Source organism: Lepisosteus platostomus, chromosome 1 (assembly GCF_059453375.1).
Source record: "Lepisosteus platostomus isolate fLepPlt1 chromosome 1, fLepPlt1.hap1, whole genome shotgun sequence".
NCBI classification, from domain to species: domain Eukaryota; kingdom Metazoa; phylum Chordata; class Actinopteri; order Semionotiformes; family Lepisosteidae; genus Lepisosteus; species Lepisosteus platostomus.
The window spans coordinates 69741232-70029589 of NC_142611.1; the positions used below are offsets into that span (position 1 = coordinate 69741232).

At 41.0% G+C, this 288358-nt stretch overlaps 5 protein-coding genes and 1 non-coding gene across 16 annotated transcripts; 5 read left to right on the forward strand and 1 right to left on the reverse strand.

Moving 5' to 3' along the window:
* The first annotated feature begins 1152 nt into the window (after positions 1–1152).
* Positions 1153–11886, forward strand: kansl2 (KAT8 regulatory NSL complex subunit 2). The gene is made up of 10 exons (XM_088636030.1): positions 1153–1274; positions 3049–3307; positions 5098–5276; positions 5779–5893; positions 6497–6660; positions 7517–7683; positions 8277–8373; positions 9138–9391; positions 10367–10591; positions 11295–11886. The coding sequence occupies exons 2-10, from the start codon at positions 3057–3059 to the stop codon at positions 11391–11393; spliced, it is 1551 nt and encodes a 516-aa protein (XP_088492156.1). The 5' UTR covers positions 1153–1274; positions 3049–3056; the 3' UTR covers positions 11394–11886.
* Positions 8779–8916, forward strand: LOC148678662 (small nucleolar RNA SNORA2/SNORA34 family). The gene has a single exon (XR_015940288.1). It is a non-coding gene; the product is annotated as a small nucleolar RNA SNORA2/SNORA34 family (small nucleolar RNA).
* A 2056-nt stretch (positions 11887–13942) lies between the features above and the next one.
* Positions 13943–74753, forward strand: nckap5l (NCK-associated protein 5-like). 2 transcript variants are annotated; one of them, XM_088636053.1, is made up of 14 exons: positions 13943–14397; positions 32631–32839; positions 39608–40230; positions 52131–52268; positions 54042–54110; positions 57327–57365; positions 57763–57882; positions 61223–61309; positions 65010–68302; positions 69421–69559; positions 69936–70014; positions 70492–70797; positions 71261–71409; positions 73423–74753. In XM_088636053.1, exons 4-14 carry the CDS (start codon positions 52134–52136, stop codon positions 73675–73677), a joined length of 4671 nt encoding a protein of 1556 aa, XP_088492179.1. In that variant the 5' UTR covers positions 13943–14397; positions 32631–32839; positions 39608–40230; positions 52131–52133; the 3' UTR covers positions 73678–74753. The 2 variants fall into 2 exon arrangements, with proteins under 2 accessions (XP_088492179.1, XP_088492170.1); XM_088636044.1 differs by lacking the exon at positions 32631–32839.
* Positions 74754–84823: 10070 nt separating this feature from the next.
* LOC148678664 (ly6/PLAUR domain-containing protein 1-like) lies at positions 84824–93972 on the forward strand. The gene is made up of 3 exons (XM_088636137.1): positions 84824–85262; positions 89688–89825; positions 90803–93972. Exons 1-3 carry the CDS (start codon positions 85148–85150, stop codon positions 91033–91035), a joined length of 486 nt encoding a protein of 161 aa, XP_088492263.1. The 5' UTR covers positions 84824–85147; the 3' UTR covers positions 91036–93972.
* lima1a (LIM domain and actin binding 1a) lies at positions 92700–127205 on the reverse strand. 6 transcript variants are annotated; one of them, XM_088636119.1, is made up of 13 exons: positions 126984–127205; positions 122010–122186; positions 117716–117760; positions 116829–116972; positions 112958–113003; positions 107247–107711; positions 101464–101536; positions 100382–100515; positions 99299–99388; positions 98742–98799; positions 97508–97599; positions 96401–96534; positions 92700–95780 (listed from the first exon to the last, which is right to left on the reverse strand). In XM_088636119.1, the coding sequence occupies exons 4-13, from the start codon at positions 116948–116950 to the stop codon at positions 94622–94624; spliced, it is 2373 nt and encodes a 790-aa protein (XP_088492245.1). In that variant the 5' UTR covers positions 116951–116972; positions 117716–117760; positions 122010–122186; positions 126984–127205; the 3' UTR covers positions 92700–94621. The 6 variants fall into 6 exon arrangements, with proteins under 6 accessions (XP_088492245.1, XP_088492235.1, XP_088492228.1 ...); XM_088636109.1 differs by having other exon boundaries at positions 116829–116975; XM_088636102.1 differs by lacking the exon at positions 117716–117760.
* Positions 127206–135157: 7952 nt separating this feature from the next.
* Positions 135158–234970, forward strand: tll1 (tolloid-like 1). 5 transcript variants are annotated; one of them, XM_088636169.1, is made up of 23 exons: positions 135158–135310; positions 137402–137915; positions 178244–178354; positions 184387–184467; positions 184880–185032; positions 186591–186708; positions 191163–191341; positions 192256–192361; positions 194612–194736; positions 198310–198425; positions 202126–202228; positions 202594–202710; positions 204654–204799; positions 206492–206687; positions 209277–209402; positions 209579–209739; positions 211554–211734; positions 214127–214249; positions 217633–217758; positions 224477–224604; positions 228198–228411; positions 231545–231795; positions 232389–234970. In XM_088636169.1, the coding sequence occupies exons 2-23, from the start codon at positions 137771–137773 to the stop codon at positions 232521–232523; spliced, it is 3141 nt and encodes a 1046-aa protein (XP_088492295.1). In that variant the 5' UTR covers positions 135158–135310; positions 137402–137770; the 3' UTR covers positions 232524–234970. The 5 variants fall into 5 exon arrangements, with proteins under 5 accessions (XP_088492295.1, XP_088492277.1, XP_088492304.1 ...); XM_088636151.1 differs by lacking the exon at positions 135158–135310 and adding an exon at positions 136695–136780; XM_088636178.1 differs by lacking the exons at positions 135158–135310; positions 214127–214249 and adding an exon at positions 136695–136780.
* Positions 234971–288358: the final 53388 nt, after the last annotated feature.

A 288358-nucleotide genomic window follows, 5' to 3' on the forward strand; every position in this document is an offset into this window, starting at 1 on the left:
AGAATCGGGTTCTGTTCTTTAATAATAATCCCCATCTCTGATCTGGGGTCATCACTCTGCTCTCCTCCTCACTGATAGCTGGTGTGTGGAGAAAATACTGGTTCACTCTGACTGCTGTCACATCATTCAGGTGGGGGCTGCACACTGCTGGTGGTGGAGGGGAGTCCCCATTACCTGCAAAGCTCTTTGAGTGGAGTGTCCAGAAAAGCGCTATATAAGTGTAAGCAATTATTATTATTATTATTATTATTATTATTATTATTATTATAAGTGCAAAAAGTGATTAATCATAATAATATGACCTTAACCAGCAGCCATATCACCCTGCAACTCACAACTGGCAACCCACGAAAGCTAAGCAGGTGTGAGCCTGGTCAGTACCTGGATGGGAGACCTCCTGGGAAAAACTAAGGCTGCTACTGGAAGAGGTGTTAGTGGGGCCAGCAGGGGGCGCTCACCCTGCGGTCCATGTGGGTCCTTATGCCCCAGTATAGTGACGGGGACACTATACTGTAAACAGGCGCTGTCCTTCGGATGAGATGTAAAAGCGAGGTCCTGACTCTCTGTGGTCATTAAAAATCCCAGGGCGCTTCTCGAAAAGAGTAGGGGTGTAACCCCGGTGTCCTGGCCAAATTTCCAATTGGCCCTTACTAATCATGGCCTCCTAATAATCCCCCTCTATGAATTGGCTACATTACTCTGCTCTCCTCCCCACTGAGAGCTGGTGTGTGGGGAGTGTTCTGGCGCACTATGGCTGCTGTCGCATCATCCAGGTGGATGCTGCACATTGGTGGTGGTGGAGGGGAGTCCCCATTACCTGTAAAGCGTTTTGAGTGGAGTGTCCAGAAAAGCGCTATATAAGTGTGACCCGTGGGTAACAAAGCCACCTGAACGCAAGCCAGGGCTTGAACAACCTTGGCTGGGTCGCCTGGGCGAGGGTGTCTGATGTTGAAAGACCCCGGGTAGGAATACTGATGATGTGTCCAGGTGCATCAGAGGATGTAGTCTTAAATCATTGCAACGCGGCAGTCTGTACAAGCACTACCTTCGCCAGAATTCAACCTCTTCGGTAGGCTGACCCAAATTGATAAGCGTTAACCTTGACCAATCCCCGGCCGAGCTGTATATCGATTGGCATGTTGACAAACCAATGACGTGTTTCCAAGGTACTTGTGTCTGGCCAATCCTGGCTCGGTGGGGGGCGGTAGCCGGCCGACCGACAGAGGGAGCCGACCGGAGCGGTTAAAGCTCTTCGAGTGGCGGGCGAGGTCGAGGTAAGATGTCTGGTAAACGTGGTGTTGCGACGATGAGCCATACTAGTAATTTTTTTTTTGTCGTTGTTCTGGGTGACTGTGTTGATTATGAAGCGGGTGGGATTATCTTTACTAACAGAAAAGAAAGAGAAGTGTAGCGGGGGTTGGGAGGGGAGATGTTTCGTAGATGTGTTAAGATGGCTGACTCGCGGATGGGAACGAGACAAGGGGAAATAATGTTCGCGTTCAAAACAAGAGGCGCCTTTCAGGCGGGTGTGCAGGCTCCTTAGTGAAATCAGAGTTTGCTTTGCTTCGAGCTAGTTTTATGGTACAAGTGGCTTTGCTTTGTGCCTTTAGACCCATGCGTTGTTAAGAAGAGCTGCGGCTGAAACGTGTCTAGGCGCTGTAAATGTTTTTATAACATGTCGGTGCATTTTGAAAAGATCGCAAACAAAGATCAAGGCGTAAGATATCACAGAAGTCTCTCAGCGGGTGCAAAGATCCCCCCTCCACTCAGTAGGTTTCTTAAATTGTCGCGCCTGGCTTCCTCCGTGCGCGCTTCTCTGAAACGGGCGAGCACGCCTGGTCAGTCGAAGGGATGGGGCACGACTTGCGCCCACGATACAACAACTTTTAACTTCTGGTGCATAGATGACGATTTCGGCATACGCAATCAGATGCTGTAGTGTTGTCGACGTGTTTTAAAGGTAGCTAGAAAAACATTGTATTTTTTTTATCAGTTAGGGAGAAATGCACGTGTTCTTTGGCAGCCATTCATTAAATACTCGTATCCATCTTTTAGAGACTTATTCTCTCTCTTTCTCGGCCGGTATCAGTTGCAGTCGAGAGATCGCCTTGTCTTGAAAGAGGCACCTGGTGTGTTCAGTGGCCCTGACCAGCTGCCCCCCCACACTCTGATATTGAACATGTTCTTAACGAAGCACGAGGGCGGGGGGGTTGCCATAGGAGGTCATGTACACGTGAAGCGACTTGTCTGCAGCAGTATCAGTACTGAAGAAGACGGTCTTGGATAGGACCCTGTTGAAAATGGGGGAAAAAAAGTTTTGAAGAATTTAAAATTGGTGTAGAGAAGCTCTGGAAGGCTGAGTGTTGAAGTTTGCAAGTCATCCCCCCCCTGCCCCCCTGTGTGACTCAGTCCTGCTCTAGCACTCATCCAGGAGGACATGGTTTGCACAGATATTTGCCAAAAAGCAGATTGGAGTGGCTATATGGTAATAACTCTTCACACTTATACAGTGCTTTCCTAGACACTCCAGTCAAAGATCGTTACAGGTCGTGGAGACTCCCCTCACCCCTCACCCACCTGGATGATGCAACGTGTACACTCGCCACACACCAGTTATCAGTTTGGAGGAGAAAAGACAGATGAAGCCGGTTCATAATTGCAGCTCTGTAACTGTGTGATGCTGATTACTGTGTTCAGGCACTGGCTGGGAGTGTTGAGTAATTAGTTTTGTGACTGTAGGACACTGACCACTGTGCTCAGAGCTTGCTGGTAGCCATGAGTTTGTAATTCCTTACGCTTAGCTTTTTTTCTGGACACTGCACTCAAAGTGCTTTGCAGGTAATGGGGAATCCCACTCCCACCACCAATGTGCAGCCCCTCCTGGATGATGTGACAGCAGCCAGAGGGCACCAGTACTCTCCCCACACACCAGCTCTCAGTGGGGAGGAGAGCAGAGTGATGAAGCCAGTTCAGAGATGGGGTTATTGGGAGGTGCTGAGCAGGGGCTGTGAGCTCCAGCTGTATTTATCCCTGTGTTCTCTCCCCCAGGCCTGGGCATGAACCGAATCCGCATCCACGTGCTGCCGTCCAGCCGGGGGCGTGTGACCCCCCAGGCCCGGGCGCAGGAGTCCCATTCCTGCTCCTACTCCCCCCGGCCGTGCTCCCAGCCGCGCCTGGAGGGCCTGGAGTACTGCCTCAAGCACGTGCTGGAGGACAAGAGCGCCCCCTACAGGCAGTGCAGCTACGTCTCCAGCAAGAACGGCAGGCGGTGCCCCAGCGCAGCCCCCAAACCTGAAAAGAAGGACGGGTGAGTCCCCCTCCGTCTCCTGGACAGGAGCCACGCCCTGCTGCCCTTTCCTGGGTTCGGGGGTGTGCTCTTGGCACTTCACACCGTCACCCTCAAGCTAAGGGCAAGTGTGATGCGCCCCTCATCGTCGGATACGCATGTGTCGCTTCGACTCTCAGAGGGTGCAGTAGAACGAGAGTTTGGTGATGCCTCTTTCTTTGAGGTTGTCCTGCTATCAGGTCCCCTCATAGTCATCTCTCTTCGAGACTTAAAGGTTTGGATTCTGTAGCTCATCAAAATCATCTTTTTTCACAAACCTATCCTCTGGGCTGCTAGGAATTATTTGTTGTGTAAACGTACTTGAAATAACAGATACAAACATGAGCAGTTTCAAGAAAAAAATAATTATAAATAACACAATGTATGCAAAATAAAACCTGATGCTACATGGCTGTGAAGATAGAATCCACACATTTACTAATAAATAATTTTATAACAGGTGAGCCAAGACACAGAATGGCTTCATCCCTGTCGGTGTAGGACATTTCCTTAAGCCCTGGAATGTATCTGACCCTGCAGTGTTCTAAATGAGGACTTGCAAATGCTTTCTACAACTTTAATGTATAAAGGGATGCTATTAATGGTGCTTAAAACTGTGTTTTAACGCGTTTTCCTTTTTGCTTCTTCCTTACATTGTGTAGAAGATCGATGCATCAACACACACACCCAAGCCATTTTCACAAGTAGACTCTTCAACCTCAGGGTTTCCAATTTTTATTTATAGTTTATTTTGCTGCCTTTGTAGTATTCTTCACTTGTCTCCATCAGCTGATGTCAAAGTGTTCGCTCTTGATTTCTGAATCTTTAGCAGTTTCCTTTGTAGCTTCTGCAGGCTTTGCTAGTCCTCCTATTTGGTATCATCTGCAAACTAGACTGGTTTACTAACTACACCATAATGTAATATAAGTTAGTTGCACAGGTCGTAATAGTGATTCCCATGGTACTTCAGTAATAATAATAATTGCTTACACTTATATAGCGCTTTTCTGGACACCCCGCTCAAAGTGCTTTACAGGTAATGGGGACTCCCCTCCACCACCACCACCACCAATGTGCAGCATCCACCTGGATGATGTGGGGGCATACAGAGTGCGCCAGAACGCTCACCACACATCAGCTATCAGTGGGGAGGACAGCAGAGTGATGAAGCCAGTTCATAGATGGGGATTATTAGGAGGCCATGATTGGTAATTTCATCACCATAGAATGAGCAATCACTCTTTATCGGCACTCTCTGAACCGCTGGTAGGATAGGTGGCACGTAGTGGTTGCTGTGTGTCACTCAGATGGATGTGTTGCTTCAGTGGTAGATGAAGTTCATCCCCTCCTACGCACAGAGCTGGTTGGGAAAATACTTCTATGATTACATGTCATCTAGAGCAGTGGCTCTCAAAGTTCTATGGTCTGCGGACCACTTAAACCAAGTCACAGATGTGATGGACCACCTGTGCCTACGTCCACTTCTTAGCCTGTAAAAATCCTCGCCTATTAATGTACTAAAATTAATATTGAATTAAATTTGATGAAAGTACTAATATTTTTACAAACAAAATTGCAGATTTTGCCCATGTTTTTATTGCTTAGAAAGTGAATGTGAAGAATGGGGCTGCGTAAAGCAAGTCACTTTGAGAAAGATGACTGGGTCAGCCCACGGGTGGTCCGCGGACCACACTTTGAGAACCACTGATCTAGAAGTGACAGTCTGGACCCGTCTCCTCACGGCCCCCTGGTGGTGTGTGTTGGCGTTGCAGGGTGACGTTCTGCGTGGAACACGCCCGCAGGAATGCGCTGGCCCTCCAGGCCCAGATGAGGAAGGCGCCGTCGGGCCCCTCGCCCGAGATCCTTCTCTCTCAGCTCAGCGGCTACAGCCGGCCCGAGCAGGGGAGCCATGGGCACGACAGCAGCCGCAGTGAGGCCAGCCGGATACTCGGTAAGAGGCGTGGCTGGAGGTGTCTGCCAAGCCTGTTTTGCAAGCAGGAAGAGGGTGTTGTTTTATAGGCTGATCATTCTGCTAGTGGTGTTTATATTATGGTTAGATTAGCTCAGTGTATTTTAAGCTTTACAGTAGCAGAATGTCTGAATTGTGCTCAAGAGCTTAAGGTTACAAAAAAGAGAAGGCCACTGAGCCCTTCTAACTTATTTCGTTCCTAATATTTATTTGATTTGAGATTCTCGTCCAACAGTTTACTGCAGGAGCCCAGGGCATCTGCTTCGACAGCATGGCTGAGCAGCTTGTTCTTGACTCCCATGACTCCGTTTAAAAAGTTTGCCTCCCGTTCTCGGTTTTTGCTGCACTTGTATTGGTGTCCGATGGTGTGTGCTCGGCGGTCGATGCAGAATACTCAATGGATTGGCTTCACAATAGTGATCCTCTCTGTTCTGCGTGGTGGCCTACTTGATGGCGTTGAGGGTCCTCTGTCTCTTCTTCCCAGATGAAGACAGCTGCAGCGAAGACGAGCAGGAACCTGCTGTGGTGGATCAGACGTGGAGAGGAGACCCCGACAGCGAGGCTGACAGCATAGACAGTGACCACGAGGATCCCCTCAAGTAAGACGGCACCCCTAGTGTCCGCTCTTTGTAGTACTTCATGCAGAAGCTGAAAGCAAAACTTAAGTCAGGGCAGTTCTCCTAGCCATGCCTGCCATGTTCATAAGACAGGTAGCCTTATGAAGGTAAAGGGAACACTTGTGCCTTTGTGTCCATTAACAAAAGCTTTAATGTAAAGGACATACTTCCTATAAAATAATTGGAAGGATGCAAGAACATCTAGTCGATCTTTAAAATAGAAGAGAGCATTTCAGCAAATTGATCATGGGTGATTTTCATAATTGCAATGCATTTGTGCAGCGTAGGCTAAAAATACAGTTTGGGGTGTTGAGATTTAAATGAAGTCCATCTGTACGTTTTGCGTCCTTGATGTTAATTTAGTACTGTACTCCACTGCCACTCTGGGTCAACAGTGCATCAGATTTCTCAAAACGCCTGCTTTATCTCCGTAATGAGGATCCAGAGTCCATGCATAGTACCTTGGTCTTGTGATTTGACACCTTTTTATCCTTTTGCGAGCAGGATTGTGTGGCAACAGGCTAATGTTGTTCTCCTCTCTGGGATGATGAAGTGCCACTGGTGTTCCCTCTCCTTGCTCCACAGGCATGCAGGAGTGTACACAGCAGAGGAGGTGGCCCTGATCACCCGGGAGAAACTGATCCGGCTGCAGTCCCTCTACATCGACCAGTTCAAACGGCTGCAGCACCTTCTGAAGGAGAAGAAACGCCGGTACCTGCACAGCCGCAAGATGGAGCACGAGACCGTAGGTAATCCAGCCTGGGCTCCAAGCATGGCGACTCAGTAAAAGCCAGCCGTCATCGGCATCACCAGGAAATTCTAGCACAAGGAGTAGCTTAAATGTGAGGCTGAGGCCATATTTCATTTTATAAACATATCGTTGCATCACTGTGCAAAACTGCACTTGGATTTTATTTCAAGTGGCGATGTTAAAGCCGGTGAATTGTCTGTCAACTTTTCTTCTGTGTCTTCATGCTTGACTCGGTGAATGTTATTATTTGAGTGGGTGTAAACGGGTGTGATTTGGTTTGTTTAGTCCCTGGCAGTATTACTCAAGGGATATTAAACAAGAATCCACTGGCTTCCTTTCATGTCAATCTCAGTCCCCATGCTCACCTATAGGCATGGCTTGCACTTGCCTATCTGACTTACTTTTTACCTGCTCCCCACCTTTTGCAAGCTTCGTTTGTCTAATTCCAATCTCCTGTTTACCCCCCTATACAGGGGTGGCAGCGCCTTCTGCTGTGCCCCAAAGCTCTGAAATTATATCCCCAAGGATATCAGAGTCACCCTCCCTGAGCTTTTTGAAATTCAGACTCAAAGTCCTCTCCTTCAGAAAGGCTTTTACCTAATCAGTTCTGTGCCCCTTGCATCTTCTGCATTCTAAATCCTTGGTTTTAATCTAGTTAATTTTATTACCTCCTCCTCTCCTTGTTACCTTTTTTTTGTTACTGAAAAGCACTTTGGGAAGTTATTTTAAAGGCATGATATAAAATAGTTTATTATTATAATGTCTGTACTAAAGAGTTTGGCAGGTGAGTTCTAGCAGCTGGGTCAGTGGGAATAAAACAGAGTGGCGCTGGAGCAGGTGTTTGTGTTGCCCAGGGAGCAGCCTGCTGACTGGTCCGGAGGGGCTGTCCATGAAGGAGAGGGAGAACCTGAAGAAGCTGAAGGCCCTGCGGCGCTATCGCCGGCGCTACGGAGTGGAGGCGCTGCTGCACAGACAGCTGAGAGAGCGCAGGCTGGCCACCACCGAGGGGCTGCTGCCACAAGTCAGTGCGAGGGGGCTGCCACTTTCCAGTCCCCTGTTTAGAACATAATGTGGGTTAATCCAACACACCTTTGTCTGCTTCTTCCAAGTATCTCGGCTGTCCCTGATTTTAGATGGAACACATGGGTGTGCTTTTAATATGACATTGTTAGGTTGGTACATTTTCTGGCTTGCACGTCTAAGAGCACCTTTACTTTTTTTTTTTTTAGCTGGTAGCTGAAGTTGCTGTGCAACTTATCGCTAACTCGGACGTGTCCTTCTCAGTCTTGTTCGGCCTCAGGGTTGCATTGAGTTCCTGACCATTTTAACTCTTTCAGGGTGGTAATACCCAAAATGCATCGCATTCACATGTTGTTACTACCCGTTCCCTTTATCTTCATATTGGTGTCGTGTTAAATGACCCTGGTTTTAGCTTTAAAAGGGCTAGATCTGGGGTTTCAGAGTTCAGATTCACCTTTATTTGCATTCCTCCAGTGGGAATGGGAAGTGGTTTCCGGTTATTGTCCCGATTGGGTCCTGACTGGTGTTTTCCGAAATGCACTGTGACAGTAAGTGGTTGAGGGGCTGGAAATAAAGGCTGCGGTGTGTCCCCAGGCCCACGCGGCGCGCTCCAGCCAGAGGTGCATCGCCTTGGTGGATGGTGCCCGCTGTTCGAGCCAGTGCCTTCCGATGACGCGGCACTGTATTTCACGTATCCTTTACCGCTTCTCCATGCGCTGCTGTCTGCCTCAAGATGAGTGAGTTTCCTCTTAACTACAGAAGAAGATGGTTTGCTTGCAATTGAGACCCAAGACTAAACACAGGAGTTCCATAGCACACTCCAACCCATTTGAAAGGGATTTTTGAAATGTCTGTCTCCTGATCTGCCAGCCCTCAGCCAAGTGGGCGAGGGCAGAGAGCTCTGTACACTTGCATAGCTGTGCCGAGCCATAGGTTGTTGTGGTGTTGTCTGCGTCTCCAGAAGTGCTGCTTAACTCATAAGACTAAAACATCTTTGTCAAAGTCCAAGTCTCCGTTTTGTCACATCAAGACATGACTCCAAGTCTTGATTCTAATGTTCCTGATCAAGTGCTGTCCTATGTGTATCTTGTGTGGCAGGGCCCTGAATCAAGGCTGATAGCTTGCAGTAGCTGTTGGTTTCAAACAGGAGCCAAAATGATGTTCTTCCTGTGGTCTGTTGGATATCCCTCCTCCTTTTGATAGGGGATATCCAGTTCAGTTGGAAGAGACAATATTATAGCTGTAATAGCAAGCTTTCCTCCTTCTTTTTGAGGGTCATTCACCACGGTTACCGAGCACTGTTCTGTTTGTCTGCCGCTGCATCCCGCGCACGCTTGACTGACCTGCGCTTGGTTCTGATGCCCTGTGCGCCTGGCTGGCCACGAATTCAGCAGCGCGCCTGGCCGTTTGCGGTCCCGAGCTCTTGTCCCGCTTTCCTTCACTGCTGCGGCGCAGACATTTACCAGGACAGCAATCAGGTGCTGTTCAAGATGTGCCCCGGCCTGAAGGACGTGCCCTGCGACCGGCCGGTACACATGGGGCAGTCGGAGGAGCCCCGTTGCCCGCTGCACCTGTCCCTGCCGCCGCCCATGTACCAGCCCGAGCAGGAGCCGCTGGTGCCCGAGCATCTGGCCCCGGTGCCCACCGACCTGTACTTGAGCGCCGCTGAACTGCAGCCCACAGAGAACCTGCCCCTGGAGTTCAGTGATGTAAGTCTCCTCATTGCCTCCCCGTTGTGGGCATTTCCCTTTCAGAAACTCCCGACTCCCTGCTCTTCTGGTATGTGAATGGGAATTTGCTGGTTACCCGATACCATTTTTAACTTGTGAGCAGAATGGGTGTATTCTTTATGATATGGGCCAGAAGACCTCTACTAATTTCTAACCTATCTTCAGTAGCTTATGAATTTAAAGGCCTCATCCACCTGTAAGCAAATTTGCTTTGGTCGTATATGGTAGCTTTATATCCACAACCCTATATGTCAGGTAGTTCTGCATTCCTGGGCCTGTTCATTACTTGTCCAGACATAGTCTTCTTCGTTGACCATGTCAGTATGTTTATCCATTTTAAATACTGGTCAACTGCCCGTTTTGTCCTCTGTGTTTATGACTCTGTGCCAGACTTGGGCAGATTCATCTCCTTGATCGTCTGTATGACATTCCTTGAAAGCCAGGTGCCTTGGTGCTTTTGGCCTTCCTTCTGTGACACTAATGTGCCTTATATGAAGCAGTGATCAGTTTTTCAGGGCCATGCTAGAAACGCCAGTTACCGTTGCGATTGAGCTCTGAAGGGCGCTGTGCAGGTTGCTGTAGCTGCTGGCTTCCTTCCATGAGTTCCTTAAATTCTCTTCATCTAATAGACCTAAGCTGCTACTTCATTCTTTTAACAATTACAGAGACTTGATGCTGTGAGAACCTGACACAAACTAGTATTTGCTTTACCGCCTCACAAAACCCAGTTTCAACAAAATTCATATTAAGTGTTCACTTTAAATGAAACATTCTGAAAGATAATGGAATGTATCAGGTAGTTAGTTAGGTGAAACTACGAAACTGATCGCTTTTAAAGCTACAAGGATATAGATTTTTAAGTTTTCCATTTCCTCCATGCCAGCTGCTGCTTTGGTACAACAGTGGGTTAGGAGTCGGTCGGTCTTCATGGTGGGTGTGTGTGTGTGTTTCAAGGACTTGGATGTGGTGGGGGATGGCATGCAGTGCCCCCCCTCTCCCCTGCTGTTTGACACAGCCCTGGCCCTGGAGGACCAGTCAATCCGGGAGATCGCAGAGGCGCCTCTGGATATTCTGACAGCCGAGGAGCAGGCGGGGCTGGAGACCCCAGGGCAGGAAGCGGCTGTCCATTCCACGGAGCTGGAGCTCTCCGAGAGGGACACGGAGCCCATGGAGAACCAGGTGGGGACAGGGTCACCCGTCTGCCAGCTGTGGGCACTGGCTGGGGCCGATCGGTTTAAATGTGCTCTCATGCAAAGGTGCATAACAGGTTTTTGAAAGGCTTGTAATGTAAACTGCTTTAGATTGGGGAAAGGATACAATTAATATGTTATACACTAATAATAATATACAATAAATATGCTGGCTTTTTATCGGCTGTGTAGCATTGAGTCTGATTTGCAATCAGTCTTGTGCCCCTCGATCACCTGTCTGTTTTTTTTAGCTGCTCTGGAAGGGGGTGCTTGAGGACGGGACAGTTTCTTTAGTCTAGAGGCCCTGAATGAACGCCGCTAGCTTTTGTAGTAGTGGGGTTCAAACAGGTGCCAAAAGCAAATTCTTTCTATAATCTTCTGGGTATCTCCCCTTATGTGATTGGAAATGGATAAATGAATATGGCCGGATGATTCTAAGTGTCTCCAGATGTTAGCTGGATTCAGCAAGTTCCTTAAGAGAGGTTCCAGAAGCTTGCGGAGGAGCACTGGGTCGTCTTTTCTCTTGATGAAGCTCAGGTTCCTGCCTTTTGTCTTCCTCACTGAAGAAATGTGTGTGAAATGCCCTAGAGACCGTACAGGCAGACTTTGTTGCTGCTGCTACTGTGTATTCCTGCTGAATTGGAAACAGTGCATGAGGTTGCACTGAAGTGCTTGCTTGTTTCATTTCACAGGTGGTTTTGGAAGCTTCTGACCTAGCGGGCAAAGCCGGTGAAACGGCGCGTGGCATCTCTCCAGCCGACTTTAACACCCAGCCGGCAGACGCAACCTGAGCAGCTGCTGCCCGTGTCGCAGGGCTGGGAAACTCTTCTCGCTGTTGGGAACTTGATGCCCCCACCTCCGGCGTCCACCGCTGCCGCAAGAAGCCCATCGCTGTTGGAGGAGGGAGTGTGGAGGATGGGACCGGGACTGCAGTGTCGGCACGTCACGTGTGACTGCTTCGTGGACCACATTCGTCGCGCTGAGGGGCACTTGAGAGGATCGTCTTGTCACCTCCTGGTTTAACAACGCATTGCTGAACACGTGCTGAATGTCCTGTGAACAGCTTGTCCACCCTCGCTGTGTTTACTGTTGCCCTTCTGCAGACTGCGGATAACTGATTCCATGCCCTCCATGAGCATTTTGTGTAGTAGGAGAACGAATAGGCTGTTCGAGGGGCTTGTTTTCCCATTCTGTACAGTCAGATACCATCAAGAGCACTTGCAGTGATTGGCACATCTGTACTCTTTCAGTGTCGGTGAATATTTATTAAAAAAGGCAATTGGATTTTTGACCTTTATTGTCTCTTAAATCGGCCGTAATGTCACAAATCGTTCCTCCGTTGGCGGAAAGCAGGTCGTCCCTGGAGGAGCTCGTGTCGGCCCGCACCCTGCCCGGGCGCGAGCACCCAGGGTGATCCGGAGACGCCAGGCAGCCATGCCAGCCTGTCTTAGGAAAGTGGGAGGACGGGGCTGTCCATGGTTGGAGCTTTTTCTTCCCGGCATTTTGATATCCGCCGCGCGTTATTTAAAGGAGTTCGATTTTTTTTTAATTAAAAAAAACCTATTGTTTTGACCGATGATTGGCATTTTGGGTGTTACCTTAAAAATAATTTCTTACACTTATATAGCGCTTTTCTGGACACTCCACTCAAAGCGCTTTACAGGTAATGGGGATCCCCTCCACCACCACCAGTGTGCAGCCCCACCTGGGTGATGCGACGGCAGCCATAGTGCGCCTTAACATGGAAAATAACTCAAGAGGTGTGTAAGTAAATGGACACAAGTTATCTGATGGAAGTAACTTGTGAGAGTGCTTGCTGGATTAGTGCAGCCGGAACGATTTCCTTTCCTCTTCTGCTTTTTTGCTTTGTGATGCAGCCGCCTGCGGACCAGGAGCCCGGAGTCCCAGAATGGTTTAGCTGTATTTTCTGGTAAGTAGGGAGGCCATGGTAGAACTGTGATACTCGCACTCTTCCGAGCAATAAATTAAAAGGTCAGAAAGGAGACCATCAGTCCTATAGCTCCTGTATCGATTGCGTCGTTGGAGTGATTGAGAAATCACAGGGCGTCTGCTGCTGTAACAGGCGAGTGGCTTGTTCCACACACAACCCTCTGTGTGATTACAGTCTGCGCGTTTTGCTGTGGTTCTTGGCGAGCTTAATTGGACCAGGGACCAGAAGTGCTGCAGGGAATTGCACTGGCCCTGGTTCCTCACAGACCTCTGGCTAATTGGGGATCTAATCCTAAAAACAGTGGCATCGGATCTCTGCCGTTGATGAGCACGCTCGGGCAGAAAGGATATCGTACATGTATTATTGCACTGGTATATGGTTTGTCACTTGGGACAGAAAAAAAAGATTTGTCTTTGGTTTCTTGCTCCAAACCCAGTCTTATCTGGCTCAACATGCTTGTGACAATACTTTTACATTCTGCCTGTGTACACATTCTGTAAATTAGGTTTACTACCTAGCACAATTACACAATGGCTTCTGCTGAAGGTGAGTACAATTTACTCCATCTCGGGTTGCTTGTCTGCACGAATGAGGATGGATGCAGCATTGTGGTTCTGCATCAGAAAGTATTCTGCTCCTGCGAGGAGTGAGAATAGTATGATAGGTTCCTGTTTACAGAAGCACGGGATGGCAAACCCCTTGTGGAAAGACTTCAGTGAAGCTATACTCTCCAAGGGTACTTCATAGCGCGCCACCCATGACTTTCGTTGCCAGTGCGCTGGAGAATGACGTTCCACCACGAGGGGGAGCTCCTCCACGAGCACAGTCACAATCTAACGTCAATGCTTTATTATAGAGCACTTGGTTAGATCTTAACCTGCACGGATGACTCAAGTGGTAAAAGGCGAAGTAGTCCGTTATCATTTTTATGATGGAGCTAGACCTGTAGTTTGGCACGGAATATAAAAAGTAAAACGTAAACAGGAAAATCTGAATATCCTGTTATTAGACAGTACGTTTGATGGCGTTGGTGCCTGCACCACAGTAAACACTTATCCTGTAATTTCCTTTTCTTCCACTTTCACGTCGTCTTGTGCTCTGGGTCGGTTTTCCTCTCCTTGTGGTCAGGGGTTATACTGCAGAAAGGGCCTCTGTGCTGTCTGTACCTACTTCGATTACCGCCGCCAGTTCAACGACTGGCTCATCGTCTGGGTGGGGGGGTACGTACTGACGAAGAATGACGACATGCTGTGACGGTATTTCAAATTAGCCGCGGGGAATGAGTAGTACGAGACGCAAGAAAAGAGACCCGCCCTGCTCTCCCCGGCTTCACACCACGCCGCTGGGTGGCGCTGTTGTGCGCTCTGCCCCGTCCAGCCAGACTCGCGTCCTTAACACTCCGTGCTGTCCAGCTGTTGAGCCTCTTCCTTGCTGCTGCCGCCAAGATCCACAGCTCTGGGTCTCAAGCCACCGCTGCTCACTGCAGACGCTGGCTTCGCCGAGCCCGGCGATGGGGACATTTGGCTTCTGGATACCGGAGCCATAGACGACGCTCGAGTCTGCCGACGGGTTTCCGACTGGCATCCTTCCGAGGGGAGCCGTCCGGGCCCGATTGGCTGCCCCCGGGAAGACGGGGCGGGCGGGAGCAATTTAAAGTAATGACATCACTTTTCCTGACAAGCGCTTCCAAACACAGGAAAGGGGCTGCGGGGATTCTGTTGCGCTGTCAGGGAACAAGAAGGAGCATCGCGGCTCCTTTTCAAGCAAAATAAGGGTCCGGCTCCTTTGTAGCCTCCGATGTGTGTCGCAGGCTCGGCTCTCCCCAGCAGACGTCGCCGGATGAGGTCGGTACTGGTTTTGTGCTGTTGGACATGGTCTCATTGCAACGGCGCCTGGTACTGGAGGGATAATTTAAAGCCCCTTTCCAGCCGGGTGTTTATCTACCTTATCGTGCTTCTCTTTGCTTGGCGATAGGCTCACCCGGTGTCTTTTGTCTGGCAAGCGGAGAGGATACAGCTGTTCTTTTTCCACTGAGCGGTGGCGCTTTGGCATCTGTCGGCGCTGGGAGCTGAGACCGCTCAGCCTGACGAGCCGGTGGTTTCCGTGCAGGAAGGTGGCCGAGTCGCGCTGAATTCCTGGCAGCTAAAAATGCAAAAAAAGACCCCCCCCCTCCAAAAAAAAAGACCGTTGGGGTTCGGCCATTGACTGCTAGCGAGAACCTCTGTAAAAACATGTTGATTCTGCCAGGAGATTTGATTTGAAGGTGGTCGCTGCAGAAGTAGAACTGCATTCATCAGAGGTTCGGGATTGAATGCTCCTGTTCCTCTGAAGAGTATTGTACACCAAGGCCCCGGCGTCTTGTGTTCTGAGGGAGAACCGCAGGACTGAGAGGCCAGTTTATAGCTGCTTTTGATATAATTAGCTGCTTTGTGCCGTTCTGCTGTAAATAGCTATTTTCATCATCTCTGCGCAGAAGGGTAAATAGCATTTTTTCCTGGGGCGCTGTGTTACGTCTCCTGCGCTGGGAATGCACGCCGATGTTGGCTCTCGTGTTCCGGCGGAGGTCGGACCGCGAGGGCTGCGCGAGCTCTGACCGTCCCGTGCCGTGAGGACGGACTGTCCGGTGTCCGCGCGCGTCCGGGTGGCACCCACGACTCGCCCCAGTGCCCACGGGCTGCACGCTCTTCTGTGGGAAGGATACAGGGGCACGGCCGATCATTTTTAGCCACTTCGAAGACTCCAAACACATTTCCTTTTCCGCAACGTCAAATGAGGAAATAACATTTTTAAAGTTCGGTTAAACAGTCCCGAGAAAGCCCCCATTAATTAACGACGTTTTTACAGATGCGCTAGTTCCCAGCACACACCACAGCAAATTGTATTATTTATTCATTTTCTTAAGCATTCAGGCGGTGAAGTGTGGATTTCTGTTCTTGACTGGCAGAGAGGACCACGGCAGTTTTGTCTGGTGAGATGTCCTGCCCTCCCGAGAGCAGGAGATCAGCGAACGGAGTACAGAACTGCGCCATTAATCTCGCTGGACAGAGCGATCGCTGATCCTCTGGCCACAGGATTAGTCCGCATACTGTCACCTCCTGAACCGGTCTTCTCCTTCAGGACACGTAGCTCCCATGTGCTTCGTCCGACAGCTTTTAATAAGGGTGGTTACAATATAAAAATCAGTTATATTAAAAGAATAAGTTCATTTGGACCCAAAAAAAAGATGTCCTGATCCAGGAATTGGGTGTGCTCTGTATCCTTTTGGAACTGAAAATCATTCAGTTTGAAATGGCCCCCAGTCTTAGATCAAACCTTCAGTCCTTTAAATCCTCACTGTGTCAGCATGTGATGGGATGCTGAAGACGCAAGTACAGTTTTCAGGAGTGAAGACCGTGTGTTTTTACCAGCTTGGTTTGGTTTGCTCAGTGGTTTAGTCTGCAAGGGCAGATCTCTCTGAGTCTGGGATGTCCCGATGGGTTTTTTTCTGTCAACAAGCTTGACTTTAGTGACTGCAGGTGTGCGACGTGTTTCCCTACAGGCCTGTAGGCTTCACTTTGCGATGTTCTGCACCTGAAGCAACCCAGGTCAACAGTTTGTGTTACAAAAAGCCGCAAATATCTGCAACAGCTTCCCAAAGGAACCCTAGCGTCTTTTGTCACCTTTATTATGAGCAGACATCAAAAGGCTGGTCGATGTGCTAACCTTACAGGTTTGACAAGGTTTAGGTGGGATCGTGTGCCGAGAAGGGTGTCTTTCATTCTGAATCGAGACGGCACCTGCAGTAGTAACCTGCTCCCGTAGTCCAGGTGGGGTGGCATAGCCCGGAGGTGACGGGTTCACATCCAGTTATCCTTTCCTGTGATCCTGTGAGATAATTCTTCCCTCATGTCCCGGACGTTTGGGTTGAGGACAGGGCCCAGTGACCTCAATAGTAATAGTAATCATGCTGACGCAGCAGTAGCTGAGAGCTGTATGAAGGAGCCAGGTTTTTTAAAGCCTTAAACAGGACTTAACCGTCAGCCTATGTAGAGATTTAAGTGTAGGAGTGACAGGCTGCCAAGTTCGACTGTAGTAACTGTTTACAAGATTAACAGCAATCTTTATTGTCTTGGCTAAATTTTATTTTCAATTGAAAACTGCATTTTCAGTTTTTTTTTTCTCCCACATTGGAGTTGAAGCATAACTGTCTAGACAATTATTACGCATTTTAGGCTGAGGATTCAATTACAGCCTTCATCCATGTATTATGATGCATTGTGTTACCACAGCGTAACACTTTACTCGCTGAAGAGAAAATCAATGAAAGTTTTTTTTTTGAAATGATAGGTTTCCTGTGCGCTTTAAATACCCCTCTCCACTGGTTGATTCTAGCCGTGCAGACTGGCAGAGAGCAGATTTAAAGCTTTAATTAACTACAGTGCAAAGGAGGGCGAAACCGTTGGGACCACATGCTTCCCCAGACTTCTTAAAGGCTTTTCATATGTCTAAAGTTTTTGCAAGAAGCTCCACATCTTAAAGAAACTAATTACTCTCCCCAGCACGTTTACCAGCCCTCTGCCCCACCCCCTCACCCAGCAGCGAGGCGTGTCTGTTGCCCAGCGCCAACCAATCCCGCCACCCGAGCTCCCCTGGCCACGCCCAGGTGCTGTGAGCATTCCGGGGGCTCAGAACTGTGAATTTTGTCCGTGATTCCGACTTCAGCTGCAGTTTTAGGAATGGCCATAATTCAGCGGGGGCCGGCCGGCTGGCTTGCTGGCTGAAAATCCAGCCTTAGAATCTCTTGTCGGTTTAGGTGCTCTGTGCAGATGCTGGGTGGGAGAGCTTGCTGTGTTTCAGAGGAAAAAGTCTAGTTACCCTCTTTATGCTTAGCGGGGTGTCTTGGAGCCCCACAGGATAGTCTTCCAGCCTGCCAAGCCGCCGAGCTCTGGCCGAAAGGCGTTCCGGGAACACGGGCAGTGATCGTTCTCTCTCGCCCTTCTCTCCCTAACCAGCGTTTCATTTTTTTAACTCATACCGTCTTACTGTTATTTAATGCTGCTCTCCAATAGACACCACAGTTCCGTTGGGAGATGTGAAAGAAACGATGCCGATTTACTGCAGATTGAATTCAAATGCAAGGAGGTAAAGACACTAGAAGTGGTTGTCTGGATGGTGTTAGGTAGGTGAGCTGCGTTGGTGGCCAAAATCGTTTTTTTTTTTATAAAAGGAAAGGAAAATGAGGCACCAGCCCGCGGCATTGTCATGCAGAGGAAGTCTGCCACATCTTCCTGGTTGCAGCTGCTCTGACGCAGCTGGAGGGCTCTGGGCTGAGACCCTGCCCGTCCACACAGCCTGCGTACAGATCCCTGCCTGTACCTGAGCGAGGTGACTCACGATCACACAGCAATCAACCTCACCCTGGAATAAGCTCTGCAGCTGGTTGAGGTCGCTTAAACGGCTTTAGTGGCAGTAATGCATCACCTCAGCTCAACTACAATGTAGCTCATTGTAGGCTGCAAAGAGATGACTGCCCCAGGACTTCGCTGGTAAACACGCGGGCATCATGTCCCCTTAAACGTGTTTAACCCGTGTGGCGAAACGGGGGGCGCTCTCCAGATCACACTGACGCCTTGCAGAAAGAAGTAACCAGCTGTGGCCATAAATACCAACAAGAGAGAACATGTCTTCCGTGTGAAGAGCTGTTTTTCCCCCGAATCTGCCGCCTGTGTCTAGACAGTTGCTCAGTTGTTTGGCCGGTCGGGTTGGGTGATCAAACGCTGGAGCGGAGACGCGTGCTGTGGCAGTTGCCCCGAGATGAAGAGAGTTTGTGGGGCGCAGCGTGATCCCTGCCCCCAGGCCGCCTCGCGGGCCTGCTGCTCCCACACGTGCTCCTCCGACTCCTACAGCCCGCCCCGGTCCTGCAGGCCCCTTATTGATAGGGAATATTGAAAACTCAAGGCCAGGCGCGGACCAGGCAGAGGTGTGGGCGGCTGGAATGTGTTTGATTCGACAAGGTGTCGTGCATAATCCTTTGAGTCTGTTTAAGGGTAGAATACTACTCTTTTAAAAAAAAAGGCGCCATCCTTCAGATGAGACGTAAAAACCAAGATCCTAACTCTCAGTGGTATTTAAAAATTCCGGCGTGTTTCTCAGAAAGAGTAGGCACGTCAACTCCAGTGTCCAGGCCTTTACCAATCATGGCCTCCTTATAATTCCCATCTAAGGATTGGCTTCATCACTCTGTTCTCCTCCCGAGTGATAGCTGGTGTGTGGTGAGTGAACTGGCATCGCATCATCCTCGTGGGTGCAGCACATTGGTGGTGGCAGTGGGATTCCCCTTTACCTGGAAAGCGCTTTGAATGGAGTGTCCAGAAAGGCACTATATAAGTGTAAAGAATTTATTTTTATTATTTACAGCATGTGGATTAATCTTCTCTCACCACTGCAACCTGCAACCCCCAATGAGCTGGCAGTGGGAGCATACACATGAGGCAGACATCGCTCAGGCTGAGCCCTACAGGCCAGGGATCTCCAGGTCAAGCATGACATTCGCCATTCACTGTTTGTGATTAAGGCTATTAAGACTTCCCAGGTGGCATCACAAAATTGGTTGAGTCTAGTGATATGATTATAATAATAATAATTGCTTACACTTATATAGCGCTTTTCTGGACACTCCACTCAAAGCACTTTAAAAGGTAATGGGGACTCCCCTCCACCACCACCAATGTGCAGCCCCACCTGGATGATGCAACAGCAGCCACAGGGCACCATGGGGAGGAGAGCAGAGTAATGAAGCCAATTCATAGATGGGGATTATTAGGAGGCCATGGGTGGTAAGGGCCAATGGGAAATTTGGCCAGGACACTGGGGTTACACCCCTACTCTTTTCGAGAAACGCCCTGGGATTTTTAATGACCACAGAGAGTCAGGACCTCGGTTTTACATCTCATCTGAAGGACGGCACCTGTTTACAGTATAGTATCCCCGTCACTATACTGGGGCATTAAGGCCCACACAGACCGCAGGGTGAGCGCCCCCTGCTGGCCCCACTAACACCTCTTCCAGCAGCAACCTTAGCTTTCCCAGGAGTCTCCCATCCAGGTACTGACCAGGCTCACACCTGCTTAGCTTTCGTGGGTTGCCAGTTGTGAGTTGCAGAGTGATATGGCTGCTGACAATTTGCATTGTCACTTTGCGTAGGTTGGGTGAGCAGTCAGTAGAGTCCCACTTTCCTCGGCTTGCTGTGTCTGTGTCTGGGTGCCTGAGCCTGTAGCATTGGCAGTAGGAGCTGTATCAGTCCTCTGGCACAGTACTGCCACCCTCCAGCGTGGGTAGATGACCGTGCATGTTCAGTAGGGCAGGCATGATGTCCCACTCTTCTTTGCCAGTGAAAGACCAATAACGGTTTGACAAACGACAGTCCCCAAATTTGGGAATCTTATTATTCATTTGATTGATTTATTTGATATAATACAAATGAATGGCTTATTTTGAAAGCGGTGCACCTTGGACCAATAAAATCTGCTACATGTAGAAATAAGATCATGGGAATCACAAATCATTGGGCAATGACTGGGAACGCCAGAGGGCACCGATGTCACTGTACTGAGGGTGTGAGGTTTGCTCCCCGAGTATAAAAGTAGGTGGTAGTGTAGCGCTGTTCAGAGTTGTTGGAATCTAGTAGGCTGACTTGTAATCACTATGTATGTACAAAATGCAAAAAAATCAGCAATCGCTAGTGATTCTGTTGGGACAGGGGCCGAGGCTGTGTTGGGCCAGGAGATCAGATGTCAATGTGTGTGTTAGGGTGAGGTTGTCATTCTGAGCTGGGAGTCATAGAGGCTGGCCATCTGGGCTTAGCTGGGAGAGCTGACTTACAGCATTTCTTTTTCTTCTTATGGAATCCTGCTGAAATGACAAAATCCTGCTTAAAGGATTTGCCCAGAGTAGCACCAGAATCCTCAGTGAAAAAAAAGAAATAAAAACCAGCACAGTTTCATACATCTGTTGTTTTGAGGGTTTACTGGACAAACTAATGCTTGTTTAAGGTGCAGAACATGGGCTTGTATCGGACTCTATAAGAACAGGAATGTCAGTAGCATTAGGACATGATTTTGATATCTTACTCATAGGTAATCTAGTAATAAGCTGTTCCTTTAATTTTGCTTATTTCACAAATCAACTCAGACATACGAATGATGAACTGCAAAGTACAATAAAATCATACATTAGAAAAATGATTGTATAGTAGTGATTTGAAACTAACTGGCTCAGAGTCTGTAATAAGCTTAGGGACAGCATTCCACCATGTTGCTACATAGCAGTGGAGAATAGTGCAGTTGTGATTGGGGGGTCCAAAGCAAACCCCGAGTCTGCCGAATGAAAATTCAGAGAAAGTGGGTAAGCACTGGGTCGATCTGCCAGGTATGGAGAAGTGAGCGAGTCAGGATCTCAGCAGCGATGCCAGCAGCTACATTGCCCTGCAGCTCATTACTGGCAGCCCCCTGAAGCTCAGCAGCTGTGAGATGGCCAGTACCTGGATGGGAGACCTCCTGGGAAAGTGAAGGCTGCTGTTGGAGGTGGTGTTAGTCTGTTGCCAGCTAGCTCAAATTTTGAATTTTGAAAATTGATTTTTACCAATCATGGCCTCCTAATAATCCCCATCTACGAATCGGCTTCATCACTCTGTTCTCCTCCCCATTGATAGAGGATGTTAGTCTGTGAGCGTACTGGTGCACTTTGAATGCTGTCACAGCATCCAGGTGGATGCTGCACATTGGTGGTGGTGGAGGGGATCCCCATTACCTGTAAAGAACTTTGAGTGGAGTGTCCAGAAAATCACTATAGAAGTGTAAGGAATTATTATTCTATCTGTGTAAGCAATGGAACATGGAAGATGGGTTTTCTCGTGTTTGTAACCTTAAAGGTTTGGTGAAGGCAGAAGTTAGAAAATGTTTTCAGGAGAGCTGCACACGTGACAGAAGAAACTAGAGCACCCACCCGTCTGACCAAAACTGCAGCCCACCCAGCCTGCCTGTGCAAATTACAGCCCAGGGCTCGGTGGCGTCTGTGTGCCAGAGGCTTATTGCTTCTATCCGATGGAAACCCTCTCATCAAGAGCTGGTCTTGTAATCTGTGCCTGGCGAGTGGGTGGAAGTTAAGTCATTTTGAACCGTGCTGTCAGGCGTTGGTCTGCCTCTGGAATATGAAGAAGGAGGTGCCAGACTCTAGTGGTGGAGGGATCATAGGGGTGGAGCGGTGGCGCTGTGGCTAAGGATCTGCGCCTGTGGCTGGAAGGTTGCTGGTTCAAATCCTGTGGCCAGCAGAGGAGTCCTACTCCGTTGGGCTCCTGAACAAGGCCCTTAACTCCAGCTACTCCGGGGGTGTTGTATAAATGGCTGACCCTGTGCTCTGACCCCAAGCTTCTCTCTCTGTCTGTGTGTCTCATGGAGAGCAAGCTGGGGTATGTGAAGAAATCATATATGGCCAATAAAGTGATCTTATCTTATAGGTCTCCTGGACATGGCCACTCACTCATGTCCCTTCGCTGCAGGAACTAAGGGGATGTGATCCCCATGCCCACAGGGGCTAGTAAACTCTAGCAGAGTATTTTTATAGCAAAGAGGGCAGTATTTCTGAACTGGGCACGTGGAAGAACTGCGTGTTGTGCTGTCTGAGGTGGAGGTCTGGCGTCGGATGGGGTTACGCTGGTATTTAATCATCTCAGGACCAGCAGAGCCTGAAGCCCTTCTGCTTCAAACCAGAGTCTCAGATCTTGCTCCTAGATCCCCATCAAGCTGTCCCAGACTTTTTCTGGTGTTGTGATAATTACAGTGCCGCAGGTTTATTTTCTACAGACCCACCAGTACAGATGCCACTGTGCAGGCGTGAAATGCTCCTGTCTTTCCTGAACAGGGCCCGGCCCCACGAGGTTTCCCGGGCCGAGCCCGAGATACAGCAGTGGACTTCAGAGCCGCTGTGCTGTTTGGGTTTTTATTTTTATTTTCTGAAGGTTGATCTGTGGGCATGTGGTTTGACTCAGTGCGATCAGACTGTTTGAATCTGTAGCAGATTTGGCTGGGTCACTTTCACGGTCCAGCTCTTTTAAAATAGGAAATAGTTCTTTGGAGTTTTTATATTTCCTGTCCAAGTGAAGCCGGGTTCTTGCGACGGACAGACGATGGCAGTTTTGTTCCAGCAAGCCCACGTCTCCTGACTGCAGTGCGGTTGTTAGCAGTCCTTTTCGCAACCAGGGTGTTTTTTCAGAAGGCTGCGCAGCTCATGGTTGTCTCCTCTGTGTGTCTCACAGGTGCTCAGACATGTTCTGTGCTGGGGGACCAGAGCACTCTTCCTTTGCTGCATGCACTCACATCTCCCCACTCTCTCCAGTGTCTGTCTCTCTGCGGACTTCAGGTGCTGACAGGAAAAATGCTATCCTAGAAATTCTGCCCGGCTTTAAGGCATGAACTGTGGCATTGTGCAATATTCAAGTGGGCCTGTGAAATACGGGCACACAATTGACTTCTTAAAGGAAGTCCTTACAGTTGCTTTTCAACACTGTTTCAGTCCCTGTTGGGGTTTGTGGCCCAGTTATGAGAGCTGAGAGAACATTCATAAACAAACCCGCCTTGGGCATCATCCGTGCACCATCTCTAGTTCGTCCTTCGGTGCTACCGCATTGCTCAGGAGGTATTTCAAAAAGATTCGATTTTTTTTATTGAAAAAGACCCTGAACCCGAACAAAACCATCTGCTTCTAGAAATGAACAGGTCTTGGCACAAGCTTTTCGCCTGGTTGTAATGGAAGAGAGTTAAAAGCTAGCGTGGAGAGCACTTGGTAACGGTGCCAGACAGCTCTTGGGTGTTGCAGGTCGGGGAGGTCTGTGTGCAGCCCCAGCGTTAGGTAACTAGCCCAGAGAGAGAGATGACACTCTACACTCTAGTTCTGCTGTCTGTGTGGCTGTGCTGTGGTGTGGCTGTGGCACCAATTGTGGTGCTGTCTTAGAGTGTGTTTCTGCTCACAGACAAAGTGAATTGAGAGGACCTGTTTTTTATAAATTTGGGTTAAGGAACCCCCAAGTGGCAGAACCTTCCCAGCCTTCAGGGAACATCAGCTGAGACCGGAGTGTAGCAGGATGCGCCTTCCAGTAAGCCCGAAGGCACTGAGGACATTACTCCTCAACATGAAAGACATAGCTTCTTCCTGTGATGCAGTTCTGCACGCCAAGCAGACAACAAGGCCTTTTCATTGCTGCTGTAAAGTGCTGATGAGATTGTAAATTACTTCTCTTCTTTACCATAGTTCCTGTCTGTGTCAAACGCTTCAAGGTGCAGGCGAACGATGTGTTTCAGAGCTGGGCGAAGCAGCACTGCATGTCCCTGAACCCTGCAAACCCTTCATTAAGGCTTGAGAGGTCTCCTGTCCCTACAGCTTGTCCCTGACGGTGCGAATGACCATCCAGCACAACTGAGGTCAAGGCCACTTTGGGGCATGACCAGTCCTGCAAGCAGAAGGACGCAGAAAAACGTTGTCGTGGTTGTTCCTATTAAGCACAAAAATAGACGCCAACAACGCTGTCAGTGATATTTATAATCTCTGTACTGCAGAAGCAAATCCAAATACTTTGCATTTTTCCTCCTTGCTTTTCATAAAGAATTCATAAGGGACTGGGGAGTTTCTGCGATTCCTGGCTGGAATGTGGTTGTTTAAAGGAAGTGTAATAATGTGAAAGGATACTGCTGAGGAGCAGAGCGGGTTCCGGGCGCTGATGATCCAGCTATCTGTGCATCTTTCAGATGTGTAGCTCACAGGAAGCCCCCTCTCACCTCTAAACTGCTCTTTCTCCAGGACATGGGGCTGATTAAAGACGCGGTAGTACTCCCCCGCCCCCCCTCGCTCTGCTCTGAGCTCTTCCGGTTTGTCTGCCTCTAGATCATGTCCTTCCCATCCTGCAGTGGACTTCCTGTGCGTGAGCCTGTCTGCTGGCTCATGCCCCCTCTATTCCCACTTTTATTGGGAATGGGCGAAGAAGCCCTTTCACCACCACCCCACCCCCACCCCCACTTTATTGCCCCTGTGTCTGTCTGCCGAGGGCACATCAGGGCTCTTGAGAGGGCTCTCAGAGTGTGGCCGCAGCCTGCTTGCTGGAGGCCTCTGTATGTCGCCGGCTGTCCTCGATTTCAAATGAATAGAAGCCGCCTGTGGGAAACGATTTGATCTTTAATCTTCCGTGCCCCCAGCCCAGCAGCCTGGTGTTGCGAAGGTACCCAGTGCTGGCCCACTTGATGAGCGGAGATGCGCGTGGATTTTGCCTGGGAAGTCCTTCGGATGAGCCCAGATCTAGAAACCCCTGAGCAGGTGTGGGGCTTTAGACGGCTGGGTGTCTGCTGGAATCTTGTTTACCCAGCAGCCTCCAGCAGACGCTCTGCCTCCCCCCACTTATTTGTGTTGTATCCCAATTTAGCCCGCGACCAGACTGGGAGCTGCTCCTTGTGAAATCCGTCCTTCCTGCGTGCATCTCGTGGGAAGGGGCCTCCTGCAGCCCCGCACAAGCCTTATTTTAGGAACAACAGGAAGTCTGTTCGCGTCGGGGGCCCCGCGAGGCTTTGGGCAGGAGTGGGGGGGGTCCGGCTCCTGGCTCTGCCACCCTGCAGTTTACACACCGCGCCAGCTGCTGTGGAGCCGAATAAAGGCCGACTCCGGCCCCCTCGGCAGGGGTCGCACCCCCCCCCCCCCCCGTGAGGTGTGTGTGTGGGGGTGTGCCTGCACGTGGCTGTGCTTTGTCATGGGGCTGTTAGTCTCGGCTCTGTCCGGTCATGTCCCGGCTGCAGCTCCCCAGCTGGCCCACAGAGAGGGAGAGAGGGGAGTTTATTTTGTCACATGTACTTGTACCTTGGGATGCGTATTCGCGCTGTTCTCTCGGGACGTGAACAATACAGTAGACAACGCTCCCACACAGGGTGCTCAGTGCATTATTAAACAGGACATAATAAAAAATGATGCGCAACAAAGCACAGGCACATACAACAGGTAGTACAGAAGAAGAAACACACAGTTTCACAATGTGTGTATGAAGTGCAGGGTGCAGAGGTGCTTTGAATCCTGAGGCCTTGTGCGGTTAGCTGATGAGGATGCCCACTGCCGTCTGCAGTGTCTGCTCGTAGCCAAGCTAACTGAGTTACCTTACCGTCGATCAGCGTGGGAGTTGCACACACGAAGAAAGAAGCCCTCACAGATAAAACTTAGTTCGACAGTGAACCTTCAGAAGGTTCAATAATCAAGATTCAATCGGAAGATCAATAATCAAAAACTGCACATTACCTCTCACAATCCCTATTTTACAAGGGCAGATCATTCAGTTATCTATATGCATAACCCTCACAACAGGAAGAGAAGGACCAATCAGAGGGGGCCGATGGAGCTGGAGTCTTGGCGTGACCAAGGTGTGCTGGGTATAGGGAAGTGGTTTCCTCCAACAGACCCGCCACTCGCCCGAGGGCGTTGTGAGTGACGCCAGCGAGCGGGGCGGTCAGTCCCTCAGGTCTCGGGAGATACGGGTCCGGCGAAAGAGTGACAGGTCCGAGCTTAACAAGAGTGACTGTGGCCAGATCAGGCTTCACTCTCCTGATGACATCTCTCGTTCTCTGCTCTGTGTACTGCGCACCCTTCATTACTCCAGAGGGAGATCCCGAGAACAGGATTTTTGTAACATCAGCACAGTGTGTGCAAGCAGGCATGTACACTAAAGGCTGGTCTTCACCTGCACCCTATCCCAGTTGTGTTGGGGGCCATCATTGTCGCAGAGCTGCCCCAGACAGGACAGATTAATCAGGAAGGGGATTAATTTCCCTTGCTGTTTGGCTAACAGGCACTTGGGTGCAGCCTGTTAGCCAAACAGCATGTTTTTGGGAGATGGCAGTAAACCCGCCTGAGCACAGGCTGAACACTGCAGACTATCCTCCAGCCCAGAATCGAACCCCAGTCCCACCTTGCTTTCCAGACGCGCTCAGTTGTTAAGGTTTCTTTTTTGGGTGACCAACGGACCCTTAGGCCTCCCTGAGTTGCCGTCTCCGGTACCCACAAAACTGAGTAAGCCAGACCTGGCTCGAGACTTTTAATGGCTTCTTCAAAAGATTCAGAGGAACGTGCCGTCGGGGGTGGGGAGTAATAGGCGTCCCGCTTTGTTCCAGAGAGGAGGACGGGTGGCATCTGGTTTGCATTGCCTCACGCAGGAAATGGGGACGGGAGAAGCATGATGTCAGAGCAGGAAATGTGTGGTTTTGAGGCACAGCTCTGTCACAGACGGACCCCAGCCCACATCTGCTCGGTGCTAGCAGGGCTCCTGTGTTTCGGCCCCGTGTTCCTCCTTGGTGAGCGCTCGTCAAGAGCCTTCGTCCAGCTCTTGGTCTATAATGAAACATGGGGGAAAGTCTGTCAAAGAATCACTCGCTAAAAAGGCTTTGACATTTTTTTGTCCAGCTTTTCTCGATAAACACGAGTAAAACTTTGTTTTTTATGTGACAAAACGTCAATAAAAAGATGAAATACAGTTTGTGCCATTGTTAAGAATGAATGGAGGCTCTAGTACCTCCACATGTTGAAGTGGTAATTGGCTTGAGCTCTCCTTGGAATAATGAGCAGGTGAAAGAAATGCCCAGAGAAAGAAGTGATTAAGAAAAGTGGAGGCTGGTGAAGGTAAAGAGTTCAGGCGAGTCCCTGCAGCGCTGTGGGCGAGATTACTCTTGATCTGTAGCGGCAGCTGATGTCGTAGTTCCTCTCCTGTCTGTGAGCGGCTCCGATAGACGCGTCCGATAAATGAGTTACGGTCCCCGTGAAAGCAGTCTGTCGCTCAGTCTGTTTTTTCAGGTCTTCAGAGCACAGTGCATGCCTCCTGCTAGTCTGCTTTGGGACTGCTGTGATTCCTTTTTTCTGGAATCATTAATGTGTGTAAGTGGGAAATGAAGGCAGGATATATTGCATGAAGTAATGCAACACTCAATGTAATATATTCAAATGTAAATGGACTTTGTTGCTTGCTAAAGAAGTAATGGAGAATTCATTCCCTAGTATCCTGGTGGAGTGGGTGTTATGTGCTGCGGGCAGTTTCACAAAGGGTCTCCTGCCCTTGGCCCTCCTGCAGTTCCCTGCTGTTCTCCTCCTGCATTCCTGGGCTACTGGATAAGCAGAGGATTTGGGTGTTTTTCTGAGGACCCGAGTATCGTGTTTCCTGAAACTGGTGTAAGAGATTGGAGTCTTCTGATCTGACACTTTCAAGGAGAGCGCTGTAGTTTCTCAGTCTGGCTTGAAAACGGCGGAGCCCGCGCCAACTACCTGCGCTCACAGCTGGTGCGCTACAGCAACCAGCTTCTCCTCGTGCTCCCTGGCCACGCTGTTGCTATGGTTATGTACCGGAGGAGCGCTTTCCAAGTGCATTAACATGTAGAAATATTCCACAATTACTGCCGAGCAGAGGAGAGATCCTGACAGTGCACAGCAGGAGGTGGGACCTACATTTCCTCCAGACATCTCTGTAGTTCTCGCGCCCGGGCTCGTTAACAGCGAATCGCTCCTGCACTCGGCTGAATTTCCCCACCATTCTGTGTTGTCGTGGCTTTGTTTTCTATTCCCTTCATACCCAACCAGGGCTTTGAAGCTGTAGCTGTTTTTCTCCACTCATATGTTTGCAGCGCTAATTCACTTTATTAGGGTGTGTTTTTTTTCTCTTGGATATGCAGCCAAAAGGCACATGAGCTGGGTCGAGTTGTAGGTTTTGCTTTATGGCGCACTAAGCAGCTTGGCGAAGCGCAGTCAGGACCGGCAAGAGCCATGAGCTGGCGGCAGGGGCTTGAGGAAACCCCTCTCAAACTCATTCAGCACACTGCGCTAGTACAGCAGCAGGTACAGCAGGGCAGCAGGGACCCCTTTAGGAAGAGTGGCCCAGCCTCTCCAGACTGTAATCTGTCAATGGTGGCAGACTAGAACTGTGAGGACTGAGCTTGTGATTTTAATTTCCGCTCGCTCATTTCAGGAATCCCGACGCATGCTGGGCTCTGCTGTATGAGCACCACTTTGCTGTTCGCTCTGCTCCTATCAGGGTGCGTTCCCCCAGCTCGGTGACGCTGCGTCTTGCCCTGTGTGATTTGAGGATGCCTTGTCAGCATGTAGGGGCTGGTCGGAGTGCCAGTATGTGCTGCAGTTCTGGCTGGAGTTCGACTGGAAGCTGCATTTATTTGTTTGTGCGTCCATTACCCGGCAGTCTGAGTGACTCTTTAACCCCGCGCCTGTGAGCAGTCAAGACTCCACCAGGCTGCAGCGACTGGGGAGGGGGGTGGCAGAGATCCAGCTCTTTCTTTTCCAGTAGCAGAGGTCAGTTGTGAGCAGTAAGCTGAGGATGCCCTGCCATAAAGAGCCCTCCCCAGGGGCGCCTGGCCGGTCCACAGCCCGGGCATGGGAGCACTCCCAGATCAGAGCCACGGCCTGCACTTCCCTCCAGCTCAGAGGCTCTTGATGAGTCACTCCACAAGCCAGAACTGTGCTTCCGTGAATACACCCTTCTGCTCAGCAGTTTGACTTATTTTGGGATTTAGCAACTGTGAGCTTTTTATAAGATAAGATCACTTTTATTGGCCATATAAAATTTCTTGCATTAGGAATTTGGCTTTTCGCATACCTCAGCTTGCTCTCCATGAGACACACAGGCGGGGAGAGAGAAGCTTGGGGTCAGAGCGCAGGGTCAGCAATTTATACAGCGCCCCTGGAGCAGTTGGGGTTAAGGGCTTTGCTCAAGGGGCCCAATGGAGTAGGTTTCCCCTGCCGGCCACAGGATTTGAACCAGCAACTTTCCAGCCACAGGCGCAGATCCTTAGCAACAGTAACATGTGGTAGGAGGTTTTCAACATCCAACACTTACCGCTGGCAGTTCCAAAAAACAAGAAATTGATCTTGATGGCGGTTCTTGCTGGTACTGCAAGGCTGGTCTTCAACAATAGCTGCCTTATCGTGCAAAACAGCTGTGGTTCACAGAGACAGGTACAGACGCAGACTGTGCCTTTAATTGGTTCAGCTAAACTGGGTTAGAAACAGGCGGTTTGTGTTTGAAAGAACAAACATGTGAGTTGTAGCTGAGCTGTAATACGCCATTGATTCAGATGCAGTCTTGCTAATGTTGGATAAGGTTCAACGAGTGACCGCTGAGAAACCCTGGACACGCTAATGTAGATCTTCACAAAATAGGTGGCGTTTACGCTCAACTTATTTACTCTGAGACAACAAAAACAATAATAATACATTCAATTTCCTGCACACATTTGCCAGATATTTCTTTCATGAAGTGGGTCTCTCATCAAAGCCAGCGCCTGGTAATCGCAGCCCAGCTATTCACATAAGAGGCTTACTGACAGTGTTATGCAGGGCGTGTTTTTTAATGTTGGAGTTGATTTGCAAAAGGGGTCACTGTGCTTTTACAATAACAGGGTCACGAGTGCATAAGCTCGCTGGCACTATGGCGGATTATTGCTTTCAGATGTGAGCTGTGAGAACCCAGGGCTGTTTGTTGAAAGGGCAGGGCTGAGATGAAGTGTAAATTCCCATTTCCACCCAGGAAATTGAAAAATGTTGTTTTTTCTGTACTGTAGTTTCATTACTTTCTTTACCTGGTTGCATAAGCACAGTTGTTCTTTGTGTACTTCCACTAAATGTAACTTTGGCCTAGATAAGTGTCTGCACAGAATAAACGGCACTCCGGAGAGATTAACACCAGGTCTTCAGAATGCCATAGATACTGTACAGGTGTAGGTTTGGGGCTTCATATAATAGAAGGCTGAGTTGATATCTTATGTTTTGTGCAGTGGATGGTTTGCTGTCAGTGAACTAGTTTAGCATGTGCTTTTGCAGTGCTTCACACTCTTAAAGTCAGGCTTGTTTTTACAGTAACTAGGCTGCTGTGTCCTGTTTCTTTGGATATGTCGTTGGGCGTTTTCTTACAGTACCAGAGTGACTGTGCCAGGGGGCTGTGTTTGGCTTTGTTCTTCCAGTGTAGATGCTTCTGAATGTGTTCTGATGTGTCCTGTCAAAAACCTGAATTCTTGCACAGCGGGGACACATGGGATTAAACCCAGAGGTAACAGTTGTGCGATAATGGTAGTTTCTTCACATGGCTGCCTTCCCATCAGTTTGGAATTTTAAATTGAAGAGGAAACAGCTTTTGCCAGTTTTTCAGTTGTAGGATTGAGATACTTTTCTTTTTAGATCCATTATGGTTACACCACTTTGTCACGTGCTTGATGTCAACAGTAGGAACCAGAACTAAGCAGCCCAGAACGATTCTGGAGCACAGAGCAGCCACACCTCTGGCGACTCTGAAACGCTGCTCTGCGAGCTGTCGGCCGCTGACTTCTGCAGCCTGTGCAGTACTGTGCTGTAGGTTTGTTAGTCAGTCAGCATCATTGCAGTGTGTTTGGTAACCTTCAAAAACTGGCAGATCTGCGCTGTTTAAAATGCCACTTGTACAAGGATCACATCCTTTTTTTCAACATATGTAAGTAAAATCCACTTCCTGCAGATCCTTTGCTGGTGAAGAGGGCTTGAAATAAGCCGCTATGTCTTTTCTGTGTGGAAATAGCGGAGTGCTGAGCCGATGTCTGCAGTACAGATGTGCACAGCTGTCCTCACCACAACAGCTGGCTGAAAACCTTCGTCATTATTAAGCCTGACTCTACCGAACATCGTGCAGTCAGGGAAAGCTTGCATTTACCCAGCAAATGTGTTCATTTCAGAAAGCCAGAGCAAGTTTATAATTATTTTTCCCCTTGCGATATGGGTTTTTTCCCAGACTGCTCAGTAGTCTCTCATTTTGTGGGGCGCGATGTGCGACTGTCTTCCACACTCCTCTCCAGATGTTGCTGGACCGGGGCACCATGGTTGCCAGCAGGACAGGGGCCGAGATGCCCAGCTGGCAGCCTGTACACATCCCAGCACAGACACTGCGCATATCTGTGTTAAACACACGTTGGAACAGTTTATGTTTAGTCTGTGTTCAGAAGGATTTTTAATTGTTATTCATTTTAAATCCCCCATGGTGTCTGTATCTATATGGGGGAAGTCAAACACAAGAAATAAATTCTCTCCTTTTTCAGATGCTTTTTCCAAAACACCAGTTTGAAAATTGTGTATCAAAAGCTACGATAAAAAGCACTGTTAATATTCTCTTCCATGAGCTGTTGTGCTGAACTGCCTCAGTTAATTACTAGTGATTCCCAGTTAGGGTGGGGATAATAAAAATTGTGAATTCACAGCCAATCTGTATCAATAGCACTTCATCTTTTTCCGAACTGAAAGCTTTGATTTCGAACCAGTGTGAATTCACTTTAATTGCACAAGTCGTCGGGTCGGAGTGAGGCTACGCTGCCGAGGCTCATGGGACCGGCGTGCAGGATCATGCCTGCACGCCCCCGTCGATCTCATCTGTGTGCAGATTATCCAGGCGGGAGCTGGCGGGGCCTGGAAGTGGAGAATAGTGCGGGGATGTGAAGGGAGGGGGGGAGGGGAGCCAGCGGCAGTGTGCGTTTCGGTAAACAAAGTGCTGTTTCAATGAATAAAGCAAACTGGGATGCTGACGGCACGCTTGTGCCATGGCTGTGCGCTACAGCGTGGTGGGTTTGCTCTACGCTGGGCCTGTACCAGAACCGGGCTTACAGTACATGGGCCAGAGATCACCGGACAGGGTTTCGTGCACATCGAGGCTCGGTGGGAGTGGGCGGCATTGAGTATGGTCAACCAGGCCAAATCAACTGGGCACGTTTCTGAAAGAATGGCAGGAAATCGGTCTCGTCTACAGCCATTGGCTTCAAACTCCTGCGTAAACAAAGGCAGCAGCCCCCCCGCCCTTAGTTTTCAACACTGTCTTGGTGTTATCATGGATGATTGCGAAATTCTTTCCCTGCGCTGACTTTACCAGTGTGTCAGTGCCTTTCGGGAGTTTGAATAATGGGTTTTCTGTAGCGGGGTTTTTATATTTATGTATATCTTAGAAAAAGAAGGCCCCACTCAAACCCTTGTTTGGGTAAACTAAAGCAAAAGCACTTCTTTGTTTTACCAGCGGACTGATCTACATGCGGCACGCTCTTCCAAGATTCATGTCATCCAGCGACTTCCATGAAAACTAAATCCGGAGAGCTGTGGAAAAGCATGGGACTGGTCTTCTTTGACAGGAGCTACATTCTACTTTCCCAGACACTGGGACACTGCGTGCGTCTTCAGTCCCCGAACGCCCGCTGAGATTGACTTAGCGAATAGCTTGCAGCCCAGGTAAAGATCATTTCACGCGGAGAGATTTGCATTAATAGCAGCATTGTCCTAATATAAGATGTCATTTAGATAAATGGGAAAGCAGTCTAAGCGAGTGTGTGCATTGACCTTTCTTCACCTATGCTGCATAAATATTCGCATTTGCACACCAGTGCCGCATCACAGAGTTGTGAGAGATGATTATCTCAGGGTTTCTGAACTGGTCACTATGTAAAATCTCCCCTCCTGGTAGATGAGATCTTCCCACACGGTTTGGTCACACCTCTGCTGTTCTTTTCTCAAGATTAACCAGGTTGGCTCTTGGGTGCCTGGCAGAATTCTGGCTGGGTGATTTGCTATAGCCTTTGAGTATCTTCTGCTGTCTGCGAAGGGCTTCCAGATACCAAACCGTGCATGATCGATCGACTTTTCAGGGGATCCTGGAGAGTCTTGCCCAGCGCCTACACAGATTGATCTCGCGGTAGCTCCTGCCCATTCATCAATGTTACTGTCTGGTGCTGCGAACCCCTAATCCCAGCAGAGCAGTTAGCATCACGGTTCTAATTGCAGGATTACACTGCCTGCAACACAGGGGCTGGGAGATTTACAATGCATTCAGCCGTCAGCGTGATCGTCTGGTCCTGCACAGAGAACCTGATTTATATGTAGCAGTCTCAGCTTTCAGGGTTAAACCCCGGCCAACCCCTTCGCAGAAAGAGGGCAGGATTTTGACTTGCAAAAAAGGGGCAATTAAAGCACTTTCTTTTGTTTTTCCCGCGGAAGAAACTTACGAACATGAAGAGAGAATGAAAGGGAGACCATCTGTTAATTGTTTCCATTTGAGATTCTCCTTGATGAATTATGCAGGTCCTCATCAAAAGTCTGCCGTTTTTTTCCTTCCTTCCTATTTCGGCATCGTTTTGGTGTAGCGGTTAACCCCTTCCATGCCCACGAATTCCAGGAACTATTAGAGCCCTGATGCTAGTTTGCATCCAGCCTCACCCAAACTGAGGCTGGGGAGCCCTGTGTACCAACTTGCACACCTGGGGGAGAATGTGAAGGGAGCAGTTATTTTCTAAAGTGGAATCTGTAAATACTCTTTCCCTCTGCTCACCCATTGAGATTGGAGCTCATCAGCTTTGTACACAGACGGGGAAGAGTAGTGGAACATTCAGGCACCCTCTCAGTCTGTTGCACTGCTAGCACACAGCCCGGATAGTGGAGGCATCTGATGGAAGATGAGCCGCAGTTCTGTTAGCAGTGCAGGCAGCCAGCAAGACACAGGGCAGAGCAGGGAGACCTTACCAGCTCCCCTCCCTGCCCCCTGGGGCAGCGCTCACCCACTGGGAAATGACGAATCCCAGTCATATTCCTCACAGCTCGCAACTGGAAATTTTTAAGTGGTCAAAATTGAGACCCTCCCTGCTGTATCTCCCGTTGTATGATCCATAATGAATTGGTTAATGGCACGTGTGCCGATGGCCTAGCATTCTCACCTTGCAGTCTGCAGTAAAGATTTCAATCTTTTTTCAGTCGCCCCGTGCTGGGGACCCTACTCTGCTGATGAGGCTAGAGTCTTCAGGACAGGCCGTCTCCCTGGGGGAGACGTGGGTCTGGTCGCACATGCCCAGCAATCTGGAGATAGAAATGCCTCTGTAGTGGCTTTTTGTTGTGTTTTTCCAATGGAAAAAATCCAAACACAGTGGTTTCAATAAATACTATTTATATCCTACTGTGCTGAACCTCCGGCCATTTTCGTACAGAAAACAAAATGTTCTGATGCTCACGACATGACTGGGGGAGCACTGCAGCTCCATTGTCACATTTTCAAAAGAGCAGTTCTGATGTCCTTCATCGGAGCTGACTTTGGGTTTTGATCTGTGCAGTATTTAAAAGCTGTACGCAGTTCCTAAAGTGACTCATTCTTTGGGAAGAGATTGACAAGGAAGTAAGTCCATCAGGTGCCTGCGGGGAACTGGGACCACACACCCCTTTTCAAGTAAATGGTTTTAAACTGATTTCATCATCTTCAGATTGCTCAAGGACTGGGGAGTGTATCCGATGGAACTGATAACTTTCCATTAGATTTATTTCTCCAGAAACTAAAACTGCCTTGAAATTTTGTTTCCTGCCCGGCCTGGGAGAGAAACCAGTCTGTTGTTTTTTCTGGATGTGTTTTGCTGGCATTTTAATGCATTTTAATGCTTCTGTTAAATTATCGCTGAGCTGTGCCAGATAGTGTAAATGAGCAAATTAACATCCACCCTCCATATAAACATTAACATTAAAGAGCAAGTCTGGTTGTCCTCATTTAAGTGTGAATTTGTTCTGAGCTTTTAACCGGATTGAAATGAGGTGCAGTAAGTGAACCAGGACTGATCTGCTGATCAGAATTCGGGTCCTTGGGTCCTTGGGTCTCGCCTAGAGCTGACTTTTCAATCAAATCTGCAATCTTGAGGCACAGAACCGGTCCCTTCTGGGACTGCTGAAGGGATGTAGGTATTGAGAGCCACCATCAGGGGTATTTCATGTCTGAAGCATCCAAATGTGCTAAGATGAAGGATCCTGTTGGCAGTCTTGGTGGTGTATGTTTGTGATGGTAGAAGAGAAGTGAATTTGTATGCAGGTTTGTTATATACATCACGTATTTCCACATAGATAGGCTATGAGACTTTTCTTTCGCACAGTAGTTAGCCCTGCTGGCTCACACCTCCAGCCTTGATCCTGTTTCTGTGAAAGTGAATCCTTTATTCAACTGGATCAGTTAACTGAGAACACATTCTCGTCGATAGTGACACTGTGGCGATCGCAGCACAGAAAACCAAAACAATGAAGAAAAGATCAAGCCGTAAAAATTAAAATAACAGCACGGGGGTGGGTTTGCGTATTGGGGAGAAATGATTTAGCCGTACGATAAGCAGCGCCTCTCGGGGAAGGGTCAACACAGAGACCATGGTGCCGAGAGGCCTGCTGTGGGCTGCGTGTGCCTGTCTGAAGCGACAGCGATGGTGTGAAGGCAGGCCTGGTGCCTGCAGCTGGAGCAGAGCCCCGGGGGCAGCGTCGCAGGAGGGGGGCCGGCAGGAGAGGCTCCAGCTGAGCCGTGATTAAGCGAGCAGCAGTGGGGCACCCTGCTGAGCGCCGGCCTAGCCCGCTCCCGCCAGTCTTTCAGGAGAAGTGTGACAGCTCTCACGGCAGATTAGAGCACAGCGCGGTGAAGTCAGCCTCTCCTCCTGCAGGCGCAGCTGGGGATGTTCAGGCAGGCTGTACCAGCAACGGAGTCACGCCGACGCCCGGGGTCAGCTCTCGGACAGCTAGCAGACGCGGTCTGTGACCGAGCCTGGACAGCAGACACGAAAACTGGGGGACTGCTGGAAGTGGTGATAGTGGACCCAGAAGGGTCACTCGACTCCTTCTAGTATTTCAGCTGCCAGTACAGCCCACCCATCCTGACACCCGAGGTCTGGGTGACTCATTTCATTTCAGGAGACTCGATCAGGAATTCATCCAGAAAAGGGGCGCATTCACTTTGCGTTTCTCCATTTTTGTTTCTCCGTTACAGCATATTCCTGTTAATTCACTCCCCAGCTGTCCTGTTGTTCCAGTCCCTGCACATCTATTGCTTCTTTGTCTGCCCGTTTGCTGCGCTCATTAACATTTCCACAAGTGTTCTGAAGAGAGGGCAGTGGGTATGAGAGGTGTGTGTGTGTGTGTCAGGAGGGGTCAGCGCTGCTGTTTGTCAAGAACCTTCTCCAGATTGGAAGGAAACGTTTGCAAAACAGGGAGCAGGGCTAATTTGAGGAGGGCTGTCACTTTTTGTGCTTCCCTTCCCCAGTGACTCGGAGGCTATAAAAAGGTCATGTTAGCTGGGAGACGTTGATGATGACAGGACACCCACTGTCTACCGCATTTAAGCAGCAGCTCCTCCTTGGCCCGGCTCCTGAATGCCCCCTGGGCAGGGCATTGTCGTGTCTTGTTTTGTTTAGCAGATCTGTGCACTGATTCACCTCTGGGGCGTCCTTAACCCTCTGTAGCGACACCCTTCTTCATAACGCCTCTCGGGGAAAAAAAAATAACGCGAGGCTTTGTGACGAGCCATGCTGTCTGCCAACTGAAGAGTGCAGACTGTCCCTCTGCCACAGTGCGCGGGTACAAGCCTTGTGGGTATTTGTGTTCAATCTGTAATTGTGTAGTTGTTGGGGTTTTTTAAATTTGGAATTTAAAAGTTATTTTTGTTATACCCACCTAGGACAAGGATTACCATCAAGCGCTGATGGACTTGCAGAGACTTCCAAACTTTGGCGGCAGTGGTTGTCCGTTCACGGCCAGCTACTGTAGCACACACTCCACAGCCAAATTTCCCCCTGGCCTTTACTTATCATGGCCTTCTAATAATCCCCATCTATGATCTGGCTTCATTACTCTGATTTCCACCCCACTGATAGCTGGTGTATGGTGAGCATTCTGGTGCTATGGCAGCTATAGCATCATCCAGGTGGAGGCAGCACATTGGTGGTGGTAGTGGGATTCCCCATTACCTGTATAGCACTTTGAGTGGAGTGTCCAGAAAAGCACTATAGAAGGATTATTTTTACATAAGGATCATGCTTTAGGTCAGCTGGTGTGGTAGATCTGGTTTTATTTCTGATTTGTTGTGAAACTGTTGTGGAAGGTGCTGGTGTGCTCTCTGCTGAAAACTAATTGCACCCGTGTGTGTGCTCTGCTCTTGAAGAGCTCCTGTCAGACAGGAAGTCTTTTCTTTTTTTCCCACCAAAAGAACTCGTGACACTGAAGCCAGAGCTGCTGCCTTTGCTTCTGATAGTCACAGAGAAACCTGTGGTGTCCTCTTGCTTTTTCAGCAGCTCCTGTCGGTCGCCACAGGTGCTTTTATTTTTTGCTTGAGATTTGTTTCATAGCAGCTCTCCCTGTCAGTCAGAAAGGTAGAGACAGAGACTACAGCAAGAGCTCTGGGTTACCTAATGCCAGGCTTCCGTTGAAAAGCTGTGGAGGTAATGCAGATTGCTGCAGCAGCTCTGAGCCTCCAGTTCTCCAGGCAGAGGAAGCACTTCCGCAGGCTCGTAGAGGAGACTCAGAGGACGGACCATAAATCTGCTCATCTCGGGATGGGAGGTGTGATGAATCAACCTGCAGCAACCCAAGAGGTGCAGCATGGACCTAGTTCCTTTTCCCTGTTCAGCAGCAGGACTTGAGAGGTTCCCTGGTCCACAACGCTCCTGTCGGGGCCTGCCGGAAAGATTCCCACAGGCTCAGTACGCAACAAGAACTGACCAGCTCTGACCCTGGTGTGCAGATGGTCAGATATCGGCACAAAGTGCAAGAAACCTATTAACCTTAATTTGGCACTGTTCAAGCAACTGTACTGTGAGAGTGGTGCGGGCGGTTTAATTGCACCCAAGATAACCTACCATTCTAATGACAGGAATGATGGGAGTTGTGTTCCCATGGACAGTGGTGGTACACTCAAGAGAGCAGAGAATGCTGGGAAATCATCATGGAACCTGGTGTTGGTGTGCACTGCTGTTGTCTGTGGCAGCATCCGTACAGTATATGCTGGACTGTAAATAGACAGGCAGTTGAATGAGCACTGGCATCCAGACTGCATTTCCTAAGGGGAAGACAATAGGCAGAGAATTTTGAGCCAGAGTCAAGACCACTTTGCTGTGTCTTGTGTACGCATTGCCTCACTGTTTTGTTGGGAGCGGTGCTATTTTCTGGAAGAGCACTTTCTGTAATTCATTCACAAAAATATAACCGTTTTTTTGGGGCCACCCAAGTCAAATCAACCTTTCTCCAGCATTGCCAGTCATGGTGTGCCCAGCATGAAAGATGTATAGCAAAAGGACAGTATAATGGTATTGCTATTCGTTCTCCAGTGTGAGCAGGCTCTTAGTACAGATGCTGGGGCCTTCCCTGATAATGCGACTCCTAAACGAGCAGGAGGCAGCGAAACAGTCAGGAAATAAAGCCAGACCCCTCGGAGAGCTGTTCCTCTCCCAGTGGAAGCAGGACTGTGGCCGTTAAGACATACAGGTAGCTGGGTAAAGCTTGTGTAAATGCTGGACTTGTGTGAAGTCCTGTTCACCCCTCTATAATTCATTTTAGAATTGCTCAGGGCTTGCACTCTCAGCCCCAGGTACTCTTCCTCAATAGGAAACGTTAGATTTTTGTTTTGGAGGCTGTGGGGGGTGGGGCGAGGCCGCTCTCTCTGTTGTTCTTTCATAGCAGAAGGAAGAGACCGTTTTGCTCTGCATCATTCCTTTACGAGTTTGTTATTAATCAGCCATCTGACATGGGGCAGCATAGAAAAAAAAAAAAAAGATCTTGCGTGGGCCGTGGAGCATATGCTCATTCATTCATTCTTCCTGTCAGTCGGAAATGCTCCGTGTTCCTGGCTTTGTTTGCTCTGGAGCCAGTTCCTTTGAAATGCTAGAGCTCCAGACTGCCTGGCAGTCCCAGGGTTAATGTTCCGGAGGAGGAGGGCTTGTGGGGAGGTGGCTAGTCAGCCACAGCTGTTGTAGGAGGCTGGACTGCCCAGCTCCCCTCCCTGCAGAAGCAGAGCTCTGGAACAATGGCAGCTCTGACAGACTCTGCAGACAGTGCACACACAGCACTCCTCATTAGGACAGGCTCCCCTGCTTGCACCGGGGAAGAGCTGCGCTCGTGAATGAGGACGCTGCTGCGCCTAGGATATTGTGGACATCTTATCCTTGCTGTCCTGACGGTGGGGTTTCTTTTTTTCTTTACCTTTTGTTTTTCCTCCCTTCTCTACAGAATTGGAGCTCCCTGCCTTGGCTGATGCTGCTGTCGGATGCTCACAGGGAGAGCTGCAGGAGGTGGATGTCTTAAGATGGAGAATTTAGCAATGTGAAAAGGGGGGAACTCCTCATGTTTTCATGGGAGAAGAAACCAGGGAGACTGGGATACGTGCCCTCGGTTTATTTTGATTTCTGTGTGTGTTTTGAGCGCATGCCCTCTGGGTAGTGGAACTGGACCGGCGCCGCGGCCCAGGATGCGACTGGGATTTGCCCGCAGGAGAGGAGGCCAAGGGGCACTGGACTGAGAGCAGGCGATCTGCAGATGGGAAGCCCGTACCCTCTTGACAGCTGCCTGTGGTCATTGCTACCAGCCAGGGAGGGCCCTTGGTATGGAATAGGTGGGACCTGATGTTAGAGGTTTTTCTTTTTTATCCTCTGCTCAATCAAGCACAAGAAGACGGGATTACGGCAAATTCCTTCTTGAAGAGGTCAAAGGGGGAAGGTTCGCTAGAAGAAGGCATGGGAAGGATTGCATTGCTCCAGTCTCTCTGATCCTGAACCCGACCGGACTTGGCAGCCAGAAAACCTGCTGGAACGGAACCGGTGTCCCTGATTACAGCAGGTCGGGAGCATCACTGGGTAAGAGTCCCTGCGGAGCGCCTGGGAGAGGCCTTGTGTGATAGCTGTTAGGCACTGAGCTGCGGTGTGCCTGTTCCTTCTCACGGTAGGCAGCGGGAGCTTGTCCTTTTTATCCCAGCTTGGTTTTGCTCCTCTCTTGCCATTGTAGTTGAAAGGATTCTGATGCTGTGCCGAACTGTAATAGTACAGGCTGTGTGCAGGGCTGAGCTCAGGTCCCGTCACACTGCTAATCAGTATGTCTAGAGTTGCAGTGATTCTGGCACTCCTGCACGATGCGCAGGACGCTCAGGGCTTGAAATGGGCTGTCGTTCGTGTGGCACAGTAAAGCTACTGAGGGTCATCAGGGTCGCTGGCCGGTACCCCTAGAATAAAACATCGATTGTGGGTGCATGTATTGTGTAGTGAACATCCATGCTTAGACTGGTGGGTAAGGAGCAGAAACATGTTTCCCAGTCTGATACGTTTATAAACGCAGACACCAGCGTAGATATCTTTCTTTACTTGGAATATTGCCAGGCAGGCCGAAGCTCATTTATTCCTTCCAGCAGGGGATGGCGGGTTTGATTGTTTGATTGGTGGTTTAATCATGGTAAAACGGGACCCTGAATAACCAGTCATCAGACAGGGTGACAGTATGATTTGCACTGAGCCTCTATGTAGCAGTGATGGTCATTTCACAGGCCCAGAAAGGGCACAGTGTCTCTGCAACTGCTTTACAGACAGAGGCTGATAATATGGGGTGGGATTATCATCCTCTGAGATCGGGGTGTCAATCTGTCTCAAGAGAACAAAAGAGGCACACACTATATTCCTGTCCTTTAGTGACACAGATCTACAGTCTCAATACACTGAAATACTCAGGGATAAACTGTATAGGCCGCCAGATGTCTTGTGCTTTAGATAAATTCTGAACTAGTACTATGTAATATACATTCCTGCTGTACTTCACAGAGGCTTCCAGAGCACAAGATGACAAATGTCTTTTAAGCCTTAATTCTAATCAGAAAAAACACCCGTTACCTAAGACTCTAGACTCTCCTGCAGTACTGTTTAAGTGCTCTAAAGGAGTGATGTTTCCCGATGCAGTGTTTTCATCTGTTGCAGAAGAGCGCTTTATTTTTGATCAGTCTTTTGCCTGGGTCCCTCTGTGCAGGGCAGTGAGCGGATTGCCACTGTGATTTGAAGGTGAAAAGCAGGGAAAGGCCTGGTGTCCTGTAGACGCTGAGGCTGACATGGAGGTCCTAGACTCCCTCGGACTAGAGACAGGTACTCTTTGGGTCTAGACTGCTACTCCAGCTTCGGTCAGATTAGAGCCCTGATGAAAACAAACCCACAGTTCTGAAGAACCTCTTTCAGCTCGTTCGTTTCCCTCCTGAGCTCTGATTGTGAGTTCCGACTGCTGCAGGGGAGCAGCACTGTGTTACGCAAGGCATGGCAATGTACCAGGAAGAAGTTCCTTCTCATCCTTGCAAATAATCTTCGATTCTCCAATCCAATTCTGGTCACATCAGTGTTTTTCCCTTGTCCTGGCTGCTCCTCATTGACGTTTCTGGTCACTCGTTTAAAACTTTTGCTGTACCCACTGTAAAAGCGAGGTGTGAAAATGTGTGTGCGTGTCGCTCTGGACGTGCAGAGAACTGGGAAGTTGGTAGCCCAGCTGCTAGGATGGGTGTTGGCCCACTCGAACTGGAGGCGTAGCTGTGAGGCTGGTCGAGGGTCCTGTGTTTTGGAGGTCTGGGCGCCTCCTGTCTAGTGATTGTGGCTTCCTGTTGTGTCTGAGTGGAGCCCATCAGCGCTGGGAAAGTGTCCTGAGCTCTGATTTGGAGATGGTGACAATTGCGTGTGATTGTAGTGTAGTGAGGACCCAATGTCATATTTCCAAAGAGAAAAAACAGCTTTTCTTCTCTTAAGGGGACCAAAGACCTTGTATTCTCACCAACTTCAGAAGCATGAAAACTGATTCTGTCCACCTATGCTTAGGAGGACAGATGCATTAGAGGGTTAGATCCACAAAGCTAGCAAATCCCATCCTTCCATCGCATGGAGTCTCGCATTAAAGGCACAATGGCAGGTCACGTCAAGCGACCTTCAGCACTGGAGGGATTCACTCCCTTCTCCCCCAGGGAGAGCCAAACTGTTTGCAGAATTCAAATAGATGTAAAACTGTTGGATTGTGAAGAAACACGTGAGTAAATAGACTGATTTCTAAATAAAGACTCATTAAGGCGATGGAGTGGTTTAAATTTAGCGCAAGGCGCCCCTTCATCGCAGACTTGTTGAAGAAAGCTGAAGTAGTTGCACCTGCGCTCCCCATGAGAGGAGCCCATTCTCTTTCCCTCTCAGTCGCCCTGACAGGCTTGAACCAGGCCGGGCGCTGGGAGCAGACTGACCGGCTCTGAGCGCTGCACGTGCCCTCTTTGTCTGCGCTCAGGCGGGGGGCCTGTGTTGGAAGAGTGTGTGTGCTCGGCAGCCTGTGACGGTCGCCATCATGTCCCTCTCCCGGCGTTCGGTGGGGTGAGCAGACGGTCACCTGGAGGAGGAAGTACCGGTACATCAGCTCAGCCAAATTTGTAGCCAAATTCAGTTTGTAGCCATTATTTTCTTCTGTTTTATATTCTTTTCATATTTATGAATGGGGAGGAGAAAAGAGAGATGAAGCCAGTTCAGAGATGGGGATTATTAGGAGGCAACGATTGGTAAAGTTCAGTGGGAAATTTGGCCAGGACACCGGGGTTACTCCCCTACTCTTTTCGAGAAACACCCTGGGGTTTTTAATGACCACAGAGAGTCAGGACCTCGGTTTTACATCTCATCCGAAGGAGGGCACCATTTTACAGTATAGTGTCCCCGTCACTATAGTGGGGCGTTAGGACCCACACAGACGCAGGATGAGCGCCCCCTACTGGCCCCTCTAACACCTCTTCCAGCAGCAACCTTAGTTTTTCCCAGGAGGACTCCCATCCAGGTACTGCTCTGGCTCACACCTGCTGAGCTTCAGTGGGCTGCTGGTTGTGAGCTGCAGGGTGATACAGCGGCTGGCTTTATACTATATGGAGTGGCTTCCAGTGATCTGCCACTCCTGTGTAGGGCTGACAGCCCTGTGGGGTCTCTATTATACTGATGCTCTGTCGTGCAGTACAGTATAGTGCTTCTACTGAACCTAACTGCAGCTACTTCAACGCAATTGCTTGTTCTTCAGAATATTTTTTTGTTTTTGTTTTTCATGACAATCCACGGGCTGTTTAGAATGCCAACAGGACCAAACTAGCCTTTTCAAGCCATAAAAATATTTTTGTGCAGCCAGTAATAGTTCTAGTGCTAACAAGATCAGAATGCTGGTTTATTCACCGTGCTCCTCAGTCTCCTTCCTCCTCTTTGTTTTCAATGCACTCATTAGAACAAGATGAACTGTTTGATATTCCACGAGCTTGTCGGTAGAATCGGACCCAGGCCAGTGGCTCTGGGACGGGCTGGATCACAGGGGTCCTCCTGTGGGGCCGAGTGATTCCCCCAGAGAGGAATTGCTTTCACACCCCTCCTCTGGACCCTGCCTGCTGGGACTGCAATCTCTCACCGCTGACTGCCCGCTGGCCCTTTCACCAGGGACAGCCTTCCTTCTCAATTTCGCTTCATAACAATAAACTTTATTTTATACAGCGCCTTGAAAAGTGACTTCTCAAAGTGCTTTACAGTAAGGAAAAAAAACACTCAATGAGAGGAAACAGCAGGATTTTACAATTACAAAGCAATGGAATGAAAGCCCTTCTAAAGCAGAAGGTTCTGAGTCTTGATTTAAAAGCGTCTCTCTGATATCCTTGGGGATGGAGTTCCAGAGCTCTGGGGTGCAGGAGAAGCCCCATCATCCATAGAGTGTATATGGGCTTGGGGGACAGACAGGAGACCAGAATTAGTGAAGGTTGTGAGGTGGGGAGTAGAGAGATAAAAGGTCAGCTAGGTACCCAGGTTCAAGCCATGTAGAGCCTTATAGTTGGGCAATAGGATTTTGAAGTTGACACTAAACCTGATAGGAAGCCAGTGTGAGGACTCCAGGACAGGAGTAATGTGATCACTTGCACTAGACCTGGTCAGGATTCTGGCTGCAGATTTCTTCAATTACTGAGCTGTAGATTTAGCCACAGATGTGGCGGGTACGGTGCAGAAAACAGGTTTTGGCCTGTAATAAGGTAGAGCCAAACTGCACTGTGGATTTGGGCTCAGACAGTGAATAAGACAGACAGTTTATTCTACACCACATGAGCTGGTGTGGAGGTCTTGGTGGAGAAGGTGCTCTAGCTGAAAGCCTTGACGCTGGAGAATAAAGTCAAGAACAGGAGAAAGGAATGCTGGAGCGGATCAGGCCTCATTGTCCTGGCTGAGTGCCGTTATCCGGTTCTAAGCAGGACCGTGGTGGACAATGTCAACATGGATGGAGTCTTTTCCTTTACTCGGCCATGTCTGATGCAGATGTGTCCAGGAGAAACAAAGTCAAGAAAACTCAGTTTTCTGACAAGCCCGACGACAGTCTGGGCACATTGCCTGTCTTGGAGATTCACTATTTGGTCTCTGGCGTTAAGTGGTGTCTGTTTCTTAACAGTAGAGCTTCATTTCTCTAATCTCGTATTAATCCCAACACCCTGCTTAAGTGGCAGAATCCCACTGTGGAGGTCAGAATGGAGGGTAGATTGCTAACCACTAGTAATCTTATTTGGTGAAGATAACATCTAAAATGATTAACTCTTCCCCTCCAGGGAGGGATGGGTAATGAAGGTGTTGGGGGAGAGGGCTACTGTTACTATTCAGATTCACACAACTTTATTGGCATGACAGGTAAATTACAGTGTTGCCAAAGCATATACAGTCAATACAACATCTACAGACATTTACAATACAAACACATCATAGGACATTTACTTACAACATACAACACATAGAACATTACTGAGAGACAGGCGCACTGTTCCTCAGGCTGTGACAGGAGATCACATACTGGGCTGCCAGTTCAACTGAGTTCCCTTCCCCCTCTCCCAGTGGGATTGGGAGCTGTTCTGACTCTGGCAGGTTTGGGGAATTCTGGGATTTGATTTGCCAATTTGGGGAAGAATGTGTTCATCTACTCCCAGAGTATTTCTCACAGTGCAGCAGAAAGTACATCTCTGTGTCTGTTTCTCTTCACTGGCAGCCTGTCTTCTCCCAGTGTTGCCCAGTTTCTGTGGCCAGGCTGCGGTCACTGGTCTTTAACTGTGCTCAGAGGGCTCTGGGGCTGTAACAAAGAATCTGGGAGTGGCGTTCAGATTTGATCAGGATACCCTTCCCAATGTGGAGCAATACTTAGTTTGAGAAACTGGATCTGCACGTGAACTTGAATGGTATTTTGTGTGGGTTTTTGAATCTCTCTTCAAGGAGTTCTGCTTTTCTCTTCCAGCTGGGCTTTCTAGATCAGATAGCACCTAGCTATCAACCAGATGCCTAACATCTTGCCTTTTGCATGTGTACTTTATTCCTGATCAGGGGAAAGGAAAGATCAGAGAGCAATCAGGGGGCCAGCATTTGTGAAATCCACAGGCCTGTGCTAGGTTGCCTGGGAAGTGCAGTATGGAGTGCCGCAATTCTTTTATTTTAATGGTGCTCCTTACTGGAATGTCTGCTCCAGGGTTTTTACAGAAGGAATTTTCACTAGATGGGTTGAATGGCCTTCTGTTCTTCTTATTTCTCTTTTCACTGCTGTTCAACAGCCCATGCAGGTGGAGTGTGCTGTGCTTTTCCGTTATAGTTTTATTCCCAGAGATACATCTTGTGTGGGGATGATCCCTTTATCCCTATTCCCTATATCTGGGATGTCTCTAGTTTAGAGATATCGCTCTTGTTGCTTTTCTCAAGTGTTCCTGGAGCAGTACGATGCGAAAACTGCTCCTCAGTACTTCCTCGGGCCGGTCTAGTTTGTACACACATGCAAGATCCTTATTTCGATTCCACCTTGCAAGGCAGAAAAGGATAAACCCTGAAAACTATGACTATATGCAGTATCATTGTATAGTAAATAATTATGCACTTATGTTTCTTACGTTGCTCACTCAGTTACAGAGTCTTCACAGAGAAGAATGTGTGATATTGTAAATTTTGCTACCCTCATGTGACTTTGTAAAATTACTCTTGCGTGCAACTTGACTTTCAAACACACAATTAGCGTCGCTGTCTGCAGAGCTCAGGGACTGTGGACCCAGGCAGACATGTAGCTTCTCCTGTGCCTACTTGCATGCACTGGCAAATATACCGTAGAGAATTGCTCACTGGTAGCAGTTTGCAATGAAGCTTCTTTTCATCTCAGACGTTTCATTGCAACTGGGTCCTGTACAACCTCGCTGCTGCTCATTTACAATGGGATCAGCACGGCTGCACTTTGGAGGCAGATTGATGCTCGAATAGAAGCATTTATAAAACAAGATCTCTTTGAACATTACAGATACAAACATTAACAGCGTTGGATTAATCATTTTTTATTGCACAGTCCCTTTTTTATTAATTGCTTATGCCTCTGGGTGATGCAGAAAAAAAACGTAATGGTAGAAAGGTTTCTGTCTTGTGAAATCCAGTTTTCACACTTTTTAGTTACAGGGGTATAAGTTACTGTTGTCCCCTCCAGGCAACAGATACATCTGCATTGTAGTGAAGCAGCTAAAGCAACTACATGTGCGAGCACAATTGTAAATGAGAAAGTATGCATCGCTCGACTGCAGTTAATCTTATTATTGCTTAATTACAGTTCACTGACTAACGACATGAAAACAAACCTGCATGGAAGAACTCAACATAGTCTTGTGATCAGAAAAAAAGCTGCAAGGAAAAAAAAAGCAAGCTTGCTTTATTTGAGCAATGGGCCATATGGCCTCCCCTCATTTTTAAAATATTGCTCACTTCGTTAGGACTAATGTAGCAGATCTGATCTTGTCCAGCTGCTTCTCAGAGGATTTAGTTATCGTCTTGCTCCAGACTCCTGCCACACTTTGTGTATAGAAGGGTTTGCAGTATAGGTCCCAAGTTGCACTGTCTTATTTTCCCTTTGTGTCGCTGGGCCTTGTTTTTCAGTAGATACAAAAGTAGACTGGTGGATTAACTTTGTGAATGCCTCTTAGGAGTTTGAGTGTTTGTCAAGTCCTGTTCAAAATGATGGAGATTTATGTCCTTTAACCTGTCCATGTATGGCATTACTTCAAGACCAAGAACTATTCTAGTCTTCTAGAGCAGTCCTTTTTGTAGTATAGAAAACAACACTACACATCGTTGTCTAAGAAAACATGTCCGCTGTATATTGTGAATAGAATTTTCCTTGACTCCAATTTTACATCTGACCCTGTACTGTATACCCCATCCCCATCCCAGAATTTAATTGATGCTGTATCGCTTCACTGTGTGGCCTGGGAGATGTTAAACCCTAAACTGGAAGGCTGCTTGGTCTAGATCAGAGTGTCTCTTCTGGGTGTTTGGAACGTGCATGCGAGAAGGTTGGCCCTAATCTGGAAGAGTCTCAGATGGTATGAAAGCAGTGTCTGAACTCATTCGTCAGCTCGTGCTTCTGAAGTTGGACCCACTGTCTTCCTTCAGTTGCCCGCGGTCCTTCGGATGAGACGTAAAACCGAGGTCCTGACTGTCTGTTGTCATTAGAAATCCCAGGGATTTCTTGAAAAGAGTAGGGGTGTAACCCCGGCGTCCTGGCCAATTTACCCCTGGACTTTAGCAATCATGGCCTCCTAATAATCCCCATCTATGAACTGGCTTCATCAGTCTGCTTACTGGTGTGTGATGAGTGTACTGGTGTTCTCTGGCTGCTGTCGCATCATCCAGGTGGTGGAGGGGATCCCCATTACCTGTAAAGAGCTTTGAGTGGAGTGTCCAGAAAGACACTATGTAAGTGTAAGGAATTATTATTATTATTATTATTATTATTATTATTATTATTATTATTATTATTATTATTATGAATGTTCATATGGCCGCATCCATCTAGAATTTTCAGGAATTTCAGGGATCTCAGGGATCCTGATCTGCTGTGCTCTCTTTCCTGATCGATACCAGTGAGTCCTGGGAACAGGCAGTGTGTACTGTTGTTTAGTGGTTTATTCCCGGGGAGACTGAGCTCTGGGGTGTTACTGTGTGAGAAAGAGGCTTCATTTCGCAGAAGGACGCCCCCACTCTGCGACACGCTCTGGTAACGGGCTGCTGCTTTCCGCTTGGTGGGCTGGACAGGGTCAGCCTGCGTGGGTTTATGGTCTCTATGAGCCTATGAGAGACGTTATAGGCTCATTACAACTTGACGAGGAGTTTAATGTGACTTAATTTACCGGCCCTGTCTCTCGCTTGACAGCTGGCTATAGCCGCTTGCTGATTTACAGCTGAGGGGGAATGTGGCTTCCCCCGTAAAACGAAAATCAGAAAAAGTACCTCCCCCTGTCCTCTTTTCATCCCAACAGGAATGGGGCTGGGGTACATGTGGGGGTGGGGTGAGGTGGGCTGTGAATTTTAATACTGGTTTCTACGCAGCATGTCTATCTTAAACTGGACTGCACGTATCGAGCATGCAGCAAATCCTGTTCTGATTCGCCCCCAAAAAAGATCAAATGTAAAGGGTGACTTGGTGCAGGGTGACTTGGTGTTGTTTTTTAAATGAACCTTTTTACAAAAAATTATCAAACCTTTGCTTTGTCCAGCAATGGAGATTGCCCTAAACCATGTTCAGCCATAGTCTTGATTTTCAGCCTTACCAAGGCAATAACACTTCTCGTTTTTGTTGTCTGTATAGCTCGTGTAATTTTCAAGGGTATCTTATACCTTATACCATTTTTCTGTATTGTAAATAGGAGAAACAATTGTGTAGCCTGCATGACTAAATCAATGACATGACAACGAAGATTTAGCACAAGTATCCAAATAGCCATACGAGCGAGAGCAACAGAAGGAGCCCAGAACAACACCTAGAGGGACACCAGTGGAGTAGAGTAGGAGACAGTGAGACTTGTCAGGAAACCTGGTGTGAGAACCAGGTGTGAGTAGTTCCAGAAACTGTGATCGGCGAGTGCTGACAGGAGAGTAGAGCGATCCACAGTGGAGCATTGGATTGATTACCTGCTGTCCGGTGTCTCTATGGCCTGACAGTGAGAGAAAACACTTACAGTTTAGAGGACTTTGGAGAGAGAGCTACTCACCACCCCCAATTAATCATGACTTATTTGGACATTAATCATGACATATTTGCTCCACTGTTAAACCAAATGAACTTGGAAGATTTCTTTAAAAGGAGAGCAGAAATGTCCTTAAAAATGTTGCCGACGTTGACCACGAGATCTTTTAAAAGATGGCTTGATAGGATTCTGGGATCATTCAGGCACCTACTAACAAGCGTTTGGTTCTTCACATCCTGCCCTTTCTTGTTACTCTTCCTGTGTTCTTTTCTCCTGGAAAAAACAAATTCTGTTTGTAAAACCGTTGCCCTGTACTGGATATACTGTACTGGAGCGGTGGCTCTGTGGCTAAGGATCTACATCTGTGACTGGAAGGTTGCCGGTTCAAATCCAGCGGCCGGCAGGGGAATCCTACTCTGTTGGGCCCCTGAGCAAGGCCCTTAACCCCAACTGCTCCAGGGGCGCCGTACAATGGCAGACCCTGCGCTCTGACCCCAAGCTTCTCTCCCTGTCTGTGTGTCTGTGTCTCCTTGGAGAAAAAGCTGGGGTATGCGAAAAAACAAATTCCTAATGCAAGAAATTGTATAGGGCTAATAAAGAAACATTATATTCACTGCAATAACTGGTGTTGGTGGAGAAGAAAGCATGTGAAGTGTGAAACCCATGTAGCTATTCGCCATGATACCAGTGTCGTTCTGAACCACTGGGATGTACAGCCAGAGGGCGGGTCTCTGCAAAGCACATGCCCACACACAGCAGGGCGAAGAAGTACCTCCCCTTCAACTGAGTTGGCTGAACAGAGAGAGGCAGAGAGTTTATTGATGAGCAATCAATTAGTGAGTAAAAACAGGCTTGTCTGGGGAATTACAGTTCAGTAAGAACAGCTGGGGGAATTGCAGAAAAGCCAACAGATGGCCACTAGCCATTATCCAGAAGAGGAATACAATCATGTGACGTACATTCTGAAATTGTGCAAAAATTGTGTTTCCTAAAACAGTGGTCATGGGACTGCAAGCTGTCTTTCATAGGGGACAGAGCTAAAAACATGCAGTCTAACCCTAAACCTCACTTCAGGTTGCCAGAGTAAGTATCAAGCCTGTAATTTGACTTCCACAGATAACATCCAAATAACTGGTTTTGCATTCACTGTTTAGTCTGTATTTCATCTTCTCTGGTGTTCCACTGGCATGAACTCTGACCTTGATGAGTTGATTGCTTTTTCATAAGTAGTTCAAGTAGGGAGCTGTGTCAGCATCCATAGGCTGCAAAGGAACAAGTAACGGTTAATTCCCTGCTGAAAAGAGAAGAACAGAAACACAGCGTTTTCTCCGGGTGTGAAGGCTCCACAGCTGAAACATTGTGTTTCATTTCTTCTCTTTTCAGCAGGGAATAAACCGTTACTTGTTCTTTTGCTTTTTTAGAATGTGCCTTTTGTGCAAAGGAATGTCAAGGTATTGTACAGTTCACCTAAAATCACAGAGTCGGGTCCTCAGAAAATTTTTCACAATTTGAAAAGATGACAAGTAATATGCTCAAATGCTCAAAGGCATTTAAAAGACTTTGGCCTTTTACTGAAAGCTATTGGAATGTTATCTCTAGACAGAACATCTGTTGGCCTGATGGCCTGATTCAAACCAGGGTTACAGCCCCAGGTCTGAGGGCTGAGTTGCTGCTTGTTTTTACTGAAGGCTTTTGCACTGTAGGAATGAAGAAGAAGGGGAGTGTTTTTGTTTTTGAACTGGGAAAAGGTTTCTTTTTTAAAACGTATTTTTTTAGCAGATCCTTCAAGGATTTCTTGCAGACTCGCTGCGCGTTATTTTCTTGCATACTTACGGTGTTCTTCCTTCAGAGTTTGTAAATAAAATCGGGCCGGCCAGAGGGAAAAGCTTGTTGAGGGCGCCCCCTGCAGTGCTGGAGAGGGAGTGCACCTCCACACTCTCCCCTCTTCTCGGTCACCTGCAGGATCTTAGGAATATTCAACTAGCTGTTGCACAGAACCTGTGAAGAAAAGAATGCATTGTTTTATATATATTTGGTATATACTTTTGCAACACTGTGTGAAGAAACAAGAACTTTTAATCTTTTTTTGCTGTTATTTAATTTTGTTCTTAATGGGCGGAGCAGTGGCTCTGTGACTAAGGATCTGCAACTGTGGCTGGAAGGTTGTCGGTTCAAATCCCACGGCCGGCAGAGGAATACCACTCTGTTGGGCCCCTAAGCAAGGCCCTCAACCCCTGCTCCAGGGGCGCCGTATAAATGGCTGACCCTGTGCTCTGACCCCAAGCTCATGTCTCATGGAGAGCAAGCTGGGGTATGGGAAAAGACAAATTCCTAATGCAAGAAATTGTATAGAAATATAATAGGGCTAAGTGATCTTATCTTATCTAATTATTATCCTTACAGGTCTATAGTGCTCAATTCTTAATGCATGTGGTCCATCTGTCCTTCAGCAGTGTCACCTTGTCCTTCGGCTGAGACATAAAACTGAGGTCCTGACTCTCCGGTGCTCATTAAAAGTCCCAGGGTGTTTCTTGAAAAAAGTAGGGTTACCTGGTGTCCTGGTTAAATTTCCCCTTTGCAAATATTTGCAAAAGCTGTATAAGTGTAAGAAATTATTAATTAATATTAAACACATTCAACCCACTTTATCTTGGTTCTTTCTGTTGCAGTTGTTGTTTCTTGACTGCTCTATATTTTAACTCCCACTCCTACCTCTCATCTGTGCAGGACATGATGTCCGAGGAGGCCGAACCGAGGCCATGCAGTGACGCCTTTGATCCAGGAGAGGGCGAGGAAGAGCCGGCCCTGGAGGGGCTGGAGGCAGAGAGCAGCCGGGAGCTGCTGGAGAGGCTGAGAGAGCTGGAGGTGAGCCTCGCTTCCCTAATTGGCTCTGGCTCTTAACGAGCTGGACTGTAGTCAAGGCCAGCCTGACTACTGGGTGGGTTAGGAGCTTGTTGAGTATCTCAGCAGCAAGCATCCCATCCGGCCATTTATTGAAGGAAGCCAAGTATCAGCTGGACTTCAGTAAAAACCTCTGCAGTTGTGAACTAAAATCTACACACTTCCTTTTTTTAAAAGAAAAGGTTTAAACCATTTTATACATTTTACAGCTCAGATATTCTCCTGACAGGTCTTTTGAGCACCCATATCTGTTTCTTTCAACAGTGTGATTAAATTTTAAAAAGTTTAACAAGTTTTATATGTCTAAAGTGAAAAAGTAAGCAGGGAAAAATGTTCTTGATGGTAAGCACTTCATTCTGTCCCAGCTGCACAGGGATCACAATCAGACTGACCACACACAGTGGACTGTCCCTCTAGACTGACCGCCAGGGAGAACAGTCAGACTGGCCGCACACAGTGGACTGTCCCTCTGGACTGACCGCCAGGGAGAACAGTCAGACTGACCACACACAGTGGACTGTCCCTCTGGACTGACCGCCAGGGAGAACAGTCAGACTGACCACACAGAGTGGACTGTCCCTCTGGACTGTCCGCCAGGGATCACAGTCAGACTGACCACACACAGTGGACTGTCCCTCTGGACTGACCGCCAGGGATCACAGTCAGACTGACCACACACAGTGGACTGTCCCTCTGGACAGGACAGCAGTCCCTCACAACGCAATGGAGAATGGTAACAAAACTTACTCCTTGTCCCCCCTGTGAATACACATAATGTCTCATAGTTTGAATGATTGCTATTAAAAAAGGCTTAATTGCCTTGATGTGTAAATATTTGTGATATAACTGCAGTTGTTCCATTTTGGCCTGTCATACGTTTGAAAGAGCTGTCTGAAGGAACTGCAATGATGAAAGTTGCTTCTGATTTCCCATCTCGCCACTAGAGAGCATACTCTGCCCACGAGTTTCCCAGGGAGAGCAATGCTGCAGTTGCCGTCTGCAGCATTGCTGTGTAACAGCTTTACCTTACAGGCCCAGATGGTAGCTAGATCACGGGAAAACTCCTCACTCCCAATTGAGCCATGTGACAGATCAGCAGTAACAAATTTAATGTTTTATATTATATTTGATTAATAAGTGCATTGTTTCTACCGATCAATCTGACATGCAGCCTGAGATTCCTTGTTGCTGGTGATCTCTGGTCTGGAAAGCAGGACAGCTCTAAGACAGTCTCCTGTACTGGAACTGAGCCTTGCAGGACTGCCCTCCTTGGGGCAGTTTGAGTTCACAGGGCAGCTCTTTCTCCCGGTGCCCGTTCTGAGCTCAGTTCAGCTTCGGCTGTGAAGCTGGCTTGATCTATGTGAAAGGAAGGGCGTCTTGGATATTTTTTGATGGGCACGCTCCACCTATAGATGAAGATCTTCCTTTCTTAGTCAACTCAGCTTCTTTTCCTAAAATCCCCGCGCCCGGACACAACCCGTTCTCCCCAGGACAGAAACGCACTGGAGGAGGGAGTAAGTGTCGCCCATGGGAGTTCATCCGGCCTGCCAGCTTTCACAGTGTATTCACATGAGCACTGGTACTGCTACGAGAACACCTGCAAGAATGAATGACTGATTAGGAGAGTAATAACTTGACTTTACTGATGACCCAGCAGTCAGCCCTCACTAACAGAAACGTGAAGGGTAATTTTGCTCAGGGGGTGGTTGTACAAGGTCTTGTTTTCTTACATTTCAGGCAGAGAACTCCGCCCTGGCCCTTGCAAATGAGAGTCAGAGGGAGGCTTACGAGAGGTGTCTGGACGAGGTGAGCTCTGTTACACCCAATTCATTTGGCCGTTTGACTCATCTAACCTGTCCGGTAGTAAGCAGTTAATTGATTCAGGATCTCATCCTGCTGTTTCTTGAATGCCACCAGGGTAATGTCGGAATGGATTATGGAGATGGAAGGTGTGCAGGAATTAAAAAGTGGCCCTGATGTAAATTGAGACCTTTCGGACAGCTCTCTGGGCTTGTCTAACAGCCAGCTGAGTCTGGAGTAGTTGTGTTTTTGGATCGTTTCACAGACTGTTTACTCGTCGGCGCTAAATGTGACAGCAGACACTGCTCTGCTGCAGTTCCTGCGTGGAAACTGAAAGTAGTATTGGTGTGAAAGTGAAAACCTGTAAAGAAGAATACAGTAGAACTTTGAGAAGCAGAAAGCGAAATGACAGGAAGTCAGGAAAACTAGGAAACTACTGCTCTCGGGCTTTTTTATTGAGTGCATTTCCGTGACTATAAATATAGTGTCAGAAAACTCTGCAATACAAACTTGCGCCTAGAGATTGTAGTTCTATTATTTTCAGCATTCACACCCATTACCAGTTGTGGAAACATCTGATTTGTCTCAGAGTGAAGACTTCAGACTCAATAAAACACCTTCAGGAGAAGACAGTGCTATTTCATACGGAAGCGGATTGCTGCCATCAAAGACACCAACATATTTAATCTTGTAATGACGAGAAAATTATGTTGTTATTATGAGATATTATGGTGATATTGCATAGTTTATGTGATAATCATGCAATAGCACAATTGTCATACAATAGCCGCGCTATCAGTTTTCAGTTTTAAGCAGTGGAATCGGTCCCAAGGTAAACTCTCTTGTTTTAGTATAAGTGTGAGTGTCGCCATGGTTATACTAATTGTGTTCACATTAGGTACATTTTGTAGCATTTAATTACGGTTAAACCCCAGTCGAAAGTAAGTCTGTGCACATTCTGCATTGCTGGACACTGTCGTGAACTCTAAACCCAGAGTTCCAGCTGAGCTATCGGTAGCTCCTACAGTAGGTGCTGCCATTGCACAATGCAGTGGGTTGTTCATACACTGATCATTGGTATCTCGGAATTGAAACACATGAAATATTGTTTTAGTTGATGGCACAGCAACACACTTCTTTAATTTTGGATTGTAATGCTTTTATCAGCAATTTCCTTTTTCAGTTAAAGAGGTGATTGAGCCTTTATATGTCTGTTTGGGTTGGGCTATTAACTCATCAGCCTGAAGCCTTTCATTGGAATATCCATCCTCACTCAGTCTGTTCATTCAGGTAATGCCTCAAGGCGCTTTAAAGAAAGGCAGGAGCAGATAACACCTAAAGTATAGAAATGGCAACTGTATTCGTTTAAGAATGGAAGGTTTGATTCATGTTTAAATTACATCTGTATGAGATCTGGATATCATTAATATATGTATACAGTGCCTTGCGAAAGTATTCGGCCCCCTTGAACTTTTCAACCTTTTGCCACATTTCAGGCTTCAAACATAAAGATATAAATTTTTTATTTTATGTGAAGAATCACCAACAAGTGGGACACAATTGTGAAGTGGAACGAAATCTATTGGATTTTTGAAACTTTTTTAACTAATAAAAAAATGAAAAGTGGGGCGTGCAAAATTATTCGGCCCCTTTACTTTCAGTGCAGCAAACTCACTCCAGAAGTTCAGCGAGGATCTCTGAATGATCCAATGTTGTCCTAAATGACTGATGGTGATAAATAGAATCCACCTGTGTGTAATCAAGTCTCTGTATAAATGCACCTGCTCTGTGATAGTCTCAAGGTTCTGTTGAAAGCGCAGAGAGCATCATGAAGACCAAGGAACACACCAGGCAGGTCCGTAATACTGTTGTGGAGAAGTTTAAAGCCGGATTTGGATACAAAAAGATTTCCCAAGCTTCAAACATCCCAAGGAGCACTGTGCAAGCGATCATCTTGAAATGGAAGGAGTATCAGACCACTGCAAATCTACCAAGACCTGGCCGTCCCTCTAAACTTTCAGCTCAGACAAGGAGAAGACTGATCAGAGATGCAGCCAAGAGGCCCATGATCACTCTGGATGAACTGCAGAGAACTACAGCTGAGGTGGGAGAGTCTGTCCATAGGACAACAATCAGTCTTACACTGCACAAATCTGGCCTTTATGGAAGAGTGGCAAGAAGAAAGCCATTTCTCAAAGATATCCATAAAAAGTCTCGTCTAAAGTTTGCCACAAGCCACCTGGGAGACACCCCAAACATGTGGAAGAAGGTGCTCTGGTCAGATGAAGCCAAAATCGAACTTTTTGGCCACAATGCAAAACGATATGTTTGGCGTAAAAGCAACACAGCTCATCACCCTCAACACACCATCCCCACTGTCAAACATGGTGGTGGCAGCATCATGGTTTGGGCCTGCTTTTCTTCAGCAGGGACAGGGAAGATGGTTAAAATTGAGGGGAAGATGGATGCAGCCAAATACAGGACCATTCTGGATGAAAACCTGTTGGAGTCTGCAAAAGACCTGAAACTGGGACGGAGATTTATCTTCCAACAAGACAATGATCCCAAACATACAGCAAAATCTACAAAGGAATGGTTCACAAATAAACGTATCCAGGTGTTTGAATGGCCAAGTCAAAGTCCAGACCTGAATCCAATCGAGAATCTGTGGAAAGAGCTGAAAACTGCTGTTCACAAACGCTCTCCATCCAACCTCACTGAGCTCGAGCTGTTTTGCAAGGAAGAATGGGCAAGAATTTCAGTCTCTCGATGTGCAAAACTGATAGAGACATACCCCAAGCGACTTGCAGCTGTAATCGCAGCAAAAGGTGGCTCTACAAAGTATTAACGCAAGGGGGCCGAATAATTTTGCACGCCCCACTTTTCATTTTTTTATTAGTTAAAAAAGTTTCAAAAATCCAATAGATTTCGTTCCACTTCACAATTGTGTCCCACTTGTTGGTGATTCTTCACATAAAATAAAAAATTTATATCTTTATGTTTGAAGCCTGAAATGTGGCAAAAGGTTGAAAAGTTCAAGGGGGCCGAATACTTTCGCAAGGCACTGTAAGTCATTAAACAGTATTTTTCAGAGAAGTAGGTGTCCTTGTCAAGGTGCAATTTTGTGCAGATGTAGTATTATATGTAACTGTATTGACCTCTCTTGGCCTGTCTCAATCTCGGACGTGTGTCTGTCTGCTAACACTGCTCTGTTGTGTGTAGGTGGCCAACCATGTTGTCCAGGCTCTGCTTAACCAAAAGGTAAGACTTCTCAAGCATGTTTTCTTTCCTTGTTTGCTTCCTTGGCTTGTGCTTCACCTCTTGTTTTCCATTTCTGCATGGACTGATTTGGGATTTCTCAGCTGTGAATCAGCTCAGCTCACGAGCTCCACTCTGAGTGGCTCTGCTGAGGAAGAGATGCTCAATCATGGTCTAAGAGCTGGGCGGAAGTGTTGACCGCTCACGATGAGTCCAGCCTTGAATTTCAAAGCCCTGGAGATACTAGACAAGGGAAAGGCTGGGCAGGGTAATGATACGAGCGGGAGGGAAAGAAGAGGTTCTGCTGATTTGCCCAGCCAGGGAAGCACAGACTGGGGCTCCAGAGCATAACAATGTGAATCCGATCCAAGATGAGCGTGATGCCTCCGTGTGTTTGCAGGACCTGCGAGAGGAGTGCATCAAGCTGAAGATGAGGGTCTTTGACCTGGAGCGACAGAACAGGACCCTCAGTGAGCTGTTCCATCAGAAGCTGCACACCACTGCTGGATCGCTTCAGCAGGTAGGTCTAGGGAAGCCATTCACCCCCTTGTTCACTAGGCCTTGTAGTTACTGGATCTCATCCAGCTGTTTTGCAAAGGAAGCGATGAAACTAGGTTTGATAACCCAGGGCTGGATTTTGGTGTTCACAGGCCCTAGGCACTTTTACTCCAAAATGTGCAAAAAGAGGGGGTAAACGCCATTTAAAGTACGTCGATTGACATGATGCACTTTAAACTATTCCAATGCTAAACCATGTGATTGATGGAGCAAGTTAAGCGACCATCACTTCGATACTTCTAGATAGCGTCCAATTATTGATTTGGAGCACCTAGAGTCAATCGCAAGCATGTTGTTTCAGCTCGTTTTTCGTTAGTCACTAGTGTTTCCCTCCTTCGTAAGCCCTAAAACTTTTGTAGGCCCTAGGTACTGTGCCTACAGTGCCTAATGAGAAATCTGGCACTATGGAGACCTGCTGGACAGTTTGATCCAGGCATCTTCCTACATGTGTAAAATTGCTTCCTGTGCTTGGACTTAAATGCATTACTTTTGATTTCCACTTGTGCCCTTGAATTCTCTATTGCCTCGTAAAGTGACAGCCCCTGTCTGAATGAGGCTTCTCCAACACACCCAGCCTTTGAGCCATTTATCCAATGACGGGCTTCAAGCTCCATAGCAACGCCTACAGGATCAGGGCTGACTGCAGGAGAGGCACTGCAGCCCTGATCACAAAGCCCCACCTTGCTCCCCAAAACACAGAGCTGGCTGCCACTGCTCAAGGCCCCTTTCTGTTGCCCTTTCTATGGGTTACCTGCACGGTCCAGACGAGGACGACTCTCAGCTACCGTGAACTCTTAAATCCCTTTCGCAGACTGCATCTTAAAGTTTCTCAGCCCATCTAGTATTAATCTTGCCCATTTTTGTAGGCAGTCAGAATAGGAGTTGGGGTTTTGCCTTTGGAAAAATATCTGAAGAGAACAGGCTCCCAGAATAGTGCTATGACCCTTTTGTATAGTGCCCTTTTGTGATATTCTTCTCAAACTGCAAAAGTATCACCAATAATTACATCTAAAAGGGATAATAACTACAAAAACCACGTTCTGTTTTGAACAACAAGCCTGTTACTCGTGATTAATGTAGCGTTTCACACAACGTCCTGCCCTTGGACACATGGAAGTGTGTTTAACAAGAATTGATGAAGAATTCATCAACTGTTACCTTGTTCTTTACTATATGTTACTGTGCTGATGACATGGTAAATCACAGTAAACCATTTTAAAGGAAGAAGGAAAAGCTGCCTAACGAAGCATAATACTTAACCGTTTTGTCCACTGGTAGGCAGTACTGATGCGTGAAAACAGGAGTTGCAGTTATAGAAAATAGGAATGATCTGTAGCTATATTTAACAGTTAAGCTCCATTATTTTCAGACACAGATTACTCCAGCAAGGAAGGTATTGTATGGCACAGCTTCACAGCACCAGCTGGGGCAGGCAAGTTCTTCAAATGTTCACCGATTTATAAATCAGGAATTGGAAACCCCAGTCTGACAGGATTATCTAAAGGCTTGTGAAAATGAGTTTGTGATTCAGAAAGGCTCCTTATATTGACCTGAACTTTATGAGCTTGTCACTATGAAGTCTATATGCACAGCGTGTTGCGGAGCTAGTCTGGGCACGGTGACGTCATCGCCCTCCCTGCGCGTAGCAGGGACCTCAGCTGCCTGGGCTGAGGGCAGTCTCCTTTAGCTCACTCGGCTGGTTCCCTGTTGCATTATGCCGGAGACCCAGGTTCATGCCCAGGTGTTGCGGGACGAACTGGCGGGGTGGAGCGGGCGAGGGCCCAAGCCTGTGCGGAACCGCCACGGTCACAGGTGCAGCTACAGCACTAACAGGAAACAATTTACTTATATGTTAATTGGAGCAGCAGAGCCCAACTCTAGAGTAGCTCAGGGGGTCCACAGTGCTGGCCTTTCTTGGATGGGCCCTTGGTGTGTTAGCACTGCGCTGTTTTGAACTGTCACAGGCACACTAGAATGGCAGTTCAGGTTAGAATAGAGTCAGGGGTTTTTCACATTGCGCTGTTGACTTTTTCTGACGGAGGGTTTTTCAAGCTAGGAGCACTCTGTGTGCGGGCGGCTCCTTGTCAGGGCTATTAGTATTCCAAAAGCTTTTACGGAGAAAAAGGAGGGGATGGCAATCTCGTTAAGAAATCTGAATATTGCGTTTAATAGGAAATCAATTCAACCATAATTGCTGAAAAAGAATATCTGCACATTCCATTACTGGAATTATTGAATGAAAATAGAATTCTCTCCACCCGTCCACCTCCCCCACAACTCTCTTGGTCCCTCTGATGTGTGTGCATTATACACTGGCGCTTTCTGCTCAGGCTGTACCTGAGAGAAACTCTGTATCTGATACTGAGTCAGGGCACCATTTCCCCACAGTCCTCTCTCCATGTGGCAAGTATAATAGGCCACAGGAAATCGGATGTTATCTGCCTCCAATTCAATTTAATTACCTGATGCCGGGACCAGAATAATAGAAACTGACTTGCCAATATAATATGATTTTCAGAGGCATTGGGAAGTGATTTAAGAAAGCAAAATGTGCATTTTTTAAGAGTTCTTTGAGTCCCTGCTTGTGTGTGTGTGTGTGTGTGTGTGTGTGTGTGTGTGTGTGTGTGTGTGTGTGTGTGTGTGTGTGTGTGTGTGTGTGTGTGTGTGTGTGTGTGTGTGTGTGTGTGTGTGTGTGTGTGTGTGTGTGTGTGTGTGTGTGTGTGTGTGTGTGTGTGTGTGTTTTGTAGGTGTGTGTTTGACTGCATGGTGTCGTCAGGTTAGAAATCACTGGTGGAAAACTCTCCTGACCCCTGAGCAAAGCTTCTCAGACTTATTCCATCCTCCAACGTCCCGGTGACACGAAGGGTTTGTTCTCTCGATTAGCCGCTCGTGCCCTTTTCTTTGTTTTTCACCAGGCTTGACATTCAACACGCACAATCACCTCCTGAACTTTGCTCGTACAGGCTTCTCACTAATGAGGCATCTTAGGGTTTGTACCACAGACAAAGCCCCTTGAGTATTTCACAGTCCTGAACGAAGCCCAAAACATCGAATCATTATCCAGAATCTGTAGGCTGTATTTTCCCCAACTCATACCTTCAGAAAAGGTGAGTATTAAGGAGTCTTATTGTTCAGTAGGAACAAATGCACTGAAGTCCCAGCGTTACGTGGCGGACGTGAAAGAGGGACTCCTGAGTAAAGGCATTTGTCCAGAGTGCAGGTTGAGCTCTGGACATTTTCAATCGAGTGGGGAAAAAAATAAATAACAGAAACCCTTGATTTCTGTGTCTTTCTCCTCTCAGCTGCCGTTGGAGCCAGCGTTGAGCCCAGAGCCCCCCCCCTTGGATTCAGATAGGCCAGTGGAGACCCCCGCCCAAGCACAGACTAAGGTGAGATTTGGCACAATCTGTCCAAGGCCTTGCTTGCATCCGATCGATGTGGTCCTGTCATGGTAAAAACACCAATATTAGTGCTCACGGGTAAGTGGGGAAAACTCTCTGGGAGAAAAAGATTTAGCCCGGTGCACTCTGGCGTCACAAATCAGTCAGTCCTTAAGAATTCTCCTTCAACAGATGTACAGTAAGCCTCCTAAATCCCGTCTATGCTTTAAAATACAGTTACTGGAGTGGATGCTGAAGGTCATTCCAAAAACAAGAGGCAAAAGATGAAACCTAAACTTCTTTCAGGGAGTTGGTTAAAGAAAACCCTCTGATTTTCCAGGTTCCTTGATGTTATTGGGCAAGATGACCTTTTCTCAGGGAAAAGGTCAGACACTGTTGTTAGGTTTAGCATGGGATGCAGTTCTGCTCAATTAGCTGCAGATGGCTTTCAACCTTACCTGTTTTTATGGTGCTCTGGTTGTCTTCTTGATCTCACAGACATCAAAGCTTTTTGTCCAGCACAAGCTTGTTATCGAATAAATTGGAAAACGCCGTCCAAGTGCTAACTGTGTGGGACTGGCTTGGTGTAAGACCAGAGAAATACTGAGCAGGCACGCAGCTTGCTAAGATGAGGCAGTACCGGTTTTCCTTAAAAACCCCCTACCCTTAAAATCAAAGATATGACCTCCATTGTGATCAGCGCCTGCCGAATGTAGAATTATCATTCTGTCCCCGTGCCTGGCGATGGCTTCTTGTGGTGGCTGTATCAGAGGTGTCAAATTGAATATAGATTTTATCTCAATCCTATTTCTTCATCTCTTTCGCTGTAATACCGTGCTGTAAGCAGGTGAGATCCTGCCACCCTGCCAGCAAGAGGCTCCCCCTCTCCAAGTCTCCTCGTCACCTTCCTTCTCCGATTACTATTGATCTGTTGTTCTTTATCCCCGGTGGGAATATAAAGAACCATCGAGAGCTTTTCCATTTCATTCGCTCATCACGGAATATTAAAACGGACAGCAGGCAAACACAATCACACGAGAAATAAGGATTAGAGTCTTAAGTGGGGTGTCTGCACTCTGCTGTCCTGCATGAGTCGAGGGCAGAAGAGGTGTACAGCTTGGGGCTTGGGGTGAGGTATCTCCCTCAGCCTGCCACCTGTGTGTTGAGGTAACACCCTCAGCCCGGCGCCTGTGTGTTGAGGTAACTCCCTCAGCCCGGCGCCTGTATGTTGAGGTAACTCCCTCAGCCCGGCGCCTGTGGGGTGAGGTAACTCCCTCAGCCCGGCGCCTGTGTGTTGAGGTAACTCCCTCAGCCCGGCGCCTGTATGTTGAGGTAACTCCCTCAGCCCGGCGCCTGTGTGTTGAGGTAACTCCCTCAGCCCGGCGCCTGTGTGTTGAGGTAACTCCCTCAGCCCGGCGCCTGTGTGTTGAGGTAACTCCCTCAGCCCGGCGCCTGTGGGGTGAGGTAACTCCCTCAGCCCGGCACCTGTGGGGTGAGGTAACACCCTCAGCCCGGCGCCTGTGGGGTGAGGTAACACCCTCAGCCCGGCGCCTGTGGGGTGAGGTAACACCCTCAGCCTGGCGCCTGTGGGGTGAGGTAACACCCTCAGCCCGGCGCCTGTGTGGTGAGGTAACTCCCTCAGCCTGGCGCCTATGGGGTGAGGTAACACCCTCAGCCCGGCGCCTGTGTGGTGAGGTAACTCCCTCAGCTGGGGCTTAATGTACTAGACAGGAATCTGGTGAGATGAAGAGAGTCTAGGAGAGGTCGGCTGGGTTCAACACCTTTATGCTGAGCACAGCACAGGTCACCAGGCAAGAATTATTTACAGACCTGTCCAGGACAGTTCCTCCTGTTCAGCCCAATGCAATGGTAATAGACTATAAATTCAGTATGGTGGAGTAATCCTAATAAATATGCCAAGCAATGTATATATTCTGTACATTCAGTGACTTTTGAAAAGGGTCACAGAGTGGTACTGGCACATTTGTAGTGTGTTTCCTAAATATTTCAGTGTGGCAGCATTTATTTGAATTTGCAGTGTATTTCATTATAAGTGGCTCTCTATTGACTCATCAGTCTTATTTTAATAGTCCACTAAGGATTGCACTAAAGAGACCCATGACTGCTTTCATTTAATAGTTTGACTGTTTCAGGGGAAAAAAGTCTATTACCGCATTAATTGCTTCTTTAATTAAAGATAACCAGTCCCACAGCGTTGGCCAGTCATGAGAAACGGAAGCTCAGCTGCTTGCACACGTTCTCCCATTCCTTCGTTCCCTCACTTCTCCGTCACCTGTGTCTGTCACCAGCTCTAGCTGTCTGAGGTCCTATAGGGAGTCCAGGGAAGTGCAGGAATGTCGTTCCCACATCCGCGTTCCCACTCAGCACATGGGATCTTTCCTGGCTGCTCAGGAAAGGGTGTCAGCGGGCAACACGGGGCTGAGAAAGTTGTGTTCTTGGTCATCAGAGCAAAGGCATTACAGACTTACAGAGCAGGAAAAATCTCCTGAAGGCACCAACAAGTCTGCTGTTCCTGTCAAAACGTAAAAGACATAGCCCTTGTAAAAGGAAAACCCTTCCGAAGTTTGTTTTCTTTTTTAATCTATAATAATAATAATTGCTTACACTTATATAGCGCTTTTCTGGACACTCCACTCAAAGCGCTTTACAGGTAATGGGGACTCCCCTCCACCACCACCAACGTGCAGCCCCACCTGGATGATGCGACGGCAGCCATAGCGCGCCAGAACTCTCACCACACACCAGCTATCAGTGGGGAGGAGAGCAGAGTAATGAAGCCAGTTCATAGATGGGGATTATTAGGAGGCCATGATTGGTAAGGGTCAATGGGAAATTTGGACAGGACACCAGGATTACACCTCTACTCTTTTCGAGAAACGCCCTTGGTTTTACGACTCATCCGAAGGACGGCGCTTTTTTTTTTACAGTATAGTGTCCCAGTCACTATACTGGGGCATTAGGACCCACATGGACCACGGGGTGAGCTCCCCCTGCTGGCCCCACTAACACCTCTTCCAGCAGCAGCCTTAGTTTTTCCCAGGAGGTCTCCCATCCAGGTACTGACCAGGCTCACAGCTGCTGAGCTCCAGTGGGCTGCCAGTTGTGAGTTGCAGGGTGATATGGCTGCTGACATATCTGGCTTAAACCAGTCCATTTTTAGTTTTGCATTGGAATTTCTCCACAAATTGCGAATAAAAGCTTTGCGGAAATTGAAGTGGTAAAAGAGTTAAAGGGGTAGGAAGGTTTCTGAGGCGGATTTGAATGACTGGACCAATGGGTTTTGTTTTAATTGTAGCTCCAGTAAATAACAGGGTTTACTGCCGCGGACGTAATATCATAATGATGAATATAGTAAGATAACAGGCTCTGCCCTTGTTTTATGCATGGGTCTGAATATCTGACTGTGCTTTTTAAATTAATTCAAAGGAGCTGTGACTTGTTTGGCTGAGGACAATAGCAATTTTAATTTTTCCCTGGAAAGTTTCATGGTGGCAGTGCCCTCTGTTGACTTTTGTGTTTGTTAATTCTAAAGATTCTCGGGAGTTTGTTATAAACCTGGAAATTGAAATCTGTGTTTGGAAACAAGACCTCCATTAAATCGCCATCATGCGGCTCTGCAAGTACCCAGTTGATTCCCAAACTGTTCTCGGTTCACGTTGCTCCCTTTCCCTCTCTCTGTGTCTTTCAGGGCGCCGGGGACTGCGCGAGAAATGGAACGCCGGGCACCAGAGCCCCCGCTGCGTCCATGGATGCACTCTCCCCGTTCTTCAGGAAGAAAGCGCACATCCTGGAGGTGCTGCGGAAACTGGAAGAGACGGACCCCCTGAAGTTCCATCCCTCAGCAGGGCTGTCTTCCTACCGAGACATTGGGCAGGCGCTTCTGCCCACGGACCCAATCAGACCAGGGGAATATGCCGTCCAGCGGAAGGCCTCGGATATGGAGCGGCATTTGAGTGGGGATTCGGATATCCATGACTACATGAACGGTGAAGGGGCGCTTCCAGAGGACAACGGGCTGGACTATGAGAGCTGTCAATCTTGCTTGGTGTTCTCCCAGAAAAGTCTGGATAGCCTGTTTAGATGGAAGCAGGACAATGCCATGAGCCCAGCTAAAAGGGAAAACACCCGTGGCCTTGATCACAAAGATGCACCGGTTTCCATGCAGACAAAGGAATCAATGATGATCCTGCCGCCAGGCAACGCAAACGAGTGTTGCAGCCCAGCAGAAAAGACATCCTCGGATTTCCCTTCTGAACCCAGGAATGAGAAACCGAATGACCTTGCACAGCTCTTGGCTAGCAAATCTTATTTCTGCTCACTCATTAAAGACACTGATCAGAATGGCTTAAACAAACAACAGGAGGATTCTTTGTCACTGGAAGAGCACAACAACGGCCCCTGTGAAGAGAAATGTTGTGGCAAGCTCTCTGGTGCTAATCTGCCTTTGCCGTGCCAATCCCCACCCAGGGAAAATGATGATCTTCCTTCAAAACAAAATTTGAAGCACATAAAAACTGTAGCCTTCCCTAGCTTAAATGCAGGAGAGGTAATTAACACAGAAGAGCATTACCTCAAACTGGAGGCCTACAGCTCAACCGAAGCCACAAACGTGAAAAACAGTTTGTACAACACTACCTCAAACATGACTGTACCTGGGGTCCCAGAAAGCTCTCAGATTGCTTACTGCCAGCAGGAATCAAGGGAACAGATGTGTAACGGGTTGTACTTTTCCGAGTCCTGCTTTTCTAAGGAAGTTGATTCCTATTTACCGGCAAGTACACCTGAGAAAAACGATCTCAACTCCCTACAGCAGGTGACTCAGGAGAAAGGCAAACTTGCACTTAGTCCCACTTCCCCTTCCTGCGTGACAGACACCAAGCCCTCCCCCATTTCCTCCCCTTCTCGGTTGCTTAAGTTTCTCAAAATACCCTCCATTGGAGAGCGGGCCCAAGCCTCCAACCCCCTACGTCTCAGCCCTCAGCTCACTCGCAGCTCCAAGATTCCCTGCCGGAACAACAACTATGAGGTGTACCACTCCCCTGCCACAGCTCGCAGAGCTGCCACGGCTGAGAGAGACAAACAACCAGCCCCCTCCAAGAATGATTCTTACCCCTCGACCCACTCTGCACCTACTTCACCCCCCAAACCGGAGGAAGTGTTACCCTTGCAGAAGGATCCCAGTTATAGCAGCCACTCGGCTCCTAAAGCCAGCCGGAACGCCAAGTTGGCACCTTCAGGGCAGCAACAGAGAAGCTTCCAGAAGGTGCCCCACTATGAGAACCTCTCAGACCTTCCCACAGCTTGCCAGGCTGACGGATCAACACAGGTTCTTGAAAGGGTGAACCAGTCCAGCTTCCCCTCCTGCTCCCCCGAAGGTCACTCAGAAAAACAAGTAAACTCTCTTGAGGAAAAACGGATCAGTCCAGACCACAAACAGCACCACCTCCCCTGTGGGAGCAGCTCATCATCGACCAACCCATCTTGTGACCCTGCTGCCCCAGACCAAGACCTGTATGTGGAGAATTCTGTCTGGTACAAAATCCATGATCACCACAGCTTGCCCAACTCCTCTGCCGTCCACAAATCTCAAAACAGCTGCCTCTACTCCAGTATGAAGGACAAACATGTTCCAGAAGCGGCCTTGCAAGCCTCTGATTCAATCCAGTCATTCAATCTTCCAGTCACGGCTAAAAAGGGAGAGCCTCCCTCCATTCCCAAGAAGCCAGTGAGTGGGAAATCTCCGAGTGAATCCAGCCACCTTCCTTTTAAAGAACGCTTGGCAGCACTGGGCAAGCTGAAGAACACAGAAGACTCGCATACCACTGGGCCTTTCGTGGGGTCCCCCTTAGATAAGAAGGATGGGCAGTGCAATGGGAGGGTTGTCTCCTCCAGCAATAATGAGAGAAGCAAAACAGCTGAAAGGCAATGTGATCGCAATGGAGCAGACCACAGACATTCCAAATATACAGATTCACTTGATGGGAAGTCTTATCCCAAAGCCAACCTCAATAGTTATGGCCTGAAGGCTCCAGGCCCTTATGAACCAGGGGTGAAATCCTTACCTCCCAGCACATCGACTCCCAAAGCAGATCTGGAGACTTTCTCTTCTAGAATCTATGTAGCAAGGGCAGATGTTCCAAAGATCAGAGCGGCTCTGCCATCCTCAAACCCTGATCCGCCTCAAGTCTTGCGCAACTTCATGAAGTGTGCAAATGCTCAGAATCCTTCTCAGAATGGCAAGACTGCCCCCAGCCCCCAGGGGAGTCCCACCAAGGTCCCATTTAAATCACCTACCAAACCTAACCAAGGGTCTTCCTCCAGCTGCAGAGGCTCCAAACCAACTCAGGATGAGCGTGTCACCTCCCAGAAGCACTCGCCCAGGGCAGATGACAAGAGCAAGCTGCTCGCAAACAAGAAGAAGAACTCAGCTTATTCCGACAGCCTCCCGCCACCTCCTCCCAGGCCCGATGCTGTTGGAGACAAGAGACCTCTTGTGCCTGGTCCCCAGTCAGCCATTGAGCAGAAAGTGATGAAGGGCATTGAGGAGAATATGCTGAAGCTACAGGTGCAGGATCGAGGCCAGGTAGTTGAAGTCAAGCAGAAAACCTCTAATGGCATTGCCAGCTGGTTTGGTCTGAAAAAGAGCAAACTGCCAGCTCTCAGTCGCAAGGCTGATGTGGCCAAGCTCAAGGAAGACAAGAAGGAATGGAAGCTCAACATGCCTTCTGCAGGGAAAGACCCCAAAGTGGCCACCAAGAAGAAGCTGGAGGTAGAGAGCTTGAATATTTCCAAACTGATGGAGAAGGCCGAGGACCTGCGGAAAGCCCTGGAGGAGGAACGGGCTTATGTCAATGGCGTGGCCTTGGACAGGGCCAGCCGGGGCCACTCCTGTGAGGTGGTTATGGATCAGAACCAGAGCCAGCTTTCCGTGGTCTACAGAGAGGTGACGTCTGACACTTTCATGCAGCAACTGCTGAACAGGTGAGGAACAAGGACGATGTGATGTACCCCGTCTTGATTCTAAATCTTAAGGAAGCTGTTCTCCCCAGAATATCACCAACTTAAAAAATTGTTTGCCAGTGCACGGGTTGAATTGTTTACTTTAGGGACTTTGGAAAGGCACCTTTCACTTGAAAACGTTTTTTGTGATGATACTTTAGAAGCGTTTAATATAGGCAAACTCCTGAAGTGCGAAAATATCAAATATAAAAATTACCGTTGTGGAGTTAGGAAACCAATAATTGTCCCATGAAGCACATGGAATAAGAATATTGACTTGTAGAAAATTCTAACGTTTCTGGGTGCTGATTTTCTTGGATTCGTCCAGAGAAGGTTGGATCAATACATTTTTTGCAGTGGGGTGAGCATTGTGGGTAAAGCTTAGTTTTTACTTTATTGATGTTTCCTTTTAGTGTTGGACAGCTGGTCAGAGCACTGAGCTGTACGGATACTTTTATGTTTCACAAGAAGAGCAAACTGTCTTTTTTTAACAGATTTTTATCAAAATATTGAAGTGAAACAGGTTTTTCACAGTTGTCTCTGTATTTCTGAGCTGGTAGTTTGCCCACGGCAACATCAAACAAGGCTGAAAGGAGGACAAACACATCAGTTAAAATCCCTCTTTTTCTTGAGGTCTTGTTTCTAGGCACCTCAGACCTGTCTGGAGTGTAAATTAAAGTCATTTTCAGTTATTCTCCCCTTTTCCCTTTTGTATCAATAACAAAAGCTAAGAGCTTTTGTTTTGTGTGTTTCAGTGTGAAAACAGGTTTATGCTCCTGAAATATATGCAAAAAGGAAAAAACAACACCTTCACCTGATCTCATCCAATATCAGAAGGCCAGGCTGAGCCTGGACAGCACTGGGAGGGCAGGCCTCTGAGGATGTGGTGTCGGTGGACCAGTAGGTGGCACTCTTGTAGTGTGGTGACCCAAACTGAACATGAATCAAATGAGGTTGAACTGGTGGTACAAGCGGATCATTAGAAAAGTGTGACTGAAGGAGTACGAAGGATGTTACGGCATTTGATCAGGTTCAACACTGGAGAGAGAGCTGCATCCAGGGACTTAGCTGAAGTCCTCAGGCTTTGCTTTCTCACCCAGGGTGGACGAGAGGGACTCCAGCGGCAATGGCCTGGCACACCGACGCCTGTCCTTTGACTCCAAGAAATCTCGGCCCATCTTCAGCTCTCAGAGGAACGGCATCATCAGCCATGCCAAGAGCCGGCAGGAGGTCGCCAAGGTGAAAGAGCTTTCCTGCACCTCACACTTTCTCTATTCACGCAATACTAAACGTGATACACGATCACATAAAGCAAAAGCTGGTGAGAATTGCTTAAAACCTGTAAACTGGAAGTTCTAGCATTCATTAAACACGATGCTAGATCGTGGTTGTGATTTGGCAATCTGAAAAAAATGGACTTACTTTGGATCAAGGCAGCAGAGAGATAATAGCCATAATTTTTGGTTCCCTGTTGCGTTACGCCGGAGACCCCGGAACCGCGACGATCACATGTCCAGGACAGGTATTCAGTATCTAAACAGGAGAATATCTAAATGCCTCATTTAAGTGCTTTACAGTATATGATTTCAACAATTCTTACTCTTTGGTTATGTAGGCTACGGATCTAGTCTGCAAAGGTGACATAACATCAGACGAGAGCCTGACTGAGTCAGTCAACTCCCAGCACTTTGCAGGTAAGAGGTTACAGAGCTCTGAGCTGCACAAATTCATTTTCAGGGGGTCTGGGACTCTCGGTCTCTCAGCATTGCCAGGATGTAGGTAGGAGGATGAATGGCTAAAATGGTTGCCTGGTACAGAGCATGCATCCCAGAATAAAGGCTTAGTACTCTTTTTTATTTAATAACCATGTCTTAAAATGATGCTCCAAAGGAATTGCATCAACCAGAAATAATTAAGACAACTACCATTAGTTTCTTTTAATGATAATTTAGCCAACACCCGGATTTTATCACTGGCTGTAAAGGAATTCCTGAGTTGGGAGGGGAGAGCACCACCAAGGGGTGTATTAACAGTAGCAATCTCATTAGACTTCGATGTCAGGGCATGCCGAGTGTCCCAGAGCTTTCTCACTGCTGCTGTGGATGTAGGCCCAGTGGTTGGCTGTGATATCACCGTGTTAAGGCTGCTCATTCTCCTTCTCCTGTCCTCAGGTTCCGGGTCCTCCACCAGAACCCTGGACAGTGGGATTGGAACGTTCCCTCTCCCCGACTACGCCGGCTGTGTGGCGGGGAAACTTGTCCCCAAGGTGAAGCCCCGCGGAGATCAGGAGTTCTCTGCGCCACTGGGAAAAGCGGGACCGGTAACGAAGGTCCCACGTAAAGCCCGGACACTGGAGAGGGAGCTGTCATCCCTGGAGGAGGCCTTCCCCAGAGACAAAGATCTGAGCCCCGGGCTGTACAGCGCCGCCCTGGAGGGCAAGAGCTCCAGCACACACCTCTCCACTGCCATCCAAGAAGGTACCCGTTCTTTTACTCTTCTCTCCCAGTCCTGGGGAAATACAGGGTCTTAGGTTTTTGTTGTTAGCTAAGCACTTGCTGACTTAAGACAACTGAACGAGCTGACTTGGTCTAAAATATTGTGGTTTTCACATCTTAAGGCAACATCGTATATTCTATGCTGCATCACTTTGCTTCAGATGGTCCTCCAAGTGAGTGCACTTAGACTTACTCTGCTTTATGGAGCTTTTGTTTTATTACCCGCAGAATAACCGCAGACATCTGTGGTTCTGAGTAACTGAGATATTTGTACAGCTGATTAGCAGTTTGTGTGAGTGAAAAGGTACTCAACAACAAGGTGCAGCACTTTCACTCTCGTTTAGGCACCTTTCTCTACGGATGTTTGCACAGATTGGGTGAGTTACTCAATTAGAGTGGGAGAGGGAAGATAAATCCCAAGAATTGTTATTTTGTTCCACTGCAGATGTAGATGCTTATGGAGCTCACGTTCAGTCCCCGCCTTCCAAGAACTGGACTTTCCCCAATTTGAAGGCCTCCAGTGGTCCCACTGAGGTGTACTTGGGGATGAGGAGTGACGTAGAGCCAGCCAGCCACGGGACCCCCTTCAGAAGGGTGAGGACCTCTGTTCTCTGCTCACAGCCTGTACTAAGTAGATGCCATCCAAATCCAATGTAGGACACAAAGACTACCAAGAAGACATACTTAGAAGGAGCAGTGCAGTAAATTATTATTCATTAAGATACAGAAGGTGTATAGTAGGTCTTTGCTCTGGGATCACCTTATTGTCCATATATTCTGAACATTTTTTTTTTCTGCGTGCTAAAAGGTCAGATTTTCAGAAACTGCTGCATTTTGAGCAATGCTACCAAGTCATGAATGCACTTCACCGGCAGCAAACAAAATTGCTGAGCTTTTACTGCCGAATTGTTTGGCTGTATACAGAATGGTACAGTGCCCAAGAGACAGTCTTTAAATCCAGAAGGTAAGATGTGTCCTAATGAAGCAGGTAGATGAGTCATAAATCTAGAAACGTAAATGAACTGAGCATAATAACAGCCTGTATTGTGCACAGCTGAGAAGTAAACTTTCCTGTAATGAATGAATGAGTGATCTTGTGCTGGAAGGTGTATGTTTTCCCTTAATGACCTAAAGAATAAAATACCATCTGGTCTCACTAAGTCGCAGAAGAATTCAGAAGCTGCAAGGTGGAGGTTTGAGGGTGAGGAATGAAACCAGAAGAGATTAAAGTACCACAGTACAGGAATTGCCATCCATTCTTGGATATTATAACTGTGCTTAAGGACCTGGAAAGACAATTCATTGGTTCTTACCAGGAAATGTACCATGAACATTGTCTGGGATAGAGACATCCTGGAGCTAGGAGTGTTTGTCTAAATCTCTCCAGACGGATTCGTCCTCTGAGGCCCTGTGACATGAGTAAGACAGAACACATGCTGCTTACACAACAAAAGAATCCATCTAGCCGGACTTTGTGATTATAGCTATAGCTAGTGATACTCTCTACATGCTAAATCATTAGTTCACTTGGTCCACTGATAAGGCTTCTCTTGGCTTTGTGCTTATTGAAAAATAGATTTTACCTCTTTCATTTTGTAACCCAAAAATTACTTTTCTAATTTTAATCTGGCTGTGCTTGCCTCTATAGCCTGTGCACCATACAAGGAGAATAAGAAAATATTCATGCCATCTGTGAGAATCCTTCATCCTGTAACACTGCAAGCTCAGTGCACAGTGGTTTAGCTACTAAAGTGCTAGGTCACACCTTCTCTGCACTTGAGCCCACCCAACTATAGCAGGGCTCAGTTGATTGGGCACTGCCACCTAGGAAATCACAGTCACAATCAGAATAGGATATAGCCCAGATTTAACCATCGACAGGGTCACGCTGCGGCCAAGCCTAGGCTGGAGTCGGTGTCGGGGCTCTGGATACGAGTGGAGAGCTGTGGATTCAGATCCTGAAAGGGATGCTACTGTTGAGAATGGCCATGCCTTCCAGGTTGCTCCAGTAAATACCCTGCTGTATAAATGGGTCTCCAGGATGTCCCTGTGAATATTTCTTAAAGGACTTCTCTGGTGCAATAAAGTGTCAAAAAACAACCTGCAAGCACCTTCACCGGTTGAATCATTCAGGAGCCCACAGAACTGGTTTTAGAATTCTTCTCTGGGCTTCCCAAGGTCTCCATGAATACCTTCCAGGATCTTTGGTCTGCCGAAACCGATCTGAATTTTATTCTCCCGAATTCTGTGGTGCTGTGAATCTGTGTTGAAGTTAAAAGGTCAGGATGCCCATTTACTATGGTATGAGAAACAAGCATCCCTGTGTACTGACTGCCTTTGCAGCCTGCACTTGTGTTGCTCTCTGCCTTATCTATCCTGTTGTAAGAGAGAGCTTGAAAATCTGCTTTACAGACTCAAAAATGTCTGATCCTGTTCCGACTGTGGAATCCAATCCTGAAGGTTCCAGCAGACAAAGGTTTTAACTTTTGTTTTGGATCTGACAAGGCAGGGGTCGTAGAAAGCTTTAGAAGTAGGATGATGCAGAAGTCCTGTTCCCTACATATCGGTAATCTGCTTTTCTCTGCCTTCCGCTCTCTTCTTTAACAGAGTGTGAAGCCATGTGCTGCGGCCCCCTCCCGAGACGGTGACCCCGCCAGCCTGGCTCTGCCCCCTCCCCTGGGGCGCCGGGCAAAGAGCCGCACCCTCCCGGGCCCCGAGATGGGCAAGGAGGGGGGGCTGGAGCTGGTCAAGGAGAAGGCCGACGACGTTCTGTCCCCTGGGCGGCCCCCCGCCCTGGAGACCCCCGAGTCCCTCAGCGACTCGCTCTATGACAGTTTGTCCTCCTGTGGTAGTCAGGGCTGAGAGCGCTGCAGACAAACACCGAGACTGACCCAGGCAGGCAGGTGTGCCAGGACACTGCCGCCACAGTCCTGTCTCCGGGTTTAACTGAGGATCAGGCGGACAGACAAGCTCGACAGGCTTCAGACCACAGCAGAATTACAGTCCAGATCGACAGGCATGCCATTACTCAAAGCAGTATCTGATTCAGTGAATTGACTTGAATTCAGCAGAATGCAGTATTCACCATTTCTAGGTTTCCTACAGGGAAGATCTAGACACACCTGTGACTGGCAGACTGACAGGCCTGACACAGCCATTGGCAGACAGACTTTTCTGACCTCTGGGAAGATTGTTCCCACAAACGTTTCGGTCACATTAAATTGAACATCCAAAGCCGGGATTTTTGTATAGACCTTGCACTGGCACAAACAAGGCCGGCCGGTGTTTCATTGTCCAGCTGTGACCAAAAGTAAGAGGTTGCTGAGGCATTACAAAACATTTGTCCACTGCTGCAGCGTGGGAGGTCAGGCAATGACATCCTGTAATGAGCTTGTTCTCCTGCAGACAGTCAAATACACCTCCACCACTCTGGAAAACAGACTGTCCCTCAGGATTTCCAGACAGACACTTGCTCACAAGAATCCCCCGGATATTTCAGACGTGGTCACAGTCGCTCTGCCCTGTGTAAATTTCTGAAAGGAGGCAGACGATTCCCAGACACACAAACCCATTTCCTTTCGACACAAATCTGTCGTCTATTTTTACATGCAGATCTGACCACGTGACTTGGACCAGGATATGGCGACTCATCGAGCATTAGCCCTCCTGAACATGCAAAGGACTCTGATGCAGTTACTGCCAAGCAATTATTTTCTGAGCTTCTGTTTTTCTTTTTTTTTATACCAGATGATATTTAAAATGACGAATAGGCTTCCAATTATTTAAAGAGGAAAAGAAAATCTGGAATTTTTAAATGTGAATGTTATTGTTCTCTGTTCCCGTTCGTTGTTGAATTATTTTATTTTTAACTTATGAGGAGTTTAAATTTGGTTTTGCTTTGTCTCCTGTCCTATGAAATAAAAGAGTTCTGCCCAGAGTCTCTGTGTTCACCTGATGAAGGAAAGGGCAAATGTGACCAGCAGCCAGAGAGACCATCTCAGAGTAGAATCAAGGAATACAAGAGTTATACATCGCTTCTGTTTACTTGAGTCCTGAGCATCTGGTTTCATTCTGTCTGTGATATCATGCACAGTGTGTTGGGTAATGCATCGTTCTTAAAAAAACATATTATACTGAGATTATAATTGCTCTGTGCAATGCTAAATCACCCTTGTAATAACTGAATTATACAAATCACAAGCATCACATTTATTTATTTCTTTACATAAAATCCCACAACAACATATCTACAATAACATTCTGCCCTCTGGAAGTTCAGAGAAAGAGGTTTCCTGCTTCCCTAGGAGATAAAAATGGGAACATGCAAAAAGACATCCAATTGTAGCATATATCATCAAGGTTAAGATCTGAGAGCTCTCCGATGTCTTTAGGGAATCAGAGGTCACATGATAGATACAAAAATTCTACAAAACCTGATCTACCACTTTCCACTCTAGTGTCCATTATTTTTTTTATCACAGTAAACTTTATTTCCACAATGTACACCATTCTTACAAATAATTTACATTCTTACAGCTGTAACATAAAATCTCTACAAATTTAAAAAGGTCATAAATAGAGATTGCCCGTTATCAGTCAATTCATTTTGCAAGTGGTCGTTAAGGCTGGATTCGCGCAACAAAGTCCCTCCACACACCAAGGGACAGGTTTTCCCATTTCCTCTTCAGCCCTTGCACAAGCCCCACAGTCCTCTCCAGTGTGTCCATTATAAGAACCAGCAGCTAAATCACCCTGCAGCTCACAGTCTGGCAGCCCACTGAAGCTCAGCTGTGAGCCTGGTCAGTACCTGGATGGGAGACCTCCTGGGAAAGCAAAGGCTGCTGCTGGAAGAGGTGTTAGTGGGACCAGAAGGGGGAACTCACCCTGCTCAGTGGGTATTAAATACCCCAGTATAGTGCCAGGGACGCTGTACTGTAAAAAGGTGCCGACCTTTGGATGAGAAATAAAACTGAGGTCCTTAAAAATCCCAGGGCGAGAAGAGAAGAGGTGTTACCCCAGCGTCCTGGCCTTTATCAATCATGGCCTCCTAATAATCCCCATGTATGAACTGGCTTCATCACTCTGCTCTCCTCCCCACTGAGAGCTGGTGTGTGGTGAGCGGACTGGTGCACTCAGGCTGCCGGCACATCACCCAGGTGGGGCTGCACACTGGTGGTGGTGGAGGGGAGTCCCAATTACCTGTAAAGCGCTTTGAGTGGAGTGTCCAGAAAAGCGCTATATAACTGTCAGCAATTATTATTAAATGGAAATCTACTGGTCTAGTGACAGCCCTGCCAGGAGGAAGATGCATGTGTCTTACCACCACGGAGTATGAGGCAACTGGTTTGGGTGGGAAGTGAAAATACAAAACTAACAGACGGAGAGTGGTGGTGCAGATTTGTTCGAGCGCTGCTGCTGCTGCTTGGCCACACATCGGCAGGTCTTGCCAGGTGCCATGTCAGTGAAAGACATTGACCCTCTCATCCATGCTACCTCTCGCACTGTGTTTGATAAATGGACACCTGTGGTACAGGGGCTGTAGCATACCCATCTAGTTAGTTTACATTTTAAACCTAAAAAACAGACTGTGCTACCTTTTCCTTTGTGGTTTTAACAGAAATCAGGGTGGTACACGTCCTTGCCCTGCACCCCAGCACAATACCAGTAACCGAGATGCCCTACGGGTTTTGTAAAATAAATCTCAAATATCAGCCACTGATGAGACCTGGAGTTTGCTCCAGGCTGCAAACAACTGGGACAGCACAGCCTGTGCACATGACAGGTTTAATGCCCTTCTCTCTCTAAATACACTGAGTGTGGGCCTTCAGTAGTAGATGCTTCACTGGGATTGATACACCCACAGGTGTAGAGGTGTCCCAATGATTGTTATTATGGTTCATCTCAAAAGAATAGGAAAATCTATTCTTTTGAAATTGTGCAAATTTCCCATAAAAAATGGGATGCACAAAGTGTCAGAGAAACGGTCTTGTTGAAAAACACGTTCTTATACTGTATATATACTGAGCATCAAAAGCAGCTATTCACTTAAAACTGCAACACAAATGCAAATCTATTAGCAAAAAATGTCATTTTTGCAAAAGCAGTGACTTTTAATTGAACAGATGTTCCATTCTTCTCCTTTATCAAAGACTCATCTCTGGCAAGCCCTTGCTTCTGTCCATCACATGTTTAATGGAGCTCAGGTCTGGCCAGCAGGGAATTCACAACATAACGCTCACTTTTTTACCCTGAAGAAAACCAGTGTTAGACAAGCAGACAGGATGTCTGTTCTTCTGCTGGAGATGTTGTCAGGTCAGGATGATTTACAAAGATCCAGACATCTGTGTTACACTTACTGATGTCCATCAGGGTGGTCTACACAAAACCATAACACAATTGCTAAAGAGGATTTTTCCTTTTGGCTTTCACCTGATCTGACATTTAACATGTTAAATCACCTTTTCGCCTTTGCCCAATCGGTTCTCAGACCAACCATGTGATTTTATGCTTCTGCAATAGACAAAGTAGCTGAGGTGCATCAAGGTAAGTCATGAACAATCAATTCATCCAAGTGTTGCCAAAACTCTTTAGTGAATATACAAAATCTGTTTATTTTATGTTTCTAAAAGTAAGCATGCCTAGAGTAAAAATGTTCCTTCAATACGCAGTGTATACATATTTAGAATCCCTTTAGATGGGACCTGCATAAAGTAAAAAATATATTAAAGGCATCGTAACGCACACTGAATCTCTCTAAATACTCTCTTTTAATATGTCCCAGTTATATGTGGCCTAACCCACAGTCAAATAGTTTCATAGGTTATTAATCAATAATTTCTAAAGACTAACAATGGATAGACAATCCACTGCTCACTGCAGTCTGGAACGGACAGGTCTGGTCCTGGAGATCTCTGAATTACGTATGAATTACTGAATTACTGGCTACAGTGTAGCTTACAATAAGCAGTCAAAAATATCTTGTTCTACAGTATAAGACTCTCCAGGATCAAAACATGTTGGAAGTTTGTCCTATAGAAATACCTCTTGCAAATTCCCTCTGGAAGCCCTGGAAAAAAGGCTATTCAAGATAGGAGCTGATGATGCAGCACTGTTTTTCTCTTGCCATCTGTTAGGGTACAGCTGCGGTAAAAATGGTGAATCTCAGAGTGCACACACTTTCTTAACTCTGCTGTGTCTGGAACTTCAGAATAGGACTGTTGCTTTTCAGGCATCACTTGTTTCCTCAGATTTTAGTTAAGAAAATAAATCTGTTGTGAACTTCATGTTGGTCTTTCCCCGGGTCTTTTGTGTAAAACCAAAATCAATTAAATATTTTTGTACAGTGTATAGTATTTTAAGGTGCTACATAAATTGCACTTCCACAACATCACACAGAAGCCATAAAAGAATGGTGAATTTTAATAATGCTTTGAAATGGCTAAAGGAGAAACAGTAATATATGTCTAAAATTAAATGATAAAATACTAAATTCACTCTCTCAAAGCTGTCAAGTGTGTCTGCTTCTTGGCAAGTCCACTGTAATGAAATATTCAGCAACCAATAGAGACTCCACAGTCACTACATTACAATAGAGGATCAGAGTTTGAAATAATTAATGTTCAACAAGTATTTTAAGCATTAAAATTTCCCTAAAAGGTCTCATTAAGGGAACAACATTGGATTGGATATAGACATACTATAGTTCATTACATCTTACCAGTGTGTGTCATAGAGCCGGAGGGAAAGGACTTTCAAAAACAGTTCTACTTCCAAAGGTGTTGTAAATAGTACTGTGCCAAACACTGTTCCGTTACATATTTTTGACTGACATTTCAGTTCAAAAGATGTGTTAAACTTTCATAATGAGGTATTGGTGTGTCTAGTGGTGTGACCTAGTCTCAAACCCACAACACTGAACATTTAAAAGCTTTAGTCCTCCTGCTTGTGGCCATCATTATACTAAAACTGCCCAAACTGTAAAGATTATACTCCCTTAACCAGGCCTCATATATCATGTCCTGGAGCCCTGCAGTTAGTCTGATTGCAACTTTCTAGATCTCCTGTGAGGCTTCTTTTCTGTAATCAGTGGATACGAATTGCATTCACAACACCCCATCCTTAGAGCTCATATGAGACTGTCCTAAACCCTTCCTTTTTGACAGGACAGTGAAGCCAATTTTCAGACATCGGATCTACAAACTTCCTCCAGGGAAAAAGCCACTTATATAGTATACAACACCCATTAATGCATTAGGCATTATGTATCCTATACTGTATATTCTTTATTGAGTTTCCAAGGTTTTCTTTTACAATTCCTCCCTATGAGTGAGTGTTTTTAAAGTTTAATAATGAACATCTTAAAATTCCTCAGCTACTCTGGACACACCCTGACTGTATCTGAACCACGATAGCCATCGAGTCCAGATCAGGCTGCTTGAATTATCTCTATGCACGGCGAGAGAACACACTTTCACCTCCGTGACCTGTTTCCATTTTCAAGAGGACAACTGAAGAGCTTCCTTTCGGAGAGAATTAAAGTGTCTGTCAACTCTTCTGAAGCCAGCTCAGTTTTTTTAGCCGAGGGATGGTCAAAGAAGATATTTCTAATTAGAATTTAAATTGGAACTACCCAGCCCTCCCTTGTTGAAGACACGTCATTGCATTCAAAGCAGACAGACCTGAAACACACAAAAACAGGCAAAAATCATCTTAAGTCAACATTATACCTAAAACGACAAGCATTCATCCATAAATGTCTCGTCTTACTGTCAGTCAGCCTCCTGCTCTTCCAAGTTGCTGTCATCTGGACGATAATTTGAAAGACATACTTCTTTTTGTAACAACATATACAAGAAATTGAAAAGTCATGAAGATTCCAATCAGGAAAATAGTCCATAAAAACAGTGACAAAACCAAGCTAAGTAACACCAATAAGGGTATTATGTGCAAGGTTGTGAAACCGACTACAGATCATCTGCTTGGCAATATGATTTAGAGTTTAAAGGTCTAAAATTTAAACTTAGAGTTAAGTTAAATTGGTGAGATCTGTTGGCAAGAGCTCATTGACAATATTGCATACAATTCTGGTCACCATGATATAAAAGACATGGCTGCTTTGGAATCAGTCGGAGATTCAGTCGGAGCAACCAGATACTCTAAAGAATGTCCTACATCAACAGGGTAAAAAAAAAAAACTTTTTAAATATTTGAGCGAAGACTACAACTTTATCCCATTCAAGAGTCTGAACTCAAGGCTATTTCTGTAGGTTCAGTTCAATATTACAGTAAACCAAATGACAAAAATTGAAGTACAATTCCCTGCAGTGCCCACTTGAGAACAGGAGGCGGTTTAAACACAAAGGGTGGTAGGAGTGTGGAACAAGCCATGATGATGCAGCCGATTCTCCTGGCATCTTTCAAGAAATGGCAGGATGAGATGCTTGAACCACTTAGCTACAGTAAGAACAAAGCGCACTAGATGTTCTGAATGGCCCCCTCTTGTTTCTAACTTTCTTATGACACTTGCTGGTTTTAACCATTCCCTGCTTAGTTTTACATGATCACAATTTCATGATAGTGGTTGCTTGCTTTGCTCAGTTGCAATACTTTATTACTGCAGGTAATGTATACTTTGTATACATTACCTGTACATGGTAATGTATACTTTCACTGTAAAAATACTATACTATAGAAATACTATACTATAGGAATACTATAGTAATTCTATAGTACTATAGAAATACTATAGTTGCAGTCTTATTTCATTTCCCTTCTGGATGTCATATTCTCACTGTTAATTTAACCTGACTTTCAAGTTGTCACTGTCTATCGCCCTGTTTCTTACAGTCCACTGTAATCACACTCTGCCAATCACCAGTGTGAAGAGGACCAGCCTCCCAGGAGTCTGCTTCTGACAGAGCGGGCAGAAGGCAAGGTGTACAGAAAAATATTATTTTAATCAGGATGGAAAGGGAAATGATTTCATTTTAGTGTTGATTAAACTCAGTAAATCAGCCACTTAGAAAAGCTAAAATAATTTATTTATCCTTGAGTGTCAGAGGCAGAGTAGGCCTAGGTGTTACTGCAGTCTGTGAACTGAAATGAACTCCTCTGAGAGAGGCCTGTAACTCACAGCGCAACCTGTCAGAGAGAGACAGAGAGGCTCTGTTGCTTAGCAACTGGTTCCAAGTCATCTGCTAGGATTCCGAAACACCTTTCTGAATCACCGCCTGCTTCTTTATTGCAGGGTGAAATTCGTATTATTTTGGTGTGATAATTTAATAACTCAAAGAATCTTTCACTAGGAAAAGATATAAAATATTTTAAAAATAATAATTAAACATCATGGATGTTGTTACATACATACACACAGATATCCCTCTGGTTGCCTGTTACTCAGTCCTAAAACTTTTGATGGACATCTTTGGAAACAAAACAAACATAATTTTCCTGAATCTGAAACATGGTGCCATAAAATAGGTTTGATTGGCTAATGTACACACTGAGAGGTTAATTCCATGCTGAAAAATAGCCTTCTGGAGAAGGCTTTACAGCTAAAATGTTGTGTTTCACCTGGAGTAAAGCAAGAGTGGCACACTGTTGACCTTATGAGTTTTATTTGATTGTTTTAAAACTCTTTTATCGTAATTATATACAACTGGTGTGCTATATTTAGTCATAATGTGCACTATAGACTTCAGTGCATAATATACTGTAAGTAACTAGTATGAACTCACCTACAATTGCTTTTAGTCCACAAAACAGCTATCTGATGCACTGCCAGGCTCAAATGTATGTTTTAAACTGAGTAATTCAAAAAAAATGTCTTGAGTGTTTTTGATCTTGAACACATTACATGGAAACCTGATTCAAGGATTACAAATTCTTCTAAAGTACTGAAAATACTTGAGAATCAATAGTATCCCATGGTTTGTGTTTCATACACAAACAAGTGCTCCGGAGTCCAGCTGTGTAAGATGGCAGTCTCTAGCAATCGATGAGAAAAGGCACATGACATTAATACATAAATATTTTCCTATGAGTGTAGATTTATGCCTTTAATGAACAGGTGTCACAGTACTTCGACAAAAAAAAGCAATTAACTCTCCTTCTAGTGAGGTGTAATTAGCAGAACGTCATTGGTGAAGTCCAGTCAAGGTGAAGAAAAACACCTTCCTAAGCATCACAGGTTTATGGAGCCAGGTGGCCCAGTAATGGCTGTGATACACCAATTAACTGCCTGGAATTAAACACTTTACATGTCTTTGCTGGAAATATAAACAGAATTAATTCTCTCAGTGTTCCCCTAAAAAGACAGTATGCTGCTTGAGAATCTAGTCTCGCTGTATATTTAAGCAATGATACTTGGGGTTAATATCTGCCAACACCTAGTAGTGATTACATCAGACATGAGTACATGCCTCCCACAAAAAACTTGCTTAATTGACTATGAATTGATCTTTTAATTACAGTTTTGAAACTGCACCTAATTAGCGCAAACTCCAAAGGCGTTCATTAGCTGCAGCCAGAGACACATAGCGTTTCTTGAAGTGGCTTAATTACTAACCCTCCCATTGCAAATGTGTATCTGCAGCTAAGCAGTGAGTCAGGCCCTGATCTTGGTTGAGGCTGCTGGTTGGCTCTTAGCAGCTGATTGGTGGGCTTACACATAGCCTGTTAAGTCACAGATGTGGTTAGACATTTATGCTAACAACATTCATATTTTAGAAAGGGTGAATCATTTAAAAAGCTTCTGAACTGCTTTGTTCCTGTCACTAGATTTTTCAAAAGCATAATAATTTTGCCAACATTAGATCCTCTTTGACCTCTTAGGTCCCCCATTAAACGTATAGATATTGAGTGTCCTATTTACACTACGAAAGGTTATATCTCTAAGTACTGGCCAAACTTACTGTAGCTCTAGTCACTTTCTCAAAGGTCTTCCTACTAAAGTATCAGCAATCTCACTAGCTTTAAAATGGCCTTCCAGTGCATTTTTTCAAAATCTGCAATGTGTCTTCAGGTGAGTTAGAAATAGGTAAACACACATGTCTCCAAGGGGCTTTTCAAGCTGGCTTGCTGCTTGAGTTGGTTTCAATCGCCCTGGTCTTAAAGCTTCTATCTCCTGAAAGCAGCTAATATCTCTCCTCCGTTGTTACACGCATAATGCATAAATCACCCACAACAGGTCTCACAGAATGAAAAAAGTCAGTATTTACTCCAGTGGGGAAAGGGATATGAAAATGTTTATAAACCTGTTTGGAGCTGTAGCCAGTTCAGTCTTTAGGAAGCCTTTCTGCTTGCATACATATGGAACTGTGAAAGCAGAGGTGTAGAACTCCAGGGACTGCAGGGCTCTTCTGGAGTAATTAATTTAATCACTTGCTCCTCCAGGCACAGTTATCATTCCAAGGTCCTTTACAGCTGACCATTTAAAAATGCACTTGATTTCACAAGGTTACCTATGAGTTAATCCGAGTCCTGTCATTTTCATAGCAGACACCCTTATACAGGGTGGCTTACAGTAAAGAAAACTGACATTAAGTGGGAGTACAGACAACAATTATGCAGTTGCAATGAGATGGAAAAATAAGAATTAAATTGCTAGCAAAAACCGATGAACAGTGAAAAGAAAACCATGTACTGACTGTACATGTAAGGGAGGAAATAATTATTAATTGAAACATATAGCTAGCAGCCATATCACCCTGTAACTCACAACTGGCAACCCACTGAAGCTCAGCAGGTGTGAGCCATGATGGGAGACCTCCTGGGAAAGCTGAGGCTGCTGCTGGAAGAGGTGTTAGTGGGGCCAGCAGGGGGCGCTCACCCTGCGGTCACTGCGGGTCCTGATGCCCCAGTATAGTGACGGGGACACTATACTGTTAAAAGTAGCCGTCCTTCTGATGAAACAAAAAACCGAGTTCCTGACTCTCTGTGGTCATTAAAAAAAGATGGTGGTCCTGCTAAAGATGTTGAAAGCAGTCAAACCGAATTAATCACAGTCAAAAAAAAAATCAATATTTACAAATCCCGACTGAAAAAGTGCTGTGCGGTGCATTGAAACACAGTTTTTCGGCGAATCTTCTGAAATTAACAGTCACTGACGGCACACACAAATTCAGAACGTGCGAACTGTAATTGAAGGGAAGAATTCAACCCGAATTTTTCCATCTCCGAACCGCACCTACAATTCTAGTGGCACTGACGGCACAAATAAGGTACTGTATTTAAATAGAGAACAGAAGACACATCGGGCTCAAATGTACCCGAGGAAAAGGTACCGCTAAGCATTCACGATCTTGTCACGTCTTCAAGAACTACAACCCTCAGAAAACTGAGTGAACACACATAAAAAAGCACAAAACCCCGGATTGGCTCCACAGTGATCCTTCACAAAGGAACTTATTAATTGGTGCATCATCTTCCTGTAAAGTTGCGCGCAGGCTTCATAGTCTATTTATCTTAGCTTCAACGAGCTAAAACAGTATCGTGCTAAAATAGCTACACTGCTTTCACTAAGTGGCAACCAGACATGCAACAGCAGACCTGGCTAATGTGTCACTGTAGACATTCTCATGGGTTGACAGTGGCTAACACTTACAAAAACACCAGCCTGCGGGTTTATTTTGCTACTCTGGAGATACGTTAGGTCATAACCTGGTACTCGTGACACTTGTTATCAACATGTTTTAAACCCTGAAAAGGAGGGATTAAACTGTTGACAGTCTCCTCCTGCGCTGGGTATTTTTTTAAATGAACAGAAAAGTGGTTTTCTTCCAAACTCTCATCATTGGATATTTTTAAGACACCTTTATGTTTTAAGAATTAAAATGTGATTTTAATACATAAATTCTTCTGTCAGGTATGGTAAGAATGTGAAATTATCAAAAATATGATTTTGTCTTAGAAAACGGTCTATAGTTGTTTGTAGCTTTAATAAGCAATGAGACTAAATTAGTCGCATACGCACCAAACAGTACAATTATCGAGTGTGAGAGACGCAACCTAGGGGCTGGGCTTGCTAGTGGCTCATCTGCACAAAAAGATTTAATAATAACGAAACGTCAGGATCAGGGAGGCGTGTGGCTCAGAAGTATGGTGCACAATACCTTGCGACTGATTCTCAGCTTCCAGGTGGGAATCTGTAATGACGTCCATGCCTCTTTAATACGCGCAGGAGGTCCAAGGGACTGTGTTTCAGATAATTCCTGGCCAACTCCGCAGCAAGTCGAGACAGCGCGCCTGTCTCACTATCAACCGCGACGAACATAAAGATAATAATAATAATAATAATAATAATAATAATAATAATAATAATAATCACTATGATATGAATGCTCAATATTGCCTTTCGGGGGACAGGACAGTACCTGCTAATGGAGTTGTTGAGAAAATGCGCTTTTTACTGTTTTGTACAACTCTGTGCGGATGTGTCTTCACTTCAGGTGAGTTAGACCGTTCAGACCGTATCATGCAACCTGACTGTTTAACTGTAAACCTTCTGCATGAACATTTTTTTTCCATTTTACATTAATCGACGATCAGTCTATTATATTAAGTATATCCATTATATAAGTATATCTATTAAATATCTATTGTATAATGTATATGAATCTACACAATTTTAAATTCCATCGGGTCGTATTTTTATTGCTTGTGGTTATTAAGCAATTAACGCCAGTGTTTATTTGTATAATCTTTACTTGTGTGGGATTTTATTACGCGCAGGATATTGCACAGGTTGAGACCCTGTGATCCTCATAACGAATCTGGATACCGCGATTCTCTTTTGGACAGACACACTAGAAATATATGAAGCAGAGAGATGGAGTCTCCTAATCAGTGTTGAAGGATGGACAAATACTGTATTATAACCTTCAAGATGTGTTACTGTATTACCAAGTTCACAACAGAAGCACTCCTAGAACAATGCTGTGGCATCTTACACTGGTCAGATACCGTTCCTCTTCTGTGATCCCTTTGTAACGGCGAACACAGACACGGTGTTTTAGTAATTGTGTGATCACCCCACAATGATGCAAAACATAATTATAAACTAAACTAGGTTTCCGGACAAAAAGAAATTGAATTTTGAATTCTCTGACTGCAAAGCACAAAGCAATTTCCTAATTGTTTATTAAAAATAAACAGCTTTATTTCTAAAATTTAAAACAGTAGTTACAATTTCATAGGATAGGAGCTGTAGCCCAGAGTTGCAAAATATCCTGTGGTCAGTCAACTTCATTTACGTATAGGGAAACAATCTAACAGTGTAGTATATGTTACAGGTGGGTAGCTGCGTCAGCATGCGTAGGCTGCAAAGGAACAAGTAATAGGTTTATTCCATGCTGAAAAAAAGAAGAAAGAGAACACAACGTTTCGGCCGTGGAGCCTTCTTCAGGTGTGAGAGAGACAGGGCAGTAGGCAAAGGTAAAGTAGCGGGAGAACAAAGGTTGAGAGGGAGGAGGAGTGAGAGGCGGGAGCAGGGGAGTCCCCTGCTCCCGCCTCTCACTCCTCCTCCCTCTCAACCTTTGTTCTCCCGCTACTTTACCTTTGCCTACTGCCCTGTCTCTCTCACACCTGAAGAAGGCTCCACGGCCGAAACGTTGTGTTCTCTTTCTTCTTTTTTTCAGCATGGAATAAACCTATTACTTGTTCCTTTGTAGTATATGTTACTGTTAATTGCAAACTCACTATTTCAAAATATGCTTCACATAATGAACATCTGTAATAAACAGTAAGAAGAATTTAAATTATTTTATATATAATAGTTCACAGAAGAACACAGAGTAACAACAGACGGGTCTTCAACTGTGGCATAATTTGGATACTGATTTTAAGATCTTAGTAAATCATTATTACAGTAATTTAGGTGATATTGCAGTAAACTGCAATAACAATTATTACTAAAGAAACTGTTGCAGACCTCTAATAGATGATGTGCATGGTTTAAAATGTCATGTTAATAAACTAGAAATATACTCTACACAGTATCTTAAAATAGTTACCCCCAAAACAGTAATGCAACACAATGAGGTAATTCAAGTATCGTATGTGTTAATTTCTGTTGTTTTTAACATGTTGTACTCCTGGCACTCATGATGCACTTGAGTACAAATAAAATAACTATAAGAATCATTCTGACATTTCTGACAATAGTGCCATTTATTTTACAGCACTTATATGGCTAATAAAGTGATCTAATCTTATTACAGTGATGGGTGTAAACTGTATAAATTAATCCATAAGGTAAGATAAGATCACTTTATTAGCCATATACAATTTCTTGCGTTAGGAATTTGTCTTTTCGCATACCCCAGCTTGCTCTCCATGAGACACACAGACAGGGAGAAAAGCTTGGGGTCAGAGCGCAGGGTCAGCCATTTATACGGCGCCCCTGGAGCAGTTGGGGTTAAGGGCCTTGCTCAGGGGCCCAACAGAGTAGGATTCCTCTGCCGGCCATGGGATACGAGCCAGCAAACTTCCAGCCACAGTCACAGATCCTTAGCCACAGAACCACCCTTTTTTTCTTTTGAAGATAAGGTAGGGGGCAGGTTTAAGTGGAAAAGGATGACCCTGCAAAAGAACGTACTGCTCCTTTTGTTGGGGCTGCATGGAGAAATACATCATTATGCCTGTGCAAAAACTTAAGCTTGCAATAACATAACATCACTTTATTAGCCCCTATACAATTTCTTGCATTAAGAATTCATCTTTTCACATACCCCAGCTTGCTCTCCATGAGACACACACAGACAGGGAGAGAAGCTTGGGGTCAGAGCACAGGGTCAGCCATTATACAGCACCCCTGGAGCAGTTGGGGTTAAGAGGCTTGCTCAGGGGCCCAACAGAGTAGGATTCCTCTGTCAGCTGCAGGATTTGAACCAGTAACCTTCCAGCCACAGGCACAGATCCTTAGCCACAGAGCCACCGCTCTGCCCAGTTCAATAGGTCAGAGGTCCAGGCTAACATGCCCCATGGCCTCTTCAGCCTGGCCAGTTCACATTCTCAAAGGTCACCCCACGCAAACATAAGTGATTGGTGTCAGAAGCACTGGCTGACCTGTCGTTTGAATTAGTTGCGGATCCCCATTGGTGAAAGCAATGTGATAGAGCATGGCTTAGATTTAGCAAGCACATGCCCTCCTACTGTAAGTGTGACATTTGGATTCTGTTACACTGCAAGCTGTCACGCCAGCCCTCGGGGCTCACTGGAGACCTGCAGAAGTGCAGGCTTGACGATGCGATTGCTCCCTCTGACAGCGCTTTTGCTCCCTAGATAAAGGTTCCTCCAGCCTCCTCTTGTTTACCATGTCAAAATAAACAGTGGCTGCAGCTTAAGAAGTAACTCTTGAAATGGGGAATTCTGTCATCGGTAAAACTCTCCATATCTCTTCTCATAAAGTGCATTTCTGTAGGAAGACTGCTATGTTACTGACTGCAGTTATCTAGAAGATAACCTGTGACTGCAGTTATCTGAGATCATTGATGAATACCATGGGCTTTCAGAAAGTTATTCAGAATCCAGTCCCTCAACTATCAATTAGTGCAGTCTGTGGAAACAACAGGAGAAACAGAATAGTGTAGCACAGGAACTGAATACAAAATTATGAAATTACTGAACATGTAAATAATTTATGACAGGATAATGATATTTATTTCTTTTTTTTTTTCACTGACATAAATGTCAGTATTGCTTAACCTTTGAAATGATGTGCCTTCCAACAGGGTGATTGTTGAGCAACAACTTCTGTCGCTGTCCTGGCACTGGCAGATACAGTTTTTGTGCCCAACACGTCTTATCCTTCTGTCTGGATTAAAGAGCAGACGCTTGTCTGGAGAGTCACGTACAGCCTGGGACTGCCACACTGATTCCCCATATCTATGTATACCAGGGCTTCTGAGTCACTGAACTGATTACAAGAGGTCTCCCTGCAACTGTTTACAACTCTGCTCTCTGTACCACGACCTCTGGTGAACCCCCTGCCCCCTGTCCCTCGTGGGTCGTTCTGTCAACATTAGTGGAAACAGCAGGGTTGGCAGTGCTGCCTGGCAGACAGTGAGCACCAGACATGACCAGCATTTATGAGACTTTAGCAAGAACGAGGATGTAAAGAGCCCAGACATAAATCTTTCTCAGCATGGAGACAGGGCTGACTGTGTGACCTGTAATACTGTGAATAAAAGTTTCTTATTCTCAAACAGAGCCAACTAAAAGGTTTCTCAGCTAATACTGGAAAGCAGTGAAGTATAAGTTTATTGAGATGTTAAATAGTAAGTTTAAAAGTACAGTCTGTTCTTCAGAACACACTGGTTTTTATGCTAACTGCGTATTCATTGTTTTCAAACAAAGCTGCAATTTCCCTGCGTAAGGGGGGTGGGGGGTGGGGGGCAAAATCTACTCCATTCGTTCACAGAAGTATTTTCTTACAAACCTTTTAACTTTTAACAATTATAGAGAGAGTGCGCCATCTGCTGACGTCCAGGTGTAATTGCATCTCTTTAGGAAGGTGATGGTGTCCCGTATTACAGAGGGAAAAAACATCAACAAACAGAAAGTCGCTTATTTTTGGTACAGCAACCCTGGGCATATCTATAAAGCCCAGGAAGAGAGTCCTTTGCAGGACACATGCAAACACACAGCGACAAACTGTAGAGGCCATAAAAAGAGAAAAAGAGAAAATAAAAATGAGTAAAAATCAATGCTTCTGGACACCCAGCTATGAAAATAAAGATCTTGATTCGGCACAAAAAGCCGAAGAGCCTGTAAACACCCTGGAGGAGCAAGCACTGGCTGACGTAACCGGAGACTGAAACGCGTTTGTTTTTTCCCCTGGGTGGCCGACCGGCCTGCTGCGCTGGGGGCCTCAGGATGGGCCCTGCAGATGCAGTGCTACCACTGTGAGGAGTACCTGCTGGAGAACGACTGCTCGGCGCCCCAGTTCATCGTCAACTGCACGGCCAACATCCAGAACGCCTGCCAGAAGGAGATACTGGTTGGGACTAACGGTAAGTGGGTGGCACTGGTTTGCTATACTGGAAGGCAGGCTATTCTCAAGACATTAGTCAAGGCACTTAAACTGGTGAGTCCACACACTGCTTCAGGATGTGAGGGCCCTAGGATCCCAGTTTGATAAGCAGTGACGCTGTTGGAGATGCGTCTCAGGGCTCCTCAAACAAGAGCCTCTACTCTGCCCACAGGACGGGCCTGAGTATCTGGAGGACCTGAAGGGCAACTGTAACTGTAGCAGATAGCCCCTGTGGTTACCCGACAGCTCTTCTGTCAGGGGTGCAGAACACTTCTAGAAGGTTGTGTAATGGGGAAAGAGTTAGCCATGACTCTTAGGTCATCAATACTGCACTCATCTGAAGTGCGATTTCAATTTTACTTCTATTTGGAACAAATTCTATCTCCCCCCCCACTCCTATGACGAAATCCTTGAGATGTCTTTTCAACTTTTCAACACAGATTACCTGCCTCTGTGCATTGCTGTGTCTGACTGATCACTGTGCACTGTGCTCTACACTTACTGTACTCTCCTGATCAGATTAATACAGCTGATCAGGAACGCACTCACTGTAATCTGTGGGCTCTGCGTTTCTTTTATTGCTCTTGGCACAGAAGCAATCACTTTCTATTTTAAATGATCAAGTGGGGAGGCTGCATCAGAACACTGCAAAGGAACAAGGAAAGGTTTACACTGAGAAATAAGAAGTAGAAACAATGTTTTGGCTGTAGAGCCTCTTGAGGTGTCACACTTGAGGAAGGCTCTACATCCAAAAGTTTGTTTCTCTTTGGGGCATCTCCTGATGTGACTTGTTGTTCTGTCAAATGGCTACCAGCAGGTGATGAAAATGCTTTGGTGGTTCTAAATGATTGTTTTCGTTGCTTGAACTCACGTACTGTATGAAGACATACAAGGATCTACTTCCGTCCCCAGCCGGGGAGGGGTCTGACTTTTGTCTGGATGTCACTGTCCCCGCAGGGGTGTCCTACCGCAAAGCCTGCGCTTCCTTCTCCACCTGTCTGATCGTGTCGGCGGGGTACCAGTCCTTCTGCTCGCCCGGCCGCGTGGGCTCCGTGTGCATCAGCTGCTGCAACACCCCTCTGTGCAACGGCCCGCGCCCACCTCGCATCTCCTCCGCGCCAGCCCCTTGCCCCTCCGCGCTGGCGCTGCTCGCCTCCCTGCTGCCTGGACTGCTGGGACCCCCACTGTAGACCCCCCCCGACTAAAACCAACCACCCCGATGTAGAAACAGGGGAAGAAGGCGTTCCCTCCTGGGGCTTCTCCTGTAAGAACTGCAGAGGGTCTGCTTGTTTCGCATTTGCACCGGGACTTGACCTCCTCTTGGCAAAATCGGTAAGAGGGAATTTTTCTTAGCGTGTGGCTGATCCACATGGGAAGCAGACTTGGCCTTTCAGTGACGAGAGCTGCTGCTGGGGCAGCACAGCTCCTGTGTTTGACTGTTGCCTTGAGTGTTTGTGTGGACTGGCAGCTTCCCCATTCCTCCTGCTGCCCTGCTCTCTGTTGCGCTATGCAGCGCTGAATGTTGGACAGACTGCAGCACAGTCCAAGTGCTCCCTCCATAAGTAACTCTCTGTGATGGCGTGGGCCTTCGTGACAAGGTGCTACATTTGCACTTGCCATTATAAAAAGGTAGAGAAGCTGCAATGCCTCTGGACAGCAAACGAGCTGCTTAGCCATTCAGATTTGTCGTCATGTGCAAGTTCCTGAAGCAGCGGCGTATCAGTGCCTTATTTCGAAATCGGCACCACCCGTGAAGCTGTTTCTTAGCGTCAGGATCTCACATTTCTGCGGGAGAAAGAATATGTTGTGCTGTGAAGTCTTCGTGGAGCCTCAGTAACTGTTGTGCACACAGGTGTTGTGCCTACACCTGTGGATGCAACTTAAAGAAAGGGAACTGGATTATTCATGTCTTGGAATAATACACCTTGTACACAGAGCCAATACCTTTCCTTTAATAGCACTTGTGTGCTGGAACTGATCTTGAACGCAAGACCATGGACAATTATTCTGCCCCCAAAAATCAAAAACCAGTCTTGAATCTTTCCTGGACTTGTTTGAATATGTGCCGGAGGGAAAAGGGAAGATCACCGACTGCACTTTTAAGAGAGAATGCAGAAAAAGGCAGAAAACCCTCAACTGTCCTGTTATTAAAAAAAAAAATCCAGCTTTGTCTCCTGATCAAAGCTGTTTGCTAGATACATTAGTCCCTCAAACTTAAAACCTAAATACACATTTTCTCAGTTTCCATTTGTGGTTTCAGGAGTGTGTCCAACATCCAACCCTGGCCCCCTGCATTGACTATAACCTTTCAGGATTTTAAATACTCATTATCAGTACCCTCCTCTCCAGAGCGAAGAAATACAGTCCTTCTTTATGTACATAAAAGACATCCGTTGATAACCAGACATTACGATTTCTTGTTCTTCTGTGAGCTCATTCCAGAGTGTCCTGTTCTGTGACAGATTGGCCAAACTGATACACTGTAGGAAATGAGGTCTTATCTGATTTGGTCCTGTCACAGCCAAGCTAATACAAACCTGTGAGAACAAAATTAAAAAAAAAAAAGCATTTTATGCCTGGTCCTTCTGGGGCCCACCATCAGGTTTTTCAAGATCTTTAATTGCAATCGGCCCAAATGAGCAAGTGATCACTGTGATTGTTTAGACCCCAGGTGCAATAAAAACCAGACTCTTCACCCTTTCCAGCAGCTTCCAGGGATATTCAAGTCACCACTACAGTAGCATCACTGCCCTGCAGAGTCTGCTCTAGGTTCAGACATGCTCAAAGACGTCTTACATTTCGTAAGCTTTGCCCGAAAATGAAACACATTAGGAAAAAAGACAGAGGACAAAAATAATAATAATTACAACTTTAATAACAGGAAAACTGGAATGTTTAAGATTACAATATTTGAGACGGCACATAAAAATGAAAATTTTGTTGGTGTGCATGAGATTCGTTTCCAGTTAACTTTGAGCCCACTTTTAAAAAACATCTCCAGACAAAAAAAACAAACACGACAAAACCTACAAACAAACTCCTTCATCATCCTCATTCGCACACAAGCCACCTCCATGACTCCTTTTTCTTTTTCCTTGTGTAGTATCTTGAGTGCTCTGGAACTGAAGTGTCCAGTGCACAAAAACACTAGCACATACTGTATTTATAAAGCAGATTCAGAAATGAATGTTAACTGGTGTGACAGTTACACTTTAAAAATTACTAACATGTAAAACTGTTCATGATTATGCACTGTCCTACAAATATGCATGTGCAATAGAAGTGACCTATCCCCTCCATAGTAGTGGGAATCGGCCAGCATGTGGTATATCCCCGACTTCCAAAGGCTGTAAAGTATTAAGTTGCCAGGTCTTTTTCTTAGTGTACTGTTATAAAGGAAAAAAAGATGGATTTCAGTGGCCTTGCAAGAGGTAAAACTATTCATGCATATGACTCTGAAGCATGACGGAAGGCAACATCAGACCTGGCTAATGCATTCATTCAGACAGCCTCAGGGGTTAACAAGCTGAAGGTGGTAGAGAAAAACACACCAAAAAAGACAGAATGAGAATACGAAAAGCTAAATAAATGGATTGATCCCATCATCTTCCATCTCCGCAGTTGGTTATGTGGTGCTACACATCTGTAGACATCTGTAAAGATGTAATGTTACCAACACCTCAACTTAATGAAGAGGTGATCACCACTAGATGGAGGCACGCACAATTAAGGGTATCTGCTAATGCTTTTTTGATGGGGCAGTATATTTCAAGATTGCAAACTTTACTGGAATAGCAGGGTGTCTACAGGGGGTAATAAAGCATTTCTCTGAAAGTACCTAGTTTAGAGCAGCTCACCTGTAGCTGAAACTCAGAGAGCTCGTGTCTGAGTCCATTATAATTTCATAGGCTGTCCTATTTAAACCTGGTTGGTCTGGGAACAAAATGAGACAAGCAATCCACTTTTTAACTGCATAAGCTTTCTCTGTATCAGAAACTGCAATCTAAAAAAGAATTAAAAGATCGTATGTTTTGGATCATTGTATTTTAACCTGTTAAATCATCCCAATTCTTGGCTCATATATTAGGATAGCAGTTTTCAACAAAAATAAAATGTAATAAAAACTTTTCAGAGCTACATTTTTGTTAATGCGAGGCTTTCCAGTTCACAGGCATTATATTAAGGTGACATGCCACACCCTCACTCAGAAGCTCAAGTTTTATCCCTGTATTAGAACCGCATCATTCATAAATCATAGTGATTCTGTAAAAAAATCACAGTGTACAACATACAAAAGAGAACTGTACAGAAAAACAATCATAGATTTTTCAGATAATCTGCAGTATGAGTTTCAAATGGTTTCTCTGTTTCTTTGCTCAAATCAACGCTCTGTTCATAAGGAAAGGGGGTCAGGAATGATGGGCATAGGCAGCCCATCCAGGCATAGTGATCAGGATTGTACCACAGGAGGAGGAAACAAAAGATCAAAAGTTAGAAGTCATTCACTGTGCACCAGAAAGCTTGCCGTGAACTCAGTTGACTCCATCGAAAAAAGCCCAAAAAATACAATTAAAAAGGCTCTTGAGCATTGTGTGTGTGTGACTAAAAAAACAGCTTTGTTCACTCCTCTTCACTCTGGCTCTGAGACAGCATAAAGAAAACTAAAACATTAAAAGCAGCCAGTAATAATGGCTTTACTCTGAAGACTGATATTAGGACACTGTTTCATACTGTTTGTTTTTCTAGATTTTTTTAAGCTTCCTGAAAACAGGTGGGTCAGTCCTCCCTCTCCTCTTCCTCCTCTTCATCGTCATCGTCATAGTAGCGGTTCTTCTTGATCAGCTCCTCCACAGACACCCTCCCGCCATCCTCCTCTCCCTCCCAGAAGCCCACGTCCTGGGAAGAGCGGTTGTGTTTGACGTCGGGGGTCAGGACCTCCGGAGAGGCGGCACGCTTGGGTGGCAGGGGAGAGAAATGCTGGAGCTCCTCCTTTTCCTCTTCTTTTCTCTCTTCCTCTTCCTCCTCCTCCTCCTCCTCGCTCTGTCCTTGGAGCTGTGTGGCTGGTTTCTCTTCTCCTTCTGTGACAGAGTCTTCCTCCTCATCCTCTTCCTCTGGGGAAGAATCCCCATTCACCACACCTTGCTCAGGGCCGGTCACCTCCACCCTCTCCTCCTGCATCCTCTCCTCCTCCCTGGTGCCCTTCCTGTCCGGTTCAGCGCCGCGCGGCACTGGGGCGGGACAGCTCTCCAGCTCCGCCGTCCTCTCCCTCTCTCCCACCTCTTCCTTCTTCTCCCCTGTCCCCCGGCTCTCCAGCTCCCCCTGCTGGCGAAGCCGTTCCCGGGCGGCAGGCGCCGCCGCGGGGGCGGGGCTGGGGGACAGAGTGAAGGGGCGGCTCCTTTCCTTCAGGGACGAGCTGCGCCGCAGCCTGCTGATCTCGCTGCGCTCCAGACTTGGCACCGGAGGGGCCCCGGACTCCGTCTCTGGGGGCCACTTGGCCCTGAAGGGCTTCACCGGCCCTCCTTCCCCGACCCCGCCCACGGGGCTACCCCTCTCCCCATCGGAAGGCGGCGGCCAGGCGATTTTGAGTCGCCGGGTCTCCGCCGGCTTCTCAGAGGTAGGCCTCTCCGGCGTTGCTACGGCCTGGGCCCGGGTTTCCAGGCTGGCCGCCAGGATATTGACCTTGGCGAGGGGCGACTCCTCCACTAGGGGGCTCTCTCGCTTGTCCGGCGGCGCCGTTTCTTGGGGCGGCTGTACCCGCTCTTCCCTAAGGGCTTCGCTGGCCGCCTCTGGCTCCTCGCTGTCGGCCCGTGCCTCCCACAGCTCCTTGTGTGGCCGGTGCCCAAAGCCCTCGTCGTAGTTCCCCTTGGCCTTGAAGAGCTGGTTGAAGTGCGGCTTGCAGTAGACCGTCCCGTGCAGGGAGGCGAAGGTGCTGAGGCTGGCCAGCAGAGGGAGACGAGAGAGAGGGATAGTCTACATGAAGTCCACAACATTTCAGAAAAGTATAAACTGGGTTAATTTTAAGAACGATCTGAAAAAGATCCGGGCACCAATTCTGGGACGATAGCCTAACAAGGAAAACTTTAATCGAGTTGAAAACTGTCCGATCAGCGGCTAAAAACTAGGCTTATGTCAAGGACGACCCACACTTTTTTGCAGGTAGTTAAAAACTTGACTACTTATCTAATACTTTAAAATAAGGCGTGTTTGGTGTTAATTCAAGCTTTCTTTTCCAATATGTAGAATTTTCTTCCAAAGATGCCAGATTAGGAAAAAAGCTTAGAAACTTCACAACAGTATTAAATAAAAGAACTTCTGAGCACTATAAGTGTAAAATCTGACGGCTTCATCGATCGTGAATCAGCTGTTTCTGGTTGTCAGGATAAATTCTGCTGCATTTTCCAGATAACCGCCGAGCTGCGCAGCCCAGTGTTCACCTGCGTCTGCGCAGCCCAGTGTTCACCTGCGTCTGCGCAGCCCAGTGTTCACCTGCGTCTGCGCAGCCCAGTGTTCACCTGCGTCTGCGCAGTCAGGCTGCCAACCCCTTGGCGTTCTTACCTCAGTTTGGAGTTGCAGTGGCTGCAGCGAAAGCAGGCGTTGTGGTAGATCTGCTGGTTGGCGATGAGGCGCTCCAGTGGATAGACGGTTTTCTGGCAGGACACACACGTCTCGCGTGCTGGCAGCTGGAACTTCTGCAGACGGACACGAAAGGGCACGTGTACTGTCAGCCACACAGTGATGGGCAGGCCACACCACACACTGCCTAGGGAGACTGCAATACTAACCACAGCACCACCATGCCACCCACTTTTATAACCTTCACTATGCAAAAGCGAATGCATTTCCAACTGTGGGAGCCGTTTGGGTCACGGTGAATTTCATTTTGGTTTGTAAGGACATGTCCATCTCTGAGAAAAGTTTATTGTGTCTCACTAAGCCAAGAGGTCCTGAAACCGACCCACGGTTGGGTTAAATTGTGGCTTAAGAAAATATGCAGCAGCTGGCAAACAAAGAGTAATTCGGTGTCTATTTACACCAGACTTTCACTCTGATGAGCCCTGGCTGCAAAGGGGAGTCTCATGCAAACCAGTGAGCAGGAGACATACTCACACGTCAGCACTGACCATCCGGGATCATGGGGACAGAGGGAGGAAAGAGAGGAAAAGAGAGAGGGGAATTACAGGAAGAAATGGAGAGATAGCTGTAAAACGGAGAAACAGTCAAAGAGATACTAACTGTAAGAAGGGTTGTATAGAAAAATACACAGAGGGACAGAGGGAAGGGAGGAATGTCAAATACAGTCCCGGGACAGGGATAGGGTAAGTGGATCATCACATACAGTACTGGGACAGAGGTAGGATTAGGGTTACACAGGTGACAGAGGGAGGGGTAAACATCACATACAGCCCTGGGACAGGGATCATCACATACAGTACTGGGACAGAGGTAGGGTTAGGGTTACACAGGTGACAGAGGGAGGGGTAAACATCACATACAGCCCCGGGACAGGGGTAGGGTTAAGGTTGCACATGGGACAAAGGGAGGGTAAGCACCACATATAGCCCTGGGACAGGTTCAGTGTAAATCGGACAGAAGCACTATCTTCTGAACAAGCAGATTTCCTGCACGCTGCTGATTTTTGATGTACTTATTAACCAGTCTCACCCTGACAGGTTTGGGGTGGGCAGTCTCGGAGGGTCCAGAAGACACAGGCTGATTGAGAACGGAGCTGGACAGCTTCCTGCTCTCCCCTTCACCTAGACAGCGGGTAGAGAGAGACAGGGCAGGAGGAAGAGAAGAAAGGGACAGAAGATAATCAAACATTTCATTGCAATGTTCAACTTCCTCATTAGTGTGAGGAATTTCTGTGACAACAAAGTCTACTCACACAGGAACACTTAGAGCTCTACCCAGTCCGCCACTTTTGGAGGACTGTGCAATAACACTATCTGGCCACAAGGTGGTGTCTTCACACCAACACAATATCCCAGTTTTCCCTCTTAAAAAGGGTCATTGTGCGCAGAATACAATGCTGTGCTGATTAGTGTTCAGCTGCTTTATACCTCAATTAAAACTCCCCCTCCCCCTTTACCCAGGTCAACACTTAAGAGCTGCTGTAGCCCAGAGGCCTAGAAGGCACATACAGCTCTCCCTCCTATTTATAGTGCCAAAGAAGCCACAGCAAGGCTGCACTCAGGAAAATAGCCTGCAGTGCAGCATGATGTCAATGGGTAACAGCGGTGGAAGATAAATGTAGAAAAAAGGGTTCCTGGAAGGCCTTTTATGAAGTTATTTTCCCCCATATCGCTCCAGGAAATACTTCTGAATTTTCCATGAGCTTTTGTCGCAATCGACTGTCTCCCACTTTCTGGTACACAGTCATTTGCTTGAATATACTTAACCTTTTGGTTTAATTATTAACATTTGTTTCTGTTTCAGTATGTCAAGACTTCGGAGCTAAGTCTCTCTTTCAGTCTAGTAAGAGTCCTGTTGATGTTTTCCATGACTTTTCCAGGCTTAGAAAAATGAACTTTCCAGGATTTCAGGAGATGTGGGAACTCACGCTGCTGGACCTGGATTTTATGGGTCTCCTTTTCCTGACATTTCATGCTTACTAATGCAAAACACACAAAAACATTAAGTGACTTCTGAGGGAATATTGCATATTGGAATTAGAAGATGTTCCAGTAATGTTACATTGTATTTTTAGCAGACAGACATTGCATGAAGTGGAAAGGAACTTGTTGAAAATTCATCCATTAGATACAAAATTAGAGGCTCGATGTCTGAAAAAAACTACTGCAGCTCAGTCAGCTTCTGCAGATAGGCTTCAATACCCGATCAGAACTGGTAAAACACCAGATCAAGTTGAAAATGTCCTGCACAGACTTCAGCTTACCTGTGCTGTCTGCAGAGGAGCCCTTCCTGCTGTTCTGACTGACCTCAGCGCAGGGACTCTGTGGAAGGAGACGGGGGGGAGAGGGCAGGTGAAACGTTGAGGGTTAAAGAGAGAGAGAGCAGGACAGCAAGAGAGGGTATTGTTATAAATGTGTCCGCATAGATCTTCTAGACAGCATGGGGGATAGGTATAAAGAAGGGATATTTGTTTCAATTGGGCACTGAACTAACAAGGATATTGAAGGCATGTTCTATACTGACAGGCTGAAGTATCTAAGCTTTGTTGGTCACTTTCGAAATCTTTCTTAGGTTTCCAGGAGGGAAGAGAGATGGGTCTGGCAGCACAGGGGACTGATGTTGAGAGACACTGCCACCCCAGCAGCTCTTTCACACAAAAACACAAACACACTTGTGCTTCATGACTGTACATAAGCGCACACAGCTCCGTGATGGGTGCAGTAATTCACATCGTGCTGCTCAGGAGTTTTATTTCCCTTACACATAACGTGACACTAAAGCATTTCGTGGTTGAAAATAATTCCTCAGCACGCGACTCACTCTTTGCTTGTCCAGGGGGCTGGGAGGTACATTCTCCTTCTGATCCACGCTGTGGCCGCGTAGCTCTGCCTCGCTCAGACCGTGCTCCGTCTTCACAGGCCGAGAGACGGATAAAGAGTTAGGGGGCTATGTCACCGTAAGCGAGGTTTGATACAAATGAAAAAGATTTTGGGGAAAAAAAGAACACACATTGAAAACAACAGAGAACTACTCAGAGGGGGACAGAAAACACAGATACTGAATACAGAGACGAAGGTTAACTGGAACATCTGCATCCATCTCCTAAACGATCTGACCATTGTCATCACCATTGCCCTATACAGCACAGCAAGAGGTTGTAAGCAAGGTATCTCCTGAAATAATCAGGAAGCATTTAGTGACTTTTGCATAGTCTGAAAAAGAGCCATCAGACTGAATAGACATTCATTTGAAAACAAGAGTCAGATTCCTCTGGAATGTGTCTGGGAGAGATCCTTTGTTAGGAGACAAATCACATCTCACTTTGATTCATCGGAAGGGCTGCAGCATTTGCATAATGTGCATAAAGGTGAAATACTGATGGCCGTCACTTAATGGCTCTGCAAAACCACTTTTCAGCAGTTCACAGAGTGGGGGGAACTAAGTTAAATTAATCAGTGATTGAAAGGCTATGTAGAGGGAGGTAAACAACTTTCAGTATTTCATAAATCCATGTCAGATATTTGGATCTCCTTTGCTTACTTGTTGCCAGCTGTAATAAATGTGCTACAGTAGCTCTTGTGAAGCTGTAGTTCAGGGCTGGGGTGAAGGGCAGTGCTCTGGAAGTGAATTCTCAGTGGAAAAAAAAAAACATGTGGATGCTGCACATTGGTGGTGGTGGAGAGGAGTCCCCATTACCTGTAAAGCGCTTTGAGTAGGGTGTCCAGAAAAGTATATACTATATAAGTGTAAGCAATTATTATTATTGTTATAAAACGGAGAGAGTAGTGTCTTGCACTGAAGACCCCGAGAGAGAGGGGCTATAACTGTGCGGGAGACACAGAGCAACGCTGGAGATAGACAGCCCACTCTGAGCAACAGAGGAAGCAGAACTGTGGCTCCTACCCCATGCCCCGCAGGGAGAGGCTCCTGCTTGGAGACTGCAGCCTGGTACTTGGCCATTCTGTCCTTCAGCGAAGTCATCTCCAGCAGCTTGTCTGGGGAGGATCCGCCCGATCCTGAGAGACCCTCCAGGTGACCTGGGACAGGGAAGATGGAAAGGGCAGCGGGAGTCACACACTGGCAATGACAGAGCCTCATGAACGCAGTCAGAAACACACACACCATCACGGACGAAGGTAAAACCCTGGGCTACTGTCTGTTTCTATGGTGCAGGGGAGCCCCAGTCATGACACCTTTACATTCTAACTGACTTTACTTCGGATTCAAATGCTACTATTGAGCTGAGTGGCAATGCACACAAAGCTCCAGAATGAATTGAGGGAATTAATCAACCTTTATTGCTCCTAAGGTTATTCCTCTTGCGCATCAAGAATTCATAAACAATACAACGATACAATACCATAATACAAAACAACATTCAATCAGAACTCTTCCAGTACCATATGATTAGAAAACAGACAAATAGCTTGTTAAGAGTCTGAAAACTATAATAATAATGACGACGTATCTCCTGTCTGTAATTGTTTTTGTCATCATTCAAAAGGCCAATAAAGAAAAACATCATCATCCACAAACATGCTAATCAAACAGTTGTCATAGTGGCTTACACGATCATTAACATCACTTTATTAACCCTTAATTTCTTGCATTAGGAATTATTGTTCAGTGTGAAAAGCAATGGGGGCAGCACACAGCCACAGTCCCCCGGTGCTGGAGCTGATGGTGAGAGACTTCCCCGAGCTCACTCACTCATACTGTAGGGCCATGACCACTGCTCTTACTGCACTGCAAGCACAGTATGGGTTTCGACTGCACTCTGTCGCACTGTAAAGGTCTTTACTACAGACACACTACCTTTTTATGGATGAATCTGCAGTGTACTGTATTTTACTGCATTCCTCAACTTTATATTGTACCCTCTGGACTGCATATTACTGCTGTAATCTGCCCTGAAAATCACTGCACCAATATGGACTGTGTTGTGCCGCTCGGTTTAGTCTGTACTGTGTTACTCTGAACTGTACCTCTGTCTCTCAGGCGCAGATCCATGTCCTCAGAGCTGCTGTTTGCTCCAGTCTTCCCAGGCTCTCGAGATTCCTGGGTGGAAATAAAGAAATAAAGCTCATCAAAAGCCTGGAGTTCTTCAGCAATCCCAGCTGTTGAGCACCTAATTATTCCATAATTATTCCATTGGCTTCAGCAGCCAAGACTCACCAAGTCAACTCTCTCTCTCTCTCACACACAGGGTTGTGGCAATCTGTGTAGGTCTACTGACATCCTGGGGAGCATTTATAAAAACCAAAAAGCCCCTTGTTCCTCCCCCTAGCTGCTGGAGTGGGCTATCAGTACATTGCCTGTAGGGGGATTTCACACTTGACAAGGGCCCTGATGGTGTGAGCTGGGCATTGGGGTTGAATCAATCATCTTCCCATCCTAGTCTGCTGTCCAATGGTCACTATTAATTATTTTTTATATTGTTTTGCTGTCGATCTTTTATATGACCCATTTTCTAACATGCATCGTTTCCTGATTGACAATGTACTGTAGGCAGGTGATGAGGTATTTTCCATATAAACAAAAAAAATAACATTCCATGAAATGCTTGAGTAGGCAGCTGAGTCAGCATGTGTCGGAACAGAACAGAAAGAGACTTTTCTTCACATTTCAGGATGGAATGAACCTTTACCTGTTCCATTCCATAAAATGCACTGATCATGAAAAAGAACTGATGGAAATAATTAGAATAATTTGGTTTTACAGTATGTGATTACTCTGTGCTGTGTACAATGAAATTGTGAGACCACATTTTCAGTTATTTAGGATAAAAAAAATGATGACATTTGAGCTCTTATTCTTGAATTCAAGAACCTTAAATTATACTCAGTCATGCATCTCCTAAAATGTATTCTGAGAAAAGTAGAAAGGCAGTTTGATGTACAAGGAAACGCTTCTATATATGGTTAAATGCCCAGGAGAGGGAGTGGATCAGACAGTGTACATCACTCCAACAGTCCCCAGACTCACCTGCACTTAATGGCATGGTTTACAGCGAGGTACAGGATATCAGCCAGCCTGCCAGCTGGCCCACAGCCCCACCTCTCTAACCACCATGACTCCTAATCCAGTAATGAGATCAGGGAGCAGCCAGACACAGCCTGCGACCAGAAGCCTGGTTTTACGGTCTTCCTTGATGGCAGACACTGTTACACTGCAGGGGGCACTGCAGGCACTGCAGGCAAATGTTGTTTGAAAATGTTTCTGTTTTTTAATGCCTGACGAGAATTATTTTTCATCAATATTCATATCTGGAGTGTCACAAACTGCTTCCGTCTCATGATGTCAGAATAAACTTTAAAACAGTTTTAATCCCACCACATGCTCTTTGGAAACAAAGTTTGGTGTTCCGACACACAAAGGATGAGGTTTAGAGCAAAGTTACTGGGAATAATGATGAGCAACATATAAAAAAAGCCATTGCTTTCCAGTAAGAATCCAGTTGGGTTAAACCAGGTTCTGTTATCCAATATTCAGAATAAAGATCCCCTGCCATTTTGAAACGAGCAACTCAAAGAGGACCTACTCAAGTAACCAACCATTTAATATGAGTAACTTTGCCTGGACCAATGTGTGGTTTTAAAATGCAGTGTGGATCTCCTCCACATCAGTACAGTTTGCACAAGAGCTTGCAGGAGAAAATGTCTGAAGGGGACTTTCTACTGCACAACAGGAGTCTGAGTAAGTTTTCCATTTAAGCTCCGGTGCCCAGCAGGAAATCTGATTGTCAGGACCATTCAGGCTGCACTGCTGGCAGCCTGACGATGTGACCAGGAGGTGAGGAGGCTGGAGCCAGCCGGTAAAGATGGGACTTGTTGTGGGGCAATTGCAGGAATAAGCCTTTAAATGCTGTAAATACCTCCCCTCCACCCACACAGACCTGAGAGGATTAGCAGGGTGTGGAGACAGTGAAGCGTTTTACTACAGCACTGTCTGACACGACAGCCACAATCCAGAGACAAACTGAGACCAAGGGCGCTATAAACAAAACTGGCAGAATTAAAGGTCTGATTAATACCAAAAAATGCACCGATCCGACATGCTAACATTATTTGGAGGAATGCAATACCCACGAGATTCAGTGTGACGAGACCTAATGAGGACTCAGCTAACGTTTCCTACTCAATGACATAGAGATCAGATTTTCTTACCACTTCTATAGCAAGCAACTACTGAAAGTGTCTTCCGGTTCAAAAGCAAATTGGTCCAGCTTCTGTTCCAACATCATCATTTAATCTGGCAGGCTCCTTTTAATTCTGAATTAAAATTGATGGCAATACAGCGAGGAAACAAGAGAGGAAACAGCTGGAAAGAGTCATATGTACAGCATTCAAGACCTTCCATAGATGCAATCTTGCCTCTGTTGCTTCTGTTTATGACAGCCACATCAACCGGACACTTAAGAATGTTTCCACAGACCCCATCCACGCCACCAGATCATTTTTATACTTCTCCCTTTTGGGAAGGAAGTTTTTAAATATTAAATGTGATACTGTTTGGTTCTGAAGTAGCTCCAATCTAGAGGCTATTAGGCACCTCAATATGCAGATTTTGGACGTTGTATTGATTCCATAATATGTACTCTGTATATTGTGTGATACGTGTTTTTTGTGTAAGTTTAATGTGTGTTTTGTTGTTTTTGCTGTTTTTTTTTAACTTGGCCGCACTGGAGAAAATTCCAATCAACTTTGTTGACATTGCAATAATGAAATGAATTGAATTTGCTCTCTCTGATTGCACCGATTCTGCAGCTTCCAGGGAAGCGAGTCATATCATCAGTTTCATCTCATCCAAACATGCCAGTGCAGACACGTTACACTGCTGAGAGAAGCAGAAAATACCAGCCAAGCACCAACGGGAACCTATCGCTGCTTTTGAATGGTGTGAATACAAGGCTGTTGTAGAAAAGCGAAGCTGAGGTGCCTGGGATGATCAGCACCAGCACAAGAATTTATTTCTGATGTTCTAAACACGATTCCGTGGTCCACTATACCCCTCCGCTGTAAGTGTATCTGGCCTTCCATGGTATAAGAGATAACAGAGTGTGGGGGAGGAGAGACAGGCTGACAATAGAGACATGAGCACATATACCCCACCCCAGCCCCAACAAGCAGAAATGGGGAACTTTTCTCATATTGATTCTGTACCTCTCACCACTACCCACACCCCAGTTTTATTCAGAGAACGAGAATCCAAAGAGATTCTGCAGCTCTCTATTAAGATGCTGCGTTCAGAGTCAGGGTTACGCTAAGAACTGAAGCTACCCTTGGGTTATAGCGTACATTTAGGGTTGGGATCACAGTTCGGTGTGTGCAGAGATGTTTGGCTGAACACAGGAGATTGTTTTTTAATTGAACTGAAAAAAATAACACCACAACTGACTACAGTACAGCACAACAAAACAAAAGCCCAGACATGCAGCCTAGAGTGGGAATATCCGAAGATTTTGAGAACGAGGACATTCCCCACTGAAATGTGAACATTTACTGAGAATAGAAGCCCTTCTGCGTAAATTCACTCTTGTCACCAGCTACAGTACGAGAGAAAGAGTGCAGGTAAATCAACTTATTTCACAACAGCGTGCCAGCCAATCACCACTAATTCATGGAAAAAGGAACAGAAACGTAGTGCAAGAAAAAAAAAAGAAACCCAAGAACGTCTGAGCCCTGCACTGATTCATATGAGGAACATACCCCAGCAGTGACATCACCCCTCTAAGAAGCCACCAGCGCACAACAGGCGCTCGGGTTTAGAGAAAGGGGAGAGGGGTCACAGCACAGTCAGGCGTCATATTTCCTTCAGGGCAGACGAGTCATGACCCACTTCCTGTGAGCTGGCAGGTCGGCCTATGTCACAGAGGGGGTGGCTGGGAGTACGAGGAGACGGGAAACCCATGGCTTCAACCAAAGAGACCCTAACCACACCAATACCGCCGAAACTGACTCACTCCTCCGAGGGCACACATGACTGGAGTCGGGCTCTTGCGAAAATAAAGACATGTTCATGCAATCTGTTCTGCTATCAGGCAAACATCTTGGGATACGTGATGGGTGCCAGCTTAAAGGATGTGTGATTTCCAAACCGCTGAAGCAGAGGAGGTGCTTCAAGGAGATGGCGGCAGCAGATCACTAGATTGACACCAATTGATAAGAAAATGAGAACGATGGCCAGAAAAAGTCTCCTCAAATTTGCAGTCCTCGGTTCTTGTGAAGTACTGACATCCCCGGCACTAACAGGTCAGCTGTTGCTGGCTTTCAGATGGAGTGGTGGGTTTTAACGTGTGGGGTTAAGGAAAAGGAAAATGTTGAACTTTTGTGAATGAAAGTCTTCAGGATTAAGAACTGTAAACTTGAACTCATACAGAATATAAGAAACGTTTTAAGGTGAAGTTCATTTATCATACATCTATGAGAAATTCCTTTAAAAACAAGCATGAATGGAACCAGAAAACACATCATCTCAGTACAGTGCCGAGCTCATCTAAAGATCTGGAACATGGGGGAACTGATCATTCTATTGAAGTTCCAGGAATTGGATACTGTTTAAAACACAAAGGTTTAAATTATTCCAGCTTCATAGCCCACACTCTCTCTCCGTCTTCCTTGGCAGGACTAATTACCAGGAACCAAATCCCGAGTCTTTTCCAAGAATAAATAAAAAGAACTATTGTCTCTTGTTACCGTGGAAAAAGTTTTCTATATATAAATATATTGAATGTTCATTTCAGTGAGAAGCAGTAAGAAGGCTTTAGCTGTGCAGATGAAAAGTTGGATGTTTTCTCTGAGAAATAAGCCCCGCTGTTCCGACACAGACCTTTTGTATCTACACCCTCTGCCTCGTCGCCAGAGGTGAAAACACCACCAGTCTTCTGCTCAGTGTGTAGACACACTGGACTGGGTCCGGTGACACTCCCTCCAGCACAGCAGAAGCAGGAGGGAGAGAGAATAAGTCCTCTTTTATTCTGTGACCCCCCTAGCCTCTGTGACTCATCTCAGGCCTGAGACAAACGAGGGATGCCTGTGGCACAGACCCTCAATGTGCTCTTCAGTGCGTGAGAGCGTCTGAGCATGTGAGGGGCGCCTGAGTTAGTGAGAGAGTTGTCTCCCATTCAAATATGAACACATTAAAACAACGCCATATTCACACATCCTGTTTTTAAGTTTAGGGTTGTGGGAGCAGAGAGGAGTAATAATTAGGTTTCTTAACTCCTGATTGGGAGGTCATAGGGTCAAATAATGGGTGGGATGAGTAAAGTAAGTCTCTCAAAGAGCTCTAGTAAATGTCCTGCTTCAGCTGAAACATTGTCTCTTTTCTTTGCCTTTCGGAATAGAATAAACCTTCCAACTGGTTCAGTACAAGATTAAAAGATAGAACGGAGACAAGCACAGCACTAACTCACTTTGAGGCACTGAGCATAATGCACAGTTTATTGCAGATGCTCATGCAGAAGGCTGAGAGAACATCTGAGCCTGTAACTCTTGTGGTTTCAAATCACAGGTGGGGGTCAGTGCTATTGTATCCTTGAGCAAGGTGCTTCACCCAAACCGTTTCACTAAAATGTCCAGCTGTATAAATAGATACGGATGTACGTCACTTTGGATAAAAGTGCCAGGCGAATAAACTACGGTAGGGAAACCTTTGTACTTTCACTTTGTCTGGGTGGTGCTTATTGTCCAAAGGGTTGAGTGTCCAGCTTATGAAGACGAGGAAAACAAAGCCGAAGAAGAAGACAACGAAAAAGGTGAACAACTACCTTGCCCTGTGTGCTCTCTCCCTTCTCGAACAGCCTCTTCAGGCTGTTGAGGGGCACGCTGGGCTTCTCGATGTGGACGCTGCCCCCAGGGGAGGTGGTGCCTGCTACCGTGCTCTCGCTGTCGGCGCCATCGTTCTGCCTCCACAGCTTCCTCTCCATGGCCGCGTCGTCCTCCTGCTCCTCTCTTCCTCCGGCCCTCTCTCCCTCACTCGGGTACCGGAAGCGGCTGCCAGGGACGAGTGCCGAACCGGGTGACTTGGGCCTCCCGGCGCTGTCCTGGCTGCTGCGCGACTCCCCCGGTGGGCTCTGGGCTGGGTCGGGCCTGGCGCAGGGTCGGGCCCGGGGCGCGGTGCTCGGGGGCGTGGGCGGCGGCGGCGGGTCGTGCGTGGCCGGCTGCTGCTCCCACCTCTTCTTCAGCACACTCAGGTTCCCCTTCCGAAAGGAGGGCGGGAGGGTGTCGATGCCCTGCAGGAAGAGAGGGGCGCCGCTGGTCAGGAGCTCGCGGGTGCAACATCACCGTCACCTCTCTAAGCATCATCTCAAACCGCCCTGCAGGGCATCCCAAATCCTGATGCTATCGGTTTGGTGTATTCCAGTTCAGATTCGGTTACGCTTCTACATAGCACAGCTCTGTGCTGGCGCATGGACTGTCTTTCCAAAGCTTGTTAAAATCTTTCCGACTACCCAACGACACCCCGGTGAATTTAAGTTACAAGATCCGCCCTATAAAACGATCACAGCAGTCATTAATGGCGACATACAGGAGCACTTCGTTAATTCTGTGGTTTCATTTGCCATCCTCAAATTAGTGAGGTACACAGCGATGCAGTTTTGTAACAAACTGCATGCTCATTTTAACTGAACCCTGCACACTACTGAAATCAGACAAATTTTTATTAATAAATTGCTTCCACGAGTTCCCATTATTAGAGTTGCGTGGAAAGCACGGAAATGTGCTGGCCAAGAGAAAGATTTAAAGAAACCTTTTGCTGGCGTGCTGTAAGTGCAGTCCTGCCCATTGTAGTCCATTGGCTAGTCAGGTTATAGCAGCCTTTATTTCACATGAAACAAGGTTGATACCTTGTCATAATGAATTGGCTGATCTTGAGAATCATTTTCATCTCAGTAAAAGACATTAATGTAGTTGGGTCACTATCAGAGAAACGTAACAAGAAGATACACAAAATCAGACCAACTTTCACAGGCTTGGAGACAGAGGTGTACAAAATATAAAGTAAAATGAAAGTATGCTGCGTGTCTGAAATACTAGATCAGCCGTTTTAAAAAGACAAAGACAGGACAGAATGATATGTGTTCATGCAGATCGGACCCTGAAGAATGTTTCTGCAGTAGAGCTGTGGAGCAGTTTCCACTCATTCTGGACACAGCCCTCCCTACTGCTGAGGAACCTGAAAGAATCTGCTCTGCAATGTTCAAGAGAGCATTTATAATAAAAAAAGGAAACTGCAGCAACATCATGATTATATATAAACGTATATTTGAACAAGAATAATTTAATCCGCTTCAGAAACCCTGAAAGTACTTTTTACACCACTGCTAAAAATAACCTTTGGCAACTGGACTGATCAGATTACAGTTACCGGGGACAGTCAAAGCACTACCTAAATATACTGTACACCTCGATTTCCTACTACTCTGCCCAATTTTACCCATGACCAGAAACCCCATGTTTTAACAGTTAAAGGCACAGAAGCAGACACACATAAAAACAGAACAGCCCAGAAAGGAAAAAACACATTTTCTTTCCAGATACAGGAGGCTGTTAAATGACAGTGAAAAAGGTGGAAAAAAAGGACAAAGTGAAACAACCTTAGTTGGGTCCCGGCAGCTTGCTGGCCTCTCTTTCTCTGCTCCTCGGAATGATAGAGCACTCCCAGATGTTTCCAGTTAGCAGTGCTACATGTACAAACGAGCCCAGCCCCCTCGGGCCGGGACAGAAAGGGGGGGAGAGGGAAAGAAAAATCCAGGAAACTAGAAAGCAGGAAATGATAAATTCTGGGGCTGTTTAACTCTTTGTTGACTGGCTGCTTCAGTCTTTCGGGAAATAAAAGGAACAGAAATGGAACCGGGGAAAAGAAACACCTGCGCTCGCTCGCACGCATGCTGTCCAATCTAGACCGGGGCTAGTGGTACCTGTATCTGCTATCTGGCCAGCTGCTTCACCAGAGCAGCTCGACCAAGAACTCGGTGAACTTCTCTCCTCGGGCACTACAGAAAACGGCTGCCTCTGCACGTCCTGCCGAACTGTCCCCTCCTGGAGCATCGGAGTCGCCGAACGTTTATGCGGAACCCAAGAGTTCCTGACCAACACTTTTCACTCTCATTTCTGGTTGGGGTTTCGAACTTGTGAAGAAACATGGAGTGGCAAAATATTTTCTGAAGAGGATGAGTGAGTTTGTAAAGGGAAAACGGGAGGATATTTAGACAGTGCCTTAACTGGCCACTTTTGAACATTTCTAGGTCTGAAACCATGGCTGACAGGCTATACAGCTGATGTTCTCCAGAGCATTGAAACTAGAAAATCACACCCTTAATATGTTGAGGGCAGCTCTAACTTCTTTATATACAAGGCAGCTTGTAAAGAAAATAGGTCTTCTACAGTACCAAACGTACCATATGAGAAGAGAAACTGAAATGGGACAAGGTCATACATATGTGGACTAATCATAAATACAACTAGTAAAGATAACTGAAATAAACTCAGGATACACTAATTTGTAATGATTTTAATCAATTGGCCTCGACTAGCTACACTGAGAAATCCAAAAACATTCTTGAAATGATGCTCAGTTAAAGTCACTACAGAATAGCCAGCCAGTTACAAGACTAAGTGTAACAGAAACTGCATGAGCAAAATACTGCAGAGAAACATTTTTCTGCCATTAATTGAAAACAAGCTTTGCACATACACGTTTAAATACATCTTAATTCCATTCCTTTGAATCCTCACAGAGACGGGTTCACTTCCCCTCCTGCAAACTCCTCCCATAAACTGCTTTCCTAGGTACTTTCCGTCTCATTCAGAGTGCAGACCGTCTCTCTCTCTTCTGCGGCCACTGTGCTGCGCATGTTTCTTCGATTTATCAAGTCACATGAGAGAGGAATGCCTTCTCCCAGCCTATTCCGAGTTTGTCAGCACTTAGTCTACACAAGATGCATTTTCTTCTGCTGTTTTGGGCTGGTAATAAAAACATCAGAGGTTTGGAAAAACTTGGCAGGTTTAAGAAGCATCTGCAGACTTCTTTTTGTTGACAGGTACTGGTGTGGTGTATTGATGTGCTGCATTTGACCTGGATTTTAAATTGTACAATACCTCTATAGCAATTTCCCAGTAAATTCATATTAAAACCCTAATTAAATTAATGAGAATCAGGTTTTCTGTTCTGCTCAGTCAGCGGTTTAAGCCATGCGGTCCTTGCATCAATCGTTTCTTCCAGGTTCTTGAAAATCACAACTGTTCTCTACACATTTTATCTTCCCTTTGAGAGAAAACGGAAGGCTAGACAGTACTGACAGTAAAGATACGGGCAGCCCCTGTGAACACCAGAGTGCAACAGTGCAGTTTCCGTTATCCAGTTCTTTGGACTGTGGCCAGACTTTGTTTTTTATTTAAAAAATTGAAACTTGTTTATGCTCTACTGATGCACAATAACCGATTTAGCCAACAATCTCAGACTGTGAGCAGTTTACAAGCAGCGTGTTACAATGTAGGATTGGATCACCGTCTGTTAGTAGGCCCCTCTAGACTGAGACTGGGTGAAAGCAGGGTGGCCTGGCCATACTTCCAGAAGAATCTATCTATACCCACACCAAAGACATCAACGGTGGCAAAAACATAATTTCAGACCAAGCTGAATGATTGGAACACACTGCTCAACCTCCTACGGGTTTTCCAAGAACAAGTTTTTCACCTTCCCAGAATGTGGTTTCAGCAAAGACAAGTTCTAACAAGAAGAACAAAGACACAATGTAGTGGAATTGAATTTTTATCTCATGCTTTCTTAATGGGGAGCTAAACATTCAAATGTTTATCAGAAACTCAGACTAAACCAAAATATGACTTTCTCATAAAACTGATTTAATCTGCAACGGAAACACAGAAAATAAGAAACAAAATGAATAAATCATCATCGTCCCACCCCCATTTGAACTGCACCCAAGAACCGCTTTGTTGTATGAGAACTATTAACCTTATTGTTAAATAAGCACAGCCAACACTTGGACCTACCTCACAGGAAACACCAGAACACCCCTCCCTTCAAATCCACTGTGGTGGCCCTTGGCAAATACTACTTTTACTCCTTGTCTTATTCAGCGTGATAACTGCACATTCTAGTGCTGCATGACTGCCTGGTCACTGTCTGTCATCTACTCAAATCTGACCAAACAGATGGACTGTAATTGGAGCAGTTATACAAAACAAAAGGAGAATTACCTGAGATTAAAGAGTCTAAATAAGGATTAGTAGCTGACTGGCTGCCCAATGGCTTTAACTAACTTGCCAAGCACTGGCAAGGGATTTGGGAGTGTACTAAAAGACAGAGATACAAAGAGATAGGGAGAAAGAGAGACAGAAAGAGAATTGCCACGTGAAACAGGAGGAATAAGAAGACTGAAAGATGGCAATAATATGAAGAACAATGAAGAGGGAATGATAGGTCTGATGTTGCGTGGTAATACGTTTTGTGTGTGTACGGGGTAAGGGACTTAATGCACGTTAAAACGTGACAAAAGAACATATAAATGTTCATAATGAAGAAGGGTTGATTCAATATTTCTAGTTCATTTGGGTCTTAGTAACTAATTAATCCAAAGATCTCATCCAGCGGTTCACATAGGGTAATGAATTTAACAACATAACTAGGTAGCTTGTTCCATACTCCCACAACCCTTTGTGTAAAAAATACTTCCTGTTCTCCATTCTTAATGATTCTAAGACTTCTGAATACTGAATCAATTCCCCTCATAGTCTTCTCTGTTCAAGACTAAAAACTTTCAGTTTCTTTAGCATGTTTCTATAGGTCATTTCTTTGAAGCCAGGAAATCCAGGCTGTTCCCTGGACTAATTCCAAAACAGCAAAATCTTTTTGGGTCTTACTAGTGACACATGATATTTCTGTGAAACCTACATTTTAACTACACATTCCACTGTTCGGTTTGCCCTTTTAATTTAATTGCTCTAGTGTGTAGCAGATAAAAACAATGTATCTATTTCACAAATAGTCTCTTCAGGCTTTGTGGTTGTCATTTTGTTTCAATTTTTTGTTTGTGCAGCCTGTGTGCACTAGACAAAATTAAATGCCATCAGTGGGGTATTATTTTAGAAATATCGATATACTGATCCATTCACTGTTATCAGGATTATGGTCATAATTCTGTCTAGGAATATTTCTCAGTAGTTGAAGTCTTAGAGTGGGTTAACAAAACCAATGAGCCATGGAGCTAGTAACACAGAACAGGGTTAATGGAGGAGAAAGGGAGACCCACCCTTTTTCACAAGCAACACCACCACCTAGGGGACTGATGGTGAAACAAAACCAAAAAGGAGGAAAAATGAAAATGCTAAATGAGAAACTGGTGTCCTTGTCCTCTTCTACATTTATGACTTCCACCTTATTTCCCAAAAGACAAAATATGTGTTGTTGGCAGCAATGCCACTCTCGAACCGGCAGGAGGGAATAGATACTCACATGTTTCTTTTTCTCTGTGCTCGCTTCTTCAGCAGCCTTCTGGTACCTGTGGAAGACAGGGCGAACAGAGTGAGGCTGGGGCCCTGATAAGGGGGAGCCCACTCTTCATCCATATCTGTGTTATTACATTAGCGAGCTGGTAGTATAGACACCATTTCTCCCTATCCTATGGCACAATATGCTTTAAGGGTAATGAAAAAATCACATGCAGGGAGACTGTGAAATATACAGTAATATTAAATAAAAGCTGCACCCTGCATCTAATGAATAAGTATTCTAGTAAAGAGAGTAGTCAACAACAAAAAAATCCTATAATCAACTATGGCGCCATCTACTGGTGGAACACTCAGATTGCAGTTAAGTGTTGTCAGGTGAATTGGAAATATTGATGAAACAATGAACTACCGTTTGCTCAAATCCTGTTAATTAAAGAAATGAGAAAATACACCCACAAAGACATGGGAAGTCATGTTACCCGCCTTGCACTCTTTACTAAAAATAAAAATGATCTGCAGATGGAAATGTCACAGAGATTGCCAGTAGAAGTGTTCCTTTGAGGGGAAATGAGACCCAGGCTGAGTCAGCTGCTGGTGCGCGAACCCTCGAGCCCTCTTTCTGGACAACATACCCACTGGAGCTTCCAGAGCGCTTCAAGTACTGAGCACCTGTAGCATGACACCTTACCAGCTATCTGTGTGTTTTTACTCTAATGACACTGGACTGAGATCTGACCGAGCAATGTTGTTAAATGTTTTGTACTATGATATTGTACTGCTGCCATGTTGTACTATTGTCATATAAGTTATGTGTTATGAGCTCTTGATATGCAAGACACTTTCCCTTAGGGACAATAAAGGTTAATTCAATCTGCAGTAGGTCCTGGGATTCGACCTGCCATGCAACAGCAGGGAACAAGCCCACATGGGAGACCTGAGCTCTCTTATGATTTTCTAAAGCTGACGTCTCATCTTCCAGAGTCCTGTGCGCAAGGACCTAAAGCACAAGGTGTTTGTGTAATGACTCAGCTCTCAGGGAGATTGTGATGAATACAAGGTGGGCACTCGAACCCACGCACAGGCGGGGCCACAGTCAAGCCGAGATCATGGAGGAAAAAAATGGGCAGCTGGAGAGCGAGATCCCATGACAGAATCCTGGGGGGTCTCCATTCTGCAGGGTCAGACCTGTGAGGTTTGCAGTCGGGAATGAAAATGAGGAGGAACCAAGCCAGAGAGGTTCCGGGATCTTGACTGGGAGATGAAGCAAGAGGTCAGCCCACAGCAAGCTGGACAAGGCACAGGCAAAGCTGGCTCATAGCGCTGGGGCCCTGGGTTCAATTCCTGTGGTACTATCTGAGTGGAGTTTGTATGTTCTTCCCATGTTTGTGTGGGTTTCCTCCGGGTGCTCCGGTTTCCTCCCACAGTGCAAAGACTAGCTTCTGGGAAAACTGTGTGCCCTAGCACACCCTAGCTTTTGCCAGGATGTATCCTGCCTTGCGCCCACTGCTTGCTGAGATACAGATCTCCCCAAAACCCTGTATTGGATAAAGCGGTCAGAAAATGGGTGGATGATAATGTTTTTGATATGAATGCGATTTTGATGTCATTTGTGCCAATCAAGAAAGATGGCCCAGTGGCTCCCTGGATACAGGCTCAGCTCCCTGGTCGTCTTCAAGACACAGTCAACAATCACCATAACAATCCAACATGCTGCCACACAGCCAAGTTACTAATTAGAAATGCGGAGCTGCTGGAAAAACCTTCAGGACAACAATGCCACTGTCTCCCAATGTGCCGAGTGAAAAATGTCAACCCAGCACCCTCCTCATAACCTCTCTTCACACACCCACACCAAAGGAAGAGAAGAGTTTTGAAAAACTGGAAGAACGAGTTTGGGATGAGATCACAGGCACTCTGGCGCAAAGTGAAAGAGGACAAAGGCAAAGAAGGGGATGCAGGAGATGGTGAGAGAAAGTAAAGACAGCGTGTGCTGCTGGAGAGACAGAAACCAGAGAGAGGAGCAGCTCCTGGTATTATCCTGGGGACTGCTGTGTGCGCTTGTTTTCATTCCAGCTGGGCCCTTCATCTCCAGTGTCAATTGACGCATGTAATTAATCAGCACGTCTGTTTGGATTCTTTTTTGCACTCAGTCCTTGTTTCCATCAACTTCAGCAAACAGATCTTCATTCAGTCTCATCTCAACTGTGCTAATTAAGAACTTGCTTCCAAATCTCTGAATAAACAGCTCTTAACAAGTGATTAGTTGTTGGTGAACAGCTACAGGTGAGAATGAAACAGCATGTTTTTTTTCCAGTCAATTAGTTTTCAGCTTGAACATCTGAACGAGATCCTGACACTCACTAGTTAGCACAGAGTTAATTAATTCCAACAACAAATCTCATTCAGTTTTTCAGGAGCTGAAAGGATAATTAAAAACACATCTATAATAGAGAATTGAAATCAATTAGCCTGTGATTGAGACAGCTGGACCAAAAACCAGAAAACTTGGGACCAGCGTTGAAAAACCACTGGAATAGACGACAAAAGGCATATTTGTGATCTTTTTATTTTATTCAATTTGTGTATAATGTGGGGAGGTCTAACTGCAAGGGTGATGCTAATGCACATTTTTTCAGAGAAATGAAATTGAATAAATAAGGACAATTGGCTGAATGGCCTATTTTTGTCAGTGTCTTTTCAATGGTTTCTGATCCAAACAGTACCTTTAAAGGGGAACTGCAGTCGATATTTCTCAGATGGGTTATTAGATTTCGGTAACAAAATAAACATTGACATTATTGAAAAAAATTACAAATTTCAAATTAAGCACAAAACTGTGAACTTTGTGGAAGTACTGTAAGGTGCCATGTTGAGGCAACTCAGATTCGAGTTCCCAAGAACTGCCATGTGATGTGGCCCTTCCTGCTCACTAGTCTCCGTAATGACTAATGTCATGTGATGTTGGAGCGAATAAATAAAGATTGTGCAGCAGACATTTCACCACAGAAATATTCCAACGTGATCTGCATGCAAAACTGTCTCAAAATCGAAAGCAATATTTCTGTTGGATTAAAAGAGATGTATTCACAAGCCTGCTTGCTTTCAACATCATAGGGAACAATGTTTACACATCACCGGAAGTTTTGTTGCCTCGTTGCAGAAAATGGCACTGCGCATACCTGGAAATTTTGTCTATCTTGTGACGTAAATTGGACGTTTTACAAATTACTGTGCACATTTTACTTTTATAGCACTTTGAAACGCACGCATCAGTGCTGATTCTTTCTAACCCCCAGATATGAAAAAAAAACATTGCAGTTTCCCCTTTAACCAAGCACAAGTGCTATCAGAAAAAAAATGTTCTAATTATAAATGGGCAAAGAGTACAGCTACTGAGCATCAGTGCTTTAGGGTGTTTTCTGCTCGCCTTTCTGGCTGCCACGTAGGAAATATGTAGGTTGTTGGCACGTAGTTTAATATATGACAGCTGTTTCACCTCCTGAGCCAACTGGAAAAGCCATTGCCCCGTCACAGAAATGAGAAGACAGAGTGGAACAGAGCGCTGGAGCTGACTCAAGATCTGCAAGACCGAGTGCTCGGCTTGAAAGCATTCACAAGCTGCCAGGTAGCGTCTCCCTTTTCCCCCCACACAGAGAAAGCTGCGCTGTCTCAGAGCTTCATCAGTGTGCAGGAGAGCGCGTGGCCCTGCTGTGTGCTCCCGGCGCTCAGACAGAGAGGCGGCTCCGTCTGCTCCTCTGTGAGCAGTGCATCTCTTCGGATAATTGCGGTGCAGTCACAAAAAAGTGTATGCCTGCTAATCTGTGAGCGAAGAACGAGGGGTGTCTGTCTGTGTGGGCGGCTGGAGCGAGGCTTACTTGGAGAATTTCTCTGCAATGGCATTGCCTTTGCTGCGGGTGCTGACCAGAGAGAGCTCCTTGGCTGTGACGCGGAGGGACTGGGAGGCCCACTGACGCCGGCTGAAGGGACTGGCTGCCATCTCTCGCCTGCTTGCCAACTACCTGCTGGGGGCAGACATCGGCTTTCAGAAGGCTGACGAGAAAGTCTTACTGTGTACCGCTGTTTCGGAATCATTCAAGGAAACTGTTCAATTAAACTGCACAATATACATAACTGAAAACTGTAATTGTAACAGGAGACCCCTACTATCCTGCTGCCCTTGCTGTTTCGCTTGGAAAGAACATGCATGTTAATTCTAGTCACTGTTTTAGTGTTTGGAACAGATTCTCCCTCTCTACTGCGTGATAAAAAGAATAAATTAGCCAAAAAGAAGCACTGAAGCAGCCCTGACAAAAGCATGTTGAGCCCAGTGCTGACTCACTCTCATCACAGATGAGAGAGCAGTTTCTTGCAGTAATATTTGCAAGGATCATTTGGAGAGCAGCAGTGAGCACAGATATCACACAAGGACTCAGAACGAAGAAGCGCTTCATTTCACACTGGAGGCTGAAAATGGATTTGGAAACCTCTCTGCTGTAATGCTAAGTAATCAACCTGCTCAAAAGGACGATACATTTTAACTACAGGATTTGCCACTTCTCACATAATGTGTGATGTAATCAAATAGGTTTCGGCTCAATCGCTCTGAAAGTAGGACAATATGTCAGGACAGAACAACAAACACATACAGAGAGAGAGAGAAAAAATACAGCAAAAGACAAAAGAATAGCGACAAGAGTTTTAGGCAGAGAGCAATTAAGAGGAAGACACACTGAGAACTATGATGACCAAATGATAACCTGACCCAAGCGAATCCAAGGCAGCAGCAGGCTGGGGGAACTTCCCTTGTCTGCAAAGGAACAAGTAATAGGTTTATTCCATGCTGAAAAAAAGAAAAAAGAAAACACAACGTTTCGGCCATGGAGCCTTCTTCAGGTGTGACCTGAAGCAACCTATTACTTGTTCCTTTGCAGCCTCCCACGCATGCTGACACAGCTACCCACCTGAACTACTTCCCTTGTCTGCCTTATCTCCGATTTCCACAGAGCTATTAGAACAAGAGGGTGCTGCTCTGTGGTGATGGTGAGGTTGGCAACAGAGACCCAGTAATCATGATGATGATGGACAGTTTCGCCAAGGTAGAGCAATACAACACAGGGGCAGGGATGGAATATGGCTCTTGAGTCACCAGGCCAGTGGGAATCACATGAAGCTTTCACAAAGCATTTACCTATCGCAATAAATTGACGTCATTTCTACAAAGTACCGCTCAGTACATAATCCATGGAAGTTGGTACTTCCATTCCAGTGCAGCTCTGTCCCCCCATATGGTCCTGAATAATCTTAGTGAACCATTAAATAATTTTCAGCATGACAAAATATGCAGTGAAGTGTCTGATGAACACGGTATCACTTAGATCGAGATCCTTCAATAGAGCACTTGTACCAAACTTCGCTTGTTAAATTAACATCGTGAGTGACAATTTATGGTTTTAATGTAGTGTTTGTGACAGTAGGGCTGCACAGAACTTCAGCATGGTGGTAATGTTTCTACTATCACATCCAAGCATATGCACAAGCAGCTGGTCATCTTTACCCCTGTACCCACATGAAAAAAAACTGTCAGGTAGAAAATAGCATTAAAGACCTAACAGATGCTCCACTAACTCTGGTTTAACCAGCCTGCAGCCATGTCACCCTGCAACTCACAACTGGCAGCCCACTGAAGGTCAGCAGGTGTGAGCCTGGTCAGTACCTGGATGGGAGACCTCCCGGAGAAAACTAAGGTTGCTGCTGGAATGGGTGCTGGTGGGGCCAGTAGGGGGGTGCTCACCCTGTGGTCTCTGTGGGTCCTAATGCTCTAGTACAGTAATGGGAACACTGTAAAAAGGCACTGTCCTTCAGATGAGACATAAAACTGAGATCCTGACACACTGTGGTCATTTAAAATCCCAGTTTGTTTCACGAAAAGAGTGAGGGTTTTACCCCGGCATCCTGGCCAAATTTCCCACTTGCCTTTTCCAATCATGGCCTCCTAATAATCCCCATCTCTGAACATTCACTCTGCTCTCCTCCCCACTGAGATCTGCTGTCTGGTGAGGTACTGGTGCACTTTGGCTACTGTTGCATCATCCAGTTGGTTGAGGGGAACCCCATTACCTGTAAAGCTCTTTGAGTGGAGTGTCCAGAAAAGTGCTATATAAGTGTAAAGAATTATTATTATACCAGGTTAAACTGGGCAAGAATGAACGGTGTGTGTTGAGACAGCATTATCATTCTGAGACTTAAATATGAAAGCACAGCAAGATGCTTCCTATATGCAGAGGGAATATAATAGACAGTAAAGCAGGCAGGGTTTTAACAAGCACTGAAAGCACACGATCAATAACCCCAAGAACAGACATCCAGAACAAGGGAATCGAGTATGTCGATAAGCCACTGAAAAGGTGTGTGCTTCAATAGGCGTAACCAGTCCGATAACCTGCAAAATGGATTAGTGTTTGCCAGGTGTCAGGAGTGCTTGCTCCTGTACAGAATTAATTTTCCTTTAATTGAAAGTGGCCAGTCTAATGCAGTTAAAGGCAAAGGCGGTTCACTAGGAGTCACCCCAAAGCCAAATCTGAAAAATATAGAAAACAAATTATTTGCATTTTATAAAAACTGCCCAGCAGACAATGATCAGCAAAAAACATGAAAGCAGTCATGCTTTTGATTGACAATGATTGTGAATTTTACGGTGGTTTAGAAAGTTCATGTAATTGATGACAAAGTGCACTTGATTTTTATTATAATGCAAACATTTCCATCTTCTGTTATGTTCCACCAACAAGAGATGAATTACATGTGAGGAATAAATATTGCAACTGGGCTGTTTCAATAATACTGCAAATGTACATACCTGTACAGTGCTCTAACTGGGCTGTGTAATACTCCACGTGAACTGTAAGCATTTTGATTATTTTTACTGTGCAGTGCGCCATATGGACTAAATTTAGAGTATTAAACCATTACAATAGAACAGTCACTGTCTGTGTAATACTGTACAATGATTGAACATAGCTGGAAGATCAGGAACAACTGTTTTTTTCTTTTTTTTTCACGAAGATACTGTGTCCAGCCTTCTTGTTTTTACACCATTCCCCAACAATGATGAATGAATGCTCCTGAGCTCAGCATTATGCATGAAGGACTTTGATCGTCAGATTAGATGTGTGTGTTGTGTGGCTCCTTTTCTATTGACTCTGTGCACACAAACACACCTCACTCTCCAGCTGACGGCATTCAATTTGATCCTGCAGGGAGGGGTTACAGAAACGTAAGACTCCACTCTTTGAACTGTCTAGTAGCCAATTCATGCCCTTCTCGGATGAACTGCGCAGGGGGTCTCAGAAATTCCTCTGTTAACTGATACGGACTTGAATGCTTTAATATTCAACACTGTGGAATCTGAAAAATGTCTGGGATAATTTAGTGGTTACATTTTTTATTTGCATTAGTATACACTTGTATTAGTATACAGGGCAACACGCTGCACCTTCCTGGACATTTCAAAGGTTACACCATGGCTCCTGCCAACCTGGTCAACAAAAACATTGAAAACAGCCTGTAAGGATTCCATTAAGTGGACTCGGCTTTTAATACAAAGTTGCTCTTGATTGTTATGACTTACAGTTTTACTACACCCCTGAATTATATTATTGACAATTAGGTGACATTTTAGACATTTAATTACACATGTAACTTATTAGACTGTTAAAGAGCTGGTTAAGCAAAAAGTCAGTAGTGTGAAAAACAGGAATTTCATTTCTTGAGTTTCTGCACTGGATTTAATTCTGGGACAGCAATGTTGTAGGAACATTTGCATTTGTGTAGCACTTTTCATCCCAAGGCATAAAGGAGGGATAGTGTCTTCCAACTCTGGTGTAACACCCACCTGTACGTGTGGCAGCCATTCTGCAGCAGCAGGTCCACAGCACAGAAGACCAGGTGGAGACCTGAGAAACTGCTTAACTCACTGAATGATAAAGTACCTTCAGGAGGGCCGGAGTCTGGTAGCGGTTTACTTTGCTAATGTCTCTGTCTCCTTAGTCAGACCCCCTTATATCTCCCCTCCCAGGAAATACCACCCTGATATTCCAGCAACTGTTTCCTGCCACTCAAGGAAGCAACCGGCTCCCTGGCTCACAGTCAGGGCTGCGTCTGCTCTTGGATTACACCGAGCACAAAGGAAACAAGTGGGTCACTGTTTGAAGAGTTAATGCATTTCGGAGCCTGAATGATATCAAAAGCTTATGATTATTTGTTTTCTTTTCATCTCTTCCACTCCATTTATAGAATTTTGAATCGGCTTAAAGTTGTAGTGGTAATAATAAGGATAACAATGACAATAACAGGGGCAGCGATCAACCATGGCTTTTGTAAGGGGGTGTCACCAGCAGCTACCAGCAGACTTAAGACACAGTGAAGCGCTTTAGAAATGTGCTCAGATAAACAACGAGGCCCCAAAACACAAACTCTCCACGACAAAAGATATTCCCTCATATTCCCTCTGTGATCTTCTACACGTACGCTCAACAGAAAGTAAAAAGTTTGGCGTCACACAACGACAAAACGGCAAACAGTTTTTGCCTTTAAATGACAATGTTAAACACCTCTTAAGCCTAGCCTTTTGTTTTGTTTTGAGTAAAACACGGACCAAGCACGCTTTAACTGGACAGCCGATCTGTCAGCCTGCTAGGACGCCAGTGTTGCCTGCGCAATCCTTCCTTGGGTTCAGAAACCAGTTAAAGAACAAAGTCATGAAGAAAAAAGCCCAAACTCTGGAGACTTTTTTTAACAAGACTCTGGGTAATTAAAGCCCTTTGGGTCAAGACCTTATTATAATAATTCTTCCCTACAGACAACACATTATAACATGCAGATGAACATTCCTAGAAGACAATTTTGGTAAAACAGCAGGGAACACTTTTTAAACTTACTTAGAGAGTCCGACTCTTTTTAAATTAAATATCAACAACAGATTCTTGCTTAAAATTCCAAGGAAACTCAGCACTGCAACAGCAAAGTTCCTCTCGGTCCAGCTGACGTTCTTCACATACCTTTGCGGTTTCTTTGTCTTATCCTTTTTTTCCAGGTTGATTTCCAGACTCCTGTCTCAAGTGGTGCAGTGTGACCCTGGACTCCTATGTTCTGATACTCAGAGGTTCTTCTTTCCCTTTTCTCACAGTCCCCTTTTTTCTGTTAGTCTCTTCCTCTTCCTTCTAACCCTGTTATACCTGACAGGTGGGAGGAAATGAGGGCGGGCAGAGATGATGTAATCAGCTTCCCCTTTTCTACTGCTGGTTCTGCAGCTGACAGTGGTATTACTTGCTGGGTGAACAGCTCCCCTTCCCCCCACTGACAAACACCTCTGTTACAGTTTTCTTCCTCCTCCCCCTCCTGTGTAGGTAAGGCAAGGAAAGCGAAAGCATCAAGGTGGGGGAATACCCAGCTATAACTAGCTTTGAATGCTGCAAAAATCCCTGAGACATACTTCTACAGTACTTAAATATGTGCTGCACAAATTTTACAACTCACAGCAAAATCACACAAGGCACACAGTGAGTCAACCAAATGGACAGAGGCCGATACACATGCACTCAGAAAAAAAACCCCTCACAAAAACTGCAGTGAACTGGCAAAAAGAAGCATAAGGATTAATCATATACATGAGATCAGACACGGTTCAGTAACTTCTGTTCCCCTGCGGACATAAAATAGTCCAGAAGAGGCAGGGATCAGTGTGTCCACTGCACGAGCAAAGAGCAGAAACCCACACCTGGACAAGCACAGCTAATCGAATCTAGGGATTTATGCTATGCGGTCCTGCGCAGCACACAGTGGACTACACGGGGCAGATAAGAGGGGAGGAGAGAGGACAAGGCAAAAAAAGGTTCAGGTTTCTGGCATTAAGGAGAAACCACACAGGAAAGGATGGGCTCCAGGCTCACCAAGGCTTGCTCCTCCTGCTTTGCAGTTTAAAATCCAGATTCAGATTCAATTCCAAGCCGTTTACACAATCAATTAAACAAATGCCTTTAGCCACTTTAGCCTTTAGGTACTTGTTATGACTATACTCAACCTGCTTAATTACAAAAATACTACTACTGATTCCTTACATTTATATAGCACTTTTCTGGACACTCCACTCAAAGTGCTTTACAGGTAATGGGGAATCCCACTATCACCACCAATGTGCAGCACCCACCTGGATGATGCGAAACCAGCCAGAGTGTACTAGATTGCTCACCATACACCAGCTATCAGTGGGGAGGAGAACCGAGTAATGAAGCCAATTCCTAAATCAGGATTATTAGAAGCCCATGATTGGTAAAGGCCAATGGGAAATTTTGCCAGGATGCCGGGGTAACATCCCTACTCTTTTCAAGAATCATACTGGGATTTTTAATGACCACAGAAAGTCAGGACGGGTTTGACGTGTCATTTGAAGGATGGCGCCTTTTTACAGTGTAGTGTCCCCAGCACTATACTGGGGCATTAGGACCTACACAGACCAACAGAAAGAGAACCCCCTACTGGCCCCACAAACACCTCTTCCAGCAGAAACCTTTGCTTTCCCAGGAGGTCTCCCATCCAGGTACCGACCAGGCTCATACTACTGGTCTACAGCCCACCCCTTAATCTTAACCCTGAAAAAACCTTTCCCTAATCCCTAATCCCTAATCCCAGTGAACCCAATCCTACCAGTGACACTCCTTTTTTCAAAACACAGATGGGCCTCTCTTCTGATGAAATGAATTTTCATTTTTCTCATGTGCTTCAGGCTACAGAATTCTGAAACCTTTCCATCCGACAATGTCACACGTCCTTTAAAAACCACAAAACTTCCAAAGGTGACCTTACTGAAAAAAAAAATGAATGCTTGACATTATTTAGCAGGAACTGAAGTTATATTAAGGAGAACTTTCTTTTTTAACCTGGCACTTTAAAGCTTTCTCATTTGCATACAGTTTCTATATTCTTCTTGGAAATGCACAAATGAGGCTCATGTGCAATTTCGAAAGAGAGTTTAGTAGTAATACATTAACTAAAACAATAAAAGAACCCACACTATCAGACAAACACACAACATTTCCTCTGGAGCTGTTCAAACACACTCAAGGTAGTGCTGTATAAGGAGGATCAGGGAAAACACCATAATTTAGCTCATCCTAATATGGAACCAAGCAATGTGGCTATCACTGACTGATCGATGCCTTTATCTTCACTGGCCTCCTCAAAGGAGCAGTATCCCCTTAGTTTTTAGCAGTGATCTTGATAGACCAAAGAGTAGTAGGAACTGTAACATGAGTACTGGGGTTTTGTACATACAGCTGGTATTACAAATGACCACTGATTACCAATGCTATTAGCTTTTTCTAACAGAGGCCTATATTTCTTTATCTTGACTCAAATGGATCTTGAGAACTAGGATACCAAAGGTCTAAGGGTTCTCTCTTCAGGATTAGGATGGGAAAACAGTGTCAGAGTGAACTCAACAGGAAAATTACCAGCAGAGAAAAAGGGAAAGGAGTGGGATCGGAGAAAAAGGCACCATTTCCAGAGCCAAGCAAACAATGAAGAGTCACACGAACACAAAGTCACCACCTGCTATCTTTGTCCACTTTTAATTTCAGGAGAAAGTAACTGTATAGGCTAGTCTGGTCTGTTGTTTTTTTCTGACCCTCCTGAATGCAAACCCTGAAGAATACCGCAGTCAAATGAGCACAGAGCTCCATTCAAATGCTCAATGCAAATTGTGAAGAAGCAGTCCAAGAACAAACGCGAGGAGGCTGAAAGATTCTGCACGTTGCAGACTGGCACTTTGCACAATGACAGTCCTGGCACTAAGCTGTGAGCTCTCCAGCACAGGAATAAAGCAAAAACCTATTATGCTTCTATCACAACAAAATAGAAAATTTTGCAGTGGCATGTACAAAACTGATAAGTTTACTAGTTGGTTATTTATTATCAGAATAGAACAGTTACTCTATTCTCATACTCAACAAACCAGTTTTGTATTTTTCTTCGGGCCCAAACAGTACATTGGGGACCAAAAGAGACTGTCCACTGCCATACCTAAAAATGTATGACATCACCTTGACCCAAGACAGACAGGACCAACTGCTTCACTCAATAATTATTTAGGCCCTGTTACCTTGTTGTACCAACCTATATACTAGTATTTTTGGACTGTAAGCGGAAACTCAAACTTCCAGAGGAAACTCACGTGAACAGGGGGAACATGCAAGCTCCATGCAGATATAAACCGAGGCCTCAGCATTTCGAGGCAGCAATGATAACCACTGAGCCACCGTGTCGCCCATGCTGGTTAATTTGCAATATATTTGTAAGAGAACTTTTTTACATTGTAGTTTTACTGACTAAGTTCTTATTTGCAATCTGCAGTTCAGCGGGTATTTTTAGTAATACAGGTTTCTAACCTGATGCATGTTTCAGTTTCTGTTGTAATAAAATCACATGTTGTAGAAAGGTATTAGGACTAAATGTGAGAAGGCTTTCTACTTCAGTTTTCATTTTGTCTTCTTTGAATAAGAAAGCAAAACTCCAAATATTTAACATCATCGTTTCCGCTCTACAATGCACTGGTATGTGTGCACCTACACATAACACTGTTAACACCTGGATGGCTTTGTGAAAGTGAAAAAATGGTAGTGTTAGGGATGCCAGTCAAATTCCAGTTATTTGATCTGTTTGAAATCTTTATGGCAAACCCTGTACACTGTACACTGTACACTGGTGAAGCACTCTCCTTCACACTAGCAATCTTCATTTACCTATTGACCATCAACCCAAAACTATGTGGCTAGCAAAGAATGCTGCCCTACCACATTCAATTATAAAACCACACTGCAGCCCGACAAAAATATCTAATTATACCATGACGTGACACCCTTAAAAAGGACTTATGAGAGATGAACACAAAATATGGTTTAATTATGCTAACCATGTCAGTTACAGCACCTAACATGTCAGGCTTTTGTTATAGTGAGACCTATTTACAGTTACTTATTAAGAACATAAACAGACGCAAGGCACTTAGGGTTTTAACTGAATTCAAAGCTTATAAGCACCGATACAAATGCACAGATGGGATAGCAGCAAATTTAATAACTGTAATAATGTCGTTAGTATCTGTTTTTAGGAAAGAGCTTACCAATTCTAAAATTACTATCATTGATACTACAATAACATATATACAACCATTAGTAGACAGTATATAGCCTCCTGCTCTTGGTAGTTAGAGTCTACCTGGGAAGCACAGGGCACCAGGAAGGACTGCACCCTGGACTGACCGCCAGTCCATCACGGGGCACCCATTAACACACGGGAACAATTAAGAGACACCAATTAGCCAGCATGTGTTTGTAAGGAAGGAGGAAATCGGAACAGCCGGCAAAAAAAACCCATAAATACTCCAAACTGAAATTTGGGAGTTCGGTATGTTAAAAGCTCCAGGATATTTGTAAAAAATAAAGCAGAAGTATATGAATATATACTTCTGAATAAATGAATGAACTCTCGTAAAACAATCTGATATAATGGAACGAGAAAAACACGCGTTAAAGTGTGACTTCTAATTGCACTTTTCAAAAGAGGCGTGTAAACCAGTGGGATCTCCCTAGGAACAGACTTCACCCTGCTGCTAACTAGTTAAATTCGTGAAAATACAAGCTTGAATGTGAAGGGGTGAAGTTCCCAATTAAATGTACGTCGTTCTCTTAGCAAAATCAGTGAGGTTTTGTTTCACATGTGTGGTCTTTGTCTTTTCTCTATGACAGCACAAATACAGTATAAGACATATTTACAACCCGCTAATAAAGCATCATTTTCCAAAACACTCACACGCGATCTTACATGAATTGGCTGTCATTATATTTTTGCGTTTGGTCTGTTGTAAGCAAGCAAACAAAAAAAGGCTCCACGCTACAAGCTAATTCACTCTTGCCATTAGAACAAACTCGGACTGCATCCCACCCACACGAATTACGGAAGTGATAGACACGACTCACCTTCTCACAGGTGCAACAACTCGGAGTTCACCAGTGTGTGTTTTGTTCACAATAAAAACCCTAAAATATTTTTGTATGCTAATCTTTTTGTTTCACTACAGAGCGGGACTCTAAATATAACAATTAGCTCTGCCCTGCAAGACGAGAGAGATTCGAGTTTTTTTTTTCACCCGACTCAGTTAAAAAGAGTTGTCCGTCCACTTCAGGCCATGGGCGGGTCGAAACTACAGCTGAGACAAGAGAGACTTTTTTTCTTAAAGCTGCAGTCCTGTGCAGAGGTTTCCCTTCTCTTCTTTTGGAAGCTTCGCGGCATTATCCCGCTATACAAACGTCTTGCATCGAGTTTATATCTACTCAGTTCTGAGATTTAGCATCAGAGGAGAAATCGGGATGATATAACTTAGTGAATTTTAAGGGTTAAGGGGAAAGTTAGTGTCGAGGTTGGAAAATACACATACAGTCAAGACAGACAGTGGAATCGTTGATCACAATAAGAGCGTTGCGCCAGATGCTTGCTTCCAAAAAGATGCCCGTGTCCGTATGATCACTGATGTCAGTTGCCGTGAAAACTAACACCAACTCAATGTAACGACTAAGAAGTGACCCTAGCATTGCTCAAACGTTCTCTTGCTTTCAAGCAGCGGAGCGCTCACGCCTTTCTGCACACAGTTGTGAGCTCCAGCGTTCTTTCCTGTGAAATCCTGCGTCGCGGATCGTGACCCTCTCAATACAGGTACTACTTTTGCTTTGTAGACGGCTACACCACGTAGCGATTTTAAAATGTGCTAAGATCCCTTTCCCCTGGCAACACGCTCTCTTTGTCTTCTATGTCCACCGATGCACACACAAACTGGACAAGACAGTCGTCCTACACAATTCCCATTTTATATGGTACGTCAATCTTCCCATCTCACAAATATAATCCTGTAAAACAGCAGTTCCTGTTACTGCACAGAACTCATATCAGGGCCGGCCCTAGCTTTTTCAGGGCCCTTGGCAAGATCTTGGAAAGGGGCTCTTCCAGATCACAGTTTGTGCATACACCTTTATTATCAGCTCTCACCCCAAACTTATTTTACTATCTAGGCCAATTCAATAAATGAATTATATAATTAGTACACTTTTATTTTTCCAGCTTTGAAGAGAACATAATAAATAACTTACAAACAAGAACAAGAAGCACAGATTTTACAATGCTAACATAATAATAATAATAATAATAATAATTAATTAATTAATAACAATTGCTTATATAATGGTTCTTTGGGTTTCTGCCTTTGCTGCTCCTGCCCTGCCAGTTCATCCCTCACTGCCTGGGCGCAAACCCAGGTCTCCGGCGTCACGCAACATGGAACTTGCCAGCTGAGCTAAAGGAGAACTCCCCCAGCCCAGGCGGCTGAGATCCCTGTTATACGATAAGGTATATTCATTACATTCACACTTATATAGCGCTTTTCCGGACACTCCTCTCACAGTGCTTTACAGGTAATGGGGACTCTCCTGGATGATGTGACACCAGCCATAGTGCACCAGTACCTCACCACACACCAGCTCTTAGTGGGGAGGATAACAGAGTGATGAAGCCAGTTCATAGATGGGGATTATTAGGAGGCCATTATTGGCAAGGGCCAATGGGAAATTTGGCCAGGACACCAGGGTAACGTCCCTACTCTTTTCGAGAAACGCCCTGGGATTTTTAATGGCCCCAGAGAGTCAGGACCTCGGTTTTACATCTCACCCAAGGGAGATGTAAGGGAGGTGCCTTTTTACAGTATTGTGTCCCCATCACTATACTGGGGCATTAGGACCCACACAGACTGCAGGGTGAGCGCCCCCTGCTGGCCCCACTAACACCTCTTCCAGCTTAGTTTAGTTTTTAGTTTTTCCCAGGAGGTCTCCCATCCAGATACTGACCAGGCTCACACCTGCTTAGCTTCAGTGGGCTGCCAGGTGTGAGTTGCAGGGTGATATATAGCTTTTAACATTGAAAGTAATAACATGAAACATAAATCTAATAACTTCACATCAAAACATCTCAAGTAATCTACATGTAAAGCTAGAAAACGTGGTTTGTCTACCGTTCACATGGATCTGACAGACTCAAAACCAAATAAAAACAACTGCATTATTAAAGTGATTTGATTTGGCAAACCTTTGCATATGCTGCTCTTCTTTTCTGCTTGTTATTTTCTCTATACCCTGATAGGTATGTCCTTTTGGAGGTAAAAGTGTGTGTTTACCAGTTGCAACTACAGATGCAGCCATTCAAACTGCACGGTACAAACACGTACTGCACGCAGCTACCCACAAGCCATGGTGGCGAACCGCGGTACGTGATTGGCTGGCCAAAATGACCGACAGGGGCACTCGTGGTGCATTGGTCATTAGTGAAAAGATCATGTAATCTCTTTACTGTGCACATTTTCATTCGCCTATTATTGAATATTTATATGGAATTTTACAACTGAAGGGAAATTTTAGTAGCTGAGCAAAAAGAAGAGGAGCATTATGCGTCTAATGGTTATAAACGATGTCAATTTAGGAACATAAACATATTACTGTATATGGTTTTAACGTTTAAACCATTACAACCTAGTTTGCAACACAAGGAAAAGGCCACGTGTAATGGTTCATTACACGTTAGATGTAATGAAAGATTTATAAAATTAATCATCACAACATTTACTACTTTCTGAAATAAAATGAACAGCATTCAGTGCAGCAGCAGCTGAAACCGCTCTTATATTGTCATCTCATGGTGAAGATGAGTCATTTATGACGTTGGCAGTGGAAGAAACCATTACACTTTCATTCACAACTAATAATATTATTTTTTAGAACTAACAAACATTAACAGCCTATATCAGTATTGCAGCAACAGAAAGGGCCACTGGAGAGAATTTAGGACTCATACTGTATTTGAATGTGTCAATTAAAAACACGTTGTGTTGCAGGTTGAGGGGGCCCCCTGGTGGCCTTGGGGCCCTAGGCAGTCACCTAGTTCCCCTAAGACAAGGGGAACCCATATGATCTCAAATGTTTGAAAATGTTCCCAAATGTTCTAAAATATTTTTAATGTTCACAATGTTCCCATCATTCCCAAATGATATAAATATTCCCAAACATGCTTGAATGTTCTCAAATGTTCCCACTGTTCCTTAATGTTTGAAAAGATTCACAGATGTTCTGAAATATTTTTAATGTTCCCATTGTTCCCAAATGATCTCACATTTTCCCCAGTTTTTCATAACTTTTCCCAAACACTCTCCAATGAACCTCAAATATTCCCAAATGTTCCCAAACATTCTCAAATGTTCCCCAAATCCCCCCACTGTTCCTAAATGTTTCCAAATGTTCTCAAATATTTCAAAATGTTCCAAAGTGTTCCCAACCATTCTCTAATGTTCTCACATCATCTCAGTGGTCTCAAATGATCTCAGATGTTCTCAATGTTCCCAAATGTTGCAAAATGTTCTCAATTTGTTCTAAGCAAGGAATATCAAAAAACATTTAAGAACACTGGGAACAATTGAAAACAGTGGGGAATACTAGGCATTTGGGAATATTTTAGAATACTGTGAACATTTGAAAATATCTCTTAACAATTGAGTATATTTGAGAGCATTTGGAAACATTTGAGACCATTTGGGGCCACTGAGATAATCTGAGAACATCTGGGAACAATGGGGACTTGGCTTCTGGGAAAACTGGCTCTTGAGCATATAGCCATCTAGAGGCTACAACAGTAGCTCTTCTGCCCATGAACCCTACATTCTGTCTCCATAAAACAAATTTATAATACGCATCCCGACTGAGGCTTAAAAAATAATAACAATTTAACAAAAATGAACAGATGTATACATATTGGTAAACATTTGATGAAGTGGTATTATACTGTATATAAGTAGATTTTGTTTAAATCAAACTCTCTTTCCACGTCCTATTCTAGTGAAGGGCGATTTCCTTATTTTCTAGGATGGGTGTTTGCTTCTTAGTTCCTATAAATCTCCTTTCTTTTTTTGGTTTCCTTCGTTTTCTACTTTATATATATGTTTTTTTTTCTTTTAGGCAGTACTCTCACATTGCTGGAGTCTTCCAACTCACTCTCCTAAGTTCTGCCACTCTCCCTTTTCAAACCCCTGGAAAACAGCAACCGGTTGTGTAGGGTTAGAATCCCTGCCTGAGCTATTCACGTACTGAAGTGTGCACCTCGAAATTCTTTCAGCGAATATTTAGAGAATATGTGCGCCCCCTAATGGGCGTAAGTGGAAGTTACCGTCCGCCTGGCCACACTGGACCTTATGTTTTTGAAAAAGGTGGGAGGGGTTTCAGCCATATAAGGCTGACTCCAGATCAAAGTGACCGGTTTTGTGATAACGCTGCGCGGTATCTGTCCTGCTCTCTCCGTATTGAACGCTGTCCACATTGTTTATTTATAACTTGCTGTCTCAGTGATTTTGTTTTGTGCTGGATTTCAATATTCATGATCTTTCCATTGACATTTGGCCTTTCTGGAACTCCAGAGAATCCTGTGTGGTAAAATTAAAACACCTTTTTGTGTTCACAGCAGGCTCAGAATGTTTATCGCAGTTGGTCTACTAGCTTCCAGGCTCTACTGAAGAGATTTGCTGAGACAGACCATGTGACATCCACATTTCATAACTGAAACTAAAAACTGTATTGTTTCTAATGTTGTGTGATTTGTTCCAAAAATGGTTTAAAATATTTGATGAAATCCATTAGACCTGAGTGTTGCATTCTGTTATGCGCATCACTTTATATGCCCTGAAGCAGGAAAACAAATTGCCCAGAAGAATTAAGATATAAACATGAACGTACACAATGATTAAAGAGACCTTGGAATGTCAGTTTACAAGAGCACAATACAACAACAATTTCTGAAAGACCAGACTATGAACATGATGTGAAGTCTCTTCTGGTGAAACCACACAAGACTTAGTGCTTATAGTATACGGAAATATAAACACAAGCCTGATAATTCATTTGACAACACTTTGTGGTCTGATGATTAAAACATTGAAATGTTTTCAAAGGAGGGACCATGGCTCTAATGGAAAGCAAATGCATACAAAGACAAGTTGGTAGTGTTTACAGTGCAAGATGTGGGTGTTCCATTATTCTGTGACCTGCTTTTACCCCCTCAGGGACTGTGGACCTTTGTATAACTGAAGGAAACCTACATACGGCAAAATACCAAGACATAAAAGTCACTGAAGTGAAACACAGTAAAAGCAGTTCGTTGGCTGCAGCTTCACCCTTCGGCAAGACTGTGAACAAAACCACAAGCCAACCAAAAATATCGAAAAGGGAAAGGAATCAAAGTGCGGGATGGACAGTAATCTTCTGACCTCAATCAAACCGAAATGTTATTGCTGTTTGTAAAAGAATTCTTGGCCTCCAGGTATGTCTCCTGCATTTAGATGTTATTTCCTCAATACGTGGTGAAAAGAGATAGACAATCTTAATTAAAAACTTAAATAATTGTAAAGGGATGAATAATCGTTATCTTGACGCGTTTTGATTTAGTTTAAGAATGGAAACTCAACATTTGGGTGTCATGGTGGTGCAGTGGTTACCATTCCTGCCTAATGACACTGGGGCTCTGCGATCAATTCTGAACCTGGGATACTGTCTGGGTGGAGTTTGTATGTTCTCTTTGTGTTTATGTGGGTTTCTTACAGGTGATCTGGTTTCTTCCTACAGTGAAAAAGACATACTGGTAGGTTAATTGTCCTGCGAGAAAATCGGTTTTGAGGTGTGAAAGTGTGTGTGTTTGTTTGCCCTGTGGTGGACTGGTGTCCCATCTACAGATTTGTTTTTACCCAGATGACTGCTGAACCAGTAAAAGCTCTCATTGGGCAGTTCGAGAAACTGAACACGGATGTTGCAGTGGCATCATCCCTCAAGACTTCTGGGTTTACAGGGGCTGCCTGAGCACTTGACACAAAATCTAGAAAAGCAAAAAAGGGAGAGGAACAATGATAAAGGTGCAGCCTGCTGTTGTTAGTCGTATAAATAGTGCTTTGGGTGGACGTCAATCAGTTCACACAGGCAGAAAACGAAAAGCTGTAGATGTGACAACTGAAACATACTGCAACGATCGCGGGGTTCGGTACGTAATGGAGCAGGCGTAGGACTCAGGAGAAGGGGTAACCAACACCAACACATGTATTAACCTGAACAGGGAATAGGTACACACACAGGGACAGGTATTAACAGCGCTGCACCTACACTAAAACAGAAAAGGGAGGGAAGAGACTGCCCCCCAGCCTCCGTCCCGCTATATGGAGTCCCGTAGTCCCGCCCCCAGGCGCTGTTCTCAGCCCGCCCCGCGTGGCACTACAATACTGTAAGGATGGGGTGCACCTTCTTCCAATAAAATGTTCCCTTAGAGCACCTCGTAACATGAGACCATGTGTGACAGGTCAGGGTTCTAAGAAACAATATGTCCTGTAAACAACTTTAAATCAGCATCTCCTCGTTATGTTTATGCACGTCAATAAGAGAAGTTGTGTGATATTAATAGAACCATTGAAAAGTGACGTTTCATGTAATTGTCAATTTCTCTTTTTAATAGAGATTTTAATGTATCTATTATGTACAGTCCTTGTAAGATTGTGTTTTCTGGGGGGAAAAATCGCGTACACCGCCTTGCGCCCGTTGCTTGATTATAAGAAACTCATGTATACATTGATTTTGACCTATATTCTCTTATTGGTAATTTTGCATAATTTTATCCATTCTTTATTTTTGAAATTATTGGTATTAGGAATTTAATACCAACCTATTACTGTAAATTCAAGATGTGAGTTTGCGTGCATTTATATAATCACATATAAATCATAATTGTTACAATAATAATAATCATCATCCTGAAAGGCGAGATTTATTGTTGTACAAATTAGTTTGCACCAGAGGTGAAAGGTATATCAAACCGTTGATTGAACTTGGCAATAACCGAGGTCTTGGACTCGGGTCTTGGGCCGTTTAACCTGTGTTGTTCGCTAGGGGTCGCACGAAGTCTAAATATCAACTGACGTCGATTCACTGACGCTGTGAGGCATAGGTAGTGACCTCGCCTCCAGGATGTCCTCTTTCTTAGTTTCTTTTTCAGTTTTGTTTTCAATTAATAACAATTTGTGATTGTTTACGTGCTGCAGAACCGACTAAGAAGTGATCATGGAACAACAGCTGAAATCTAGAGCTCTTAGCTGACCAATCCTACTCGGGTCTGCGACTGAAAGGCGCTGTTCTCTGGTGCTTTGAAAGCCATGAAAGATCTCCGCATTCCAGCTGAACGTCAACTTTCTCCCCTTTCCCTTCTGTTTGAAGCAGCTGACAGTTTCTCCAAATACCTGTCCTCATACGTTCACACACAGGACGCACGTCGCTTATTGCAAGTTTTAATGCGAACAGATCAGACGTTGCCTTTTCTGCTTTAACGATGTGTGTAAACCCGAGCTCTGGGAATATCACCACGCTGCATTTCATTTTAACAGCTAACAGAGACTAGCAGCGCGCTGCATTAACAAAAAAAACTCTACCTTACTGGGTAAGGATTATTTAAATGGGCTCAGATTCGTGTTTACAGTGTTTTTCGATATCCCAAGAGAGCCCCATCTCGAAACGCGGTAGCCTGGGTACAGTAGAAAGTGAGAGTGCAAAAGAATATCCCCTTTCTTCCCTTCCTTGTAAAACCTTTCCTCAGTTTCACCCACTTCCACCCACGTAAGATAACCTTTCTGTCCCTAAACAATTACTGCTGTTTAACTAGCTAAACCAGCGTGTGTCTGTAATAGTGAGCGTTTTACCAACGTTTTCTCCGTAACTGAAAATTGTGGTGGGCGCTGGAAAAAAAGCACGGGAAGGCAAATATATTCTTCTTTCTGACGGATAGCTTTACTTTTTGGTGACAACCTACTGTAAACTAAGTCAAGTTCATCGATAATAATGAATAATAAACGTAAGAGATTTGCATACACTTCCCTCGGTAACACAGCCCGCCTTATCTGCTCTGCTGTGAGGGATTTTCTCGGGCGACTAGCGGCGATGAAGTTAGGACAGATTGATGGATTGATGGCGTGACGTAAGCACGTACCTTGCTAGAAGAATTAATCTCCTGCTGAAGAGACACTAATCTCAGAAGGGAAATGGGCACGTTTGGAGTGAGATGTTCCTCTCAGCAGCCGCTAGAAAATGTATTATTATTGTTGTTGAATAGTTGCAAAGACCTTAAAGAGAGGCAGCCGCTAAAGTTCAAGATAATTTGCAGTGAAGCTATAAAACATTAAAGCCTTAGCTCCACGGTATGTATATACATATGTCTGTATTGATGTATTTGACGTTAAGTAAAAGTACAGTTTAGTTAGAAGGCCGTGGCCTTCTAGGTACCTTGTAGTTTATTCAGTTTAATTTATAATTTCGAATTATGTTCAACTAAGAATTTCAAATGGTTTTGAATTTGAATTATGTTTTATAGGAATAGGTTTTTGTTTATGTCATTTAATGGCATAAAGCAACCCGTAAGGTTATAGTGACATCCTGAGTGCAGCCTTTTGTTTGGCTTAGTTATTATTTTCCCCTGAATGCAGAAAACTATGATTTAAATGTAAATACCTGTGACTTGAAGGTGTTTCGTACAATTTCCAGCAATTTGATTTTGAACAGAAAGCAGTTTTCGGTAAATCCGGGGAGAGCACAGAACTCAGGACACTCCACAGATTAACACCTACTTGTCTTAAAGTGGAGGCAGAAAAACGTTCAAGAAGAGGACATATTAAAATTAATTTCCCGTCCAAAATATCCATCATTACGTCACCGTTATTATAATTATTGTTGTTGTTATTATTATTCGGTTATGTTAATGTATTCATTGGTTTACCAAATACGATTGGTGCTTTTCATAGTAGTTCATATAACACGACCTTCATTGTACTTGTATGATAGAAAATTCTACCGCTCTCTTATACTATAAAAAGGACAAAAGGTTAAAAAAAGAGAAAAAAACATTTCGTTGCTGAAACCACGTCCTTTTCAAGATGTGGTTATCAAGTCGAGACAAGAATAAAGGGAAAACATACAATTAAGGCAGACTTGCGCTTTTTAAAAAAAATTATACGTTAGTTCAGTATGTTACCCTTTTAAAACACCTCTCTCCGCCCCAGCTGTTGTCCCTGCCTCCGACTAACAGGACTTGGTTTTTTAAAGACACGTATTTCGGCGAGGAGCGGTCTCCGAAACGATCACAGATATAACTTTGCGAATAACATTTTACCAAATTTGGACCGCCTTGTGTTAAATTGGCTATATAGAAATCGCATAAATTGTATGACATAAAATGTTACAATCACTGAAAAAAACAGCTTAATCCATAGTGCATTACCAAATCTCAGACATTTACAGATTTGCTTCTGTTTTGCTTTCTGCCACCAAAGTAGGCCAGTACAGGTACTTATATACCCTGTCCAGATAGATGGCTCAAATATTCAGCGATACATTCCTTAATATTAAAACCTGGAAATAGTATTACTTTTGGAATCTATCCCATAAACCCCATTTTATGTTTAAAGCAGATTAAAAGGCTAACTGCACCATGTAGCAGAGACTGATCAACTCTGAGACAAAACGAGTTGTTAATCTGTTAAATGTAACACCATCACAAAGACTACTCCCACTCACTTCCCCCTGCATGTAACTTGTAAAACGAGATGGGTTGCAAATAGTTTATTACTTGAGTCTCACCTAGATGGAAGCTTCCCTCTGATGCTCAGCATCCGGTAATTTTCCACCGCTAATTGTCAGGTTTCTTACGTTTTATTATTATTTAAAACGTGTTTTTTTTTTTAAGAAAATGAAGGCGCTACTTCAATAGGTACCAGTTTCCTTTCATTTCTAACAGACAGCTGAAGAACGGAACGGTGCAGTGTAACAATAGAAGAAACCAATATTTGTATTTTTAGAAAATGTTTACGAAGGAGCTGACCAGCTACATTTATTTTTAGTAAGCGTGGCTTAAGGAGACGTTGTTGATCAGTTGACCATTTTTAAAGTATACATTTATCTCACTGCCCAAGGTCTCCCACAGTTTCGAGTTTACGGCTTCTCGTGTAACACAGAAAGCAATGCCCTGATTGTAGTGCAGTTAATGTTTCTCAGGACCTGTGTGAAGTTACTGTTTTTATTATCAAGAGACCAGATCAGAGGCGGTCCGGATCCTGACCCTTATTGTATGAATAAGTAAGCAGGATGCGAACGATTGTTAGATGCCTATAGGATTTTCGTAAGTTAGCAAAAAAGTGCTAGTCCTGGCACTCTGCCCTGCCGTGTTGCTTGTCATTAGAAGCTCGGAGCCCTCAGTGTGTGTTGTTTTAAACATTTACGTCCTGTTGTACTTTCAGAGATCAGCTTTTCTAATGCAACTGCGGATCCTCCACTTTCCCAATAGGGCTTGCTCCCGGGAATTTGCACGCCTAGCGAAGAAAAAAACCCACTGGATCCAGAAGTCACATGAAAGAAACAATGTTTAAAGAGAAAGGATCGCCTCTACATTTATAACTTCTGCGCTGTCATCAATCAAGTAATAAACAGCCTGAGCTACGGTGGCTTTGCAGTAACCTTCTAAATTCCTCTATCAGTCCGTAACTGACTCTGCTGAGTATTTCGGAATAAAAATACGTCTTCTGAAAATACGTCTACAGTAAAAAGAGGTACTTTTTCATTCATTACTTAGTTCACCTGATCTGCATTCAATTGGCAAGTGATTTAAAATGCATTGGATCACGCTTTTTCTTGCCGGATTGACTTTTTGTGGGAAACTGGAAATGTACAACTGCTTAGAGTATGATTATAGTTATGATTTTTATGAAGAGGAAAAAGCTGAGACGATTGACTACAAGGACCCTTGCAAAGCTGGTAAGTGATGTTTCACCTTATCTACACAAACTACAGTATTGCTATTTCAACAGATTTGATTTATAGATGCGAATATCCTCTAATTTTGCATCTATTTAATCGTGCCTATATAAACTATTCATTTTAATGCAAATATTAGTCGATTACATAAAAAAGCGAAGTATTTCCCACCCATACAACTATTAAACAAAAGAAGTCAACACAGTTTGAACGAAAACAACTGACCATTGTCCCAAAGTGTTGATTATTTGACTCAGTGGCTTGAAAACGTTTTTAATCCTAATACCCTCGATTAAATTGACAGAAAATAATATCGGTTTACTCTATAACTACTATGTGAAGCAAAATATATCGCCCACAAAACACAGTATTTTTCATTCATACACAAACTGACCGAGAAAATACTGGTTGTGAAAGACAAATTGTCACATTTACTAGATAAACTCTACTCTGTACATGTTATCGTTAGAGCTTAGCTGCTTGGCGCCACGTTTGTAAACGGCAACTATTTAAACGTGTTGAATTCCTTTCTTTCACGAAGTATGTATGTACACATGAACTGCGAAACGCGTCTTATGTAGAACTGGAACAAACGTGCTGAAAGAGCTTCTGTAAACGAGTGGCGCTCGAAGCCACGTGCTGTTTGCTGTCATCATTAGAATGTTGCCATTCAGATTTGCGTGCACTTGTTTTAGGGGGTGTCTTCCGACTCTTCTCTGACTTTAACACGTCTTGCTGTGCCATGTACAGTGCAGTTTAACACGATTGTACTACAGCGATAAAGTGCACATTAAAAGCGTGCTATATATCTGTCGCCAAAGATTCTCCCATGAGATGCGAGTATCTCCTGTAAAACCTTTGTTTGAACGTTGTTGCTTTATAAGCTATTGAATTCGGCAAACAAGGTAATTATCAGTCGTCCTAATGACTGTTTTTGCTAATGTTGCATATAAATATTTATACAGGATTATGACTAGTAGAAATATTTATTTTCACAGTAGATTACGGGTTAAAGTTGCTATGCGTAAGTGTAGGTGCGTCGACGTAAAGATAAAAGTTCTCTGCAGCGGTAACTAGCTGGGTCAGTTGTTAAAATTTGATATCCACTTCTGTGTAATTTGTTACAAAAAATGGACAGTGTTTGGGATCAGACATGGATTAAAAAAATATAGACGAACAAGTGAAACCAGTGGTTGCATCAATGGAGGGGAAATGGCACTTTCCGAAAATCTCCGTGTATGAAAGATTCATTGGCCGGTGCTATTTTCAGTGGTCGTGTGTGGGGCTGTGTAGTACTTCAGTCTGGCTCAGCTTCAGTTGTTCTCCTGGAGCAGTTCTGTAGAGTAGTAGCTGGCAGACAAAAGGGTCACCAGTTCAGTGCCTGTCTCCTTCATATAGATTGCTGATTAATTTATGGAAAGGGAAGGTCATTTTAGTTCCGAAGCCCTATCAAGTAGAGATTTTATAAATACCCAAGTGAATGTTTTTGTAGTATTGCATAATAATATAAGAATGTGCAATAGGATACTGGGTGTGTATCATACCAGTCTTTCTGTGTGCAGGTTGGTTCTCGTTGGGAATCTTAATGGAATAAAGGTTAATAAAATTAATCATAGTGTGTAACAAGAGCAGGGCACATATTATTCTAATCTCCTATAAAACCTTATTGATGCATCAGACATATAATGGACAAAAAACAAAAAATAGCAATATTTATTCTGATTCTCTTAGGTGAAAAGGTGAAGTAATGCAGATCATGGAGACAAGTCTGGACTATGACACCTGCATTATATGGTCTTTCTTCATATAATCTGCGATGTATTGTCTAGTGCTGGAACAAGACGCCTTCAGATTACAAGCCTTTTATTTGCCAGTACACGTTTTTGAAAACAGGTCATTAATATCATATATTAGATTAATACTTCGATAAGGCATGATTGTGACTCAGTAAATTTAGTCTTGCTAAGTATGATGGTACCTTAGATGTGTTCCAAAATCTTGGATATTGATCTGAACAGATCGGACTAACTGCCTCTTTGCATTTTATTCATTTTTCCCAAAATGTAGTTATATCAGAGCATTCACAGGCACAGTATTGGTTCTAATAGCACTTAAATTAAGTCATTAATATCTGAACAGGCCTGTTGTTGGAGTGTTAAATCATATGTTCAGAAAGAAGAAACATCATGGATTAGATATGCAAAGATATGTGTTCATACATTCATAATGTGACGTTTTCTGCCATTCTGTGAAACAGAAACTCCAATGTCTAGAAAAACACATAAATTCTTGATACACTGGAACAATAAATGCATTGAATGCCAGAGTTTTATATATATTCATGAGTAAAAGCTTGGCTTTTGATCATAAGTATGTCAAATAGTATTATGATTTACACAAAATATCATAAAGGGCTATAAAGTAAAAAACAATGTTTCAATTAATAACAAAATCATATTTTCACCATGTACTTTTATTTTTTAGTATAAGAGTAAAACCTTTTCAGAAAACCCATAATTGTAAAGAATGCAGGAACTTGAGATAGCAAATATGTGAATCTAAAGGTGGATAAACTCAAACTCTTCCATTTTCCATAACAGTATAACAGATAAACATATTATTATCCAAGATCTCTAGTGAAAATGTGATGTATGGTATCTGAATGAACAAAATCATATATCGTAATTCAAGTTAGCCTTACATGCCTTACTGGTTTGTCAGAAAATAAAGCAGCAGTCTAAAGCCTACTGTATATGTTTAACTGTTTACAATTAACAATTTAAATGTTGTTAAATTTGATAAGAATTGATTAGCTGGAAATATCACCAAGAACATCAGATACAGGTTACAGATAAGAGACAGCACTTTGACTGATTTAATACTATTGTGGATCAAGAACATAAGAAAGCTTACAAATGAGAAGAGCACATTTAGTTCATCTAGCCCATTTGGTTATTAGAAACTAATTGATCTGAAGATCTTATGCAGTGACTTCTTGAAGAAAGTCAGGATATCTGCTTCAACGACATGGCTGGGTAGCTTGTTCCATACTCCCACAACTCTTTGTGTAAAAATGTGCTTCCATTTCTCAGTGCACTTTTGCTACAGTCTGGTAACAAGTACTAGTTGTGCTGAGAATACACTTCCCCAAGTATGAAATTATCTTGAAACCCACAAGGAAAGTAACAATTTAGAGCAGCCTGTCAAACCTAACCTTTAAGTCTTTGGAAGACTGGAGGAAACCAGAGCATCTAAAGAAACTCCACGAGAACGCAGGAAGAACATTAAAAATCTCCACAGAAAAGGAGCCCAGTCTGGAAATGAAGTCATGATCCAGATTTCATGATCCTGGAACTTATGAGGCAATAGGGCTAGCCACCATGCTGCTATGAACAGCCATATACAGTATGTCACCATAATATAAAGCCAGTTCCATTTAACACCATATTGTAGTGCATCTGCAACTGGCAGCTGATACAAATAGCCGATATGCGTATTATATCACAGGTCAGTGTTTTGTAAATCCAGTGTTCAGTGAATTCATCTAGCAGCAATCAATTGCACTTGGTAAGGTATGAAGAGTGGATCTTGAATGCCCTAGCAACGTTTCATACAAGCATTCTGGGAGTGTTATCCCTGTGTTTTTCACCAAGCCATAGCCATGCTACAGTGTGATTAAAACTAGTAGACCTTTCTGCCTTTTAAGTGTGCGCACATTGCTTTTGCACATTCAAATTCACAAGCACACATGTGTGTAGTGATGCGTTTTGGCACTTCATTTTAAAGAAGCAATTGATGAATGTAAGTATTATAGTCAAACATGCTTAGTTAACTTTGCATAATTAACCATTAGGAATGAAATTGTTTCACTTCTGAACTGTTCCAATATAATTGTAAGGCTTTAATAATTTAAAAGGCATGTGCGTGAAATACATATAACCAGCTGAATTCCATGAAAAAATCAAATTAGCAGACTAAGTGCTGCCATTCCATAGTATACCTCAAATAAATTTGTTGTCTTAAGTATAGATCTAATTGCATGTTAGAACTTGTTATGGAATTTAAGACCTTGACCTTTGAGATTTTCAGTGTATAAGAGTGGCTAATGACATGCAGAAGTGGAGCCTGTATTTAAACAGCAGTAAAACTTTAGTAGTTCTTTACATAAATGCATCTAAGACAAAATATCTTTAAATCTTAACATTTATTTTCCAAGTACACATATATTATTTATATAAATCTGTTTTGATTGAATAAAACAGTTGTATTGAAGGAACTTAATCTTAATCTGAAAAAAATGCTCACATATTTATTGTTAATTTTTCTTTAAAGGCCCTTTGAAGCACTATTCATATGATTAGCTGTTTAACAGGAAAAGGCTCATAATGTCATTAAAAGTACTACACAAGGTTACAGCATAAGTGCTATATCAAAACGCATTAATGTAATGAGTTATTGTAGTGAGTAGGGCAAACCGCTAAACCTTATTCCGGCGGAAAGTTGGGTTCAATAAAATCTTGTGATTAGATGTTTGGATGATCGCTAGACACCAAACAAGACAAAGTAAACAGTTTTGTTTCAGTGTAAGGACTAACTCTAAAGAGACATATCATAAGTGCATATCATAAAAGGTGTGACAAAACCTAACTAACACATTTATTTACCAACTGATTAGTGACTCCGGGGTCAGGTGAAACAATGTTTTACATTGCTTTCTAAAATCACTCCTGAACATACAGTAACTTGGTTTCAAGGTGTCAATATCATCCCTCGAGTTATAGAAGGAGCTCTGTCAACACTGAATAACTTTAACCATAAGTGACACCCAGGTATTACAGGGACTAGGATGGCATAAAACTGGTGAATCATGGCGGTCTGATGTTATATTCCTATACTTAATGGTTCATAAGGAAATAAGAGATATAATTCATAGGACTGTATCTTGAGCATTTCAATTACCACTGAAGAAGGGTGCTATACCCACAGATTGAGAAACTAGAAATTTAAACAACACTATTTATAATAAAATGGACAAATCTGAACCAGGACACTACACACCAATCAAACTTATGTCTGTTACTGATAAAGCTATAAAAACAATAGTGAGGCCTGAACTAGAAGAATATTTAAAAAAATAATGACATTTTGCAAGAGAGCCTTACAAGCATAAGGTCTTATTTAATTAATTAGATTTCCTTTAACCTGGTACAAGGATAATTGATGCCACTAAAATGCATGATATGATATATTTAGATGTCGTGAAAGCTCAATTTTAAGATTTAATGTTGTAGGAATCCAAGTTAATGTACATGGACTGAAAACTCTTTAATGTATAAGAAAGAGTGAGGGATTTTAACCTCTAAATGTGTAGTGGCGTACCTCAAGGACCTGCTTTTGGCCTCTTGCTCTTCCGGATCTGTACAAACAATTTTGAATCTGGTGCAGTGGGCAAAGTGGTTAAACCTGCAGATGATATGAAAATGTGGCAGGCAGACACAAAAGCAACAAAGTGGGAATCACAAAAAAACTCAGATAAGCTCAAACACATGGCAAATTAAATACTAACAAGCAAATGAGCCATAAAAAATTGATCCATGCAGATGCTGTAAACTGTACATATATATTATATGGGTAAATCCAAGATGCACTTAGCTTCAAAAGAAGAGCTGCTTATACTTTCTTTCTTGTCATCATTAAGACAAAGCAAGGAAGCAATAAGAAAACAAACCGTGAACCAATGTGTAGTTATATAACACCACGTGTGGATTATCTGTCAAGAGACATTGTGTTCATAATACAGAAGTCATAAAGAGCTCAGAGAAAACCTGCACAAAATCTTCCTCATCTTAGAGAACTGTCATATTTGTTCGTTCTAGAACAAAGGGGACAGAGAAGAGATTTGGTTCAAGTGTGTTTAATCCTAAGGGGTACAGATAGGGTCAACCCAGGGACTCCTTCCTACTCAGCAGTGAAACCGTGACACATAAAAGGAAATTCATTTAAGACAGAGAATAGGAAACACTTCTTTAAACAAAGGGTAGCGGGAACAGGCTTCCCAGTGAGGTTGTTGAGGCCTTAAAGAAGTTGCTAAAATTGTAGATGTAAAATCTATTTAAATTTTATGTTCTGAATTGTAAAGCTGGTAAATTTTATACAGTTGTTAAAAGTTAGATAAGAGTCTGTACCACTACTCTCCTTAAATCCCAATAAAAGACCTCTCTTTCACTGACAACTATTTCCTTTAAAATTACAATTCTCAAAAAGTAGAAAAAAATATGAAGAAGAAAGCTGTTTTCATTTGTCGATTATCAGGAAAGTTTTATTTCAAAAAGAATGTGCAAGGTTGCCTGAATTTCCTAAATACAGCATCTCCTTCTCTGTTTCCCATTTCCTGTGCTCCTGTCTGGCTGTTTTCAAGGTCAAGTGCATTGTAATTTTAAAGAACGGATGTCACCGCTGGGATGGGTGCTTTGCAGTTGATTACTGGTAGTCTTTAATAATAGGCATTAATAGGCATTGTTGTGCAGCTGTTTGTGCTTCTCTGTGGATTATATCCAATGTGCATTCCTTTATTGTGTAATCATGTAAGCTAATGCTATTGCTGCATCCATTCATCCAGTTTCAAAAAGTTGATTATTTCAGGTAGGGATTGCGCAAAAATTAAGCCTATCATGGAAGTATAGGGCACAGCAAGGGATTGTATCCTTGGCAGGGTGCTGATCCATTGCAGGGCACCCACCCGACTCCCACATGTCTTTTAAAGGTGGCAGGAAAGCAAAACACCTGGCAAAAATCCATGCAAACATGGGAAGACCTGCTATCCGAAAGAGAACCATGAGTTCTAATCACCAGTGCTGACTGTAGCCATGTTGCCCTTCTTCTTGACTTATGTCACAATTGTTAAACGCAATATTCCAGATAACCTGATTATTCACTAAGTAACTTTAACTTCACAATGTCTTTATTGATTTAATTACAGTATACACAAAAACAGAACTTAAAATAATGGAATATACTAATTAAACAAAACTCTGTATGCAAAGATCAATAAGCCACATGAAGAGAAAACTCTTTTTAAAAATCTTTTTGTTTTAATTGGGCTAAAATCACATATCAGTAGTTAGGTCAAACTCTAAAGAAGAGGCACCATTTCAATAATGATCTTTACTTGGATAATTGACAAAAGAGTGTAATCAAGGAGCACGACATGTATGGTATATGTAGCTAGGTGGAAATGGTTGAGATGAGGTTTGAACTCCAGAACTTTTGTTTAAAACAAAAAAAACCCTGGAAGTTTAACAATAGTCGCATTATTACTATAATATATTATAGTCATACAGTATATAGGGGCGGAGCTGTGGCTCTGTGGCTAAGGATCTGCAGTCCTACTCCATTAGGCTCCTGAGCAAGGCCTTTAACCCCAACTGCTCCAGGGGTGCTGTACATTGGCTGACCCTGTGCACTGACCCCAAGCTTCTCTCTGTCTGTGTGTCTCATGGAGAGTGAGCTGGGGTATGTGAAAAAGACAAATTCCTAATGCAAGAAATTGTATATGGCTAATAAAGTGATATTATCTAATTTTATATTTAATATCCTTTTAACAATAATATGAATTTTTATTGTTATGTTATTATGTATTTTTAAAATACAATATATAACTATATAAATATATTTAACAAAACAAAAGGTGAAAGATTATGCATGTATAATATTTTTTAGCATTCTAGATGCATAAAACTTTCACATTTTTTCATGCTGAGCATAATGGCTACCAAATTTGTCTCAGTTCAGACAAGAAGGCTTTGGATTCTACCACTTTAAATCTTCAAACAGATGTAATTGCCTGATTATGAATAATTTTAAAATGGGTGGATCTGACAACCCCATTACTTTTAAAAATAGTACCTTTTGTTATAATTGCAGGTAGGCTAAAATTGCAGTTTGCTGGAAAAACAGCTAAATTGCAACAGCTGAGAAGTTAGATTAAAAAATCTTTTTAAGACATACAGCCTGTTAACAACCCCAAAAAATGGAACCACTAATGTGAAATCACTTAACAGGGCTGTGGAGAGAGGAGAAATGTGGCAACATTTTTCCATGAAAAAATCAATCGTGTCTTCTTGATGAAGGTGGAAGTCTTAGTCTTTGGTGTTGTCCCAGTGCTCAATGCATTGCCTTCAATGTTGAATGCTCAGTTGGGTTCAGATCTGGTGACTGAGAATACCTTGATAAATGAATAAGATCGTTGTCATGCTTATCGCACCATTGGATGACCAGATGTGCTCTGTATATGGGGGGCGTTTTCAAGTTTTGATACCCGCGGCAGGAAAGAAATGCTGCAACATGGGATGAAGATGGTGACTCCGTACCGTTAAATGGTGATTAACATTGACTTTGCCATCTAAGGGAATGAGGACTCACCGGAAAACACATCGGGAAAGCGCTGCTCGTAACATCATGGAACCTGCAGAAATGTTGGTGTTGCACGTACACTCATCCGTTGGTCGGGAACACAGTGTAAGACGATGTTTTTGACCATATCGTATATCTTTACTGCTTTGTAGCTCATGGCCTCTGCTCTTTGTACCACTGGGCTCACAGACATGTATTGAAACTCATCTATGGTATCACATTCTGTGGAGTGCTCAGAGTACTGTTTTTGATTAGACTGATTGCTCTCACCCTGGGAAGAGATTTGCAGTCAACTGATCTGTAGATGCGCACCTATTTTGCCTTCCACAATGAATGACTGCAGGGATATCAAAATCCTACAGTAAGTGCTTTTGCCCACTGTTGCCCTTTGCCGATTGTGTCTTTCCCTCTGAGTGACATCACCTCAGACACCACGTCTTGTGAAACATTAGCAGGTGGAGCTGTCTTGATGAATGAAGCTCCTGTGAAGCTACAATCACCCCTCTTTCAGCTTCGGGGGGATCAACTCTTTCGGCCATTCTAGCCATAATTAGAGGCAACCAGGCCTGTCCAACATTTTATTCATGACCATAAGCATACTGGAATGTTATTTGCTTAACACATGAGTCAGTCCTGCTTAGAAGCTCTTGCTTTTTAATATACTTGGTGTACTTCATTTACACAGGTGTTCACATTTCTTTGTCTACTATCCGAGTCTTGTTGCGTAAAGAAACAAAGTTCAATAATTTATTTGAGGATATGTTTTAATCTATATTGAAGATCTGAAATTTTGGGGGGGGTTTGGATTAACTCCAGATTCTACAGTATATAGATGGAGAAGGGGGATATGATGTAGAACAGAAATAGAAGGAGGCTTGGTCCCCTTGTTTGTTCTTAACTCAGCAAGCTGGAGTTTGAAAAGCTACAATATTCTCAGAATCTAAAATATTTTCAACACTTGCTGACCACAGCAACCTGTGAATATGTCTTTTACAGTATATACGGTATAACATTCTTGCACTTGCAGCTATAAGTGGAACACTACTTAACCCTGAAACCCTGGTTACTCCACATAGTACTGTGATGAGAGCATAAGTAGGCTCCCACAGTAATGCTTTCGAAGAAAAGAAAAAGAAAATAAAGAGCCAAAATAACCTTTTCTCTAAAAAGCCACTATTAGTGCTTTGCCAGGCTCAAGAATGAGATCTGTCCTTACCAGTCTCAAAAGTACCTACAGTATTTAAACATATCTTAACTCACTGGCTTTTCTTACACTGACTATTATATAGTGTACACTGACAACACTGACTCTGTACAGTATACTTTGAGAAACAGAATTAGTTGAACAGGAAAAATGCAGTTTCACACTATATATAGTGCTTACTGATTTTTTAAGTTAGAAAAGGTCATGATCTCAAGCATAGAAACTGTTAAACTGTTTTTTCGTTCTAGTCCTTGAAAATTATGCAGAAAAGCATTGCACTTTACCAGTCTAAGCAACCGACCCTGCCTCCCAAACATTTAAAATAATTAGTTCAACAGGATTGTGTGAAAGTGAGACTATGGATATTATTCCAGTTAAATATATAATTTATGAGCTGTTTGCTTTACCAATAAATTAACTATTGGTTTCTTATTTTAAAAAAATACACAAAGCTGGCTCAGCAGAGTTACTAATGTAGCATGAAGTTCATTTGAATTTCAGATGTATTAGAACTCTTTGAAAGTCTCAAAGAAATAGATTTTTTTTATATTGATTTATTGTCTTGCATCAGAATCTCAATACATCTCATACTTCTTTTAGTATGCTACTGCCAAGTAATTGAACTTATTTTCTACATTTTTAATGAACAAACTGTATACAGATTCTTTAATGAAGAAGAATGGTTGCAGAGCTTTGGAATAGGTGCTGTGATGCACACTATATTATCCAGTCTGTTACTCATTCTACACGTTATTTGCTTTTTTTTGTTTGGAATTCACTGGGGATCTAGAGGGCACTGTAGATGACAGGACCTTGTCCTGTATATTTTCCAAAAGGCGCTAGGGAATCAACTTCAACAACATGGCTGGGCTTCTTGTTCCAAGTTCCTACAAATCTTTGTGTAAAGAAGTGCCTCCTGTTTTCAGTTTTAAATCCATTTTCCTGTAGTTTCGTACAGGGAACCTCTTTTCCTGCCCTCTGGTCTGTGTTTCACTCTTAATTCTGAAGATGTTCTCTGACTCTGCTCCTGTCTGCAATGTATTTGTCCAATCTTGAGTCTTTTTTCTTTTCTTCTTTTATGGATTGTACAGTGTCGGCTAATTCTCCAATTCTGGGTTTAATTCCAATTATTGTATAATTGTATGTATAAAGTCTAACCAGTGAGTTAAACAAGAGCTACCTTTTCTTAATCCACGTTTACTTTCTCAGAATACTGTTGCCAAACTGATGATCCTGTCAATAATTTCTAACTATAATTTAATTTTAACATATAATAAAAGTAATGTTTAAGTTTGAGTTTGATGCCCTTTTAATGGATGGGTGCTACATTAGCAATTTTACATTCTATGCATGTAAATGTTGTCTTGTTTGACAACTGGAAGATTTTTGTTAAAGACGTAGAGATAACATGTGTTGGGTCCTGTAGAATATTGTAGAATATTATAATAATAATCCTTACAATTATATAGTCATTTTCCGAACACTTCACTCATAGAACTTTACAGGTAATGGGAACTCCCCTCCACCACCACAATGCAATGGCAGCCAGAGTGCAGCAGAGTGATGATGCCAGTTCAGAGATGGGGATTATTAGGAGGCCATAATTGGTAAAGGCCAATTGAAAATTTGGCCAGGACACCAGGGTAACACCCCTACTCTTTTCGAGAGAGACCCTGGGGTTTTTAATGACCACAGAGAGTCTCATCCGAAGGATTGCACCTTTTTTACAGTATAGTGTCCCCATCACTATACTGGGGCATTAGGACCCACATAGGATGCAGGATTAACAACCCCCTACAGGTAACACTAACACCTCTTCCAGCAGCAACCTTAGTTTTTCACAGGAGATCTCCCATCTCGGTTCTGACCAGATCCTGGAGACCTATTTGTCGTATGTACCTCTAACTACATGAAACACTTCCCCCTCTTCTATGCTAATATAGAAGTTTTTCCCCAGTCTGAGACATGTTGTCAGTTTCTTCTTCGATAAAAATGCATTTAATCCATCTGACATTTCTCTTCAATCTTTTTAGAAAAAAAAACATACTCCTTATTTGTTAATAAGTACGTATTAACAATTTGGGCCACTGCTTTCTTGACTTTGATTAACTTACTCTTTAGATAAATCTGTTCTGTGTTTCCAGCAGGCTATCGTTAAACCGTTGTCATCCATTCTCTACTGATTCCATATGTGTCCTGTCCCATTCCAACACAGTCTGCTATCCTGACATTTTATACCTGTGTTATGGACTATGCCTGTACAGTTTCAAGACATAGTTTAAAGCATATGTTGATCACACTTGCCTAATGGTTCTCTCATTTGTATTTTCCATTCTCTGTTGTAAAGACTAGATCAATTCAGGCATTTCCTCTAGTACATGCTTTTACAACCCGAGTAAGAAAGCAGACATTAGCCAAGTCTATCCTTTCAATGGCAAATGCTTATTACATTATCTAAAATCTCCCATGAAAGCTACTCCTTTATTTACTCATATGTTCCTGATTCTATATACTATATAATACTACATAATATAACTGATTTCTGAATTTCATATCTGGTGGTGGACTATAACATTCTCCTAGTACTTGGATGTTTTTTATGAATCTGACCCATACAGTATCTAAGACCTTTGTCTTAACTAGGTTCTGTTCATGTGCCTGAAAGCTCTGTTTATGGTACCATGCTACATCACAACCTTTACCTACTTTCCCATCTATATGGAATGCTACAGTATATATTCACTACATATATTACTCTTCGCCATCACTCTCTGTTGGCCACGTTTCTGTGATTCCATTACATCATCTCTTTTCATTTTAAGATAATATACAGCAGGGATGGGCAAGTCCAGTCCTTTAGGGTTGACGTTCTGTGAGTCATTAAGACATTTGACATGATGGCCTTAGCATCCCTTGAAGATGAGAGTTGCCCATCTCAGGTATATATGGAATTAATTTTAAAAAATGGGCAAAATAATCTGAATATGAAATCTGTCAAATTGTTTAATAGCAATTTCATTTTTTGCTGTTACTACTGCTCCTGTCTTTGGGTGTCATTGTACGAAGCAGTCATGACACTTATCAGGGATGGATGTGGGATGCGTATTGTTTAGGTATACTGTTACCAACTTAAATCACAGTTAAGCCATGGGAGAAGTGGAAATGAATGTAAAAACGTTTTGTTAGTGTAGAATTATATCTTTATGCATTCGATTTCTGTTATATGTTGAACAAAATCGTGTTGCAAATGCAGTGCACTGACAGAAGAACTGTACGTCACAGTAAAGTACTCTGTTTGTCCTCTATGGTTTCATTTACAATGTCCAAATAGTTTTGTGCATTTTGAAATGATTCAGTATTTGGCAGTGTTATTGCAGTGTTAGCCTTTTGTACAATATTGCAATACCAACAGCAAGGAATTTTAAGGAAGGAGGCCTTCACGTTTTTTCTGCAATTGCACTGCAATGATCTGAAGTCTAAATCATCTTATATAATTGCAAATTTGAATGATAGCTTTGTAATAAGATAAGATAAGATCACTTTATCGGCCATATACAATTTCTTGTATTAGGAAGTTGTCTTTTCGCATACCCCAACTTGCTCTCCATGAGACACACAGACAGGGAGAGAGAAGCTTGGGGTCAGAGCGCAGGGTCAGCCATTGTACAGCACCCCTGGAGCAGCTGGGTTTAAGGGCCTTGTTCAGAGGCTCAATGGAGTAGGATTCCTCTGCCGGCTGCGGGATACAAACAGGCAACCTTCCAGCCACAGGCGCAGATCCTTAGCCACAGAGCCACCACACCTCCCCATAAAACAAATTCCAGGAAAAAGGAGTGTATATTAAAGGAGAAGGTGACACATCGTATAGGGTGACTGCTACATTACACATAAAGTTTCAGCAATCTATTGTTGACCTGTACTCCTTTGTACTTGTTAAGGTTGGATTAAGGGTTTTTGCTGGTCTGTGTAAAGCTGTGAGGTTTCTCAAGGTAGTAAACTTACGTTTTCATTTGTAATAGATCATAAACAAACAATGAATAGGAATCTTCAAATTTGACATGAAAGAAAAGGATGAATGACCAAGTCAGCTTTGTGCAGTGGTTCATTTGACTGTGTGTAACCCCTCAGTGATGAAGGAGACTAAACTGTTGATAGTGATTACTGTACCTGGAAGTTTAAGAAGTTCGATCAAATCATTTCTATTAAATTGTGTGCCACCAGTTCTGTCAAACTGTCAAATTCAGTGTTGTCATGCATTTAAAATTGAATATTGAATAAAATTGAATATTCATATATATTTTTTCCATTTCTTATACCTCACATAATTAATGTAATGCTCTGTTTTTTTGCTTTCTTACAATACATTAAGTGTAAAATACAGGAAAAAACAAAATAATGAAATAACTATGTTACTTAACTCAATAAAAACAAATACCTATATTAGGCAATTTTGTAAAAATTAATTTTGTAACCAAATGGTTTTCAAACACCCACAGTTTGCGTTGGCCTCACTTTATACAGTAATTTAAGGCCTCATTTAAAATCTTCCATTATATGGGGTTGATATGTGGTTTATTGCAGAATTCATCAGCCCCTTGTGAAAAATCAGATTTTATATATTTATTTATGTTAATAAATATATTAACATAAGACTGAATAAATAGGCATATTTATATATTATTTATAATTATATTATTATTATTATTATTATATATATATAATTATATGTTATAGGAATAGATTATATTATTAATTTTAGATGTAATGATCTAAAGTACCAGCTGAAGAGGTTTGACCTGGAAGCTATCTCAGAGTGTGATCTGGAAAGAAACATTTAAGCATTCATTTGAATCCAAAGTAAAATACAGTGTTTTAGTGCATAACTGAAAAACACTTCAAATGTGTAGTTCAAATGTGTATGCTGTGTGGTTTTATTTCTGCTTTTGAGCGTGGAACCTCTGTTTGTCCCTTTTAAGTACTGATTTCAAAGCGGTGGAATATAGTATTAGTGTAGTAACAACAGAACAGTTAAACATACGGTTTTGCACTTGAATTAATGGAAAGGTTCATTAGTGGCATTTGAATTGTGTTTTCTGTGGCAAAATGTTTGACATATGGGTGGCACAGCACCACAGTGGTTAGATTGCTGCTTTGCAGTGCTATAGCTATAGAGTTCCTGAGGTACTATCTGTGCAGAGTTTGTGTGCTCTCCCCATGTTTGGGTGTTTTCCAGAATGTAGAATTGGTGGTTGACGTTTTTATTTGATTTTTGCATTCACCGTCTACATGGTCACATCGTTAAATGTAAAAAGTAGCTGGACATCTTAGTGAAAGGCCAAAGCACAAAAGCTCCACAAATTGAACTTGAACTTGTTTTATTTCAAATGCTTTACTTTCAGTTGACAATATTAATTCTAAATATATATTATAAAGTCCTACAGTACACAATGCATAATCATTTAATATATGTATGTGATCACACTTAATGAGTAAATTGCTAACCTTCCTCATCATCCGTGAAGTTTGCTTTTCAGCTTCACTAAATTGTAAACCAATGAACTAAACTGCTAATTGACTTTATCTTTAAACTAAAAGGATAAGCAAAAAAAGCTACTAAGTCAATTTGTAATATCATCATCAGCTAAACCAATACATTAACACTAAATTATTTGGGTTCAAGTAAATACGCTTTTTTGTTTCTCTACAGAAAAGGGGTCTTAATGAAGGAGTGTTTGCTCATTAAAACAACAGGATTTTCCAGCCTTGTTTTCTCCCAGGAAACAAAACAAACTGGATCCCTGCTGTTCTCCTAAAGGCATTTTATAAAGGAGAAAGATCTGCACCCCCTCTCTATTCATTTGATAACCCTGGAGATAAAGTAACTACTATGTAAATTAGATTGCAGGTTTGTTATCAAAAATGGAGACTTCACTCATGATAAACTGTTAACATGTGTGCTGTGTTGATTTGTTTATTTCTCCTTGATTGTTGTTACTGACAGGTAGTGCATATGTGTTGTTTTTAAATTTAAAGCAGTTCAATTCTTGTTTTTTATCCTAAGGGGTTTACATGGGGTTAACCCAGGAGGCTATCTCACAATTAGTAGGGAAAACAACGTGGTCACAGTGGGAAAGCAAAGAGGAATTCATTTAGGACAGAGAATAGGAAACACTTCTTTACACAAAGCATGGCTATCTGGAATAGGCTTCCCAGCCAAGCAGTTAAGGCCCAAACACCTGGCACTTTTAAGAAATGACTGGACTAAATTTGAGTTGCACTTAGCTACCAAACTATCTAATAAGCAAAATGGGGTGACTGGTCTCTTCATGTCTGAGTCTTTCCTTGTGTCCTTACGCTCTTTTTTTAATTACACCGTTTCATAATTGTTAGAGCAATAAATTGGATTCAGATACTCATGGCATTTCAGAAGAAATAAAACAAGAACAGAACAAAAACAAAAACTCAAAACATCTAATAAAAGCTTTCAATACCATTATTCACAATACCATACACTATATATTGAACATTATACGGCACCATTTTAATTTCCTGTTATAGCTGATGTACAGATTGAGCCAAATGAGAGAAAATGAATCTTGAAATTAAATTTATTTGTAATAAATGTAACTATATCTAATTTCCTTAAAGGAATCAAGTAAAAAGATTACTCAAATCCTCAAATTACTAACAATAAAATACATGTGAAATTTAAATAACTCTGATGCATGATTGTTCCTCCTGGTGCTCCAGTTTCCTCCTACAGTCCAAACATACTGGTAGGTTAAACTGACCCTGGTGTGAGTGAGTGCTTGTCTGTGTCTGTGTGTGCTCTGTGATGGACTGGGGTCCTGTCCAGTGTGATCCCGTCTTGTGCCCACTGCTTTCCGGGATAGACCCCAGTGACCCTGCATTTGATAAAGTGGTTAGAAACTAGACTGTCAGTTAAGTATACAGATTTGGTTACTGTTCTGCATATTATTCACTCTATTCAAAAGTGAGATTTTCATTTTACTAGTTATGCAGAATTATAATTGTGTCCTGTCTTGTGAAATTTTTCTTATTTATTGTTGTAGTCTTCTTATTTATTGTTATTGTCATCCTGTAAAGCGCTTTGAGAAGCCACCTTTAAAGGCGCTATATAAAATAAAGTTTATTATTATTATTATTATTAATGAGTATGTTTACTCCATTACAACAAACTGTTGCAAAATATTATGTTGATAATGCAATTGATTATGTTACAGAAGATGTGGCATCATACAATTTCTTTGATTCATTGGTCTATTTAAGGTTCATGTTGAAATAAAATTCTGCCCTCTTTACTTGGGTATTTCTAAATATGTATCCATGACGTAGGCCTAATCACGCATTTAAAAATATGAAGAAGCACAGACGTTTTTTATCTACAGCAATACATTATTCAGGTTGTAATCAAGTTGTTTTTGTATGTGCTCCCTCTGAAAAATAAAATATGGAACATATGGTTAAAAGAGTACCTTCCTGGTAATTATTTCTACATGAAAACACAGTTGCTTCTGAACAGGCATAAACTGGCATCAGCTTGATAATATTCTTCATCACTTCAAACGTGGGGAGACTTCATGGCCACCAGAGAGAATGTGTGGCCTTTCCACACTTTTGTGAACCTACGTTTTGGCTCTCTGAACTCACATTGTTTGAGAATGAGAAATCATCATTTCAGCTCTGGCTTTCAAAGCTAACATTGTTTACATCTTAAACAATCAGATTTTCTATCCATATCATAGAAGCCCATGACTGTACGGTTTAATTTTATTTTTGACAATATTAGTTGGACAGCATTTGTAATTAGAATAGAATCTGGTATATACTGTACAGATTTTGGCAAATTATTTTCAAGCAGTTTAATGGCCTGTTTACTAATATCAATAGTACAATGAAGAAAAATCCAAAAAATATATATAATATTCAGTGTATACTGAAATGAGGACTAGGCTAAAGAGATTTAAGTTGGCATTTATGTGACTTTTTGGTTATCATGCTTTATTGTTCATAAGCCTTTCTATGCACAGGGATTCAACATATTTCTGCAATTGACATATTAAAGCTATCTTGTATGGTTTTCATTAGCCATAGTGTCTGGAACAGGGTTGGGCAAGCCTGGTTCTGGAAGCCTGGTGTGTCTGCCTGTTTTCTCTCCAGCTCAGTTAATGATGATCTAATTCTGCTCATCATTTACTAATCGGGACCAATGTACTAATTTATTCCAGATTTTAAGGCGCTGGTCCTTTAAAGAGACCTGGAAAACCAGCAGAGACACGGACTCTCCCGGACTAGACTTACCCATCCCTGGTGTAGGAACATTAAGCAGTCTTTGTGTGGCTTGGGAACTCCATTAATCTTACACATGTGAAATCAAGATATTTTTAACGTGTAATGGGTAATAAAAGCATTCTCCCGTTCCTGACTTTGAAAAAAATATGAGTCATTTTATTCAGGAAGCAGTCGTAAATTAAAAAAAGAAACAAGCTAGCAATAGATGGCTAAATTCAATGAAGAGGTTGAAGGATGCAAGGAGACACAGTATTATTTCTGTCTGCAAACACTCGGGAATGGATTTTGTGAAAACCATACTTCTGCAGTCAGCTAACCTCTTACTTTTTGGTTGTTTTTTTTTGCTTACTCCTTTTAGAAAGTCATTATTAAATGACTGAACTGATAGAGAAGACATTTTTGAGCCAATGCCAAAACCAATTTTGCCAATATCCTACTACTTCTGTCTGCATCTCAGTTTCTAAGTAGCTGATGAAAATGGATGGCAATTAAAATAAACAAGTGAGGTGTTGAGTGCACATCTGGATTCAAGAATGTTTAATAGTGTGATGTTTTTAAAGAATGCGCAGTGTGTTCTTTAACTGTTTGGCATCTTCCAAGCAGATCTAGCTGGCAAATCTATTAAAAAATCTAAACGTTGTTTGGTAAAATCAAAGTGTTGTACTGATTTAAGGCTTCATATGTTCAGAGCAGTTTCTTTTTAAATGAGTAAAAGTAACATCTTTTTCTGAATTTATTCATGATTGTAGGTGTTTGCATCAGTAAGGGTGATTACTAATAAGATATAAATCATTAAATTAAAGTTACATTCTTTAATGTCAAGTTACATTCTTTAAGGTAATATTTGGGACATAATAACTAATGTATCGGGACATGTAGAAGTTTAAATGTGTGAAGTTTTGAGACAAATGAATGTGCTCATACATCCTTCTGTGTTCCTTTAAAAATAAAAATCTGCTCCCCTGATTCGCTGTTTGATGTGGAAGTAGAGCATATTCCAAACACAGCTCCATGGAAATGTTAGAGTGCCAGGTATTCCTGTTCATGTTATTGTTAGGAAAAACATAATGTGAATATTTGGCTGTCTGCTTATCTGATACTATCTCTTCTTCTGTTAAAGAGCAGAATGCACATTTCCAACCTTTTGTTATCTAATTTCCCGACTTGTATACAGTATGAGACTTTGCCAAGCTCTGTACGTTTTTTGCAAGCACTCACCATTGACTCAGTTATCTCTTCCTGGTAGTCTGCATCCTGCCCACTTAGCTGGAAATGTCACACACTCTCTCTCATTCATGCTTCCTACAAATAATTGTTTTCATTAAAAAAAATGTACACAAAGCAAAATAAACAATGGGGGAGCAGGCACTGCAATCCACTTGAGTGTGTTAGCTGACACGAGATCTTCAAATTGCACAATCATTATTTGTGCTACTAATATCAAAGCATGTAGCTATTCCTTTATAGTGGTCTTTTTAAAGCGCTTCTGGAAGAGGGAAGAGTAGATTTGTGAATGTGAAGCAGATTTTTGGTAATAGTAACCTTCACAGCTCGACTTGACTTAATGCCCATATACTATATATTTCTGAACCAGGTGTGAAGTGATTCAGCAAACCAGCAGTCCAGCAGGATTAAGCAATACAGGAAAAAACATTTCAAGTGCTAAATGAAAGGTGATTTTATGACTAGGTTGCTGCTTCGCTCAATGTCTAGCAAAGGGGCTATTCATTGAGGATGAGGGTGGTGATGGAGGGCTGCTATATGAGGAACAGCCAAGACCCTATATAGTTCTCCTTGAGCAAATAAAATGTCTTTTAATGGAAGAACGTTCCTGCTATGTTCACAACCCTTGAAAACACTGAACTAGTGATATCGCCTACAGAATAAATTAATATAATCTGGAAGAGTTTTTTCAGAAAAGAACATTCCCTCAATAATCAGGCATGAATGAATTTGGCAGAGGAGTAAGCCTCTGTTCAAACAGAATTCACAAAGTTAAATTCCCAGATTTCCAAATAGACATATAATGTTTCTTGGTAGCATCCTGATTCACTGAATGTAAAAACTCATTTATCTTTCCCCAGTAGAGGGACTGAGACTCATATGGTAACAGAAAAAAATATCCTGCAATTAAAAATGTGTTGTAGTAATTATGTATAGTGATGGCACCATCATGTTATAGACTATTTTGGCTCTTGAGGGATAGGAAATCTTTTCATCTTAACTTTAATACATCAAAATACCTTGACATATTACAGATTAAAATAACACCTGCGGCTCATCAGATGTAGCTTTCCTGCTTGAGCTGTGTAATAAACTTACAGTTTATTTTGGGTTGAAAGAAACCTCTGAGTCTTAAACCAATTAAACACTTTCTTACAAAGAACATGGAAGAAGATTTACGACAGAAGCTGACATATCTTGTATCTTGGATTTTTATTCTGTCTTTTTTGTCTTAATATTTAGGACAGGAGCACGTTTAAGATAATCATAAGCTTTACTTTGAACTGCTTTATAAGTCATACGCACGCTGTTAAAATTAGTTCTATTTTGAATTGGAAGTTATGTAACATTTTTCTTTATTCTGCTAAACATAACAACAATTTTGGGCAGTATGTAAATGGGATTACATGGTTGCTCAGCAAACATTGCAGAAATTAGGTCTGGATGAAACCAAAACATGAATTAACTTGGACATCAGACAAGAACAGAGAAGATGTAATCTTAGAAATATATGATATGATAAATAAGGGCATGTTGGTGATAAATTTATACTGATGTGTTATTTTAAAAAATGTAGAAGGAGACTGCAAATTGCAAAAATAACCCCTAGGAAGTAATTAGGGCTGAGTGTACACTGTTCATGTTGTGTGAAAGAATGTCATGTTATGTGCAGCTGTAATAGAGAACAAGGGGTAATATATTTTACTGATGTTTGCTGTAAAATATGACATTTTTCTGTAGAGAAAATTAATTTTATATCATTGTTAGAAAACTGTCTCAATTGTATATCAGCAACAATGAAAAAAAACTGGCAAAGGATAAAAATAGATTGAAAACAGTAAATGAGAAATCCTTAAATGTATTGTAGTACTTGTACTGTACTTAGACTGCAGCATATAACCTGAATAGTTGTAACAAATTACAGTTATTTGGATGACTTGTTTTGCAGTCGTCTTGAGATATGGCTGTTACATGATATCCATGACCTCCAAAGACTGAATAAAATCTGAAAACAATATAATCAGAACCATATGGAGTTTACTTTGTATAATGGCTACAACTGGTTTTACATTTCCTTCTTTGTTGTCACATCAGTAAATATACATTTTCACAGCTTTCACTTCAAAGAAACTTGTATTTCCATACATTCACAACTGATATACAGTACATGAAAGTGAATTCACAAGGGAAGAACAGTATTCCTTTTGCCCACCACTTCATTGCAGTATAAAGCATTTCAGATGCCCTACTGTAAACTTTAATGTCACAATTAGGGTCTGATAATGAAAATAATAATAATATAAAAAAATCAAATATCAGCGTATCTTTTTTCATTGCTTTTTTTTAACTTTGGCAATTTGGGGTTCTGCTGAAATGTTTCATAGCCAGTGTTATTGTACTCTGCATACATTTTTAATGCATCAGTTTTTATAAGGTTGTTATGGAGAGGGTACTGTATGTTTAATAGTAGTCTGTATCAGTGGTTTATACTGTATATCAATGAAGAAAAAAAACAACCTGAAAAGCATACAGTCTTGTTATTTTGTCCAGGGTTATTGAGGAGAAAGTAAGCTGACAGGGTGCTTCCTAGACGTTTTCAAAACGGTTAGCTCAGCAAAACTGGCCACAAAAGGGAATGTTTTCTTTGGATAAAACCAAAGATCAAAAACTTGGTATTCAGCACTTCTGTCACATCCTCTGATAATGCATCTTAATAATTAAGGAATAAGCTACAGCGGTTGGCATTTAAAACTCCTGTCTTCAGTTTTAGAGTCAATGTACTGAAACAATGTCTAAGCACTGACAAAATATGTTTTTATTCTGGACATTATGTAATCCTTCATCCTTTATCCATACCTGAATGGAAATCCCATAAGATTTCCAAATTTCTACCACACCGAGCTTAATTGCACTTTGGAGTTTCAGTGTCACTGCATCTGTATAATGTAGGGACCTTGCCACCAAGGTGTGTACACTAAAAATAGACTATTCACATGGAATTATGAATAAATAAAAAGGTTTCTGAGAATGAAAGTCTAGTTTTTTTTGTCAGTAAATTAAATGGTTAGCTGCAATATTTAAATCTATTTCACTTTAAATTTTCTGTCTCTTCAAAAAAATGCCAGTTATCTTTTTTGTAACCTTTTTTGTGCCTTGTGTGTTTCTCTTTCATCTCTTTATCTTATGAAGTATTGCACTGTATAAATGGCGCATGTCTGAAACTTTATATACATGACATTATAGATTATTTATTTATGTCATGCCATGCAATGTCTTATGTGCATGCATCTTATCTCAAACAGCTGCCTTTAAACAGTTCATTGTTTTATCCTGGCTATTTTGGAATATGGAGAAGTAGAGCAATGTCTTATCCTAAGGTAAATCGGCTGTCTCTGTCACCTATAATTATTCTGAACCTGTCCTAACCATCCATGAGGCTACTTTACTGTCCAAGACACATGTTTTACTCTGGATTTACTGTTAGATCATGTGAATTTAAAAGCAATGATAAGCTATTTAGTCCAGTTTAAACTGTTATACAGGAGCCTCTCAAAAACATCTCTGATTACCTTTCCTTATGTACAGTATTATCAAACAGCTTGTTATGCACAGTTCCCCTTTATTCAACATCATAATAACTGTAATAATATAATAACAAAGTAAACTTGCAGACAATTAAAACAAAATAATCAATAAATGTTTTTAATATAATTTTCTTTATTCTATGTTAAAAGGTTTATTGCATTATTATTACTGAGCCTTTAAAGCATCATTTATGTGTCATTTTACTGTGCCGTAACATACTGTATATGTTTTAGAAATAACTCTACTGCTTACAATGGAAATTTCCTATGCTGAAAAAAATAAGAATATTAAAGTAAGCTTTGCAGTTTGTCTCAATGGCTTAATTTCCTGCTTTCCTAATATATTGGGATATAATTTATCTCTTTATATAGATTTTAGTTCTATTTATTTCTCTACCTTTTATGCATTTGTTCATCTATATATAGAATGTCATACAGTGCCTTGCAAAAGTATTCACACTTTCTCAATTTTAACACTTTGTTGCTTTAAACTTGCTGTCACGACACTTTGAAGTAGCAATTCATATTTGGTATATAAACAACCTACTCGTCATATTGAAAGCAAACAACAAAAAGTACATGAAGTAAATAGATGTTAATATGAAAGCAAAAATCATGATTGCATAAGTATTCAAACTCGGACACAAGCTGGTTTGGGATTATACTGTGAGACCAATGTCTGTACAACTGGCCTGTGTGGAAGAGTGGAAAACCCATCTCCAATTCAGCATTTTCACATTTTCAATTAAGCACGTAAATTATACTGTTGTGATCAAACTAGACAAAATTGGAACTTTGTGGTCTAAATGCAAAACAGTACTTCTGATGTGAACCCAGCCTGATGCCTCGCTCAAGTCAGCACTATCCCATATGTCAAGCATGGTGTTGGCAGTATTATGTTATAGTTATGCTTCTCATGAGCAGGACTGGGAAGTTTGTCAAGTCAAGAATAGATAGAACAAAGTACTGGTAAATCTTAGAGGAAAATTAGTTTCAGGAATAAATTCACCTTTCAGCAGGACAATGACCCAAAGCACAAGGACACCGCTAAACTGGAGTGGTTTAAGAATAAGAAAGTGAGTGTGTCACGATTATAGTCCCTCCTCCTTAAGGGTGCTCCGGCCCTTTCACTTCAGACTTGATTATGTGCACCTGACCCCTGTTCCCAGTCCACCTTAAAAGCCAGGCGCTGACGTTCATCCGGGCTCTGCATCTGATTTCCGTATCGTGAGAGTCCGAGACCTGGAAGCGCCTGGTCCCGTTAAGGTTTTAATCTCTGTTCCCGTTCCCTTTCCGCCGGTTCCGACCCGGTTCATGTTTTTAATTCCTTATTGGATGGATCACCTGGCTATGGACTTATTCTTGTGTTTTTCGATTCCCTGTCTGGATTATTTTTGGATTGTTTGCCTCGGCCACACCTCCCCAGTGCACCAGCGCACTTTGGACACCCCCCCTGTTTTCATCCCTGTATTCCTGCATGACTTTTTCCTAGTGTTTCCTCACAATTCTGGATTGTGTCGTCCGCATAGGGTCCGGAAAGAACTGATCGTTACAGAGTGTCCTTGATTCACCTGGTCAAAGTCCTGACTTCAATCCTACTGAGAATCTCTAGAAAAACATGGAAACTCTGCCAAGAAGTTTAGGCAGAAAAACTAGGACAACATATTTATTGTTCTGGTTGTTATTCCACAACCTATTTATTGTTCTGGTTGTTATTTTCTATTATGTTTGTAATGGACTGTCTACATTGTGTGGTGTTGTTTGTTGTACTGTGTCGTCTGCTGTACTGTGTACTGTATGTCCTGAGAGATCGGCGCAAATAAGAACTCCAATGTATATAGCATGTACATATTGGAGAATGGTGTCCAAACTAGAGGCCATCATGGACCATGTCTCCCATCCCCTCTATGGCATTGTTGTGAAAATGAAGAGCACGTTCAGCAATAGGCTGATCCAACCACGGTGCGACAGGGAGCGTGGTCATTCTTGCCTTCTGCTACAAGACTGTACAAGGCATCCACTGTGTGTCTGGGCAGGGGCAACATTGACATTGACCTGTTTTTGGTCTAAACTCTCTGCTTACATCTTGCTTTTCCCGTCTACAACTTTTTAATGTTTTTTTGTGCAGTATATGCCAGGGACTATATTTATATTTCTAATGTGCAATACAACTTTTTGTGTACTGGTCTGGTTTGTTCTTTGTATATTGTGGTCTGTGAGCAACTCTTAGTGCACTTCTCACTGACTGTACTGACTGGATTGTATGTACTGTATTGTATTGTTGTATTATTGTATCATTTCATTGCACTGTTCTGTGTTGACTGTGCTAAGCTGCTATTGCACTGCAATTTCCCTCACGGGATTAATAAAATATCTATTTATATGGCAAAGCTATAAACGCCTTTACTGCTCTACTCTTCCATGCCAGTGAGCAAAGTTATTAGCGACTTACCCCAAAAAACTTTTGGTGTTATCTGCAAGCATGAAATATTTCACAGGTCTGAATACTTATATCTATTTTATCCCTATGTATCTTCAGTTTGAGCAATGAGGTTCTGAAGAAATTTATTACATCGTCTTTTGGGTTAGAGTTCCAGAGCTTTGCAGCATAGCTGGAGAAGGCCCTGTCACCCGCAGAGTGTAAGCAAGCTTGGGGGACAGATAGGAAACCAGAATTTGAGGACCGAAAGCTGCGAGATGGAGAGTAGTACGATAATAACTCAGGCAGGTATTGAGGTGCCAAGCCATGAAGAGCCTTATAGGTGAGCATGGGGATTTTGAAGTCGACACAAAACCTGATAGGAAGCCACTGCAAGGACTCCAGGACAGGAGTAATGTCATCAATTGCACTAGCCATGGTCAGGATTCTGGCTGCCAAATCCTAGACATACTATAGTTTGCTCAATGTCAATTTAGATACCCCAGCAAGAAGAGCATTAAAGTAGTCAATTCAGGAAAAGACAAGTGTTGGCCAACTTTTTAATAACAGTAAGCCACAACATAGGACATAGTCTGGCTATATTTCTGAGGTGGAAGAAAGGTGTTTTGACAATATGATGCACATGTGAGTCAAAAGTCAAGTCTGGACCAAATATCACTCTCAAGTTTTTCAGTTTTGACTGAAGGTCAAGTACAGTACCATCCACAGATAGAGTTATTGTATTGCTTTTTTCATAATTGATAGGGCATGTCTTTAAGCATGGCATTAGTCTTGTCACAGTTAAGATGAAGGATGTTTTGAGTCTTCGATGTTTTTATGTCAGAGATGCAATTAGAGAGAACAGAGACAGCCACATTAGTGTCAGGTTTGGTATGGACTTAGATTTGAGTTTCATCAGCATAGAAATGATAATTTAGACCATGTGATCTTAATAGCTAACCAAATGGGAACATGTAAATACTAAAAAACGGGGGCCGCAGTATTGAGCCTTGAGGAACACCAGATGCAATGAGACCAATTTTAGAGCTAAAACTGACATTTTATAGACAAAGTGACAGTGATCAGTGAGGTAAGACTCGAACCAATTAAGAACAGTGTCAGAAACTCCAAACACAGTGTCAAGACGAGAAAGTAAGATATCATGGTTAACAGTGTTGAAAGCAGCACTGAGGTCAAGAAGAATGAGGATAGAAAGAGAACCAGAATCAGAAGCCATTAGTGACTTTACCAGGCCAGTTTCGTTAGTGACTTTACCAGGCCAGTTTCTGTGCTATGAAGTTGTAGGAAACCAGATGCGAGAGATTTGAAGATGTTATTTGCAATGAGATGGTTATTTAACAGAATTGCAACAGCGTGTTCCAAAATTTTTGCAAGAAAGGTAAGTGGGATGTAGGGCGGAAATTGTTTAGGTTGTCCAGAGCCTTTTTTGTTTTGTTTTTTTGGCACAGGTAACAGCAGTAGTTTTGAAGGCCGTAGGTACCACACCAGTGCTCAAGGACTGAAATAAGGTGGTGGGGATGGGATCTAAAGGCAGGTGGTGGATTTCAAATGTGAGCAGGGAGAGTCAAGTAGAGAGAAGTTAGAGAGAAGGGAGCCAGTGAAGTTGGGCAAGCAGGGAGGAGGTGTGGAGGTGACATGCGCCGTGGAGAGAGTGTGATGCCAGGCATTGTCAATCTTGGAGCTAAAAAACTAAAAATGTGTTGCAAAATTGGAATGAGGCAGGTAATGTGGTGGGGCAGTCTAGCTTAAGCAATCTGTTAAGGATCGACAGACTCTCACTGGACTAATACTGACTGGACATGATTATGGTACTGTTCTTCATATTGTTTTTTGAATTACTTTGCCATAACCAACTTCAGCATTTCCAGAGATACGTCTGTAACCTCAGTCCAGCTTTCTAGCTTAAAATATAATTAATATGATAAGAAAAGTATGCGTCAACAGCTGAAGATGTCAAAAATGTTGGTTAGCTTTCCTATGGCTTAATAATTGAAAAATGTATAAGATTTGATAAATAATACATATTGAAATTGATCCCTGAAATTGAGGTTTATTGCAATTTGATGTGATTTTAATGTGAGAATTAAGTTTATGATTCTTGATAAAATGAACATTGATCAGTGCATACTCATGGAAATGTGTATTTATTTTAATATCTGGTCTTTTAACATTCGCAAAAATATGTAACTTATTAATATTTTTGTATTTTATATTTTGTAGAAATTATCCGATTTTTTACATTTAAGATAAAAATATTTTATTTCAAATTATCCAGTTTTAAAATCTGAAATAAATTAGATTCAAATTTTATTACTTAAAACCGAAAATGTCTGGTTCAGTTAAAGAATGTATAAAAAATGTTAATTTGTTCTGTTATTGGTATATATGCTAAGAGTGTGTTTAAAACACAACAAATCCTATTGGCTGCAATATCTGTTGTGTTTTTAATGCCAGCATACTATTACATATGAAATTATGATATTTTCTCATTTGATATATATATATAATAATATATAATAATGTTTTCTATAGTATGTATTCATCTTTTTTAGTAATTACAATTCAAACCCAATATCCTTAACTTACTGATTCAATATCTAGCATGGAAGAGTTGAAGCAGACACTCCTACAGCCTTCAGGATATATGAAACAGAGTTGTTTTAGTTTTTTTCACATTACAGTCCTTAAACTCAAACAAATCTTTGATTTTAACTCTCAGCTGTTGCAGATAATGAGTAGCTCTGCGGGCATCTGGCCAGCATTAGGTGTAACTTGTGGGTGATAAGCTGAGTGTCCACCAGTTTAAACCCAACAGCAGGCAGACAATTGTTCTCTTACAGTGGGAGGTCTTAACTACAGTTGGCAAGTGGCACACTTCAGTTTGCCTACAACCAAACTGAAGTATTTACTTTTCACTAAATTTTACCTGGAATCCACATTGTATTGTTATAATTAATAATTGGTGTTGTTCACAATGATCCTGAAACTATAGTCTACTGATTTCTGAAATTCTCAGCACTGTACAACATACAAAAAGAATTTGATTTTTGGAAATCTCTAAAGTCTTAAATAAAAAAGTTACAGTAGAGGATAAAATGCCCAAATTGTGATTGTGCAATTAATGTAGTACTTTAGGGATCTGTATTAGTTCCACTGATTTCCTTGATTTTTATCTATTATGTAAACTCTGGTATGGTAGCAAACTATTCAAGTTCACAGTTCAGTTCAATCTGTCATAGGCACAAATGCTTATTTGCATGAATGCTCCAATGCAAAGACATTAAGGAAATACCCAATGTAAACACAAAACACCAGCAGCAACAACAACATTATATACAATTTAGCACAAACAGTGTGCAAAAAGAAGAAAAAACATCAGTGTAGTCCTTGGTAGAGACAGAATTCAGTAATCTGATTGCATGTGGAAAGAAGCTGTCTCTGAATCTGGAGGTACTGTATCTGCTTTTATGCTCCTGTCACGCTTACCAGAGGGAAGGGGAGAGAAAAACGACAAACCAGAATCAGGATGATACTCCCAGCCTTCCTGACACAGCGAGGTTTAAAAATGTCCACGATAGAGGGAACCTGTATTACAATAATGGAGTGGACTGGCCTGATCACACCCTGTAACACCTTTCAGCCAGACAACGAGCTGCTGCCAAACCACACTGTAATAGCACACGTGAGCACACTCTCAAGAGCGCACCTGTGAAATGTAGCAAGAATAGTTGAAGATGGGTCAAATTATTTCAAGAGGCAGAAGTAAAGGCACCCTTGTGCCTTCTTTCTACCTCTAGTAACATGCTGGGACCACGTTAATTTGTTAGTAATGAAGGTACCCAGGAACTTGAAGCTGCTAACCATCTCTACAGTCATGCTGTTAAAGCCAATTCCATTCCTTCTTTCAAGAAACGTGTGGATGAGATCCTTTGATCAATCAGCTAATAACAAAACATGCTACACAGGCCAACTGTCCCCCTTCATTTGTAAATGTTTTTTTTGGTTTTAAAAATTAAAAACCAAGGAGCCCTGGTGCTGTGACAGGATGATTATATTTGATAAATATACACCAAACTACACGAAGCAAACACAGTCCTTTTATTATTTGCTTTCATTTTTTAAATTCCTTGTTTCATCTATAGCTGTTTTCTAACTATAAACACTCAGCTGTTTAAAATATCAGGAACCCCCAGTCAAACAAATAAACTCTCTCAGTGGCAGGCAATATATGACTGAAATGAGGAACATGAGACAGATTTCCGTCACGTTTCCTGACCAAAACAATCCTCAGATCTCAATCCTGCTGAAAATTGGTGGAGCTGGTGGAATTTGCATTTCAACTCCATACTCCATTTCCTTCAGAACCTCCACAAAAGTCAGTCATGCTAGAAGGAAGGATGTGATATGATTAGACTATTTTTCAAAACCTTTTGAAATACAAGCATCTGAAGTGTAGGCCATATAACAACTTTTAATGCAATGACCATCCATATAATACGTATAATTCTGTGTGTAATATCTAACATTGTAATTCTAAGCAATGCAATGTTTAGCCAGTAATGTAATAACCATCTAATTATAAATGAATAAACAAATATGATTCTAATACTTAATATACAAGATTAAGAACCATTCTTACGAGCATTCAGCACACTACATGTTGCTATTGAAGTTATCGAGGTTAAAATCATTAAGCTTTGAAGTCTCATGCTGACATTCACTGTCAGTTTCCCTATTTTTATGCAAACAGTTGTTGTACCGGGATGAAATAAATGAAAGCTTAATATTTGTAATTTTCTGTATCTAACAGTGAAAAATTATTATAGTATCGGATTATAGTAATGTAATCATTCATTACATTAATTGGTTTTTATTACATTACAAACAAAGCTTGTTGCATTCTAAAGAATTATTACATTCCTGGGAGATTACTACATGAATTATTACATTACTCTTTTGCAATAATTAATAAATGGATGCTCCAGGCCATGCGTTGATCTAGCAGTTGCTGATCTGGGAGAGTCCTAAAAGTTTATTTGTTGGGCTCCCTAATATTCTGACCAGTGCTAGTATCAATCCCTAAGAACTCAATCTAATAATAACCTGAAAATGATTATGGCTCAGGCATATTTGTGGTTGTTAACTGTGGTGTATTTTGTTTCAGTGTGCCTGAGTAAAGCACACATATGACAGGCATCATTATACATGACATTTTCCTCTAGTATAAAAATAATAGCGCCTGCTTGGTTCTCGATTAGCAGCACCATTGTAATCGTTGGCAGATTTTGACATTGTCAGAATGTTTTGTGCGGACATGTGTTGTATTGCATGGCAAGTGAAGAGTAAGGGGAAAGGTTATGATTTACGAGAGCTCAGACATGGTAGCTCTTAATCTGAGAGCATGTTGTAATGGGGGTGGAGAGTGAACACTTGTTTCAAAATGAGTCCTGTCCCGGCGGCCTGTGGGAAGAGCTCCAGAGAACACAGCTGGCGGCCCCTCACTGATAAGTCGCAGTCTTTCCATATTCCAGGCAGATCTCAATCGACGTTACAAACTATTTTAGCTATGGATGTCATTCGGAAAAAGTGTCACTTTCCTATGCTGCTTCTCTTATGACTCGGTCACTGATACCCTGCAGTTTGTTGCTGTTTACAGTAGGTTACCAGCGGTCATGCCAGGACCAAAGGCTTGATTAAACCCTTCACGTCCGGTACACAAAACAAAATCTGCATTAAAACGCTCAGTAGAGTTGCGTTGTATTTCCCTTGTAAATAAAACCATCACATATGACTTTAAAGCCCTACAAGATTTTTTTTTTTTTATTTATGGGTGCTGTGGGATAGAGTAATAACAAGCAGAGAACCCACACAGAGTCAACTACATGATTTAGGATACTGTTGAAAACAAAGACCTTGAATAACGGTTTAATTTTGTAGTTGTAGTGCTTTGTGAGGTCTGATTACATAATGGATTTTAATCCCAAACATTTCTGGCATGGTTTTCATTTCAGTTTTTACAGACCTCAGGGGGTATTTTGCCTTTAGGAGAAGTTAAGCTCTCCATCACTGAGCAAAGCATTTTCTATATTTAGTTTTTAAAAACAATGAAAATGTAATAGCATAAATGTCATATAAATTTATTTTCTAATAAGACTTCTACTGTATCACTAATGTACTGGGTACTTCTATAAGTTAGCAAGATAAATTTCAGTGTGGTGTGTACCTTCTTACGTAACATTTTCTGTAAACTAGCTAAAAGTTGAAAATTATTAGTACTAGGAGTAATATACCGGTTGTGTAAACTCTAATAATATGCATTAAACATCCAATAATGTTTCTGTGCTTTAAGCTATAACAAACTGAAAAACCTACCAAAAAAATTGGTTAACTGGTTATTGAATTTGTTCTTAGAAAAATTTCCCTGCAAAGAAATGCTTTGCTATCTTACAATAGCTGTTAAAAGAGGAATGCCCTGGAAAAAATAAGCATTTTTCAGACATCTGCAAAATTATATAATGCGAGTGCCAAGAGAAAGCCCAGACAACTGGTGAAGAATAAAAAAAACATGTTATTAAGGGAGGGAGGTATTTTGGGGCTGAAGGAGCTCTCTAACCTCTCAGATGATTCAAATTAGACATACTTAAACCACACACCATAATTGCAGCCCAAAAGAAGACGCCCATTTCCCTTTTTGGTTTATGGTGATTGCAAATAATGTGTATAATGTCTTTAAATTAAGTAGAAGAAAAGGGTTGGATACTTTTAAAGACAGAGTTTAAAGACGTTTGTTTTTAAATTATGCCACAACTGAGTTCTTCTGACTGTTTTTATGTTTCAGTAAGATTTCTTTCCATGTGCTGTGTAAAGTATTTAAGCAGCCAGTCTTGCTTGGACCTGCATGCTTTCTTAAGTCACTGGATTTGCTATTTTGAACCCTGGGGGAAGGTTGGCTGTTTGGTATTTTCCATTTGGTGTGCTCCAAATGTGCATTTATTCCAACATTGCTTGTATGTCATCAAGGTCATGAAAGACAGACACTGCAGCTATAACAAATAATATTTTAATTTTATTGGGCAATAACCAGTATGTGGCAAACTCCAGCATATGGCATTTAAAATATTCTAACGATGTAACTATACTACTATACAGAATATCAGAACATTTGTCTGTTCTCTTTAGAATGCCTACAGATATTCTTTATATTTTACTTTGAACATTTGTATGGGAATTGTGCATTAATTCTTGTGTGATGCCATGTATGGATGTAACTAGCAAGGAATGGCTTTCCCCCTGGTTTCTATTTGTTTTTTTCAAAGCTTCTCCCTTCCCAAGATGGCAGCATGCACATCACAGGTGATTGGACCGGCCCAGCAATCTATGGAGCAGGATCAGCAGTGTGTCCTGTTCTAGACTGGATAACTAGAGTGCCGAGCATTGTGAAAAATGGTGGTGACCAGGAACAGAGGCCAAACATAAACTTTGCTAGATTACTCCAGCCCCTACCCAGATAGGCTAAACCTGTCACCCTTCTGGAGACTGCCTGTGTTTTCCAACTGAGAGCTGGAAAACCCTGTCACCTGCTGCAGCAACTGAAGTTTGTTTCCCAGCCAGGCAGCTGGAAGAGCCTTAGTCTGCCATAGTGAAAGGCTTCTGTCTTCCCAGGCGGATAACAAATACTTTTCTCAGCGTCTAGTGTCTTATTTCCCAGCTAGAGGCTGGAAAGGATTTTTTCTGCCACAGCTCAGGGCTGAGGCAGAAGAGCCCTATCTTTGGCTACTGTAAATGATATTGAATACAATTTTATTTTTCCCTTTAAGCTTGGGTATGGGGTGTGTCTGTGCTCAGAACCTGCCTAGAATCTGTACTCTCTATTGTAGGTTGCCCTACATGATATCACAAATTTGTAGAGGATGCAGGCATAGATTGTGGACCCTGCGTTTGTCACCCCCTATTGACAGAAGTGGGAGAAGCTGTAAAAACATTATGCAAAGACGCAGCTTGCACGGCAGTGCATAACACCCCTCTTCGCTGATTAGCACAAGCCCAAGATTTTGTTAAGTGGAAAAGAAAGGGGAGTTTTTCAGATTTTTCTCTGGAAAATAGGTAAGGATTTTTTATGTTTTCTTCCACTTTCTTAGCTTTCCCTCCGTAGCAATTGTTGGAGCAACTGACACACAGACAGCCTTGACCCAGCAGGAAGCTATCAGGGTTTAGCAGGAAGCCACAAGCTTTATGGTTACAGCTGGAAGAACAGCATCTGAGTCAAAAGCAAAAGTGTGCAGGTCTACTGAACCTGGGCACTGTGCTTGCTACCTAGCGAGAAAGCTTCCGGCCGTCCCCTTCCAAGGACTGGGGTGTCTCAAAGGTGACAGGTTGCGATGAAGAGAAGGAAAAAAAAGCAGAGGCCTCACAAGAGCCCATGGGTCTAAGGATGATGACTGTGGTCTTGAAGGTCCCTAAAAAGGACAAGCAGCAGAAGAAAAAGCTAACTGATCCAAAAACACATGGAGGGAGGAATGTAGCCTCCTTTTTCTACTTTATTTAAACTGTGGAACATTTGCAGCGTGACCTGGAAGAGGTCAAGAAGCAGCTGAGGGAAGAAAGTTTCAGCCCTTGATGGACTGGAGGTATCAAAATGTCCTAGAGACTGATGGACAACCTGCAACTGAAGAAGGCAAGTGGTGAAGGCCCAGTTCAAGAGATTCCTCCAAGGCCGTTGTGACCAGAAGGAGGAGAAAAGAAGCCAGCTGGACAATCAAGTGCGCATGCTGGAGACCAAGCTAGAAGATGAGCAGAATAGAAGAGTTACAAAGACTACCGCCACGACAAAACTCAACAGAGGTATTGGCGAACTGGAGGCCGACTTGAAGTTCGTGAGCCAAGGCAGAGATGAAGATATTCAATAGCAGCACACACTCCAGCCCAGACGAAGAACTTCCAGAGGGAGCTGAAAGACGCCCGCACTGCACATAAAGAAGTGCTGACTGCAACCAAGGAGAGGGAGAGCGGCTATGCTTGTACAGCTACAGCAGGACCTGACTGCAGCAAATGCACAAGTAGGCTGAGGCTGCGAAGGAAAAGCTGTCTGATAAGCGAACTTGCACTATTTCAGAAAAGGCAGCACTGGCATATGATAGGTGGTGTCAAAGAGTGATGAAGCCAGTTCATAAATGAGGATTATTAGGAAGCCATGATTGGTAAAGGCCAATGGGAAATCTGTCCAGGACGCCAGGGTAACACCCCTACTCTTTTCGAGAAATGCTCTGGGATTTATAATGACCAAGGTGAGTCAGGACCTTGTTTTTATGTCTCATCCGAAGGACGGTGCATTTTTACAGTATAGTGTCCCCGTCATTACACTGGGACATTAGGACCCACACAAACCGCAGGGTGAGCGCTCCCTACTGGTCTCACTAACACCTATTCCAGCAGTAACCTTAGCTATCCCAGGAGGTCTCCCATCCAGGTACTGACCAGGCCCACACCTGCTGAGCTTCAGTGGGTTTCTAGTTGTGAGTTGCAGGGTGATATAGCTTCTGGTAATATCAGATGCAAGTGCTAGAGACTAAGCTGCTCTCCTCCATGATGGTCAATGAAAGCTTGAGGCAGGCTGTCCAACAGGTCAAGCAGTAAAATATGAGCTGCAGATTTTGTAGACTGCTATGGCCAAATGTTAGACCAGAATCTGAAATGCAGAGGCTGAAATAAACAATAGAAAAACTGACATGGAATGTCTTTGGTCCCAACTAAGAAGAGCTGCCACTAAAACGATGCAGCTTGAAGAAAGGATTCGAACTATAATGGCCGTGTTAGAGGCCATCCAGAGGGAAGGATAAGAAAAGAGGCACCAGGCTCGAATTCTAGAGAAAGTATTTCTCAACTTAACAAAAGAACTTGAACAAGAAAAGACCAACGCCCGTGATCTTAATATGACAACCCATGAAAACCCTTAGTGTGAAAATTAAAACCAGTTGGAAGGTCCTTCAGAACCGTACAACAAGAGAGACAGGTGTGGCGTGCAAAAATGGCTACCTGTCAGTGCGAGCTCGAAGATGTCAAGCAGGATGCACTGGAGCGGTGGGATCCCATGGAATTGAAGAGGGGTTGTCTACCGGAGACATATCAATGAACCCTGGCCTCGGTGAGCTGTCTATATTGTAAGAAGTGTGATGTCTCTGCGTGGCAGTATGGACACTGTTGGTGCTGATAGAATGTGGGAGAAAACTGAGTATGACATCGACAACAAATTAAGCAGTATCTTGTGGAGATAAAGAATAGGGATATTGAATCTGATCTCTCCAAAGAGAAATTGGAACTGCTCACAAAAGAGAGGTTGGAACAGACAGCTGTATAAAAGTCCCGTGCCACTGAGGTTTATCAAAGGGTCAGAGGAGAGCAAATGGACGCGGGACATGTGAGTGAAAAGGACATCAGTCTAAGTGAGCAAGGCTCGGACGTGCTGGAAAGCGCTATGGAATCCCTTTCTCATGTAGGTGATCAAAACGTTTCTGGGAAGGAAAACGGGGGTAGCCCTGAATCACAGGATGCGAAGTCCCCTTTGAGTACTACCACCACAGTGGCCCACACAAATAATCTGTAGACTAGCAGGCTGACATCTACTGCTTGAGTGCTGGACTTGAAGAATCTGAATAACACATCTAGCGAGATGAAGGGAGCTAAAACAGTGACAGGTGTCCAGAGCCCGGGAACCTGCTACTATGAATTTGTCGCTATTGCCCTGATGGCAGCTCACAAATCGCTGGCAATTTGACAGGCCTAGCGCTCGTTGGAGCAGGATTAGCTGTGTGTCCTGCTCCAGACCAGATAAATAGAGTGCCGAGCAGAGTGGAAGATGGCGATGTCCAGGAAATGGGGCCAAGGATAAACTCTGCTGGATCATCCTGCCTCTGCCTGGATTGATGGAACCCATCACCCAGGTAGGAGGCTGCCTCTGTTTTTCAGCATGAAAGTTGGAAAACCCTGTCACCTGCAGCAGTGACTGAAGTTTGTTTCCTGGCTAGGCAGCTGGAGGACCCTTAGTCTGCCATAGTGAAAGGCTGCTCTCTTCCCGTGTGGGTAACTAATATTTTCCTCAGTGTGGACTGTTTTGTTTCCCGGCTAGAGGCTGGAAGGGCCTTTTTTTTCTGCCACAGCTCAGGGCTGTTTATTTTTCCCAGCATCCAGCCGGAAGAGCCCCTTTTTCATAGTGCAGGGCTGTTTATTTTCTTTTCTCCCCAGCATCCTGCTGGAAGAGCCTTGTTTTTGGCTACTGTAAATTATATTGAATAAAAGTCTTATTTTTCACTTTAAACTTGGGGTTGGGGTGTGTCTCTGCTCAGGGCCCGCCTAGAATCTGTGCCCCCTGTCGTGAGCTGCCCTACGTGGCATCACACATGGTAAAGTTTATTCTCACAATAAATTTGCAAATCTTCTAATTTTCTGTGGCTTAAGGCGGCATGTTTCTTTTTTTTATGTCATCCGTTGCTGAAATTAGAAACATAATCACAGAAATTATATGTTCTTCATAGACAAGGGCTGACTGTGTCCATTTGCACAGCAACTTAAAGAGCTGGAACATTTCCTTTGGCCATGAGAGCCTCAATAAACTTTCAAGGGGTGACGAACAAGTCAGGTTCTGTGCATTTATCCTGGGGCAGAATTTATGTTTGAAAAATACATAGAGGTGAAAGTAACAGATCTTCTTTTTTCATGTTAAGTTTGCAGAGCTGTGAGTCCCAGAGATCCCACGTCTTAAATGCTTTGTGTTTTAAAAGGAAAAACAGCAAATGTTTCACTTCAGGGTTTCTTGAGTTTTTAACTGTAGCTGGTTGAGGTGCCTGCTGGGTAGCAAGATAGGATTGACATGAGAATTTCATATCTGCGCTATTTCAGCCAGCTGTTAGTGGGTTTCTCATTTCTCAAGCCAGTTGTGGGCTTGCATAGTGAAGGGTACCTTAGGCTTGATAGACGGCAGTAACACTTGTAGTTGGCCAGGGACCAGTGAATGTGAAATTATATAAACAAGAGCAGCATGTGATCTCCCTCCAGTGCTTAGTTGTCTTTCTGATGCTGTGGTCACATGGAGCAGGGAAAAAAGTAGCTGGCCTCACAAATGTATATTGTGCAAGACACGCATGTATTGTCTTTTTCTGTTGTTCCAATGAGTAGAAGGTTTAAAGCAGTATGCAGGGTTTATTAGCAATCAGGTACAGCGAATTGTGGAGTAGGTATAAAACAGAAAAAAATGTTTTAAAAGAAGAATTGTTTGGTATCTGTCGTATTATGTCTTTATTCAAGTTAATCTTCCAGTTCTCTGTAATACCTCGGATTAGCAAGAGATTTTAAGAATTTATTCTGACAGAACATCTCAAGATATAGGGTCATTCAGATGCCTAAGCTTGCTCAGGATCACGCTGATAGAAAATGTCATAAGGAGATGAGCAGATAAATGGATCTTAAGTAGGTTTAAATACAGTTTGGTAGAGTAAAGCAGTGTTAAATTTCACACTTGACAGTAACCTGTCAAAATACAGGCTGCACTCATTTATGCTGTGATGCCAAGGTAACAAATACCTTAAAACAGTAACGAGTAACTATAGTGTATGCTGTCACAATACTGTTATACAATCTTTTAGTCTCCATATTTAGAGAGCAGAGAATCCATTGTTCAACAATATTCACAACATGTCTATATTATTGCAGTGGGAAATAAGCAGAAATGGCAAAATATAATAAAATTATTATCCTTTATAAAATCCAGAAGAAAGCTCTTTAATTTGTTTAACAGAAATATTAAGAAATTAAAAATAAAGTTACATAACTTACAATTTTCTCTGTTCTCCAACTATAAAGAAGCTATTTCAGAAGGTTGTGCTGGAATTCCTAGAATACAGAGACAGAGTTTAGAACTCATAGAAGTTTATATACAGTATATATATACAGTATGATATATGTAGGGGAACACGTAATAGGTTTATTACATGCTGAAAAAAAGAAGAAAGAGAACACAACGTTTCGGCCGTGGACACCTGAAGAAGGCTCCAAGGCCGAAACGTTGTGTTCTCTTTCTTCTTTTTTTCAGCATGGAATAAACCTATTACTTGTTCCTTTGCAGCCTACGCATGCTGACGCAGCTACCCACCCGAACTATGATATATGTAGAGTAATATCATTATAGAGATTTCAGTAGTTTGATTAGATCCTAATAAATGCAAGAGAAAGACAGACAAGATATGCAGGGTAAATTTGGCGTAACTTGTCTTGCTGAGGGAATTGGCATATTTTGTCTTTTTATTTTACAACATTTAATTAAACGTTAGATGAAATATGAAGGCAGTTCCGTCAGGGAAACAAAGTTCTCTAGTTTAAATTTACAGCTAATTTTGACTTCTTTGTTATATATGTAGGATAGTATAACTTTTCAGTTAACTTAACAGTTCCAAAGGAAAGTCAAACAAGCCCTTTCTATATCTAAAGTGGCTGATCACTGTGAATGAGTCAGATTGTACTGTATTCAAGGCACTTAATCAGTTACAGGAGTGTAGTATTTCCATAGAAATTACTCAGTTAGAACTCATAAACCTTTGCAGCTCACAGGAAGCTGTTAGCATGAACGGTTCCAGTCCTAAATCAATCCCATTGAAGCTTTGAGGATGTCTGTTTCATTTAGCTAGTGAGCTGCTATACATCTGCAGATTTGATCTCTATTTATATAACAAAGGATTTACAGAAATTCCAAAATCAATGATTCTTCACAGCTGACTGACATTGGAGGAGGTGTCTTTCATTCAGGACTCCTCACTCTAGAAGAACACTCTTGATGGGACATCTCTGAAAAGACTTGAAACTGCAAAAAATATCTGTGGCATCGTGTGTTACAGTAGATCAGAGTACCTCTAAATGTCAAAGGATGTGGTGGCAGATCACACTGCCAGACATTTTATCTGTCAACTGATTTTTCCTGACAAAAAAAGTGAAAGGCCAGATTCATAAAAAAAAAGTTATTCAATTAAGTGCAATTAAATTAAACATAAAGAGTTGCTTTGTTTTTTTTTTTTTAATTTCCTCACTGGTACACAGAATGTCTGTCCACTACTTTGGAAGCAATGGCGTTAATTAATTAATCCTAGGCATTTTCCTTCACATAAGGATAAACTTGCTCAATGAATGTGGTAGTAAATTTAATTTGAAAAACCTTTCCTTTGTTTAGGTCTGGGGTTGCCTGAAAAAAATCAGAAAGAAAGGGTTCTGCTTTACAGATGTTGCATTGTTTAGTTTTAAATCAGGGTTACAGTATCCCTGCATGGGCAGAAACTGCAGCTGTGAGCTCCCTTTTGTGGGTGAGCACACTTACTGTATGCCACCAAGGCAGTGAAAGATTTTTTTTCTGCTATTTTTTGAAAAAATGATCCATTTGTTTTACAGTTGAATTTTGTTGGTTACAAGATCTTATCAAAGGTGAAAAAAAGTACTTGATCTCAGGCTTTACATCAGCAAAAGCTGGAATTCCAATAAGGATGTGTAGATTTTTGATATCCTTTGTATTTTTGTAACATTACACCAAATGCAATGAATAATAATAATTGCCAGCCAGCTAGATCACTCTGCATCCCACTGTAGCTCGGCCTGGCCAGAACCTGGATGGGAGACCTCCTGGGAAAGCTAAGGTTGCTGCTGGAAGAGGTGACAGTGGGGCCAGCGGAGGGCGCTCACCCTGTGGTCTGTGTGGGTCCTAATGCCCCAGTATAGTGACGGGGACACTATATTGTAAAAAGGCACCGTCCTTCGGATGAGACATAAAACCGAGGTCCTGATTCTCTGTGGTCATTAAAAATCCAAGGGCGTTTCTCGAGAAGAGTAGGGGTGTAATCCTGGTGTCCTGGCCAGATTTCCCATTGGCCCTTACCAATCATGGCCTCCTAATAATCCCCATCTCTGAACTGGCTTCATAACTCTGTTCTCCTCCCCACTAATAGCTGGTGTGTGGTGAGCGGACGGGGTGCTGCACAATGGTAATGGTGGAGGAAAGTGCTATATTGTGTAAGGAATCATTATTATTATTATTTTTAAAAAATATCACATGTTTTTAGGTACTTCCCTTAATATAAAAGGCATTTAGATATTGAGTTGAATAGAATTCTCTCTTTTACAGCTGTCTTTTGGGGAGATATTGCCTTAGATGAAGAAGATTTAAAAATGTTTCAGATCGACAGAACAATAGACCTCACACAGCATACCAATGAACGACTTGGCCACACATCAGGTACGTATCTGAATTCTTTCATTAGAATCTGCTCAGCACAGCAAAGATGAAAAATTGTTATAAGAGTAGAATGTTTTTAACCTTTGAATTCAAACCTGTCAACTGTAAGGGTAATGAAAAACAACACAATCCCATTTAATTTTTTCATTCTGTGTTTTAACAGGTTTTATTTATTCAAAGCTGAATGTGTTGCTGCTTGTTATGTTATGCTTGTTATGTTTATCTGTAAAGGTTAATTGAGTCAGTTACTTTTATTGACAACACTGGTTCAAATTCCCATGATGGTCATACTAATGTTCATTTCTGTGCATCATGTTATTGACGAAGGGCAGCAATACTGCCACGCAGTGCTATGGGCCTGGGTTCAATTCAGGATTTGGGCAGGATGCTGTCTGTGTGGAGTTTGCATGTTCAGTTTCCCAAAGTTCAAAGACATCTAGTAGGTTTATTGGCTTTTGGGAAAATTGGCTCTATGGTGTGTCTGTGTTTGTCCCGTCATGGACTAACATCCTGTCCAAGGTGTACCCCGCCTTGTGCCTGTTGCTTGCTGGGATAGGCTCTGGCTCCCCTGTCAGGCTGAATTGGATGAAGCTGTTGGAAAAACAGATGGATTGATGGAAGTTTAGTGGGCAGCTGTGTGGCCTGACCAGTGAAGAAGTCATCATTGTTACCATCATGGATATGTTGAGCTAGACTTTCATATCATAATATTGATTAATGATGTTATAGTAATTAGTAATTATTAGTTGCTGATATTTGAAAACCGATGTTGGGTAATATTTAAATGCTGAGTGCTTCTTGTAGTGACCCTCATTATGATTGCATTATTATTCAGATTTACTCCATATATTGATGTTTGCATTGATATTCAGTTTTTCATACTGATATCTGAATGAAGGGATAATATGTTAACATTATCATATTTTAACTCATTCTTGTCTTAAAGCCAGGCTGTGTTACACTGTCTTTAGAAATACTGTTCCCATGATATATATTATCACCTAAAGGGTACAACTTAAATATGGAACAAATAAAGGTTTACTACATGCTGAAATTAGAAGAAAAGAGGCACAACGTTTCAGCTCTGGAGCTGTAGGGATATAAACACTTATAAATAGCTGGGAAAATAGTAGAGCTACATGATCACTGAATTGGCATGCCATTTTGGTTAATAAAACAAAAACAATTAAAGGCACCAGTACGATAGTATTTGAATGAAAATCTCCAATTTTAGTAGAAATACAGGGACAGAGCAATAACATATCGCAGTAACTTGTGCTTTCTAAACATGAAGCAGAATGCTCTGTTAAAGTTCAGACCTATGCCCAATGAGAGTACTTTGAATGCTTTATTAGTAAATGTGGCCAGGTCACCATCTTGGTGTATACTAAAACATATTTTCTAAACTTGAGTTCTATCGTCCCACAAATGCTATCTTCCAAGTTTGGGACTGATTGGAGCATAGGAGAATCAGTGGGCTCTATTGTATGTGAAGGAAAAAAGAGAAAGGAAAACTATAATACCTAAAAGCTTCGATCTAAACAATGGCGTGGAAGTCTAGTAACAGCATGTTCCTTGTGTGGGTCACAGCAATAGCCACATGCTGATGTAACAGCAACAAACTACAATCCACTTATATAAACGAGCAAATAGAAGTTATTTTTCTTTGTACCTTTCACCATGCTAGCTTCTTCTAGTTCCTTTGTAGCCCCCTTCACTGAAGCAGTGAGTCATACCTAATTAGATAAGCAATCTTTTTAATTTGTTTATGAAGCCTAAAGATATAGGGTGTTCTCCAAAGAAAATAATTACAGATTATAAAGGTTATTATGCTTCTTCCAAATTTACATTAAGGGCACAGCCTTAAAATGGTTTGTAGTCAAAACATACAGTAGAAATTAATTTCTGAATTAATCTTTGACTCACAATGCTCCTTTTAATGGTAGAAAAAGAAAATGAAAATTCTGAACTGAATTGCGAAAGGTAACGAACAGCCGCCAAATCTTTACTGTGGAGAAAAGTAACAAATACACACTGAGCAGGCAGAATAAATGAGTAAAATAATAATAAATAAACCACAAGATACTGGAAAGGATTTCCTTGCAGTTTAGGATTAAAGCTAAGGCATACAAAACTAAGTGTATCCCGATACCAAATAGAAAACACTCCTGATTAAAAAGAAAGACTGTATACCCATTTCTTATTTAATTACTAGGAAAATCTGACAGCAAAGAAAATTAAAAAATCATTGTTAATCATCAATCATTAAAGTGAGAACATGAAATAAAAAGGTTGGAATAAAATACAATACTTGGTTTTGGGAAAGAAACTGAAGTCGGGCAGTTTAGGCGGTGTTGCAAAACAGTTTGAGTTCTGTCCAGTAACTAGAAAACATGTTATGTAATTTTAATATCTGAAAAATTGTGATGTTTCCAGTTATGAAGGATACGCATTACTGTAGCGGTTTAGTTGGATAAAGTAAAGATTTTCCCCCCAAAATAATATAAAACATCTATATTATAATCCATAATCCTGCTCATAGTAAATTATCTGCATCAATACAGATTCCTTTTGACATTGGAGGTTAAGAGGCCATAAAATTGAAAACTGAGGAATTTGTGTGGTAGAATTTAATTTAGGTCTAAAATCTTAGCATATACAGAATTAATACAGATAAATATTTTGCATGAATCTTAATAAGTAAAATACTCAAGCTAGCATTTAGGAAAGGATTTTTAATTTGATTAAATCTTAATTTACAGTCCAAATATTTACACCTGTGCAACTTTAATTGACCCGAGGCACCAAATATCTATTGTAACTATTAAAATTAATAATAGCACCATCATTCTTCATACCCTTTCTTAATTTTATTAAAGAATCATCATCATAACTTTTTAAGTACTGAAAAATAATGTAAGCAATATATTTTGCGTTAGATTCTTTTACTCATTCTAACAGTATATTCTATTTACTGTTATAATTACTTAATTTGTCCCCCTTTTAGTCTGTTGATATACTAAATTAAGGTGCAGTGACATATTTAAAGCCCACCCTGGAAAAGCAGTAAGAACTGCTCAGCTCAAGCTGGGGCATACTGCGGATTTAGATAAGAGTCCACAAAGCCATAAACGTCGTTCTTGAAATTGCCCTATCTGAATACTTTACTCTTCATAGGTCTATTTCCTCGGTGTGTTATAAGATCTATGAGGCCCTCACATAAAAAAAAGCACAAGCCTATATAGCAGAACTCAGTGGCACAGAAGTGATATTACGCTGTCGAAAACCAAGACGAAGACAGGAGGTCGAAACTTTCAGTGTTGTAGTTCACCACTGTATAAGGGTAAGGCTGTGGGTGACCAAAACGGAATTCTGGCAGGGACGATGTAGAGTGTCACTCCTCACACATAGTCAGTGTTTTAAGAATATAAGAGAAAATTAAAAAAAGAGGATCTCATGCAGCCATTCCTTGAAAGAAACCTCGGTAGCTTCTTTCTGTACTTCAAATGAATGTTTTACATTGAGTCTACAATGTGACACAAATATTAATAAAGCTGAAAACATTAAGGATATGGATATGAACAATGATTTTTCAAGTATTTTCTTTCCCCTCTCAGTAACCAATTAAACAATTAATGTTGCTTTTAAATAATATAAATATTCTTCCATGAATTAATAGATTTAATTTCAGACATTTAGGGCTGGCTATAAACTGTTGTTACTTAGACATATGGGAAATACATTTTTCTCAAATTAAAAGGTTAAGAAAAGAGGAGAGGTAATTTCAACCAGTCTTACTGATTTGGTTCCTACTCGTTTTTTAAGTGAAAAGCATCTTCAGGGCATTTCTTGAAGAATCCCAGAGATCAGTCCAGTGTGAGGTTTGCCCTTTCAGCAGTACTTCGTTTTCCTCAAATGCGCCTGTTATTCAGTTACATTCACACAATACCTTGTATTCTTACAGCTTTCAGCTTTTGAAATAACATGATATCAATTAAGATATCCTCTCCCCACTTCATATGTGGCATGAACTGGCTTAACTGGCTGTTCCGCAACATCAGGAAGCAGGCTTTTAAAATATGAAAATAAAGCAGAGAACTGAACAGCCATCTACTCCTAATATCAGCACTAGGACACTGGATATAGTGTAGCTACCACCTTGATTCTGGTTTATAGAGTTGTGTTTCGTCTCTGTTTCCCTCCTGGCTTTAACATTCCTTTCCTTCAGAGGACAGTTTGAAGAAAAGATAAATCCAGCATCAAGCCAGCAGTCCATGCGAGACATCAATAAAAGGGAAATGCAGTATTTCACGCCTCAGTTACTGGCTGACTCAGCCAACCTGGGAAGAACTTTAGCTGCCAATAATGGACCATCCTTCTTATCCACCTCTCCGAATGCATTAAAATCGTTTAGGACTCCAGAGTGAAACTCCATGAAGTAGAAACAGAACAAAAAAAAGCCACAATGATGTTATACCAGGTCATGAAAGCCTAGCTGACAAGTTCCTCAAGTACCTTAAAGGCAGAAATCCAAGTTTTTTTTTCCCTTGGGTGGTGCACATACAGTAGCTTCCAATTTAAAATTTCTAATGAGAATCAGAAATGTATTAACTGTTGAAACAGGGCATCCCAAACACATGCTGCTGTATGGAGAAAATAGTGGTGTTTAGTCATACAAACGTAAGAAATGATCCAAACGAAATTGAAACTATTTGACCCATCTTGCTTCTTTACAAGTTTAGTAGCTAGTCTAAAATTTCTAAATTTCCTCAAGGAGCCGAAAGTCTGGGCCTCAACCATCTGGCTGGGGATCCTTTTTCAGATGAAACAGTCTTTTTGTTGCAGAACTGTGAAAGATGCTTTGCATCACTTTTTGCCTCCATAGAAATATTCCTTTTTCTGGAATTAGTATTTCTAATAGATTTTTCCAGCTGCACCTGTAGCTCTGTATACTGTTTATCTTTTACTCTCATGCCCTTATAAGACCATGGGCAAAAACACTTAAACTATACTTCTATAAAAAGACAATAAAAGATAATATTATCCATTGAACCCATGGAAAGCAAATACTACAATCACAACATGCTTCATTTTTAAAATTTATCATAAATTAATCTTCTTTCCATTTCAGATCAAAGCACCTCACACAAGACCTCCGGTATTTATATTAAGAGAGGCAGCTAAAGATTTTGGAGTATGTTGGTTAATTAATTACTTTTTGTAATAAATGAGAAATTCATGGGCGGTAAGGCAGCACAGAGGTTAGTCATGCAAGTTAGCTTTTGGTGTGCGTCAGTGCTTAAATGTGTAAAACTGCAATACAATTGTTTGGATTTGGTTACCAGTAGAAACAGAGTCATACCGAGAAGCTTCCCAGATTTGCAACCAGGACAAGGTGCATCATTTATTGCTGTTTAAAACCCCATCTCTGCATCCACACTGATGTATCTGACAACTTACGAAGATAATAAATATAAAAACGGTTTAATGACAAGGGGATCTCACATACATCATGTGGCAAAAGTTTTGACAGTATTCATATTCAGTTCACCAGTAACATGTTATATACATATTTGGGAAAAAAATACAGTTATAAAACGATACAGCTTGAAAATTAGGAACAATGAAATGTCTCACGCAGCTTTATAGATATGGTGCATAGTCTGGATGACTAGTAGTGTACAGTTATTTGGCTAAATAAATTCAAGACACTGAGATAAATGAATCGTCCAATACGTATTGATCCACACTACTGAAGAGGAAGGTGGGAACAAATAAATGGGACATTTTTCCAGACCCCGTTGCATATTGAACATTTGTAAAATGTAATGCTTTATTATGCACACCTATTGTACTCTCTTGAGGAATGTTTTAATGTACAAAATACAATTTAAAAAATGTATATAATATTCTTCTTTTTACTGAATTGATCTCTTCCTGAGGTTAAAGAATGTTGATACCAATTTTGTTTACCTTTGTAATAAAATGTATGCAGCTATCTTTTTAACATCTTTTTATCTTTTTCTTTCAAGGTGGCTTAGGAGAGCATGAAATATTTAAGAAAAAAGGGAAACTCTATCAGCTTATAAACAGGATAAGACGATTAAACAATGGTATGTACTTCAACTATTTAAAAAACACAGAAAGTCTAACATTGTGTTGAAGCAATTAAACCTTAATATTCAGAATTTAAGATTTGTTATCTTTGTTTAATATGATACTGTCATTTGCAAAAGTGCTGACTTTTGCTGACTTCAATATATACGTATACTGTAGTAACGTATAAATAAATTAAAATAACATTATGTTTTATTTATTGTTTCAAAAATGTTACATCCCACAATGTCCCCCGTGTTTTTCTTAAGTCTAAATTTCCTGTGTGTATTTCCAAAGCAGATTTCCACAGTACAGGGTAAAGTTTACCTTGATCAATTCAACGGGTTTCAATTTAAAAAAAAGTAATGATCTTTTTCTGATTTCAAACAATACAAGAGACGACGAAAGTATTTCTCAATTGCTGTTTAGACATTGGACGAAAAAACACCTCCAGGGAAACAGGGAACAAAAAATCTTCAGGGAAAAATGAGAAAAGCCGAGTTCCTAGAGCTGCCACTTCAAGACCTGAGAGAATATGGCCTGGAGGCGTCATTCCATATGTTATTGGAGGCAATTTCACTGGTGAGATTTTCTGCTTTTGCTTACTTAGAGGTTAAACATCTAATTGCAGAACACAAACAAGGAATATCTTATTCTAATGATAAAATGATTCCTAAAATAAGTTCTTGATTTGGTCACTTTAGACCATTCCATATTATGCGTTTTAAATAGCTGGCTGTAGTTTAGCTGGAGACCAGGGTCCTTGCAGATACATGCAGAAAACCAGAATTCTAGCACTGCAGTCCTGGCCTCAGGCCTGCTTTGGAATCATTCCTCGTAAATGGGGAAAGAGCAGTTCGTTCTGACAGTTCATATTAACATGTCCAATTCATTTCTGAGTAGAGCTGGATGAAATGTGAATAAACTAATCCACACTTCAGTTATGGCATGAATAAATTTAGTAAGTGCACAACACAAGCAAATTTGTAGTATAAGACAGCTATTTTTTCATTTCTTGATAAAATACGATAGTCCTTTTTTCCCCCTATATGGGAAATCACAGTAAATGATATAGATGTGTGCCAGTACATTTTAGCAATCTAATCCCATTTCCTAGAAATCATTCTTTGATGTATCTGCTATGTTCATGTATAGGTCTGCATTTGAGGAGAACAAAGATATAGAGGTTGAATATTACAAATAAAATCATTGCCAGATGCGCACACACTGAGGATATAACTGAGGATATATTTTATATTTTGGAATTTGACATTGGCATCTCTTGGAATGAACATTCTGACATCATGATGCCATCATCTACAGAGGTTTACTGTAGTAGAGTCTAGTGCACTGTGGTTACATTTCTGTATTCAAAAACAAATGTTTTTTTTTAATCATTTAAACGTTGTTCACAATGTCAAAATCTCGTTTTAGTTTTTAGTCATTTATTTGTGCACTGCAGTTCAATCTTCCCCGAAAACTACATTTATTAGAGGTAATTTGATATTGGGGATAGATAAATCAATCTATTATTTTGGAAAAACTTTAAGAATGTCCAGGGATATTGGCCAGAGAAGAGAAATCAATCGTATTTATGTTCTTATATGGAATTTACAAAACAGTACTTAAAATTAATTAATGATTAAAATCATGTAATACGACAGATTATGTTTTTTATTCAGCAAGCTAAGAAAAACTGTTTTTAAAATATTTTGCAGAATTCTACTAAAATGTTCTACTATACAAAAATACATGTATTTTAATCTTATTTCCCCCTTTCTTTATTAACTAGTTAACTAGTAAAAGAGACAATTGAAGCTAAAGGACATCCTTTTTAAGTTGTCTGCCTGTCAGAGTAGTAAAGAATATATTTTTTGGTTTCTCATTATGTGTGTAAATGAAACAATTTTTGACATTTCTCATAAATAGGTAAAATAGTATAATGCTAATTGACAAGGTAGAATTAAATGCTAATCTATTATTTGCTAGACGGTGTGAAATTCTGTCATATTATGATGGTTTTGTACTAATACAGGCTCTCAGTCTGTTTAAAAGTTTGATGAATGGTAAGTTTGGATGTCATAGTGAGGAATGTGGCTCAGATTTTTTACTGTTTTAATTAGTGTTCTGATTTCTTCAGGCAGTCAGCGAGCTATGTTCAAACAGGCCATGAGACACTGGGAGAAACACACTTGTGTTACTTTCATTGAGCGGACTGACGAGGAGAGTTACATTGTCTTCACATATAGGCCCTGTGGGTAAGTTTGGTGTGATCTGAAGAGGAAAAAATGTATTCCATTTGCACTGTGAGCTGCTCTCTGTGTCTTTGTAAAGTCATTAAGCAGGCCAGGTAATCAGGTTACTGAGAGGCAGTGCTTTTGCAGATTAAAATCTTTGCTTTTCAGCACACAGACGTTTCTGTAATTGAAACCATTGAGATATCTGTAAAGTGACCTTCTGTTATATAGACTTTTAATGATAGACCCAGGGTTTAATAATCTATTTAAATGTAAATTTATATCATATAAAAGAAAGACATTTGTTCAGATAGCCCTTTGAACATATGCTACTTTTCAAAGAAGCTCTGCTTCTCTAATCCAGACTTAATTACCATGGAGGTGGGCTAGTTGTGTTTAGAGCTCTTCTTCCTTATTTATGGAGATGGACTGAGTGCACAGAAAGACACCCATAATAATAATAATAATAAACTTTATTTTATATAGCGCCTTTAAAGGTGGCTTCTCAAAGCGCTTTACAGGATGACAATAACAATAGATAAGAAGACTACAACAATAAATAAGAAAATTTCACAAGACAGGACACAATTATAATTACAACAATACAACAATAACAATAGAGGAGACCGTGGAAGATGGTATTAAGAAGAGCAGAGGGGTGAAGAATGGAACCAGTTAAGTAAAGGCTTTTCTGAAAAGGAGGGTTTTGAGTCTGGATTTGAAGGAGTTTAGAGAAGGTGACTCTCTAATATCCTTGGGCAAGGAGTTCCAGAGCTTGGGGGCATAGCAGGAGAAGGCCCTGTCGCCCATACAATGTAGACGGGCTTGGGGGACAGTAAGGAGGGCAGAATTTGAAGAGCGGAGGTTGCGAGGTGGGGAGTAGGGCGATAAAAGTTCAGACAGGTATTGAGGTGCCAAGCCATGTAAAGCCTTGTAGGTGAGCATGAGGATTTTAAAGTCTACGCGGAATTTGACCGGAAGCCAGTGCAAGGACTCCAGGATAGGAGTAATGTGAACACTTGCACTAGATCTGGTCAGGATTCTGGCTGCTGAATTTTGGACATACTGCAGCTTGTTCAGAGTAGATTTAGATACCCCAGGGAGCAGAGCATTGCAGTAGTCAATTCGAGAGAATACAAATATGTTGATCAGCTTTTCAGCCACAGTTAATGATAGCATAGGGCGTAGTCTTGCGATATTTCTAAGGTGAAAAAAAGATGTTTTGACAGTATGCTGTACATGTGGGTCGAATGTTAAGCCAGAATCGAATATAACCCCAAGGTTTTTCAATTTTGATTGGAGCTCAAGTACAGAGCCATCTACAGACAGGGTTACAGGACTGGCTTTACGAAGTTGATGGGGGGTACCAATAAGCATGACTTCAGTCTTGTCACAGTTAAGATGAAGGAAGTTTTGAGTCATCCAAATTTTTATGTCAGAGATGCAATTAGATAGAATAGAGACAGCCACATCAGTGTCGGGTTTGGTATGGATGTATATTTGAGTATCGTCAGCGTAAAAATGAAAGCTGAGGCCATGTGATCTTAAAAGCTGACCAAGTGGGAACATGTAAATGCTGAAGAGCAAGGGGCCCAGTATTGAGCCCTGAGGGACACCAGACTTGACAAGACCAATTTCAGACCTGTACCCATTGAGAGAGACAAAGTGACAGCGATCAGTGAGGTAAGACTTAAACCATTTGAGGGCAGTGTCAGAGACTCCAAACACAGTCTCGAGACGAGAAAGCAAGATGTTATGGTCGACAGTGTCAAAGGCAGCACTGAGATCAAGAAGGATGAGTATGGAAAGAGAACCAGAATCAGAAGCTATTAGGAGATCGTTGGTGACTTTGACTAGGGCGGTTTCTGTGCTGTGAAGTTGACGGAAGCCAGATTGGAGGGGTTCGAAAAGGTTGTTTGTCATGAGGTGGTTATGTAACTGAAGTGTGACAGCACGTTCTAGAATTTTAGAGAGAAAGGGTAAGTTGGAGATGGGGCGAAAGTTGTTAAGATTGTCGAGAGCCATGTTAGGCTTCTTTGGCACTGGGGTAATAGCAGCAGTTTTGAGGACCGTTGGTACAATGCCGGTGCTCAAGGATTCATGTATTATATTGAGGACAATGGGACAGAGAGAAGAGAAACAGGACTGGAATAAAGTGGTGGGAATGGGATCTAAAATAGATGTGGTGGGTTTCATGCGCGTAACTAGTTTGTTTAGGGATGCTGAGTCAAGAAGAGAGAAGCTGGAGAGACGGGAACCAGAGAAGTTGGATGAGGAGGGAGGAGGTGTGGAAATTATATCCGTAGTGGAGAGAATGTGATGCCGGATGTTGTCAATCTTAGAACTAAAGAAATCTAAGAATGTGTTGCAAAGTTGTGATGAGGCAGGTAATGTGGTGGGGCAGTTTGGCTTGAGCAGTCTGTTGATGGTGGAGAAAAGATGTCTGGGATTGTTTTGGTGATTTTCAATGATGTGAGTTTGTTGTTGGGTGAAGATGGCCATTCTAATAGATTTGTGAACCTTTATTTTTAATTGCTGACCCCCATAGCCACAGAATAAGATTATGAAAATAATAAAAATATTTCTGCCTTTCCCTTTGGTAGGTTATTGATTTTTGATCCATACTTGAACTTTGATACTTGAAGCTTTTAATTTCTATTGCTGCGTTAGTAAAATGATTTAAAAACATTTTCAGCCAGGTCAGAAGATGATTTGTAATAAAAAAAACTGAGCAAAAAGCAAATATTTTTTCATCACTCTTCAAACGAATCTATGTGGTACTACAGTCAAAAGTGAGAATTCCAGCTAACAGAGAGGAAATGCCACATGTACATGAAACCCTTTCCTTATAAAAAGATTCAGTTCACCTAACTAAAAAAAACTCATCAGCATGTTTAAATGGCTACTCTCTTTCCACTAGCGTGTTGAATACCCAGTATTCAAACTGTGTTCCAGCCATACACAGAGCACTTTTAGAAGGTTGATGCTTAGATGGTCCTCCAATAATAGTAATACATAATACACAATAAGCAATTTTGAAATATAATACACAGTGGTGCAGTGGTGAGCATTTCTGCCTCGCAGCACTAGGGCCCTAGGTTCAATTCCAGCACAATTACTGTACATGGAGTTTGTATGTTCACCCCGTGTTTGCATGGGTTTCCTCTCACAGGCCAAGGACATACTGTACTGGCCAAGGACATACTGTACTGGTTAGTTGGCTGGCTTCTGGGAAAAGTGGTGTGCATGTTTGTGTCTGGGTGCATCCTGCCTTGTGCCTGTTGCTTGCCAGGATAGGCTTCAGTTTCCCTACTGCCTTGTATGGATAAAGTTTTTATGAAAATGGATGGAAGTATTATACTGAATCTACTGGAATATATTACATCGCAATTTAAGTGTACTAGATCAGGACTGATAGTGATGTATGGCCATATTGGTTTAATCAGAAACCTTTTGATCGGTATTTATTTTCAATTCCAAAGAATTGCCAGGCAAGCACTTGGCGTGAAATCTAAAGCTTTTTCTTCACAAAACGTGTAGTAATGAAATGGTTTACTACTGATCTACATTTATTTATATCGCATCTTGTGCAACATCTTGTACAAGCTTTGAAATGGGCTCCTTCACATGGACTTGATTTCAAATATCGTAATGTACAGTCTCATAAGCGACTGAAATTAAAGTTACTTCAAAATAATAATGTAGGAGATAGTGCCCACCACCTTTATGAAACTCATTGCCATATACTAAGCTTCCTGAGCTATCATTGACAATTCAGAACAGATTAGGGAGAATTAATCTTACATATAAATAGATACCACCCTAAACTAGTGTCTGTAGCAATGGAGATTATGTGGATCAGTAATCTTAGGCAATGCTTTCCTCAGGAGTGCAGGCAGAGTTCACTTTCAAAATGGCCTTAAGGGTGGCAAACAAGCAATTATCAGCTGAGGGAGGTTTTGCTATATTACAAAATAAACTTTAGTGGAAATCTGTTAAAAGAAAGCAGATGAGGAATTCAAAGTGTGATGTCATTTAGATGTTAATGTGCTCTCAAACTCAAAGGGTGATAATTTGCTTCAATATTTAAATTGCGTCCTTTTTAAAATAAAATATTGGGTATTGTTAATTATTTTCTTAGTGACTCAGTGTTATTTCATTTTGCTGTGCTGTTTAGATCCTTAACACAACTGGTCTCTAGCAAAGTCTCACGAGAGATCGCTTTCTTTATGCCATGAATATTCAAAGCAAGACCATGTAAAATGTGCCTGGCAAGCAGTCAAGAAACAATTGCTTTTCTTAGCTTTTCACCATAAGACTACCACTGAAATTTAAAGTGATTGGACCTGCTTCACTTTGAAGGTTTCTATAAGCAAAAATGCCAGTTTAATGGGTCAGAATTTGGTCACAGGAACCATGGGTTCTGCTAAAAGAAGGTATGCAGAAAAATAACCTCTCCTGTCTTTGCCTGGCAGATGCTGTTCCTATGTAGGGCGACGAGGAAATGGTCCACAAGCCATATCCATTGGCAAGAACTGTGACAAGTTTGGGATTGTCGTTCATGAACTGGGACATGTGATAGGCTTTTGGCATGAGCATACAAGACCAGACCGAGATGATCATGTGACCATTATAAGAGAAAATATCCAGCCAGGTGAGATCCCACAAATGTACCCGCTCTGAGCAACTTTTAATTATTTTGAGCACTTTGTGTAGACCTTTTGTCGGAACTAATTATTGTACCAATTACCATACTCCTAAAATTGAAACCAGATTATTTGATTGTTTTTCAACAAGTAAACACTTCACCTTTTAAGACTATTTGTCTTTTCTTCAATTATCTGGAATATTACAAATAATGTTTTTTGCTAGTTTTGCTTTTTTGCAACTATTTAAGATTTATTTTGCAATTATTCTTCTCTGCTCTCTTTTGCAAGTAATTCCTCATAGTCATAGGCAATATACCAAGACGTTTTACTTGTACTTTAGATCTTAGAAGTTTTGCTAACATTTCAGTTTCCACTGCATGGCTCACTGTAGTAAATCGACTGAAATTACCTCTGATCTGAGGATACAAACTTAGAAGTGAATAAACATTTGCACTGAAAATCCAGTGATAATTTATGAGCCTCAAAAAAGAGAATATTCATCATATAGGAACAAGTAATAGGTTTATTTCATGCTGAAAAGAGAGGAGAGAAAACACAACGTTTCGTCCGTGGAGCCTTCTTAAGGGCTCACACCTGAAGAAGGCTCCACAGCCGAAACGTGTTTTCTTTCATCTCTTTTCAGGATGGAATAAACCTATTACTTATTATATAGTTCGTTATGTTATATAGTGCATTACAAAATAGAATTAATGAAAAATATTTAATGACAAATAAATCACCAGCTCTAAATAATCAGCAGAAACACTATTGCAATTGTAGGAAAAGGTTTAAAATTAACAAATTTATTCTGAGTCTTACACACACATTTCTAACTTTTTGGAGATATTTTCTCGGATTTTATCCTCACATTGACTGGATTGCCCTACTTCAAAGCATCATTGTTTGCAATTCCTTTCAGGTCAGGAATACAATTTTCTAAAGATGGAACCTGGAGAAGTGAATTCTCTTGGAGAGTCGTATGACTTTGACAGCATTATGCACTATGCCAGGAACACCTTTTCAAGGTTGGAGTCTAAGGTTACCCATCTATGAGTTTGCGTTTGAATTATTTTATTTTGTGTGTGTGTGTGGGGGGGGTGTATGCTTGCTTGAATTCTGTTGAATAAGGTCATCCATAATATAGTAGGAGAATGTTTTCCTGTTAGTAGGCTCTGATCTGCTGCGTAGCAGGGCTGCCTGCACAAAGTGATGCCACACATCATTCTGGTGAGTGCTGGACTTCAATGAAGAATAAAGTGTGTTCCATACTGTATGTAGAGATCTGGAGTCCTTTAGAATGAAAAGTTTGATTTAAGCGCAAGGAACTCGCATTAAATGTGGTGTTTATTTATTAATTTGTGTGGTGAAATATTTATTCAAAATTTCAAGATTTATTCAAAAAGATTTTTTTCTGTTAATATGGCTATGATCTTAGCTAATGTTACTGGTCCTTCTAAGAAAAATGAAATTTTCTATGAATTAGAAATACATAAATGGAGATACACAAGTCATTAAAAGTAATAGAAGATATACATCTTTCATTCCCACTTTGCACCAGATTGCAGATACTGTCTTGTGTCATTCTTTTCCATTTGTAAAGCTTGATCAAGAGAGTGTCTTTCACTGTTCTCCAAGTCCTGTGTGCCTACATGGTGTGTGCAGTGGGGCTTAGGACTGGCGTGCAGGTCATTCGTGGTGTAGGGGTCACCGTATTTCACAAGAAAGATTTTATCACACTAGAAGCCATTGCTTTTACAACAGCACAAGGATATGCCTTTTCCTGCTAGAATGCTTGCAGTTCAGGATGAGGAAGTACACAGGAAGTGCAGCAAGTAAGGTCCCATAACTTGATCGATGTAGTGCAGTGCTCTCAGACTGCCATTAATCACAGTGAGTGGAGCTCTGTAACAACAAGACACCCCTCTCCAAAGTATTAAACTTGGTCTTCCCCATCAGTCTTAATGAGGTGTCACGGTTCTTGATCTTAGTGATTGTGGCCTGTCACTAATGGATTGTGCTTAGCTGTAACGTCTTGTCAGGTTAGAAACTTTTGGCAGTGAATACCCCAGCTGGTGAGCAACAGTGCCCTGACTTAGTTAATCAGTGTTGCTCTCTTGATTTGCAAGGCAGATTGGTTCCATTTTGTGTTATTTTTTCCTGAATTCTTCAAAGCTTGACATTCAAGAAGATAAATCAGTTCAACCCTGCCCCATTGAATCTTTCACTAATGAGCTGTCATAATGCTTATTCAGTCCAACAGCTGAAAAAAGGCTCCACAGCCTTCTTCACAGAAGCAGTTTTTTCTTCTTTCTTAAGAGCTTTTCCAAACAAGAGGGGTGTTTTCAGTGTCCTGTTCTGGTTTGATTTTTTTTCTTGTTTTGTTAAGTATATGTGGTTTTCCTTTTACATCCCAGTGTAGAATTAACCTGTATTTGTCCCTTTACAGCATGGACACGGACACTGCTCTTTTTTCTCTGACGTACATGAAAGATCTTGGGGAAAGGGAGAGAAGTCATATTGTATCTATATTTCGTCTATATTATAGTTTCATATTTCCTGCGGTTACATGAGACAATCAAAATGGCAAGGATGTTTAAGTTTAAAATACAATTGTGCACCATACATTTTTGTATTCATAGAAATGTGTTTCAGATAGAATATTTAAAATTCTGTTTTTGACTACATTTTCAAAAGCTCTGGACCCTTCACTTTTCCTTTATAGAGAAAAGCAAGGAGATTTACCAACAAGAGGATGATATTCGACCCTCTGTACTTAGAATTCGTGCAGCTTATTGAGGTGTTGGTTTTATCCACCCATTTCTTAAAGCATTTCAGACAACTGGTGTCAGCAATAAGGTGTGCCAGATTGTTTCAGCCAATTGTCACCCTGTTCTCAGGCTTGTCCATATACAGTATGCTCTTGAGCTCTTGTTTCATTACTGAGCATGGGAATCCAATGATAATGAATTACTTCATTTGCATGAAAACTTCATTTTGAAAATCAAGTCCACTGATAATATCCTCTGTCGGTACTAAATAATACAGTTCTTTTACCTCTCGTTTACCTTTTACAATAGAGAAGTACTCGTGGTCACTTTTTCATTAACTCTTTCTATAGGAGCAATTCCCTCACTGTAGTGTGATGACAACAACTGTACACAATTCTTTTTATGTAATTGCTTTGTTTATATATAGTTTGTAATCTGTTTGGCATTTCTTTGCTATTGTGTTCAGGATCTAAGAGTGTAAACATGTAGGTTTTTTCTGTTTTCTAGGGGCATGTTTCTGGACACAATTCTTCCATCCCGTGATGATAATGGAATAAGACCAGCAATTGGCCAACGCACAAGATTAAGCAAAGGAGACATTGCACAGGCAAGAAAGCTGTATAGATGTCCAGGTACTGCCAAGCACACAACTGACAAAAACTGTGTCAATAAGCTACTTAATGTCAACTTTGACTTTACCTTTTCAGCCCCCTTAAAACATAAGCTACTTGTTAAAGCTGCTGATTCTTTGAAATCCTTCACAGGGCACTGAAATAATTGTCAGTGGCCTGGCTTCAGTCCCGCCTTTTATAAACTCTCCCATTGCAGAAGCTTTTTTCTTTTTTGACCCATTCAAACATGTACACTGTAGTAATGCACTTAAAAGGCTGCTTCCAGACATTAACAAAATGATAGGAACTACTCTTATACCCAAACCTGAATGCTGCAAATGTACATGTGTATTATGTAAGTGTTCTACTTCCATTGAAGAGAAGATGTCTGAGTGTTCTGAGGCATTGTGTTATGATGGCACATTGATCTCCTCTTAGAATCCTGCCTCGGACTGCCTTTTCTTCTAGTTTTTAATTGTTTTCATGATTCCAGGCACAATTATTTTTTAACTAAAAAGGACCACATTTCTGCTCACTACAGGTTTGGAGGACCATGTTAAGGGTTTGAATTGTTTCATTTTGATGACACTCTTAGCTGTGATTGAAAAGAAGACTAGCCATGTGGAAAGATTAGATTTTTTACAAAAGACCTCTCCTTTGGTAGTTCAGTACTACACTGCATGAAGAGGTCTATAAAAGCCATTTCACCTCACCCATCTTTAGTCTGATTCACTTTGCTAAGGAGATTGCCAAATGTACCTTTTTATTTTTTTTCCTTCTAACAATACTAACTACCAGTTATTCATTTTGGCAGTTAGCTACTCACATGGTACTAAACTTAAACGTCAATTTCAATCATACTTTGTCTTGCTTAGTACTTTAATAGTGTAGTATTTTAAGAGCACTTTGTTGTACTTTATTAATGGTTAACCTCAAAAAGATTTTTCACAAAATAAGTAAGGAACATTATAACAATGTAATTGTGTCGCAAAATGAATTTTGAAGACAAGAATGATGTTATACTTCTCTGGAGTCACTGTGAGTGGATTACATTTTAGTAAGGATTTATTTGATTCATTTGAGGTTAGAAAAAAGACCCTTTGTCCTTTCCAGTGCAAATGCTTTGTTTTATATGTATCAGAAACAAATACAGATTTTAATTGAAATGACATGAAAGACCCCACACTTTGTTTTATACAATCTGGCCTTTTGCATTTCTGTGTTTTGCATTCAACATACAGTTTGTTTTAACTACCTGTATATGCAGCAAGGAGTTTCATGCTATTCTGCAGTTTTTCCACGGCTTCTTGTGAGAGACCCTTCATAATACACAATCACCCCTGTTGCTTTGCTGAGTGCGTGTGCTGATAGAGTTCTGTTTTGTGCAATGTTAAATTTGTCTCGAAGCTGTATGTTTGCCAGTATTAGGTTTTGTAAAACAAAACTTTAACTAACATCCATGCAATCATAAAGACATGCATACCATAACTGTTAGCAAGTTCAAGTGAACAAGAACAGCACAGGCACTGTGCAGATTCTGATAGGTATGAATGTTGGTTTATCGCCAACACACACTTCAGTAGCTCAGTTAGGTTTTAATGCAGAGCTTATTTGGCATGACTCAGTCAGCTGAGGGAATGGCAGCCTAGCTGTGAGGATAAGTGAGCATAAAGCTGCCCAACCCCCCGCTCACTGCTGTGAGAAATGAGTTAGGGAGTAGAAGGGGAAGCAAGGGGAGATTCAAGAGAGACACAAGCAAATGGAAGTCCTGGGTGCGAGATTTATATTCTGTACGTAGACAAGCAGATGTGTGTGAGATTGGGAGGAAGTTTAGAACTTCAATGTAGTGAATAAATATTTAAGCCAGAGTTTCCCAGCACTGGTTCTGGGGACTCACACACATACTTTCTTTTGGCAAATTTGACAGTTGCAGTTTTTTGCCGCCTGGAATCCCATGTTGGCAAAAGGAAAATAAAGGAATAATGAAAGCAGCACGGGGGAATAAAAGAATATTTCACAGTGAACAGTTCAGTCAGTTGGAAATCTGTAGTAGAAGCAAAGTTGCTTGTGTACCAGAAAAACTCCACAAGAAACATGCGATAAGAGACTGGACCTTCCAGCACTTTGCTTGAGAGTTTTTTTTTATCAACATTGATTTTTCATACACAAAATGATTTCCACATGTTCAAACAAATCAGTAAAATGGAGTACACTGTTTTTCTGTAAAACACCTTGAGAAACCACTTTTAAAGGCGCCATATAAAATAGTTTTTTATTATTACCTTTTACTACAGATCCAAACATCATGAAGGTATTAGCTATTGGTTGCTTTCCTGTTGAAAAAATAGTTTTTAACCTTCCAGTTTGCGGTGTACAAGCAATCACGTGATTTTTTTTTTGCTAGAGAATTAAGTTATCATTATATTAACCTGAAGGGTCACCACATGTTGAAGTGCCATATTTAGTGCTCAGCATGAAAACCTCCCCCACTGTTTTACAGTGCTTGTCAGATCTAATCTCTCATTCAGTCTAACAAGGAAGCTCCCATTTTAAAGAGGCATTGTCTTCCTTTTTACAGACGAAACCTCCTCACTCACCCCCTTTTATCTGAAGATATTGTCATCATTAATAATTTATTAAGCTCATGATTATCTGCTGATTGCCTGCTGACTGTTGATGCTCTTTAATTGGGAAGAGCCTGAGCTGTGATTGCAGTGTCACCTTGGCTCTGCTCGGGATCAGGTCCCTAATTCTCCGGGTGAAATCACTTGTTGATTGAAAGCTGTGAAGGTTGGGGGCTGCTGAGTGATGGTCTCAATGAAGCCATCATTAATTGTAAGGCAAATGGCAGCAGCTGATTCCCAGCAGGAGGGGTGAGCATTAATCAATCTCCTAGGAGAGGTGAAAGTGATTGACAGGAAAAACTCTCAAGTGTTAGGCTAATCATGCTCATAACAAATGGAAATAGATTTTTTGCATCCCCCGCTTACTTGATAAAAAGAAATCCTTTTAACCTCAAGTCGCTTAAAGATACTAGATTTTTTTTTTCTCCAAAATAAACTTCCACCACACTTAATAATAAGCTCAGTCTGGAAATGCTGTCCATGGATTACGAACACAATTAATTAGCTCACTGTTGTATAAAACTCTGTGTTTTTGTCATGGTGCCACAGACAGAAGAGCATCCTGTTAAAATAAAATACAATATTATGAGATATTGTAATTAATCTAAAATAAAATATCTATATTGGGATATGTCTATAATACAATATCTCTGAACCATTGAGACATTTAGGAAAGCACAACAATCTTGTGTTGTGGAATAAAAATATCTAATTGGGAAAACAGAAAGACGGTACATGAAGAAGTCAATTTCAAATACACCACTGATAAACACACATTTTAAATTTTAATTAGGGTAAGAGGGCATACATTGCAATTAAAATAAGAATTTAAATAATTAAAACTGTATAATCGATGCTGTGAATGTTCTAATAAATGGAAATTGAACTTGTTCATGAACAACATTGTATGGCAAATAAGGATGACAGCATCTTGATAACTAAATACAGTATATTGATGTTTGTATTACAGCTTGCGGTGAGACTTTACAAGACTCAACTGGTAATTTTTCTTCCCCTGGATTCCCAAATGGATACCCCTCATATACTCATTGTGTTTGGAGAATATCAGTTACACCTGGGGAAAAGGTATGCCGTGATCTGAACTTTTAGTGAAAAATAAAGCTAGTGTTTACAACATTTGTTTATGCAGTGCTATGTACTCTTTGTTTTCTTGTAATATATTATAATGAATCTGAACATTGTGAAATAGAAGCTGTTGGTTTTTATTTATTGTGCTTTCAAGAGAATGTATACACATTAAAAAAAGAAATGTGCCAGACATAGAAAACAATCTTTCAAACAAAAACAGAGTGACTTCTCTGGCATATTACAGAGGCGTTAGCTGAAGAGTTTGGTCTTAAACTGTTAGTTAAAAGAGTACGAATAAGAGAAGAAAGAAGTATGGCTGACAAAAACAATAAATATTAACAATAATTAACACACTCAGTAGTTACACAAACATATCCAATTAGTGGGTTTCAAAGTTTTGTTTTCAATAGATATAGAAAATCCAGAACTCTGCAGTTGTAAATAGAATACCACAAAGACCTTATAAGGCCAATTAGAGAGTACCTGTGTACTGGTCATAATGCCAGATGAATAATTAACTTTTGGGATTATTGCTGATTCAGTGCCATTTTGAATAACGGTAATTATAATATGGGTGTTGCAGTGGTTAACACTGCTGCCTCACAGCGCTGGGGACCTGGGTACAATTCCAGACCTGGGGTGCTGTCTGTGTGGAGTTTTATGTTCTTCCAGTGTTTGCATGGGTCTTTGCCAGGTGCTGCTGTTTTCTCCCACAGTTTAAAGACTATACTGGTAAGTTAACTGGCTTCTGGGAAAACTGGCCCTGGAGTGAGTGTTTGTGTGTGCCCTATGATGGTCTAGCACTTTGTCCAGGGTGTATCCTGCCTTGTGCCTGTTGTTTGCCAGGATAGAAAATGGATGGATGGATAGTTAATATACTGTATAGGGAAAAAGTAACTGATCAGTCTAAACGGAATACAATATTTTCCCTGAGGTCCAGAAGCATTGGTAATGTTCTTTTGGGTTCCAGAAAATCTTCATTGTCCTTTTTGGAATAAAGGTGGATGTTTTAAAATCAATTTATTTACAATATTCACATATACTTTTAATCAAACGTTCATTTTGAGGTCTGGCTGGTGGTATTCTACCTTGGAACTCCCGAGAAATGCTGAATGCATTCGTTTTTATTTTGTGAGGATTGAGAACAATGATATATTTCTAATAGAACGCTTCGTTGTGAAACCCGAGGTTTCACCAGTACACGTTGACAAATAAGCCCTTTTCCCTGTCTGCCTAACTTTCCTCACAGAAAGACATTGCAACATTCAGTCAGCAGCGGCAGCCTTGGATGTGACTCTTGCAGACAAATGGAACAGCTCAAAACTGTTCATTCCGAGCAATCCTTTCTTGTCCCATTCCAGTTCCAAACCAATGCATTATTTGCATTTGGTATTCTGTGGCACTGCAGAATGTGCTTGCATAGCCAATAATTTGTGAATGTTGCTGACACACATCCATTGATTGTCCTCTCCTGGGAGACTGGGCCATAGTGTCCCCTTGAACTGTAGACTGCCTCATCTATTTGGCTCAGAGATTCTGCCGAGTTGCAAAATGCTCCTTTTCAATTCCTCATCTCCAATAACGCAGGCAATTACTCTACCTGATTAAGCCCCTAAAATATTAGCATGTCTTTTTGTATTTTATATCTTCAGGATATTTGGGTTGCTGTATCTTTTTGGTCATGCCACTTTTGTGAGGAGCATGTTTTGAAGGCAGGCTGCATAATATTTACCCCCCCCACCCCCTCTTTATTTTCTGTAAAATCTTCAGATCAAAATTGAAATGTTTTTGATTAAAGCTCTGCACACTGCTCAATGAGCAATCAGCTTATCACTTGATTAATAGAGCAATAGGAAATACCCTGAAATAATCTCCATCACTAATCAAATATCTTCATCTAACCAAATTTAATAACGAGAAAGCCTCTATTTATCTAGGTGTATTAAAGGTCACATAATATGTTACCTTTGTACACAGTTAAGAAAAATAAAGCAGAAATTAGAAATCAAAATGTCATTCAAAGTTTTAGGTTGAATGGCATTATATCAGTTTCATTCAATGGAAGTAATGAAACTTTTTGTATAAAATATAATATTTTATACGTTTAAAAAGAATAAAAAGGGAATATCTAGTCATTAACTATGTTTTTAATAACTGAAACTTTTCCATAAAAAACAGGGCTACAAAATAATTTAACAAGGGTACAATCAAATGAAATTGGCTTGAATACTAAAGACCCGAGACTGAAACATTTTATGTGAAATTTTACCTTTTTATGTATTTATCATGAAAAACAAATCATGGATTTAAATATTGTGTTTCATATTTTGTATTGGAAAATTGAAATTAAAGGGGTAAAATGGAAATGAAAGACAGAATGCTGTTGTCGTGTCTAATCATTTTATGCAATCGTAATCATTGCCTTGATAAATTTGTCCAGGGGACATTTTTGGCACTATCAGAGGCTTTTATACATCATTTGCAATATTTAGATCTCAGTGCCAGAAGGAGGCACTGAAAGGCACTTTTTTACTGCATATATTTCACAAAGAGCCCCAAGATGATATTTTTTTATTACGAAACCCTATTGCTAAACACATGACAGGCCCAAAAAAACAATTCTGCAAGATAACCTGGATGACCAAATATTTTCAATCATTTTTCATCACATTCCTCAGGATAATATTTTACTGTATGATTATCTTTGTAACCCTTTGTTGACAAAATATTGAACAATGATCTGGGAATATAATATGACAATACTATGGATGTTGCTATGATGCTTAAAGTATGTTTTTTGAACCCTGATAAAAAATAACCTGAGGCACCATAATGCCACCTTTCACCAAAGCCTACAGAAGTCTGCAACTCAAGAACAAAAAGTCTTCTTGGTCTTTTCTTTTTGTCTCCTAGAGCTTTTATGAGCCCCTTTACTCAATATTTTGCTATATCTTCAATCACCAGGGTTAAATCAAAGTTGTATTGGTATTGGATAAAATTCATAGACCACTAAAATATACCACAAAACAATAAATATTTTCCACCAGAGACATTAAAACTCTTTCAAACCAGCCAAACCAGTCTGAATAGTAAAAAAAGATCATCTGACTCATTACATTGTCACTTTAATGTAATGGCAGAATAAGCCTGAAAATAAACTGTGACTAAGGATCTGCACCCTTGGCTGGAAGGTTGCCGGTTCAAATCCCACAGCCAGCAGATTAATCCTGCTGCGTTGGGCTCCTGATCAAGGCCCTTAACCCCAGCTGTTCCAGGGGTGCTGTACAATGGCTGACCCTACGCTCTGACCCCCAAGCTTCACTCTCTCTGTCTGTGTGGAGAGCAAGCTGGGGTATGTGAAAATACAAATTCCTAATGCAAGAAATTGTACAGTATATGGCTAATAAAGTGATCTCTTATGTATAATATCTCTAGGCTTTTGTCTTTAACTAGGGAAACTACTCTAAGTCAGGTCATGTCAACACTTGACTCTTATGAATTATAAAACTGGTACTTCATGATGACTTTTTTTTTCAAGGAAACATCTTCAAACTGTTGTATTTTCAGTGCAGTATGTGCAGTCATGTCTTATGTAAGATACTTATGAGATCCCAATCATTGTAACAACTTTAGAGCGCTTCACTAATGTGATATTTAAACAAATTAACAGAAGGCTTGTTTATTATCTGTGCCCTAGATTGTTCTAAATTTTACAACAATGGATCTGTATAGAAGCAGTTCGTGTTGGTATGACTACATTGAAGTTCGAGATGGCTACTGGAGAAAAGCACCACCTCTTGGTAAAATGCTTTTTAAAAAAACGTTTAGAATTCTGTTTCACAGTTTTATATGCTTCCTGTACTAATGGCTTCTGTTTCTACTTTTTTCTAATTTTAGTTTTTTTCTTCCATTTCAATTGATGTAATATAACTTTATTTATACTGTACTATAATCTTACTTCTCAGACATGATTTAGCATTTTTGAAACAAATTCCTCCATTATCCACCCTATAGCTAATATGTCTCTTTTATCTATACTAAAATTCTTGTAGAGATACTAGTAAGTAAAATATTAAAGGCTTGGGGATAGTATATCTAACAAAAATTAATTTATCTACTTTAGTTTTTTAAAACTTGTATTGTAAGCATCACTTATCATTTGCAGGTAGGTTCTGTGGTGATAAAGTCCCAGAAGTCCTTATATCCACAGAAAGTCGCATGTGGATAGAATTCCGAAGCAGCAGCAATTGGATGGGAAAAGGATTTTCTGCCATCTATGAAGGTATTTTAATGGTTACGACATAATGCTGTTTTGGAAACAGAAATATGTATCCCCGAAAATGTGAGTTTCATACTATATCTTTTACAATATTCATTTGTAAGGCTGGATGCGATAAGAAATAGTTTAAAAAGATTAATTAGACAAAAGTTTATTTATTAAAAGTTTACTAAATTAGTTTACTAAACAGGGGTTGTCACCTACAGGTAGTGTTTTCACAGGATTTTTGCCAGGGAATTCCTGACTTTCGCCAGTGGTGTTATTGTTATTGTAGCTGTTCCGCAAATCTATTCTTCTAGTCTATCAAAAGACTTTGATGCTCTATGGCGGAGCGGTGGCTCTGTGGCTAAGGATCTGTGCCTGTGGCTGGAAGGTTGCCGGTCCAAATCCTGAAGCCTGCAGAGGAATCCTACTCCGTTTGGCCCCTGAGCAAGGCCCTTAACCCCAACTGCTCCAGGGGCAGGGACATTTAGGCATCCTGTCATAACCACAGTAACAAACAGTGTTCTACCACTAAAACTAACTGAGAGCTGTGTATGGTTACATGATTATGGAATGGGTCTTTGACATTGAGGCAGAAACAAACACATGTATGTACCTTGCTTCTGATTGGTCACTGTCCTTCCAGTTGTGTGGTGGAAAAAATAGCGAAGCAATTTTCAAAGCTTTTTTAAAGCGGTGTAACTTGATGTGGAGGTGGAACCTCCCACTGAACGTTAGTCACTTCTAAATTTTATTATATACAGTGATGTGAAAAAGAAAGTACCTTCTTAAGATTCTATGGTTTCACAGATTAAGAAATATCTGACCTTCACCTCAATCTCCCCAAGACCTAACCTAAGACCTATGTGTCAAATAAAACACACAAATTTTACTTTGTCATTATGTATTTAACAAAAATTTCACACAACAGTGCACCCTTACTGCTTCCATATCAGTTAAGGAAGTAAATAGAAGCAGGTGCTGCTAAACTTTTGCACATGATAGTTGATCATCAGGAAGTAAAATCAGAATCTGATTGGTCTGGAACATTTGGGTTTGTGGTACATTGTCATGTCTAGGTGAAAAGATATCTGTGATGGTCTCAGAGAAAGAATCGTTGCTGCTCATCAGTCTGGGAAGGGTTATAAAGCTATTTCCAAACAATAAGAAGTTCATCTTTCTATAGTTAGAAAGATAATTCACAAATGGAGAAAGTCCAAGACGGTTGCCAATCTTTCCAGGAGTAGGCGTCCCAGCAAATTCACCCCAGGTTCTTACCCTATGATGCTCCTCGAGATTACAAAGAGCCCCAAAGCTACATCCAGGGATCTCCAGGCCTCTGTCAATGTGGTAAATTGATCTTGTCGATGTGGTAGACTAGGACTTGGTGAGGACTAGATGAAGGTCAGATATGTCTTAATATGTAAAACCATAGAATCATAAGGTGGTGAACTTTCATGTCTCTGTAAATGATATAATTTATTATATATGATAAAATATATTATATTAACGTATATAAGTCACTTCCTGTGTGGAAGCACCTTAAGAAGGGAGAAGCTCACTCTCTAAAAACATATTATACATTCATTTTTGGAATTTATTAAAACAAAAGGATGCTGAGCAACTTTCTTCTCTGCTTCATCAAACCTGATCTCCGCTCACAATCGAAGTGTATTACAGGGGAAAGTAATTATATGAAGCGCAACATATCAATGGTCAATGATTACTTTGCAATTAAAATCAGTTGGAGCTAATACGTCCAAATAGACTAAATCACATATATAACAAATGGAAAATCTCAACATGATGTACACCGTAGGAGAATTATACCCTTTCTCTTGCTAAATGTGTTTTTTTTTTTTGCTTCTGTTGGATATTATGGCTATTACAAAATGATAGTCCTGTCTCCCAACATTGTTTTAGTCTCCTGACAGCCAATATTCTATGTCATTTTTTAAAATCAGCTATCTGTGGAGGAGAGATCAACAAAGATGCAGGCCAGATTCAGTCCCCCAACTATCCAGATGACTACAGACCAATGAAGGAGTGTGTGTGGAAGATAACAGTGTCCGCAAACTACAATGTAGGATTAAGCTTTCAGGCTTTTGAGGTGAGGGCCTTGAATGTTTCTCTCTTTCAAAGGCATGTCAGGATTCAGCAACAGGATTATTATCAGTTGATTACTTCCGAGCTACTTTATTCAGTTCCAGGCTTCTCTTTTTTTTATCATGGCACAACATACACATGTGCTGCATGTTAAAACTGGGGGGAAAAAAGTGCTATAGTGCTACATGTGAACAAACTGTTTTCTGCTGACCGGTTTTGAAATTATGTCGTATGATTGTCAGTTTTCTAGAATCCCTGAGGAATGTAATAAGTTGAAAGGTCACAGAGGAAACCTCAAAAAGTGAAAAGGCAGAGGATTCCTGAGGCTGTAGAAGTGATGACAGGCAAAACAGTCTGTACATATTTTCAGATACTACCAGTGAACTGCATGGGATGCCAGTATAGTAAAGACAATTACTGGAAGAACTTTGACTATTGGCAGCTAAATTAACCACAGCATTGTATTCCTATTTGTGTGTCAAGGTTTTTTATAATTTGTACATAGTATCACATACTGTACAATCCTTTTTAATTACATTAGAAATCTTTCCTGTTTGATATATTAAGACTGATAAAACTTTGCCAATGTCTGAAAAATACTGTATTGTATACTCATGCAGAGTGCATGACAAAAATAAGCTGGGTTATTGTGTCAAGACAATTTGATAAATTCAGAATTTTCTGATTGGCTGGTAGTCTAAAGACCTTTTCAGTAGTCAATTTTATCCAAACCATTTGCGCAGCTGTAATTCAGAAGTCTGAATGAAATCATGCCCAGTGCAAAAGCGCAGTGCAGACTCTAAACAGAAAATATCCCAGCAGTGGATGTCCTTTCCCTTTGTGTTTTATGTAACTCCATTCATGGACTGGCATATTTATCTTTCAGTGAAGCTGTTTCTGAGGCATTAACATGTCCGCTCACAAGCTGAGAATAATCCAGATCTATATTCTCCTCTGTAACATTTCAATTTGCATACTTTTCTATTTTCTTTCAAGAAATTATATACTTTATAAATTGCAATGTAGGAGAACTGAGAGTACAGTGTGAGCGAAACAATGTGGCTTTTTAGAGCTACAGTACATCTTCCTCTATCTGCTTTATACAGGAGGAATGTGTCCCACACAGTGCATTCAGGGAAAAATATGGAGCACAACTGTAGTAGCTTCATTCTATAATTTCATTCATAGCACTGCAAGGTCTAGAAGAACAGAAGAGCGGCCCCTGCAGGCGAAATACACAGCTGCTTCTATACAAACACATCTCGTACCGTAAATGCAGGATTTAAGGGCTGTGTGATCTATGAAATCCTGTTTACTCTGGATAAGACCCAATCCTTAAATGTACCACAGGATTGGTTTCCTAAGTTATTGTTAATATCATAATGGGAAAGCCATGTTGCAGAAACATTGTATTTTGGATTTGTGTCCTTTTTAAGCATGTTTTCTTAACGTAAGCATCTGAAGACTTGATTCTGTGAATGATTATATAATTTTGTATGTTTTTCATATTTTCTAATGAGAGTGTCATAGGGGATGTTAAGTTTTGAATGTTTATTAAATATGATTGGCAGAAACTTCCATGGTTATTTTCAATTTAAGTATTCAATTAAAATATAAGTTGTTCAATTAGAATGTTCTAAAATAAATTTGAAACATATTGAATTTGTAATTATGCTTAATCTTTGTGCAATGACAGATTGAAAGACATGATAGCTGTGCCTATGACTACCTGGAAGTCCGAGATGGTAACACAGAGAACAGCCCGCTCATTGGTCGTTTTTGTGGCTATGACAAGCCAGAAGACATCCGATCTACCTCAAATAACTTATGGATGAAATTCATCTCTGATGGGACAGTCAACAAGGCTGGATTTGCTGCAAACTTCTTCAAAGGTAGTTATTCCATTACTGTTCTTCATAAAAAAATATTGTTGATAAATAAAAATACGTCTGAAAGACATGTGACATGGCAAAGACATGTAAAAACTCTTTTTTTTGTATTTTACAAAAAATACATATCTAGGGGTTAGTTATTATAGAGTGATTGTAAGAAAGAAAAACCAAAACATAATTTTACACTGTTTTTTATTATTTACAATATCTGTTGTTATAATGTCAGTGCTGAAAAAGGGTTTGATTATTATTATCATTATTAAAAGAGAGGTTTTAAGCAAAGGCTGTGCTGTCATGTATAATATAAGTAAAAAAACTGAAAATAACTGAGCATTAGTGAAATTTTTTTTATAATTTTCAGATTCTTATAAAAATTTACTTTACAAAATGTTTGGTAAGGCCAAAGCTTCATTAAGCTAAGGGTGATGAAATCCTCAATCCCAAAACAATCAACGTCTGAACCCTGCATTTAAAACATAAAAATTTATTTGTTAAAAAGTAGACAACGAACCTCACTTCAAGTCATACAGCACTTAAAATTTCTCAATTAAACACAAAATAAAATGTGACCTTCATTTTTAAACAGTCCATGCAATCCAAAGGTTTTTGGTTTCTGTTTAACTTTTGATTCCGAAGATGTCAATCGGGTTAGCTTTGTCAAAGCCCTTGAGGTTTGTGAATACTTGAATCAAGTGCCCTCATAGTTTCCACTGTTCAAGATTAAAATGATTTAGTTCTTTCGGCCTGTCAGAGTAGGACTTTCCAGCGAGCCTGGGAATGTGCCTGGTTGCTCTTCTCTGGACTTTTTCCAGGGCAGTAATACCGTATTTGCAAAAAGGTGACCAAAACTGTACATGGTATTAAAATGAGATTTTACTAGCGGATTGTTAAATTTGAACATAACATCACTTCATTTACATTCTGTGTTTATGCCTGTATATCCTACTGCACATATCATTTTTCTTTTTTAAGTGCTTTTTCACTTTGTCTGGAAGATTAAATGGTGTCCACATAAACAAGTCATTCATTTTCATATGTACCTTCTTCAAGCAAATTGTTTCCCATTCATGTGTATACAGTAGTATTTGCTGCCTGCATCTAACACTCTGTTCACACACCTGGGTTAATTTTCCCAGAAGCCAATTAACCTACCAGCTTGTCTTTTGACTGTTGGAGGAAACTGGAACAGCCAGAGGAAATCTATCTAACATGGAATGAACATACAAACATACAAACTCTACGCTGATAGCACCCTAGAGCCACAATTGAACCCGTGGCCACACCAGTGCCAGACAGCAATGCTAACCAAAATAAGATGTACTTTAAATTCCCTCTTATTTCTAACGCTCTGCTACCTCATTGTCCAGAGCTTCCTACTCTAGGCAACAACATATAAAGAAGTGTAAATTATAACAGTCTATGGAATCTACCTAAAACATATTTCAAATACTTTATTTTGATTGTACCATGCATAATTCCTTCCTGGAAACAGGTTAATAGCAAAGGCTAAGATGATAGAATTCTTCACAGCTGATAGACCTCTTTGTGCCTAGAAAATAACAAGAGAGGCTTAAAAGATCAAACAAGATAAAGTATATTAATTCCATTTGCATTTAAAAAGACTGTAAAATAAACACAGCATTACCTGCTTGGCTACAGGCTACAGCTTGGCTACAGTGTAGAATGACTCAATGCCTAATGGTGGTACAAATAAAGTTTATTTTGCAAGCAAATAAAGTTCATTCATTACTTAATTTTGAAATAAAAAAACTAATATTGGACTGAATTATGAAATGCTTTTGACAGTTTTGTCATATTTACTCATCAAGTTCTGCCAAGAATTAACCTAAGAAAATTAAACATACTTCTACACAGAATGTATCTATAAGCACAGAACACAATCTGTTTTTCTGCTACCATCATCAACGTTTTCATTATACAGTACATACAGTATAAGGATATTTTCTTTACGTGAAATTGTGTGACTGAAAGTGTAACTGTGAATAAGAAAAGAATTAAAAATAGAAATTTGATAGCTGTGCCCATGTTATTTAAAAAAAAAGCCACTCAGCATCTTGGAAAACATACATTGATCAATGCACGTTTTGCTATTAGTCTTGTGTAATTTATGAATAAAATCAGCACAATGTTTGCTGCCCTGCTATTATTAATAAACTATGGAAGTCAGGCACTCATGGTTCCTTAAAGAGTTGTGCTGCATTCTTGCTGAAACTGAAAACTCCTAATAATACCAAACTGGATACAAATGTAGTTCTGTAACTGAGTTTGTAAAACATTAATTCTGACCAGTAGGCAGGAGAGAAAACAATATAACTCCCTACGACGTAAGACTACGGTTAAACTACGGAAAATACACAAGTAAACAAATCCATATGTTACACACAATGTAAGATAATGAATGATCTTTAAACAAGGGCACCATTTTTTGTAGTAAAACCAATTACTGGTTATCATGCTGAGAATAATACTATTGCTCACCTGATACTTCGGTGTTTCCATATTGTTTTGTTGCTTGAGCCGAGGAAACCAACAGTTCTTAAACATCTCATTGAATCTTTCCCTTTGTAGAGGAAGATGAATGTGCCAAACCTGACAATGGAGGATGTGAACAGAAGTGTGTGAACACCCTGGGGAGCTTCAAGTGTGCCTGTGATCCAGGCTATGAACTTGGGCCTGACAAGAAGAGTTGTGAAGGTGCTGTACATTTCACATGAGTTGCGAGGCAATGAACAAAATGAAACATTTTATTTCACATTCTCTGCTTAAATGCTTTTTAGAATTTTGAAAAATTATGAAAAAGACACTTGTATAGACCTTTATTATATTTGTGATAGGTTTCATTTCTCCCCTTCACCTTTTTCTTCTTTAAGCTGCCTGTGGAGGGCTCTTAACAAAGCTAAATGGAACCATTACCACACCGGGCTGGCCCAGAGAATACCCCCCAAATAAGAATTGTGTGTGGCAAGTGGTAGCTCCTACACAATACAGGATTTCCATGCAGTTTGAGTATTTTGAGCTTGAAGGAAATGAAGTAAGTGATTTATTAAAATTAAATGAAAAAAAAACCACAACAATTCTGTTCACACTAATCAACTTCTCTAAGATAAAACCTGGCTGCTTTTTAGCTTGATTTAGACAAGATACTGTATGATAATCATCAGAGCCTTTATTATGACTATTAAACATACAATGTTAAAGTGCCTTTAACTGTTTCTGTGTTGGCTGTTACACACCTGAAAAAGGCTCAACAGCCAAAACATAATCCTTCTACTTTGTACTTTTCACTGTAGAATTAACTTTTACTCGTTCCTTAAATCGTTACATCCCTGTCTTTGAGGTCTACGCTATATTGCAAAAAATTCCCATTGCATTTTATTGTAACTGTTAATAATTAATAATACTGGATTGTGCAAACCAGGTATGTGCAGTGTATCCCTCTCAGCCTGAGTGTTGTACAGTATATATTGTTGCTACATGTAATTTGACCAAACAGGCTAGTAGTATAGATTAGTGGCTAGGAGTATAGTTTAGTAGACAGTAGTTTAGCCATTGATTAAGATGTTAGTATACAGAGAATAATGACTGTTAATGTTAGAAATACTTTGTTAGATGCTTGTAAAACATGTTGGAGGATGAACTTGAGACTCACAATTAGGTAGTTTGACAAATGTTAGACAAATCTCTATTTCTGATTAAACAAATCTTTTTTTTCCCTTTTCCTCAATAATAAGGGGTTTTGACTGAAACCAAAATTAAATCACCATAAAATAAAATCTAAAATAAATCCTGTTTTAGTTCTAATCCCTGTTTCTCATAATCATGCAGGGAATTATGCATTGGGAAAAATAAGGCCCAGTACACTAATAATCCCAACAAGGCATTATTGTATATTAATGTCAGTACCTACAGATAATATATATACTTATGTGAGTTCATATATATATAATAAAAGAGCTTGAAATCGAAAAGAAGGTTGTTTCTAGAATATGTTCCTTCTCAGAATCAGTTTACTTAAGTTGTTCATGTGGTCAGCTAGTATCAGGCATAGTATGAGACTGGCTCAAACAATTTTCCCACTGGGCTTAAAATTGAAGCTTTTTGCACCTGTTGTTTCAGCCATAAAATGGCAAACATGAATCATGACACAAGACAAAGATGTTTTGTGAGCTTGACTCACTATGATAAATATACATAAGGAAATGTCTTAAAGCATGTCAGAAAATAATTTCATTTTGTACTAGACACACGTTTTGACATGCAAGATACATAATGTTATGCTTACTTTTTAACAATATATGAAATGACTTCTGGTAGAACCAGTTTTAAGGTCGTGAAAATTGAAGTGCAAATTGATTTTTTGGAGATGGAGGGGTTATGATTGATAAGTGTAGCTTGTTTTGGTTGAGTCATGATTTAAAAGACACTTTAACATTTGTTTTTAAATTGTTTATATTTGGAGCTCCTGTACTTCACAGAACACTGAAACAATAATATCATTAGTTTTTAAATACTTCCACAGGAATTAAACACTGGACAAATATGCTTTCACTTTTCATTACAGTATACTCAAACTCTCACGGCATAGATCTTAAAATGTAATTACTGAGCAATTCCATTTCTGTCACTTAACCAATCACCTTTATTGATGGTATCATGTTAAACACAGGATAGAATTATAATAAAAGAAAGTCAATGAAAGTATCTCAAGTGAGGAAGACAGAGTTAAGCCCTGGGGAGTCCATCTCTCAACTTAAGGTTTTAAATAAGCATTTTATATTCAGATTTCTTCTTCTAATGTGTATTTTGATGTGATATCTTACTGATGTTTGTTTCTTTGCAATTTAGGTGTGCAAATATGATTACGTTGAAGTCCGCAGTGGCCTTTCCTCAGATTCTAAACTCCATGGAAAGTTCTGTGGAACAGAAGTGCCTGAAGTCATCACATCCCAGTACAACAACATGAGAATAGAATTTAAGTCTGACAATACCGTCTCTAAGAAGGGCTTCAAGGCACATTTTTTCTCAGGTACAGAGCCTTCCTGTATGTTTTTCCCTTTACCTTTGTGGTTTTGGCTTCAAGATAATTATACTGACAGATTTGAATATTTATGACTGCTGTTATTTCTGAAAAAAAAGTAGCTATGATCTCTGTATGGTTTCTATTTCAGGCCTGATTAACTTAAACATTGTTACAAAAGATAAAGATCCAAACATTCCCAAGTTACAGTGATTTGCCTAATTACTTTGCCATTTACAAAATATGATATTTAGCAGGTCTTTTGTATCAGGAGAACTGTAAACATTCACATTTTCTTGTGAATATTAACTGATTGTCACCCTCTGCTAAGTCTAGCACTTAAATCTTCCAATGAAACAGAAATTATAAAATAGAAAACATGCTCTAAGACTGTTTATCTCTTTCTATTTTTTATTCATTACGGTATTTTGAGTGGCATGGTATAATCACTAGGCACAACAGATATTGCAAATACTTAATAATTTGAAATGTCATCTTCTCAGGTGTTGAGCAATGTGATGTACTGACCTGTTCACGTGACAGTTCAAGGCTTTTTTTTAAACAAATTAATCTGTATGCAGAATTCTGTGAATCTGATTTCAAATTATTCTTTTAGATATCATCCAAGCTATATTTGGTTAAAGCTATGTCTCAAAAACGTTATCTATATATGTACTGGGCAAAGGCAATGCAGCATATCCTGCATAGCCCAGAAAAGAGGGAAATACAGAGTGCTTTTATGGATACATTCATACAAATCATTATTGTATTGTAAATTGTGACCTGCGGTGCATTGAAATAGTTACACACACAAATACATGGTGAACCCCTAACTTAGGACAACGGGGATGCTTTGTTTATTCAGAATGACCTCAGTTTGTGTTTTTAATGGGTTTTATGTTAGTGTTCAATATTATTCACTTCACTATTATTGTTGGTAGAACATGTTCCCCAAGGTACCATTTGTCTTGTACTGTATATTATACATTGAGGGTGCGCAGTTTTCATGATAAGGTTTTTGAATTGGTCATAAACACCTTGCACTTTCAAACTTCAATCTGTGGCAAAATGTTGCAGCATTGTCCTGCTGGTGTGTTTCATTTTTTTGTGTAATATTGATGCCAAAAACTGGTAACATTGCAGAACTAATTACTTTATGTATTTTCTTGTGGATAAAAAGGATGATCTTGGCCTTGCTATTAAATAATCCAAAAGGCAGGTGGTTACAGCAGATAATATTAGAGTGTATTAAATAGGTCGACATTTTAAGATATGTTCTTTAGCCTTCAGTGAAAAAGAGTAGTCCAGCAAATAAATAATATATCAGTGTGCCATGTTATGCTGTCATGTGTGGTGCTTTTGATAGTGTACTCAACTTTTTAAAAAATGTGACATCTGTTGTAGAATTCTTCTTTTTAAGTTAATGTATGTTTATTTTGGTTACATGTATCATGTGTAAGGTTCTTGTGCTTGTTGTTTTGTCTGTTTTGAAAAGGCTGAGTGCAAGCTCCGACTGTGCAGCTTGGGTAATAAGCATAAGTTAACTTGCATCTTTTTAACCATCCAGAGATCATTAATCTTTTTGTATCTTGCTATGATTCCTTTTTAGAACTGCAAAGGTAAAATAATGGCAGTTCTTTTTCAGGTCTTTTTAAAATAGGGTGTATATTATCTGTTGTACATTTCACTTGCAGTATGTCCATTGAAAGAGGAAAGGAAAACACATCAAACCTGCAGATTTTGTTACCGGAAGGCCATATTTCATTATAAAATTATAGGCAGCATTTTAAAAATGGAAAGCCTCTACATTAACACAGTGTTTTCAGCTGTGTTTCTTTTTTCACACAAAAGCCTTAATGTTCAACACAACTGGTCTATGACCACTGTCCCCAGCCCATGCTGAATAACAATCACATCCCAGTTTTGTTTGTAACAGCTGGTTATACAACCTGATAAGAGACGATAAGACACACAGACAGGGAGTCAGAGCACAGGGTCAGCCATTTATACGGCACCCCTGGAGCAGTTGGGGTTAAGGGCCTTGCTCAGGGGCCCAATAGAGTAGTACTGCTCTGCCACGAGATTTGAACCGGCAACCTTCCAGCCACAGACGGAGATCCTTAGCCACAGAGCCACTGCCCCATCACATGATGCTGGTGTGCAGAGCATGAAACAAATGAAAGAAAATTCATCTAAAAAAAAAATGGGTCAGCCTCCTTTCATGGCTGCTTTTGTATGTATAACTCATTCTGAACTATGAAGAGCTGTCTTTGAAAACGTGAAGCGATGAAGAGATTCAATGGTTGATCCTGGAGACCCTGTCCGCTTATACTTAGGAAAGCATTACGTACCCCTGCACACACTCATATGTGGTGCCATATTGATACATTTTCTTTCACAGACAAGGAAGCGCACTGCAAAGAGAGAATTTTTGTTTTTGGGTCTTGCAAGGACGCGGCACATGTTGCTCCCTCTGGCCGAGTACGTATTATTGACAGACTGGTGGCCTCTGAAGGTATCAGAGGTACGACCACATGTCCCCCGATTGGTTCCAAATCTAACACACGTTAAATGGAATGGATCTTTCCTTAACCCGAAGGGCTGAAAAGCATCCATTCAAAACTGGGAGACTGCTTGACAGCAAATGTGTTTGTTCCTTGGAGCAAAGCATTTGTTCTTCATTAACGCTGTTTCAGACCTATGACCATTACTTTGTAAATGGACATGCTACGTTTTTTTTTCTTTATTCTTCTCAAAGAAAAACTTTTTAGCATAACTGGATGACAGAACTAACTGAATGAGAGGAGTAAGGTGGCCCATTGCATTTTTCAAGCACCCAGTCACACCTGGTCAGAGCATGCAGTACATGGAGTCACTACTAAAACCATTGAAAGGGGTATTTCTTTGAGGTTTGACTTGCAATTCAAGGAGTAATACAGCTCAATACCGATTCTTACCATGCTTCTCAATTTAGAAAATAATCTAGGTCTTAATTGTTCGTATTTTATAGAAATATTTTTTTTTGTTTTGTGTTTCATGAATTCAGAGATTTTTCATCCCAGATTCCATTGTAAACACTCACAGTGCTTATTTGTCTTTTAATACTGGCAAGTAAACAATTAATTAATTAACTGAGAGCAGAGCTCAACCTTGTTTATCTAATGAATATGACTTAAAATTAAAGTTTAAAAAAGATTAAAATTAAAGTTTTGAATGTGCTATGTACAGGTAATTCTTTGCTGCATATGCTTTTTTTCAGATAAATGTTTTGTGTACTAAGAGTTAAGAACAAATTCAGTGTAACTGTACATTTTGCTTCGTCTTCATTGCCAAAATGATTAATTAAAAAGTACACTGTCTGCTATATGTATTTAGGCAACTTGTAACTAAGCATTCAGATGTTTTAGAATAATTATTCCATCGTGATGTTATGGCAGATACTGTATGTGCAGACAGTGTTGAGTAACCAAACAAAGAACATGCTGTTTCTTGTCAGAACAGATGGTAAAAACAGAAAGAACGCAAAGGGATCCAGTGGTCAAGTTGCCCTTAATCAACAAAATGTGACAAGTACCGTACCTCCCACAGTCACACGTTTTAGTCATTTTATCAGATATTTTAAATTCACTACGCTGTATATGAAGATGCTGTAGAAAATGTCTTTGAAAGAATTGAAAGTGTACAGTATGTTACCTGTACCTACTGTGAAACATGGATGAAGCAACATTAAATTTGAACATGTATGGAAGGTACAGATGCTGGAGTTCCTGTAATAGAAATGCAGCGTTGATAAACAAACATACAGGGGATTATATTGTAAGAGATGATCTATTTAATTTTTTACAAGTTGCCTGAATATGTATTGCTTGCACAATAAGATACTGTATTCACAACATGTGTTTTTACCGTGTAAGGTTATAAGGAACATAGCACTGCCTGAATGGTCACTGAATCGCATTAGACACTGCATCTTGAAAAAGAATTAGGATAAGACTGCTGTATTAAATAATTTGGTCATTGCACTTTAGCTTAGTATTAATAGAAGTATACTGGTAAATAATTTATAAAAATATATTTGAATACTTTCAAGGGTTTTTGGATTCCTAGTGTTTGGTTTGTGACATGATCAAATGTGAAAGCATACCTTGTTGCAGCCTTCCTGTAGCCAGAGGAATCCAAGAAACAATGTTTCTTCCAGTCACATGAACAAAGGTTGAGATTCTCTTTTGGTTCCATACGTTCCCTGAACATTCTTGTTAACCAGAAATTGCGCTTTGACCTCATTGCATGTGAAAATGACAGACGCAGTCTCTGACATTGCATTACACTTCGTATAGTATTTGTCAGGAACAGTCTGCCAGTTTGGGTTTAATGGACGGACCAGTCCTGCTTTAAGTAATGGCTGATTACGAATAGCACCATCTGACTGCTTCTCACCGGAATGACTATCTGCTAATGTAGTTTGGCTTCTCACCCTCTTTGGGGAATTTGGTGGCTGTTTTACACAGGTCCCCTGCTAACTCCAGCTTCTTTTCTAACCACGTAAAGCCTCTTTTAGATTATTTATTTGCTGATACATCTTTGTCTGCTTTGTGGTGGCCTTCAGCAAGCTACAAATGCAATTTTTCATCCTGTTTTACAAATGTGTGGGTTTTACTTTCATTTTCTGTACTCTTCTGCTGTCTTCTGTGTGTGTATCCATTTGTCCAGATTCATCAGAAGAAATTAACATTATCAATCAATTAAACCTTACCTCACATCAGATATACTACTTCTGAAATCCATGTAGTAATTGTAAAAATGTTTGATAAGAGAATTTTTCAGTACGGGAAACTTAGGTGCTAATAGAATCATATTCAATTTGCGAGTTTGTAAAATATTTTAGGAGTAAATTTTTCTCACTTCATTCATGTAGATTAAAAATGCTTTATAAAAAGTAAACATTCAAATTCAATGTTATCGTATATGAGTCTGAATTGAACTGGTAGTTCAATTTCAAAAGAGTGTAAAGAGTAACATTATAGGACAGTTTGCATCATAATCATCTGTGTTTGATATCATTCTATTCTAATGAACACATTTACTTCTTTATTTATGTAATTGAAATAATCTGGAAATAAGATTTTAGTCACACATATTTCATAATTTAAGTGGTGACAATTACAAAGAAAAAAAACTTGTGATATGTTAATGATGCAAAATGTTTGTTCCAGACCACAAATTATTGCTGCCACCATAGCTTAAATAAAGCAAAATGGTTACTTTTGAGCATGAATTCTGTGAAAAATGATTCAACATACTTGTAATTTCAAAATGAAAATAATTTCAGAGAATTTCACATTTGTAATATGAAATGACGCTTAGTCAATTTTTCAGGCAGTACAATCTCCTTCAATTAAAAAAAATGGGCTCCTTTCAAGACAATGCCTGTAGATTTTTTTTAAAGAAATAGCTATTTCTTTTAGAACCAAAACTTTAATAGGGTGGCAGAGATCAGACTGAAGAAAAGTGAACAATATTCACAGACATCCCCCAAAGTCATCATTTTTTTCCCCTCCAAACCTCAGAATGTATTATCTACATGTAGACAATAGAAACATTAATTTAAAGACCAAACGTAACCCAGATACAGGTAGGATCAATGAGGCCTATACACATGCGTTCCTCCTTAACCAATTGGTAGTGGCTCTAAAGTGGCCAGATCCAAAGATCCAAAGGCTAATGAATGGGTACAAGTATGGCAAAGAGTAAAAGCCTTTCTGTCTGGCTGCAGAGACTTTTCTGCCATAGTTTACCCTGTTCTGGACAAACACACAAGCACGTTGTCTTGTTTTTTTTTTTTCTCTGCTTGTTTTGGAAATAAGCAATTTATGTGTGCATGTTGTGCATCTCTCACACTCTCCACAGACAAGGATGAGTGCTCCAAGGACAATGGCGGCTGTCAGCATGAGTGTGTCAACACTGTAGGAAGCTATGTATGTCAGTGCCGCAATGGATTTGTGCTCCATGAAAACAAACATGACTGCAAAGAAGGTATGTGGACCACATTCGCTCGTAGACCTTTCAGTTGAAATGGAGTCTTCTGCAAGATGCTCCACGCTTCCTTTGGACAGCTAAGTCTTCTTTAGTTACTGTATTATAAGCATTTTTTATGTACCGAATGGATTCACTGAATAGATGTGCAGGTTGATCCCAGTCGCGTAAAAATTGCTTGCTTTCATGATTCCATCCGGGTCTGCCAGGAGCATATTTGTGTTGGTGCTAACATAGAGGGTAACACAGAGTATGTACTGGTACCAGTCAGGTGGTATTTAAAACATTATTATTAACATCAGCTATATATATATACTGTATGCCGAAAAGAGAAGAGAGAAAGTGCAACGTTTCGGCTGTGGAGCCTTCTTCAGGTGTGAGAAAGACAGGGCAGACAGCAACGATTAAATTAAACCTCTCACATGTTCCTTTGCAGACCACGCATGCTGACACAGAAAATCATGAAAGCATGATTTTCAGATTTATTCATACCCTATAAATCTATAGAACATTCAGTGTTTTTTCGGTTGTTTCACAGATTTTCTGTGTTTTTGTATAAGCTCCTGGTAGTCACTGTGATTGCCACTGGCTATAAAAGGAAGCTGACCTCGGAAGAAATCTAGTTAGTAGTAGATAGTACTATTTCTAGTCACTGGGTAAGTCACAGAATTGCTACTCATCTGAAAGTTCTGAGCCTTGACCACTGTGATGCACACTATGGAAAATTCTGGAATAAAAGGAGTTAATAACCTGATGGAACAAACCAGTTTCAGTCATATTATCCATCATCACGGTGTTCAAGTCTAGTGGGATTTTTGCCAGGCATTTGTCCCAAAAAAGCTTTTTGAAAGGCTTTTTGGAACTTAAATTCAAAGGCAATGATTGGGAATCTTCTAGAAACTTTTGCATCATGGGGATCTGATGTTTCCATCGATGCCCTTTGATGTTAACCTCATGATTCATGAAGGCTGATAGTCACAATAAAAGAAGATCATGTGAATGTTTCAGATAAGAATTAAATTAATCCAAGGTCCAATAGTTCCATGTGATGTGGTTGGATGGAGCACTAGTACAGTTTTGTAGACACTCCTAGGATGAGTGTGTTTAGCTCACATAACCAAAGCTTATGTTGAGGACAATATCTGTGAGGCACGGTCACAGATCTGTTTTGCTTTAGAGTTGGGTTGCACGTTCTGGTCTTGGTGTGTTTGTCACACCTGGGCATGAGTGGATACCAGGTGCTTACCAGGACTTTTTTACCAAATACCTGGTGCATTATTTTAGAAAGCTGAGTTTCTAGCAAAGTAACAATCATAAGCTCACATTGTGTGTCTTCAAATTGTTAGGGGATCCTAAAATCAGTGCCCTCGACTGATAAGAGTCTCCAGAAGAACATGCATGCCATGAGGCTGAGGAGGGCAGATGGTCAGCCTAAACAGCTCAATTGGAGGAGCTAGAGAGCTTCTGCATGAGATGTACTGTACTACTGTACGACTACTGTAATGCTCTACTCGCTGGGGTATCTAAACCTACTCTGAACAAACTACAGTATGTCCAAAATTCAGCAGCCAGAAGCCTGACCAGGTCTAGTGCAAGTGTTCACATTACTCCTATCCTGGAGTCCTTGCACTGGCTTCAGGTCAAATTCTGTGTAGATTTAAAATCCTCATGCTCACCTATAAGGCTCAGCATGGCTTGGCACCTCAGTACCTGTCTGAACTATTATCGCCCTACTTCCCACCTCGCAACCTTCTCTCTTCTAATTCTGCTCTCCTTACTGTCCCCCAAGCCCGTCTACATTGTATGGGTGACAGGGCCTTCTCCTGTTATGCCCCCAAGCTCTGGAACTCTCTCCCCAAGGATATCAGAGAGTCACTTTCTCTAAACTCCTTCAAATCCAGACTCAAAACCCTCTTCTTCAGAAAAGCCTTTACTTCACTGGTTCCATTCTTCACCCCTCTGCTTTTCTTAGTACCACCATCCACGGTCTCCTCTATATATTGTAATTGTGTTTTATCTTGTGTATTCTTCTTATTTATTGGTGTTGTCATCCTGTAAAGCGCTTTGAGAAGCCACCTTTAAAGGTGCTATATAAAATAAAGTTTATTATTATTATTATAGATGAGTAGTTAACCATCTCTCTGGAGAAGATCTAGAACCTGTTAAAATATAAAAGGAACACCTTCTTTTATTCCAAAATCAGTGTTTTAGCTACTGTTTATTAAGAGTATAAAGCAACACAAATATATGTGTAGAATTATAGTGACATAAATGAGTTGATACAAGAAGACAAAGTCAACTCGATGGTGAATTTTTATTATCCACACAGCCCTATTTTTGTGGTTTTTCATGATGGAAATGTTTTCTTGTAATCACTGCAGCCCTAGGGGCATTTAATTCTTTAGCATTGTGGATTTAGGAACAGGCATGTAATGCTAATGAAAGCCATGCTGAGCTAAATTGTGGTGAGTGCATTTTCCCTGTGTGTAAAAGCTCCCTGACTGAACATTGTACCATGCACATCATATCGAACAGCACCCCTGTCTCCACTCCAACATCACCATTCAGCAATTCTCTTTGACTCATACCTCTTAACTGGGTAGAGGGGGAGATGGTCAGAGATCAGTGCTGTCATTTCCTCAGGCAGGCAAGTTAAAGTTAAGTACTAAACACACTCTCTTTATATGCATCAGCTCGTTTCACTCCTGTTTGACCAAAAAACTAAATTAAAGGTTAATTAAATGCAAAAAAATAGAAAGATAGACAACCTTTTGGCTGCTGAGCCTTCTTTAGGTGTTACAATTGAAGACGTTTAAACATCCAAAAGGCTGTGTTTGTTCCTCCTACTTTTCATTGAGGAATTAACCTTTACTTGTTCGACTTGGATTAGTTGTTAAATGAAAGGATTTAGTAGAAAAAATATTTGTATCAATTTAGGGCCAAGAGGACTCTGCCCCTGATCTAAATCCTTTGGTTAAGTAGCTTCTACTTTGAAGTAACATATAAAGGAAACTTTCATAAACATAGAAACAATTTAATTAAATCAAATTTTAAATTCCAGTTGTATTGCAGCTAAATAGATGGTAGGAATTCTGAAACTTAAAAAAAAAATTATGAAGTTAGGATCAGGAGAAACACGGAAATGAAAGTATTCATGTTGTAACATTTTTTAATTAAAATACTTATTTCAGCTCAACATTGTGTGAGCTCTTTCCCATTGTTTTAAAGGGATTTAAGACAATTATATAATCCAAGTTACCAAAAAAAGTGCTTTCTCTAGTTTATGATTATTTACCATTCAAAATTAATTTCTAAAAACAAATATCTGACAACACTCCTTTAGAATTGTAAAAAAATATGTTTACGGGGGGGGCGGCATGGTGACGCATGTCCCATGTTCAAGTGGATTTCCTCCAGGTGCTCCAGTTTCCTCCCATAGTCCAAAGATGTATTGGTAGGGTAATTGGTTTCTGGGAAAACTAAACCTGGTGTGAGTGTGTGTATGTCTGTGTCTGTGCTTGACCTGTGATGGACTGGTGTGTTATCCAGGGTTTATACTGCTTCGTGCCCATTGCTTGCTGGGATAGGTCCCAGCTCCCCCACCCTCTCACCACCCTCAATTGGATGAAATGAATGGATAGATGGCAGTTTAGTGGGCAGCAGGATAGCTGATATCAGTGAAGAAGCAGTTTTAGGTCCCATAGTCCAGACATCAGACATGTACTGAGCACCTAACTTTGTCTAGGATTCTCCAAGCAGCAGACGTCAGCTGCTGAGGGTAAGATGGGCTTGAGTCAGTCAGGTATCCCATCATACAGTATACTGTACAGTGTAACCACTGGAGCCACAATACTTTGGTTCTGCCACTGTTGTAATTTTAAGGATTGTATCACTGGGTCAAATTGATTAAAAAGTGGCAGTTTCAAATTGGGATATATAAAACAGTGCAGTCAAGTCTATTGTTTTAAATGTCAAAATACCAATATTACACAAGTTTGATACATACTGTACCATTTTAAAATTTGGTTCCTTAGCTCTGTGCAACTAATTTCCTTCCCAAACTAATTTCTTACATAAAACTTTGAGAATCAAAGATTTCAGGAGCTATGTTTTCTGAAGACTTTGGTTAGCCTGGAAAGTTGAATTTAAAAGCAGCAGTAAAATAATAATTAATTAAAAGTATAATATAATTGAAAGCATAAAAAGAAAAAGCAGGAAAAAGCACAAGTATTGATTTCATCTCTCACTTTTGTGTTGCATCGTTAGTACAGAGAATTATGATTACTGATGTTTTTTGGAGTAACACTAGGTCTCATGTCAGTTTACAAAAGGTTATTCAATCAGTAATGGTTATCTGTCTAACATCACTGATCATCTGTATTCCATTAGGTCATGTCTAAAACATATCAAAGCCACATACATATCAAGAGTTTGAGATTCTTTTCATTTCAATAAGAAGTTACCAGAGTTCTTTGTTGTAACTCCCTAATTATTAACACTGGATAAGTTCAAATTTTCTGTCATCTAGAAACCCATTTTCTTTAAAATGCTACACTCTACATGTTTCTCTTCCAGTGTTATGCTCTCTGATTTCAACAAAAATGGAATCCAGCATTCTTATGGTTCCCATATTTCACTACAATCAACCTACAAAACACCTGAAGAAGGCTCCACGGCCGAAACGTTGTGTTTTCTCTCTTCTCTTTTCAGCATGGAATAAACCGATTACTTGTTCCTTTGCAGCCTACGTATGCTGACGCAGCTACCCACCTGAAATGTTATATTTGACTACTGTACAGTCAGTACAGTCAAGTTTGTAATATAGAACAGTCTATATACAGTGCCTCATCAAATCTTGAATATACAAACGCTATTAAGAGGATAAATGTAAAAAGCCAAATGAATTAAACTGACAAACGTTTAATTGTTTAGAAATCAAGTGATACTGCAAACATTCAAAATAAAATGAATACAGTCACATATGGGCAATGGCACACATTAGTTTACACTGTTACGTCTGTTCAGTATATCTTTATATATGACTAGTTAGTGCAAGTAATGAATTCTTTTAAAAATTAACTTCCTGTGGGGGAATAGAGTGTAAACCATCTGATTAAGGTTAGGATAAGGGAATGGGGGTAAGGTATAGGTTTTTTAGCATTTGGATAAGATTAGGATTTGAGTTTTAGCTAAGTTTATTTTTGCAGCTATTCCTTAATTGTTGTAAGTCTGGCCTTTTATCAGACAGGTTGTTAGTGAATTGGTATTGTCCTCATTACAAGTGCTAAGAAGTCGTTGACAGCTCCATCATGGTATAAATGATTAAACTCAATTTAAGCTAATAAAATAATTCCTAATAATAAGATACATTCTGATGTATTATGATTAAAATCTTTGTGTACTTGAATGTATAGCCATTAACAATTGTTTAGCAACCTCTAACAGGAATACCAGAGGATAATACCTGGCACTCCAAGAGTTTTATATAATCTCTCAGATAGATTCAGTAAATTCTGACCGCTTTATCTGATTCAAATGTTTAATGAGCCACACACTGTTTAAGATGGTAGCATGGAATGATTTCAGACTGACACTTTCCTTTTTCTTGTGACTGTTTTTATTAACGAGACTCACATGTTAAATGGAACTGAAGCCCAGCCCAAAAATGCATTAAATTTGATGTAGATCTTATAATACAAATATAGTAATAATCCTTGCATTTGTATACTGCTTATCATCCTCAAGGATGATGTAGACATGTGTGCCCCCGCTGTGCTAGCATTCTGTACTTTGACATGATCAATTCGTGGCGTATTTCATAAAAAGCCAACTTATTTAACTAATTTAAATATTCAAAAGTAGTGTGGAGGGGAACAGTCAGATGACAAGTCTAAGTGGAAGGGTGCAAGGCAAGGTGTCTTTGAGTTTAGAGGATTTAAAAGGAGATCAGTCAATTGTTGAGGAAAATATGTGGATCTAGCTTAATACATATTTGTTTTCTGCATGAAAGTTTTAGTGTTTCTTCTTATACTAGCAGTATAAGTATATCGTCTTATGTGGCTCAGTACATAATAGTGAAGGGATGTATTTTTGAGATCGGCTGTGTGGAATTCTCTAAATGTTGTGGAGGATAATATTATTTTCTAATGATAAACTAGAGTTTTTGTTTGATTATCAGAATTCATGTACCTTGTTATATAAAATTACTGAGGATGACAGCAATGGCAGATCAAGATTAAATTTAGGCTTAAATTAAACAGTTTGGTACAAATGGAGAGGAAGAAACATACTTAAGATTTGAATTAAAATAAATAAATTAACCTGATATTACTATTTCATATGTGTTCTGTCAGCTATTATTTGTGATTTTATGCAGATCCCTCTATCTGAAAAAAACCTTACATGGCTTCCAAATATGTGTTTCTGGGATTAATTAGTTTGTATAAGCATTCAGTCTTACAAAATGAAAGGCAATAAAGGAATAAGACCAGTTTTATCTTTGTGTTAATGAATCACCCCTTAACACTTTCAAGTCTCATGACTGTCAATTCATTGTTGCATATTTTTAAATTAAGTTTTAGATTTACAACCTTCCTCTTTCATTGCCCTAAATATAACAGCATGTACTGTACAATGTAACATACTAAATTGACAGGATTAAAAATTAACCACAATTTGTTCTTGTATATTAACTGTCTCCTACCATTTGTTACCACAGCTGAGTGCGAACACAAAGTACACAGTTCCAGTGGGATGATCACCAGCCCCAACTGGCCAGACAAGTACCCGAGCCGTAAGGAATGCACGTGGGAAATCACAGCCACACCAGGACACCGTGTTAAGATAGTGAGTACTTTGCAGACATGATTAGCACAAAGATTATTAGATTTATTGATTTTTATTTAACAACCTCATATGCAAAAGCCTGCATAGGGCTGATTTTCACCTGCATGTTTCAGATTAAAAACACTGTAAATCATTCATTGTGACAGATCTCACAAGGTCTGATTAATCTCTTTTTGTGAAATCATTCCTCTGGGCTCTCCAAAACATTTGAAGCCCCTGTATCATAAAGACAGCATTTTGGCATAACAGGGTCAATGTTTGTTTGGGTTGGGCTGGAGAAGGAAAGTCAAATCTGGCATCCAGCTGCGAACATTTGAGTTGTGCCAGGACTCAGATCAATTAGATGATATCATCCAATGTCTCAGGCTCCTGTAGAGTTTAAAGGGATGAGTATACCAGGGAGTACAGCATATGATGAGCTAGTTTTGGTGAGGTCACTACTCTGAGCTTTCCAGAGTATTAAAGAGCTTGTTCAAGGGATGCCTTCTGTTTTAGTTGGTTTGGGTAAGGTGACTGTGTGTTTAAATGTGTACCTAAGACAGTGGTTCAGAACCAGGGTTCCAATTACAAATACTACACATTGTTAAATATATAAATGTGTTTAACATTTTTGAAAGTATATACTGGAAAGAAAACGTTTCGAAAATGGCAGAAAGGTACAGTAGGTTATTATAATTACTGATATTCTTTTCATTAGAAATTCAGAAAGAAAAAAAATGCATAGGTACGCCTTTCTTTCTACATGATTTGGTTTTGTGATTAAGACATTTAAAGGCTTAAAATGGCCTTGGAGTTTTTTTTCTTTTTTTCCCCCTATTTTAGAATAATTTGTAATAAACCTAATGGTGAGATAAGGGAATCCCTTCGTCTCCAGTGCTGGGTGTGAGACTGAAAAAAAGACTGTTACAAAGTCATTCTTTCAAATCCCATTTTTTCCATAGATTTACAGTAGGTATGCACTCTTCTTCAAGGACAGCTGTTCATGTAAAGTACATTCAGCTTCAGGGCCTGGCTGGAGTCCAGAAAGGATTAGGCAGATTAAGACAGCTTTACCGTACTCAACAGTACATGCACTATTATTTTCACAATGTTTTACTGTTTTCCATTTATTCATTAGAAAAGCTGCCTATTAATCTTTTACTCTGCACCATTTGAGAATTAATTTCATTCCCAGGTTACAGGCGTGGAAAAGTTTTTACTTGAAGGTGCATAAATTATTATAAGGATAATCCTTTTTGTGTATATTGTCTTTAAAAGCAAACATCTCAATGTGCTGCACATTACTACTGATGTATTGTTCATTTAAAAAGGGTGGGATTAGTATGAGTACACAATGAGTTGCTAACAGGTTTGTAATTAATGTCTTAGCTGCATTAACAAACATTTGCAGGTTTGTATGTTAAAATGCACATGTGCTCAGGTTATTGCCTCTCTGGCTCAATAAAATGGAAAGCAGATCAGACATTGGCTCATAAGTGACATCCACCTAGAATAGAGAGCGTTAAAACTAATATTCAGTACTTATAAAAACTGATTGCAAATACAGATCAGATAATAACAGATGAGAGACAAGTGAACCAAATTACACAGTTGAAGTAACATATTTTGGATATATTGTTGAAATCGGGTAAGGATATATATAACCCTCTAACACCATGGAATCAGGCCTATTCAGTGAAACCTGGCACAGGCTAAGAAGCTTAAAATGTTCACCTGAGGTAGGACCATGTCCCAAACATGAGAGGGAGAACACTTGTGTCATCTGAGGTAATCCTCTCAAAGCTAATTTACTTTTCAGTAGAAATATTCTATATCTTCTCCAACACTCCAGGCACGAGTGAATATCAAATGAATCTTGAGTTTAACCATTTTTCCAAGAAATACATTTAAAAAAATCTTCACAAGTTTAATAACAAGGGGTATGCCACTGTATACGCCTGCCTACAAAGCGAATGTAAAAAGTAAATATAATTCTAGTTTTCTACCGAACAACTTGGTTGGTGAACATGATTCATGTTTCCCATAGTGACCAGGCTTCTGTATGACCACTGTATTTTCTGAAAATGGAGTATGGTCTGAAATTCGAGCAATCGTTAAACATTTGCATTCAAGGACACAAATCTTTAGACCATATGTGAGTTGATTTCCTTGGGTGTTTGTGCCTGTGGACACTAAACAACTTCTCAGTTTTCATTATGTTATATTGTAAAAAATCCAGGGGAAGAGGGAAATGTAGATGCTGAAAAGGAAATAAGAAAGAGATTAAATAAGGTGCCATTCCCACCACCAATCATGTTGTATTGCTCCTCATGAAAGTCACACCATCTTGTGACATTTCTTTTAGAGCGACACAAATTACCACTTGTATACCTCTTGAATGTAAAGTGGAATATGATTTGTGTACCACTGGCCTCCTTCATATTTCTAAATTCGGTTTCTGATGAGCTACAGTATAAAGATATATAGAGTATGCCAATTTATACTCAAGAGCACTCTAGGTATGCATATCATATACTTGACACTAATGTCAAGATAGAACCCAAGCAAGTAAATGGCTGTCTGTCCTTGATGACATTTTCTGACATTACTTTCAGTACAACATTGTTGACTCTGAAATATATATTATACAGTTCAAAGGAGCTCCAAAGAAATTGTTCACCACCTATCCCTCAAATAGTGCAGTGCATTGAATGTATTGAATTGGCATTTTTGCACTGTTACACTAAATCACCTCACAGTCTCACAATGTTGGATTTCCATCAGTTTGGTCCCCCTGAAGAAAGCTGTCCAAGACATGAATTTCATTGATGATCATGAGAGCCCAGGAATGTCTCAGTGACAAAGCTGCACCATTTTATAATGAATGCATTTGTGCGTCTGTGGAGCTGTGGTAGAAATGTGGATGTTGAAGGGAGCAATATTGAAAACAAATACTCTTACCACTTGTGAAGCACATTTAATGATAAATTCACACATTTTTTATTAACATGCACTTTAAAAAAAAATCAGATGATACAAATCAGCAGGGCATTACTGTTGAGTGTTTTTCAGTGTTTGGAAAGGCCAATAAAAATCTACACATTGTATGGTTAAATTTTATTTTGATCTCCATCAATATAACGACAGTTGGAACATTTCTGAACTTCAAACAAACTTTTTGATTGCCCAGTACTGTATTAATACACACAGTACATATGTTATCTATCATACTGATTTGCTACTTTAATACACAACTCTTTTGAAATAAATCATATATATAATATTAATCCACCTTTACATTATTATCTTTAAACCTCTATTCTACTGTGCAGTTCAGAGCAGGTTTATTATGATGATTGCATGATTTCATTATACCTCTCCATGATAAACCATTAGCCTTCATTATAATGGTGCCAGATGATGCTGATTAGGTGTAGAGTAAAACCAAGGAAAATAAAGAAATCGTTCTCCTGTGTTTTAATAAAAAGTGAGCAGACGAATGCATTCATATGGTGCCTTACTAAAGCATTCGCCCACTTTTAATGATATTCCAAGAAAGAGGGAAATGCAAAAAGTAAATATAAATGACACTGAAATCTGTCTTTCCATTTCAGAGCTTTAATGAGTTTGAGATTGAGCAACATCAAGAATGTGCCTATGACCATCTGGAGGTGTTTGACGGGGACAGTGCCAAAGCTGCAATTCTCAGAAGGCTGTGTGGCAGCAAGACACCAGATCCTGTTATTTCAACTGGCAATAAAATGTACCTCAAGTTTATTTCGGATGCTTCGGTACAAAGGAAAGGCTTTCAGGCCACCCATTCTACAGGTCAGTTACCATGTAGAAAGTGTGATATATAACTGTTTAATGAGGGCAATGTGTTTGTACATGTGTTTTGCTGTGGTGTAGACCTCCTACTTTCTGAAATCTATAGCAACTCTTTGAACATGTGTAAGAATCTGATAAATTCTTAATGATTTCCTGCTGTGGAAGAACCACATCATTGTCTTCTTTTTATGAGGTTTAGTTGTCATTTTCTACATGTACTGTATGTAAAGAATATTTTTTTGCGAAGGAACAAGTGTCCTGAAGAAGGCTCCAGAGCCGAAACGTTGTGTCTCTTCTTTTCCTTTCAGCAGGGAATAAACCTTTACCTGTTCCTTTGCAGCCTATGCATGCTGACGCAGCTCCCTACTTGAATGTTTTGTTGTTGTCTACAAAACTCTTACCACCAATAAAACAAAGAGATTTCCTCATACATAAAGGATTCTATTGCCACCTAGTGGCAGTGCTATAAACAAAGTATTATACTCTTGTTAAAATATTCCAAATGTTGAAGAAGGCTCCACAGCCGAAATGTTTCTTTTCCTGTCAGCATGGAATAAACCTTTATCTGTTCCTTTATATTCCAAATATGTTTATTTTTTTATCTTCATATGTGGGGTGTATATGCAGTTATACATATTGTGCTTCTTCTTTTCTGTTGTTTCATGGAGTTTACACTTACACCTTTGCAACCTTTGCATACAGATGTAGCTCCCCATTCAGAACCATTTGCAGCAAATCACTCTATTACCATTACTCTACTTTTGATAGGATAATAGTTAAAAAATGGATTACTGGTCAGACTGTAGGTATAACAGACTGATTTGCCTTAAAACTTGCAAAACGACTGTCCTTTGCTGATAAGTTGGATTTAATATACACAAAATAGAATTAAAGGTATAAGATCTGTTTTCTAGCATTCTGAAGCAGCCAGAGCTAATTCACATTTGTATATTTCAGTAATTCATTGTGACTATTGCTTGCTCATTAAAACCCTATCATCCTAAATAATAAGCACGACAGCATACTGCATATTATTGCTGTAAAAGTAAAAACAAAAATCTCTTGAAAACATCTCTTTACTTTTTCTTACATATGGAAAGATTTGATTTGGCATTAAACACAGCAGGTAGATGGCGGTTAGCCTTGAGCTTTTAAATAGCTGTTATTCTTTTTTTGTATTTCTCTCTTTGTGACATTCAATTTCTGTAAGCACTAAATGCAGTCTGTACTGTAGAGTGTGAAAGATTGACTTTAACTGCAGCTTATTCCCAAGAATACATTACATAATGAATATGATAATCTTTTGCCTCGTACTTTCAGGTCAAAGTTACTCGGCTACCACAGACTTCTCCTCTATCCTCCAGTTTTTTAAAGACTCACTAGATGAATGTCCAGTCATCAGCAGTTGTCTTGTCCTTGATTTTCATATTGTAGTTAGTCCTGAAAGCAGCTTACAGTTTTCTCACTGATAGGGAAATATCTTTTTTCCACTCATGAAACATTAGGGATACTAAAAGACTGTATGTTATATCCAGATGAATAGTAATCTCATGTCTCATGGTGAGGATATTAATACAGTTTTCAGTTCTTTCCAGAATATCAGCAATATCTTTAAGTGGCACCATAATTGTGTACACTAATGCATACTAACAAATCCATGTTTGTGTTGTGTGCAAATTACATATGGAATATATATCAACAAGAATCAACAATTGTAGTATATTTTGGTTGTGTTTTGTTGGTTTTGACACCCTTTTCCTTGTAATGCCAGAACTAAGAACTAAAAATCTGTGATTGTAGAAGAACAAAATCTTAATCGTGTTTGTTTTCCTGTCATAATGTGATTTCTTTCTTCTTAGAAGATAGTATTAAAGCAATCAGGAAGAGAATAATGATACAATCAAACCTAACCTTCTGTATCTCCAAAATGTAATCTGGTTTGATTGTGGCTTTTAAAGTAATCTTCATCAGGAGCCAAGGGATTCTCTTGGCAGCTATTTTTAATTACAGTGGTAGAACCTTTAGATAGCAACAGGCTTGGATACATATCCTTGCTACTTGTTACTACAGCAAATTTGTGCTGCAATTGTTCTGAATCTACAGTATTTCAGTATATTATCAGATTATAACAGTACAGTACACTTGACTGTTTAGAAAGAACACATTTAATGAGGACAAACCTGATTTCATTACAGTGGTACATTGATATTAAACTATGATTTCTTACTGTTATTGTATTTTGTTATTATTTGACCCATAACAATTAAACATTATCAGGACATTTGAATATTTTTGCATAGGAATGACTTTTACCTTCAAAATACTTTGGTGGATATCTTCTACGGGCATTTTACTATAAACACTTTTTCCTCAAAATATCCCACCTCATCAGTACACATAGATGCACATAATTTTGGTTCTATATTTCTCAACTTTAGAATTGGATCCCTATATATATATATCAATTCAGTCGTATTCAACAAAGTACACTGGTTGCAGTTTTCTTTTTCCTTTCAGTGAGAGACTGATTATTTCAGACAAACGTAATCTGCCCATAACACTATCCTTCATTACAAACTAGTCTTTAGTAATCATTCTCCACAGGGGGTTGATTGTAAGAAATATCTGAATCTCACTTTCATATCACATTTTTAAAGCACTGATTAACTACTTACTTATATGTGGTGATATTTGATGTGGAATTCAGAATAGCTGGCATCTACAAAGCAAAAAATGAATGCTAAAATTTGGGCTTTCGCAGATCTCAGTTGCATTTTGCCTTTGCTGTCCTTCAATTTTGCCTGTTGACTATTGTTATTCTGCTTTCTCCAACCCTTGTGAACCACTTACAACAAACTCCTCTTCTGCTTTCTTTCAAAGTACCCGTCTTGAAAGAACCAGACAATCTCCTGACTTGTTACACATTTTCCAGGAGTTTCCTTGCTGGACAGAAATATTTGGATTTTTCCCTTAGTCTGAAAATTGTGCAGCGGACTTGAACTGAAACCAAGATTTTATATTTTTAGATAGAATTTTCCATTTTACTACTCAAGAAACAACAGTAGAAACAATGACTTTCTTTCAATGCTGGCATGAAGTGTACTCCTTCCGTATTTTTTGTGTTCTTAAACAGAATGTGGAGGAAGACTGCGAGCAGAGACGAGACAGAAAAACCTATACTCCCATGCACAGTTTGGAGACAACAATTACCCAGGACATACTGACTGCGAATGGGTGATAACAGCAGAGAACGGCTATGGAATTGAACTCACTTTTCAGACTTTTGAAGTGGAAGAAGAAGCAGACTGCGGTTATGACTACATTGAAGTGTTTGATGGGTTTGGCAGCACATCTCAGACACGTGGGCGATTCTGTGGATCAGGGGTAAGGCCTTAATGACTATAACATATAATGACCAGATTTATAAATCATCTTTTCATTAAGTGTTAGGTTAAGTATGAATATATATACAGGGGTCAACACTCTTGTGTGTTTTTATTTTTCCCTAAACATTGATTGTGTCATAGGTTTACTTCTTATTTGGGTTGTCACATGAGACTTGGAACAATAGTTTTGAAGTGTAAAAAGTCTATGTGGAAGATGAAAGAGGGTTATAGAAAGCAGTAGGTAGGGGAGGTTTACCAGATTCTATTGAATTCCATTAGCATTGTTCTGCTTCCAGACATAATCACTAACATAAACGCATACTGTAACTTGCAAAGGTTTTTTTCTGCTACATCACAAATTGACAACATTTGTCACAAAATTGACAAGATTGACAGAACTCTGTTGTGCAATACAGGTGAGGGTTGTTTACAGAGATGAGAGTTACTTACAAAGCTCTATTAAATATGAAACATTACAAGGACTTTTCAAAGTTAGACCATCATGCAGTAAACAAAACAAAAACTTCATAAATAACTTATGTATTTTTTGTGTGGAAAGGTTGTTAAATTATTGCATTTGTTTTTTTGCAGCCCAGAGAGGAAATCTACTCTGCTGGAGAAACTATTTTACTTCACTTCCACACGGATGACACCATCAGCAAGAAAGGATTTCATATACGATACACAAGTACAAAGTTTCAAGAGGCTCTCCACACCAAAAAATAAGCTGAAAACCTCACCATGAATAATATATTTTTAAATAAAATAATCTTTCTATTGGTGGAAAGAAAAACATCTGAAACAAATAAAAACTGAATAAAACTGGTTTATTCCATGTACAGGAGGTCATCAAAGATGAATGCAATCAAGGCATTGAGAAAGTGGCATCAGTGCATATCCTGAACTCAAAATGGTGCAGTCGGTGATCAGTAGAAGAATTTGATGCCTCAAGATTTCAGTAGCAAGAAAGACATTGAAAAGGGACCATGTGAAGTGGCCAGGCTCCATGCTATTTTCAGGCCAATAAATTTGTACTTTCTGCACAAAATCCTGAGCACCATTGACTGTCAGTTGCAAGTATTGGATTGGATTTGGGTCATGTGATGAAGTGCACAATCTAATAGTGAAAGAAACATTACAGTTACACGTATTTTAAAATAAACCACCGAGGACTTTATTTTTTTACTGTATTTGTAATATTTCTTTATTCTTCCAAAAGATATGAGCGTTTCTCTTGGATTTTTTTTGCGAGCTCACAGAATTTCACTTTGCTCTCTCTGGCAAAAGCTTACCAAATAAATTTGTTTTGAGGGTATATTTTGTCTTGAGATCTTGAGCAGAACAAAACCATAAAATATCAGATTAGTAGCTCTTTAGGTTTTAAAGGTGGTGTTGCCATTGATTATAAACTGGGAAGTAATCCAGTAGCATGCCAGTGATTAGTTTGCTGCAGGACGTTCAGAATGCGACAATGCTATCTTTTATCAAAAGGGTGATACCATGGTAGGATTGTACGCATTATGGTCCAGCTCCAGGGTCCTGGGTTTCAATGCCGCTTGGGGCACCTGTTTTTATAGTATTTGCATGTTCCTCTGGTTTTCACTCACTTTCCAAGCATCATGCTGTCTGTATCTGATTGGCTGCTACCTTGTTCCTTCCTCTGTGGCCCAGCAATGGACTGGTATCCAAACCGAGGGGAGAGCAGCTGTGTGTCCCCTGTCCCTGTCCTGCCTTGTGCTCTGCCTTCCAGGAAAGGCTCCAGCATACTGCAGTCCTCACCAGGAAGAGTGGCTTACCAATGGATAGGTGTCCGCCAAGCTGAATCTTCTTTGAATTAATAACTAAAACAATATTATTTATATATATGAAAGATCAAGGCATTTTTGGTTGTGAAATCAGTATTTATGAATAGCTGCTTTAGGCAAATGTGATGTTTCAGTTGTTTGAATTATTATTCAACACTATCAGTTTTGCCTTTAATGCCCAATACGTTGTTTACTGAACTGTCTTTTGCAACTAAAACTGTTGTTGTTATTATTATTATTAATGTAACATTGAATGGGTGCATGCATTAACGTGAGTCTAGGAGAGTGTGATATGCACTCTTTCAATTGCTTCGGATTTGTGCACATGTCAATCACAGTGAAAAAAAAAATGGAAGCATTGCATCCTGTTTGTTGCAAAGGTGTCCATCCATTCTATATCAATTTGCTACCATAATACCATGCTCTTTTTATGCACTTAAAACTTATAGGAAGTTAGAGGCTTGTAATATCTATATATTGTGTTCTCCATGGCAGGGACCATGTTAATCTATTAAAGACATTAGCCTTGGTGACAAAAAAAAACAAACCATCCTAAATTAATTAACTTTGCGCTATTGGCTTGGCTATTACAGAAGATTAACAATGGAACACTGAAGAAATGTCACTATCCATCTGCTTCGAGATCAGAGTTAAACGAAATGTTTGGGATTGTGTTTTGTACAGTTGCCTAAAGGATATAGTTTTTGGATGTCTGAAACTAAGCATGTTGAGAAAGGACAGTTGCTGTCGAAGGGATTTCCTATGGTGCTATTCCATGTATAAACAACTTTTTGATTTAATAAGCCAACAACCTGCAAAATCATGTATGAATGTGGAATGACGACTGGCTGCAGCCGAAGAACAAAGACTCAAAGTGTCATCGCATTGACAGCACTAGTCCTGTGGAACAACAACTATTGCCTTAGAACAAAATGTATATTCTTGCACTCGTTTTTGTAGATATTTGTTTTTTTTTATTTTGATAAGTTTAAGAACTTGAAGATTTTATTGTAAAAAAGAATACATGAACAGCTTAAGAAGATGTCCACAGTCCCAGGGCATCTATGTAACTAGAGTATGTTGTGACCCAAAGTGTTGTTCCTACAAAAAACATTCAATGTATGTTATGTAAACAGGACCATATCTGACCTTTAGTTATGGTGTATATACATTATGTATGTTGCAAGGGGGTTGGGTAGGGAGTGAACATATGTGGTATGGTCAAACAGTTCCTGTTACTGTATGTGCCAAGTTCCACTTGAAACTATTTCACTGTAGTTTTATGTTACTTTCTCCAATGTTTGTTGCCTGATGTTAGTGGGTTTTAAAATAAGTCATTAAAACCTCTGTCAGGTTGACATTAAACAACTGTGTCACTGAGAATATTCTTGAATGTCACCTCATCACAATCATTTCCATTGCGACTGGTTTCAGAATACGGTTAGTATTTGTGCACCATAAGGTCACTGACAAATTAAATGTTCAGGTATAAACTGGTAGAAAAGAGACGTGATGGAAGCTGCTATGGACCGTAGCCCAGATTTGTTCTAAAAAATACCAAAAGAAAGGCTTCCCTGTTGTAATTCTCTTTTGTAACCTCCTCCAATGTCTTTATTGTTTACACTGAGTCTACTAACCTCTTCCAAATTTGATTGGAGTTCCATGCTGGAACAGAGAGGAACGATTGAAACCTTAGTAGGAAAAAATGTGCTGAAGAACATCCATATCTGAATATGGAAGAAAGCCAGAACCACAAATACAAGGTCTTACATTTAGCCCATTTTATCTTGAAGAGCTTTTAACCATCATCTTGATTCGTTTTGCATGACTGATTCTTCAGCTGCACTCGTGTCTGACAGCACTCACAGATGGAACAATGAGAACGGGTTCTCGTTTAGCACAATGCGGTGGCGATTGTGGAGGACTAATTTCCAACTGATCTTTGCGTTATTTCCGAAGGGCTGAATAGGTACTCGGAGCCAGTCATTTCCTCTGTCATTTTTTATAGTATTACACGAGACAGAAATATATGTAGGCTTGCTTCTTTTCCATTTTTATATATTTGCTGCACAATTAACTCCATAATCAAATACTGACATTCTGCACAAAGAGCTTATGTTAAATTGCTTAGTTAAGCTTGACAACAAACATCTGTTTGCTTAGCAGCTAACAATATGTTTTTCTCCTGCTGAAGCAGAAAGCACAGTCACAAGTTAAGGTGAACAAATTGTATTGAGTGTAGTTAACAATAGTTCCCCCTACACTTCCGTTGATAGTGGAACTGCATCAAAAAACATAATGATTCATCTGTCTACTGGCTGGCATAGAAAAGAGGTTTGTGACAGTTTTAAGATTAAAATCATTTACTAAGCAGAACAACGGTTTAAAATATATGACTAAATGGGAAAGGTCTTCAGGCACAATTAACAGATTATTTACACATTAATTGTGGTATGCAGCTGCTTTTGCAAATTGCCTCATTAAAAACTGTAAAGGTTAATGAGAATTATTTTTCTGATTTTGTGACCAAAAATACATCTAAAATGAAAAGGTCATACTTTTGTTCAGAGTGCCACCTACTCCGTGAGTACTGAATATTTAAAACAGTTGACAAAACCATTCACATCATCTTAATAGCAAAGAGGACTAGGTTAGAAGAAAATAATTCCTGTACTTTTAAAGTTAAACAGGATAATAGTCAGGCATGCGTGTCGTGTTGAGGAGACAGAGCTGCTCCTTCACAAATCTAAAGTTGTTGGTTCAATTCCAGGGATCTCGGTGTGGAATTTGTATGCTTTCCCAACCTTCCAGAGCATTTGGTTCATCTACATTGTCCCCCTGGAGTTTGATGTATTTCATGTGACCTATGATGTTACTACATCGTCACAAATGACAGATCAATCCATTTTATCCAATACAGGGTTGGAAAAGAGCCAGAACCGATCCCGGCAAACAATATGTGCCATTCAGGATGCACCCCGGATTATACAGTAACAGGTTAGGCCAGTCCGATGCAGGGAACACACAGATACAAAAGCACACACTAGGGCCAGTTTTCCCAAAAGCCAATTAACCCACCAGCATGTCTTGGGACTGTAGGAGGAAACCTATGCGATCACAGGGAGAACATGTAAACTCCACACAGACAGCTTTCCAGAATTGAAAACAGGACCCCAGTGCTGTGAAGTAGCAACACTAGCCACTGCACACAAAATGACACACATGATAGGTACATAGTTGGGCACGTTGATCAATAACTTTCTGAATACATCACATTCTTAGGAAATGTGTTTAACGTTCACATTATTCAAAACAACTTTTAAAAGCCTTTCGATGTTGCATTTTGCATGAAGCAAAATGTTATTATCTAACATTTAAGTTTGGGAGGAAGTCAAATTTTAATCTTGCATGTAGAATTGCTAATCTTGCTTGCTCAACTGTCCCTGAAAAAGCAGCTCTTCACCCTCTAATTCTCCATGGAAAACAACCATCTCTCTGCACCTGCTATGCTGTCTCTGCTCTTTTCTTTCAGTTCTCCTCCTGTCGTCAACACTGGCTGGAACACTGATCAACCACAGCTGCAGGGTCCCTTCCTCCTTCCTTCCTCTTCTCCTAATCCTGCTCTCTCCCTCACCCCCCCCCCTTCTCCTTTTCTGGTAGAGCGTGCAACTCAGTGTGCCTGCGGCCCCAGGCTATTTTCATTGTTTCCCTTAGTCCTTATGTTCACTGTTCCGGTAACACCCACCCCAGACTCTGACACTTGCTCAGCCCCAAGAGTGGGAGCACATGGCCTCAGTCTGTCCTGCGTCCAGGCCACCTCTTTCACAGGCCTCGCCAGCACTGTGCCCATACCATGGCTGTGGCCCAGGTTGCTATGGAGTTGGGTTTCCCCACATAACATCAGTGTGTTACATTGATGTTATGTGGGAAGCGCTCAGCTGTCACCTGTGCATGGGAAAGATGGAGGTCTAGAAGTGGAAGAAAAGAGAGATGGTACATAAAGCCCAGTAAAAGAGGAGGAATGGAGAGCATACATCCCTTGATTTGAATTCTGGAGTTTTAACTATATTTTCTTGTTTATAATTTTTATTACTTCCCGCCAGTGTCTAAAAGATGAAAATATTCTGTCTACATAATCATCTAGGTTTTTCTCATAAGGAGCCTCTTCAAACTTTGTTTCACATTGTATATTAGTACTGTACAGTATATTATGTTTTTTAGTATCTGCATGCAACAGGTTTGCCCAGTACTGAAATTTATCCGAGTCTTTTTGAATTTTTACAAATTCCTAAACCACAATATATAATTATATTTGAGCATTTACCAATTATCTTGCTATCAGGCCATAAACAAATTCATAATCCAAGCAACCTTGAACACCTAATGCCTCCAACTTGAATTCATTTTTATGAAGAACATGGCTCAAAGCTTTCTCAAAATCTAGATAAACCACAGCATACCACATTTTACAGTGCTAAACGCTTGGTTCATGTTTTACAATGTCATCTAGCAAACCTTTGAGGAGTTTCCTATTTCTGCTGTTGTATGTAACGAACATTGTTGTTTTTTTAGTATTTTTCTAGCATCTGGATTTGGTTTCCATCTTTGTGTAACGTTGTTTTTTGTGTTGCAGAAGATGAAGAACTTTGCTTGTATTATTTCTGTAGATTGGGCATGGGAGTCCCACAGAAGGGGCAGTGAATGATCCAGGCAAACGAGATAATTATGTAATTAATTAAAATTTTCTTTAAGGTGTCCTAATGCTCAATATCTTTCTGTTTCCCAGGGCTTTGTAATGTATAATGAGGCTTTGAAAGGACTTTTAGCATGACTGAACATTCTATTGCTCTGAAGACGCCATCTTTGTACAGTAGCACAGGTTTCATGGTTAGGCACAACAAAGAAAGCTGATGCTGTGTCAGCTGAGTGATCCCTAACACCATTATTCCAGCCCTGTAGAAATCCCGACCCCTAGTCTTATTGTCTCTGACATGCGAGAGGATCACAAGTTTAATAGACATTATTGTCGTCGTAAACTCATAATTTGGTTTCCTAACACAGATTTAGAACAACAATAGATATTTATTGTATTTATCTGATTTCATACTTGCGTCAGTCTTTTTAGTGGGTGAGTTTACTGTTTTGGTTAACAACAAGAACAAAAGACAAATAACTTGAACTCATTATTTTGTCTGTAAAAACTCCAATATCTCCTTTATTTGTCTACTAGATGTCATGTTCACTCACGCTTCTTGAAGTATAAGAAGTCTCTGCTAGTTATTTTAAAAATAAACAGAAATAAAATAAATAATAGAGAGATATGTTGTATGATTCAGTAAGGTAGCACCTATGAAGAAACAAACACAGAATAAACTAATCTTGTGTAAATAATCAAATAAGCTTTAACTTGGATTCTTGGAAGTACAAGTCTACAATAAGCTTCTTATGAATTCTGATTATGCTGTGAGTAGTTTAAGTAGTTCTTAGAACCCTAGAAATCTTAAATTCACAGAAGAATAAAATAATGCTATTCATGTGCAATCATTTTTACTTTGTAGTTAAAATAAAGATATTTTCCAGTATTAAGAAAAAAATATGATAATACAATATTTCCCTTTCACACATATTTGTAACATAAGAAAATGTCTGGAATAACAGTTTAGAACATTTTTAAATGAACAAAAAAATAAATTAGTAAAACTGAATATACACTTCATTTTACTTTTATTTTAATCTTTAGGCATATCATTTCTTGAATAATGCTGTGAGTTGAGAACTTTGCTGTGGTTACTAGCAGCCAGGAAGGGCTCTGTCACGATCATAATCCCTCCTCTTAAGGGCGCTCCGGCTCTTTCACATTTTGGCTGATTCCATGCACCTGCCCTCAATCCTGCCCCGCTTTATTTAAGCCGGGCGCTCTTGCTACTCTGCGCTCTGCGCTCTGCGCTCTTGCTACTCTGCGCTCTGCGCTCTGCGCTCTGCGCTCTGCGCTCTGCGCTCTGCGCTCTGCGCTCTGCGCTCTGCGCTCTGCGCTCTGCGCTCTGCGCTCTGCGCTCTGCGCTCTGCGCTCTGCGCTCTGCGCTCTGCGCTCTGCGCTCTGCGCTCTGCGCTCTGCGCTCTGCATTGGAATATGGACGTCTAGAGGCCCACCTACCATCAAGTCGCCCTACGTCCATGGCTTGAGGGCATAGGCTTCCTATCGGCATCCTGACCCTCCCGTTTTTATTCCCCGTCTCTGTACCAGATCCGGTTCTGGTTTTAAACATCTTGGCTGGATAACCCTGTTTGGACTTTTGGACTTCGCCCCAGATTTACCCCCTGTACTCCTTGGACTTGTTCGCCCTGGCTACGTCCCCCGAGCACCAGTTCACCATAGTCACGCCCCCCTATCTGTCAACCTCTCCTGATCCTCATCCTCTCCTCCCCGTCATCCTTTTCCACTTACTTCCGGATTATACCGTCTGCATAGGGTCCAGAACTACGCTTCACAGGAGCCTGGACTGGTTCCCATTATAGGCTTTGGATGAACGCTGATCTAAGGTTTGATGGAAGAGACTGGGATTGCGAGAAGGGGCTGCAGAAGATACGGCACTGACTGAGGTCAGTCTGTCAAGCTGACTGGATTCCTAGCAACCGGACTCCAGGAGAATGGGTGGCACAGGAGCAGCAGACAGTCCCCTGGAACTGCGCAGGATGTGGGCAGACAGACTCGGACTGAAATGCAAAGGAGGAGTGCAGGGAACAGGACGGGGAGAGGGACCAGAGTCCAGAGCTGTGCTTCGTCCCAGGGCGCTGTGCAGGGCTGAGGGGTCCGACCCTTGTGCCGGGCAGGATACTCGGAACCGAGGCGGTCAACCAAAAGGCACGCCAATCGCTGAGCTGACCAGGATGCATGCTCTTTGTGGGGGGAGGGCTTCTCCAGAAACCAGGCCAGCACACGCAGTCAGGGCGGACTAGGGAGACACTTCAGAGACAAGGCCGAAGTAGTCACCCACTGAGGTAGATGTCTGAAGCAGGATCCCTGCATCCGGGCCACACTCAACAGCCTGGCGCTTCCCTGAACAGCACAGCCGCCAGCAGGCGGAGCCCAAGAGAACCGGAAACCAGGACCACGAAGGGCTAGAATAGGATAGAAGTGTAGGACAGATCAGTGCTGGATTGCCAAGGATTTAGATTTCCCTGCGGTTTGCGACGGTGCTCACTAGAGCCAGGGGCTCTGCATAAACTGTTTCCGTGGCGATCAGCACAGTACAGAGCTGTGGCAACTAGCCACTGCATCTACAACTCGCCTCACTGTGCTGTGGCAGGGCATACAGTAGCACCTTCATGGAGAAAACTTTGTTCAACTGTGATTGTTATTTTTGTTTTCCCCATTGAGATTAATTTTGTTTAGGCACAATGCATACAATCTATAATGAAATAAAATGCATAATGCTCTGACAACTTTTTTATAATTCAGATACTTTAGTTTACATTTCATATTTAACTTTTATTTTATTGAAACATTACATGACTATAACCTCTTGAGGAATATTGTGACAATTGCCTACTTTTCTCTCCTGCTTCCAGAAACTAATTTCATTTTGGAAGTATGTCTTATTCATTATATAAACTTGACACTTTTCCAATAAATACTATAAATAATGTATAAGTAGTGGCTTCATGTTGTATGCTACGAATTTGGTGAGCAATAATCATTTTTAAATTGTGCAAACCGCTACAGTTGCTCCATAATCAAATACTCATATATCTTTAATGCAACATTTGGCAACCCTACAACAGCACTAAAAATAACTTCAGACAAAGTGCACCTTGCTTAGTATTCTTATTCATAGGACATATATATTAACATCATATATATATATAGAAAAGAAAGTGCTTTGTTATGAAAATCTGTAGTTAGAAAGCCAATTTATAAATAAAATTAAATGAAAAGGCAAATGCAATGCAAAATTAGGAACTCTGTATTTGTATATATATATTGTACATCAAAACAGTATGTGTTACACTATAAATGTTTTATTTGTATTTCCAGTATGGATATTTAATATAGAGATATTTTATTAAAGCTGCAAATAAAATTAGTTTTTCTCTCCATAATTAATTTTAAAAATCAATTAACTTGTGTAACAAAAAAGTGTAACAGAATATATCTTTTAAATCAACTGGAAATATTGGTAGAAATCAGAGAAGCACTCACATGTTTTAAACTCAGAATGAAAAATACTGCTTGTAACGAACAGTTCTTTCCGGACCCTATGCGGACGACACAGTCCGACGGAGTGGGGGAACACTGGGGAAACGTCATGCAGGAAAACGGGGCTGAAGACAAGGGGGCGTGTCCAAGGTGCGCTGGTGCACGGGGGAGGTGTGGCCGAGGCGAACAATCCGAGAGTAGTCCTAAGGGAAAATCCAAAAACACACGAGAAAGTCCAAAACCAGGAGATCCATCAGAACAGAGAATTAAAAACCACGAAGGCCGGGTCGGAACCGGCGGACGGGGAACGGGAACGGGAACAGAGGTTAAAACCTTAACGGGACCAGGCGCTTCCAGGTCCCGAACTCGCATGATACGGAAATCAGATGCAGAGCCCGGAAGAGCGTCATCGCCTGGCTTTTAAGGTGGGCAGGGAATAGGGAGCAGGTGCATGGAATAAAGTCTTGAGTGATAGGGCTGGAGCACCCTTAAGGAGGGGGAACTAATATCGTGACACTGCTATTTGTCAAATGTAATGTATCACACTTTAAGAGGTTACTTCATTATAATATATTCTTATCTATTCAAATAGATGTATACATGTTTGCACAGAAATATAACATTTTGTAGTGAAATACATTGCAGCCATTATTATTTCTTAATATTGCTTAGAATATTGCTGGTGTTAAATACATACTGTAACAATCATAGCACTTTAAACAAAACATTATATTTGCCATAATAGCAATAGATTGTAGGTTATTTTTATACATGTACAGCAGGATATTTTTAGACTGAGACATTTTGAATAGTTTCCGAAGCAGTGCACTAATGGATATAATAGAAACTGGATTTTTGCAATTTCATGCCTGTGAGACTCCATATAGAAATTATTTTTCGAGAACAGCCTAAAATTATTAAATGCACAAAGCCCTCTAATAGTACTCGATGCAGTTAGACTGACGTAAAATAGATTCCTAAAAAAATAACTCCAGGAGAGCACTGTACTGTATGTGGCACTGTCTACGAGCTAAAGGAATAAATTAACTTTGGCAAGGAAGTCTGTAGTACTGCTAAAAGACACAAGAGGGTGCCTACGTCCTCTTAACTTAAATCATTGTCTAGGAATTTCCACGTGCAAATTAGAGGAAGGGAGGACTCCCGTGGACAACGTAATCTTGAGTTATTCATTTCTGCGAGTTAAAAGAGGCTCCAGGGGCGACTGGATTAATTTTGAGACGCCAACAGATATACATCGCTGGTTAAAAACCAATACAAATAATAGAACACAAAATATATTTTTATTTTTCCTTTCTCTTTCATCAGACGTCCGACCTTATATTGGTACGGGAGAATTCTTCATTTACTTTATAGCAGCGTAGTAGAAGAAATATCTGATATTTAATGCACTAAAGGTCTCTGATAGAACAAAAATGAAAAGTTTCTCAAGTGGGATCAAAGCCCAACATCTGGCAATGTCTTTTATTGATTTTGATTTCCCAAGAAAAACTCACATGATTTGTGAAAATTCACAAAATCCATAATCACAGCCTGTCAAATCGGAAAGCTATTGTGTGATAAAGATCAATACATTTTTAAAGTAACTCTTATATTTATACTTAACTGGGTATTCTTAGCAAATAAAATAGTCATTTTTACAAGAGTGACACCCCTAAAATGTAGTCTATACTGTATGTTCCAAGAACAAGCTTAACAGTCACCTAGGTCAACAATTACTCATTACTGTCATTTCATTAAAGTCTTAACAACAGGTTAATATAACCTGATTAAATGTATAACTCAAAGATATAAGACAGTGAATAGTGACAGCACTGGGACAGTAAAGCTATCTTTGCCATATACTATTGTACTATTGAGCTCACACCTGAAGAAGGCTCCACGGCCGAAACGTGTTTTCTTTTTTCTTTTTTTCAGCATGGAATAAACCTATTACTTGTTCCTTTGCAGCCTATGCATGCTGACGCAGCTACCCACCTGAATTTCTCATACTTTTTTACTTTTTGTAAACAGAAAGTTCAGTCTCTGAACAGCCAAATCACAATTGTTCTTTCGGTAGTCTTGGGATGAATGACAAAGTTCTTTTTGGAGAGCAAGGGTTTCAACCAACAGTAGCTACCCTCCTACAGTATGTAAACCACTCCATCACTTTTCCTGAGATATCCATGTTACGCTAGGATTATTTGTGACTTCCTGGATGATTTTCAGAATTATTGAATTAAAAACTTGATCCTCAAAGACTAGTGATGATTTGTAACCTTCTCCAGACTCAATTACTATTCTCAGGTCTTCAAATCACTTTTGATTGTGGAATTACATATAGATTATTATATACATATTATACATTAATGTATAATAAACATCCAACTCAAAGTTTTTGATCGTTATATAAAACAGGGCTGCCCAAAGTCAGTCATTGTTTACTTGTTTCACAAATATTTATCCACCAGATTCTAACTACCCCCTTACTAAAAAGAAACTAGGAGTTCACTTAGTATTTCATGTACATTGAGTCTTAATTATTTATTTTCTGTGCTTCTTAGACTCAAAGAGCATTGAATTGGTGAACATGGTTTTGGTAAAAAATGGTTTTGATCAGTTAATGGTATCATGGTAATTAACCATAATTTTCATAATCATGTTATGGCTCATACAGTATGTAAAGTCTTTTCCCAACTTTAAATGTATTTAACATAAAGTAACATTTTACTACCACTTTTTAGCAAATTAATTTGTTTTATAGTGAGATTATATTTTTGAACAGTCATATAATGTGAATAAACCCAACACAGTATATATCACATTTTTACATTTTCATAATTTGTGTTTTGTTAAGCCCCTCTCATTTGATTCAGTTATTAGAACTCCACAGAACTTCATGCACTTATTACTTTGTAATAGACTGGTTATCCACAGGAGAAAACAGATCTTGTCCACAAGTTGTCAACAATATTGTATGAACAATTTCCACTAGATGTCAGTAGTTACAGTATGTAGGCTAGCTGCTCTGGGTCATAATGCGCACAACTGCAATTTTGTTTTTCATTGTTTCATCACTTGTGTATTTCAGGGCTTATAACTGTGTTTCTATAAATATTCTCCATTTCTGAGAATCCAGATGTACAGCTGTTTGTCTGTTATCTTACACATGACTGCAGCTCCAAAAGGAGAGAAAAAAAAGATGTAAAAGCCCAGAGGGAAATAATGTGCTCTCTGCAAAGCATGGTCTTATTTTGAGTTTATTGTCATTGCAGATGGTTTCATGAATAGTGTGGTGCCATGCCACCAGCATAAAAAGTCTGCTATGCTATACTGAATTAAAATAAATATTTTCTGGTACAAAGCAAGAACAAAATTGCTGGGGCAAGATATGCACTTATCCCATAACTAAATTTCATATTAGCAGAAGGGGAAACATACAGTATGAGTATGCTATTTATTTTTTAAAAGCAATGAATTGTCTATGTAAAATGCAATATGAAAGTTTAATTTTTTAAGCTTTCAATCTATATTACCAGGGAACCTCATCTTGAAACATTATACAGTACATACTGGTACGTATACAAAACCTTGCTTTGAAAGTAATAATAATAATTAATAATTGCTTACACCTAAATAGTGCCTTTTCTGGACACTCCACTCAAAGTGCTTTACGGGTAATTGGGACTCCCCTCCACCACCACCAATGTGCAGCATCCACTTGGATGATGTGACAGCAGCCATAGTGCGCCAGAACGCTCACCACACATCAGCTAACAGTGGGGAGGAGAGCAGAGTGATGAAGTCGGTTCATAGATCTACACCCCTATTCTTTTTGAGAAAAGCCCTGGGATTTTTAATGACCACAGAGAATCAGGACCTCGGTTTTATGTCTCATCCAAAGGATGGCGCCTGTTTACAGTATAGTGTCCCTGTCACTATACTGGGACATTAGGACCCACATGGACCGCAGGTTGAGCGCCCCCTTGTGGCCCCACTAACACCTCTTCCAGCAGCAACCTTAGTTTTTCCCAGGAGGTCTCCTTTCCAGGTACTGACCAGGTACTGACCAGGCTCACACCTGCTGAGCTTCAGTGGGTTGCCAGTTGTGAGTTGCAGAGTGATATGGCTGCTGGACAGTAACTGTAAAAAGTTACTGAATTAAGGTAAATGATGCAGGATGGATAAGGCAGCTTTTTAACCAGTAGGTGGTACTCTTCAGTTTTGCTCAAACCTCACCTCATCACCACCATAAGGAAAAATAGAGATCAAATTTCTGCTAACATATCTTGATATTCTTCTCTTTTTCAGACGATAACTCTGAAAGTTCAAGGGTGAGGTGAATAGATGATGTGGTGACTGCTGTGTTGTTTCTCATAACAAATAAATTAAAACATAATACCTATATTTTTTCTATATACCTGTATGCTAATACCTATACTTTCTTTAACATAGTCTCTTTTAGTACACATCTTTAGTACACACTTTTAGTACACAGGAGATCTTAAACGTATTGCTTAATTAAATTGTTGTTGATATGGGATAACATGAATAAGAACGAAAACAAATGGAAAACAAAGCAAGCTACTAAATTTATTTGGCTGACACTTTTATCCAAACTGACTTTAATTTTCACCCATTTACAGCTGAGTATTTTACTAGAGCAATTCACATGAAGTATTCTGCTCAAGGGTATGTGATGCTACGGGGGCCCAGACATCAGACGGGCACTGATATGCAGTAGGAGGGGCCTAGTATGCAGACACACTAGGGATAATCAGTCAGTTTGAATGTTTATTAATTCCTCACAATTAATGGAAAAATAAACAAAAAAATATTAGCTAGTTTTTCTTTTAGTTTGAGCTCCTGACTGACTAAATTTTTTATCTGAATACCAGGGGCAGCTATCCTGCCACTGGTATGTTTGTTTTGGGGAAAAACAACAAGTCTCAAAAACAAAAGAATCCAGATTCACTCTCTGTATATCCTTGCCAGGTTTGTATTCTGTTAAGCATCCCCCTCCGGTCCTTAGTCTTAATCTAATTCAAATCCAATCTCAAAGTTTAAGTTTCCATTTCTCCAGATCTCTTATTCAAGTTCTCCACTGATATCATTCTCTTCCAACCTCGGATCTAGAGTGATTTTAATCTTATTCAGTCACATGTCTTTCTGCGGTTTCTTATTATTTGATTGCAATCTGCCTAATACATATAACATAACAGCACTTAGAGTATGGCATTCCTGTATTCCTTCCTTTGTATGTTTTCCTCAGCTACAGGTGCACCTGCTACTGGCTCAGTAATTGGCTTATAAAGTTTGGAACAGGGTACACAGCTGTTTCCTATTCCAGAAATTGCCTGTTGCAACCATCTTAGGTGCTGGCCCTGTTTTGAAGCTATCTAAGTGCCAGCAAAGGTATCCAAAAACTGCACTCCCTCACTTACAATGCCCCTAGTGGCATCACAAGTACTACAGCAGTGTTTCACTTATAATTTAAATAGACAACCTTACAGGTACAGATATAGAATCTTAACCAATGGTGCCTAAAACTTCACTTTTGCTATTTCTATAAATGGAGGAAAGAGAACGTCTGCATAAACTGAGTTTTGACATCTTGTCTGTATGAAGACTTTTCAGTCTTGGTTTTGGAGGATTCCTCTATCATCTTTCAGAATTACAGCGATGTGATTAATTTGTAAGTCTATTTAGGTCACAGAAAGCTCAGTTCAAATGAAAATCCAAATATAATGAAGTCCTCAAAGCAGTAGGTTTTGAAAGCTCATACTTTTTTTACCATGTAATATAATTAGTAATTGAAGATAGTTTAAATTTTACTTCTAAGAAAAGCTTCAATGGACTTCAACCAGGCATCAGTAATTTCAGATGTTTCTTCATCCAATTTAAAACTGTAATATTTTTGCATTAAGCTTCAATACTTACAAAATACTGGAGAAGCTGTTCAATTATAAACTCAGTCTTTCTGTGAGAGATAAACACACTGAAGCTGTCTTAAAAAATAGTCAGAGTACCTATGATGTAAAAAAGCAATTTGAAAGACTGTCAAATGTGAAACATTTAATTGCTTCAAATTTCTGTTTTTACTGACTATAGCACTTCCTTGTGCACATATCAGCACAAAACACAATTAATATAAATTAGAATGAATGCACATGCTAAGCCTGGAGGATCAAATTTATTTCTTAGCTATAGTATTGCTTCTGATATGGTGTCTTCATTCTCATCTAAATAAACCATCACCTTTAATTGTCTTATCATGTTTTCTTAAATAAATGAGCTATAAAAACCCAGAAATGTTCCCACACATGTTCTATCTGTGACCTTGGGTATTTCAGTATGTGTTAGGAAGTATGAGTATTAAGTGAGTGTTTGTCTTTCTGGGTGCATTCATTTCTTCTAAGCACTTATGCATAGTAGTCCTGTGTTTAGAACCCTGTCTGTTCAATAAAGAAAAGTTACCTAAGGGACGTGAAAAAAATCAGAGAACCATACAATATTTTAACACTGAGTAATGCTTACTCCAGACCAAGAGACCAGCCTTTAGCTTTCAGTAAAAGAGCTTTACTTTTTCACTTTCTCTTGGGGTTTACCCATTCATCAGTCTAAAGCCTCTATGCAGAAATGTGGAAATGAGGCATATAAGCTTGTTGTAATTAGATCAAAACCTTAAATCCTAACCACACTAGCCATGGGGTTAGTTCATGCCTGCAAAGGCAGCAATGGAACAAATAAGTAATTTGCATTTATTTCTGATATGTCCTCATTATGGCAGAAAACTGTAGTATTGTTTCTGAAAAAGAAAATTCTGATTTCAAAAAGAATTACTGTAGAAGTACTGTATGTGCCAGGCAATATTTTTTATGTGCTTTTGTGATTGTCGCGGTTTCACGCGGGCTCCTGCCCACCGCCACCTGTTCCGTCCCGCAGCACCTGGGGCGCGAACCCAGGTCTCCGGCGTAACGCAACAGGGAACCAGCCGCATGAGCTAAAGGAGACCTCCCCCAGCCCAGGCAGCTGAGGTCCCTGCTACGTGCAGTGAGGGCGCTGACATCACCGTATCCGAACTAGCTCCGCTACACTTTGTTTATTCACAATACCGGTTATGGTCTAATGGCCCATAACATGTGACACTGTACATCCATCTACTCCATAGGCAAAGCTAATTCTCAGACATATTTCTCAGGAACAACGCAAGGCATGGGGGAAATAAAACTGAATAATAGAAATGATTTGAGTGACATTAAGTAGTTTGTTTAATAAGTGGTTGACCCGCTTTACACAGAAATTAGTAAAGACAGTGCCTTGTTTTCCATATCTCATTATAGCCCATTGGATAGGCTTGGCTTTGTCTACCTCATCCTTGAAATGTTTGTTGTTGAACATTTGATGTGTGACAAACAACTCTCTCACAACACAAAGATCAGTACAATCCTTGCAGTCTTTATGTTGAACAAATCTATATTCATCTCTCCAAAAGGGCTGAAATGAGTGATCATTTAGCTTTGCTTTCTTAGCAACCTCACATTTTTTCCAAAATGTTTGACTTTAACCTTAAGTTTGAAAAATGTTTTCAGCAGCACAGATCACAAGCTTTTCCTTGAAAACAATAGGCTACCCTGCTAAAGATAATGCAGTTAATAAACCGATTGAATTGTTTTTTTCAATGCCAAATAGATTTCATTTGTTGTAAAGAACTGCGGAACAGTCAAGCATAGTTTTTATCATCTTTAAAATAATCTTTTAACTTAATTTCTTTGTGACTTAGATTTTTATTTTAAAAAATAAAAAATGTTATTGCATGGGCCATTAAAAATCCCATTGCATGCCAATATTGGTACTTGTGCCATAGATTGCTGACAAAATATGTGCAGTGATATAACAATGTTTAGACATTATTATATGATGAAAGATGGCTAAAAAAGTCACACATCTGACTAGGAGAATTAGGTTTTATGAACCAGCAAGAAATAAAGTAGCTGGTTTGTCTTTAGGGATTAGTACCAACCAAACTATATCATTTTCATATGTTTAATTTCATCAGAGCAGCCATCAGATTTCCCTGTGGTTTCATCAGTTATTATGAACAAGTGCTCATGAGGTTTATTCCAACTCAAAAGGTGTTTGTCTTAATCCCTTTGAAGTTCTTGTCTTTGATGCTATTCAGAATATACAATAGAACATTGATGACTTTTTACGCAATTACATATTAATTTAACACATTTTTGTTTATACGGTACATGCTCTAAAGAAACAGGATGCATTTTGTAATGCTGTTGAGACTTGTGATGTTTGTGTAATATTTTCTTTAGATAAGTTTTTCTTTTCTAAATTTCCATTTCTTCGATTTGCTTCGAACACTGTTCAAAAAGACGTGAGAGGGAGTGTCAAAGGACAATTTATAGAATCTCAAGTTTTTCTTTTTTAGGGCATTCGAGGCAATTCAAACACATATTTACCTAGTTCCTGCTGAAGAGCTTGATGTGCAGATCTGATTTGCAAGCAGTTCCTATTTCTGATTAAAAGATTCCTGCTGATAGCTAAGTAGAGTACTGCTAATAAACCTAACAACTGCCAACACCTGAGTAGACTGCTGCATACATAACTAAACAAAAAGATGATTTTGCTCTTCATTTTATTCTTTGACTGAATAGAGGTCATACAGCATAACTATAAATTATTATTGTAGCAGTGTAAATTGTATGCTATAGTGGTGTTTTATTGCTACATTATCATAGTAGAAAGTGAGAGCTCTGTATCAGAAATATTACCTGGCAGTCTGAGGAAGAAATTAATGTAAGCAGATAAGTGCTGACATGCCACTCTCTAGTGTAGTGGTTGAGACCAACATATTTCTAAATCATCCTAAACTGCTTTGCCTAAGGTAAAATTTTGCAAGAGATGATAACAATGAAACTGAAAGACAAATACATGTAATTAAACTTTTCTTTTTAGGTGACCAAGCATCTTTAAAGATTACAAAGTTTAGTTTTTGTTGTTCTGAACTCAAATCAATATGCAATGTTTGGATTTTATAAATCTTTCAATTCACTTTTAAAGCAAGGAAACTACTATGCCAGCAGCCATATCACCCTGCAACTCACAACTGGCAACCCACTGAAGCTAAGCAGGTGTGAGCCTGGTCAGTACCTGGATGGGAGACCTCCTGGGAAAAACTAAGGTTGCTGCTGGAAGAAGTGTTAGTGGGGCCAGCGGGGGGCGCTCACCCTGCAGTCCATGTGGGTCCTAATGCCCCAGTATAGTGACGGGGACACTATACTGTAAACAGGCGCCGTCCTTCGGATGAGACGTAAAACCGAGGTCCTGACTCTCTGTGGTCATTAAAAATCCCAGGGCGCTTCTCGAAAAGAGTAGGGGTGTAACCCCGGTGTCCTGGCCAAAATTTCCAATTGGCCCTTACTAATCATGGCCTCCTAATAATCCCCCTCTATGAATTGGCTACATTACTCTGCTCTCCTCCCCACTGATAGCTGATGTGTGGTGAGCGTTCTGGCGCACTATGGCTGCCGTCGCATCATCCAGGTGGATGCTGCACATTGGTGGTGGTGGAGGGGAGTCCCCATTACCTGTAAAGCGCTTTGAGTGGAGTGTCCAGAAAAGCGCTATATAAGTGTAAGCAATTATTATTATTATTATTACTATGCAGTGTCAACCATGTGCTTAATGCAACACGGAATGCTATTACAAGGTGTCTTGTAAACTTTTTTACTTCCTCCACATCTTAAAAAAAAATTCATTCTACAGGATGTGTAATATTTCACTATACAAATTGCAATCTATCAAATTGGTTTCAAACAAATATTTTTTTTTAATATGCTTTGGGAGTCTGTCCTTTGTAAAGTTATAAACCTGTTTCCTGTTTCCATCCAGGGTGAGGGCATAGAGGTGGTGCAGTCCTACAAGTACTGTACCTAGGGGTATACCTGGATGATAACCTGGAATGAACTGTTAACACTGATGCCCTCTACAAGAAAGGTCAGAGACGATTTTCTATTTTCTTAGGAGGCTCAGGTCCTTTGGTGTGTGAATCAGTGGTGACAGCAGCCGTCTTCTATGCTATTGTGTGCTGTGGCAGCAGCATCTTGGCAAGAAATCTAAATAGACACAACAAACTCATCAGGAAGGCTGGCTCTGTGTTGGGGCTGAGCCTTGAGGCCCTGGAGGTGGTGGCGGAGAAGCCACCTCGGCCAAGCTCACGGCCATCATGAACAATGCCTCTCATCTGCTACATGGGACTGTACATGGGACAGCGGAGCACTTTTAGCAACAGACTGCTCCAGCTACGGTGTTCAAGGGAACGTTTTTGCAGGTCTTTCCTCCCGGCGGCTGTCAGGGTGTATAACGCTGCCCTAGGCTAGGACTGCTAGCCCTTCATCTGCTCATCTATGGACAGCATGTTGCACTCGTGTACTTTTGGACACTGTATTATATGATTTATAATGTGGTATTTTTAATCTGTATATACCTATGCATATTTTGCACATCTTTTATTGTTTTACAGTGACTAATAGCATATTTTGCACACACCTATTTTGCTAACTTTATTTATTTTATTTTGAATTCTATATACTTATTTAATTACTCTAACGCTGTAGTTATTTTAATTTTAGATTATTCGGATGTCTGTTTTGCTTTTCATGGGCTGGGCTGCTGTAATGCCTCAATTTCCCTTTGGGAACAATAAAGTCTTATCTTATCTCTTATTTTCAAACTAAATATACAGTATAATGTATACCACTATGCCAAAATTATAGGTGCAAGAGACCACTATTTCTTAAATATGCTATTTAAAGTAATCAAAATGATAGCTCAGATTCCAGTAATCTCTTACAGAATACACTGTAAAGTGTATTTTTGTAACATAGTTTATACCAGTGGGTCACTATTTCTGTAAATGAAAAAAAAAAAGTTTCTTACTTGGGATTCTTGGCATTAAACATTTACATATATGGGAAATGTTACCAGGCCAGTCTTGTATAATAGTCCCAGGTGCATTTCTCTTCAGAGTCATTTACAATCATGAAAAGCATTTCTTTCTGTTGGTGTCTTGTTACTGCTTTTAAAAATAACACTTTACTCTTGAAATTTTCTCTTCAGGGAAAACATTACATTGTGTGCAAAGAACATTGCATTTGTCCTAGTATTACATTTATCTTCAAATATGCTACTGATCTGTATGAATGTCTTCTTCCGTTGCCAACGTAGTGCCACTGAATGAAATCTGATTGTCATACTCCTGTGATGATCGGCTCTTTTGTGCCCAGATTAATGCTGCCACATTGCATATTCTTCTAACCATCGATAGAAGTAAACTGCTGACCCTGGTGAGGTCCCAGCAAGGTGACGTGTCAGAGAACAGAAATTCTCATGAAAGGGGGTGTATTACAGGACCAAGGAACAAGGATTATTTAAAAATAAGGAACAAGTAAAGAAGAAACACAAAGCCGAAATGTTGTGTTTCTTTTCTTCTCTTTTCAGAACTGAATAAACCTTTACTTGTTCCTTTGCAGCTGATGCAGCTACCTTCTTGAAATATTTTAAAATAGCCAATCAGCTATAGTTAGCCTATGTTTGGGAGTGGGGAGAAGACCAGAGTATCCATGCCAGCACAAGGGAAATGTACAAACGTCACACAACTCTCACGCTTTAGACTAGAATTGAACCAGGAACCCAGAAACTATAAAGCTGCAATCCTAACCGAAACATTACAATGCTGCTCTAATCTCCTAAAAATTAATATCTGTTTCAGATTGCACATTCTTTTGGTGAGCATAATCTTCAGGCCCTTTCATAAAAAACTGAACAACATGCATACAGTACAAAACATATGCAAGTGTTGAATTGCTCATCATTAATCTTTCATTGTCATTAAGGAATTTTCATCATCACTCGTACAGTATGTGTAGTCTTGAATTTCACTGCACTTAATTAATCTTGAAAAATAATTAAAATGGCATGAATCTACTTGCATAATTACTTTGTAAATCCAAATACAGATGAAAGTTGCTTCTATTTTGCATGTTGTTTTTAAAACGCCCACCACTCAGATCACCAAAGATGTATAAAAATTGGAAGCTATTAAAACATTTAATGCTTCATTAATATATTTTCTATAGAGAAAAACGTTTTAGATAATGTGCAAAAACAGATTTATAGTAAATTAAAGGCAGAATTCTTCTTCTTGTACAGGGGATGTGATGTGTGTTTATTGAAACAGATTCTGACAGGTTTTCTATATACAGAAAGCCTCTATCAGGCACCATCAATTCACATGAGGTGCTTGGTGCTGCTAGAAGCCACAATGTGAGATAACAGGCACTTCTGAACCTCAGTGATTAAATTATGTCTAGTAAAGTGTAAGCATGTTTCTGCATCTTACTTTGTGTAATATTTGCAGAGGTATACCAGATTTACCCAAATACAGTATGTGAGTAACCCAAAATAAAGAAATTAATTATAAATACACTTCTTTTCAATTTATTTGTATCTGTCTTTCTGCAATTCTCATGAAGCAGACAGCAGTAGCTGAAGGTCATTACTTCAGCACACTCAACAAACTCAGAGTGCATTCAGACCTAAGGTCTTCCTTTGCATGCAAAACCAAAGACATCTGCTGGAACCAAAGAGTAACAATACATAGTTTTAAATCAATCACAGCACATAACATTCCTCCTTGTTTTTTTTTTGCTTTATTGCTGAATAGATAACATTATTGATTATCCGGGGTTTAAAAAGGACTGCTAGACAATCAAAGACTATTCACTGAAATACTTTACAGCTTTCTCAGCTAAAAGACTAACTATATAACCATTAATAACACTTCTGCACTCTTGTAAATTAGATGATAATAATAATAATAGTGTTAGAGTGTGGAGCTGCATCAGCATGTTAGCTGCAAAGGAAAAAATTTGAAGTTAATTATAAAAAACATTTTGCCTTCATCAGGTGTGTGGAGGATACTGTCAGACAAAGAGGCAAAGTAGTGGGCAAACAGAACAAAGGAAAGAAAATGTGTGAATGCATATGGATAGGTGAGAAAGGGGATCCAAAGAGATAAAAATCTATTTGCATTCCAGAAATCTGTAAAATATATGAGCGGTTTAGATAGAATCCCTATCATTGAGAGCTTTGGGAAGATGTAAAATGGGGTCATTATTATCTTGTTAAACACACCAACCATCACTTTTCTGTGTTTCCTCTGACTAGTCTTCTTCCTGTTCAACTCATGTTAAATGACACTAGCGTTAAAATGACACAGACTTTTTTGCTAGACATGCAATGAATAAGTTTGCTGGACAAAAACGATGCGCTCTGGGTGATCTCAGAATGGCCAGAGGGATCATGTTCAGACCCTTACAGAGTTACAGATTTCGGTGGGTGAGATGAAAAAGTGAGAAAATGTTAAGTCAATAATATCCCAATAAAAATAACGGATGTCTTCAGTCAGTCAGTCCCCACCCAGCTCTGCGGTCTCATGCAATATGTGCAACACCAAGAAAAGAAAGAGCACACTGGTGCCACAGGAGAGAACGCAGAGACAGCATGCATAAAGTGCCTCTTAGTGGCATTAATGCCAGCTAGCCAAATATGGCCCTGCAATGAGTCATCATTTAATGAAAGAAACATCTGAAAAAAAGAAATATTGTTTCCCCAGAACAGCAGATAAAGTTCAGGAGACCTGCCTCCAGAAACAACAGCATCTGAACATCCACGCAATATGGACAAAAGTGCCTTTCACTCCCCGAGGACACAGAACATGCTTTTGGTTATCAAGCGAGTCCCATTAGGAAGTTTCTCTGAGCAGTCATGTACGTTTATGGAGAAAATTAAAGTAGATCAACTGATGGTCCATGACTTTGTAGGTCACGTTCACATTATTCCAATGGTAGCTGTTGTTCCTTGTGACATCTGGCACTAAAAGTGAATTCTCAGTCAGACTGCTGGGGAAATGCAAAGGGATGACCTTCAGATAAAAGGGCAGCATCAAGAGAAATAGGTGAATACAAATACCATTTGGTTCTGATGTAAGTGAGCTTTTCCACCAATTGACATACAGTACTGCAATAAATACAGTGAAAAAGAATGTGATGACCAATTTATGTGTATAGTTTAATGGGACTGGTAGAGCAAAAGAGATAGTGAAGCTTAAACTTTCTTCTAAATCTCAACACAAAACAAAGGTATAAGCACTAATAAGAATTGTAACAAATCATAACAGTAATTACATAAAATCAAGCTTGAAGTTTGGCAGAAATATTTCAGTTGATGTTGTAGGATGTTTTAGAATGCAATTCTCTTTGTCCATAACCGCTCCAAACCCAGAGTAGTACACATAACATTATAGCAGCTCCATGTTACATTGTTAGCTGAAGAGGGTGCTGCAATTGATGTTTAATAACAAATCCAGGAATATTTAACATATTTACTAGGACAGTTTGAATAGAATACATCAAAGGAGAGTAAATTAAAATTAATCATTAGTGTCAAAGATAACTTCACGGATCAGAGAAAAACAAATACAATAAATAAAATCGAATAATCCTTACACTTATATAGCGCTTTTCTGGACACTCCACTCAAAACGCTTTACAGTATCGGGGATCCCCTCCACCACCACCAGTGTGCAGCCCAACCTGCATGATGCGACAGCAGCCATAGTGCACCAGTACCTCCCCACACACCAGCAATCAGTGGGGAGGAGAGCAGAGTGATGAAGCCAGTTCAGAGAGGAATTATTAGGAGGCCATGAGTGGTAAAGGCCAAGGGTGGCCAGGACACCAGGGTTACTCCCCTATTCTTTTCAAGAAACACCCTGGGATTTTTAATGACCACAGAGAGTCAAGACCTCGGTTTTATGTCTCATCCGAAGGACGGTGCCTTTTAACAGTATAGTGTCTCTGTCACTATACTGAGGCATTAGGACCCACACAGACCACAGGGTGAGCGCCCCCTGCTGGCCCCACGAACACCTCTTCCAGCAACCGTAGTTTTTCCCAGGAGTTCTCCCATCCAGGTACTGACAAGGCTCACAGCTGCTGACCTTCAGTGGGTTGTCAAGTTCACAGACAGAGATCATAGATGTGCTGTGTTATGATACACAGAATAATCTTAGGACAGGGACTGTTGCGAGAACTTAAAAATACATCACAACACTTCTAACCTGTATGATTCAGCACAATCATCTAACGACAAGCTGAAGAGAAGAAACTATGGGTTAATACACATGGAATGATACACTGTGCTGTCATCATGGATTTGCAGCATTGAACAGACCCAAAGCTTGGACTAGCACTTGTGCTGCCACGCAGTGGCTAATGTTGCTTAGGGATGAGAAGGTTTACTTAGTTACCACAGTGTGAGCTCCTCACAAACCAATACATTGAAAACACTTTCCAGCCAGAGAAGTAAGAGAAGTACTTTCTGTGTTGCTGAATGCCATCTCTAAGTGAAGATTAACTGAGAAAAGAAGCCTGCAGAGGTACAATAAATGGAAAGTGTGAGAAAGGAGCCTAGTAGAAGTACTGCAAGTGTGTCATGTGATTTCTACTTTGTGTACATTTTGAGTGTGTTCTCCATCAGTTCCCATGTTTACTGATTCTGACACAGCACTTAATGCAGATATATAAAAAACAAACACACACTATATGTCTACTTTCTAGACTAAATGTTAAACTTAATTTGGCAGAATTCTTTAAAAAACCATCTGAACACACATGTCCTAAAGACTACACTGGTATTTGTTCGGTAAGCCTGCCGATAGTTTCTGTCAGCTTAAAGCATTTGAGAAAAGTCTTCACTTACTGAGAGACAAACCTTGCCAACAATCTTTGTAATAAATATTTTCTGAAGATGCCTTTGCTTTTCTTTTACTAAAAATTTAGAAAGGCTTTCTAAGAATGCAAGCTTGGACAGCAACATAATATTAACATAGTGTTAATATAATATTAAAACTTGGAGGAGAATGCTTTTGAAAAGTACAGCACATAGGAATATTTATGACATTACTGAGTGAAAGTACTGTAAATAGGACTTTTAATTTCTGAAACGGAGCAATAGATAGAAGACTTTGTAATAAAGAATATTTGGTGTTCAAACATGATTACAATAATGCAGCAGGGTGAAAAAATGAAAAAGTTCAAAAACAAGCTTTTGTAAATCTTTTGTGTATCACACCAATGGGAAGCCTACCTTAGCAGTCATATAATATGCCTTTACACCCTCGTATGGCTTTGACATAAACTTCCCATATATTCAGGAATATATTCAAAAATTCTATATGGCTGGAAGCAAGATCTTTAAAGTCCTTTGCATTTCTTTTCTGGGAATAATTAAATGGGAGAAAGAATTATGTGAATAGCATGGAATGCTTTTCCTTTTTTATTTAGTGATTTAGTTCTTAAGATTACTGACCCGTGTTTAATGGCTGTGCCTCCAACTTAATTCCAATGGTTTCGCTCATAAAATATTGTTATGGCTTTCTTTCATTATAAATGAACTCTAGATGTTCAAAATAACAATTTGTTTTATTTTTTTAATTTTTGCTTTCACCAAATAAAGTAAGCATATACTGTATTTTCATGTTGACATTTTTGCTGCAATTGTAAGTTATGACAAGTCATCATTTGGAAAAAATAAACAAGAAATACAGTCTTAAATGGCAAACTATATTTATTCCTTTTTAGATTATATAAAATCATAAAGGAGTAGTTTATATAAGTTAGTGTTCATTTTTTAAGCCTTTTCTTTGTAATATTTTTTTCCTTGACGTTTGCCATTCCTGCTTGATTTTTTAGCATGAATCAGTTCCAAACATGTTCTCAAAGATGTAGTAATTTAATTGTGATAATGTACTGTATCAGAGCTGCCCTGATTCTTACCAGTTGGCAAAAATACATTTATTATTTCCTTATACTAAGAGGTGTTTTCAGATTTTTTTTACATTTATTAATATAGTTCCAGCTAAAATTATTATGTATGTTAATTAGAATGTACTGGAGATATTTCTGGGTTAACATATACTGTACGAAAGCATAAACAAAAAATATTTTATTACATTTTAGACTCAACTTTTGCTAGTTCCTCTTTCATTCATAAATCTGATCTTTCAGTTTAAAGTCATTGAACAAGTGTCACGGGTGTCGGAAAGGATGAACCGTGGAATGGCAGGAGAGCGAAAATAGACCGAAAATATGCGTAGCGGCGAGACAGGGTTTAGCCCGGGCTCAGGTGTTCAGGAAATGCCGTAGAAACCTATGCCCTTAGGTCAGGGACAGGAGTGACCTGGTGCTAGGCGAGTCTCGGGACAACTGAACCTCAATGCTGAGCGAGTAGCAGAAGCAGGAAGTAAATAGGTTACACAACAAGACACACCAGAAAGACATGAATAATCACAGGGAACTAGGAACAGGAGAAAAGTACAGTGCCCTCTAGGTGTACTGGGCGCGACAACAAGGGAAGAACGTAGAAAATTGGATTGTTTTTATACATTTCCTCCAGGCAACCAGCTCAAACTCTTTTGCAGTCTCTGACAAAGTTAAACATTCGTATATGGACTTTTCTAATAATCCTCTGTGTTCCGGAAAATAAAAATAATTTCAACACATTTCAATAATAATGATAGTAATAATAATTTGCCTCCTTATCCATTAGAATGCCTGATAAATGCTTTTAAGACCTTTCAAGATTACTATCTCAAGGTTAAGATTTAGGTGTTACAGAACCTATAATTCAAGTAATTCAAGTATTTTTTGTGTTACTGTATTTATTTTTCTGTAAATAGAAACTCAGAAGGTGCAATAGGTAGAACACATTTTAAAACAGAAAAACAAAAATTAGCATCTTACATTTCTAAAACATTGAGTGACAGGCCACCTCTGGAGAATATAGGTCCCCTAGATTCAGACCATATCACTGAATTTAAAGAGGAACATTCAAATGCTCAGCAAAGTCACCTGCATACAAATTCAGGCATCTTGCAATGCAGTTTTAAAAAACTTTAAAAAACCAGACCCTCTATCGGAAAATATCACAGTACAGTAAACTATTATATTCAACATATTTGGTAGAATAATCAAAAAACAATAGTTTCCAGAATAAACAAATAAATCATATCAGTATGAAAACACAGAGAGGTTAGTATCTGGTGACTTCGGCTTATGTTTTAGAATTACAATAGTTGTATTATGTTAAATAAGATACCATGTCACACTATTACACTTCCACCAATTCATTGGTTGGCTTTGACAATACATTAGTCAGCACAATTTGCACCATCTTATCTCCAGACACGTTGTGGTTTATTTATAAAGGTGTACAGTATGCCAGTATCACCCCATTAGAATGGCTTTTTCATGCTTTTCACAAACCCATCATCAGAATAAATAATGAAATGCTCAAATCATAGTTGTACCCTGTAAATGACTGCCCAGTGTCAAGCAACTTAAAAGAGTCAGTATGCAAGCGGGTATGTTCCATTTCTTATGACAGAGCCGCTGTGCCAATAGCCTTTGGAAAGTAAAGATAACAAAATGACAAGGGAAGCACAAATTCTTCCGTGAAGAACTTATTATTCTAAGAGAGGAGCTGGTGGAAATGAAAAAATAATGATGCATTTGTAAACTATAGATAACACATCTGGTATTTTTAAATGCTGGCATACTCACAAATGGCCATTTTAACATAATTTGCAAAATGTGAGGAAAACAGGTATCAACATCAAGGCTCCACAATTATCTTTTTTTGCTATAGGAATGTACAGGAAATAACGTCTTCAAAATATTTGGTTTGTGGTATACACCGGTAAACCAACATGTTTGTATATAAAAATTCCTGTGAAGCACTACATTACAGCAGTTCCATGACATAGACTAATAATGATCATTTAAGCTGTTTTATTGGTCTCAAAAAATGTAATTGATGGATTTATGATCCTCAGACTCTAACTTCAGTTTTGTCAAAAAAGACAAAGGAGTATTCTCCAAATATTCAATATTTTTAGAAGAACAGAAAAAATCAGCTCAGTAGGTTAATTTGGTTGCTAAAAGCTAATTAAGCCAAGGATCTCATCCTGCCATTCCTGAAAGAAGCAAGAACATGCTTTTCAAATCCATAGCCCGGTACCTTTTACCAGATTTCCAAACTCAAATCCAAAGTGCTAAAAATTGTCAGAACAGAATTGGAAAATTAAAGGATACCATACTTGATTTTAAATTCATGTTGAGTTAGAAAAAAATTGTCACGGACGTCCAAAGGGACTAACCGTGGGGAGCAGGAGAGCGGAAAAAGACCCATATGCGTAGCAGCGAGACGGAAAAAAGGCCCGGGCTCATAGTGCAAAGAGTTCAGGAATGCCGTATAGAAACCTATGCCCTCAGGGAGCGGACGTGGGGCGCCCTGGTGCTAGGCGGGTCTCAGGACATCCGAACATCAATGCTGAGCGAGGACAGAGTGCAAGACCCGGAAATATATAGCCCAAGGGAAAGAGAGGGACAGGAAGGACAGCAGACCGGAAACTAGGGACAGGACAGAGAAGGAGCGCCCCCTGGCTGCAGAGGGCATGACAAAAATAAGAGAGATAACAATTGCACAGACTTACAGCTGTTTAGTATCAGAAAGTCTTTCAACAGAATCCTTTCAACAATTGGGGTACTTACCGTAGATTAGGTCGCCCATAGACCCCAGGAACACCTTAATTGGAAAAAAGTAAAAAAAAAACAGGAGATAGATTACAAAAAAATGTGCTTTTAAAAACATAATACTCAAGACTCACTCTAAATGGTAAACAAATATGGTGCTCGTAAATTACAATTATAGCTAATAACAAATGGAATGAATAAGGGGAAAATATGTTGACCGAATCAATCACTGGTTGGATAAAGTAAGGTGGCAAATCTTATAAAAAAGGCTATAAAAGTCTATAATCATATATAAACTTTGAATCATGAAGAACATCTCTGATACTTAACCCACTTTCCTTCATACCAACTACCAATAAGTCAATGTTATTCAATCAGTAATGATATCCTGTCTCCTACTTGCTTGAATGAAACGTGGATTTTATTTGCTTTTTATAAACATATACCAGAGCTTTATATGCAATTGGTGCTCAAATCAACATTGACAATACACATAACATTTTGCAATCAGGTGTTGGCCCTGTATTATTTATGTGAACATCAGCTTGTACTGTATATATATACAGATATATGCATATATAATGATTATATGTACTGTATATGAGTGTGTTATTCTTGTTTTGTATTAAGATACTAACAATTAAAACATTAGCTTTAAAATGTTTTCACTTTAGTGTCATAACAAGCACATAATAATTACTTAAAGAACTCAACAATACATAATCCTATCTAAAGTAACTAGGCTTTTCTACAAATGCACTAACAGTTTTTTGAACCATTTAGCGCTTTCCTAAGTTCAAATCCTTACCTCAGCATCTGTAGATCTACAAGGTTACTGTATACCTACTGTATACAGGATGTACTACCCAATGAGTAGAAACATGTGCAAAGATTATGTAAACCATCCTCTGGCCAAGAACGTTAGACAGCACTGACCTCAATTATTCAAGAATGTATTACATTCATCATTAATAAATAATAATTACAGTCACTCATGAATTTTTATGAGTACTATTTTAGTTTCAGCTGCAGGTTTCTGACACTATGCACTTAAACCAGCCTTGCTGGGTTGGGTTTGTGCTAAATGTGAAAAGGAGCTTTAACATACAATAATTTTGCTTCTTCTTGAAAGTTTTGAAACTTGAAACTTGCTTTGTTTCCTAGTATCACTTTTCACGATATTCTATTAAATGTAAAGGCTGAGTGGTCTCCTTAAGTATGGTAATGGAAGACGTATGCACATCATAGGGTCCCATATCTGCTGTAAGCTGAATAAAAGCTAACACTGTAATCAGTGCAAAATTGTGTACCTGGGGCAGAGGCAGGACCAGTACTGGTATAAAAACTTTCCCATCTCAATTAGTTCCAAAACCTGTGTTGCATCTCCAGTACCACTGCCTACCGATCCTGAACGTTTGGGATTGCTGAGCTATTTAAACCATGAAAACATGCTTTTCGATTTTTAAGCCGTGGGAGAGCAAACCCGTTTCACCAGTTTGACCTTTTGAGAACTAGGACCACAGAATTACACAGGGCTCTTACAATGCAGGAATGGTACCACTATAGGTTATAGGTTTCTGGTGGGGGTGGGAAGAGCTGTGATTTGAATATTAATTAAATATTAAATATTAATATTAATTAAACATGGCCAGCAGCCATGTCACTCTGAAACTCACAACTGGCAGCCCACTAAGGCTCAGCGGGTGTGAGTCTGGCCAGTACCTGGATGAGAGACATCCTGGGAAAGCTAAGGCTGCTGCTGGAAGTAGGGGGCAGTCACCGTGCAGTCTGTGTCAGTCCTAATGCTTCAGGATAGTGACGGGGACACTATACTGTAAAAAGGCCAATCATGGCCTCCTAATAATCCCCATCTATGAACTGGCTTCATTGCTCTGTTCTCCTCCCCACTGATAGATGATGTGTGGGGAGCACACAGACGCAGTAGGATTGCCATTGCATCATCCAGGTGGTGGAGGGGAGTCCCCATTACCTGTGAAGCATTTTGAGTGGAGTGTCCAGAAAAGCGCTATATAAGTGTAAGCTATTATTATTGTTAATTAATGTAGAGCCGGTTAAAATTGGGAATTGGGTGTTATTTTAACAAATTTATTTTTCCTGTAGAGAAGTTTATGGGTGATTTTGTAAATGTGTCCTATAGTACTAATTGGACAGGTCACCAAGTTTGTGGTACATGTGAGGAGATTGAAATTAGTCTGAGAGATTGAAATTTCCCACTGAACTTGAACTTGAACTTGAACTTTATTGCCATATGTAACCGGTACCGGTACAATGGAATTCTTACTTACAGAAAGTCTCTCGATTGTAAAACAAGTGTAAAAAACAAGACAAAGTGCAAACAGTGCATCAAGACAATGTACCAACAAACAATAGACAATGTGCAAGTAAACATGTAGACAGTTTGAATGTAAAAAATACAGATGTGTAAACAATGACTGGAGATGTGCAATAGATAAGAAATCATAAAGAGGTAGATGGTGATGGTGTAGGTGTGGTCCGAGGGGGATGGCTAAATGTGTTCGCCAGTCTCACTGCTTGTGGATAGAAACTATTGAAGAATCTAGTGGTAAGTGTCCGTATGCTCTTATATCTCTTTCCTGAGAGCAGTGGGGTGAAGAGCTCATGCCCGGGGTGGTGACTGTCCTCTGTGATGGCCAGAATTCTACCACGGCAGCGGTCCTCATAGAGCTGTTTAATCTCGGTGAGACCGCAGCCGATGATCTTCTGGGCCATATTGACCATTCTCTGCAGTGCCTTTCTTTCTCGCAAAAAGGGGTTGCCATACCACATGGTGATCCCGTTGGTGAGGACGCTCTCGATGGTGCAGCGGTAGAAGTTCACCAACACATGTATTGGCATCCCCCATCGCTTGAGGCACCTCAAGAAATAAAGGCGCTGCTGAGCCTTCTTCATGATAGAGTCAGTGTTCACAGTCCAGGTTAGATCTTTAGAGACGTGAATTCCCAAAAACCTAAAGCTGGGGACTGTTTCCACTTCCGTTCCATCAATAGTTAGTGGGCTGTGAGTGTATGGCCTGTGTCTCCGAAAGTCCACTATTAGCTCTTTCGTTTTCTTTATGTTCAAGTCCAGGTTATTGCTATGAGACCACCTAAGCAGCTGTACAACTTCATCCCTCTAAGTGGACTCGTCATCATCACTGTTTGTACTTTTCTCTGCTGGAGTTCTCTCCTGGTGAGTTCGGCCTCTGTTTTTGTGTACTGTATCTCAATTATTTGTAGGTATTCTTGGTTAAAATGAAAATTGTAAACCTGAGACGGGACTGAGCATTTTTCTTCTTGAGCATTTTTACATGTGTGTAATGTGGCAACCCCAATATGCAATATCCTTTGTTTGGGTGCACAGCCTTGGATATATCATATACGTTTATTGCTGTGTTTTTTTATCGATCCGTGTTTATATTTTTTAGTCCAAGTAGGTAGCTGCGTCAGCATACGTAGGCTGCAAAAGAGCAAGTGATTCCTTTACTGAAAAGAGAATAGAAGCACAAGAAGGCTCCACAGCCGAAACGTTGTGTTTCTTTTCTTCTCTTTTCAGCGTGGAATAAACCTTTGCTTGTTCCTTATTTTTCTTTTACCTTTTCATACAGTAGGTAGGTTTGTTTTTTTCAGTTTGTATATTTTTTTCAGTTTGTTATTAACCTGTGCAAAACAAGACTAACGAAGCTAAAAATTGTTGACTGTATGGTGTGCTATTGACGTATTTGGCTTAGTACTTGTTAGGTTTTTGTTAAAGTACAGTATCTGTAATAATATATATACAGTATATACAGTTTCTTCTTTCTGCTAGAGCACTCTCCTGATCCCTCTGTGACAGCAAGGCCATGGTAGGAGGGCTGGCCATTTCTGTTTTACCTTTTTATACAATGCTCCTGCAATAACCAACAGCAAAGTAACAGCTGGTCTGGGTTGCTTCTTTCAAACTATAAGATTCTACACACTCAGACAAAGGGCCAATTGCATTTGTGGTGGGTCATCACACTCTACAGTAACAGATCCTCGTCTTACTACCTTGTGTGAATGCCTGCACTTCCCCCTAAATATTTCCAAGGCACATATCTGCTGCACAAACCAACACCGAGGCTGCTCTAATACTTAACTGCATACCAGATAAAATATAGTTGCTAGTTTTTAAAGATGTATATAATAACAGTTGTTGCCATAACCTTAGAAATGTATCACAAAATGGTTATGCTGTAGTTTTATAGCAGTTACGATATGCCATATCACCCCTGTGAGAAGCATGGTGGGGTGGACTTCCGATCTGTAGGGATTTCAGTAGAGCAAACGAGGGATCAATGGATACAGTGGATGTAGACTTTCCAGGCTATGCCTATTGGAGTGCGTACAAAGATATTGTATGTTGTGTGTGGCAAGAAAGTTCCCATACGGTTTTTGACTGCATCTCAGACTCTGTGCCAGCAAAAACACCAGATTGGGCCAACATTTATCAGCACACCAACTGGTCCAGGATTTGTTCCTGAATAAACTGGATGTGCCTGAATAACAATGATAGGTTAGGCTGGAAATATTTTGGTGCTGCTGTGGAAGATTGGACAACAAACATTGAAAGAGTGGATCTTTGTTGTGCAGTGAATGATATTTAGAATAATAATAATAAAACGTTTTGGTATTGCTTAATGAGTGCTAAAACATCTGGGTTACTGTACAGTTTGTTTTTGACAAAATAACTTGTTCAAAAAATTCAAGGGCATTGCAGAGAATACTTAAATCCAAAATGACTAGTAGTTGCTGAAAGATTCTGATTTTGTCAATGAAACCAGTCAAAAAGTGTAAGTAGAAATGATTGTGTGGTGTAATTGTGGAGATTTACCAGAACATTGCAAATTCAGTGCAGATTTGTCTGATGCATTACTGGGCAGGCTCTTATGCCCATGTGGCATGTACTGTGAAAGCATACAGCAGAAGTTGCTTTTGGAAAGTGACTTGACATTGGACCATGCACTGAATATATCAATATTAATGGAGACTGCTGCAAAAGATGCATTCAAATCGCAACAAAAGTCAGTTGAATGCGTAACAAACAGAATTGCAAAAAAACGTAGGAAAAGGCAGGTATATTTTCTCTCCGGCAAAACATCACATGATGCAAGTAAATTGACTTAAAGAAAAAGACTAGAAAATTCCATGAGCAGGGTCATATTGAGAGAGTGTTTAAGACAGACAAAAAGCACACAGACAGTAAGCAGGGTGTGGAGAGAAAAAACTGTGCTAATGTGCACACAATGACTGGTGCAGACAGTGACACAGACTCGGAAAAGACAGAGCTTTATGCAGACTCATAGAAAGATGGTCTGTCATGCTTTGTACAATATCACTGAAAATGATCGCAGAATCATATGATTCACTCCAGAAGTGTCAGGGGTGAAATAAAAAATTGAGCTAGCCACAGGGACAGCTTTATCTGTAATTTCTGCTGCTGAGTAGAAGAAGACAGTGAAAAAGACAGTGGTGATACTTAAAACATACAATGGAGAAAAAAATTGTCAAAAGGGTCAAATTAATGGGACAGTTAATTACAAAGGCAAAACATCACAATTAGACCTACTGTATATCTGCTGGAAAAAAGGACCAGTATTGTTTGGATGTGAAGGGTTAAGGAAAATTAAACTGGACTGGCACTCTCTTAAAGCACCAAACGTTTCATCACAAAAAAACAGCTGTAAAACCACTTCCGAGAGACTGAGACAGTGGCTCACTAAAGTCGACCAGTTACCAGTTACAAATGCTTTCATTCAAAGTGCAATGAGGAATGACACAATACTGTCGAAAGTATATGACATCGCTATGAGATTGATGGCCAAAACACGGAAATTCCCTGAACCCAGAATTCACAGCTGGGGAGGATCAGCTGTCTGTATGTCAATGAACCTTGATATGTGGATATTGTGTGGTAATTCCTTCAAAGTAATGCACCTACTGTACTGTATGTGTTAAATGCATTGCATGAAGGACACTTAGGGACCATGAGAATGAAGCACTTCACCAATAGTTATTTTTGGTGGCCTGGTATTGACAAACAGATAGAAGATCTGACAAAGAGCTTCTCTGGATGCCAACTAATCCAGAATTATGTCCTTGGGAATGGCCTCCACCATACGGCTACGTAAGCATTTTGATTTTGCAGGACTCTATGCTCCTCATTGCAGTTCAAGCACATTCCAAATGGCCAGATGTCACCTGCATGAAGATCCTCTGAAAGGTCTCTGTACTGAGAAGAATAATCTGAAGAAATGAGAGCAAATCTGCAGCGATGACAGGCGACGTATTAGTTTAGAGAAGTATGAAAACCTTCATGAAGCAGAATGGCATTAATGCTCCTCACCATCCAGCCACAAGCATCTTAGCAGAGAGATTAGTCCAAAAAAAAAAAGGCTATCAAGACCATGGAGAAAGAGAATGTGCTACTGCAAAACCAAATTGATAGCCTTTCTTCTTGTATACCGGAATACAATCTACGTAACAATAACTACAACACCAGTGATTATTATTCTTAAATGGGAACTTTAGATTTGCATGGACCTCCTGAAACCTGATGCCCTGAGAGAAGTTTAAAAAATAAAGAATACAAACAAGTGAATGCTAAACCGACCAAGAGCTTCAGTGTTGGACAGAATGTTCTTGCATGAGACTTTTGAACTGGCAAGTGGCAATTCGTTAAAAAATTGTCACGAGATCATGACCTTTGATGTACACAGTTGATGTTGGCGACACCACATGGAGATGAGATGTAGATCGGATCCAGGATGCTCAGACACAGAAAGAGTCAACACCTAACTCAAAACCATCAGAGACAGACAATACAAAAGAAGTAAAGGTTTATTCTATGCTGAAAAACACAATGTTTCGACTGTGGAGCCTTCTTCAGGTGACACCAAGATGTTATGTTTCTTTTCTTCTCTTTTCAGCAGGGAATAAACCTTTACTTGTTACTTTGCAGCCCACGCATGCTGACACAACTCCCTACTTGAACTAATACAAAAGAAGATCCAATCCTTCCCTCGAAGTCACCAGACTTCAATGAAAACATTCCAGAAGGTCAGTCACCAGACCACCAACAGACCGAGTCTGTTATGACTAATTATTCACTTGACTTACCTGAAGAGACTACTGTTCAAAGTCCTAAAGGTGTACATAAATCTTATCCTTTGTGAGAGAGAAAACCACCTAAAACACTGAATCTATTACAGAGTCACGATGTGTATTGTATGACAGTTTAAACATGTAAAGGAAAAGAAAACTGAAAATATACAATACAGAGTTATTTGTAAGTACTGATACAAACACATAAACTGCATGAATGAAATATTAATTGAATTAATTATTTTTTCTGTCAAAACAGTATTTTAACAACTGAAACTGGTAATTGAGAGTGTGATGATTTATTCTCCATCTATTTCACTGGCTTCAAAATATGTTAGTAATGTTTAGGGGGTTAGAGCGTTAATGGCTGTAATTGTAATTAGGAACTGCTCGTGGCTGGTGTGTATTTCTAATTTGTTTGAAGGAAAGGCAATAAGTGGGATTCATAGAAGTCCTAATAGTTCACAGGACAGATTCCTTTGTTTAAAGTTGAAAGCTTGAGGATTAACCAAGAGCTATCGAGACCTTAAATTTTAAACCTTATAACTGGTGCATGCTTGTTGATAATATGTCACACAAACACCTCCTGTGTGGGTAGTGTTGGCTGTAGGATGTTTTGTTCACAGAGAGAAAATAATTCACGATGGCGAGTCAGCACACAAATAAACCAAAAGGCCAGTTTTATTGCGGTTTACGCAGCTGGTCACATAAACACTCACTGGGTCTCTTCTCAAGTATCAAAAATAAAGAAACAACCTTTTTATAATATCCACTCACACCTTGCTCTTATTCCACAACTCTTCACAATTCATCCACAAGACAAACAATACATAGCACTGTAGTCCGGACTACTTGGACACACAAATACATGAAACCCTTAACAATACCCAGGACAGACATTCATTAGGTCTTCTATACCTGGTTGCCATTTTTAGCAAGAGTATTAGGCTCTAATTACCTCCCCTCTCAGCATTCCAGCAATGGAATGTTCCACTAGCTACGTTTCAGGCATATAACCAGTCTGTTAGCAACCTTTTGACCTTTCTGAGGACCCCTTCAAACAAGTAGGCCCTGGCTTCTCCTCTCACGCTGTGCTGTTAAGAGGTAAGCTAGTGGCATTCTACACTATGCTTTGTTTCTTTAGTGCCTTCTCTAAACATAATGTTCTTCACCAGTAGTTTCCCCTCCTTTCCACAACCTGCGTGTGCACCAGCTGGCTGAGAAACTAACAGGTTAAATTGGTGAGAACTGATACATTCTATGTTTTAGAAAAACATAAGCTCTGTTAACTTCTGCCACCCTGTCCTAGCATGTTCCATTGGCCACAGTGACAGACTGCTCTGTCACATAATATATTGCAAAAACAATCTTTTAAAAAAGACTGTCGGGATGAGAGCAATTCTACACCAGTTTAGCAAAATCAGATCATACAGAAAATCCTATTTACTAAAATGTTTAGAATAGCTTATCAAAATACAAATGAGTATGTCATGCAGATGCTCATAGCTTTCTTTGAGAGCCTATTCGAAATTGTAAGGTAAGTTACTTGAAGAAGCCTAAAAGCCCATTTTTTGTAGTTCTGGGGGTTAAAGCAAAAAATTAAACTTTGTCAAATAACTCAAGGATGAAATATGCATAATTAAGTCTGTGTCATTATTATTGTTTTGCAGGTGCTATTGTCCACGGTGATGTACAATGCATTATTACATAATATGGTTTCAGACTTACAGTGCAAATTTACATTCAGTGATGTGTAATAGATATGATAAGAATATAAGAATGATTAAAAATAAGAGGAAGCCATCTGGCACATCTAACCCTTAGTTATAGAAATGGCTACATAGAATAGAGGATATAAAGTTGTAGAATTCAAGATATAAAATAAGCTAGTAGTTTTAAAAATGTAAGTTAGTATCTTAAATTTCTAAAATTACAATAAGGTCAGCACAATGAAGCTAGAAGTGAAATGCAGGTGCCAGGCCAAACGAAAGCAGAAAAAAACCATCAAAATGTTGGCTTGAACTTTGTTCCTTTGTCAGATCTACACAACTGCTAGAATGCAAATATATTTCCTTTGGAGAATTTCAAAATTTATTGCTGTATATTTCTGATATGTTTTTTTTACTCCATTGACCTTTCTTTCTCGGGATGTGAATTTGTAAATATCAGGGTTTTTTTTCTTCTTGTCTCATCTGAAATGCAGTTCCATTAGTGAAATAATTTTATGAAAAGTATATAAGACAAATATAAGGATGACTGATGTCTATTAGTGGATGTGACCATCTTGTGCCCTGACACATGCCTGAAGTCAACATGTCTTTGACTGACAGTTGTCTCTCTCATTCTTGAGTGAAATCTGCATAATTATACTGCAAGGTCTGCAACATTTCTGTAATCTGTGATTCAAGATGTTACTGTTCACTATAATGACCCAGCTAGTGTTCAGCTGGGTTCATATTGGGCTACTGTGAAAGCCAGACCAACCACTATGCCACTGTGCCAATTAAGGGAATTTCTGTGTTACCGGCTGTTAAGGTTACACAGTGTGAAGACAAGCACTGTCAAGTTGGAAAATGATTTGTGTGTATCACCCAGGTTGCACTTACAGTGGAATTAGGACTGGTCAAAAGATCAAGTAATAGGTTTATTCCATGCTAATAAAAAGAAGAAAGAAAACACAACGTTTCGGCCGTAGAGCCTTCTTCAGGTCAAAAGATGTCAACATGGTGTTGGTAATTGAGATAACCCTCTGCATATACAAGCTTCAGTCGTTATAAAATAGTACTGATGTTAACAATTAACCCAGTCTAAACATTCATACATTAAAAATGTAAGGTGATGGAAACAAGAAAGTCCACATTTTCAATTTTAATGTGATGCAAGTGATGAGGAAACATTAAATGATGTATGTTCCTTAGAGGAAGGCAGTCACTGCACAGTTAGCAAAATACAAACAATAAAATTATTTCCTTTTCAAAACACTTAAAATACATGATGTCCATTGAGAGAAAATGCAAGGCCTTTATGAACTTAATTTTCATGTATAATAAATCTATTCTCAAGTGTAATAAATAAGAGAGCAAACTACTTCTACAGAAAGAGATAATGAGATGGCATAAAATATTTAATTATAGAATTATTTTTACAATTTCTCCAAAGAAAGCAATGGTATATACAGTATATTATACCCAGTGAACAATGGAATGTTTTTCTGTCCTGACCTGAATGTTACACATACAATAAAGTGTCCTTGTAGGTTTGCATTAGTTTTTGTTCCTGTATGTTCATCCACTGAGAGTAATACATATTCAAAAAAGAGACTTTAAAGAAAAAGTTTAGATAAAGGAAAAATTAATTGTAAGACCAAAATCTGAAATGCTTATCAATGAGTCCTAAGAATTGGTTAAAACACTTCTTTGTAAATAATTAAATCATGTTGTCTGTTTCTGTATTTTTACTGTAGCTCATTCTTATAGCCCAGTCACTGTTGTTTATGCTTTAAAATAAGCTTAAACAACAGTGACTGGGGTATAAGAATGAGCTACAGTAAAAATACAGAAACAGACATACAAGGGATGCAAAACAAGAAGAACATATAGCATCATCATAACCATCTTCACCAGTCGTTTGAGAGATTCACCATGAGAGAGTGCGCTTTTTGAATCTTGAAACCAGATTCTGGTGAGGTAAACTTTACAGAAGGAGTACTGAACCCTGAGCCTTCTTTTCCAAGAGATCTTACAATAATATTTGGAAATTCTGATTTTTTTACTGTGAAATCTAAAGGGTAGTGATGCATTGATAGAATAAGGAAGTTCCCATTTTGTATTAGCACGGGTTCAAAGAGGAATAGTTTGTCCTGCTTATGATTACAAAGTATTGAGTTTCATAGATGTACTGTAGAATGGATACGGTGGTTAAGGAATCGGTACAGAATGGACGGAAAAGTTTCTTGAAGCACAGGACAGGCTTTTTCTCGTGTAAAGCAATCAAAGGCCATAAACTTGTGACCCAAATGTTTTTATAAATAATCTGAGAAATATTTAGGGTGAAAGAAAGAAAATGATAAAAAAACATTATATGCTGCCGCCAGAAGAAAGATTGGCATCCAGATACATTAAGGGGCTTAAGGAAATATTGTGCATTGACAGGCTGAAGGAAATGAACCTTTTTTGCTTTGAATAGAGAATTTATTGTCATGAACTACAAGTGCTGGAAAAAAAATAACAGAATGGCCAGCAGTGAGGGAGAAAAGTATGTCACACTAGAAGCTGAAGTATGGAAGTGTAGTAAGTGTTTTTACTACGGCAACAAAACAACGGTAAAGTGTGTCAGAGCTAAAAATGGTAAAAATGTTGTAAATAAATACTACAATCAGGTGTTCCTTAAGAATAAAAAAGTTCATAAATGAGCGGAAGGTGTTCAATATGTGTAGCTTATTTGGAGGATAATAGTTAATTGATATAAGGACCTTCTTGAAAGAAGTGGGGTTATCAACTCTGATAGTACGGCTGTGTAGCATTTTACACAATCTTTTGTGTATAAAGTATCTTGTTTTCTCCATTTTCATCATAGCTTCCATTTGAATCCTTTGCTTCATGTTTCACTACCGGTTAAGAAGTCATCCATTGGAGTTTTCTTTGCAGATGCATTTGTGGATTTTAAATACCCATATAAATTCCACTTGTAGACTCCTTTGCTCAGCATCAATAAGATGTAGCTCTTTTACCCTTTCAAAGAGGGACATCCCTTTAAGCCTATTAATGTACCTGGTAGTGGACTGGGTCCACAGCAGCACTATAATAATTAATCTTCAGAAGAGTTCATCTAAAAGGACTCAACTGTTAAATTCATACATTATTTATAGCATAGCCATATTACAGTAGGATTTGTAGATAACAGATAAAAGATAGATGAAAGTAGATAATAATCTCTTCTGTATTTTTCCTCAAAATACAATTTAAACACACGTGCACAAACATTTAGACACAAATTGCATTGCAGATCCTGAAATTCTACAGCTAATTAATTCCCTCTCCACAAGTATGCAGTAGATAAATTACTGTGTTGCCTTTTCAAAAAAAATACTGCGTGCTTTTTTATGTTTGACATATATTTAGATAAAACACGGGAAGAGTGATCTTATTTTGCTAAGATAAAACATTTAATTAATGCACAAAATTAGAGTCTGTATAAACATTGCAGCTGTTTGAGTGAAACCATGTTTAAACTGAGCAGATAATTGTTGTTGATGATCCTATATCAGCAGAACTGTAATAATGAAAGAGGAACAGAAAGGATGTTCATTATAATATTTAAATGACTCATGAGAATAAAATAATTGGAATTAAGAAGTCAATTTGATTTCTATTAATAGATTTAATGGTATTGTTAATTCCACTTTTCAATCAATTAAGGTATCATGTGAATTATTTTTTATGTATGAAATACTGGTAGAAATTGACCTTAATAACAGTAAATTTTCTATGACTAATTAGTTTAAATTTAACAGTAAACTTTTCTGCCACTTATTTATCCATCGTGAGTAAATAGTATATTTATAATAATTTAAACAATAAAAGAAATGCATACAATATGATGCAAATCAGTTTTACCAAAAAAAAAAACGCCATGATGCCATTAAATGCAAAGGAAATAAAGGCCCTGAATTTAAAAACATCACTGTGCCAAATGTGAGCTTTAAATATTCATGATCATTGATGTTAGAACAAAGCTGCAATACTAAAAACAAAGTACTCTTCTGGATTGTACAGAAAGTCCCTGTTTTTCTACTTCCCATGTTGTAGCATAATTTAAGTTGCTGTTCATTGGGCTTTCCTATTTACCTAAAATACTATTTACACACATAAGCACTGCAGGTGAAGTAAAACAGCTGAAATAAGAGCGATATTTGTGAATACGAATAATAGCCATATTAGATCATTAAAAATTAATTAGGAACAACTACAGGTTTATTCCCTGCTGAAAAGAGAAGAAAAGAAACAACGTTTTGGCTGTGGAGCCTTCTTCGGGTTTAGTTCAAACAGCTACCTACTCGAACTATATTCATTAATATAGTTATAAAGAAGGTTCCAGGTTTCCAATATACATTTATCTGTCTCTTAAAGCAATTGGTTAAATACTCTTTTTATGACCTTTTCAAGAGACATACAGTATAGTGATAGTTTGGATTTCTTTTAATGTTTTTCATGGCTGGTTTCCTTCCACTTCCTAAAAACAAGCAGGTAAGTTTTAATTGGCTACTTTAAATTTTCTCCTTATGGAGACAGTTGAAGTAGGAAGGGGATTTCATACCGCAGGGGTTGTTCACAACTTCTTATGTTATTTGAGATATAGAATCGAATTTGATGTACTGTAGATAATGGCCTTCACAAACTGAATATTTTTAAGAAACAACGGAACAAAATCTTAGTTTCATTTCACTATTGAACTACCAAAGGGTGTTATTTTAGTGCCTGATAAGATTTTTCAAAGGTAGTGACCAGTACTGAACTACATGTTTTTAATAGTGTTGTAATAATACATCTAGTAGTTTCAACATGCTTTTCCTTCATTTACATTCATCTGATTTGATACAGTATTGACACTTTTTGATTTTATGTTGCAGTGTTTTGAGTACTATCCAAATCAGTTAGCTGCTCCTCTCTTTGTGGTACTGCATCTAAAATAGGCTATTTATAGGAATTACTCAAATTATTTCCACGAATTGTAATCCACACTGTTCCAGGACTGCATATGTGCACTCCTCATCCTATTTCAACAGGACAGCATTTTATTTTTTAAGTATAAGCTCTAAATATTAGAAGACGGTAAGTTGTTTAAAGTTACAGTAAAAAAATGAGACCTCAAGAATAGCTTGCAGTCAGTGTAACTTTATGGAGCAGGGGAGATCTTTACTTTTGACTGACGCAAAATGCTAAAACTACTGTATGTGTCAGATATACAAATATGAGACAATAAGGGTATGGGGGTTTTTTTCGTTTCTGATATCTAGACATAATTGTGCTTATAGTAATGTAAATATCTTCGCAACAACTTTCATAGAAAGACAAACTGATGCATTTCGTAGAGACATTATTAAGCACTAGCCAGTACTAAAACATTGAACAGCTTCTCTGAGGTCAAAGGAATCACAAGGGTGGAATTATCTCTGAGGCTCACGAATCTCAATTCCTTCAAACACATTTGATATGATTTGGAACCATGGAAAAGCAGCCCTGTAACCATGCTACAATGTGGTCATTACCCTGGGAGAAAAGTAGGGAATAATCCCAGCACACTAACTGGGTGGATGCCTTGTTGTCTAAGGCCCAGAGACTCAGTTCCAGGTGGGCCTAGAGTCTTCTATTTTTTCTTGTTCTAACCTATGCTGTCAATAAAACTATTAACCTTATTATTTTCTTAGTTAGACATACTGTATATAAAATTATAGATACATAGTATATTATATACAGTGTATACTAAGATATGTGTGTGGGATTTCTGAACAGACAATTACAAAAACTTAGTAACCGGTAATGGGTTTATTCCATGCTGAAAAGAAAAGAAAGGAAACACAAGGTTTTGGCTCTGGGGCCTTCTTCAAGTGTGAAAAAAAAATAGACCAATGATATACTGTACAGTGCCCTCCATAAGTATTGGGGCACTAAAGTAAAAATTTTGCAGTATGCTCAAGTAATTTGGAATTGAGATGGAAAGATGAATATGAGGCAAAAGTACAGAATTTCACCTTTTGTTTCTTAGTATTTCTGGTATACATTTTAGAATAATACCACTTTTTGTTTCCCATTCCCCAATATATATTTTGGATTTTCATGCTTATGAGGATTGCTGGTACTTACTAACCAGTTAAAAAAAGAAAAAAAAAACTAAAGAATTGCCCCGACAAAGGCAGAAAACATTGACAGAGTATACATTTTTTGTGTACATTTTCAAAATATACAATTGAAATGTATTTTTATTGTAATGCAAAAATAGCATTTAATAATTTAGAATTCCGTACTACAAGTGATTGTGTAATAGCTAGTCTAACATAATTTAACAAAGGTGCTGGCACCCTCAGTTTGAAAGAACATTATTCACTAATTCATTTAATTTAATAAATATTATGTATGATAATTTATTCTGCTGTATCCTAATATAAATTATGGTAATTTATGCTGTTGTACCCTTGAGCAAGGTACTTTACTCAAATTGCTCTAGCAAATTCCCTGTTGTATAAATGTTTCTCCAGGTTGTGTTTTTGTTCTCAATTCACTTACCTGATAACATAAAAGAAAGAAAATGATTTATTATATAAATTTTTAAACATTATTAACAGGGCCTTCCAGAATTATTCTGACTCCTGGTTTAAAAAGCAACAAATAACTTTATATAACAGAATGAGGTATGGATGGCATGTGTCTTGATTAAAAAAATCTAAAAATATTATACTTTAATCAAAATAGCAGTGCACAGAGCAAAGTCATGTTTGTCATACATAACATTTCACATAATTTCACAAATTCCACAACGAGGAAGTTTTACTGTAGATACTGTAGAACCCAAGGATCAGCAGAGCAAAAACAGTAACAAAGAAGTTCAATATCAGTGAACCATCCTGGAACAAAGTCCAAAAGGGTTTACAATTTTCTGGCAAGAGATAGAGAAAGAAATTGTATGGAATTCATGGGAAGGAACCTCATATTACAAGGATCAGAAGAACAAGCCCAGGGACCCAAGATGGGGTACCTTAGGGGTTCATAGATGATCCTTCTGTAACAAGTACATCCCATGTGCGAGCAAGGTGGGTTTTAAAGTTATTGGAGGACTTGGCAAGAATGGGCGAGAATGAGTGAAATTCAAACCAATGAAATCAAGATGCATGGTGATTGGGAAAGGTTAAGTGACCAGCAGATTCAAACTCAAGATCCAAGGTAACGTTATTGTTGTACATCAACAGTGGTACAGGTAGATCCAATTAAAATGTCTGGGCCCTCCAGGCTTCACATCAGTGAGGCTTTATATAAGATCAGTGAGGCTTTATATAAGATCAGGCGAGCTGCAACCCTGCCTGTCTTCAACTCTGGTAGAATTCAAAGTGGCAAAATCCAGGGCGTAGATGTCCATCCTGTCCAGCAGAAACTCTAAAAACAATCTGGTGAGAGGGTCAGGAATCATCAACAGATCAGGAAGGGGGCAGCGGTTGTTCCTGTGACCCAAGCAGAGAGTGCATTATAATAATAATAACAACAATAATAATAGCTTACACTTATATAGTGCTTTTCTGGACACTCCACTCAAAGTGCTTTACAGGTAATGGGGACTTCACTCCACCACCACCAGTGTGCAGCCCCACCTGGATGATGCAATGGCAGCCATAGTGCGCCAGAACGCTCACCACACATCAGCTATCAGTGGGGAGGAGAGCAGAGTAAAGAGGACAATTCATAATTGGGGATTATCAGGAGGCCATTGGGAAATTTGGCCAGGACGCCAGGGTTACACCCCTACTCTTTTCGAGAAATGCCCGGGGATTTTTAATGACCACAGAGAGTCAGGACCTTGGTTCTAAGTCTCATCCAAAGGACAGCGCCTGTTTACAGTATAGTGTCCCCGTCACTATACTGGGACATTAGGACCCACATGGACCGCAGGGTGAGCACCTCCTGCTGGCCCCACTAACACCTCTTCCAGAAGCAGCCTTAGTTTTTCCCCAGGAGGTCTCCCATCCAGGTACTGACCAGGCTCACACCTGCTGAGCTTCAGTGGGTTGCCAGTTGTGAGTTGTAGAGTGATATGGCTGATGACATCAATTCCTGGCCAACAGCAATTTTCAATGTAGCGATTGACTAAGGTGAGCATCAGTAGATGTATATCAGAGGAAGATTAATTCCAGAACACATTGTTCCTTTTTCAATGGGGGTATGAATAAATTTGGAGGATGTGATATATTGCAAAGATATCTTTTTGTTAAGGACAGAGCATTATCCTAGCAAAGATGAAAAGGATCTTTTACCATGGAAAGGGATCATTGAAAATGCCAAAATTATAATGTTGAAAATTAAAAGTAATTTGTTGTGTTTTACATCTTTTGTTTTCGCTTAAGGAAAAAGAACAGGTGTTCATTTAGCACAACCATAATTTTGTATTAATGACCCATAGTGTAAAATTCATTTTGAAGAAACAGCTTTAGAATTTTTTAAACAGAGAATTATTACATCAAATAAAACTTGTACCAGACTCAGCACACATATTTAAGGAAAATCCATTAATTACAGTGCCCTGCAAAAGTATTCAGAAAGGTTGTAAAGTTTTAAAGTCTGCAGGCCTAACGCTTTGAAGAAGCAAATGTAATGTATATGCAGTAAACAAACTTCACCATAATTTCAAAGCCCAGCAGAAAATAGATAATTAATGTGAAAGAAAATTACATAGTTTACATAGGTATTCAAACCCTTTATTGTGGCAAATGTGCATTAATTTAGGTGCACAGAATTTCCTTAATTATGTCTTAGAGTGGCTTCTGTCTGTGTGGAATGATAATGGTTCACATGATTTCACAATGCATCTACACTATCACTGTAAGGTCCCACAGGCAGTAGATTTCAGCAAAGAGAAATCCATGAAGATCAAGGAACTTTCAAAAGGATAAAGCTACAGATCAGGAGAAGGTCATTGACAAAAGTCAATTACACTGAGTCACCATTCAGCATGGTGAATGAAGTCCATCATCAAGAAGCAGAAGGGCCCTCCAGAAATAGCAGCTGGGCAAGGAGAAAAACTGGTCTGCGATGAAAGGCCAAAAGTGTTTTTTAAAGAGTTTGAGTTCAATATCTGAGAAGGGAGAAAAGGTCTATAGGCCAACAATATCCTGGTCAATTCACAAAGGGGGCATGTATAGCATTTGCAGAAAAGTACCTAAGTAATACTGCAACAAGACAATATTGGACCTTTTTGGTCTAAATGTGATGTAATATGATGCAAACACAACATAGTACACCCCAGAGTCACTCCTTTCCCTACTGTCAAGCATAGTGGTGGGTGGCAGCATTATGTTATAGTTCTGTTTATTAGTAAGGATGCTTGGGAAGCTTGTGAAGATTCAGGGGACAGTAGATGGAACAAAGTACTACCAAACTGTAGTAGAAAACCTGCCTCATACAGTACCTATTACCAAATAAAAATTCACCGTTCATCAGAACAATTATGGAGAACACAAGGCTAAAGCTATACTGGACTGGCATAGGAATAAAAAAGTGAATGTCCATGAGTGGCCTTTTAAAATCTTCTGTGATAAGACTTAAAAACCACTGTCCATAAGTGATCTCCAAGCAACCTGAGAAAGCTTTGGCAAATCTGTCAAGAGGAATGGGCAAACATTGCACCAAGCCAGTGTGCAAAGTTACACCCAAAAGATCAGAAGCTCTAACTGCTTCCAAAGGTGTTTCCACAAAATATTGATCTTGTAAGTCTAAATACTTATACAATCAACATTTTAATTTTTACTGACATTTAATGTAAATTGTTTTACCCTTAGAAATTTCAGTTTGAGCATTGAGGTTCTGAATAAAATATTATGTTGAAGAAAAATTGGCATCATTTTGTAATTTCTCCAAAAATGGGACACCATAGAAAGGACCTGAATACATTTTACAGCATACCCTTTCTAAATTAGAATGTCTTTTTAAAATAAATAAACAGATGTCGGCTGTCTGCTCTTCCATTAACCTTGTTGTTGCCTGGCTATCGACCTAATGTTCACTTCAGCATTTCTTTTGTAAAGTGAACAGATGCAAATTGAAGAGGATAAAAAACAGCTACTGTGCTATGTTGACACATAATGACTTTTGCATTAGCCAAAGCAAATGTGTATTCAGCACCCCATAAAGCAAAGCTCTTTACTTCTTTTCCTGCTCCATTTATCTCATAAAGGAGACTTTAAACGACACTAAAAGCAAACTTAGGATTATGCCAGCATGAAGATTTATATAAAATACATACTGTAGATAGCAGTAGGGCTTAAAAGTTTTCTGTTTTCTAACTTAACCAATACATCAAGCAATAAGTTCTTTGCATTGTACGAACAAAAATTCACCACCCTTTTGCGTATACAGAAAAACTGGGAGTATGTTTATAACCAGGATAAAATATGTAACTGGAATAAAAAATAACTGGGAACATTGGAGTAAAGGTCCATACGACAGACATATATGATTTGAATAAGAACATATAGCACTTGAAGAAAATAAAACAAAATCATTACCACTATACTAACTGAAAAGTGGTTGTTCATGATTAACTTCTGAGGAATAGGGGAGAGCACTTGGAAAACTCATGATTACATTTGTTAAGAATTTAACTTCCGATAAAAGAAAAGATCAGAGGGTGATTTGTACATCAGTTGCACATTTGTGCAACTTGAGGGCAATGATTCAGGAACATCTATATCTGGCACAGCCCTAGTCATGATTAAACAGACTAAATGGGCTGCCCTAAGTGGGGGTGGGGTCTGGGGAAAACCACTCAATAATTTATAAGGGTGAAGGTAGAAGGAAACGGGAAATTATTATATGCCCATTATTATTGAAACTTAAACCAGCTGTGTAACTAATAGTACAACCTAAGCAACTCATTTTTAGGTTGCTCCACTGGCATTGTGAAATAAACCTTCCTTGAAGCAGCTTTGTTAGCAAATTAATGTACAGTAGAGTAATTGAGATGATCTTTTTAATGGACAGAACAACCAGTCCACAAAGCTTCTCTTGAGACATGATTGTCCTTTATAATGTAGGAGACCTTTAGCCAACTGAAGTTTCTGTAATTGTTAGTATAATCCTGTATGCATTTACTGTGTACAGGCAGGGGCCGTTGATAGGTTTGAGAAATTTAAGGACTTGGTTCCTTCTAAGGTGAATTCACGTAACATAATCTGCACCATCAACGTTGGGAGGTTCTCTATCAGTGCACTTTCCAAATCCATGCACTGTTTTTCCATGTCATCTTCCTTCATTTCAAGTCTTATTATATCAAAGAGAAACTTGAAATAGCTGAAGTACATTTGCATTTGTTGAAATCATGAGTAGAGGGACATATCCTGATTCACAATGATGTAGAAAGTACTGAGTTACAAATGTACTTCAGGCAAATGTTCAATTCCATCTCTCTTCGTTTCATCCATCATTCTTTGCATTTCCATTCAACTTCAATTTTAGGTGCTATTTCTGTGGCTGTGATATTTGCAGAGGTAAATGACCCTGTATTTCTGCAGAAAGACAATGACTGTATTTTCTGTACTTGTCTCCATCCCTGCTGGTACTTGCTATGGTGATGGTATACTAAGGGCTGCTAATGATGAGCTAAAAATGCTTTAATCACAGCATGCACAAGTGCTCCTTACTGTATATTCCCGCATGACATCAGCTTTACACCTCTGTGCGTTCACAATAATACTGTAAAAGACTTCACTTCCTAGGTAATCGCCTGAAGTTGATTAAAATAATGTTCATTCATACCTCTGACGGGTATGAGCCAAAGAATTGCATCTACTGTACAGTGATGCTAAAGTGTGAGGCCTACATTACCAAAGAGCAGTGCCTGACAAACCCCCAAGAAAAGCTCTGAACAAGCATTCTAGTAACCCAAAATATAGAGAAATCTGCATCATCTGTTTGGGAAACTACCAGATGTATTCAGAATACCTGTTTTTGTACACATATTTATTAACGATGACAGTGGCACACACTATACTACACAGAGCATAAACATAAAACACACAAGTTACTGTATTTAAAAGTTTACAAACAAGGTGTTTCAGAGACCTACATCTAGATTATCCAGAAAACCCCAGGCTTCTACCAAGTATTTGACTCTTAAATAATACCTATAGAGACCAAGAAGGGGTAAGCTGGCCTCTCAACTAAATAGAATACAACCTATGAGTAAATCTGTGTCTTACTAACACGGATACCATCAAATAAATGGGAGCCTGTCTCCCTCTTCTAAAATGCACCCACTAAGCGGGAGAGGCAGTTTTAAACCACGGGATTCTTCAGGAGCTCCAAGTAACCTAAAAGCTACAGAAAAACAAGCTCTCTAGCGAGATTCTAATGCTTAGCTGCAATCTGATGTTTTTTGAATGATCATTAAGAAGGGACTCTCGCCTGCCACCGGCTTTGAGTTAGTCTGTTTGTCTCCTCTCTCTCTTGTGCTCTGACCTTCTTTTTCCCTTTTCTCTTTTTCCTCCTTTCTCTGTCTTGATAGGATCTTATATGGTGTCTCTCTGGACTGTTGATTGACACATAATCATTTACCTAGAACTTAATTTCGTAAGGTAAACCAAGGCAAACTTTATGATTGCTTTGATCATAGACTCTGGAACCCCTATACTGTAAATCAGCAAACATCCCCCCTTCTTTGAAGCTGGAAATGTTTTCACTGGCAGGTGTTACACAGTTTATCTAGGCTTTTAGACACCTCCATTATCACCTACCTTAGCCTGGTACAATATCATTACAAAATATCAAAAGTGTTCAGAACCTTATGTATTATAATAAAGATGCGTATATTTTCATGCTCAATCTGGTTTTAAGCGAAGTGTGAGGGCAACCAGTCTCCAGTCAAGCAATCCCATATCATATGATTTTATACACAGTGAGAGGGTATTTTCTTTGATCAGACACTGTGTAAAGCAAGATGTGTGTGCTTGCATTTGCAGAATAATGTTGCATGTGCTGACAACTCTTGTTCATACTGGCCAGAAGCAATGCTTGTCCTCTTTCTCCAGAGAAACAGCTGTGAACATGGCAGTGTTTGCCTTTAGGGTAATGCATATAAAATGTATTTTGTTTTCAGTTGTCTGCAGAGAATTTGCTATCATAACCAAAAGGATAAAAAAAACTAGATCAACACTGAGGACATAATTAAAACTCCACAAACACATCAATATTGCTTTTATAAGAGTCTTTGTCTCTTATTTACTTTGCTGCATTTGCTATTTGCAGTTTTAAAATACTGTGGAAGTACATCTCACTATGGAGGATACATCTTTGGGACATACATTTAAGAGCACGGTCAATGTGATTAAATACTGTTTCCCATTTAGGGGGTAAACAAGCCACAGAAGAAGAAAACGCAAAATACCACTATTTCTGTCTGGCTGTCTGAGGCTGTGGCTTGCAAAAAACAGGTTAGACAAGAGAAGCGAAAGATTAACTAGATTCACAGAGAATACATTATTCAGCAGCCTTAATTTAGCTAAACTATTTATTTCTCGGAACCTTATTATTCAATGGTATCGTTATACATTCAGTGTTATGTATTTTATTACTAGAATGTGAAATACATATTTCTTCATAGAAAAGTTGTATTTTAAATAATTTTATAATAACCAGCAACCATAACCAGCAGAAAAATACATAAAATATAATATAAACATAAAAGTGCCAAAAAATACCTGCTCAATAGTCATAATTCGACATTTGTAAAACATGCATTTATTTTTTCACTACCCATTTACACTAGTGCTACAGTATAGTACATTAGTAGTCACTCATCTACATGATTCTTTGAAACTCAATATAGTGCAAACAGATGCAATGACTACTGTTTGGTTCTTGTGACCAAAAAGGACTAGTATTAAACTGACATAATCCAGTGTTTTGAAGGACATACAGTATGTTTGATTAAAGATATGTTAAACTGAGTCCCATATAACCTAAAAAAAGGCTCTTAAAAGTCAGACTTCAGTATTTTAATTTCACAATTGTTAGCTTTGGTACAAGGCCAGGCACTTAGAGAAAACCTTCTGTCATACATTAACTTTAATTTATCATTATCTTTCTGGGGAATAAATCATTGGATAGAAGAAGCTTTGTATGTTTCTGCCAAAAGTGTGTAGCTCCACTTTAAATCTTTAGAAGCAATGAAGGTCACACTCCTTCAATGACTAAAGTGTGCTAAAGGACAAATAAAGTGGCTCTTTTTTTACTTTTTTAAAGTTTGCGGATATCAAATCTCTAATGGATGGTTGAAGCAAAACAACATTTCATGATGGAGGTGATAAGAGCACTGAGAAATTATAGGTAATTTATGGTTCCTTCCCTTAATGGGGAAATATTTCAAAATCTCATATGGCATTTCTCAACAGTAACATATAGATTTATAGATATTTAATTTAATATTTTAAGCAATATTTAATGTTCTGCATAACCTGGTGTCCAGCTATGGTATGTAATATCCACATGGTGTTTAATCATAGCAACTTTAATTAGCAAAGTCTTGATTTCAAAATGGATCTATGGGGACTGTACAAGGACAGTGAAAATATGTACCTTCAGCTTTGTTACAGAAAGCATATTGACACTTGCATATAGTATATAAGAACTGTTTGGAATTTACTGACAAATCAGAAAGGATTAAATAAATGAACTTTTCACAGATTTGACAAGGTAAAAGCCAAGATGGATTTTTAAAAGCTCAATAACACTCATTCCATCAACCATGGAAAGAAAACTGTGAGTGAAGAGATTTTATTTTATGAACATGACCCTAGGTGCCATTAAATTAATCAAAACCAGTTATTCAGTCATGATACTGACACAATTTGCAGGAATTGTTATCAGCTTTCAGTTTTGTAGAAGCCAGGACCCTTCTAGCCACTGAGACTCTCAGATCCTTCAAGCCTACTAGTCTATCAGGGATCAGCACAAGTGGCAAGTTAACAAATACAAGCCCAAGCACAAAATATCAAAAAGAAGGAACAAAACACAAAAAAGCAACTGGACCCAGTCATTTATAATAGGCCAATCACATTAAGGATTTAAAATACTGTAATTTAGACAACAGACAGAAAAACGAGAATGGAAACACTCTTTCATTAATTAGAGTGCCATAGCTGCCCTATTTTTTTCTATCAAAATAAACTTTATTTCTAAAAAACATCTTGCAATAGTACACATTCTCTAAAACAGTACACTAACAAATATCAAACTATCATCAAACATGTCTGAACGGCGTGATTGTCCATTATCAATCCATGCAAGTGGATGATGGGGCCGGATTTGCGCAATAAAGAGTCCCTCCAAGCCCTACCGCTTGCTTCTGTCCATAAGCCCCTGTACAGGGCCCAGAGTCCCTTCCAGCGCTCCCTCACCGTGGAGAAGCCCCATTTGGTGACATCGCCCTTCATCCTCCCTCTGAGGTTCTCCAGGATCCTCTCCTCCAGCTCCCTCACTCCCCACTCTGTGTTGTGCTGGATGAGAGTGTTCCTCGTGTTCCACAGTCCTTGTTTTGTTAGGGACACCAGCAGCCAAAGCAAGTACTGTGTCCCTTTGTCCAATTCAGTTGGTGCCAGCCCCAGCAGGATGCACTGGTAACTGAAAACTGCTCCCGCTCTCAGTAGTTGAACAGTTTTGTCCATTCTGCCCCACACTTGGCAAAGGGGCAGCTCCAGAACAAGTGTTCCTGAGTCTCCTCGAAGAAACACATTTCCCGGGGGCAATGTGGATTCCTGGTGAGCAAGTGTCTACAAAAGAAACTGAAAGCCTTGAGTGAACAAATATAACAAACTTCCATCCTTCCCTCTCAGTCCCAGGAGTAAGCAATGCCCCTTATAGTCCCCAGCTATCCCAGACACCTTCTCATCTATCCCAGCATGCTCTCCCGGGGCTAAATTTACCAGCCCCACTGCTTGTCTGCTTGTTGCCCCATCACTGCCTGATGAGGGTGCTACAATACCAATCAGAAAATATTCACAAAAAAACTCAATTAACATTCTGTGCACCATTCAGCCCAGTGTGTTGAAATCTTTGCGATGCCTGTGCTGCACAAGGAAATCTTCCAGAAGTCCACACTTTGCTTGCAGCCTGCTGAAATGACTAAGTAATACTGATTTTCTTAATGCATCAAGAAGAAGGTAAACTTTACGTTTGTTTTTTAATCACAGGATTGGGACCCCTTACTGGAGGGGTTCACACTGCCAGGTGTTACACTATCTAAAGTCATAAAGACACTTCATAGTTACCTATATATGTAAACCTATTGTAAAAGCAGGAACATTTGAATATGCTACACCATGTCATGTGCTCTGTTTGTATTCATGACTGCTATTTCTTGTTTAAACTAACTAACTAAGCAAGACCTACCTTTTCTAGTCTTGGCCTAATATTATTTTATTGTGTATAAGCACAATACCATGGAACCATGTACATTTGTTTATCTTGAATGATTCTAATATCTGTAATACTTTGCCTCTTCTGTTTTAATGTTATTTTCCATGGTATTTTATGTTTGCTCAGCCTGGGGCATACTGTACTGTATCTTGTCTGTTCCTTCTTGATAAACATCTGATCAAAATATTCATGTAATATATGAGTTGTTTTCCTTTTAACATTTCACATGTTTGTCTCTGAGACACTTGTCTATTGCTGTCATTTTGCTCCTCTACTACATACAAATAATACATTTTAGCCCCCATCACAGTTTCCTTTTCTACAGTATCTCTATTACTTCTTCAGAATCAACAGTGAAACAAGTACCAGTGCACAGATGTGGAAACTGTGGGGAAGTACATGTACACCTGGGGAGGACTAGATGAGTGTCTCAGATTCATTATCTACAACAAATCAGTCTAAATAGGGTACATGGCCTCCTCTTGAAAAAAATTAGAACCTTAGAAAACATTGCACAATTTTATTATAACATCCCTTGATCTAAACTGAATACTTCAAATATTTCTAACTTACTTTTATACTCTAGCTTTCAATCTTGTTTAATATGCATTATTAATTTAACCTATCTCTCTTGCTATATTGTAAAGTGCTTAATAAGCGGCATCTGGAAAGCTGCTATATAACATTTTATCCTAAAAATGTTATCTTTTTAACACTGCTTCCATACATCACCTACAGTACCTTCTAGATTAAATGAAATGAAAATTATATATTAATGCAAGCAAAAGTGTAGCCTCTTGAAGCTCAGTGTTGCATGTACTGATCTGCATTTGTCTTAATTAATTTGTTAAGTTGAATATTCATTCCAATTTGAGATTCCAACCTTTTTGTGCCTCCTGTTAAGATTCACAACCTTAAAATATCTACAGTCTGTCATCTGATAATTACGTTTATGAGAAAATATTAAACACCTTCTGAGAAATCAAATACACCACACTGTATGTAACACAGGTGTGTTAAGGACATTTTTAAACCAGTCCTAACCATCCTCTCCTTCTTTGTAACCTTTCTTATTTTCACTCACAAAATAACCTTTCAGAATAACAAAGGCCTTGGATAACAAGGTCATCTTCAGCAAAAGATACATTTTCTCATGCTGTACTATTGAAAGAAAATGACAGGCTTAAGTAAAAAAATAAAATGCTGACAAGAAGAAACTGAAAGCCTTGAGTGAACAAATGCCAAGGAACATACAATGAGATGTGATGTCCCACCAGGTTAAGTCCTATTTATATGACATGCTTTTATCTCATTTTCTTTTTAGACAAATACAGTGCTAACAGTAGCTAGCTAATATTTTGAACAAGTAAAATGTTTTCTCAAAAGTAGAGCCTCCAGGTTATCAAGTGCAGATTCAAAGAAAAAAAAAACTGTCACTATTACAGTTTTCCTAAACACAAACAGAATGTGCCTGAAAAGGCATCCAATACCTTCAGAAGGTGTTCATCCCTAGTGGATTTTCACAGTTTATGTTGTGAACTCAAAAAGAGATACATTTACCTGTATATGGAAGCTTTTTTCAC

Coding starts and splice junctions, on each gene's coding strand:
- kansl2 (XM_088636030.1), top strand. CDS start 3,057: ATGAACCGAATCCGCATCCACGTGCTGCCGTCCAGCCGGGGGCGTGTG. Junction 6,661..7,516: donor GATGGAGCACGAGACCGTAG/GTAATCCAGCCT, acceptor TGTGTTGCCCAG/GGAGCAGCCTGCTGACTGGT. Junction 10,592..11,294: donor CGGAGCCCATGGAGAACCAG/GTGGGGACAGGG, acceptor TTCATTTCACAG/GTGGTTTTGGAAGCTTCTGA.
- nckap5l (XM_088636053.1), top strand. CDS start 52,134: ATGATGTCCGAGGAGGCCGAACCGAGGCCATGCAGTGACGCCTTTGAT. Junction 61,310..65,009: donor CCGCCCAAGCACAGACTAAG/GTGAGATTTGGC, acceptor TGTGTCTTTCAG/GGCGCCGGGGACTGCGCGAG. Junction 71,410..73,422: donor ACGGGACCCCCTTCAGAAGG/GTGAGGACCTCT, acceptor CTTCTTTAACAG/AGTGTGAAGCCATGTGCTGC.
- LOC148678664 (XM_088636137.1), top strand. CDS start 85,148: ATGAATGCTCAATATTGCCTTTCGGGGGACAGGACAGTACCTGCTAAT. Junction 85,263..89,687: donor CGGATGTGTCTTCACTTCAG/GTGAGTTAGACC, acceptor TGGGGGCCTCAG/GATGGGCCCTGCAGATGCAG. Junction 89,826..90,802: donor GATACTGGTTGGGACTAACG/GTAAGTGGGTGG, acceptor CTGTCCCCGCAG/GGGTGTCCTACCGCAAAGCC.
- lima1a (XM_088636126.1), bottom strand. CDS start 116,950: ATGGCAGCCAGTCCCTTCAGCCGGCGTCAGTGGGCCTCCCAGTCCCTC. Junction 113,004..116,828: donor ATTGCAGAGAAATTCTCCAA/GTAAGCCTCGCT, acceptor TGTCTTCCACAG/GTACCAGAAGGCTGCTGAAG. Junction 98,800..99,298: donor GCCCCCTGGACAAGCAAAGA/GTGAGTCGCGTG, acceptor CTCCTTCCACAG/AGTCCCTGCGCTGAGGTCAG.
- tll1 (XM_088636169.1), top strand. CDS start 137,771: ATGCATTGGATCACGCTTTTTCTTGCCGGATTGACTTTTTGTGGGAAA. Junction 209,740..211,553: donor TTGAGCTTGAAGGAAATGAA/GTAAGTGATTTA, acceptor TTTGCAATTTAG/GTGTGCAAATATGATTACGT. Junction 214,250..217,632: donor GGCCTCTGAAGGTATCAGAG/GTACGACCACAT, acceptor CACTCTCCACAG/ACAAGGATGAGTGCTCCAAG.